Source organism: Mesoplodon bidens (genome assembly GCF_964165515.1).
Source record: "Mesoplodon bidens genome assembly, chromosome: 15".
Lineage (NCBI taxonomy): Eukaryota > Metazoa > Chordata > Mammalia > Artiodactyla > Ziphiidae > Mesoplodon > Mesoplodon bidens.
Genome location: NC_138171.1, coordinates 56,114,302 through 56,402,659, shown reverse-complemented (window position 1 = coordinate 56,402,659; position 288,358 = coordinate 56,114,302). Strand labels below are relative to the sequence as shown.

The following is a 288,358-nucleotide window of genomic DNA, read 5'->3' as shown; positions in this document are numbered from 1 at the left end:
GCAGGTGAAGGAGCAAGATAAAAACCCACCAGACCTAACAAATGAAGAGGAAATAGGCAGTCTACCTGAAAAAGAATTCAGAATAATGATAGTAAAGATGATCCAAAATCTTGGAGATAGAATAGACAAAATGCAAGTAACACTTAACAAGGACCTAGAAGAACTAAAGATGAATCAGGCAACGATGAGCAACACAATAAATGAAATTAAAAATACTCTAGATGGGATCAATAGGAGAATAACTGAGGCAGAAGAACGGATAGGTGACGTTGAAGATAAAATAGTAGAAATAACTGCTGCAGAGTAGAATAAAGAAAAAAGAATGAAAAGAACTGAGGAAAAGGAAATAGTTAAGTCCAGGAGGCACAGAGAGTCCCATACAGAATAAATCCAAGGAGAAATACGCCAAGACACATATTAATCAAACTCAAAAATTAAACACAAAGAAAACATATTAAAAGCAGCAAGGGAAAAACAACAAATAACACACAAGGGAATCCCCATCAGGTTAACAGCTGATTTTTCAGCAGAAACTCTACAAGCCAGAAGGGAGTGGCAGGACATATTTAAAGTGATAAAGGAGAAAAACCTGCAACCAAGATTACCCACCAAGGATCTCATTCACATTTCATGGAGAAATTAAAACCTTTATAGACAAGCAAAAGCTGAGAGAGTTCAGCACCACCAAACCAGCTTTAAAACAAATGCTAAAGGAGCTTCTCTACGCAAGAAACACAACACAAGGAAAATACCTACAATAACAAACCCAAAACAATTAAGAAAATGGGAATAGGAACATACATATCAATAACTACCTTAAATGTAAATGGACTAAATGCTCCCACCAAAAGACACAGATTGGCAGAATGGATACAAAAACAAGACCCATATACATGCTGTCTACAAGAGACCCACTTCAGACCTAGAGACACATACAGACTGAAAGTAAGGGGATGGAAAAAGATATTCCATGCAAATGGAAATCAAAAGAAAGCTAGAGTAGCAATTCTCATATCAGACAAAATAGACTTTAAAATAAAGACTATTAGAAGAGACAAAGAAGGACACTAGATAATGATCAAGGGATCGATCCAAGAAGAAGATATAACAATTGTAAATATTTATGCACCCAACATAGGAGCACCTCCATACATAAGGCAAATACTAACAACCATAAAAGGGGAAATCGACAGTAACACATTCATATTAGGGGACTTCAACACCCCACTTTCACCAATGGACAGATCATCCAAAATGAAAATAAATAAGGAAACACAAGCTTTAAATGATACATTAAACAAGATGGACTCAATTGATATTTATAGGACATTCCATTCAAAAACAACAGAATACACATTTTTCTCAGTGCTCATGGAACATTCTTAGGATAGATCATATCTTGGGTCACAAATCAAGCCTTGGTAAATTTAAGAAAATTGAAATTGTATCAAGTATCTTTTCCAACCATAACGCTATGAGACTAGATATCAATTACAGGAAAAGATCTGTAAAAAATACAAACACATGGAGGCTAAACAATACACTACTTAATAACGAAGTGATCACTGAAGAAATCAAAGAGGAAATTAAAAAAATACCTAGAAACAAATGACAATGGAGACACGATGACCCAAAACCTATGGGATGCAGCAAAAGCAGTTCTAAGAGGGAAGTTTATAGCAATACAATCCCACCTTAAGAAACAGGAAACATCTCGAGTAAACAACCTGGCCTTGCACCTAAAGCAATTAGCGAAAAAAGAACAAAAAACCCCCAAAGTTAGCAGAAGGAAAGAAATCATAAAAATCAGATCAGAAATAAATGAAAAAGAAGTGAAGGAAACGATAGCAAAGATCAATAAAACTAAAAGCTGGTTCTTTGAGAAGATAAACAAAATTGATAAACCATTAGCCAGACTCATCAAGAAAAAAAGGGAGAAGACTCAAATCAATTGAATTAGAAATGAAAAAGGAGAAGTAACAACTGACACTACAGAAATACAAAAGATCATGAGAGATTACTACAAGCAACTCTATGCCAATAAAATGGACAACCTGGAAGAAATGGACAAATTCTTAGAAATGCACAACCTGCCAACTGACTCAGGAAGAAATAGAAAATATGAACAGACCAATCACAAACACTGAAATTGAAACTGTGATAAAAAATCTTCCAACAAACAAAAGCCCAGGGCCAGATGGCTTCACAGGCGAATTCTATCAAGCATTTAGAGAAGAGCTAACACCTATCCTTCTCAAACTCTTCCAAAATATAGCAGAGGGAGGAACACTCCCAAACTCATTCTACGAGGCCACCATCACCTTGATACCAAAACCAGACAAGGATGTCACAAAGAAAGAAAACTATAGGCCAATATCACTGATGAACATAGATGCAAAAATCCTCAACAAAATACTAGCAAACAGAATCCAACAGCACATTAAAAGGATCATACAGCATGATCAACTGGGGTTTATTCCAGGAATGCAAGGATTCTTCAATATACACCAATCAATCAACGTGATACACCATATTAACAAATTGAAGGAGAAAAAACATATGATCATCTCAATACATGCAGAGAAAGCTTTCGACAAAATTCAACACCCATTTATGATAAAAAACCTGCAGAAAGTAGGCATAGAGGGAACTTTCCTCAACACAATAAAGGCCATATATGACAAACCCACAGCCAACATCATCGTCAATGGTGAAAAACTGAAACCATTTCCACTAAGATCAGGAACAAGACAAGGCTGCCCACTCTCACCACTCTTATTCAACTTAGTTTTGGAAGTTTTAGCCACAGCGATCAGAGAAGTAAAGGAAATAAAAGGAATCCAAATCGGAAAAGAAGAAGTAAAGCTGTCACTGTTTGCAGATGACATGATACTATACATATAGAATCCTAAAGATGCTACCAGAAAACTACTGGAGCTAATCAATGAATTTGGTAAAGTAGCAGGATACAAAATTAATGCACAGAAATCTCTTGCATTCCTATATACTAATGATGAAAAATCTGAAAGTGAAATCAAGAAAACACTCCCATTTACCATTGCAACAAAAAGAATAAAACATCTAGGAATAAACCTACCTAAGGAGACAAAAGACCTGTATGCAGAAAATTATAAGACACTGATGAAAGAAATTAAAGATGATACAAATAGATGGAGAGATATACCATGTTCTTGGATTGGAAGAAGGAACATTGTGAAAATGACTCTACTACCCAAAGCAATCTACAGATTCAATGCAATCCCTATCAAACTACCACTGGCATTTTCCACAGAACTAGAACAAAAAATTTCACAACTTGTATGGAAACACAAAAGACCCCGAGTAGCCAAAGCAATCTTGAGAACGAAAAAGGGAGCTGGAGGAATCAGGCTCCCTGGCTTCAGACTATGCTACAAAGCTACAGTAATCAAGACAGTATAGTACTGGCACAAAAACAGAAATATAGATCAATGGAACAGGATAGAAAGCCCAGAGATAAACGCACGCACATATGGTCACTTTATCTTTGATAAAGGAGGCAGGAATGGACAGTGGAGAAAGGACAGCCTCTTCAATAAGTGGTGCTGGGAAAACTGGACAGGGACATGTAGAAGTATGAGATTAGATCACTCCCTAACACCATACACAAAAATAAGCTCAAAATGGATTAAAGACCTAAATGTAAGGCCAGAAACTTATCAAACTCTTAGAGGAAAACATAGGCAGAACACTCTATGACATAAATCACAGCAAGATCCTTTTGGACCCACCTCCTAGAGAAATGGAAATAAAGACAAAAATAAACACATGGGACCTAATGAAACTTCAAAGCTTTTGCACAGCAAAGGAAACCATAAACAAGACCAAGAGACAACCCTCAGAATGGGAGAAAATATTTGCAATTGAAGCAACTGACAAAGGGTTAATCTCCAAAATTTATAAGCAGCTCATGCAGCTCAATACCAAAAAACAAACAACCCAATCCAAAAATGGGCAGAAGACCTAAATAGACATTTCTCCACAGAAGATATACAGACTGCCAACAAACACATCAAAGAATGCTCAACATCTTTAATCAGAGAAATGCAAATCAAAACTACAATGAGGGGCTTCCCTGGTGGCGCAGTGGTTGAGAGTCCGTCTGCCGATGCAGCGGACATGGGTTCGTGCCCCGGTCCGGGAAGATCCCACATGCCGTGGAGCGGCTGGGCCCGTGAGCCATGGCCGCTGAGCGTGCACGTCCGGAGCCTGTGCTCCGCAACGGGAGAAGCCACAACAGTGAGAGGCCCGTGAACCGCAAAAAAAAAAAAAAAAACTACAATGAGATATCATCTCACACCAGTCAGAATGGCCATCATCAAAAAATCTAGAAACAATAAATGCTGGAGAGGGTGTGGAGAAAAGGGAACACTCTTGCACTGCTGGTGGGAATGTGAATTGGTACAGCCACTATGGAGAACAGTATGGAGGTTCCTTAAAAAACTACAAATAGAACTACCATATGACCCAGCAATCCCACTACTGGGCATATACCCTGAGAAAACCATAATTCAAAAAGAGTCATGTACCAAAATGTTCATTGCAGCTCTATTTACAATAGCCCAGAGATGGAAACAACCTAAGTGTCCATCATCTGATGAATGGATAAAGAAGATGTGGCACATATATACAATGGAATATTACTCAGCCATAAAAAGAAACGAAATTGAGCTATTTGTAATGAGGTGGATAGATCTAGAGTCTGTCATACAGAGTGAAGTAAGTCAGAAAGAGAAAGACAAATACCGTATGCTAACACATATACATGGAATTTAAGGGGAAAAAAAGTCATGAAGAACCTAGGGGTAAAACAGGAATAAAGACACAGACCTACTTGAGAATGGACTTGAGGATATGCGGAGGGGGAAGGGTAAGCTGTGACAAAGCGAAAGAGAGGCATGGACATATATACACTACCAAACGTAAGGTAGATAGCTAGTGGGAAGCAGCCGCATAGCACAGGGAGATCAGATAGGTGCTTTGTGACCGCCTGGAGGGGTGGGATAGGGAGGGTGGGAGGGAGGGAGACGCAAGAGGGAAGGGATATGGGAACAGATTTATATGTATAACTGATTCACTTTGTTATAAAGCAGAAACTAAAAAAAAAAAAGAAGTATTTGGCAGAAACAGCTACTGAATGACTGTGAGATTCTGGGCCCTGAATGGAGTCCTCCACATAAATATCTCATCACTCCTCACCCCAACCTTATAAGGCAGGCATTGTTACTACCCCCATCTCACAGATGAGCAAACCGAGGCCCAGGGAGATTAAATGGCCTTGCTGCCGAGTCTAGGAATATCTGTACTGGGGACTTCACAGCCTTCCCAAACCAGTGGGGAGGCATCTGGGTAGAAGGGCACTCATGGCTCCTCCCACAGGGCAAATGTTCTAAGACAATGGTCTGCAGGTCACCCCACTAGTGCGAGCCGAGGGCAGGACTGAAACTCAGGCCTGGAGTCTCCGAAGGTTGTGTTTGCATCTGGAGACGTAAGGATAGTCCCACGAAGCCTCTCTGTGCCTGTCTCCCCACCTCCCCTCACCCCTTCTACTCCTCTCCACCCACCTTCTTGATTGTCCCATGGCTCAAGCCTGCTAAGCCCTTACCTACCCCGTCCCTTTGCACATGCTGGTCCCCCCCGCCTGGATTGCTCTTCCTGCCTTTTCTGCCTGGCTCACTCATTCTTTGGGTCCAACTTGAACATCACTTCCCCAGAGAAGCCTTTCCTGACCTCTTGGTCTACCATTATTTCCAATCTCTCATAAACTGTGTAGTATATATCAATACTTAAACATTTATTTGTAAGTGTGCTTACTTATGATGGCAGCTGCCCCTGCTCTAGAGGAAATGGACCATGTTGGTTCTATGCACCATTGCACCCCCATTGCTGGAACGTAGTAGACACTCAGTAGATACTTGTTCAGTGAATGAATAGTGAAGTGAATGATCACTCACTTTTAGGACTCTTCTCCGTAACTCCTGGTTAAAAGGAACAATAAAAGGAATAGTGAAGTGAATGATCACTCACTTTTAGGACTCTTCTCCGTAACTCTTGGTTAAAAGGAACAATTATCTACCTTCATCTCTGAGACTTCTCTGAAAAGCTGGCCAAGATGCTGATTGGACCTTGGCCCTAACTGTAATAGCCCAGAGAGAAAAGGCTCGGACTTAAGCCTTATTGATCACCGCATCCCAGCTCATGCCTGGCCCCCAAGCAGATGCTCTGTGAATGGGGGTGATGTGTTGGTCTTCTCGGGTTCACCCATCTTTAAACGCCCCACCCAGGCGGCTATGAACCCTGAACTAGGGACGGGGCGCATGTGGGCCCCAAACACATCACTGGGACCATGAGACATCAGTTTACCCTCATCCCCGAGGGGCACTCCATAGACTTTCTCCAAGGATGGGGCTCCCTGTATTCTGTGCTGGGGGATTCTGTGTCTGCCAGAGAGCAGGTATCTTGAAAATTTCTTTTTGTGGTTCCCTAACCCTGACTAGGAAGAGGAATGCAAAACCTGGATCACCCAGAGGCCGACAATTTTCTGATGCTGAATATTGTAAGAGCTTTTTCATTCTTTACAAAACAAAAGTGTTTCCCTGTCCCACTTGAAATGAATAAGGTGAATTTGAGTGGGTTGTTTTGTCAAGTTACATGAACATGTGGATAATAATTCTGACTTATCTCAGCAGTACAACTACAATGTCTTAAAGTCCACCTTTTTATTGTTATTACAGTAACTTGCATTTCTGTGTCTGTGTGTTTGAAGATTCACAAATGCTGCTGGGACTTCCGTCTCTACATTTTGAAACCTCTCAGCATTAAGATTCAAGAATGGGAACTGGCTTCTTCTTTTCTGAGGATCTTACCCATTGCTTACTGTCTATACACTCACGATACCCCAGTTTACATTCAGGTCCCACGGGAACGTCTAAGGGGCATCTCCAACTAAATATGCCCCAAATGGAACTCCTGAGGCCTCCCCCAAACTTGCCCCTCCTCCTTTCCCCTGTGTAGGTGAAGGGCGCCTCTCCCCGGGCTGTTCAACTTGAATCACACGACTCCTCTTCCGTCACCCTCTTCCCACTACATTCAATCCATCAGCAAGTCCTTTCTACTCTGCCTTCAAATTCTATTCATACTGGTTGTTTCATGTCCGCCCCAAATTCATGTCTACCTGAATCTCAGAATGTGGCCTTATTTGGAAATGGGCTCTTTACAGATGTAATTAGTTATTAAGATGAGGTTGCTGAAGTCGGGTATCCTAACTCCAATGACTAGTGTCCTTATAAAAAGAAGAGAAGACACACAGAGACAAAGCCTGTGTGAAGATGGATGAAGAGATTGGAGTGATGCAGCTACAGGTCAGGGAACACCAAGGATGGATGGCCACCACCAGAAGCTGGAAGATGCAGGAAAGGACCCTTCCCTAGAGCCTTCAGCTGGAGCGTGGCCCTGCCAGAACCTTGATTTGGGACTTGTAGCCTCTAGGATTATTGGAGAATAAGTTTCTGTTATTTTAAGCCATGACGTTTGTAGTGATTTGTTACAGCCGTCACAGGAAGTAACACACTATCCAAATCTATCTGCTTCTGCCACTACTCCCTCCAGGTTACCATCACCCTCACCTGGAGACCCAGCAGCCTGCCAGCTGGTCTCTGTTCTATTCCCATATGCATATGTACATATGTATACACACACATATACACATACATATATATACACACAATACATACAAATTATATATAAGTAGGTATGTATGTGCCATGTGTGTAATATACACTAGTGTATCACATGTATATTACACCTAATAAGATAGAGTATTTCCTTCTTCCCAGAAAGTTCTCTCTTATGGATGCAACTAGAGATTATCATACTAAGTGAAATAAGTCAGAAAGAGAAAGACAAATACCATAAGATATCACTTACATGTGGAATCTAAAACATGGCACAAATGAACCTATCTAGGAAACGTAAACAGACTCACTGACAGAGAACAGACTTGTGGTTGTCAAGGGGGAGGGGGGAGGGGAAGAGATGGACTGGGAGTTTGGGGTTAGTAGCTGCAAACTATTACATGTAGAATGGATAAACAATAAGGTCCTACTGTACAGCACCAAGAACTATATCCAATCTCCTGGGATAAACCATAATGGAAAAGAATATAAAAAAGAATGTACATATGTGTATAATTGAGTCACTTGGCTGTACAGCAGAAATGAACACAACACTGTAAATCAACTATACTTCAATTTTTTTTTAAAGCCTTAAAAAAAAAAGGAAGTTCTCTCCTGCCCCTTTCCAGTTAATTCCCGCCCTACCCTGCCAAGCACCCACTTTCTGATTTCTATCACCATAGATTAGTTTGCCTGTTACTTGGCATCATATAAATCAAATCGTATAGTATATACTTATTGTATCCAGCTTCCTTTACTTGGCATAATCTTTGGGAGACTCGTCCATGGTTTTGTGGATATCAATAATTTAGTCTCTTATTGCTGAGTTATTCCACTGGATCAAATAATGTTTTAAAAATACAATCAGATCATGTCATCCCTGTGTTTAAAACTCACTCACAATCAGCTATGCACGTGCATGTGTCCCCGTGTCTCCTCCCTCTTGCGTCTCCCTCCCGCCCTCCCTGTCCCACCCCTCTAGGTGGTCATGGAGTGCCCAGCTGATCTCCCTGTGGGTAGCATGATTTTTGAATATGGAGATGGGTTCTTTTTCATTGGGAAAGCCTCTTTATGTTCCAAGCTTAGCATATATTTTTGTGAGAAAAAAGAAGACAGACTGATAATTAAAACTATTTTTGGTGTTGAACCCTATTCTTGACCCCAGCATAATCCAAACTGATCCCTAAAGAACATTCATTCCCTAACATGTTGCTCTTCCTTCCAGGAAGCCCCAACTGGCTGTACCCTGAGAGCCATGGGGGCTGAGGAATAGACTTGGCACCATGCTCAAGGTCACAACTGCCTGCAGTCCCAGTGGCATCTGTGGGGCACTCATCTCCTTGCCTTCTTCAGCTTTAGTCTCTTAGGCACCCATGCTCAGGCCGCTCAGTGTCTTGCCATGGGGTCTTTGAGCAAGGGCCGTCATATCTGATTCCTCACCTAACGGTCAGAGCTCTACTTTCCCTTCTACAGTTCAAAATAAACAAACAGCCAAGATGATAATATGTCATAAATTACCTTTAGTGTCTCTGCTGCTCTTAAGTAAGTATAGGCATTGAAATAGAACATACCAACCAACAAAGCATTGGGTAAAAACAGTTATTCTCAAAGAAAATTTTTGATCATCAAGGACTCTTTTCTGTTTGTTAATGGATACTACAGTTTTGAAAGATTTCATCTGTAAAGAAAACTGCATACTACCTTAATTAAGTTTGACATCCTCCTTAGGTTTCTCTTCATATCACATAAATATATCCCCTTTTACTATAGTAAAAACAAAAACAAAAACAAAAACAAAAAACAACTCACTCACAGCTCTCCGTGGGCTTAGGTTGAAATGCAATCCCTGACTGTGGCCCTGAGTCCTGCTGACCACGCTAATCCTATGACTTTGCATGACCTGCCCTGTGGCCTCCTTCCTCTACCTCAGATATGCCCACCTCACCCTGGACTCTTAGTCTGATACTCACATCTCTGAATCTTTCTCATCCTCTGTTCTCAAGTCATGTGTCTTCTTCTCAGAGCAGCCGTCCCTGGCCATCCTGTTGTAAAACAGCATCACACATACCCCCCACCATGTTCTATTTTATTCTGAATTATCTTACCATTTGCTTGTACGTGACTGGTCCACCCCTACTCCACAAGCTCAGCCTTGCTCACCATTACAATCTCAGCCCCTAGAGTAATTCCCCAGCATAGTGGGATATTATTCAATATTTGTTGAATAAATGAAGTGATTTGCAAGAAAATTCACATACAGGTTATGTTTTCTGTGTTATTCATTAGAGCTATTCATTGATATCCCTGGTTCCCTCCTTCTGGACACTCTTTGATGTTAGGCATAGCCATGTGACTTGCTTTGGCCTGTGAAATTTGAAAGGAAGTGATACATGTCTATGCCAGGTAGAAGCTTGCATGGTTGGTGCATGATTCCCCTCCCTTCCCTCTGTGGTGGTGCAAATTTGTGTTGAGAGAGACCCTCTACTGGCCTGTGCAACAGGGTAGCTCCAATGACCAGCACCCTCTTGCTGACCTCTACTGAACACATATTATGAACAAGAAATAAACTTGTATGAAGACAATGACATTGGGGGATGTTTGTTACTGCAGCATAACCTAACCTGTCGTATCCTGACTTGCTCTCTTCTCCAATGCGTTCTCCACATTCCTCTCCTCCCACTCACTCTTTTTTTTTTTTTTTTAGAAACAGGTTTTGGTTTTTTTAAAACAAGTTATTTATTTATTTATTTTCAGCTGCACTGGGTCTTCGTTGCTGTGCGCAGGCTTTCTCTAGTTGCAGCAAGCAGGGGCTACTCTTCGTTGTGGTACACGGGCGTCTCATTGCGGAGCACGGGCTCTAGGCATGTGGGCTTCAGTAGTTGTGGCACGTGGGCTCAGCAGTTGTGGCTCACGGGCTCTAGAGCACAGGCTCAGTAGTTGTGGCGCACGGGCTTAGTTGCTCTGCGCCATGTGGGATCTTCCCGGACCAGGGATTGAACCCGTGTCCCCTGCATTGGCAGGCAGACTCTTAACCACTGCGCTGCCAGGGAAGCCCCCCACTCACTCTTGAGCCCCTCTGATCTAGCATTTCTCGGCCTCTGACCTCAAACGACTCTGTTAAGATTACCAATGACCTCCCCATGGTGAAACTCGATGGTCAAATCTTGGTTCTCATGTGACCTGACCATTACAGCATCTGATGAAGCTGCTCACTCTCTCCTTGTAACCTTTTCTTCACTTGGGAGGCAGGATGCCACACCTTCCTGGCTTCCATCCTACTTCTCTGGATACTCTCATCCGTTCTCTCTTGCTGGTTCCTCCTCATCCCCCACCACCACCTCTTCCTACAGAGCACCCCAGGGCTTGGTCCCAGACCTCACCCCCCCAACTTATGAGTGACTGCATCAGTCTCCTGGCTGCCCCATGCTGACGACCCCCAGATGTGTATGTCTGTCATCCATGCTGCCCCGATTCCCAGCCTGTATTTTCACCTGCTCACTTGACAGCTCCATGTGGCATCTCATCAACATCTCAAACTTAACACGTCCAAACAGAGCTCCTGATCATCCCCACGAGCCTGCTGCACCCCTAATTGTTCCTTCCTCAGGGTCCCTGAGTAACTACAATGAGCGGGCCAGAAACTCTGGACTAATCTTTCAGTCCCTTTCCCCCCCGCCACACCTCACACATCCTGTTTATTAGCAATTCCTGTCAAAATATATCCAGGGTCCTACCTCTTCCCACCACCTCCTTGGCTACCACCTTGCTTCAAGCCACCTGCCCCTCTCACCTGGATTATTGCGTTAGCCTCACAACTGCCCCGGCTCTCACTCTTGCCCCCATACTGTTGATTCTCAACCCAACAGCCTAAAAAATCCATCATAAAATGTCAGTTTTTCTTAAATCCCTCCAGTTTCTCCCCATTTCTCTCACAATAAAACCTACCCTGTTCTAAGGATAGAAAGCCCAGAGATAAACCCACGCACATATGGTCACCTTATCTTTGATAAAGGAGGCAGGAATGGACAGTGGAGAAAGGACAGCCTCTTCAATAAGTGGTGCTGGGAAAACTGGACAGGGACATGTAGAAGTATGAGATTAGATCACTCCCTAACACCATACACAAAAGTAAGCTCGGGCCTCCCTGGTGGCGCAGTGGTTGAGAGTCCGCCTGCCGATGCAGGGGATACGGGTTCGTGCCCCGGTCTGGGAGGATCCCATATGCCGCGGAGCGGCTGGGCCCGTGAGCCATGGCCTCTGGGCCTGCGCGTCCGGAGCCTGTGCTCCGCGACGGGAGAGGCCACAGCAGTGAGAGGCCCGCATACCGCAAAAAGAAAAAAAAAAAAAAAAAAAAAAAAAAAAAAAAAAAAAAGTAAGCTCAAAATGGATTAAAGACCTAAATGTAAAGCCAGAAACTATCAAACTCTTAGAGGAAAACATAGGCAGAACACTCTATGACATAAATCACAGCAAGATCCTTTTTGACCCACCTCCTAGAGAAATGGAAATAAAAACAAAAATAAACAAATGGGACCTAATGAAACTTCAAAGCTTTTGCACAGCAAAGGAAACCATAAACAAGACCAAAAGACAACCTCAGAATGGGAGAAAATATTTGCAAATGAAGCAACTGACAAACGATTAATCTCCAAAATTTATAAGCAGCTCAATAGCAAAAAAACAAACAACCCAATCCAAAAATGGGCAGAAGACCTAAATAGACATTTCTCCAAAGAAGATATACAGACTGCCAACAAACACATAAAAGAATGCTCAACATCATTAATCATTAGAGAAATGCAAATCAAAACTACAATGAGATATCATCTCACACCAGTCAGAATGGCCATCATCAAAAAATCTAGAAATAATAAATGCTGGAGAGGGTGTGGAGAAAAGGGAACACTCTTGCACTGCCGGTGGGAATGTGAATTGGTACAGCCACTATGGAGAACAGTATGGAGATTCCTTAAAAAACTACAAATAGCACTACCATATGACCCAGCAATCCCACTACTGGGCATATACCCTGAGAAAACCATAATTCAAAAAGAGTCATGTACCAAAATGTTCATTGCAGCTCTATTTACAATAGCCCAGAGATGGAAACAACCTAAGTGTCCATCGACAGATGAATGGATAAAGAAGATGTGGCACATATATACAATGGAATATTACTCAGCCATAAAAAGAAACGAAATTGAGCTATTTGTAATGAGGTGGATAGATCTAGAGTCTGTCATACAGAGTGAAGTAAGTCAGAAAGAGAAAGACAAATACCGTATGCTAACACATATATATGGAATTTAAGGGGAAAAAAAGTCATGAAGAACCTAGGGGTAAAACAGGAATAAAGACACAGACCTACTTGAGAATGGACTTGAGGATATGGGGAGGGGGAAGGGTAAGCTGTGACAAAGCGAGAGAGAGGCATGGACACATGTACATTACCAAACGTAAAATAGATAGCTAGTGGGAAGCAGCCGCATAGCACAAGGAGATCAGCTCGGTGCTTTGTGACCGCCTGGAGGGGTGGGATAGGGAGGGTGGGAGGGAGGGAGATGCAAGAGGGAAGGGATATGGGAACAGATGTATATATGTAACTGATTCACTTTGTTATAAAGCAGAAACTAACACACCATTGTGAAGCAATTATACTCCAATAAAGTTTTTTTAAAAAAAAAAAGCAAAAAAACTACCAAACCAATAAAATTCAAATTAACAACATTAAAAAAAAAAAAACCCTACCCTGTTCTAGAATCACAGATGTAGAAAACAAACCTATGGTTACCAGGGAGAAAGGGGGAGTAGAGGGATAAATTGGGAGCTTGGGATGGACATATGAACACTACTATATCTAAAATAGATAACTAATAAGGACCTACTGTATAGCCCAGGGAACTCTACTCAATACTCTGTAGTGACCTATATAGGAAAAGAACCTAAAAAAAGAGTGGATACATGTATACATATAAATGATTCACTGATTCACACCTGAAACTAATACAACATTGTAAATCAACTATACTCCAATAAAAATTAATTTTAAAGAAACCCTACCATGTTTAACAATGGTAAAACAGGAATAAAGACACAGACCTACTTGAGAACGGACATGTTGTCCAACGTGTCAGGACACGTTGTCCCTAGATCTTTGCTCAAATGTCACCTTCTCAGTAAGGCCCTCTCTGATCAGTCTATTTAAATACTTGGTGGGTATGATTCTAAGTCCCCAGTGACCATCTAGAGGGGCTGAAACCTATGAAATGATGGGATGTCAGTACAGTGATTATATTATCTACACAGGGACAAAAGCTCTTTTGAAGATATAATTAAGGTTACTAATCAGTTGACTTTGAGTTAATTGAAAGGGAGAGTATCTTGTGGGCCTGACCTAATCACAGGGCCCATTTTTCTTCTTTCCTTCTTTTTCTTTCTTTCTTTCTTTTTTTTTTTTTTTTGTGGTAGGCGGGCCTCTCACTGTTGTGGCCTCTCCCGTTACGGAGCACAGGCTCCGGACACGCAGGCTCAGAGGCCATGGCTCACAGGCCCAGCCGCTCCGCAGCATGTGGGATCTTCCCGGACCAGGGCACGAACCCATGTCCCCTGCATTAGCAGGCGGACTCTCAACCACTGCGCCACCAGGGAAGCCCCACAAGGGCCCTTTAAATCTGGCTCTAGAGATGAGAGAGAGAGGAGGTCAGAAGTCCAAAGCATGAGAAAAATCTGGCACCTGTTGCTGCCTTTGCAGATGGAGAGGACCACATGGGAGCAGCTCCCAGCTGACAGCCAGCAAGGAAATGGGGACCTCAGTCCTATAGACAGAAGGGACTGAATTTGCCAATAACAAGGATGAGCTTGGAAGTGGATTTTCCCCATATCTTCTAGATGAAAACTCAACCCTGCTGATACCCTGATTTAGCTTGTGATGCCCTGAGCAGAAATCCTAGCCAAACTCTGTTAGATTTCCAATCTACGGATGTGTGCTGTGTATCAGCAGCTATGTTTGAGGTAATTTTCTATGCAGCAATAGAAAACTAAAACAAATAACAACCTTCAAACCCCTAGAGTGGGAGAACATATTTGCAATCAACATAACCCACAAACAGCTCAAATCCAGAAGATAAAGAACTCCTACCAAACAATAAGAAAACAATAAGAAATAATAAGAAAAAGACAGGCAACCCAATAGAAAAATGAGCAAAACACCTGCTCAGATGCTTCATGAAAGAGGGTACTCAAGTGGCTGATAAAACATATGAAAAAGTATTAAATGTCCTCAGTCATCAAGGAAACATAAATTAAAACTGCATATGTCTGGAGAAAACCATGCTTCAAATAGATACATGCACCCCAGTGTTCATAGGAGCACTATTTACAATAGCCAAGACATGGAAGCAACCTAAATATCCATTGACAGGTGAATGGATAAAGAAGATGTGGTACATATATACAATGAAATATTACTCAGCCATAAAAAAGAATGAAATAATGCCATTTGCAGCAACATGGATGGATCTAGAAATGATCATACTAAGTGAAGTAAGTCAAAGACAAATACCATATGATATCACTTATATGTAGAATCTAAAAAAATGATACAGATGAACTTATTTACAAAACAGACTCACAGACATAGAAAACAAACTTATAGTTACCAAAGGGAAAAGGTTCAGGGGAGGGATAAATTAGGAGTTTGGGATTAACACATACACACTACTATATATAAAATAGATAAACAAGAAGGACCTACTGTATAGCACAGGGAACTATACTCAATACTCTAATAACTTATATGGGAAAAGAATCTGAAAAAGGATATACAAATATGTATAAGTGAATCATTTTGCTGTACACCTGAAACACAACATTGTAAATCAACTATAGTCCAATACAAAATAATAAACTAAAAAAAACTGAAATGAGACAGTACTCCACAACGACCAAAATCCTAAAATGGAAAAAGACAGGAAATACCAAGAGTTGGCCAGGATGCGGTACAGAATTTTCATCCTGCTGGTGGGAGGACGAATCACCAGAAACACTTTGGAAGACGGACATATCTACTGAGGTTGAATATATGCGTCCCCAAGACCCAGTAATTCTGCTCCTGGGTATATACCCAACAGAAATTAGTACACATGTCCAACACAAGTCAGGCATAAGAATATTCATACATGCATTATTTATAGTGACTTACAATGGCCAGGCTCTCCAAGGCCTCTCTGGCCTCACCTCCCTCTATTCTCCCCCTTGCTCACTCCGCTCCATCTTCGTTGGCTTCCTCGCTATTTCTAGAACACAGCAGGAACTCTCCTCCCTGAGCCCTTTGCACTTGCTGTTCTGTCTGCATGGGAATCTCTTGCCTTGGAGCAGTAGTCTGCGATTGGGGTGTGATTTGGCCCCCCAGGGGACATTTGGGATGTCTGGAGATGGCTTTGATGAGCACACCTGGGGGGTTGCTACTGGTATCTGGGGGGTAGAGGCTAGGGATGCTGCTAAACATCCTACAGTGCACAGGACGGCCTCCACAATGGAGAATTCCCCAGTTTAGAATGCCCAAGGTGCTGAGGTTGAGAAAGTCCCCAACTTCCTTCAAGTCTTTGCTGGAATGAATGTCACTCCCCCAGTGAGGCCTTCCCACACCACCCTGCTGAAAATTGTAAATGACCCTTGAACAGGACACTCCTTCCACACAGCCCTGTCTTTGCTTCTCCATAATAGTCATCACACCATATATTTTACCTATGAATTTATTAGTGTCTCTCTCCACTCATGGAAGGTATGCTTTTACAAGGCAGTGATTCTGGTTTGCTCTCTGCATTCCTAGCCCCTAGAAGAGGTGCTCCATAAACATTTGTTGGATGGATACATGGATGGATACCACACTAAACGAGAGGAAAAATAACCAAACTTTACTACTGTGCCCAGCAATTTTATTTACTCTCCTACACTGACAGCAAAGATTGCATTGAAACGTAGGAGACTATGGTTGAGAGAGCACCAATAAGCAATGATCGAAAAGGAAGGCTTCTCATCTGCCTATGTTTTACTTGTTACACTTTGCTTTCAAGGTCTAGTGTTTTGCTATTGAAATTGGACTTTGTTCAAGGCAGCTGGCCATCACTGTCCATAAAACAAACTCAGGGGGAAAAGGGAAAAGCAGAGGCAAGGATCACTCGTGTTCAGAGATCAGATCATGACACTATCTGGATATAAAACCTCTGATGGCCAGAGGATACTTTGTGCTGGATGGTGTGATTCCACTAGACAAATGCTTTCCTTTCTAATGCCATTCATCTCACTCCCTGAGCAGAAGGAGTTGAATTAGCACCATTTTAACTTTACTGTGGAAGATAAACACCCCCACCCCCCACCCCCGCCACCCATGGTTCTGATGTGAGAGTTTTGGGTAAAGGGACTCAGAACCTGGGCTGGTTCTGACGGACAGGAGGAGAAGGAGGGGTCTGTGAGGGGCCCTACAATGACGTCTGCTTCTCTTTGGTGTGTGCTTCCAAAACCCTTGATCATGTGACCTTGTCTGCAAATTTCTGAGCATGAACTCACAACAGTTCTTTTAATTTGGAAATTATGAAATGTGTTCAAATATGCTGTTTATAATACATACAACCTCCAAAGAAAAGTTTTCAAAGAATGAGATTTTCAAAAGTGAAACTTTTAGGTTTCTACTACTCCCCAGTGAACTGTCTTAACTGTCCTCTGGGGCATATGTACTCCATCTTGGCAACAACTATGTTAAGTGCAGTTTCTAAGATTCTTCTCAACTGGCTCCATTACAGCAATCACAGCAAGTGAATTGGAGGCCCAGCAGCAGAAAGTTTTGTCCCAAGAGGGCCATTAACCTCACAGCTGTCACCAGCCACATTCATCACGATAAGAGGCTTTGGAACTAAGAACAGGAGAACAGGGCTAAAGACATCTGAGACCATGTCCAGCCTGTCTTTTCTTCTATACATTCTTCACCTTTTCTTCTACCCCCTTCTAGAGCTTCTTATGTAACACTACTGAATTTGGCTGGGCCAAATTCAAATTCATCCAAATTGGACAGGCTGAGGAAACATGATGGGCCACCTGCACATAGAGGTCAAGGACCCCTCCCCCCAATGGCCAGCCAGTGTGTTTCTGGAGGCTACTGTGGTAGAGATGTGAAATGCCTCAATATCCATTCTTCCCTCCTTCTATAATGACAGAACACACAATTTTTCTGGGACACCTGCCTACCCAGGATATAAACTGTATTTCTCAGATTCTTTGAAGTTAAGTGGGGCCCTGTGGCCAAGTTCTGGCCAAGAGGATGCAAGCAGAAGTGAAATATGCAATTTCCTCAAAAAGAAAGATGTTTGTCCTCCCTCTCTTCCTCCCTGCTGGCTAAAGTGTGGCCATGAAGGGGGGCCATCATCTTGGGCCATGTGGACAAGGGCAACGTCTTAGGGGTGGCAGAGCAACAAGATGGAAGGAGCCTGGGCCCTCGACAACTTTGCAGAGCAGAACCGTCTCTGTCTTGTTCAGGCGGCAGGTATTCTGAGTCTCTTGTTTGCAGCTGAGACTATGTAACACAGATAATGACAAACTAGATAAAATCCAGGAAAAGTTCACCATATAATGAGGGGTCTGGGTCTTATGTCTTAAAAATCAGCATTTGACTACAAATAGAACTACCATACAACCCAGCAATCCCACTACTGGGTATATACCCTGAGAAAACCATAATTCAAAAAGAGTCATGTACCAAAATGTTCATTGCAGCTCTATTTACAATAGCCCGGAGATGGAAACAACCTAAGTGTCCATCATTGGATGAATGGATAAAGAAGATGTGGCACATATATACAATGGAATATTACTCAGCCATAAAAGGAAACGAAATTGAGTTATTTGTAGTGAGGTGGATGGACCTAGAGTCTGTCATACAGAGTGAAGTAAGTCAGAAAGAGAAAAACAAATACCACATGCTAACACATATATATGGAATCTAAGAAAAAAAAATGTCATGAAGAACCTAGGGGTAATACGGGAATAAAGTCACAGACCTACTACAGAATGGACTTGAGGATATGGGGAGGGGGAAGGGTAAGCTGTGACAAAGTGAGAGAGTGGCATGGACATATATACACTACCAAATGTAAAATAGCTAGCGGGAAGCAGCCGCATAGCACAGGGAGATCAGCTCAGTGCTTTGTGACCGCCTGGAGGGGTGGGATAGGGAGGGTGGGAGGGAGGGAGACGCAAGAGGGAAGAGATATGGGAATATATGTATATGTATAGCTGATTCACTTTGTTATAAAGCAGAAACTAACACACCATTGTAAAGCAATTATACTCCAATAAAGATGTAAAAAAAAAAAAAAAATCAACGTTTGAAGGCCTAAAAGCTGTTTTAGCCCAGAAAGAGAAGGTTGAATTGAAACATGGCAACTGTCCTCAAACTCCTGAAAGGCTGTCCCCGGCAACAGAAAAGGGTGGCCTCCTCTGTGCAATTTCAAAATATTTGTTGAATTGGTTAATGAATGATTGAGATTTGATGTGTGGCTGTTTCAGTGGGGCATATGTTGGTTCCAAAAGAAAAATCCCTTTTAAACAATTGTGATTAATAGAGAAGAAAGGGAAGAAAAGTCATGTTTGAGGACCTGCTGTATTCCAGGCAAGGTGTTACGTGCTCAGCATCCTTCGTACGATGTCACTGCATTCTGACCTGCCCTCCGGTGTGAATTTCTAAAGCACAAGTTCATTTATGGTGTACACTTTAACCCAAAGTCCTTCTCAATTTCTCCAAAGTTGACCAATGGCCAATAAGCACATGAAAAATACTCAACATCATTAATCTCTAGGGAAATGCAAACTGAAACCACAATGAGATACCACTCTACACTTACTAGGATGGTCATAATTTAAAAGACAGACAATAACAAGTGCTGGCAAGGATTTGGGGAGGTAGGAATGCTCAAGCATTGCTGGTGGGAATGTTAAAGGTGCAGCTGCCTGAAAAACAGCCTGGCAGTTCCTCAAAAGCTTAAACATGGTTACTATACAACCCAGTACTTGTTCTCCTAGGTATATATCCAAGAGAACTGAAACATGTGTTCACACAAAAATCTGTACACAAACATAGCAGCATAATCATAACAGCCAAAATGTTAGAAACAATTAACATTAAACAAAAGTTAGAAAGTTAGAAACAATCTAACTGTCCATCAGCTGATGAATGTATAAAAGAATGTGGTCTATACATACAATGGAATAACAGTTGGCTATAATAGGGAATAAAGTATCAATATCCATTACAACATGGATATGCCTTGAAAACATGTGAAAAAAACCAGACACAACAGGACAAATATTGTCTGAGTCCATTGATATGAAATGTCCATAATAGGCAAATTCAGAGAGACAGAAAACAGACTGGTGGTTGCCAGGGGTTGGGGGGACGAAGGGAATGGGGAGTGATGATCAATGGGTGTATCAGCTTTCTTTCAGGGGTGATGAAAATATTGTAAAATTAAATAGTGATGACGGTTGCAGCATCCCTGTGAATATACTAAGAATGGCCTGCTTTAAAGGTGTAAACTGTGTGTTATGTGAGCTCTCTCTCAGTACTGCTGTTTCTAAAAACTCCTTTGTCAGCTCTCTGTTGCCTTATGCTATATTCACATGCACCATTATTTACTTCATATTTTCCTTTAAAGCCACTCATTTTTTTACTGAATATTTCTTTTAAAAAGAAAAGTGTTTATTACTCTCTTAAATGAAAGGCTAATATCACTTGAGAGAAATAAGGGAACTATTGACAAGCTCAATCTGTTCTGACTGGTCAGCGTCCATGCCACCCCTGTTACTAAATATTTTGAATTTAAGTAAATAAAACCCACGACTAACTTCTAAGGTGCTTTGTCTGAAGCCTGCTCTCAATTTGTTAAAGAAAAGAAAAAGGTGGTGGGGGAGGGGAATTAGTATTAGGTGTTGAAGACAAATTAGCACCTACATGAGGGTTTCTCCTTGGTGTGATCAGGCTAGAAAGGGACAGGAAAAAGGAATAACTTCCCCTTTATGTGATTTGATAATTTAATGTAGCTGCCGTGATGTCTACCTGAAGGATATACCAACCCTTTTGGAGACACTGACCTTGATGAGAAAGGCTAGCGTCCAGCCCTAAATACATTTAAACTCCCTGGGTGTTGTGACAGTGTCTCATTCATCCCTGGATCCCCCCTGTGCCTGGAATCCTTTAGGGGACACACTTAGCACTAAACATACTCTAGGTGTTGCTGTAGTCCTCCCAGGGGTCTCCTATGGGTTTGTGTTACTCTAAAGGCTGTGGTTTCAAATTTATGGTTACCAAACTCTACTCAATATCTCGTAACAACATATAGTGGAAATGAATCTGAAAAAGAATATATGTGTGTGTGTGTGTGTGTGTGTATAACTGAGTTACTTTGCTGTACACTTGAAACTAACACAACACTGTAAATTAACTATGCTTCGATTTAAAAACAGGTCTTCAAGAAAGATAAAGGCTGTGGTTTCTCTCAATCAGGGTTGAGTTTTCCATCAAGAAACTCTTTTCATGTAGAGGTGAGACATCATCTGTCAGAAATATGCAATGGACTCCTGGTACAGGAGCATCTGTTATCTTGGACAAGCCCAAAGACTCTTCCAAGACTAAGAAGAATGAATATACATGAAACCACCCATGTCTGCTTTCTGCGAGGAAAGAGCAGAAAGCAGCAGGAAGAGCACAGCCTCTGCAGGCAAGGAGCTGTGCTGAGTGCTGTTAGCTTAGCCATCTCCCCCAAACTCAGTTGTTCCATCTGTGAAATGGGGACACCATGCCTAGCTTTCAGGGCCATTTTAAGGATTAGCTATATAACTGAAAGGTGGAGAATTCAGGGGGGAAAAGGACAATAGGAAGGCTCTGAATTGTGGCCAAACCAGTTTTCAAGCATCGCCCTGGTCCTGAGGACAAGAAGGGAAGAACAGAAAGAGCAGACCCAGGAGCCTAGTGTCCTCACTGTGTTTCTTCGAGGTAGAGGTGAGCTAAGGTTTTGGCTCCATCTTCACTTCTCTTATCAACAGGTACTTCACCTCATCAGGCTGTCCAGAAGTGGAAATACTGCCCTCTCTTCCACCTCCAGCCATGATGGGATAACTGGGACCCAAATAACCCTCCTCCGTAAACAACTATAATACTGGCAAAATATATGAAATAACTGTGCCCAGACTTCATGCAGCTGACTGTGCTGGACTGTGATCCCTGAGACACAGGGAACAAGGGAGTGCCCGGCTTTCCGCCTGAGATCCCTTCTGTTCACAGCAAAGGAAGGCAGAGTCCAAACAGAGCAAGGAGAGAGACTGGAGGTTGGAGGAGCTGAACTGGCTGGAATCTGTGGGGAAGGGTCCTGGAGAGAAGGGGCAACAGAGATCAGCATCGGGTCCCTTGAGGATTTGGTTGAGCAAGAGGCTGTGAATGCAAAGGCCAGTCCTCCATGACGATGGCAGTGAGCACCTGCTGGGGAAAGAACTACCCAGGAAATAAATATACTAGGGAGCTGTGAGCTGAACAAATAGCAGAGCTCAGAGGTCTGGGAAGCATTCGCGTTCCAGCCATCCAGAGTGAAGAGGCCCCACTGAAGACATGGAGCTTTCAGGAGAGACCCCATGGAGGCTGCACTTAGGAGTAGGGCTAATCTAGGCTTAGAGCAAAGGCTAGTCGAGATGCACACTAACAAATTTCTAAAGGATCAAGCTCATTTGCGAGTAAGTAACTGCCTGCTGAAGCAACACTCTATTGAGACCAAAGAATCCAGACACTCAGCAACATAGAATCCATCATGTCCAACATACAATGAAACATGCACTACATACGAAAAAGCAGGAAAAGGTAACCATAACCCAGAGGATCATCAGTCAATAGAAACACATCCAGAAATAAGATGGGATGGAATTAGCAGACGAGGACTTTAAAACACCTGTGATCAATATATTCCAGGATTTAAAGGAAAATAAGAGCATGATGAGGGAACAAATAGGGAATCTCGATACGGAAATGAAAATATTACAAATAATAAATGCTGGAGAGGGTGTGGAGAAAAAGGAACCCACTTACACTGTTGGTGGGAATGAAAATTGATACAGCCACTATGGAGAACAGTATGGAGGTTCCTTAACAAACTAAAAATAGTGTTGCCATATGATCCTGCAATCCCATTCCTGGGCATATATCAGGAGAAAACTCTAATTCAAAAGGATACGTACACCCCAGTGTTCACAGCAGCACTATTCACAATAGCCAAGACATGGAAACAACCTAAGTGTCCATCGACAGATGAATGGATAAAGAAGATGTGGTAATATATATACAATGGAATATTACTCAGCCATAAAAAAGAACGAAATAAAGCCATCTGCAGCCACATGGATGGACCTAGAGGTTATCATACTAAGTGAAATAAGTCAGACAGAGAAAGACAAATACCGTATCACTTATACATGTAATCTAAACAAATGATATGAGTGAACTTATTTACAAAACAGAAATAGACTCACAGACATAGAAAACAAACTTATGGTTACCAGAGGAGATAGTGGGGGGGAGGGAGGGAGATAACTTAGGAGTTTGGGATTAACATATACACAAATATACATATACATATATATGTATATCTGAATCACTTTGCTGTACACCTGAAGCTAAAACAACACTGTAAATTAACTATATTTCAATTTTAAAAATGGTTAGAAAAAAGAAATGAAAAAAAAATTTTTAATTAGAAATTTTAGAAATGAAAACTACGATATCTAAAGTGGAGATTTTTCCCGAGATAGAATTAAAAGAAGATCAGGGGCTTCCCTGGTGGCGCAGTGGTTGAGAGTCCACCTGCGGATGCAGGGGACACGGGTTCGTGCCCCGGTCCGGGAAGATCCCACATGCCACGGAGCAGCTGGGCCCGTGAGCCATGGCCGCTGGGCCTGCGCGTCCGGAGCCTGTGCTCTGCAACGGGAGAGGCCACAACAGTGAGAGGCCCACATACCGCAAAAAAAAAAAAAAAAGAAGATCAGACATTGCATAGAAAGAAAGATTAATGAACTTGAAAATAGAGCAATAGAAATGATCCAAACTGAAGCAGAGAAGGGAATAAAAGAAACCAGAGCCTTGGGGACCTGTGGGAGAAAAATCAAGGAGTCTAACTTGTGTGGGAGTGTCGGAGGAGAAGAAAGATTGGGGCGGGGTTTGATTGTTACAGCAGTGCTTAGATAGAATGTATAGCTCTAAAAGGAGAAGTCTGTGAAATCAGCGATTCAGGTCTCTATCTTAAGACGTTAGAAAAAGAAGCATAAATTAAACCCAGAGCTAGCAGAAGGAAGGGAGCAATAGAGAATGAGAATCAATGAAAGAGAAAACATAAAATAGAAACTTCAATTAAAAAAAAGAGACATGGGGAGGGGGAAGGGTAATCTGGGACAAAGCGTGAGAGTGGCATGGACATATATACACTACCAAATGTAAAATAGATAGCTAGTGGGAAGCAGCCGCATAGCACAGGGAGATCAGCTCGGTGCTTTGTGACCACCTAGAGGGGTGGGAGGGAGACACAAGAGGGAGGGGATATGGGGATATATGTATATGTATAGCTGATTCACTTTGTTATAAAGCAGAAACTAACATAACATTGTAAAGCAATTATACTCCAGTAAAGATGTTAAAAAAATAAATAAAAGAGTTGAGGAATCTGATTGCGGTTTTGATTTACATTTCCCTGATGATCAGTGACGCTGAGTATCTTTTTATAAGTTACAAGGATGTGAGGTACAGTAGAGGGAATAGAGTCAACCTTTTATAACTTTGGATGGAGTATAATCTGTAAAAATATTGAATTACTATTTGAACCCCTGAAACTAATATTGTAGGTCAACTATACTTTTTTTTTAAAAAAGCTAGAAAAAAAAGTTGATTCTTGGAAAACAATGATAAAACTGATATGCCACTAGGCTAGACTGATTAAGATATAAAGAGAATAAAATTAATTAATCAACATTAGGAAAAAAAGGACATTGCTACAATCTTAGACATGTTAAAAGGATAGCAAGATAATTTTATGAACAATTATTTCAGTAAATTTGACAAATTAAAAAAAAAAAAGCAATCAATTCCCTGAATGAAACAAATTACCGGAACTGACCAGGAATAGAAAATCTAAATAGCTCTATTAAACTATTCAAATTCGTAATTAAAATGCATCCCACAAAGAAAACTTCAGACCCAGAGGGCTTCAGTGGTGAATGTTATCAAACATTTAAGGAATTTTGTCAAACCATATGAATGCTACAGAGACCTCTATTTCTCTAGACGCGCAGGCTTCAATAGTTGTGGCACGTGGGCTCAGTAGTTGTGGCTCACAGGCTTAGTTGCTTGGCAGCATGTGGGATCTTCCCGGACCAGGGCTCGAACCCGTGTCCCCTGCATTGGCAGGTGGATTCTTAACCACTGTGCCACCAGGGAAGCCCGGAAATGCAATTTTAAATCAATGAGATACCACTACACACCCATCAGAATGGCTAAAATTGAAGATCATCAACCTCATGTTGGCAAGAATGTAGAGCCATTCAACTCCCACACACAGTGGAGCTGTGTAAAATGGTACAGCCAGAATGACCATTTCTCATAACATCAAACATAAATCTTCTCCATGATCCAGAAATTTCACTCATAAAATAAATGAAAATACAAATCCAGAAAAAGCCTTGTACAAGAATGGTCACCGCAACTTTATTCATTGTAGCCAAAACCCAAGAATTACCCAAATGCTCCACAACAGGTGAATAGATAAATGATGCCACATTCATACAGTGGAACACTGTTTAGCAAGAAAAGAATGGACTGCTGATAAAACTCACCCCATGGAAGGACCTGAAAACAGGCTGCATGAAAAAGGCTGGACTCAAAAACAGGACACACTGTATGATTCTGTTACATGAAGTCCTAGAAGAGGCAAAACTAGTCCACAGCAAAAGAAATCGGAACAATGGTAGCCACTCAGCTGGGAGTGGGAGTTGACTGGGAAAGGACATGAACCATCTTCTCGGGGATGAAAACATTCTATATCTTGGTAAGTGTGTGGGTTACACAGATGTGTGAATCTGTCATTGAACTGTACGCTTCAGATATGTGCATTTTCCTGTATCTCAATTTTAAAAAGTTTTAAAAATTAAAAACAAAAACAAACACTTCTGCCAGCCCCGAAGTTTCTAGTTCCCTTGAGCCAAAGTTCCAGTGCAGAGAAAGCCATACTGTAGATTTCTCTTTTCCATCACCATCATAGCAGCTCCCGTTTATTGAGTACTTACTATGTACCGGGCACTCTTCTAAGTGCGTTATGCAGATTAACTTCCCAATATTCACAAACGGTCTTCGTGATATTTATCATTTTCAGTTTACAGATGGGAAAGAAGACCTACACATTCCCACTGGCAGCCTCACCTGGGCGACCTTTACAGATTGCAGTTAATGATGGTGGCGGCACCACATCCTGGGGTGACCTGGCTTTGCCTTTGGCAAGGTGACGTCACACTCTGTGTTTAATTAAATCAAGTTCATGGGTGAAGGTTGTAGACCTAAGAAACAAAGCTAATCAAGACAAGACTGAAATACAGGTTTTCTGGAGCACATGATGTACTGGTCCCCTGAGGAAAAGGACTATTTGGGATGCTGAGGCTGGTGAGGAAGGGTGCTTACTGCCTGGGGGCCCCGGGGGCCACGTACGGGTCATGCTAGGTCCTCCCATGCAATCTTCCCATCTTTTACATCCTACATGCAACCCCACCCAGACCAGGAGGGACAAACCCAACAGGGCAGGCTGTCATGGAGGGACTTCAGGAGAACCCCAAAGTCCCATGATGTCAATTTGTAAATTTACCATTTACCTTGGGAAACAGCTGAGTTATAAATGGAGTCCTTTATTTTTAAGCACACCAATAACTGTGTGTCCATTACTACATGTGGCCAAAAAGTAAGAAAAGTGCTTTAGGGTCCCTGCTTGCTTTCCAGGTATCTGTTGGACATTTGGGGAAAACTTGCCCCTCACTACCCCAAATACATTAAGAGAGCTCTGGTTGCCTGTAACATGCACTTGTGCAAATGAAAAAGACATGTGTCTCCCCCTGGGCAGATGTAGCCCCACGCTCTAATGCACACACTTGGCAAGTGGGTAATGGGTTGGGTTTCACCTCCCATTTGCCCCACGGGACATCCTGGGATTATGTACGACCTGCCCAGTTACACCCAGCAGCCCTTAACGGAGGTCTTGGATATTTCCATCCAAGGGTAGGTAGAAAAAGGGATCAGAGCCCCAAACGGTTACTGTCTCTTACCCACACAGCTTACCTACGGTAAGTGAACCTCTTTGTAACCACACCTCAAACAAGAACCCTGCTTAGACAGTGAAGAATCCACCTTTGGCTGATGGCAAAGGGCTGGCTGCTGTGTGGATAATTATGAGTGTTACTGGTCAGTCTCCTGATACCACAAAACTTTATCCCTTCACAATGATAAGAATCAAGGCAAAGCCAAGCCTACAGAGACAGGCTGGCTAGTGTTTGTTTGTTTGTTTTTTGCAGTACACGGACCTCTCACTTCTGTGGCCTCTCCCGTTGCAGAGCACAGGCTCTGCACGCGCAGGCTCAGCGGCCATGGCTCATGGGCCCAGCCGCTCCGCGGCATGTGGGATCTTCCTGGACCGGGGCACGAACCCGTGTCCCCTGCATCAGCAGGCGGACTCTCAACCACTGCGCCACCAGGGAAGCCCTGGCTGGTGTTTTATTGGGTTCCCAGATCCTGGATTCCTTTGCTCAGGGAACCTCTGTCTTCTTCTGCTCTCATTCTCACCCAACAGATCCCAACTTGATTCTGTTCATCTTCCCTGGTTTAAGTAAAAGTCATTGGTTTGTTTTTTAATGAATTTAAGAACCACTCTGTAAGATGAGAAGTGAGACCCAGAGAGTAAAGGTGTCTCCACAATCACACAGCTGATAGAGTCACAGCCAAGTTTAGGCTCAGGGTTAAACTCCAAATTCAGTGGTCTTCCCATGTGTCCATCTCACTTGGGGTCCAGACCAGGAAGGCACCCCTAAATATCAATTTTAAAGACACTTAAGAAAACGGTGTTGATGCCTCCAAGCCCAAAATATGCATCAAGTGAATCCAAATTAAAACCATAATGATCCATCATTTTATACATGCCAGGCTGGCAAAAATTAAAGTCTAATAAGTTGTGGCAGGCAGAAAAATGGCCCCAGAGACGTCCATGTCCCAATCCCTGGAACATACGAGCATGATCTGTTACGTGGCAAGGGCGAGTTAAAGGTGCAGATGGAAAGAAGGATGCTTGTCAGTTGATCTGAGATGGGAGATTATCCGGGTGGGCCCAGCATCATCACGGGGTCCTTCAGAATGGAAGAGAGAGACAGAAAAGGGCAGAGAGATGTGATGTGAGGAGGATTCTACCTGCTGTCACTGGCATTGAAGGAGGCGGGAGGGGCCACAAGCCAAGGAGTGCAGGTGGCCTCTAGAAGCAGGAAAGGGCAAGGAAACGCATTCTCTCAGAGAGCCAGAAGGAATGTGGCCTTGCTGACACCTTGATTTTTAGCCCAGTAAGACCCATTTCAGACTCCTGAACTACAGAACTGTAAGATGATAACTTTGTGCTGTTAAGCCACTAACTTAGTAATAATTTGTTACAGCAGCAATGGGACACCAAACACCCAGCATCTTTCCCAGCACATAGTAGGTGCTGGGTGCTAATGGGAACATAAGATCACCAAACCCAGTCTTGGGGGAGAAGAAAGGGGTAGAATCAAGGGGAGTTTCTAGAGGAGGCAATGTCTGAGCTAAAGCTTGAGGTTCAAGCCACAGAAGGAAAGGGTTGTGGTTTTCACAGAGATCTCTGTGGAAAGGCGAGCTAGGAGGAGATGCCCGAGGAATTACAAGCTGTTGGTTCTCTGCACGGGAGGATGGAGCGGACGCTGAACGTGGATGTGGATGGTGGCCACATTCAGGGTCATGGACTTTACTCCCAATGCAGTGGGGAGGCTGCAGGGGATTTTAGTTGGGTTGTGCTTGGCCTCATCAAATTTGCCTTTTACACAGCCCACCCTGGCTGCGTACAGTAGATGGGAAAGTGGGACTGGAGGCAGGCCGACCACACGAAAGGCCACTACAGCATCCAAGCAGACGGCGACGAAGGCCCGGACCAGGTGCTGGTCCAGATTCATGTGTTCATGGCGGCGGCTCGCCTGGACCTGGGGAGGGGTGGAGGAGCTACGTGGATGTCTTATTTGAGGTTCTTGGAACGCCCCTTCCACATTCTTTCCACCACATCCTACCCTGAGTCTCCAAAAGCTGCCCTGTGCTCCTTGAAGCCACCGCAAGCTCCTTCCCTGTCCCCAGAGAAACGTTAGACACGGAACATGGGTTGTCATTTACCATCTGCTGAGAGAGGCTCCAGCGGAGGATGAGGCATGTTAATTAGAAGGGGGGCAGAGGAGAGTGAAAGAAAATGACCACCATCTGCTCTGGTGCTTTGGGGGAAGGGGCGGGACTAGGATGGGGAGACGGAATTGGTGACCCCAATTTAGTTAAAAGTACAGCGGTCTCAAGGTCTGAGCTAGAGGGACCCAGATGTCCTTGGCAGTGCCCTTAGCAGACAGACAGAGTTTCCCACCTAGAAAGTGGCTCTGGGCCTTCTCAAACAGAGCAGGGTAACCGGGTAGGGTCTGTCCACATGGTGAGGCGGGGGGGGGGCAGGGGGGTGGTCCATGGAAGGGCACCTGGGCAGGAACCACAACCAGGTAAATGTAGGGTGGTGGGATGATGAGTCTGTTGGCGACAGAAGATGCTATGTACAGGGAAGAGGAGGAAGGAAGGGTGGGAAGCTGGCTCCAGGACAAGCAGATTCAGGGTCATTCTAACAAGGATGGACACCATTTTCCAGGCAAAGTTGGGAAAAGGGTAAGAGATTATTTTATCCTAAATACGGTGTGAGTTAAGAATTAAAAAAAAAATAACTCATTTAGTCTTTACAACAATCATACGGAGGGAAGGGGTGAGTTCTATTATTATGACCATTTGATAGATGGGCAAACTGAGGCCCAGACAGATTAAAATGTCAAAGCTAGTCAGTGCACAAGACTGAAGTTCTGGTCTGCAGCTCGCATGTACTTTATCTACAAAGTGGACCGTAAGCTTCCTGAGAGCAGGGCCAGGTGTGTTGATCCTGTGACCCCCTCTCCAAACACTGGGCCCATAGCAATGATAATTACTGGCTGACTTGGCCCATTGAATGAACCTTTGCTAGCTCTGATTACACAAGCGGATAACAGTGTAAATCTCAGCTCAGGAAGAATCTGTTGCTCTAAGCCAGGGGTTGGCAAACATTTTCCTTAAAGGGCGAGTTAGTATTTTCGGCATTGCAGGATGTTAAACCTTCATTTCAACTACTCAACTTGGATGCTTGGGCATGGCCATGTTCAAATAAAAGTATAAATATAATATAAAATGGGAGGACTGGCTGGATTTGGCCCACAGGCCCACAACTATAAGCAATTTACTAAAAAGCCAGCTGTGGGGATGGGGGCAGATATTAGATCTCAGATAATGAGGCTTGTGTTCTTTCTTCCTCCCTTCTGTAATAAAATGAGCAAAATCTGCACTGAAGACAGGAGAATAATGACATTTACCCATAATTTGGTGTCTACTGCCTGTCTGGTGTCTTATAGGCATTTGTTGTAATCCTCAAAATCATTCTGAGGAAGAAGGGTTTAGCTCCATTTTCCAGATAAATGAAGATGCTCGGAAAAGTTAAGGAAGTTGCCAAAGATCATACAGCCAGCAAGGGGTAGAGTCAGGATTCCAACACAAAAGCCTCCTCTCTTCCCACTATACCCTGCTGGCTCTCATCCGGTCCTGGCCTCAGTCCCCCTACATGTGGAGTGGCTTCATGATAGCCACTGATGACCCTGAAAGGTCATGGCTGGGCATTCAGGGCACAGCAGACACAAAAGCTACATGATGCGAAAAAATAAGAACCACAGTGCTTTTGTGTCTGCTGTGCCTTGAACGCCCAGCAGGCTGTGTGCTGACCACTTCAACCCAGATAAGAACTTGATGGAAGCATAAAATTAGAGAAAAGGTCGTAATGAGGTCATAAGAAACCTCTAGAGATTTGGGGAAATTTCGGAGGGTACTTTTTTTTTTTTTTTTTTTTTAGTATTTATTTATGTATTTGGCTGTGCTGGGTCTTTAGGTGTGGTGCATAGGCGCTTTAGTTGCAGTGTGCGGGCTCTTAGTTGCAGCGTGCAGGATCTAGTTCCCTGACCAGGGCTTGAACCCAGGCCCCCTGCATTGGGAGTGCAGAGTCTTAACTGCTGGACCACCAGGGAAGTCCCTTGGAGGGTATTTTGAATTTCCCCAAATCCATGGAATAGGGGTTTAAATCAGTCTTACCTAGATCTTAAGGGGCTGGGAGACTCCCCAGCTGACTTTGGGGCTTCATACCAAAATATGTATAAAATTAATAAAGGGGGCCGTTCTGGTTGAAACAGGAGGTGACAGACTCAGGAAGCTGTTTGCTGCATTTCCCCCTTCTCCACTGCACAGACCAAGAGATGATCATCATTTGTTAGCCAGAAAACACTTGGGTTTTTCTGCTGTTGAAGTCAAGGACTGTGAGATGGATTCTTGCTCATTTCCTTTCCACACCCTGCACCACCCCACTGGCTCACAAGCAACCTTCCAACGGCCACAGGGTCTGGGGTAAGCTATCCAAGAAGAGACAAAAAAAAAAAAAAAAAACCAGTGCCTTCATGAAAAGATGCTCATCATCACTAATTATTAGAGAAATGCAGATCAAAACCACAATGAGGTACCACTTCACACCAGTCAGAATGGCCATCATCAAAAAGTCTACAAATAAGAAATGCTGGAGAGGGTGTGGAGAAAAGGGAACTCTCTCACACTGTTGGTGGGAATGTAAATTGGTGCAACCACTATGGAGAACAGTATGGAGGTTCCTCAAGAAACTAAAAATAGTTGCCGTATGATCCAGCAATCCCACTCCTGGGCATATACCCAGACAAATCTATAATTCAAAAAGATAAATGCACCCCTATGTTCACAGCAGCACTATTCACAATAGCTAAGACATGGAAACAACTTAAATGTCCATCAACAGGTGAATGGATAAGGAAGATATGGTGTGTATGCACATACACACACACACACACACAGAGGAATATTACTCAGCCATTAAAAATAATGAAATAATGCCATTTACAGCAACATGGATGGACCCAGAGATTGTCATACTGAGTAAAGTAAGTCAGAAAGACAAATACCATATGATATTACTTATATGTGGATTCTAAAATACGACATTGGGAATTCCCTGGCAGTCCAATGGTTAGGACTTAGTGCTTTCACTGTCGGGGCCTGGGTTCAATCCTAAGGTCCCACAAACCACAAGGCATGGCCAAAAAAAAAAAAAGACATAAATGAACATATCTACGAAACAGAAACACACTCACAGACATAGAAAACAGATCTCTGGTTACCAAGAGGGAGGGGTGTAGGGGAAGGAAGGATTGGGAATTTGGGATTAGCAGATGCAAACTATTATATATAGAATGGATAAACAAGAAGGTCCTACTGTTTAGCACAGGGAACTATATTCAGTATCCTGTCATAAACCATAATGGAAAAGAATATATCTATATATCTATATCTATCTACATATATATATATATATATCTGAGTCACTTTGCTGTACAACAGAAGTTAACACAGTATTATAAATCAACTATACTTCAACAAAATTTTTTTAAAAAATGGTGCCTCAGGATGAAAGCCGCAGTCGTGCATACTTGCTTTTCTTTTTGGGTGCACGTGATAGTTTTTGACAATGTTGTGCAACATCAGCCTGTCACCTGAAATCAGCAAGAACCCCGATTCTGAAATGTAATGAGTGCTTAACTGCATGTACTAATAATCTCTTGATATGTGAGCCCCAGATTTCTCATGGACACAGTTCATATTTCACGGCCAGCCAACTTTGTTACCTCAGGGCAAAAAACTATAGATGACCATGGTGTTAGTTTAGCAACGTCTATGTTATCTAAGAAAACAAGAGTAACTTTACACATCTATGTGGATATGACTCAACAGGAAATACTCAATGAAGAGGAAGGAAAGAGCTGGCAAAAGAGGTAAAGGGTCTAATGGAAGCAACATAAGTGTCCATCGACAGATGAATGGATAAAGAAGATGTGGCACATATATACAATGGAATATTACTCAGCCATAAAAAGAAACAAAATTGAGTTATTTGTAGTGAAGTGGATGGACCTAGAGTCTGTCATATAGAGTGAAGTAAGTCAGAAAGAGAAAAACAAATACCATATGTTAACACATATATATGGAATCTAAAAAAAAAAAAAAGGTTCTGAAGAACCTAGGGACAGGACAGAAATAAAGACACAGACGTAGAGAATGGACTTGAGAACACGGGGAGGGGGAAGGGTAAGCTGGGACGAAGTGAGAGAGTGGCATGGACATATACACACTACCAAATGTAAAACAGATAGCTAGTGGGAAGCAGCCGCGTAGCACAGGGAGATCAGCTCGGTGCTTTGTGACCACCTAGAGGGGTGGGTAGGGAGGGTGGGAGGGAGACACAAGAGGGAGGAGATATAGGGATATATGTATATGTATAGCTGATTCACTTTGTTATAAAGCAGAAACTAACACACCATTGTAAAACAATTATACTCCAATAAAGATGTTAAAAAAAAAAAGAGGTAAAGGGTCTAAATGTGATTTGTCTATTTCCATCCTAAGAGATTATGGAACAATAATGATGATAGCTATGATAATAATACCAACTAGAAAAAGCCAAAATGTATTGAGTGCTTTCAGTGTGCTAGGGATTGTGATTTATGAGGTGTCTGCTGGGGCCACCATAACAAAGTACCTCAGGCAGCGTGGCTTAAACAACAGAAATTTGTTCTCTCACAGTTCTGGAGGCTGGAAGTCCAAGGTCAAGGTGTCTGCGGGGTTGGTTTCTTCTGAGGCCTCTCTTCTGGCCTTGTAGACAGCCTCCTTCTCCCCATGTCCTCGTGTGGCCCTTCCTTTGTATGCACACAGTTTTGGTGTCTCTTCTTCTTTTCTTGGATGAGAGCTCCACCCTTATGACCTCATTTAACCTTAATTGCCTCCTTAAATGTCCCATCTCCATACATTCTTTTTTTTCTTTTTTTTTTTTTTGGCCATGCCATGCAGCCTGTGGGATCTTAGTTGCCTGACCAGGGATGGAACCTGGGCCCCCTGCAGTGGAAGCACAGAGTCCTAACCACTGGACCACCAGGGAAGTCTCTCCAAATACAGTCACATTGGCAGTTAGGGCTTCCATATATGAATGGGGGGTGGAGGTGGGGAGAGACACAACTCAACCCATAACACATGGATTATCTTAATGCTCACCACTATCCCACAGCTAGGTACTATTACTATCCATTTGACATTTCACAGCTAGAGTAACCGAGGAACTATGTACACAGTGGGCAATCTGAGATTTAAACTATACACTCTGAGTCTAGAACCTATACTCTTGACCACTGGGCGGTCCTGCCTTTCACAGGCTCTAGCATGCGCTTCCTATAAGCATCCTGTCAAGAATACTTTTAGAAAGGTACCTGGGCAATTCAATGATCAGCTAATTTGAGGACCAGGAGTTAAGAAATGCAGGCTCTGCCTTCACCAAGGGGTTGTGACGTGAGTAGCTACAGAACAGCCTTCGGTCACGTCATCGGCACATGTGGGGCACTGATCCCTCCAATGCATGACTGTGGCAATCAAATCAGATGACGTGTATCAGAGCATTCAATCAGAAGAGATATGCAAAAGACTCCATTGTTATTCTCAGTCTTAGTGTAAGAGTTCTTAGCGATGAAAAAGACCTTAAGAAATCATTTGTGTCTAAATAGAGCCATGCCCAAAGAGTCCCTTTTTATAGAAGAGGTGAAGAAGTTGAACCAATGACTCAACAGCATTGGAGGTAACGAGCAGAACTGACCCATCAGACAACTCATTTGCCCCACAAAGCAGAAGAAAGGCCAGAAAGCAAAGGAGAAGATAATGATTAGGGAGGAGAAAAAAAGAAGAGTGACCTTTAAAACTGTTGGTTTTCCCAAGAAATTAAAACAGAAAGAATAAACAAAGACATAGTTGAGGAAATTACTTGGCCCTGAAGAACATTCTTAAGGTTTTTATTATGAGGAAATAAATTCTGAAAATATCCAGGAAGATAAAACAAAGGTTAACCCACAATAGGCCAGACATTTTTCTGAAAAAATAAAATCAGAATACAATAGAAAGAAATCTAAAGGATTTTGAGAGGAAAAACCATGATATGATGCAGCAATTTAATGTCCAACCAAGCTGTTGTTGGTTCTTAAAGCTGAGAAAAAGACATCAGCAGAAGAATAAAAAGGCAACATTAAAGAAAAAATGAATAATAATTGGTGGTGGTTAAGCCATCCATATATTAAAACAATATAAAGCTGCAATAAATAGAGCAGTGTCATACTAGTTTAAGAATTAATCCTCCCATCTTAATCTCCAAAATTTATAAGCAGCTCATGCAGCTCAATAGCAAAACAACAAACAACCCAATCCAAAAATGGGCAGAAGACTTAAATAGGCATTTCTCCAAAGAAGATATACAGACTGCCAACAAACACATGAAAGAATGCTCAACATCATTAATCATTAGAGAAATGCAAATCAAAACTACAATGAGATATCATCTCACACCAGTCAGAATGGCCATCATCAAAAAATCTAGAAACAATAAATGCTGGAGAGGGTGTGGAGAAAAGGGAACACTCTTGCACTGCTGGTGGGAATGTGAATTGGTACAGCCACTATGGAGAACAGTATGGAGGTTCCTTAAAAAACTACAAATAGAACTACCATATGACCCAGCAATCCCACTACTGGGCATATACCCTGAGAAAACCATAATTCAAAAAGAGTCATGTACCAAAATGTTCATTGCAGCTCTATTTACAATAGCCCAGAGATGGAAACAACCTAAGTGCCCATCATCAGATGAATGGATAAAGAAGATGTGGCACATATATACAATGGAATATTACTCAGCCATAAAAAGAAATGAAATTGAGCTATTTGTAATGAGGTGGATAGACCTAGAGTCTGTCACACAGAATGAAGTAAGTCAGAAAGAGAAAGACAAATACTGTATGCTAACACATATATATGGAATTTAAGAAAAAAAAATGTCATGAAGAACCTAGGGGTAAAACAGGAATAAAGACACAGACCTACTAGAGAGTGGACTTGAGGATATGGGGAGGGGGAAGGGTAAGCTGTGACAAAGAGGGGGAGAGGCATGGACATATATATACTACCGAGCATGAAGTGGATAGCTAGTGGGAAGCAGCCGCATAGCACAGGGAGATCAGCTCGGTGCTTTGTGACCACCTGGAGGGGTGGGATAGGGAGGGTGGGAGGGAGGGAGACGCAAGAGGGAATGGATGTGGGAACAGATGTATATGTATAGCTGATTCACTTTGTTATAGAGCAAAAACTAACACACCATTGTAAAGTAATTATACTCCAATAAAGATGTAAAAAAAAAAAAGAAAGAATTAATCCTCCCATCAATGGAACTGAATCAATAACCTTAAAATGGATCCCAGTATAATTTTGTAAAAGTTAGAAACAATGCAAATATTCCTGCTATCTTTCTGCTACTTTTCAAAATTGTACTGGAAGTTGTAGTCTATATAAGAAGAATAAGAACTTTTAACATAGAAAGGGAGATACAAAGCTAATTATTTACAAAAGATATAATAGAAAATATTCCCTAGAAAATTCTAAGGGAACAAATTGACAAACTCTTTATAAGTAAGAGAGCAAACTGGTCAGATATTAGACAAACATAAAAACAAATAGAAGATTAAAAAAATGGAAAGCTAAAATCTAAAAAACAAAAAACAAAGTAGAAGATGCAATAGGAAATTTTTAAAAAATTGAATAATAACAAAACTTTAAACTTTAAGAAGTAAGATCTTTATCAAGACAATGCTACATCTTTACTGAAAAATAGAATTCTAAGTGGGGTGATATACCATGTTCATGAATAAGAAGACACATAAAAATGTTAGCCAATTCTTCCCAAATTATTTTACAATTTTAATGCAGTCCCAAAGTCCCAGTAAGACTTTTCATAGAATTTGACAAGCTTATTCTGAAATTCAAAAGAACAGCCAAGAGAATTTGGGGGAGAAAAGACCAAAGAGAACCTTCTCCTACCAGATATCAAAAATATATGCATTATAAAGCTATGTGATACAAGCTATTGTGATACACAAACCAATGAAGAGAATACAAACCCAAGTAGAAATGAAGGTTTAATATGTTAAAAGGAGGTATTTCGCATGAGCAGAGAAAGACAGACGCTTCAATAATCTGTGTTGAGACAATTGGCTGGGCATTTAGAAAAAATATAAGCTGGATCCCTATCTCATACAACACATGAATATAAATTTAGTAAAAACCAAAGCTATTAAAATATTACAGTAAAATATGAGCAAATATTTGACTTTGGGGTTTTAAAGGCCTGTAGAGATAAGATGTTTTAAAAGCCATAAAAAACCGATAAATTTGACCACACTAAAATGTTAAGGTTATGTGTAACAAAATATAAACAAAGTGAAAAGGCAAGCAACATTGAAGATATCTGTAGCATCTGTAACAATAATTATTACCTAGAGAATATACATATATATATAAAATTTGGAGGGGAGAAAGCCCTTTTACACTGGTTCAAATAAATCAAAAGGAAAAATTTGAGTAGTGGTTATGAATGACCAATTTGCAGAAGATGATCGTATGAAATGATTATATGAAAAGGCATCCAACCTCATTAGCAATCAGAGAAATAAAAATTTAAACAATGAAATAACCTATTAAATTGCCCAAAACTTAAATATGATAATTACTTCCATACATTGCTGGTGGTAAATCGCTATAACCCTTTGAGAATATTTTGGCAGTGAAATAAGTGCATATCCTAGGTGGGTTTAACTACCGCCCCCTGGAAAAGCATTTGCCCATGTTAACAAGAAAGCCTGAACAAGTGTGTCCATCACATCGTGTGCAGTAGCAAAATCAGAAGACCAACCAAATGCCCAGCACTGAGTGAATGACTAGACAGACTCTGACGTATCTGTACCATAATAATACACTGTACAGCAGTTAGAAAGAAAGAAGTCTAAGTATATTGATATCATTCTGAGATATAAATGGTGAACAAAGCAAGTTGAAGAACAATACATACATCATATATGCATACTGTTGACACCAAACAAGAATAGATATTAAGGATATGGATATTAACACGTAGGAAAAGGTCTGGAAAGGCACACTCTAAACCAATGACAGAGATCACACCAGAGGGAAAGGAGGGGAGACCCTGGATCATGCCTAGTGGTCCAAGATGACTTTAAAACATCCAGGTTGTGATGAATGTAATTCTCTGAAAGGACTGAGAATACCTCACAAGTGGTCAATATGTTTAAAGTCTTGAAAAGGATCTTGAGAAATACCTGCTTGAATCCTAAGAAAATACGCAATGGATGTGAGTGGGGGACCAGGCTCAGGTGTGTGAGGGTGGGTCTACTTAACTCGAGGAAACAAATTTCAGGAGTAAGATGTTCTGCTTAAGTTCCTGGAGAATCAACCCAATGACCTAAGAAAGTAGTATTTCTTCTGGTCCCCAGTGACTCAGCACAAATCCAGTTACAAAAATCAGAATTCCTGTATTCAAGTGCCAACTCCATCACTTCTAAACTGGCAATCTTTGGGCAAGTCTATGACTTCTATACGCATATAATGGGATAACGCGGCATGCCCCATCTACCTTCCTGGGTTATTTTGAATCTTACATGAGATAATACAAGCAAAAGTGTTATGAAAGGTGATAAAACTATAAAGACGTAAAATATGACACCCCCCCAAAAAAAACCCAAATACAACAAGATAAAGTATGCACATACTGAGTAATTAAAAATATTTTAAAATAGCTGTTTTTCCTTCAGAATTTCTCATCAGTTCAATATCTCACACCATATTCTTTTAAAAAGGCCCAGATGAAATAATCAAATAGTAAAAATGAAACCATAAAAAAAAAACCAACAATATGGTTTTTGAACACACAGGAAATATTTGACCACGTAAAAACTTTAAACTCCTTTACATTGAATTATATAAGCAAAAAATAAACGGCAGACAACAAACTTCGAAAGCAATAGATACCACACTTACAATCGCCCACGATCCAATGAAAAACACAAATTCTCTAATAGCAAAATGAACATAAACAATTTCCAGAATTATAAGCTTATAAACCCAAGAGAACATCTCACCTCAGGAAAGAAAAATTGAAAACAAATGAGATACTATTTTTTGGCTATGAAATTGTTCAAAATTTAAAATACCATTAATAATTAATGTTGCCAAAAATAAAGTGGGATGGACCTTCTATGGAAGTGCTGTCCAAGGAAATATATGCAAACCATATACATAATTTAATACTTTCCAGGATCCAGGTTAAAAATAAAAATAGGTGACCTTAATTTTAATAATGTATTTATTTAACCCGATATATTGAAAATGTTATCATTTTAACTTGTTATAATATTAATGAGATATTTACATTCTTTTTTGGAGGGGTACTAATTCTTTGAGAGTATGAATTTTATACTTTCAGCATCTTAATCCAGATGCTAAATTTTTATTGGAAATATATTTTAAATTTTGTAAACTTTTCGGTTGAAAAAGGAGATTCACGTACCCAAGTTGCTCCAAACATACTTAAAATTTTTTTGCAGTAACTGAATGGAGTATCAGGTTTTAAAATTTATTCTAAATTAAAATTAAACCTCAGTTTCTCAGTCCCACTAGCCTGAAAGCCACATGTGCTGCTTTCTGACCAATATTCATGAATATTTCGAGACCTACCCTCCTCCTCGATGGGTGGGTCCATCCAGACATCCTCCTCCATTCCTGCTGTGACTCTTCCCATGAGGCCCACCACCCAGGCCATCACTGGCACACCTTGAGTTCTCAGGTTCTAAATGGTAAAGAACAATGCGAATAAGAATAATAATAATAAAGCACAATGGGTTCTACCTGTTGAGCAGACTATGGTGTCAAATGTTTTCCATTCTTTATCAATAGCCCCTACCCCTCCCGTTTACAGACAGGAAATTGAGGCTTAGAAAAGGAACATGTTAGGGTCAGGCTATCAGTAAGCGGCAGAGCCACTCACTGCTGGAACCAGAGCTGACTGTCTCTAGCCCCTGCCCTCCCCTTCCCCGCGCTGTTCTGTTCTGTTTGTGTGTTAAGGCTCCCTCCTCCACCCCCATGAAGTCACCCACAGGGGCCCCCAACCCTCCTTGGGGGATCCGGGACATTGGGATCCCATCCACAGCATTGCTTCTTCTCAGAGTGTCATTAGGCCAAGTTGAAGGAGCCACCATGTGAGATCCTTACTGGGTGGCAGGCCCTTTGCAACAGGAAGCATCACTTCTCCCACTTTATAGAGAACAACTGACTTGCCTAAGAGCAAACAGCTAGGAAGTGGGGTGGGGGTGGGCTGAGATTTCATTGTCGAATCTGTGTTCCATGTGACTGGTGATGCAGGGTGTTTCCCCCCTGCCTCAGTCTCCACCTCTGAGTTTATATAACCCCCTCTCGGGATCTGAGGTCATAACTGAGTATTATAACCCATAACGTGTCAGGCAAAGGTATTCTTAATTATTGCTGTGTGTCTACATACGAGGAACCATTTCAAAGGTGTGTCAGTGGTGGATCACTGAGCACCTACCGTGTCCTTGCCCCGCACTAAGCATGCACGTGCACCTTCACGCCTAAGTCTCGTTAACAGCCCTGTAGGCTGGGTGCCATCCACTGCATTTCACAGATTAGAAAACTAAGGCTACAAACACTGGGGTGCATCTAAGATCACAAAGCAAGTATGCAAATGGCAGAGTCAGGGTACAAAGCCCCATCCTGAAGCATGAGTTCACCTTTAAGGCTCATTCCTTCAGGCAAACATCACTTTTTGGCACCTACTATGGGTCTGGCTCTGACTAGGCAGGCAGGATACAGGAATAGGACAGACATGATCCCCAGTCGCAGGAGCTCAGTCCCTAGCAGGTGGCTGTGCTGACAACATGTACCGACACCAGGTCTCCATGTGCTGCCTCCCTCACCTGCCAGGCCCTGGCCCCACTGCAGCTGGGTGGGTGGGACCCTGTGATTGGGTCCAGCCTACAAGCTCTAAGTGGCAGTGAGGTGAGGCTGTCAGCTCCAGGCTGACCCACTTAGTAGTTGAGGCAGGACCCTCAGCTCTCCTCACAGGCCGAGTACTGTGCAGGTGGAGCCAGCCTGGAGCCTGAGCCACCACGTGGAGCGCAGCTGAGTGTCTTCACATGAGAGCGAGGCCTCGGTGTGTGAAGCCAATAAGATGAAGGGCTTGCTTGTTTACAGCAGCAGAGCTTAACACATCTGGATAAGCACAGTGAAACAGACATTCAAATAGTTCACAAATAATTATAACTTACATAAGAAGGGCACAAGGAGAGATGTTTAACAAGGAGACTGATTTGGTCTTGCAGGGAAGACAAGGGTTGGGAATGGGAGGATGGAGCTGAGACTTGCAGGTAATAATGATGGCAGGTGACAGTCACTAAACATATGTGCCAGGCACTGTGCTGAGTCCTTCACAAACATCCAAGCAAAGGCCATTCCCGGGAAGAGTCTAAAGCCTGGGGGACTTGCAAGTCAGCCCTCTGAGTGTGGTTTCTCTCCCCTTTATCTGTCAGGCACTGAGCACCTATTATGTGCCAAGCAAAGCAAAGCCTCTGCTTCCACATCTCTCACACCCTGGAAGGTGTGAAGGGGGAAAACAAGGACGACATGTCAGGAGGTACCAAGTGGTACGAGGGAAGAGAACAAGGTAGGGGGCCCATAGTGACCCAGGCTAGTTGAGATGGAACATACAGGAAAGCCTCTCTGCAGAGGTGACAATGGAGCTGAGGGTTGGAGGGGAACCGTGAACCCTGGGCATGAGCATCTGGAGAAGGACATTCTCATGGGAACTGTAGGTGCAAACGGGGTGCCTGGTGGGTTTAAGAACCAGCAAGTGGGCGATGGTGGCTGGAAGAGTGAAGCGGGGGAAGATGACGTCAGACACAGGGCTCTGGATGCTACTGCAAGTGATACAGAAAGCTCTGGAGGGCTCTGAGCAGATGAGGAACATTATGTACTTCATGCTTCAGGAGGATCTCTCCAGGTGCAGTGGTTCTCAACCAGGGGACATCTGGCCATTTCTGGAGATTTGTCACAAACAAGGGGTTGCTACCAGACTCTAGTGGGTCAAGGCAGGGATGCCCAATGTCCCCAGTGCACAGGACACCCTGCCCCACCCAGCAAAGGATGATCCAGCCTCATATGTCAATAGAGTCAAGGGTGAGAAATCCTACTGTCAGGACTTGATAGCAAAGAGACCGTAGCAGGGGAAGTGGATGCCAGGAACCCATTTAGGCTACTGAACAGTCCAGACAAAAAGCAGTGGTGATGGATGGACCTAGAGATTATCATACTAAATGAAGTCAGACAGAGAAAGACAGATACCATATGATATCATTTATATGTGGAATCTAAAAAAAAACGATAAAAGTAAACTTATTTACGGAACAGAAATAGACTCACAGACATAGAAAACAAACTTATGGTTACCAAAGGGGATAGTGGAGTGGGGTGTGGGGGAGGGAGATTAGGTTGGGATTAACACATACACATTACTGTATGTAAAACAGGTAACCAACAAGGACCTGCTGTAGAGCACAGGGAACTCTACTCAGTATCTCATAATAACCTATAACGGAAAACAATCTGAAAAATATACATGACTTAGTCACTTTGCTGTACACTTGAAACTAACACAACATTGTAAATTAACTATACCTCAATAATGATAATAAAAAAAGAAACAGTGGTGGTTTGGACCAGGGTGGCCGGAAGTTATCAGACTGGGAATGCACTTTGAAGGAACAGCTCTGGAGGCTACTCATAGTTTACTGAAGCCATGGCACTAAAATATGAGAGAAAGGGGGGATGTCCAGGGCAATGTCAATGTTTACAATCAGATCAAGGAGAGAAAAGAGGCATTTACATGCCAACAGTGTAGTTGAGGACCTCCTATGAACCAGACACTGTTAGGTGCCAAGGACGCAGGAAGAAGAAAACAAAATCACTGCCCTCCTTGGCACTTAGACTTCAAGGGGGAAGGAAACTGACAGATAAGCCAACAAACTAATAAGTCATTTCGGATCACAAGAAGCCCTCTGAAGAAAATAAAAAAGGGTGATTCGATAGAGAGGGGGTTACTTGGTACAGGGTAGTCAGGAGTTTCTCTGAAAGGCTGACATCTGAATGACTAAAGGTCTGGGGTGAGGGCACACCAGGCAGAGAGCAATGGAGATGCAGAGGCCCGGAGGCGGAATGTGCACGGCATGTTTGTGCACGGCACGTTTGCAGAACTGCAGGCAGACCAGTGCGGCTGGAGCGACAGGGCGCTGGACAGGCAGGTTGGGGTGCAAACTCGGAAGGTCCTCTGGCCACACAAGAGTTCAGATTTCACGTCCAGGACAGTTGGCTGCCATTCGTGGTTTTAGGCAAAGAACAGCATCAGCTGATCCTTGGACATCTTCCAAGGATGTCTCTTGGCTGCCACGGGGGAAGGGACCGTGGGGTCATCAGGGAAAGTGGAGAGACCCCCCAGGGAGGCTGTGCAGGTATCAGGAGAGGGGATTCCCTCTCAGGACCTGGGAGTCAGATGGGCTTGCATGATATAAAGAAGAAACTGCCGCCAGCCGGGCTGGGGCCTCCTCCGCACCCTTGCTGGGGTCACGTGGGTGTGTTCAGGCAGTGACCAGGCCCCGCTACAAGGTGTCTTGCTCCAGGCGGGCTCACTGGGAGCAGTGGCTCAGAAGCCCATGGCCTGGGGGTTGGCCCTGCCCTGCCCACCAGACCCCGGTCAGTCCTGTGAGTTGCAACAGCCATGGCGCAGTGGGGGGGTATCCCCAGAGCTGTGATCAGGCAGACTCAGATTAGGGTCCTGATCCCATGAGCCACACGCTCCAGCTCCCTCCCCTGTAATAATGGAAATAGGACCTGCCTCAGGGAGCCGAGCGTCTGCAAAGTACTCAGCCCAGAGCAAGTACCCAGGAAATTACAGCGATGATCATCTGTGTGGGTGCTGAGATTCGGCCTTATGATTTATGTGTGCTGCCCACCCTCTTTCAGTTAAGAAACATGAGGCCAGCAGAAGAAGGGTACAGACGGGAAGGATAGACGATGGGTCTGTGTCCCTAGAGCCAGGATGCCTGGGTTGGGACCTGACTGAGGGCTCTTACGCAGCTCATTTGAAATGGATGAACCTCAGTTTTCTCATCTGCAAAGTGGGAATAACACGGCAACTACAGTCATACCTCATCTTACTGCACTTCATAGATATTATGTCTGTTTGCTGAGACAAATTGAAGATTAGTGGCAGCCCTGCATCTAGCAAGTCTGTCGGTGCCATTTTTAGCAACAGCATTTGATCACTTCATGTCTGTGTCACATTTTGGTAATTCTCACAATATTTCAAACTTTCATTGTTATTATTATTGTCATTGTTATTTCATTATTATTCCTTGCCATGGTGACACATGGTCAGTGATCTTTGATGTTACTATTGCAAAAAGATTACAGCTTACTGAAGGCTCGGGTGATGGTCAGCATTCTTTAACAAATAAAGTCCTTTTAAATTAAGGTATGCACACTGTCTTTTCGGACACACTGCTGCACACTTACTAGACTACAGTATAGTGTAAACATAACTTTTTTTTTTTTTTTTTTGCGGTACGCGGGCCTCCCACTGTTGTGGCCTCTCCCGTTGCGGAGCACAGGCTCTGGACGCGCAGGCCCAGCGGCCATGGCTCACGGGCCCAGCCACTCCGCGGCATGTGGGATCTTCCCGGACCGGGGCACGAACCCGTGTCCCCTGCATCAGCAGGCGGACTCTCAACCACTGCACCACCAGGGAAGCCCCCAAACATAACTTTTATATGTGCTGGGAAACCACAAAATTCGTGTGACTTGCTTTATTGTGACATTTGCTTTATTGCAGCGGTCTGGAACCAAACCCACAATATCTGAGGTCTGCCTGTACTTCCCGGGTTGATGAGAGCCCTTCATGAGGGGATGCACAAAAGATGCTTAGCACCGCACCTGGCCATTAATTAAAAACTTATGAGGATGAAAGGCAATGATACTCTGTAGAGTCCTAATCCACACATTGGAATACACTGGAATATGCTATTTCCATTTCCAGAAATACTGTTCTTATGTTTCTTATTCTGGACACTAAGACAGTAGTTCTAAGGGCAAGCCCCACACTGACAGCATCAGCATCACCTGGGAGGCAGGGCCAGCTTCACAGACGTGCAGCTCATGCCGTCACCCAGGCCCTGCGCTCCGAAGGGCCCCCTGCTTGGCTTCATGTCCTGCCGTCTCCATCCTGAGACTCTTAATGTAAACAAGGCGCCCTGTCAACTGTGTAGCTGGGCCTGCCTGGAAGCTAGAGAGGCAAATTCTCGGTTCCCACTCCAGACCTACGGAATCAAACCCCGGGCAGGGGCCCAGCCAGCTGTGTTTAATAAGTGTGATGTGCCTCACCATGTGTGGTAAGCAAGCAACAAGGCATCTTCCTGACCATCTATGTAAGCCACGCACAATTTCTCCACTGGGGCAAAACCACGGGCCAACCGGTGGGTTAAAGGGTCCTGTGCTTTCTGCTTCCAGCATCTGCCTTCCCTCTGCCAACATTGAGAACTGTCCATCCAGAGGCAAACTTAACACGAAGCTAATGATGTTTCAGCTTCCCTCACTGGCAAGGGCCCCTTCCGAAACCCAGTAACTAATTTTACATCGATGATTCCGCAATCTTTTCTTAAAGAGGCCCACCCAATCATACAAGCTTCAGGCCCTGGAGTACCCAGACCTGCTGTGGTCTAGACAGGCAGGTGGGATTATCTGAGCTGTGACGTTTCAGTTGCTAAATAACTAGGTGACACTGCTTCTCAGACATCCTGTGCATCAGCATCACCTGGAGGGTTTGTTAAAATCCAGATGGCTGGGCCCCACCTTCAGTTTGTGAGGAGGTCTGGGTGGGGCCTGAGAATGTGCATTTCTAACAATCTCCGGGGCGATGCTGCAACTGCTGATCCGGGGACCACACTTTGAGAATCAGCGTCTTTGAGGATTCTTCCCACCTCCACCTTGATTTCTGCCTCCGAGGGGCCAACCCCTGCTTGTCTACCCCCCTGCAGGAAACCCTTCCTGACCTCCCAGGCTGGGCTTGGGGCGCCTTCTTTGGGCAGCTCTAGACCTTTTCTCTCAAGCTACCTTGTGATGGTCAGTTGCCACCACCAGACCATGAAAATCTGTCCTTTATCTGGATTCTCTGTGACCACCTCCACGCCTGCAGATGAACAGGAAGGCCACTCTTGGACTTATGATACCCACTTCCTGCCCAGGGCCCTGCTCCGGCCCCCGCTAGGCTGCCCCATGAAGCCTCAGGCTCCTCCTGGGAGGACCTCCCAGTCAAGGAGAGAGAGGGGAGCCAGGTGGAGACACAGGTGCTGCAGGAGCTAGGGACGTAGAAATCTGTGTCCCCCAGGCTGAGTTATTACCTGGGAGGTGGCAGTTGCTCCCAGCACAGCAATCTCAGCTGCTTCCTAATTAGGTCGCAGCCAGTGGAGGGGACAAAGGGACAGGGCTGCTGCTCTCTTTTCCACGCACCCCTCCTCTCTCTCCAACAACAGGGCCCAGAGTGCAGAGCTTACGGTTTAAAAATCCTTCATATCCAGCATGGGGCCTCCGGTCCCTCCTCCCTCTCCCAGCAATTCTGTCCCTGCCTGTCCCTGCAGTGTCACAGGTGCCAGGGGTTCTCCTCTGCTTGGCCGTCACCAGCACAGGCTAGCCTTTGTCCCCTCCGCCATCCCACCACACCTGCCTTCCCCTCTCCTCCTTACCCTCCAGCAGTGAGTTGCGTCCGGAAGTTGAGTGAAAGCTCAGAGGCCTGGCCCAAGGCCGGGTCCCCGGGGTCACAGACGCACGTCTGAGGTCCACGGAGCTGCCCCAGCCCCACCCGTGTCCCCCTGTGGATGGAGGGGGGAGCTACTCACCTCTCTGGCTTCCAGGGATATCCTCCAGGGCCTGCGGGAGATCCGGAAGGCCCAGCCACAACGGGCTGGGGTCACGTGGGCTTTAAACCAAGCCGGGTAATATGGCCCACACCTGGCGGAGCCCCGGGCCGACCCTCGGGCCAACTCGCGGCTGGCCTCTCAAGCCCCAGGGCCTGATCTCCATCACCTGGGTCAGATTCACCCGAGGTGCTGGGCGAACGATTCCTGGCCAGGCCCCCGCCCCCACCCCCACCCCAGACCCACCGAGTCACGGCCGCTGCTGGTGGGGACTGGGGGCCCGCATTGTCACAAGCAACCCGACACACTCAGGGAACTCAGACCACTGCTCTGAGATCTCCAGCATTAGGTGCATGTTTTCAGGCTCTTTACTACCATGCCATCTGAGGGGCCTCGGCTGTGAGGGGTGGGGGTGGGGGTTTCTTCTTTCTTCAGGTTTTATTTATTTGCATTGTCTTAATGAGCAAAGGTGGGGAATGGCATCAGCTCTTACTAGGAGCCAGAGGCTTCACAGACAAAAAAGCAAAGCTTTATTATTACAAACCACCCCTTTTAAAAATAGTGGTTCCCTCTGTTTATTCAAGTCTTGCACGTCTTGCAAATTACATCAAATTATAAAAATAAAATGATAGTCACCTATAATCCCACTAGCTACAGATACCAACATCATTTTGATATATTTCCATCCAGTATTTTTCCTAATGCCTGTATTTTAACATAATGGAGAATTTACAAAATACTGTTTTTCTTAAAAAAAAAGCTCGATCAAGGTATAATTAATATATAACAAACTGCACATATTTAATGTGTATAATTTAAAATGTTTTCACAAGTGTATACACTCATGGAACCACCACCACAAAGAAGATAATGAACAGATCCATCACTCCCCATTTTTTAAATGAAGTTTTCATTTTGGAATTTTTTTAGATTTACAGAAAAGTTGCTAAGATAGTATAGAGAGTTCCAGTATAGCCCAGACCCAGTTCCCCTAATATTAATATCCTACATACCTTGATACATTTATTAAAACCAAGAATTTAATATTGGTACATTGTTATTAACTCAACTACAGACTTTATCTGAATTTCACCAGCTTTTCCACTGACATCCTTTTTCTGTTCTAGGATCCAAGTTAGGATACCAAATTGCATTTAGCCAAACATAGTTTGATACCTTAGCTTTCATTACTTAGCGTTCAGTGGTGAAAATCTCTTCAAAAACTTGCTTTAAATGAATGCCTCATATTTCTTTCTTTTTTTTTTTTTTTTTTTTTTTTTTTGCGGTACGCGGTCCTCTCACTACTGTAGCCTCTCCCGTTGCGGAGCACAGGCTCCGGACGCGCAGGCTCAGCGGCCATGGCTCACGGGCCCAGCCGCTCTGCAGCATGTGGGATCTTCCTGGACCGGGGCACGAACCCATGTCCCCTGCATCGGCAGGCGGACTCTCAACCACTGCGCCACCAGGGAAGCCCTGATTATTCATATTTTATGGATGAGGAAATGAAGGTTCAGAGAGGACTCGAGCAGTGGGCTGGGATGAAGAGGAGGCTTCTGGGAAAAGCACCGCTGCGTTTCTCCCCTGCTCCCTCACTGCTACCACATTTTGCTTCTAACACCAGATGTGTGGGTTTTTCACATATCAGGCAATTCTCTGCAACACCAGCTAGGTATGCTACAATCCACTTCTGACACTACTCAGAGTTAGTGCAGACCCTACAGGTTAAAGGATCCATCCCACACAACTGTCCCCAACAACTTCAGACAACGATCAAAAGTAGTATGTCCCCAGGTTACCCACAAAGTCTGTTCCACTTGGCTGCAAATAGGAGGTTCCCATGACCCCTTCCTTGGGTTCCATCATTTGCTAGAATAGTTCACAAAACTTAAACAACAGGTCACAGGTGGCATCACAGGAACACAGCTCGTTTGCAGGCTCATCACAGGAACACAGCTCGTTTGCAGGCTAAGAGATGCTGCAGTGTGTAGGGGCCAGGTTCACATGACCCTATGATCTCGCAAAGCTTCCTCTCTGCCTGGACCAAGTTCTGAGTCATGGGCTTTTCTGAGTGGGAGGGCTGCTGAGGGCATTGGCTTGGTAGTCAGGCACCCAGCTGTTTGTTTCCCCTTGGCCAATCCTCCAATTCTCTTCTGAAAAAACGATGCAATACTTTTGGGCTGCAAGTAACAGAATGCCTGGCTAAAAGTGGCCCAAACAACAAAGACATTTATTCTGTCCTTGAATGAGCAGCCTGGGGGTAGGTGGTTCCAAAGTGCTTCATTCAGCCCTTTGACGATATCCACATGGACTCTGGGGTAGTTTCCCTGCAATTTTTGTTTTGTTTTGTTTTAACTCCCTCCAAGGATTGCACAAACTCCACAACCTCATGATGCCCAAAAGTGGGCAGGGAGGGAGGGGTTCCCTTGGAACACATCCTTCCTTTTAACCAAGGAGGAAACTCTTTCCCCAGAGCCCCTGCAGAATTCCCCTTACATCTCGTTGGCCAGAACTGGGTCACATGCCCCAGGCCTCAAAATTTCCCCCTAAGCTTCTTTGCCGTAGACATCTTTGCCTCAACCATTTTTGCGCAAACATTTCGCCACATAACTAAATGGCCATCAGGCAATTTTGCCACCAAAGATAAAATAACTAGTTGACAGTGTGTTTTGACAGTTTGGTTTTCAACTGGTTGGAATGTTTTAGCACTTCCTCCATCAGTGACGTTATTGATGGCGTTATTGAGCTGACTGATGATGAGGATTTGCCCCAGAGTTGGTTCCTTATTTTGAAATACACTACATCAAAGGAGAAAGAGGCCGAGGGCCTTTGAAGGACCAGAGTTGAACCCGCATGTCCCACAGAACTATGGAATGTCTATCAATGAATATATGACCGTACGCCAAGAACACAAACAGTGTAGAAGGTTTTTGTGTTGCATTACAAATATGCATCCTAGTATTGGGAAACTGATACTTCTCAATGAAGGAAGAAATTTTAGCAAAAATACATGATGCTGCATAAGAAAACAAATCAACAAGCAAAAAAAAAAAAAGCATAATATTATGAACAAAAGACTTGGAAGACAGCTGCTTTGGTACAACCCACAAAATAAAATCAGTTTTTTGGCACACTACTGCCATGAATCCACGCACATTTTAAATGTATTCAAATATTTTGTAGTTCATGATAAAGTCTTTTTAATTTTGTTAATCATTTCTCATGTTTCATCATGTCCTCTTTAATGTCCTTCTTTTATTTTTCATTATTTTAATCTTTTACAGCAAAATTGCCTTACAGCCAATTGGTTACTCGGCAAAAATGTTTATGGAAAAATTGCTGCAGCAAAGGTGTCTATGGCAAAGTTGCTTATGGCCAAAGTACCTAGAACCCACATGCCCATGCCTGGACCAATCACTGGGTGCCGCCCGCCTCATCAAATGCCACTATCCCCATGGTGTTCCTTGCATGATATGGTTCCCTCCTGCTATAGGACCTCCACATGTAACAGTCCCTGTGTTTGGAGTGGTTTCCCCTGTTAATACAAATGCACCCTTCATATCACAATTAAGTTTTTCAAGGAATTTACTGAACCTCTCTATGCCTCACTTTCCTCCTCAGTAAAATGCATTCCCATTATTTGCTTATCTGTGGGGAGGCTGTGCTCAGCTGGGTGCTTCTTCAGCTGCTCTCACCTGGTCTCACACAGTGGCAGTGCAATGGCGGCTATGGTGGTTCTGACAAGATGACCTCACTCGTGTGTGTGGTGTCTTGGAGGGGACAGCTGGAGGGCTGGCACTTTTCTCTCTCTCCTCATGTGGTCCTTTTCATATGACTTGGGCTTCTTTACATGTTGGCTGGATCCCCACACACACAAAAGTGCCAGGTTTTCTGGAAGCTTGGATCCAGAACTGGCATGCTGTTACTTCTGCCATATTTCACGTGGTTATAAAATGAGTCACCGGACCACCCCTGGTAGGAGTAAATGTCTGGCACGGGTGTGAGAGGGGACATGATGGAAAGAGTGCCTCTTACTGGCCATTGCTAGACTAGATTTTCTTACAGGGTCTTCCTTGCTCTAACATTCCAGAATTATACATTCTTTCCTAAACCTTCAGTAGAACTTAGTGCCCACTTAATGATCTAACTCACGACGTAATGGAAATATTTGTCTCTGGTCTCTGTGTTCCTTTTAAAACCTTGTACCGTCTACTTCTTTCCTAATAAATGTAGAGACTATCGACTAGAGGGATTAACTTTAAAGCATTTACCCACAACTACATGCATTTGCCCCGAAACTAATGATTTCAGGCTTGTGAGATGTGAGTCACCTTCTCTTCTTCTCCGGAAAGACACTGAAAAGCCACCTCTTGAGAGGCAGGGGGTCATTACCAACGGGAAAGGGAAGGACCCCTTCTGTTTAATGTGTGTATAAAAGTGGGATGCTGGAAATAACCTTTTAATATGTGACTGCAGAGGTGGGACAGGCTGTCACAGGCTTCAGCTGTCTTGGAGAGGAAGCCAAAGGATCCACTGTGGGGAAGGGAAGCAGGGTGTGGAGCAGCATCCGCCCCAGAGCACCAGGAAGGCTGACAGCTCTCCCCCAGTGTCCCTGCCGGGAATGGAGGGATGGGTCATGGGGCTGACCCCGGCTGCCATTTCTGACAGCTTTATAATTACACCATCTGTTCGTTAAATTACTGGTAACCTTTTGATCCTCTCACTGGGGAGCCTGTGTGTTTTTGATGTGTCTTTTATCTTAGTCTGATAGTCTAATCATCGTTTTCTTTTTCTCTCTCTCTTATCTTCTTTATCATGTGGACCACAACCCTGGATTCTCAGGGCCCACTTGGCTTCTCTTTCCTTCTGCTCTTTCCTATTGTTGAATTACCTTGAATAAGCCTCATCACCTCTCTGAAGTCAGTTTCCCATTAATGAAATAAAGTATTTTGATTGGATCATAAGAATTGGTGACATAGAACATCTGACTCGGCCTGCCATGTCTCTGTCCAAGTCCTCATCCTCTGTCATAGGTGGGACCATTGTCTGAACATCCCCAGATGGCATCCCCACGGGCATTTGAGCTCCGCCCCCCCCCACCGTGAATCCAGTCTCCACCTGAGCCAGAGTGATCTTTTCAAACTGCAAATTAGATCATTTCATTCTCCCACACCATCCTTACTTTCCAAGACCAACCTCCCTAACGTGTTCTCCGAGGCCCCACGTGGTCCAGCATCTGCCCACCTCTCCTACCTATTCCATGTCACTTCCTCTCTGTCCTCCAGCCATCCCAGCCTTTCAGGTCCCCTATCCTCGAACAGCGGTTCTCAAATGTGGCTGCACATTACAATCAATATGGAAAGTAAAAAAAAAAAAAAAAAAAAAAAAAATCCAGATGCCCAGGCTTCACTTCCAAAGACCTTTTAGAGTCTTTGGAGGTACATTCTTGGCATCAGTATTTTTAACATTTCCTCAGATGACTCCACTGAGCAGCCAAGATGGAGAATGAATGGTCTGGGGCACCTTGTTTCCTTTCTCCATTTCTCTTACTAATCATCTCCCGCCATCCCAGAGGCTATTGTCAAAGTGCCATCCCTGACCCCCACCTATGTCTGAGTTAGACCTCATGTTATTCCTTTCACAAAACCAGGGTCTGTACTTTCAGAACACACACCTCAGTTTTCAATTGTATATTCATTAGTGTGATATTTGATTACTGTCACCATGACTGTGGTGGCCAGCCTCCAAGATGGCCCCCAATACTCTCAACTTCCTGGTATTCACACCTTGTGGGGTCTATTCCCACAGGGTACCAGGATTGGATTCTGTGACCAGTAGCATATGGCAGAAGTGAGGGTAGGCCACCTTCAAGATTAGGTTTTAAAAGACTAAGGCTTCGAGGGCTTCCCTGGTGGCGCAGTGGTTGAGAGTCCGCCTGCCGATGCAGGGGACACGGGTTCGTGCCCCTATCCCGGAAGATCCCACATGCCGCGGAGCGGCTGGGCCCGCGAGCCATGGCCGCGGAGCCTGTATGTCCAGAGCCTGTGCTCCGCAACGGGAGAGGCCACAGCAGTGAGAGGCCCGCGTAGAGCAAAAAAAAAAAAAAAAAAAAAAAAAAAAAAGACTAAGGCTTCCCTCTTGGGGATTCTCTTTCTCTTGGGTCACTTACTTTGGGGGGTGCCAGCCACCCGGTCAAAAGGACCCTCCAGACAGCCTATGGAGAGACCCATGTATTGAGGACTAGGGCCTCTGACCAACAACCAGCAAAAAGTTGAGGCCTGGTGCTTCCTTGGTGGTGCAGTGGTTAAGAATCCGCCTGCCAATGCAGGGGACATAGGTTCGAGCCCTCGTCCGGGAAGATCCCACATGCTACGGAGTAGCTAAGCCCATGCACCACAGCTACTGAGCCTGCGCTCTAGAGCCCGCAAGCCACAGCTACTGAAGCCCGCGTGCCACAGCTACTGAAGCCTACATGCCTAGAGCCGGGGCTCTGCAACAAGAGAAGCCACTGCAATGAGAAGCCCACGCACCACAACCAAGAGTAGCCCCCGCTCACCGCAACTAGAGAAAGCCAATGCATAGCAACGAAGATCCAGCACAGATAAAAATTTAAAAATAAATAAATAAATTTGTAAAAAAAAGTTGAGGCCTGCCAAGAGCCACATGAGTGAGCTGCAGATTCTGCAGCTTTCAGATAATTGCTGTCCCAGACAACAGCTTGACAATAACCTCATGACAGACTGAGCCAGAACCACTCAGCAGGGGACTTCCCTGGTGGTCCAGTGGTTAAGAATCCACCTTCCAATGAAGGGGACAAGGGTTCAATCCCTGGACGGGGAACTAAGATCCCACATGCCACGGGGCAACTAAGCCCACACGCCACAACTACTGAGCCCACACGCTCCAGAGCTTGCGCGCCACAATTGGAGAGAAGCCTGCGTGCCACAAGTAGAGAGAAGCCTGCACACTGCAACGAAGATCCCACGTGCCGCAACTAAGACCTGATGCAGCCAAAAATAAAATAAATAAATATTAAAAGAAGAAAAGGAACCACTCAGCAGAGCTGCTCTTATATCCCCATCCTTCAGAAAATGTGAGATAATAAATGTTTATTGCTTTGAACTGGTAAGTTTTGGGGTGATTTGTTACACAGCAGTAAATTACTAACACATTCTGATAGTTCTGTGAGCATGGAGACCACGGCTGTGACTACTCATCACTCTATCTCACCACTCTATCTCCAGAGTCTGTAGGAAGGCTCAACAAATATTTTTTGGAATTTTTCAATCAACAAATGCTTCTTGAGCACCTACTCTGTGCAGGTGCTGGTCTAGGCAAAGGAGATACAGTGGAGAAGGAGACAGTGTCCTGTCCTCAGGGAATTTACATTCCAGGGGGATTTGATGAATAGGAAGGGGAAACAGTTGGAGCAAGGGTGGGGAAGTTTGGAACACAGCGATGTGTGGTGGGGTAGAGGGAATTCAGTCATGAGCAAAGGGGTTTGGGGCTTCTCAGGCCCATGGATGGGCCTCAGGGAGGCCATGAACCCATTAGTCTTGTGTGTAAAATGCTGTGCAGATGTGCCTTGGAAGATGGAGGGATTCTACATGGCATCAAATTCTCGAAAGGAAGGCTAATAACAACTGGCCTAGATGAATGTTACAGATGAGTGCTGTGGACTGAATGTTTGTGTCTCCCCCACCCTTCCAAATCCCTATGTTGAAGTCCTAACCCCCAAGGTGATGGTATTTGATGATGGGGCCATTGGGAGGTGATTAGATCACTAGGGTGGAGCCCTCATGATTGGGATTAGTGCCCTTATAAAGAGATAGGAGAGAGCCTGCTTCCTCTCTCTGCTCTCTGCCATGTGAGGACACAATGAAAAGGTAGCCATCCACAAACTAGCAAGCAGTCCCTCATCAGACACCAGATCTGCCAGCACCTTGATCGTGGACTTCCCAGCCTCCAGAACTGTGAGGAATAAACGTCTGTTGTTTAAGCCACCCAGTCAGTGGTAAGTGGTTACAGCCGCCAAAACTAAGACAGTGAGGCAGGTGGTGACCTTCCAGTGCAGCCAGTTCCTATTCTTTTTTTTTTTTTTTTTTTGCGGTACGCGGGCCTCTCACTGCTGTGGCCTCTCCCGCTGCGGAGCACAGGCTCCGGACACGCAGGCTCAGCGGCCATGGCTCACGGGCCCAGCCACTCCGCACATGTGGGATCCTCCCAGACGGGGGCACAGCAGGCAGACTCTCAACCACTGCGCCACCAGGGAAGCCCCCAGTTCCTATTCTTGTTGTGGGCAGAAGAACAGAATGGGGAGAAAACTGGACTTTAAATATTTGCTCTGACATTCACCATCTGTAGACTCTGGACAAATTATCATTTAAAGCCTCGGTTTCTGCACCTGTAAGCTAAGTATGAGAGCAATGGCTTCATAGGGTTCTTATGAAAATGAAATAGGATGTGTATGTAAAGTCAGAGCCCAGAGCCTGCTGTCCAGCAAATGCTTTCTGACAGCTGTTAAGTTCCTTAATGGGGTGAAAGAGATTTGGGTTCTGATACCTTTTTTCTCAATACTTTTCAATGAAAAATTTTCAAATATATCTTCTTTATCCATTCATCTGTCGATGGACATTTAGGTTGTTTCCATGTCCTGGCTATTGTAAATAGTGCTGCAATGAATATTAATCAGCCATAAAAAGAAATGAAATTGGGTCATTTGTAGAGACGTGGATGGACTTAGAGTCTGTCATACAGGGTGAAGTAAGTCAGAAAGAGAAAAACAAATACCGTATATTAATGCATATATGTGGAATCTAGAAAAATGGTACAGATGAACCTATCTGCAGGGCAGGAATACAAAGGCAGACATAGAGAATGGACGTGTGGACCCGGGGGGTAGAGGAGGGTGGGATGAACTGGGAAATTAGGATTGACATAAATACACTACCATGTGTAAAATAGATAGCTAGTGGGAACCTGCTGTATAGCACAGGGAACTCAGCTCAGTGCTCTGTGATGACCTAGATGGGGGGATGGGGGGTGAGGTCCAAGAGGGAGGGCGTGTGGGTATGTGTATGGCTGATTCACTTCGCTGTGTGGCAGAAACTAACACAATATTGTAAAGCAATTATACTCCAATAAAAAAAAATTCAAATATAATGAAATGTTGTAAAGGCTTTGCAGTGAACATGAATATACCCACCACCTAGGTTCTACCATTAAAGTTTTGCTATATTTGCTTTATCACATATCTATCCTCCGCTGTCTAGCAGACAGTGTTGTTGCCAGACTGATGTTCTCAGACTGTAAGTTAACTTTGCTAAAAATCCTTACTCCTTAAAACTCAATGGAACCCTGCCACTGGAGAATTCAAATGAGTCCCCTGCTCTTTTTCCTTTTCAAAGAAAAGCACATTGTGAAATTTATCAGTATCAATTACTATTTGTATATGCTCTAATCCTTTAGGTATTGAACGGGTTTCCTTTCTGCTGGGTTCAATTTCATGACAATAAATGGTACCCAGGGGCATGATGATTGCACTGGTGGTTTGATCCGAATTTCTGATGCTTGGCAAAATTCACCCCAAAGCAGACAATTGGTGTTAGAGCCCTTGAAGGACCCAACCTGAGCCAGGATCGGTGAGGTGTCCAGGACAGAGAAGCAGAGATGAGCTCCTAATTTCTAGTTCTCAAGGATCTGGTGTTATCACCTTCAGAAAAACACATCATGCACTGAAAGGGTGTTACAATTACCAGCCCTGCTGGGGAGATGATGCTGAACTGTCTACACAACATCAAAAAGCTTGTTTTCTTCAATGATAATTAGAGCATCTCCGTAGGAGAGCTAGTTCATAAAGACGCTCCCTATGACATTGCTCCCTGCACACAAACAAGCCAGATGGGAAACTGCGACCAGGAGGGCAGAGGCCGCCACTAATTAGTCGTGACATCAGCATTTAGACTTGGCTGGCCAGTTACGTCGGGAGAAGTGAATAAAGCTAATGAAACGTTCTTTTCATCTGCGCCAGGAGCTGCAGTGTCTCCATAGGTGAGTGGGCTTGGCCCAGAAACCCCCTCTGCTGGAGATCTTTGGGGGAATGTGTGACCTTATTGCTAGAATTTGTTGGACAGAGAAAAAAAGTACCTAACTAAATCAAACAGTTAACTGGATAAACTTGGTTCCATGTGTCAGAGGAGACATAATTTTAGCATGGAAAGAATTTGCTTCCCAGGCTGACTCCAAGATGAGCAGAAGGACTTCCACATCCGAGGACAGGCTGGGGTCCTGTTTGGTAACACGGTCCTCCTTCCACTGCAGGGGGGCTGGAGGCTTGCCCCCCTGCCAGCCCCCAGAGGACCACTTTGAGACCTGGGACAGTGTAGGGGTCATGGGTTCCGGAAACACATGGCTGGGTTTTGGTTCCCAGCTCTGCCACTTATGAGCTGTGTGACCTCGGGCAAGTTCCTTAATGTTTCTGTGCTTTCATTTCCTTTTCTGTAAAATTGGGATAATAAATAAAAGTACTTACTTTAGTAGGGTTGTTTCCAGCATTCAGTGAGCTCAGGCACCCTACTAAAGTAGGTACTTTTATTTATTATCCCAATTTTACAGAAAAGGAAATGAAAGCACAGAAACATTAAGGAACTTGCCCGAGGTCACACAGCTCATAAGTGGCAGAGCTGGGAACCAAAACCCAGCCATGTGTTTCCGGAACCCATGACCCCTACACTGTCCCAGCTCAGGCACATGAAGTGGTTAGAAGAGTGACGGGCCATTTAGCTGACGTCCCCCTGCCTTGGCGCCCCGCTCCCCTACTGACCAGAGGGCACGTTCTTTTTTCCTTTCGAGGCTGAGTTGCAAAAACACCAACTGATGCTCTGCTAGTCGTTGCACTTGTCTTCCCTCTGCCCTTCCCCAACGCCGTGCCCATCCTCACTGCCCGCTGTAATGATCACCAACGACGTTATCCTGGGGATTCAGGAATATAAATCTATTTTAATTTTATTTATTATTTTTTTTAAAATTTATTTATTTTATTGGTTTATTTTTGGCTGCATTGGGTCTTTGTTGCTGAGCACGGGCCATCTCTAGTTGCAGTGAGAGGGGGCTACTCTTCGTTGCTGTGTGCAGGCTTCTCATTGCGGTGGCTTCTCTCGTTGCAGAGCATGGGCTCTAGGCGTGTGGGCTTCAGTAGTTGTGGCTCAAGGGCTCTAGAGCACAGGCTCAGTAGTTGTGGCGCGCGGGCTTAGTTGCTCAACGGCATGTGGGATCTTCCCTGACCAGGGATTGGACCCGTGTCCCCTGCATTGGCAGGCGGATTCTTAACCACTGCGCCACCAGGGAAGCCCCTATAAATCTATTTTTAAGCAGCCAATCTAGGAGGCTCAGCACAGGAGGGGTTGGGGTGGTGTGAGCCCTTCGTGATGCACTACTGGGCTCTATGCTGGGGTCGGGGTGGGGAGTCAAACTGTGAAGTTTGACGATGATTAGCATCGTTACTCTCTACAGGCGCACATTCTGCATCTAATAGGCTAACACATTAAAGAATAAGCTCATTTCATCTTTATGGGGAAGGTACTATATTGTACCCATTTTAAGAAACTGAGTCCCCCAAACAGGACCTTACCTGTCCAAGGCCACAGAGAGTGAGTGGAAGAGCCAGGACTCCAGCCCAGATGCACTGACTCTGTCCCATTAACACGTTTTCCTCCTTGGCCTGGAAAGACATACTGGAGGCAGGGAGATGGGCTGGGAGGCTGCGGCAATGGTTCAGTGACCTGGTTGGAAGCCGTGGCTATGGGGATGCCATTCACTGAATGCCCACTGTGTGCCTGCCATGAGCTTGACATGCATTGTTTCACTTAATCCTCACCCACATACCATTGTTATCCTACAGATAAGGATGTGAAGGTTTGCAGGGGCTTAAAACACCCAAAGTTGGGCAACCACTAGTGGCCCAGATGGGATTTGGGTCCAGGGTCTGCCTTCGGGGCTGTCAACCACTGTGCCGAGGATCTGGAGGGGGGGCACTGGGGTGTTGGAAGTCGTGAGAGATTGGACACAGGGCAGATGGAGAGGGAGAAGCTTCGTTCCTGATTCACGGCAGAGGGTTTGCGGGGCGGGGGGGTGTTGGCGCTTGTCAAGACAGGGAACAACAGAAGAGAAAGTGGTTTCAGAAAGGAGATGGATTCAGTTCTGGAGATGGCGTGCCTGAGCCCTCTCTGGGTCTCTGTTATGCTGTCCGGTTGGCATTTGGAGGATGTGACTCATGGGCTTAGAAGTCATCTCATCTTAGAAATGGCTTATGTGGGAATTGTCATCACAAAGGTGGCAATTGATGCTATTGGTGCTTATGCTTCCCAAGGACAGAAGGGAGCAGAGAGGGCTGCCCGGGATGCAGGAAACATCAATATTTAAATTGTCTCACTGCTCTCCATTCAGCGGCCAACAGGAGGCCGTCCTGTCCCCAGGGGCTCATGATCTTTTCTGACAAACAAGGGAGACCAGCAAGGTGCAGGTCTACATAGTAAGTACCGTACAATGTCATTTACATGGCTTTTCAGTTAATCGGTGACAGCGAAAGTAGGTGGTTTAGGGCTACAATGTTCCAGTTTGGTAGTTTCCACAAAAAGCAAAATCCAGTCTTTCGAAGACATTCTATAAGAGATGAAATGGATGAATTTCTCCATGAAATCTTGAAAGAACATCTTCAGTGCCCAAGGGGAGACTTTGATAGGCCCGGGAGTAAGCCACACCCTGAATGTGCTCTCCTTCAATGTCTAAAATACATCTCATAGGATCTACCCAGGGCAGAGATTCTGTGAAAGCCAGATGGTCACCAGTCTGTACAGACAGTGGTCTTTGCCTGACAAGACAGAGAGGTGAACTGAGCATAAATCCAGAAAGTCTCACCTCTTCACAATGAAGCACAAGCACAGAGCACCTCTGAGAAATGCATTCTCGGGACACAGAATATGCCTGTCAATCAATCAACCAACCTGTCAATCAACCAACCAATCAACCAACCAACCAACCAACCAACCAACTCCAAGGCTCCTCCACTCTTAGGGTCACCACCCTCTCCATCCTCCTCCCTCCTGTCTCACGGCCAAGGCTGTGCTCCTCTTCCAATGAGTATCCCTGTTCCATCAGTAATTTCCTTTCCCATGTCCATTTTTATCCTCCTTCTCTTGATTGCTGCTTCCTCTGTTAACATGCTCGACTCATACTTTCTCCACTTTGCTCTCTGTCTACTCCCCTCCCGAGGTCCCTGGAAAAACTGGTCTTTGTGGATTCCCTTTTCTTTCTCACTATTCATTTCTTCAGCAACTTGTGGTGTGGCATCCATGTACTCAGTGAGGCAAGCGTTCATAGTTACCAACGGTCCTTATCCTCCCTGTATTTTTTGTGATCAGCGACGGCTGTTGGGTTGTATTGTTGGCATTTCTGGTTCAGGCCAAGGGGACCTATGGAGAATCTGTTGAGGGTCTCCAGGAGATACTTTCCTCTCAAGATAGAAAAAAGCAACTCTATAGGTAAAGACCCACCCACCCCCAGCCCCGTCTTCCTGTCTTTGAACACAGTTCTATAAGGATGTGATGCTTGGAGCTGGGCAGCCACCTTGTCAATAGGAGTCACTATGGCGTCCTTGACATACAGACCTGACATGTTGAGCTGGTGGAACATCTCAAAACCACCGACTTCAGTTCCCTTTTAATGCTGAATAGTATCCCATCATAGGAATGTACCACATTTTACTCATTCATTCAGTTATTGATGGACATTTGGGTTGTTTCTAGTTTGGGGTTATTATTAGAAATAAGCTGCTATGGACAAATTTTTGGTGGAAATAGCCTACATTTTGCCTGGGTCAATACCTAGGAGTGGAACTGCTGGGTCAAATGGTGGACTTTCACTTTTAAGAAACTGTCAAACTCTTTTCTAACATGGTTGTACCATTTAATATTCTTGCTAAGAATGTATATGAGTTAGTGGACAGGAAAAAGGCTGGTTTTTCTTTACTCACCATTCACAGAATACTTCACTTCTGGTATTTAGGCTCACCATACGTGTGGGTTTCTTTTCCCCACACCAAGCAATTCTGCAACACGGGCTGGGTGTACTACAATGTACCTCAACTCTGAGATCATCTACCTAGAGATCACATCAGATCCCAAAGGTTAAGGGTTCAGTCCCACAAGACTGCCCCATGTCCCACTTTAGATGCAAGTCCAGGTTGTCAGGTGTGCTTTTGACTCCTCAGCTCTAAAGTGGAGGTTCCTACAATGCCCTTGTAGGGTTAAATGAATTTGCTAGAGAGCTCACAGAACTCAGGGAAACATTTTACTTACTAGATCATCGCTTTATTACAAAAGGATATAACTCAGGAACAGCCAGATGAAGAGATGCATAGGGCAATCTACAGCTATACTACCCTGAACCCGCCTAATCTCATCTGATCTCGGAATTTACAAAAGGTCAGGCTGGTTAGTACTTGGATGAGAGATGCACAGGGCATGGTGTGTGGGCAGGGGCAGAGCATCCATGCTCTCTCCAGATGTGCCACTTGCAGCACCATCACCCTGGAAGCTCCAAGAATCCCATCCTTTGGGTTTTTATGGAAACTTTGTTACCTGGCACGGTTGCTTAAATCATCATTTGCTGGTGAATAATTCAATCTCCAGCCTCTTGGCCTTCCCCTGAGGATGGGCAATGGGCCTGAAAGTTCCTATCCTCTAATCTGGTTCCATTAACATAAATTCAGGTGTGGTAGAAAGGGGTTTCTTAGGAATAACAAAAGGCATCCTCATGTCTCTTAGTGTTTAGGAAATTCCAAGGGTTTTAAGAAATCTGCCAGGGACAGGAATGAGACCAAATACATATTTCTTATTATGAATCGCAATATCACAGAGTTGTACAAAATTCTCACTAACATTTGGTATTAATCTTTTCCATTTTAGCCATTTTGGTGAGTCACAGATGGCATCTCATTGTAGTTTTAATTTGCACTTGCATGTTGGCTGTGATGATGAGCATTTTTCATGTGTTTGTTGGCCATTCATATATTTTCTTTTGTTAAGTGTCTGTTCAAATATTTTCCCCATCTTTTTTATTAGCCTTTTAAAAATTGAGTTGTAAGAGTTCTTTACATACTCTGGATACAAGCCTTTTATGTGATAAATGTGTTGTTGTAAATATATCCTTCCCGCCTGTGGCTTGCCTACCATTTTCTTAGCGATGTCTTTTGAAGAGCAGAATCTTTTATAAATAAAGTCCAATTTGGCAATATTTTGTTTTATGGCTCATGTTTTCTGTGTTTGCTGAGCAGCTGGAATTTGTAAACTTTTGTCTTTTACCAAGTATGGAAAGTTGTTGGCTTTAGTTTCTCCACATAATTTTCTGCTCCATGATTCCTTTCTTTTGGGGGACTCATACTAGCTGTATATTAGACATTTTGACATTGTCCCACAGGCTCCTGAGGCTTAAATTTTTTCCAACCCTTTTTCTCTTTCTCTTTAAACTGGATGGTGTCTATTCATCTATCTTCATGTCCACCCATCCCCACTGTGATATTAAGCCCATCAAGGGAATTTTTCAATTTCAGATATTGTATTTTTTCAGTTCTGAAATTTCCATTTGATTGTTATTATTATTATTATTATTTTTTTGCGGTACACAGGCCTCTCACTGTTGTGGCCTCTCCCGTTGCGGAGCACAGGCTCCGGATGCGCAGGCTCAGTGGCCATGGCTCACGGGCCCAGCCACTCCGCAGCATGTGGGATCTTCCCGGACTGGGGCACGAACCCATGTCCCCTGCATCGGCAGGCAGACTCTCAACCACTGCGCCACCAGGGAAGCCCATCCATTTGATTATTTTTATACATTCTATTTCTCATGTGAGATATCCTTTATATCAATTCATTTAAAGCATTTTTTAAACTTTATTTTATTGAGCATTGTTATCATAGCTGCTTTACTACCCTAGTGTGATAATTCCAACATCTGGGGTATCTTGAGGTTGATTGTCTTTTCCTTTGTGAGTGAATCAAATTTTCTTGTTTTTGTTTTTTTGTACATCAAGTGATTTGGATTGTATCCTGGGAATCGTGCATGTCATATTGTGGAGAACTGGAATTCTGTTATATTCCCCTGAATGTTGAGATTTTTGCTTTAGCAGGAAGTTAACTTGATTACTTAAGTTGTAAGTTCTCTGTTGTTTGCCTTAAGCAGTAGTTCAAATCTCAGTTCAATTCTTTAAGCTCTTGCTGCTCTATCCTGCTCAGGTATACTTAGTGGTAAGCCAGAGATTTGTGTGAAGTTCACACAGAAAATCAGGGGATTTCCATTCCCGCCTCTCTGGGATTCCTCACTCTCCAGTGACCTGGGCTTCTTCCCTGGCTTCTCTGGACAAAGAGATGGTGGGTTTTGGGGAAACACTTTATCCATCCCAGTTGTGTTGCTCTACTACTGTGGTTTGCTCTCAGGACAAAGTGGAACAGGGAGAGGGGAAGTTTTGAGCTCCTGGTTTTTGTTCACTCTCCAAATCACCAAGTAGGTTTTTTGAGTCTATAGTTATCTGCAGCAGTGCTGGTCTGCAGGGGAAAAGCACTCAGCTCCAAGTGGAGCCCATTCCTTTTTCTGTTTATTCAGTGTGCACCAGGCTGAACTTTTCAGAAAGATTCCCCTTCACTCCTTCCGTGGCTTCCATCTTTCTCTTCTCATGCTGAAACGAAGATGTTCCCTAAAGGTCTATTTTAAGGTTCTGTCCTTAGGTCTCTTCCAGTGCTGCTAAATTTTCTCAGGAATCTCATTCATTCACATAGTCTCTCTGGGTATCACTTCCAAGGTGTATTTTTCACTTCTGAGTCCCACACTTGTATTTCCAGCCATCTCCTTTATATATTCCCATATATCGTTCAGTCTGAAATCAGTCCCTTCTCTGGGCTCACCTGCTTTGGTTACTGGCACAGCATTCATTCAGTGAGCAGGGCTTAGAATTACTAAGAGTCAAGAACACTTCTCTCTTTATCCCCCATTTCTTCACTGTGAGTGGAGAACCAAAGATAACACTGATGCTGTTATTTACTGACCTGTTGACAATACCTAACTTTGAGGACGATTCCCAAAGAATTACCACAAGGCTGAGGAATGTCGTCTCTTTCCCTTCCCTGTATTGTGTTAATGTTGATAATTAGTATTGCTATCTGTCTTTACTTATTTATTCCACGTTCATGGAATAAGTATTCATTGAGCAGCTCCTCTGTCCCAGGCAGGGTTCTAGGCATTGGGAAGAATGGCTGATGAGACAGACAAGGTCCCTGCTGTTCCGAAGCTTGAATTCAGGGATGGGTGTGTGGGGGGATATAAAGATCATGAAAAACAAGCAAATTTCTTAGTGATGTGCTATGAAGAAAGTAAACAAGGGAGTGGGGAGGTGATGCCTGGGGCTGAGGAACATAACCACAGACAGGTGGGGAAGGAAGGATACTCTGAGGACTTCTGAGCTGAGGTCAAAATGATAGGAAGCCAATTCCCATCAGAGGAAACAGCAAGTGCACAGGGCAGTGGGACGGTCAGCAAGGGCAGGGTGGCAGAGCCGACGCTGAGAGGTAGGGGAGGGGCCGGGGCAGAGTGGGAGGGGCCTGGGAGGTCGTAGGCAGGAGTCTGGACTTTGTTCTAAGTGAGATGCAAAGCCCCTTTAATGAAGAAAATCACTTTTTAAAGACAAATATCAGAACAGAATAATAAAAGGTAACTTGTGAATATTCACACTCAATGCAATTTATTTACATAGGTTTTTTACTTACATTGTTGTTTTAGGTGTGATCTAAAGAAAAAAACAATCTGTATATATTTGTGTGTGTATGTGTATAGTCACTAACGTTAAAATTAAAAAAAGGAAATAAAATCCATTGAAGGAAAAAGATAATTTAGTCAGTAAAATGTTTTCTAGAAAGATGCTAGAAATCATTTATTATTCCAAGAAAAAAATCCTCCATTGTGCCTATATGTAAATATACCTAAGAGCTCTCCAATGGTTGTAAGACAGTATTTTATGAAGTTATTAAAAAAAATATTACCTGTCAAGTACTATCTCTTGCGTGTGCAACCAAAACTGCTAAGGTTATCTGAACAAGAAATCCCTGGTGTCTATTACAGAGAGCTTTTAATAGAACTTGCTTTGACAATTTATTCCTAAATCTTTCTTCCCTTTAGCTCAATACTATATTGCTACTTAATTTCATGACTGCACAAAACTGCTTTAGACACTATTTGGGGAATAAGTATTAAGAGTTCAAGTAAATGCAAATGATGTTTTTGCTACCTTTTCTCAAAAGATTTCACATTAGAAGACAGACTATAATATTAAACTGTATTATGTGTATATAGATTCTACAGTTATATGTAACTCAGTATCTTTTGCAGGTACATAAGGTAAATGGTTCTAGTGTTTTTTTGTTTATTTTTTATAGTGCTGCTATGAACATAGGGGTGCATGTACCTTTTTTGTTTTTAATAGATCTTTACTGGAGTATAATTGTTTCACTATACTGTGTTAGTTTCTCTTGCACAAGGCTAATCAGCCATATGCACACACATGTTCCTATACCCCCTCCCTTTTGAGCCTCCCTCCCATCCTCCCTATCGCACCCCTCTAGGTCATCGCAAAGCACCGAGCTGATCTCCCTGTGCTATGCTGCTGTTTCCCGCCAGCCAACTATTTTACATTGGGTCGTGCATATATGTCGATGCTATTCTCACTTCACCCCAGCTTCGCCCTCCCACCCCACGTCCTCAAGTCCTATGTCTACCTCCTTATTCCTTCCCTGCAACTACGTTCATTAGTAACTTTTTTTCTTTTTTTAGATTCGATATATATATATATATATATATATATATATATATATATATGCTTTTAATAGAACTGTTAGCATACTGTATTTGTTTTTCTCTTTCTGACTTACTTCACTCGGTATGACAGACTCTAGGTCCATCCACCTCACTACAAGTAACTCAGTTTCGTTTCTTTTTATGGCTGAGTAATATTCCATTGTATATATGTGCCACATCTTCTTTATCCATTCATCTGTTGATGGACACAGGTTGTTTCCATGTCCTGGCTATTGTAAATAGAGCTGCAATGAACATTGTGGTACATGTCTCTTTTTGAACTATGGTTTTCTCAGGGTATATGCCCAGTAGTGGGATTGCTGGGTCATATGGTAGTTCTATTTTTAGTTTTTTAAGGAACCTCCATACTGTAATTTTTATTGGAGTATAGTTGATTTACAATGTTGTGTTAGTTTCTGTACAGCAAAGTGAATCAGTTATATGTATACATATATCCACGCTTTTTTAGACTCTTTTCCCAGTCCTAGTGTCATTAGTCAGGCTTAAAACTAGTGTTTGCCTCATAACCCTCTATTAGGGACTGACTAACTAGCAATGCTGAAAAATCAAGATATTATGAAATGTTCTGTTTGTTAGTGCCATGAAGTTTACTACATTTTTTTCCCCTGTTCTCCAACTTGAGGGGAAACATGACGGAAGACTTGAGATAAACTTATTTATTGTAAAAACCAAATGCAGTTAGATGATCATCTCCCCACCTGCTATCCACAAACCCACCCTTGAGTCCTGACAGTCCAGTTCTAGATCACTTTAAATAAGCTTCCTCCATTAGCAGCCCCTTATTTTTTTCCCAATTAAAATGATTAATTTGGGGCTTCCCTGGTGGCGCAGTGGTTGAGAGTCCGCCTGCTGATGCAGGGGACACGGGTTCGTGCCCCGGTCCGGGAAGATCCCACATGCCGCGGAGTGGCTGGGCCCGTGAGCCATGGCCACTGAGCCTGCGCGTCCGGAGCCTGTGCTCCGCAATGGGAGAGGCCACAGCAGTGAGAGGCCCGTGTACGGCAAAAAAAAAAAGAAAAAAAAAAAAGATTAATTGGAGGCGGGGGAGCATTAGGTGGCCCTCTCTGCCCTGAGAGAGATGCTGGCTTCCTATCCGCTGGGGTGAAAACTATAAACAAGGAAGGAAGCTTCATCTGATGAAGTGTTTACTGTTGTGGCCAGAGCTGTGTCCTACGGCCCATTACGGTTCAGTTCAGCTTTTCAATCTCCTCCAGTGAAAATTCTCTGCCTGGAACGACCCGCTCCTTGGACAGGCTTTTGCCACCCTGAACCTGCTGTCAGAGAAGGGGCTTCTGGGCCTTGCCTAGGCTTTACAAACGCTGGGATGAAGTCCCAGGGCCTCCAGCTAACTGGGTGTCATGTTGCCAAGAGTGGGTACAAACCTGTCACCTGTGAAAAACATTTTCCGGGAAAGAGGCTAATGTCAGGGAGCGTGGGCTCAACAGCTGGACCGCTCGCATCTCAACCCTTCACTCCCCCACTGATGAGATGAGTGACCTTGGCGAAGCGGCCCCACCTCTCTGAGCCAAAGGACTTAAAACAGTACTTAGCACCTAATAAACATTCGAAACCATAGCACTTATGATCATGGTGTGTTTTATTGTTTATCCCAGTATAAGGCACTTTTTAAAAAAGTCTTTTTTTTTTTTTTTTAAAGAAAAAGGAGTCGTAAGTGAACGCATTGGTAATTATTATCAGAATGATACACTATCATTTCCTAACTGCTTTCTGAACCTATCACCATTGGGGAATACTGCTGTTTGGTTACTTTAAAAATGGTGAGAATTTCATAGGATTCCCTGTTCGTAGCATATTCTTGCTGTGTTTTGAATCAATTATCTTCCTTATTAGGTTTTTGGAGAAGGAGATTTAGAAGTTTCATTTCGATTACTTTTAATTATTTCCATATCCTTCCCCAAACCCAAGTGCCACAGTCTAGAGCATTTTGCACAGGTGACATGACAAAGAGAGCTCCAGTCCGTGGTGATTAAACTCTCCCCGTTTCCCCCAGGAGATCCACATCCATACTGATGATCCTGGTTCACGTTCCTCATGTCCGATTCTGAAGTTACCACATCCCAGGCCTCAAACGCATGGCTTATTCGTTACGCCTCTGACTGAATTCCCCTTCTTGATCTCTTCTATCCCCATCTGTTGTAAAGAAAGACGAATGCGAAGCAAGAATGCAGCAGAACTCTAAAACAGGAGCATTCTAATTTTGAAATTTTTAAATTTCTTGCCACAAAACAATGAGCTATGGTGTGTCACCGACCTGTAGTAAAATTAACTTGTCTTTTGTTCCTTATGAATTTATATATCCAGTTATCTTTCTATTTAATTTCACATGGTTTTGTTACATTGACTAAAACTTTTTAACATGAAAGCCTTTTAATTTAATGGACTTTGCAGTTCATTTGCAACCAGTTTTTTGTTTTTTTGTTTTGTTTTGTTAGGATGACTGAATGCTACTGCATAACGCTGTGAAGTTTTCCTGGCAGGATGGCGAGTACCCAGGCTCCCTGTCCACCAGGATGACTGCCGGAAAAGGCGACATGGATAAAATTACGCAGTGGTCAGGAGCCGCAGAGAAGCAGCAGCAAGGTAGATTAAAGAAAGACAATGATGATTTTAACCCATCCACGCTCCTTGGTCAAGGGATCTTGCACCAGCGCATTTAATCAAAATTGGTGCCAATTTAGACAACATGGTTGAAAGCACTGTTTTTGCCCCACAGGAATTTCTGCTTGGTTTCTGAAGAACTCTGCATCAATTCCCATGTTTTCTGTCAAAGTAGACAGAGCTAAGAGTCTCATAAACGGAGGATGATTCCGATCACACAAGAACATCCACCTGTGGAGGGAGTTACTGCAGCAGCGAATGCGAACGTGAGTGAATCAGACGTGCTGCCCATGACTGCAGAGGCGGCCTTTTAGGGCTTTGGTTCTAGTCTCCGGGATGAGGTTTTTGAATATGGACGATTTATGTGCAAAGGTGACTTTTCTAGCCGCCATGAAGGTAAACTCGAGCTTTGACCTGTATCCGCTTCCTCATCTGCCATAACAGATGTCCCAGACTTTAATAGTAAATGTCGGCTATTCAGCTCCTCAGTCAGATGAGTCTCTGGCTCTGGTAACGGGACACAATTACTTGTTTTGTTAGGAAGGGAAGGAGATGATCTTTGTTTTGCCTAGCATTTTGGGAGTTGTGACCACGGTTTACTATAATCAGATGAATTTTGTTCAAAGAATCATCAGAGATGACACTTGGATATCAGGGTGTGACTGAGATTGATAGGTTGACATTTACCATATGATGCCAGAAAACCATCTAATTCAGAGCAGAGTTGAGAAACACATCATTAGGAGAACTTATTCAATCACCCACGCAGAGAGATTCTAATAACATCGTTTATTCTTTCATTCCCAGGCTCCTCTCCTCTGTTTTGCATAGGGAGGACAGTTCTATTTTAAATATCGTTTACGATAGGACCTAGCTCTCTGATTTAAGCAAAAGGACATAAATTCACAAATCTGCCTGGTATACTTTTTTATTTCAATAAGGGGTGGTGTGCAGCTGCTGTTTCTTCCAAAATGAAAAAATAGTAGAGTAAAAAGTGAATAAATCATAATCGGCAATCATTTTTTCTTCAACAAATCCATCAGATCGTCTTCTATTCCCTTCTCACTCAGCTCATCTAAACTGTAGTATCGATGGACGATTTTCTCAGCGGTGACCACCACGACTCGGAGCCCATGGGTGTCTTTGCCCAGCTGGCATCCGATGGCAGATGATACCACCATGTCAAGGTCCTGGTAGGTGCCCCCGGCATTTCTGTGGTAGTGGCCTGAGAACACAGCTTTGATACCTGCAGGGAAGGGAAAAAACATTAGGGGGCCAAGGATTTCCATTTAGGTAACTTGGGGGCTCCAGTGGTTTCTTCTGTGAACAACACATATTATTATAGTAAATGCATAATATTATTCAGCATATGATAAATAAGAAGGCAGCATATGTGACATCCAGAATCTTTTCAAGGATAACTCATGTGTATATAATACATTATTAATCTGTTTCTTGTAATTCATACAGGAAAGTACTAGGGGACAAGGAGAGAAGGGAGAAAAGGTGAATGACTTTGGGAGAGATGAAGGAAATATTTTGAGGCCTACATAAACAGCCATAGAGTAGAAGGTACATGTCTATGAAAAATAATGTTTATCAGAAATATAGATCAATGGAACAGGATAGAAAGCCCAGAGATAAACCCACACACATATGGTCACCTTATCTTTGATAAAGGAGGCAAGAATATACAATGGAGAAAAGACAGCCTCTTCAATAAGTGGTGCTGGGAAAACTGGACAGCTACATGTATAAGAATGAAATTAGAACACTCCCCAACACCATACACAAAAATAAACTCAAAATGGATTAAAGACCTAAATGTAAGGCCAGACACTATCAAACTCTTAGAGGAAAACATAGGCAGAACACTCTATGACATAAATCACAGCAAGATCCTTTTTGACCCACCTCCTAGAGAAATGGAAATAAAGTCAAAAATAAACAACTGGGACCTAATGAAACTTAAAAGCTTTTTGCACAGCAAAGGAAACCATAAACAAGACCAAAAGACAACCCTCAGAATGGGAGAAAATATTTGCCAATGAAGCAACTGACAAAGGATTAATCTCCAAAATATACAAGCAGCTCAATATCAAAACAAACAACCCAATCCAAAAATGGGCAGAAGACCTAAATAGACATTTCTCCAAAGAAGATATACAGACTGACAACAAACACATGAAAGGATGCTCAATATCACTAATCATTAGCGAAATGCAAATCAAAACTACAATGAGGTATCACCTCACACCAGTCAGAATGGCCATCATCAAAAAGTCTACAAATAATAAATGCTGGAGAGGGTGTGGAGAAAAGGGAACCCTCTTGCACTGTTGGTGGGAATGTAAACTTATACAGCCACTATGGAGAACAGTATGGAGGTTCCTTAAAAAACTAAAAATAGAACTACCATATGACCCAGCAATCCCACTGCTGGGCATATACCTGGAGAAAACCATAATTCAAAGAGTCACGTACCATAATGTTCATTGCAGCTCTATTTACAATAGTCAGGGCATGGAAGCAAACTATGTGTCCATCGACAGATGAATGGATAAAAGAAGATGTGGCACATATATACAATGGAATATTACTCAGCCATAAAAGAAATGAAATTGAGTTATTTGTAGTGAGGTGGATGGACTTAAGAGTCTGTCATACAGAGGGAAGTAAGTCAGAAAGAGAAAAACAAATACCGTATGCTAACACATATATATGGAATCTAAAAAAGAAAAAAAAAAGGTTCTGAAGAACCTAGGGGCAGGACAGGAATAAAGACGCAGACATAGAGAATGGACTTGAGGACGTGGGGAGGGGGAAGGGTAAGCTGGCACGAAGTGAGAGAGTGGCATGGACATATATACACTACCAAATGTAAAATTGATAGCTAGTGGGAAGCAGCCGTATAGCACAGGGAGATCAGTTCGCTGCTTTGTGACCACCTAGAGGGGTGGGTTAGGGAGGGTGGGAGGGAGATGCAAGAGGAAGGGGATATGGGGATACATGTATACATATAGTTGATTTACTCTGTGATACAGCAGAAACTAACACAGCATTGTGAAGCAATTATACTCCAATAAAGATGTTAAAAAATAAATTAAATAAAGGAATAGCTAGATGGAAGGAGAAAAAGGTTTGAAACAGGAGAAGGGACAAGGAGGTGGACTTGTCCCTCTCTTTTAAACAGATACTTTTTACTCATTAATTCCTTCATATTTCTCAGGAATCTCTGAGTCCAGGAGCCAAAGATAGGGCCAGTGAAATAACAAAACGTGAAGACATGCATGCAGCAAGGAGAAGGTACACGTTCCACAGCACAAGAGAACAAGCGATTTACAAGCACTCCTTCAAGTCTCTATAATTGACACCCAATTCAAATTCCCACTGTTATTCATTGTTCATAGGGTAGAGCTTTATTTTGGAAGGTGCAGTGTTCTCATTGTGAAAATGGAGATGGGATTTAATAGGTAACATCTTCTCTGTTTTAAATGTCCTTCTGGTATTCTGTATGTGTAAAGCTGTTCTTACCCCCAGCCAGGAGTCCTGACTCTAGGAAAAGCTGTTTTACTTATCATTGGTTGCTTAGTGTGGCAGAGATCAGCCACCCAGGACTGGACTTGCTGGTTAGCCAACAGGCATCTAAAGGACTTTTGGTGTATCTTATTCATCTTAGGACGTGGAAAGTACACCTCAAAGAATTTTTAAAAGCGTAAATCATTTACTATGATATACGTAAGCATTTGTTGTCTAGCATCAAGATTACTGACAGCTATATTAAAATTTTTTGAAAAATAATAATGTTTATGGAGTTCTAATCAAGATAGCACAGCATGGTCAACATTTAATATACCTCCTTCTCTCCAAACTTAGATCTATGATGGATAAACTATAAAAAAAAAACCCAAAGGACAGAGATAGCTTCAATACCAAAATAAATAGCTCTATGGACCAGAAAAAAAAAAGCAGGAAGGCAGAGTAATGAGTGGGAGTTGAGCTCTTACAAGATAATCAAGATTGAAAGCACTTTCTCTGAGATGAGGCAATGAAGGCTGGCTCCCGGCTGGAAACAGGGGTGGTGTTAATACCTCCGTTTAAGGAAGGAGACTGAAGGAAACCACCACTTCCCTGTTCCAGGGTGGTGGTGGGCTGGCACACCCTGGTACAAGCACTCCAGAAAAAAAAAAAAAGGACCTGATTTGTAATGTTTACTCATTTCCATGGAGTTAACATTCTCACGATGGCCGATTTCAAATGACCAACGTGATGTCACTGAACCAGTGGTCAAGAGATGCCCAGGGGCTTCCCTGGTGGCGCAGTGGTTGAGAGTCTGCCTGCCGATGCAGGGGACACGGGTTCGTGCCCTGGTCCGGGAAGATCCCACATGCCGCGGAGCGGCTGGGCCCGTGAGCCATGGCCGCTGGGCCTGCGCGTCCAGAGTCTGTGCTCCGCAACGGGAGAGGCCACAACGGTGAGAGGCCCGCATACCGCAAAAAAAAAAAAGAGATGCCCAGGAGCACACCCACCACCACGGAGTGTTCCCAACACACATACGAGAGCTGTACGCAGCCAAAGAGCAGGGGTGAGAATAATACAGAGCAAGATAATTAGAAAATGGTTAAGTGTCGAGTATGAGTATTTATTACCTTTGCTTCTTAATATAATTTACTTAATGATGAGTTTGTATAATTAAATTCTAACAGTGGCTGTTTAACAACCAACTCACACAATTCTCTAACATTTAATCATTGGTTTTCATGTGTTGGTAGGAGCTGTCTCCAGCACAGCACTGGGTGAAGGCTTATAGCAACCCACGGGTCTAGGGAGGAAGGACAGACACAGGTTCAAGTCAAGGAAGCGAAACATGGTTTCGCAGGATGACTGGGGGGCCAGGACTCTTAAGCACCATCGTAAGGCCTGGTCCCCGATGGGGGCCAAAACCCCTGCACAGGGAGAAGTCGGTCAAGAGGAAAAGTGAGGGAAAAACCACCACCTCCCCCGCTGCAAATACCTCTTACCCAAACTGAACCTGAAATTAAAAATTCCACCATCTGTGAAAATTTCACGCTAAGTAAGACAGTCTTCAAACTCTTCAATTGGGAATATGAATTCACTTCAGGGGAAATCAATGATATAAACTGTCTGAGAAATACTTAAAGTAAATGTTTAGGATATCAAACGTACTCAGTAAAGGCCAAATATCCATTAAAAAGAACAAGATGTTGTGAAACGAAATGGGCATGAACTGAATGAGAACGGTTGGTAATGGAAATTTAGAAATGGTGGACATAAAAGATATGAATTAAAATTTTAAAACAAAACCCTCAATAAATGGGATAAATTCTAGACTAGACATGAATCAGGGAATTAGTGAATGAAAAGGTAGAAATGTGGAGCTGAATCAGAAAACAACACAGACACCCAGACATAAGCAATAAGAATGAGTTCAAAGAACCCAAAGGATGGGTTATTTGGAATTTTCCAGAAAGGAGGAACATATGGGTCTTCAAATGAAAGGTACTAAGTAGGATAAATAAAAATCAATTCATACTGACATATGCCATGGTAAAATTATGGAGCATCAGAAAGAAAAGCCTTAAAACGATATCATGGTGGGACTTCCCTGGTGGTGCAGTGGTTAAGAATCCGCCTGCCAATGCAGGGGACATGCGTTTGAGCCCTGGTCCGGGAGGATCCCACATGCCACAGAGCAGCTGGGCCCGTGAGCCACAGCTGCTGAGCACGTGTGCCACAACTGCTGAGGCCCGTGCGCCTAGAGCCCGTGCTCCGCAGCAGAAGCCACGGCAATGAGAAGCACGCACACTGCAACGAAGACCCAACACAGCCAAAGATAAATTAAAAAAAAAAAAAGATATCATGGCAAAAATACTATAAAGGAATGACAATTAGACAGGTAGCAGGCATCTCAGCCATAAAAGAATCAGGGAGTAATACCTTCAAAATGCTGAAGGCAAGTACTTGTGAACCTCAAATTTTGTACCTAGCTAAACCATCATTCAAGTTTTAGGGCAAAACAGATACATGTTTGGACATATAAAGACTAAGAGTTTACCACTTCTCAAAACATTATGCCGAGTTAAAGAAGTCAGATGCAGAAGGCCACATATTGTATGACTCCATTTATAAGAAATGTCCCGAATGGGCAAATCCATAGCGAAAGAAAGTATATTAGTGGTTGCTGGGTGAAGAGGGGAAAAAGGGAGTGGGAATGACTACTCATGAGCACAGGGTTTCTTTGCAGATTGGTAAAAATGGTCTGGAATTAGACAGTGGCCATGGTTGCACAGTCTTGTGAATATACTAAAGCCACTGAATTTTGGAGTAAATTGTACGGTATGTGAATTATACAGCTCAATAAAAAAATGTTTTTTTTTTTAAACCCGTATGGGAAGGGGAGGAGGCTAGAATGATCCATGTGGTAATGGATTAGAGTTGGAGACATCAGTATGAACTTGTGTTTACCTTAACATGGAAACCCTGCTGACATCTGGAAATATATATAGATGTGTATGTACACAGGTTAGTAGAGAGACACACATTTCTTGCTCTGTCAGGTGCAAGTGCCTAGGAGCAAGGACACATACTAGCAGGGAGCACACCTAGCAGCCACATCTTGGTTTCTACTTCTATTCTCCAACAAAAGGAACTATGGATCCTTGGAGAAATGGGTGACTGTAAGACTGGGGCAGGAAATGTATTTAAAAAGCCACGAGTCTATACTAATACAAATAACTGATTGAATAAATGTGGGGAAAAGAGACTAACATCCCATACAGAAGACTAACAGATAATTTATGTGGAAATTCCTCCTTTAAGGAGGTGGAGTATAACTCCCTACGCCTTAGGTATGGGCTGTGCACAGCAACTTCCTTCAAAGAGTAAAGTATAAAGAGAGGTTTAAAAAAAAAAAAGTAACTTTACAGTGGAGGAACTGACGAACATCAACAGTGATGATACGTCAGGTTGATGGTATGTACCTTGATATGACTGGGATTAAAACAGTAATTGACCTGTGTGGTCTTCCTCCCTTAAACCCATAATTCTGGCATGAAAAAGACATCAGACAGATCTCAATAGACATTCTATAAAATACCTGACCAGTACTTCTCAAAACTGTAAAGGTCATCAAAAATAAGCAAAGTCTAAGAAATGGTCACAGTCAAGAGGCACCCACACCAATGGAATACTACTCAGCAATAAAAAGGAATCAACTATTGACACATGCCACGTCTTGAGTGGATATCAAGGAGATTAAGCTGATTTTAAAAAGCCAACTCAAAAGGTTCCATACAGTATGATTCCACTTACATAACATTCTTAAAGTGACAAAAATTATATAGTTGCTAGGAGTTAGGGACAGGGATGAAGGGGGCTGGGAGTGGGTGTGGCTACAGGAGGGACCCTCGTGGTGAGAGAACTGTTCTGCATTTGACAATGATTCAAAAAATGTATGAAGGAAATACGATCAAATTGTTTAACGCTTCTTGTTAGTAGGGTTCTGAGAGACTGTGAACAGAGCTCTGGAGACTATAGCCGCTCTCCAGCAGCGAGAACTGAGACCCACCTGCGGGCAGGTGTGGGCCTGCCAGCCCTGGACCACGGCTAGGGATGGAAAGGAAGGTGACCCAGGTTTCCCTGTTTAAAACAACCAAAGGTGGAGAGAAACAGCTATTTCCATTGACCGTTATTAGGATGCAAACAGATACAACTCATTTCAGAGGGTAATTAGGTGCTATTAGGTTCTCACATTTTGCTGTGCATTCCTTGACCCAACATCACCATTTTCATATAAATTTATCCTTCAGAGATACCCAGAGAAGAGCCCACAGATGTAGGCGTGTTGTGTCTGTGGGGACAAATATACAGTGCTCACAGAGGCACTGTTTGTAATATTCGTTTACGGGAGACTGGATAAATTATAGTATGTGTATTTAAAAAAAAAAAGAGAGGTTGATTTACATGTACCGGCACTGAAAGGCACCAAATATATTATTAAGTATGAACAGCAAGATGTAAAAAGAAGTGTTGTGTGATCCTGTTTTTGTAAAATAAAGATAACGCCCATGTACGAGGGTGTGTGCTTGTGTTTGTACCCCCAGCTGAATGGGGGAGAAACAGACACTAAATTCACACAGGTGATTTCACCACCAGGGTGGTGGGGTGGGATCAGCAAGGGCGGGCATCACTTTCTATGTTTTTATTACTATAATGTTTGCAGTGATCATGCATTGATTTGGTGATCACAAACAAACATCAAGGTGACGTGGACCGGGAAAGAATGACAGGAGGGACGGAGGTGCTGCCACACCAGGGCCGGAGCTGTGTGGCTCAAAGCTGCGGCTGGAACCGCTGGGTTGGGTGTATCGCCATAAGTGGGGGAAGTGAACAGCTCCTGATCACTCAGGCTGGAGGGCCGTGGAAATGACTGCTTCCTCCACTGCCTTCCTGGGGTTTCCGAGCCTTACGGCCTGTGCCGTCAGACACCCAAATGGGAGAGTGTACGATTAGACCCACCCCGGGGAGCTGCTAACGGTCAGTCGGAACGCACTTAGTATTATTATTATTTTGCTAAATTAGGTTTATGAAATTTGGCTCTTTAGGCCTAATTCATAGTTGCAAAATGTACTATTCTGGAAGGAATGTTTGGCAATTCTGAAAGTTGCTCGCATTAGCCGTAATTAGCTGTAAAAACTCATTTATGTTTAGATTTCATGCCATTATTTGTTGGCATTCGCAGAGACAGGAGTGTTAATGGGGACTGTGCAAGTGACCGGCAGACCTTTCAGAAGGGGTCTTGGTGGACGGTGGAGAGCTGGGCTTCTCTGCCATCAGCGTGTCCCATTCATTTCCTAACCCAGGTCCCCGGGGGCTCATCATTTACTGTTAATGTCCCAAGTCACAGAAATGTGACCAAATGAGGATTTTTAGATGAGCAAAGAAGCCTAAAGAGGACTAGAAATAAAGATGAAAGAGCTGTCAGCAAGCAGAGCTGTTGTGTTCAGAATCTTCTTGCTTCTGGTAAAAGAGATCCCCCCTCCCCCCTGCCCAGTACAACGAGGAACTTGACACTTTGGAGTCCTGAACAGGAAATCAGGCAACGACCATGTGATAAATTTACAAAGGGATGGTCAGGCAGGAGGCTAAAGTCTGTCTCAAAGTAGGGACATATGAATGACTCTCCACTCTCCTGGGTTCTTGTGCAGAGTTCAAGGCTCTGAGATATTCCCAGTTGGCCCAGGGAAAAGCAAAACACAGGGATGAGACTCAGGTGGAAAGTGAGGGAGTCTCTTCTTGGGTTGGAACTGGAACCAGGAGCCTGGTATTTGGTAAAGGGAGTTTCTACTTCCCACCTCCTGGGAAGTCCAGGAGTTCTGAACCCCAGTCATGTCTCCTGATTCTGTCCCAAAGAAGGGCAAACACTGAGGCAGAGTGGGTCGAGGGTAGCAGCAGCAGGACCCTAAGGACTTTTTTTTTTCTATTTGCAATACGCGGGCCTCTCACTGCTGTGGACCCTCCCATTGCGGAGCACAGGCTCCGGACGCGCAGGCTCAGCGGCCATGGCTCACGGGCCCAGCCACTCCGCGGCATGTGGGATCCTCCTGGACTGGGGCACGAACCCGTGTCCCCTCCATCGGCAGGCGGACTCTCAACCACTGCGCCACCAGGGAAGCCCCCTAAGGACTTTTTATCCACCATCTCCTGAATCCTCCCAATGGACCTTTGTCCTAGGGACACAGGAGTCATCTCCATTTTACAGATGAGAAGACTAGGCACGGAGAAGTTAAGGAACCAAGTCAAAGTTACTCAGAAAACAGGGCAGCCAGGATCAGACCCATGGTACTCGGATGTAAGAGCTCAGGTTCTTGCAGACTCAGGTTCTGTCCTTTGGGACCTTGAGCAGGTTACAGACCTTTGTGAACCTCGACTCCCTCATTTGTAAGACAATAATAATACCTGTCTCATGGGTGGCAGAGAGGTTTGGATGACAGCTCAGATGCTGGCAACGTGTGCCCAGTAAACAGCAGGTGCTCATCATACCCCGAAGCTCCCCTGCTGGAGTGGGACGCAGACATGACCAGCTGGCCTTGCAACATTCAGGCCCTTGTCCGAGTTACAATCCTGCCACCAGGACTTGCAAGAAGTTTTACTTATGTTGGTTTTCTACTAGCTTTTTTAAAAATAATTAATTTTTCGCTGTGTTGGGTCTGCATTGCTGCACGCGGGTTTTCTCTAGTTGCGGCCAGCGGGGGCTACTTACTTCGTTGCTTACTTCGTGTGGGCTTCTCATTGCGGTGGCTTCTCTTGTGGAGCACGGGCTCTAGGCACACGGGCTTCAGTAGTTGTGACATGTGGACTCAGTAGTTGTGGCTTGCGGACTCAGTAGTTGTGGCTTTCAGGCTCTAGAATGCAGGCTCAGTAGTTGTGGCACACAGGCTTATCTTCCCGGACCAGGGCTCAAACCCGTGTCCCCTGTATTGGCAGGCGGATTCTTAACCACTGCGCCACAAGGGAAGCCCTCTACTAGCTTTTGATGGGGATGCATTGATTCACAACTCGATGGAGGTAAAGAATATATTAATAAATCATGGTTTTCCTGACGGGTGATTGATTTTAGTGGTGTTTTTAAGAGTTGTGCAGAATTTCCATTCAGACTGTTCATCAGTCATCTGTGGCCGACATGCCTCTATGGTGCCTTAATTGAGTTATCGCGTATAGATTGTTTTTGAATTATGAACTGCTGTAAGGAGGTGACAAGCATCTCAAATTACCACCAAGAAAATCCGCAGCAGAGGTAGCCCCTGCATCAAGAGGACGCCGTCCGTGGCATTAGCTTCATATTTATTTCTCCATGGTATCAAGTCATAAAGATGCTATAAAAGCAATTTTTAAGCTGTCCTGATTCAAATTCATTTCAAATCAATCAGAGGATTGGGATACAATCTCCATATAATTTAATATTCTAATATCAGAAATGTTCCTCAAATCAACCAGGAAATCGGGATGCACCCGGTACAATTTTGGGATTAAAAACTGATGTCCTTCAAGACAGGAGTAGGGGATTAAGAAGTACAAACTATTATATATAAAATAAATAAGCTACAAGGATGTATTGTACAGTATAGAGAATATAGCCAATATTTTATAATAACTATAAATGGAGTATAACCTTTAAAAATTGTGAATCACTATGTTGTACACCTGAAACATATAATATTGTACATCAACTATACATCAATAAAAAAGATGGGGCTTCCCTGGTGGCGCAGTGGTTGAGAGCCCACCTGCCGATGCAGGGGACATGGGTTCGTGCCCCAGTCCAGGAAGATCCCACAAAAAAAAAAAAAAACGGATGTCCTTAATGTCTTTAGTGTTACTTAGGCTTGGAAAGTGTGAACAGATTCTAATTGGGCAGTTTTTACTTTTATCCTGCCTGAGTATACACTTATGAAAATGCTTGGCATCTTTATATTGCCAGCTGTAACAGTGAAACTTGTGTCACAAATCATTAGTCACACTCAATTTATTCTGTCTCAGTGGTAAGGAAAAAAATGGGACTCATAAAAGAAACAAAGAAAAGGAAAATTTAAAAAAGGAAAAGGTTGGTGTGAACACACAGAAAGCAGGCATAAATAATCCCTCCTGCAGGTAAGGAATTTCCTCAGCAGGCAGCTAAGAGGCAGGCCTGGAGACGGTGATCTCTGCCGGCGGCCAGTGGCCTGGGATGGCTGTGAGGCAAAGGGGGAGAGGCAGATGTTTCTTAGGCAGGGCTGGAACATCAGCTGCTGATCCAATATCGGGGTTACGGCCCACCTGACTCATTCAGTATGACATTCTTCATATTAAATTACGATTTTGAGTTGCCAATTTGGGAGTTCTAGATTCTAGTATAATCACGCTCAGAATTTTACTGGCAGGTATCCTTCCAGATGCCTAAGTGTCCATGGCCCATGGCTGCCAGGGACTGTGGAGAAAGGCAACAGCCTGCTCCCCGTTCTTCGACTGAGGCAGGATGCTGTTTCTTCAGCCAATTTGAGGCAATAAACATTTGCAGAGCTCCCTCTCGGTGCCAGGTGTTGGTGGAGCCTGGCGGGTCACCCAGATCAACCATTCCTAGCAATCAAGAGCTTAAAGTCTGCAGCTGGGTAGTACTGTAAAGTACTTTCATAATAAAATGCAGAAAGTGAAAATAACACGGTTTAGCAGTGTTTTATTTACAGAATATCTGCTCTGAGCTGAGCACTTTGCACGTGCATCATCTCAGGCAAGCCTCATAAGGACCCCCACGAGGAAGATACTGTCCTCTTTTACAGATGATGGGATCAGGCACAGAGAGGTTAAGTAACTTGTCCAGGGTCACACAGCTAGGATTTGTTGCCTAGATCAGACTGACTCAGAAGTAGATGCTCTGTCTACCACCCTGGAGGTCCAAAGTGCCACGGATCACAGATGGTGCTGGGGCCCAGTAAGAAGACTTCCTGGAGAGGGTGGCTTTGACCTAAACACACCCTCAGCTTCTTCCAGTTCTTTGTTTGTGCCTCACCTGGGACTTGAAGGAGGGTCACGATTAGGGTAGTACTAACAATAACAAGAAGCAGCAGCAGCAGCAGCAGCATTACTTATGGAGTGCGCACTATCTGTCAGACATTGTCCTGAGCTACTTTACATGTTTTTAACTCACTGAATCCTCACAGTTTGCCTAAGAAGAAAGCACAGTTATTATCCCAGTTTTGCAGATGGGAAAACTGAGATGTAGAGACATTCAGTAGTTTGCCTAACTCAGCCTGTACCCAGGAATCTGGCCCCAGTCGACGCTCCTCACCAAAACACCTGGGTAGTGGAGGTAAAAGAAAGGCCCGTCAGGGAAGGCGCAACCATGAGCACAGGACAGGAATCAGGTGAGTGCAGGAAGCAGCAGCAGCTAAACAACAACAACAGCAACAACAGCTCCTGCTGACTGGCCACCTGCAGGCATTTCCTCTACAGCCTTTGGACTCCTCCCCAGACATGGCAGAACTTATCCGTACTTCCCAGGGCAGTGGGTGGTAGGTAGCACCAGGGTTCCAAGTCAGATTCTGGCCCAGCTGGAGGGCCCGGGAGGCGTGGCCAGAGGCTAGACTCCATCTGGCTGAAGTGGAAATGGACTTGAGACAAGTGCCAGCTGGGGTCGTGTCTTCCTCTTGTGGTGAGCAAAGCACTCCATCATGTTCAGTTCCAGCCTTTCGCTGATTCAAACCCTCCCATCCTCAAATTCCCATTAACTTGAGTGGGATCTTCAAGGCATTTTCATGGACCTCCTTTTGAGGATCACCTGTAACTTAATTGACCCGGGGTCTGCCAACCTTTTCCGTAAAGGGCCAGGTAGTAAATATTTTAGGCTATTCAGTCTCTGTCGCAACTACTCAACTCTGCCTTCCTCTGTGACATGGAAGCAGCCGCAGAAAGTGTGTGAACACGTGTGTGATCCAATAAAACCTTATTTACAAAACTAGGAGGAGGGCCACCCCCAGTAATGGGGGAAAAGCATACCGTCTTCAAAAATAAATTTGGGTGATCAAAGGTCAGTCACGATCTCTTGATTCTTCAAAAATTGGAAGCTGCTGTGCTTCTCCCAGATAAAGTAAACAACAAAGGACAAAGTAATTTGTAGTTTAGTTTATGAAACTATGGATGCCATTCCAACCAGAAGAGACAAGCATCTTTGCCCAAAAGAGAACACTGCTTTAAAGAACACAAAACTGGTCAATTATTCTATAAACAGGAGCACCTGTCCTGATGGTCAGAGACTTCTGTATCTACCTTAAACTAAGAGTGTTCACATCCTTCCATCTAAAAAAGTAATCGAGACCTGGAATATGGAAAAAATTGTTTGCTGACAATTTTTGCTTGAAATTAAGTAGCTAATGGACTTACAGAGTAAACAAATGTACCAATAAGGGAAACTATAAAATTTAACCAGCATACATTTTACACTCAATAAATATAAATATACGCTGTTGAATTAACCTCCTAGTTGTCTCTCACATATACAATATGATGTGGAAAGAGCTCTGAGGTGGCACTGGTCAAAAAGAAATGTAATGTGAGCCTCACGTGTAATTTTTGAATTTTCTAGCAGCTCCATTAAAAAAAGTAAAAAATAACAGGTGAAATTAATTTTAGTTATGTATTTTATTTAACCCAATGTATCTAAGATATTATCATTTCAGCATCTATTCAGTATATAAAATATTACTAATTTTACATCCTTACTTCCACACTAAGTTCTTGAAAATTCAGTGTGTATTTTACACTTAGAGCCCACCTCAAGTTCTTGAAAATTCACTGTGCATTTTACACTTAGAGCCTATATTGAACAGTGTGGGGCAGATGTGGAAGTCCAATTCCAGCATTGGTACTTTTTAACTGAATGGCCTTAGTTTCATCATCTATAAAATGGGGATAATAACAGCTACTCTGCAAAGCTGCTATTGTGAGAAACAGCTCTGTTGTGCCTGGCACATAGTAGGCACCAAATGAATGAAAGCCATTATTATATTAATTAATTAAAGCACTGAATATTTCTTTAATAGAAGTTCTTAATTATGAATATCATACAACAAGGCACAAATACAAGGCACTTTTGCAGAGCAAAAATGATAACTACACCACATATACAAGTAGACAAAAAAGGCTGGCTCCAGGGTCATTAGTTTCCAAAGTTTACAAGGAGGCTGAACTGCTGGGTCAAAACACACCTGCCCCCTTTTGGGTACAGCTTAAGGTATAACTGAAGAACCATAAACTGCATATTTGATCAGTTTTAACATATGTACACTCCTGGAAACCATCACCAAGATCAAGGTCATGAACGCATCCATCACTGCCAGTTTCCTGGTGCTCTTCTGGAGTCACTCCCTCCCTCCATCCCTGTCCCAGGCAACCACCAACTTGCTTTTTGTTCCTATAGATTAATTTGGATTTTATATAAATGTAATCACACAGTATGCACCTTTTGGGGGGGGTGGTTCTGGCGTCTTTCATCCAGCATACTTCTTAAAGATTTCATGAAAGAATCATGGAAGCATTAATTTTGAAAGATTCATCCATGTATCAATAGTTCATTTTTTCATTGCTGAGAACTATTCCATTGTACAGATATTCCATAATTTGTTTACCCATTCAACTGTTGATGGACACTGGAAGTTGTTTCCAGAACTGCCTCAGCACTTTTGATGAAAATCGATTAACCATATAAATTTGGGTCTATTTCTGAACTCTCTTTTCTGTTCCGCTGATCCATTTATCTTTTAATACCAAATGCCTAACAGTCTTGATCACTGTAGGTTCATAGTTAATCTTGAAATCAGATAGGATAGGTCTTTCAACTTTTTTCTTCTTTTTCAAAACTGTTCTGCTATTATAGGTACTTAGCATTTCCATAGAAATTTTAGAATCAGCTTGTGGATTTCTACCCAAAATAAAACTGCAGGAATTTTGATTGTTATTATGTTGCCTCTATAGATCAATTTGGGGAAAATGCCATATTAACAAGTCTTCTGATCCATGAACGTGGTCTATCTTTTCATTTACTTAGGTCTTTAATTACTCTCTGTAATGTTTTATAATTTAGGGTAGAGAACTTAAGATATCTTTTGTTATTCCTAGGCATTTTATAGTTTTTGGTGCCATTGTAAATTGAATTATTTTTACAATTTCACTTGACAATTGTTTGCTGCTAGTATATATTGTACATAATTGTATTAAGAATACAACTGATTTTTGTCTATTAAGTTTATGTCTGGGGACCTTGTTAAATTCATTTTTTAGTTCTAGTGATTGTTTTGTAGATTCTTATGATTTTCTAAGTAAACAATCATATCATCTGCAAACAGGGACAGCTTTACTTCTTCTTCTGAACCTTATGCTTTTTCTTGCTTTTTGTAATGGCTGGAACCTCCAATAAGATGTGAAACAGGAGTCCTGATCTTAGGGGAATCATTTAGTCTTTCATATTCCCATAGTTTAGGCTTTTGAAATAACTGTCAAATGATCCTTCAGAAAATGAACCAATTAAAATTCCCATCAAGGATGTGAGAGTTTGGTCACTGAGACTCCACTCCCTGCTTGATCTTTCACGGAAGAGCCTTGAAGAGGTTAAAAAGGGACCCTGCCCAGGACAACATACAGTACCTTTCTGTTTATCCAGAACTTCTGAGTAACTGCTGCTGTTATTTTATTATGCTGGATAATCCCTTCCATTTCACTCTTAACGAAGCCCATTCACACGATTTACTCTGGGGGACTCTAATGGTGTCCCCACTAGGCTCCTTCACAGGCTGGTGTGTCCGTCCGCCAGCTGCTGGGCAGGTTGGCTGCTAATGGCTCACAGCTGCCCTTCTCTGGAGACCTGAACGACTGAACCAAAGCCACCGCATGCAAGTGGTGACCTCCCCTTGAGGGCTGGGGGCGGGGGAGGGGCACAGCCCATGACCAAACAACAGGAGCGTGCAAAAGGCCAGCCCCCAAACCATACATCGTATGACTCCGTTTACACGACATGTCCAGAACAGGCACATCTACAGAGGCAGAAAGTAGATTTCTAGGGCAGGGAGTGAGGAAAGGGTTGGGGAGGAAATGAGGCAGTGACAGCTAATGGGATAGGATTTCTTTATAGGGTCATGAAAATGTTTTAAGATTGACTCTGGTGATGGATGCACAACTCTGTGAATATACTAAAAACCACTGAACTGGACATCTTAAATAAGTGAAATTGTATGTTAATGGTATGGTATGTCAATAAAGCTGTCATGAAAAAAATAAAAGGAAAAAAGGGAATAATGACTATAATAGAAATAGCTATCATTTGCTGAAGATCTACTACAGGCCAAGCACCAGGAACAAGACCCATTATATGTATTAATTTGAACTCTTCGACATTCTCAAAGTACATTACTGTATATGGGGGATGGGGGAGTCGCCCCCCCCACCACTCAAGGTGGGACCACCTCTGGTGAGATCCCTGCTCTGGTGCTCCCGCTGGATCAGGCTGAAGTCTGACTCCAGCTGAGCACATATCCTTCTTAGCTCTGTCGCCTGCCCTGTCCCGTTGTTACTTCCCTGTTCCCTCACATGTCCTCCAATCCCAGTCTCAGGCTCTGCCTCCAGAGACCCTGACCTAAGAGAGTTACTTCATGTAGACCCCTTGCCATCACTATTGCTCTATTTGTGAGGCTCAAGGGCTCACCAGCCACCTGGCTTCTCCCATGGTCCCACCCACTTTAAAAACAACAGACTTTCTATTAGAGCCTCAGCTTGCTCTCTTCAGTGGTTTTAAATTTTCCATTTCACTATTTATCTTTGCTTTTCTGCTTTCAAAAGTAATGCATGCCTGGGCTTCCCTGGTGGCGCAGTGGTTGAGAATCTGCCTGCCGATGCAGGGGACACGGGTTCGAGCCCTGGTCTGGGAGGATCCCACATGCTGCGGAGCAACTAGGCCCGTGAGCCACAACTGCTGAGCCTGCGCGTCTGGAGCCTGTGCTCCGCAACAAGAGAGGCCGCGATAGTGAGAGGCCCGTGCACCGTGATGAAGAGTTGCCCCCGCTTGCAACAACTAGAGAAAGCCCTCGCACAGAAACGAAGACCCAACACAGCAAAAATAAATTAATTAATTAAAAGTAATGCATGCCTTAGGAGAGCAGTTGAATAAACTGTGGTACACTCACAGTTGTAAACAAACAAACAAACAAACCGAGGAAGATCTCCATAAACTGATACTGAATGACTGCAAAGAAAAATGTGAATAATGTGCAGGAAAGCATATATAGGAGCCTACCTTTTGTGTAAGGAAGGGAAAATAAAACACATATTGATGCATGCAACGTACCCTCAAATAGATCAGAAAAATATACTTGCAGTATCTATTGCAAATAATAAAAAAATTAAGCAATTGGCGTAAAATGCCAGATAAATCCGGGTAAAGGGTATATAGGTGTTCTTTTTACTTGCAACTTTTCTGTAAGTTTGAAAATATTTCCAGACAAAAAGGTTTTTCTCAAAAAGCAATGCATGCTTGCTAAAAATAAAATCAAATATTATAAAAATACAAGGCACTTTAAAAAAGGAGGAGGAGGGAAATCTCTTGAAATCTCTCTTTCCATTTTAGGAGTTCCGCGTGTCTTGTCCAGATAATTTGAATGTCTGTACTAATAAAAAACAGATGTAAGATATAGGTCTATAGAAATACACACATACACAAATACATATAATTTCACAAAAATGGGATATGCTATCTGTGAATTTGATCCTTGCTTTTATTCACTCAACAATCTTTTAATTGTTCCCCTCAGGACATATGGCTCTATCTCAGAGCTGCCCTATAAAACCCTGAAAACTGTATCTGCAGTATGTACAATCTAGGCTGTCAGATGATCATTCTATACTTTAAATTGGGAGGTCGGGACATTCAGAGCCTTCCGGCCCTCCAGGGACTGTTCAGGTACTTGGGGACACTCAGTGCAGCTTCTCAGAGAGCCTCGGGGGCCCTGGGGCAGTGACCCTGCAGGGAGGAAGGTGTCCATTTGCCCAGCCCCAATGTCCAGCTCTCCAGGGAGGGGCCCATCAATTCCTGTTTGCTGCAGGATCAACAGCACAAGAAAAGACTCTCTCAGGTTAAAAAGCACCCAAGCCAGGCAGCCCTCACTCTGTACCACTCGACCTGGTTAGGGTTTGGGGGGTTAGCTGCTACGGGAGTTGAACCCCAATCTTCTGAAGGGCATGAGCAGCCACAGAAGGCTGGAGATGACTTCACTGCCAGGGGATCAGGTGCTCCCGCGCTGGGCCTCTGCTGGAAACCTGGGTGGGGTTCATGCCACCCTTTCTTTTGTGGATGCTATGCAACACACAAACATCTGGCCACCTCAGGCATTTGCTCAGATGTCTGGTCCACATGCTGCATGAAGCATCTGGTTTGTCTTGAGGATTCATAGCCTCCTCTTGGGATTTCTCCTCTCTCTCTCTTTTTGTTTTGCTTGGGTTGAAAGTAATGGCCCAGCTATTGAAATGACCCTTTACCGGAGGCCAAGAGATTTCTTTTCTCTATAGAGTAGGAGCTGGTGTTAGGTGAAGAGATTTCTTTTGTTTTAAATTTTCTCCCCAGTTTCCTCTCCTAAAAAAATAGCCATGTAAATTCCACTTTTACCTCCCCTAGATAATCATCAACAAAATGATACTCTTCCCTTCCCAAGGCTCCTACAAGAAGGTGGGAGGGTGGGGGGATGAAACCACAATTCTCGGTGGCAGAGAAGTGGCTCAGAGAACACCAAGGGGCTGTGCATTTCCAGCTCAGTCAGGAAGGGAGTGGTTTTGCTGAAAAAGTTCCCAAGAAGAGCGGGTGGAGAGAGATCCACTGATCCGTCATCATGCCCACACGGGCGGCGGTGGGGAGGGCCAGGCTCCAGTTTGTTGCACGCATCTCCACCTTCACCACCACACCCCCCCATGACTGTCAAGGCCTGCACTCCCGCCTTGGGAGAACGTGCGTTCCCAGTCCCAGGCACAAAGCGGTGTTGCTGGGACATAATTCCGCTCAGAGGCTGGAGATGCCTGGCTGCCCTCATGTGTGCAAAGCCTCCAGAGTCTTCAGTGAAGCATATCGCTTCTCCACCTGGAGTTGAGGATTAATTATGCTCCTACCACCTTCAGACTCACTCCCCTTTATTCTTCTTCTACATGGGAGGTATGAACAACTTTTTAATTTTCCCCTTTCCTGATGACCTGGAAATTCAAAACCTGTGTGTAGTACGCAAGAGGAGAGGTGTATTTTCTTAATATTAATATTTGGTTGCTAGAAAAGCAGTGGCAGCTTGGGGCAGGGGCTTAGGAGACGAAGGCTTGAACCCCAGCCTGCCACTGCCAAGCTGTGAGCGTGGCATGTGCGTCCACCTCTCTGAGCCTCAGTTTCCCCCACTTGGAAGGTAGGACTAATGTCAACCACCCCCAGGTTCAGAGCCGTGCCCAAGGTCACACGGCAGGAAGCTGCATGTGACATACTCAGGCGACGCTCAATAATTATACCTTCTTCTCATCCTTCTCTAAGATTCTGATCAGAAGATCTTTTTTTTCATTTGCACAAATTACAAATTACATCTTTTTCGCTATTCACAATTTCCTCTTTATTTTTAAAAGAAGATGGCAGGCTTGTGTGTGAGCTGGAGCGTGGGGCACACAGTAAGGTTTCAATCCAGAATGGACAATTTTCTAGATTTCCATTACCCAGTTTCCATGCCCTATCTTAAACACAGCTGTCAGGACAAGAGGCTCATTAAAAAAGATTGTTTTGACTGACGGCATGCTCATGTATCAAATTGGAAATCCGTCCAAAAACACTGGAGGGAGGTAGACAGAGGTGGCAGCAAGCCACGGAAGGGAGATGTTGAGCAGCGTGTTGAAGATGAAATGTACTGGGGAAAAGGGGCTCTACCTCGGACCAGGCAGGTCCACGAGGGGAGCTCTGCACCATCGAAATATCAGGACCTTGGGAGAGTCAGCTTCTGTTTTAATAACCGGGGAAAGAAAGCTTCTAATCAGGCAGAGATGCCTTACAGAACACAGCGTTTGCCTAATTAGCGTGCTTTTCCATGAGCCCTTTAGAGAGCAGCCTGCCCTGGGTTCTGCCCATGCCCTTCTCTGCTCGCTGGATGACCACAGCCTGTCGTCACCTCAGTCACCCCACCTGCTGACGACCCCCAATCACTTCCCGGCCCAGACTTAGTTCTCCCACTGCTCAGAGGACATCTCTTCCTGATGTCCCTGCAAGAGCTGCAAACTCACTCTTTCCGCCCCATGCCTGCTCCTCCTCGTGGGCTTCCCTGGGCCAGCACACAGCCACCTGCACCAGGGATGTGGGCTGTGCATCCCGTTGGTTTTTCTGCCTGAACATGCTCACAGCCCTTTCTGTTCTCCATCCTCAGGGTGGTCTTTGTGGCCACCTGCTCTTCCCTCTTTTCTGCCCCCAGGTGTGTCAGGATCACATTCAGCTGTCAGTGGCTTAAACAAGCCAAGCAAAGGGTGTGCTTGTATTTACCTCTGATCTGTCCATCAGACAGGAGGTGGGCAGTTGAGGGGGGGGCGCAGCTGCTCAACAATTTCACTAAGAATCCAGGCTCCTTCTGTCCTGCTCTGCCATCCCCAGCTTGTGGCTTTGTCCTCAAGACTGCAAGATGGCTGCAGGGCTTCCAGGCATTATGTCCAAGTTCCAAGCAGGAAGAAGAGGGAAGGGCCAATGAACGCTTTCCAGGAAGCCCCACTTGCTAAATTCCAGGACTGGGACATGTGGCCACACTAGGTGTAAGGGGGGCTGTAGGTGTGTCCAGCCTGTCATACGGTGCCCTGAACAAAACCAGGGAAAGAAGGAAGAAAAATGCATCCTGGACAGACCGGGCAAGGTTGTCTTTCTCAAATGCAAAACCCGATTGTGCCACTTCTCCACGTAAAACCTTTCCATGCTTCTCCATCACCTTGGGGCCGGATCCGGCTCCTGTTCCGTGTCATCCAACACCTGAGCCATACTCTGGTCACCAAGCAGCTCCAGTGCCAGGCCCAGTACATGCCCGGCTGTTCTGTGGCTCTGGCCTCAGCCCACGCTCTGCCCTGTGTCTTGAGTGCCCACTTCCTGCCCACATCTGCCTGCTGAACTGTCACTCTTCCTTTACGACCCTGCCTGCTCCTCTCCGCGGGGAAAACATCCCTGGCCAAGTTGGACTGGGCTGATTCTCCTTCCTCCCATGCTTTGCACATTCCTCTACTTTTGTCCTGAGGTTTCTTGCTTCCATCCTGGTGTCCCCTGCCGGCCTGTGAGGACAGAGACCAAGGCTATCTAACTAAATATCCATCCCTAGAATGAAGATAACAGGGCTGCTGCTCTGTAAATGACTGTTGAAGGATGGATGGATGGATAGAGAACAAATATATCAAATTTGTGGCAACTCATAAGCTGCATTTTAGTAGGTGTCCTGGAGGAGAAACTCAAATCTCCCCTCTGCCAATATTATCTAAGGAAAAGCAGAGTACCAGTATTTACTGATATTAAAAAAGAATTGCCATGTTCCTTATAAACGTCCGCTTCCCCAATTTTAAAAAGGGGGAGTTAACAGGTCCCTCACGGAGTTGCTGTGAGTTTCAGAGATGATGTGTTTGAGCCCCAGCGCAGGCTCACTAACGCGCCCTGCGGACACAACACTTTTCGGTCCTGTTTCTGAAATAAAGTGTAAATGTAGGTCCTTCCTTCCTTGCTGTGGGAAGCAGTGCTGGTTGCCTCCCTATATCCATGCCCTTCCTTTTCTTCTTTGCTAAGAGGATCCTGATTTTGCTATGGCAGGTCATGGGCTGCATCCACAGAACCAGGATGGAGGCAGTTCTCTTCCTATGACCACCCATGGGGCTAGGAAAGGGTCTGTGGCCAGGTCTCAGTATGGCGCTGTGGGAGGATACCTGCTGAGGGTCCATCCTGGGAAAGGTGTTGCTTCTTTTTTTTTTTTTAAAGTCCCCTTTTCTGCCTCTTGGGGGTTGTCAAGTCTGAATGTTATGCCCAGAACTACAGCAGCCATCTGAGGAGGTCCAAACTAAAGAAAGGGCCACACTGGGTGTGTGTGTGCAAGGGGGGCGGTGGTGGGGACAGGACAGCAGAATCACAGTAAGATCCTGGTCCCTAAGTTAGACTTGTCTGAGAGCCTGAACCACACGAGATAATAAACTTCCTTATTCTCTGAGCTGGGCAGGCTGGAGTTTCCGATTACGTACAGCCAAAAGGAGCAAACACTATCCTATCCCTTTTAGAGCAGTAACTCGTCTTTTGGGGTGACCAGTAATCTGCTTTTAGACACAATGTAAGTTGGCCTTTGGAAGCTCTTACAAGATAATATAAAACGTCCCAGGATGTTTCCTTCATAGGGTGGGGTTCAACAGGACTCCAGAGGAGTGTTGTTTTGTGAGGGATCTTCCTCTTTTTTTTTTTTTTTTAAATAAATTTATTTATTTATTTATTTATTTTTGGCTGCATTGGGTCTTCGTTGCTACTTGCGGGCTTTCTCTGGTTGCGGTGAGCGGTGGCTACTCTTCCTTGCGGCGCGCAGGCTTCTCATTGTGGTGGCTTCTCTTGTTGCAGAGCACGGGCTCTAGGCACGCGGGCTTCGGTAGTTGTGGCACGTGGGCTGAGAAGTTGTGGCTCGCGGGCTCTAGAGCACAGGCTCAGTAGTTGTGGAACACGGGCTTAGTTGCTCCGCAGCATGTGGGATCTTCCCGGACCAGGGCTTGAACACTTGTCCCCTGCATTAGCAGGCGGATTCTTAACCACTGCGCCACCGGGGAAGTCCCTGTCAGGGATCTGCTTGACATGCTTTCTAAGGCTTGAGAAATTGCTTTCTCAAGCATCAAGCATTCAACAGGACCCAAGGCACAGACCCAAGGCAGTGCCTGACACAGAGGAGGGGGCAGGGCACTGGGTAACCTTAGGACATGTCTATATGACAACTTGGAGACAATTTGGAAGTGAGAAACAGACAACACACCACAGAGGCAGAGTGCGCTATTATTAAAAGACCCAAAACATAGTCAGCTAGAAAGAAAATCTCCTCCTCCCTTAGATTTTAGTCTTTTACTTGTGGGTAGAAGATATGAAGTGTGGAAAATGCTAAGTGGCATAATCTTTTGAAAATAATTGATGGCTCTGTAACTATTATCCTTAAATACAAGTGTCAGTGGAGATTGATCTTAAGTTTCCAGACCAGGGACTGGGAAACCACAGCTCATTGTCTATTAGCTTTTAAGGGGTGCGAACTAAGAACGCTTCCTATATTTTTAAATGGCTACATTTAGGTTTATATAAGCCCCTCTGTATTCTCTTCAGTTTTGCCTCTTGGCCCACAAGGCCTAAGATATTTACTATCTGGCCCTTTACAGAAACAGTCTGCCAAACCCTGACCCTGACTTCATTACAGGGATTCTTTTATTATTCTCTTTTCATTTTTTGAGAAACTTAGAAGATTCAGATGAGGAAAAAAAATAATATAACATTTACATTCTCACCACCCACAAAGAATAAATATTAACATCTTGTAAGATCTCCTTTTACAGTTTTTAGGAAAAAAAAATTATAATTATATAACTTGTATAAAATTATAATCCATGTCCCCTTTGACCAACACCTGCTGTCCCAGAGGCACCTGGCTTCAACTCTAAGGAATGGGCACCTTTGGCCAGAGGGTCAGTAGCTTCAACAAGGTTGAGAACAGCTGTCCTATAACCTTGATCAGAAGATAGGAAACAGGGACACTAATCACAATGCTTCTGGGCGTTGATGTATCGATCACACAGAAAGGTTTCTTTTCCTTGAAAGCACTCTTTGCCATGATACGCGGGCTCAGCACAGAGTAGGCAAACTCCAATCTACTGAATTAACTGAATGAGTGCCCCCAAAGCAAACATTTCATGGAGCAATTTCATGAAGACACAGCCATGAAGTAAAGGTTGTTATGAATTAAAGTAAAGGAAGGAAGCGGGGCGGGGGGGAGGCAATGAAGGAAGAAGGAAAAAGGAAATGCAATGCAATTCACACAATCTTAAGGGAAACCACGCCCCTATCAAATAGGTAGCAAGCAAAGTACATACATATCTTTAAATGTGACTTATGGAGAGAGGAATTTAAATATTAAAAACAAATCTCTAATATGTCAGGAAGTACCCACTCTAAGGCTTCCACACTGGTTGTAATTCTCTGGTTCCCTCCCGACTTTGCCCCTAGGATTGAGCTGAAAATTAAGCTAGGATTGATCTTCTTGAGGGTAAGACAAAGCTTACTCATCTTTGTTCCCCTAGTTTCCAAATGCAGAGAACACATGCAATGTGTTCAAAATGCAAAGATGAATGTGACCATAAGCAGTACCCGACGCCAGTGTCAAGAGCCCCATAACTCTTCCAGTCAGAGTGTCGAACCTCTTCAGCAAACATGACTCCAGGTCACGCCTGGCTTTACCATGACCAATTTCAGGCATTCATTTCATAAATAAAAAACATGTAAGCGTACTTATTTTAAGATTTGGGCCCATTTGTGCACAAAGAACTTCATAACAGTAGTATTTATCACAGAGAAAAATCAAACACAATTTAAGTGTCCAATAGTGGCAAAAGGGTTCAATGAACATGGTATGAACATGGTATAAAATATCTGTGGTCTGGAGAATATTTTTAATGATATGAGATAATGCTCTGTATGACATAATCTTATGCTTCTAAAATGCTATGATCTTAGCTGTATGAAAAGAGAACTTCTTAGTAACAAGAAAATATTAATGAATGGATTACTTATAAACCAAGCCCCTACTAAACCCCACCCCCCAACCTGTACAACCAGGCTGAGGAAGTTTTCTGTTAAACCACAAAGACACAGGATTTTATATAAAGCCAATGAAAAGTGACACGAGGGAACTGCCTGAATCACAGGGGAAGTCATTAACAAACAAGGCTCTGGCAGAATACATACACACACACTCATGCGCAAACACGTTCCAGAGAAGGGCAATAATTGGACTATTGATAGGTTCAGAAAAAGACCCTTGAGAAAACTGATGAAACCTGAAAATATTTTTTCTCTTATAAAAATGACCCTCAATTAAGCTGTTGCCAATGTCAAATGCAGGATGCTGTCAAACAATTATTTCAGACAATTTAGGCCAAAGAAACCAAATTGCCACTTGATTCATTCTTTGTTCATCCTAAGAGTTGGTGCATATTTGCAATAACAACCAACATTTTATCAAATACAAGTTGAAATAAACTGATTGCCATAATTTGTCTCTTTTCTCAAGATAGTATCTCAAACCAACCTTTATTTTTATTTTATCACTATTTTCTATGAGCTACAGCTGCCATTTTTAAAATAAGCTTTTTCCGGTGCCCATAATCCTCTGATAGGAGCCCACTTGCACTTGTATCCCAGGGGAGCCAGTCAGAGTCTGCGAGGGGTGGGAGTGGGGGTAGGGCGGGGTGTACAGATCCCTTCCTGTTTCAAGCAGCATCTTTGTCTGCAGAAGGCACAGTCCACCCACTCTAGATGAGAGGATGAGGTTAGGGGCTTACTCTGAAAAAAGACTGCTGCTCTGAGGCCAGAGAGGAATTCCACACCCTGAGTGGACTCCCTGGACCCTCACCCAGCAGGACCCCTTCAGATGTGGTGATTCTAAGCCTCCATGGCTGGCTGGACCAGCTCCTTCCCCGGGGCAGCCCATGAAGGAGTGCAGGTAGAGAGAGGAAGTAGTTTGCAAGCAGGTGGGAATCGTCCCAACACAAGCTGGCCTGGCTCTTCTCACCTTGCCCAAAGTGCATTCTACTCATTACCCCGAAAGCATGATTAACATGCCAGGGGTCAGAGCCAGAGCCCTGGGACTGGAGCCGAGCTGTGTGAAGCTGGGTAAGCTGAGGTGTTGCTCTGTGCCTCAGTTTCCTTATCTATAAAATCAGAGCAATAGTACCTGTAGCATAGTATTTAATAAGTGGGAAATATTATTAGTATGTGAATGTAATGTTAATTGTGTTTTAAATGGCTTATAAAGTAAAACTGATAGTCAAGGAAGTTGGTTACCCTGGGGTCTTTAGCACCCACAGGTGGCACATGGTGGGGCTGACTCAGGGACGTGGGACCCTGGTGTGGTGGGCAGAGGAGTAGAAGGAACACAGTCAGAAAGACTTGGGTTCCAACTTTGGCAACACTCTAGCCACCAGCAGTGCGTGAGAGGTGTGAACTTGTGCAAGGGAGAAAATAGGTTCCTTACACATCAATCTCTCTGATGTTAAGTCACCTAAAATATTTTTATGATAATAATGAAAATGATGATAGTAAGATGGATAATACTAAGAGCACCATCATCACTGAACACTTAACAGGAACCAGATACTGTGTCAAGGTACTGGATTATCTTATCTGATGCGCATAAAAACCGGAGATATTCTATCCCTGCTTCCTAGCTTTGTGACCTGAAGAAGTGATTCAGCCTCCAGGACTTCGCTTCTCAGTAACATGGCAAGAACGCCAACACCTTGAGGGGCGCTGTGTAGGCTGCGGTGACAATGTGAGCAGCCGCTGACAATAACATGAGGAATAAAAAAACTGAATATTAGCCACGACGCTCAATAAGCTTGTTCATCTTCTGCCTTTTTCAGGAGAAAAAACCTGCTCCATGAGGTTCCTTCAGTGGCATCCCGGAGGACGTGAGGTTAGGAAATGAGGTTACAGTCCCCCAAGGGGGAGGGACCACAAGGCCCCACCCAGCAGGGGCCCCAGCAGGAGGCTGGTGGCTGAGGCAGCATCACACCTGCCCGGGCTCAGCCCCTCCCCCAGGCGGCAGTGCTGCAGGGACGCCTCACCTGCACTTCCACCTGCGCGCAGAGGAGGGCCTTCCGCAAAGGACACATATGAGAGAAGTTCTCTTCCTTCCTCGCGTGCGACCGTAATTTAAATCTGAAACGGACTCACGCTTCTCACTGCTGTGTGCTCAGGTTCCTCACCTGGACTGCAGACACCTGTACACACAGGACCCTGGGTTGTGATGACAGGGCACATAGGAGGCTTTACCCAAATGGGTGCTGTCCTTTTACTTCCAAATGAGTCATCCATATGCAAACATTTCTGTTAAGTAAAATTGTAAAACAAAACTAAAGCAATTTCCAGCTTATTTTACGTAGCAATATGCTAAATTTTCATGTACAGTGTTAACCATAGTCGGGGCAAGTGCCTTTTAAGTGGCAGCAAGTCCAGTAAATAAAAAAAATACCTGAACTAGTATAGGAAGTAAGAGTGTTTAGCACCAGAAGGCAGACAACAGAAGAAAGAAGAACTACAATCCTGCAGCCTGTGGAACAAAAACCACATTCACAGAAAGATAGACAAGATGAAAACGCAGAGGGCTATACACCAGATGAAGGAACAAGATAAAATCCCAGAAAAACAACTAAATGAAGTGGAGACAGGTGACCTTCCAGAAAAAGAATTCAGAATAATGATAGTGAAGATGATCCAGGACCTCGGAAAAAGAATGGAGGCAAAGGTCGAGAAGATGAAAGAAATGTTTAACAAAGACCTAGAAGAATTAAAGAACAAACAAACAAAGATGAACAATACAATAAGTGAAATGAAAACTACACTAGAAGGAATCAATAGCAGAATAACGGAGGCAGAAGAACGGATAAGTGACCTGGAAGACAAAATGGTGGAACTCACTGCTGCAGAACAGACTAAAGCAAAAAGAATGAAAAGAAATGAAGACAGCCTAAGAGACCTCTGGGACAACATTAAATGCAACAACATTCGCATTATAGGGGTCCCAGAAGGAAAAGAGAGAGAGAAAGGACCAGAGAAAATATCTGAAGAGATTATAGTCGAAAACTTCCCTAACATGGGAAAGGAAATAGCCACCCAAGTCCAGGAAGCGCAGAGAGTCCGATACAGGATAAACCCAAGGAGAAACATGCCGAGACACACAGTAATCAAACTGGCAAAAATTAAAGACAAAGGAAAACTATTGAAAGCAGAGAGGGAAAAACGACAAATAACATACAAGGGAACTCCCATAAGGTTAACAGCTGATTTCTCAGCAGAAACTCTACAAGCCAGAAGGGAGTGGAATGATATACTTAAAGTGATGAAAGGGAAGAACCTACAACCAACATTACTCTACCCAGCAAAGATCTCATTCAGATTCAAAGGAGAAATCAAAAGCTTTACAGACAAGCAAAAGCTAAGAGAATTCAGCACCACCAAACCAGCTCTACAACAAATGCTAAAGGAACTTCTCTAAGTGGGAAACACAAGAGAAGTAAAGGATCTACAAAAACAAACCCAAAACAATTAAGAAAATGGTCATAGGAACATACATATCGATAATTACCTTAAACATAAATGGATTAAATGCTCCAACCAAAAGACACAGGCTTGCTGAATGGATACAAAAACAAGACCCATCTATATGCTGTCTACAAGAGACCCACTTCAGACCTAGGGACACATACAGACTGAAAGTGAGGGGATGGAAAAAGACATTGCATGCAAATGAAAATCAAAAGAAAGCTGGAGGGGGCTTCGCTGGTGGTGCAGTGGTTGAGAGTCCGCCTGTTGATGCAGGGGACACAGGTTCGTGCCCCGGTCCGGGAAGATCCCACATGCTGCGGAGTGGCTGGGCCCGTGAGCCATGGCTGCTGAGCCTGCATGTCCGGAGCCTGTGCTCCACAATGGGAGAGGCCACAACAGTGAGAGGCCCGTGTACCGCAAAAAAAAAAAAAAAAAAAAGAAAGCTGGAGTAGCAATACTCATATCAGATAAAGTAGACTTTAAAATAAAGAATGTGGGCTTCCCTGGTGGCGCAGTGGTTGAGAGTCCACCTGCCGATGCAGGGGACACGGGTTCGTGCCCAGGTCCGGGAAGATCCCACATGCCGCGGAGAGGCTGGGCCCGTGAGCCATGGCCACTGAGCCTGCGCGTCTGGAGCCTGTGCTCTGCAACGGGAGAGGCCACAACAGTGAGAGGCCCGCATACCGCAAAAAATAAATAAATAAATAAATAAAATAAAGAATGTTACAAGAGACAAGGAAGGACACTACATAATGATCAAGGGATTAATCCAAGAAGAAGATATAACAATTATAAATACATGTTCACCCAACACAGGAGCACCTCAATACATAAGGCAACTGCTAACGGCTATAAAAGAGGAAATCGACAGTAACACAATAATAGTGGGGGAAATTAACAAATCATTTACACCAATGGACAGATCATCCAAAATGAAAATAAAGAAACAGAAGCTTTAAATGACACAGTAGACCAGATAGATTTAATTGATATTTACAGGACATTCCATCCAAAAACAGCAGATTACACTTCCTTCTCAAGTGCGCACGGAACATCCTCCAGGGTAGATCACATCTTGGGTCAGAAATCAAGCCTCAGTAAATTTAAGAAAATTGAAATCATGTCAAGCTTCTGATCACACGCTATGAGATTAGAAACAAATTAAGGGAAAAAAACGTAAAAAACACAAACATATGGAGGCTAAAGAATACATTACTAAATAACCAAGAGATCACTGAAGAAATCAAAGAGGAAATCAGAAAATACCTAGAGACAAAGGACAATGAAAACACGACGATCCAAAACCTATGAGATGCAGCAAAAGCAGTTCTAAGAGGGAAGTATATAACAATATCATCCTACCTCAAGAAACCCAATCCAAAAATGGGTGGAAGACCTAAATAGACATTTCTCCAAAGAAGACATACAGATTGCCAACAAACACATGAAAAGATGCTCAACATCACTAATCATTAGAGAAATGCAAATCAAAACTACAGTGAGGTATCACCTCACACCAGTTAGAATGGGCATCATCAGAAAATCTATAAACAACAAATGCTGGAGAGGGTGTGGAGAAAAGGGAACCCTCTTGCACTGTTAGTGGGAATGTAAATTGATACAGCCACTATGGAGAACAGTATGGAGGTTCCTTACAAAACTAAAAATAGAATTACCATATGATCCAGCAATCCCACTACTGGGCATATACCCAGAGAAAACCATAATTCAAAAAGACACATGCACCTCAATGTTCATTGCAGCACTATTTACAATAGGCAGGTCATGGAAGCAACCTAAATGTCCATCGACAGATGAATGGATAAAGAAATTGTGGTACATATATACAATGGAATATTACTCAGCCATAAAAAGGAACGAAATTGAGTCACTTGTTGAGACGTGGATGGATCTAGAGACTGTCATACAGAATGAAGTAAGTCAGAAAGAGAAAAACAAATATCGTATATTAATGCATGTATGTGGAACCTAGAAAAATGGTACAGATGAACCGGTTTGCAGGGCAGAAGTTGAGACACAGATGTAGAGAACAAATGTATGGACACCAAGGGGGGAAAACTGCGGTGGGGTGGGGATGGTGGTGTGATGAATTGGGCGATTGTGATTGACATGTATACACTGATGTGTATAAAACTGATGACTAATAAGAACCTGCAGTATTAAAAAAACAAAAAAAAAGAAGAAAAAACAAACACACACAAAAAAAGAGTGTTTAGCTAAGCGAGGGATATTTCAATTTTACAAAGGAATCCCACCGCTCATTTGAAAATGACATTAATTGCTATTTTTAAAACGTGACCTAGAAAGAAAAGATATAATATTTTGACTTCATATGCTTAAACAGACATTGCTGTTTCCCATGTCCTTGTGGCTCCTTTTTGAAATGCTGCAATGGGATTTTTCAACAAGATTTTGAGTTTTTAGTTTGAGGGTGACCTACAATACTCTGTTTTGTGCACTGCTGCCCTGGGTGCCCAGCACAGGGCCCAGGCTATTTGTTGAATGGATAAATGCTGACTTAACTTTGGGAACAGGCAGCACACACATACACATGCCAGATTCTCAATTTATAAATAGTTACTATCAGAACTTGATTTTAACTTTAATTAGCCCAACTGTTAAGGATACCTCCAAAGTGAGAAATGTAATCCATCACTTCGCACCAAATGTAGCTTCCGTAGTTGGTCTTTTATCTTGGTTTACAGTGAATGAAATACAGACATAAAATGACTAAAGCATGATGTTTTATGGTGAACTGATTGAAACATACAGCAGACCAAACCTAGAAGATGAATTCAAGACCAAATGTAAATTAAAGAGGGTAAAATTCCTCAAGCTGACATGCCCCTAGAAACTCTGAATTCTACAGATGCTCAAAAAAAGGACTGTTTGTTGAGTTCTCACTTGAAAGTCAGTTAAAAAAAGAACCAATGAGATAGATATTTTAGTGCATTTTAAACAGAGGGCATTGGGACTTCCCTGGTAGTCCCTATGCGCTTCCACTGCAGGGGGCGCGGGTTCCATCCCTGGTCAGGGAACTAAGATTCCCACATTGCCGTGTGGCCAAAAACAAACAAAGGGTGTTGTCTGATGACAGCCACTGCCATATGGACCCACTTTCTGGATTCAGAAAAATCTGGCTATGAGATTATGCATTCCAAAGTGTGTTTATTAGCACATTAATTGGTGAGGTGTGTGCTTTAAAAAAATAAATGCAGAGTCAAATCTTCTCACTAAGTTCCATAGGAATTTTCCATGTAGTTCAATGTTTCCCAACCTTTTAAACTAATACCCCTTTCGACAAAACTGAAAATAGTGTACGTTCCTCATTCACCCCAAAAAACCTCAGACTCTTTGAGACACAGTCTATCTTCCTGCATAGCCCGGAAGCCAAGAGGTTTCTTGTCTAGCTTCACTTCCTTAGTTTGTATTCTAAAAAGAATTGCTAATTCCTCTCCCTTTTTCAATATATAAAGTTATGTTAGCAAACTGCAGGCACGTCCCCAGACTCGACGTGCCTCTCCGTGCTTTGTGCCCCCTCACGTACACCCTCCCAAGAAGACGCTGCCTGCTCCGGGCAGCACCAGGAGTGAGAAGCGCTGCTCTCATGAAAGGAGGAAGCCAGACCCCAGGTAAAGCTAACTTGCCAGCTGTGGGCTTACACCACGGTCCAGGGCCAGATGACGACAAACCACCCTTCATCAAGCACATGCCACGTCCCAGGCATGAGGCTAAGTGCTCTTATACACGCCTCCCTTTACTTGATTCTCACACCAACACTATGAGGTTGGGACGAGTACCGTCCTTTAACAAGTGAGTAAACGAAGGCAGAAAGATGTTCAGCAGATTACGGGAAGCTGCTTCACTGGGGAGTAGCACCAAAGGATTTGAATCCAGGTCTGTCTGAAGCCAAGCCCACCCGCTGACCTGTGACCTTAAACGGTCCTGTAGCCCACGCTCATGAGCATGCCACCCCTCGTACTGCCATCACAAGTTCGGCCTTACCCGCACACTATCCATGCTACCTGTCATTTATCATTTTTCTTTCACTTGATGAGCTAGTTATAGTTTTTTTCTAACACATTAAACACCCAAGTGTTTGATTTTCAGTGCCCCAGGAGCCCTTCCACCTTCACCACATCACGGGCCTCCAGCGGGATGAGCTGCACCCAGGCATGCTCTCCACTGAGGAACCCGGGGCCCCTTCTGGGCAGACCTCCGGTGAGTCGGCAGTTGTGACAGGGGGGGTCATCAGAAGCAACCTGGAATTAGACGTGTGCATGTTGTGGACAAGGTCTCAGGGGAGAGAAAGAGCCTCCCGCTGTATCAGGAACGTCTCTCTAAGCCAAGGATGGGAAAACTATGGCCTGCAGGCCCACGACCTGTTAGTGTAAAGTTTTACCAGAACCCAGTCACACCCACTTGCTTATGTACCATTTGTAGCTATTTTCATGCTACAGAGGCCAAGTTGAGCAGTCGCTACAGAGACCACAGCCCAAAACGTTCACTGTCTGACCCTTTGCAGGGAAAGTTTGCTGACCCCTGCTCTAGGTGATGCATTTCCCATCCAAAAGTCAGCTGGTAAATACCAATCCAGAGGTAACATGGACATTACCTGTAATTCTGCTGATTAGTAGATATGAATCAAGTTTAACTCAATTCTATATTTATTTATTGAGAGGCTACTATGTGATAGTCTAGGCTAAGGGCTGGGATTATAGAGGTGAACAAAGCTGGGACTCCATTTCCTGGAGGAATCAGGATGGAAACAAATAATTTCAATACAACTCAATATTAGATGTCAGAGTAGGATTTGATGTTTCATTCTTCCTGTTAAGTAGACCCTGGAAACCTGACCTTTTTGTTCTTTAAAACTTTGAAATTCTAAAATCATAACAGTACATGGGCTAAGATCTCTTTCTAGGTTTTTTTTTAAAAGCATAAATAGAGGTGAAACTATAATTCTGTGAAATTACTCATTAGCTTTTACAGGAAAGATCAACTTATTGGAATTTTTCATAACTGCCAAATTTGCTCTGGGCTTTCTACTACACAGTTCTAATCTCTATGTTGAGAATGGAAAAAAGAAAAGGTATCGAGACATCAAGGGAAACAGGGTCAGTTAAAGAGCTAGACTTTTGTTTTTTAAGATTGAGTTTTTAAATTGAAATCCGTATTAACTGGGTCACATATTAACCTTCTGCTGAAAAAGGCATGAGGGATACAGACAATGGCCAGGAGGTTCGACTGAGATTTCATTATCTACTATCTTTGCAACTCCAACTAGGTATCAGGTGAATTAAGGGGAAAACCGATTTCTACATCCTGTGGATGTGATGAAATTATCCTCAGGCAAAGCAAAGAAGATGGAAAACAACTGTGCTGCTTCACATCTGTGCATCTGTCCTGCCCCGATAACTGTTTATTTGTACTGGTTATTGACAACATTTTTGCATCATACAGAGGTTTTTTTAATTGAGCTTCAAAAGGAGAAACAGAATGCATCTGTTTCTAGGGAAACCTGAGCTCGGAGGCTGGAGGCTTTGATTCAAAGAACGCATCCCTACACACATGGTGGCCCATTGTATAATAACAGCCCTCCTCCTCATTTACCTTATCCCATTTAGAAAATTAATGCCACGATGTGAGATGATTGTTGATACTCATTATTAAATCATTTATTCATCCCACAGAATGATTCAGAATTATTCATTAAGCTTGATGGAAGGAAGCTGGGTGTTACCTCCATGGTGGTTTGAGGAGGGATGTGCTCTTTAAAAGGATATTTTATAACAACACAATTATCATAATTAAAAGCTACCCTGATATTCTGATAAGCTTTTGACATATTTTTGAGTACTGGCATTTTAGCACAAGGAGATAAATGAGGCTGAAATAGTATTAGGGAATAATATTGCTGTGGGGAAAAAAAGCTGGAGGCAGTATTAAACACCATCTGCCATCATCACCCCCAATTTGATCATGGTCTTTAAGTTATGAATTTCACAAAATGTCACCTGAACTTCTGGCTTTCCAAAATGAGTTCAAGAATTACATGGCTGTGACCTAAGCAATCTCCAGCATTACTGAGTCGTGGGGGCCTGCATTCCCCATGAGAGCCCATCTACCTGTGCTCCCAAACCAAGCTGGCCCCTCAGGCTGCCACGGAGCTGTGACTGCATCTGATCCCAATATCTTCCCAACGCTGCCGATGCTTTGTTCTGAGTTTGAAAGGCCATTAAGCAAAGGGCCTGGTTTGGGAAGCCACTCAAACTGACAGGTGACTGCAGGAAGGGCACCCTTCTCTCTGCTTTTGCCTGGTCAAGCAGGTCTAAAGGAAGATCCTAAGGCCAGTGACCAAGAAGAGCACGCCTGCCCATAAGTGAAGGTGGTACCTGATGGGAACAGCAGGGGGCCACTTGGGAAGAGAGCAACTGACTGCTGGGTGAGCCTGGAAAGTCAGCATGTGGGTCAGAGCAGAGTCACACACATGGCCTGACCCAAGACCGAAGGACCAGGAGGCTGCATGATGTGTGCCCGACACTGGGAACACACCACGCAGAGGCTGCGCCCGGGAGTTCCACCGAGTGGGACCTGATCCGCTCTGTGCCAGGTGCACAGAGGGTGCTAAACAGAGAAATGAGCTGGACTGGTTGGCCACTGAGGGAAGGAGCCTGCATCAGAGGTTCATCTTTCACTCATTCCACAAACTCTGATGAAGCATTTATTATAGGCTAAGACCTGAGCCAGGCCTCCCCTGCACTCAAGGAGTTGAGAGTCTAGGGGGGCTTCAGACAGGTTGACACTTACAAATGCACTGGGAGCAAGGGAAGCTGAGGAAGAACCTGGCAGGGCAGGGCTGGGGCACCTCGTACAGAAAGTCGAGGCGGCGTTGGCCAGATGAAATGGAAGAGGCAGAGACAGTGACAAAGGGTGAGGACAGCCTTATCCTATGTATGAAGGGGCCTCAGAAGGGTAGATGCTGTTGGGCTACATACTCCTCTGGATGTAGTGGAGAATGGACCAGAATGGGGCAAGAGTAGGGCAGGGGGACCAAGTCAAAGCTGTTGCTACCACCCAGCTGAGAGGCAATGGTGGCCTAAAGGAGTGGACAGGCTGGAGAGCTATTAAAGAGGTAGAATTAAAGGCACATGAAGTATCTATCTTCCTGGGCAAGGAGGCCCTACTGGAGAAGAATCCATCAGAGTTCCAGAACCAGAGGTCGTTAAGAGCTAGTAAGATTATTTACAGTAGCCAAGACATGGAAGCTACTCAAGTGCCCATCAGTAGACAACTGGATTAAGAAGATGTGATACACACACACACACACACACACACACACACACACACACACACAGGAATATTAGCCATAAAAAAGAAGGAATACTGCCATCTGCAGCAACATGGATGGACCTAAAGACTATTATGCCCAGTGACATAAGTCAGACAGAGAAAGACAAATACTATATGATATCACTTATATGTGGAATCTAAAAAATAATACCAATGAATGTATATGCAAAACAGAAACAGACTTACAGACATAGAAAACAAACTTGTGGTTATCAAAGGGGAGAGGGAAGGGAGAAGGGACAAATTAGGGGTATGGAATTAACAGATACCAACCACTACATATAAAATAGATAAGTAACAAGGATATACTGTACAACACAGGGAATTATACCCAATATCTTGTAATAATTTATAATGGAGTATAATCTGCAAAAATATGGAATCACTATGTTGTATACTTGAAACTAACACAGTATTGTTAATCAATTATACTTCTGTTGAAAAATAAAGAGCAGATAAGAAAACTAGTCTCTCTGATCTGTCTCATGCTCAGCAAGCAACCTCCTGATTATAACTCGGCCTCCCATGCTGTGTTGCCTATGGGAAGAGACTGCACTGTTAGGGTTAAGGGGAGGATTTCCGCCTTGCTCTAAATTAATAAAATGTAAAATAGATAGCTAATGGGAAGCAGCCGCATAGCAGAGGGAGATCAGCCTGGTGCTTGGTGACCACCTAGAGGGGTGGGATAGGGAGGGTGGGAGGGAGATGCGAGAGGGAGGAGATATGGGGATACACGTATATGCATAGCTGATTCACTTTGTTATAAAGCAGAAACTAACACACCAATGTAAAGCAATTATACTCCAATAAAGAAGTTTAAAAAAATTTTTTTATAGGGAGGGTGGGAGGGAGGGAGACGCAAGAGGGAAGGAATGTGGGAACAGATGTATATGTATGACTAATTCACTTTGTTATAAAGCAGAAACTAATAAAAAAAATTTAAAAAAATTTTTTTTAATTAATAAAATGCCATTCTGGTGGTAGATATCAGTCTCTGTGAGCTGCGGCAATTGGAGCCCACCTCCGAGACACAGACCAGCTCTGGGGGTGCCAACAAATCCTCCCTGAGCTTACAGGGCTGCAGGCCTGATGGGGGAGGTGGCTGGTGCATCCCAGATGCGATGTCACCCTCTGGAGTTCCTGGGGGTGGGCAGCAGGATTCCCCCGAGGATGCCCTGTTAGAGCTGGGGTCGCCCTCTTTATAAACGCCTCCAGGTCTCAGTATCTGGGGCTGCTCCTGGGCTGCATGTGCTCCGTCCTACAGTGGGAAACCCAGAACCCCATGCCACTCAAGGATGTGGCTGACAACAAAGAGCAGCCAGGGGATGGCATTCGCATCATTTAACATTTGATATAAAAGGAATCATTTCGGTGGCACTAAGTGTTCTCTCTGGCATTATTCTCTGTTACAAAATAGTCTCCGCGGTGGTGCTGATGCCATCTTGACACTTCATTTCCTTGTCAACAAAAACAAAAAAAGTTGGTTTTCTGCACCAACTGAAGCATGGCATAAAATTTCAAAGGCTTTGATAAAAGTTTTCCAACTTCATCTCCATGGAACGGTTGGAAAACGTCTCCAATTATGCAGGCTTTTTGTAAAATGTCTCGAAAATACAGAAGGGCCTATTGTACTTTTCACAAGTAAATGTGAACACATTTAATGCTCAAAGGTGAAAAGAGTGCCAGGATTTTTTTTTTAATGAATGCTTGCTACTTATTGGGTCAGGCCCCCTCCCTCCCCCTCCCCCCTAACAAATAAAGGAATGTATTTATATTTTAGAGGCGTTTGATGAAGTACACTCTGGAAAGATCTGAAAGGAGGCATTAGGACCAAAACAAGAGACACAACAGCCGTCAAAATTGGAATCCTGCCAAGGCAGTGGTAACGCAGGGAAGCGGCTGAGAACGCGCCATTTCTCATGAGAGGAAAGCTGCAGCTGCTCCCAGGAGGAGAAATGAGGTGTGTGGGCTGGCGGTGCACACAGCACCACCGGAACTGAGATCTCTAGAAATGGAATGCCCTCATTGTGTGTGTGTGTGTGCTCACATAAGTGTCATATGTATGATTAGCTTAAAATTCACAGCAGGGTAAGATCTGACTAAACAGATTTCTCCTCTTACTTCTGGAGGAGAACTCAGTCCACCTCACTAAAGGGACACTGATGAGGCTCCAGGACCTGCCCTATAGCCACGTTCCAGGATTTCCCGGGTTACACCGAATACTGGTAGGGGTTGGCTCTTAAATATCATCTGCCCTTGGGCAAGTTCCTGCTTCCCAGAGAAATGAGAAAAGATACTCCTGGCGTCTTCCTTTGCCTGGGGCACATACAGCCACGCTCAGACCAGACCCGCCTGGTCCCCCCGCCCCCCAATAACCCCCAACCTGCAGGGTCCCCATGCTCAGCTGTGAGCAGCTATGACTTCAGTACTCAGCTTGGGGCTGTTCTAATCCTGTCCAGGCCCCTTCTCACTGAATCCTCACAGCCACCCCATGAGAGAGCTACTTCTGCTACTCCTACTTTACAGACGAGGAAGCTGAGGCTCGGAGGGCAAGGCAGCTCATCTAAGGCCACACAGCCGTGAGTGCCAGAGCTGGGATTAGAATCCAGTCCTGCCCAAAGCCCCATCCTCTCTCCCCTCTGCCAGGCCGCAGAGGGGCATGAGAAGGATCTGGACACCTCCTCTCCAGATCACCCTTCCACCCAGACAGCTGGGGCCCCAGGCCTACCTGCTTGGGAGAACTTGTCTGCCATCTCCTTCCGCACCAACTTGGTGAGGTTGAAGTAGTCGTCATCCTCGTCGATGCTCTGCAGGAACAGCGGGATGTGCTGGAAGACGATGGCATGCTGGCACTTCTGCTGCCCTGCGATGCTCAGCTGCTGGTCCAGCCACTGGTCCTGGGCCTGCTTCAAGGTAGGGCACATGGAGGCATCGTATAAGAACTGGGAGTTGAGGATGAGGAACAGGACGCCCCCAACCCAGAAGCTGAAATAGTCATCTCCCCAAGTCCGCTGGAACTCCGCGATGGTCTCGGGGGTGGGGACATTGCCCACGTCATGGTTGCCGCTGACAAGGACCAGTGGGATCTCGCTGTCCACGGTCCTGAGCACCCGCTGCAGGTCCTCCGTCTGCTCCTTCCGCCAGGGCGTCCCTGGAAGAGTGAGGGTCATGTCCTGAAACGGCTGAGGCTGTTTGTGCCTTTATAATATCAAATTAGAGAATAATCTAGAAATCCACTCAACTGGACACATGGAAACTGCAAAAAGCAGTCATATGTTAAAAACAAATCAACAAATGAGGTGGGAACTTCTGTCCTCCTTCCCCTCAAAATTCAGTGTCTAACTGGCCATCGGACCCCAAATTGCTGATTGAGTGATGGGGTAGAGTCATTCTAATTGTAAATATTAGTGAAGCTGAATTTCTATCTTTTATTTAGAAAATAAATATAAATAGTTGTGACTTTTCTGCCCTGTTTCAAGGGGTCATCAAATGCACCCCTGAAGTGTATGGACCCAGCTCTGAACGCTAACCTCAAACGACAGCTATTTAAGTTTTTCTTACCATACACACGACCGTGCAGACTGTGTGACCACCTTTATGGGAAAAATTCTTAGAATCCAAATGGCTACATCAACTGGCATGTGTATCTTGCCAAACCTTCCCCATACAGGGGAAGAGGCATTTTATATTCTACTAGCAGTGTGTTAGAGGGCAGGGGCTCAATGCCTTAATATGAAGCACATTCCCCCTGGCACTCAGGAGTCAGTATGGAGATGATTATTTGCACAAAGAGTGGGTTCCCTCCGCCCTCAGATTCCCGGCTTCCACGCTTCCTGTAATAATGTATTAAAACCTTAATAAATGGGCTTTGAGATGACCAATTTAATTCCAGATCTGTTTTTTTTTTGGTGCTAATTTATTCAACAAATATTTATCGAGTATTGACTATGTATAAGGTACTGATTTAGCTACCAGGGTGAGCTGTGAGTCAAGGAGACACAAACCCTTCCTTTCAAACTAGTGAGTCAGACAACCTGTCAAGTAAATTACAGAAGCACACCCATCTGTATCAGATGTTATTAAGCATGATTGAGAAAAGCAAAGCGGGGAAAGGACATGATTCCTGAGAGTCCTGAGGAATAAGCTCAGCATCCTGCAAAGACAGCATATGAAAAATGATGAAAGAGAGAAGCCCCCCTTCACGAGGGATGATAAAAATTCACCTGAAAAATGCTGCCATGAGCAGATGAAAATTATACCCCACATTTCATTTCCATCATGAATTAAAAAGAAAGCAGCAAAGTCTTTACAAAGCAATTACAGCTAAGAAAGAAGAACATAAAGCAGAAATAAAGGAATTCAGTTTAGATGGTCAGAAAACAGGCAGATGTGAAATAGGAACTGGTAGAACTAACTCAGGAAAGAAAGAGAGGGAAATGACAAAGCCACTTTAGAAATTACAACCACAAGATTAGCAGTGAGGTCTCCTTTCCAGCAAGTATATGCCTGCTTTTCTAAATACCCCATGAGAGTGTGTACAGAATGTGCGCGCTCTAACTGTTGAATACAGAGTCCCTCATATTTCCACTCCATCAAACTTGTTAATGGGGTGATTCAAACCTCCTATGTCATTATTCTTTGCTTTTGGCCTATTGATCTGTATCAGTTTCTGAAAGGCCTGGTTAGGTCATCACTCTAATTATGGATCGATTGATTTCTCTTGGTAATTCTGCCAAGTCTGGTGTTCATTTACTTTTAGCTATGTTGTTAGACACTTAAGAGTTCAGAACACCCATATCTCACTGAAATATTTTTATATTTAATCCTAATAAAATAAATAAATGAAGAGAAAATAAAGAGGTAGATCTGTATGGATGTTCTGGAAAGATCTGTAATATATATTAAATTAAAAAGGTAAGACATGGAGTAGAAAAAAATCACACATAAATTTTAAAAAGGCTTACACATATTCATATATTATGGATAGAACTTCTCCAAAGATGCAAAGGAAACTATCAACTCTGGTTAAATCTGGGAAACAGAAGCGGGGAGTGAAGGAGACTTTCACATTTGATTTAAAACCTTTTATACTACATTTTTAAAGTTCCTTCCTTTCTTCCTCACTTTTTCCAAGCTTATCTATCAGTTTCATTTTTAAAAAGAATTAAATTTTAAAAAGCTTATGTATTATTTTCATTTTTAAAAAAAGAATTAAAAAAAAAATCCTTAGCCTCAGGATCCTAAGGGTTAAAGAAAATTTAGGGGAGGCCAGTCAGGCGGCTACATTACCAGTAGACCCTAATCTCGGGGGTGAGTGGAATTTACTGGGGAAAGGCTGGCTGATCCCCACAGAAAGAGCTCAGGCGAGGGGAGAAGCAGGTCCTGCCTAGCACTGGGGACCAGGAAGCCTATCCCTCGGTGGTGCTGGGGATTTGCCTACAGACAGCATCTGCTTCCTCACTGGTCTGGGCTGGCCCTGGGGCTCCTGGTTTGAAGAGGCCACTGACTGATGTTGCTTCCTTAGCTGAACTTGGACTGTGGGTATCTGTGTTGACTCTAAACCCCTCTAAGACCCCACTGGTCTGTTCTTTTCCCATGTGAACAGACTGCTAGTTAGAGAGGATGAATCCTTTATGGCCTTGAACATGATAAACCATCTCAAAGGGACTCCATGAACCAACAGTAATTTATCACTACTTTTTGCAACCAGTTTTCTAAAAGACCCCAAAACTACCACAATTGTCTCCTTCTTTCCACTGACTTAGGGATTTTCTGACACTCAATACTAGCCAATATTTACCGAGCACTTACTCCAGGACAGGCACTGTTCTAAGAACTGTACGTGTATTAACTCAGGTGACAACCAGTGGAGAACTTGAACTTGGTGCTCCGGCTCAGAGTGCTGCCTCTCGTTACAGTGCCCTGGTCACAGTGTATTATGAAGTCCTGATCCACAGGACAAGGGCTTTATAATACACTGGGGTGCAGAGTGTCTCTCATTCTTGATTTTCAAAAGACATTTCATCACAATGCTTCATACACTGACTGAGGCAGACACAAAGAATGTTCAAGTAGCTAATGACCATACACAGAAAAGTTAAAAATGAGCACCTCAGAAGACAGACTTAGGGGCTTCCCTGGTGGCGCAGTGGTTGAGAGTCTGCCTGCGGATGCAGGGGACGCAGGTTCGTGCCCCGGTCTGGGAAGATCCCACATGCCACGGAGCGGCTGGGCCTGTGAGCCATGGCCACTGAGCCTGCGCGTCTGGAGCCTGTGCTCCGCAACGGGAGAGGCCACAACAGTGAGAGGCCCACATACTGCAAAAAAATAAATAAATAAATAAAAAATAAACACATATAACTAACTGCATGTATGTTAATTACACATACATCACACTGCCATGTACGCACACACACACATTTATGTTTCTAATCAGAAAGTCATTAGAACTGAACAAAACTGGATGACTTTACATAGATGCTGGACAAGCCCAGACGTCTTTGCAAGGCTCATCATCTTCAGGGCATGTGCAGTAGGTGTGGTGAGTACCTGGCAACATTTTTCTCCCCAAGGGATGGCACCCCAGAGAGACTGATCAGAGCAGTGTGGGACCAGGCTTTTCTCATCTGTGGCTTTTTCCACTGTGGAGAAGGAAGCCTTTGCCCTTAAAAAACAAATATTGGATTCTCTTCCGTATTCTTCTTAACTGTCCCTGATATCAGACACCTATGTGTGGCTTGGCTTCAGTTGCTAGCAAGCCTTTCTCAAAGAGGTGTTCAGGGTCTGTGTTCTCAGCGTTCTCTCCCAGGGATCTGTGTTGCAGCTAAAGAACCTTCTTCTTCTCGGAACTTCTGACATTAACTTGGGTTTTCGATTTTATACAGGTCTATCAAAGCTTAGTTTACAGCTCAAGATGATTAAACAAAATTATACGTTATTACTAGGATAAAACTCCCATGCCCGGTTCATTTATTCCACAATTAAACTCTTGTGGGCATGGCACATTAAAAGTAAACATCAGAATGTACCTGGGATGGCTATTCATGGAATACTGCCATAATATTTCAGAAGCAATGGTAAAACCCTTGGAAGGATGAGATGAACTCTTGGCCATGTAGCTTTTCTTAGGATTGTAACGCACTGCAATTTATTGTTTATTGAGAACCCAAGTGGTTACTTCATTTCCAAGAACAGAGGTGTCCATGTTATTGCCATTTTCCACCCCCAGACTAGGGCTCCAACTCCTGAAGGGAAAATAACCACCATGCGTCACTTAAAGTATATCTTAACCAGAAGTGCAGGCAGCTACTGCAGAAATTTTTGTGCGTACCTGCCAAGCACAAAACATCATGATAATACACATTTGTTTCCCCCTTTGGGGGTAAAGGAAAACAGAAGCTGCTGCAAAGCACTGGAGAATATAGCCTGGTTACAGAAAAGATAGAACAAGAAACAAGCATTGAACTCACGTGCTTCCATTTCCCTTGAACCACCCACCCCAGCCAGCAACACGTAGTGATGCAAAATCCCACCAGCAGATTACTTATAAGAACCATCCACCTCTGAGACCTTCACAGCATTTTCTCTCCTCTGTGGAGGTCGTCTAAAGAAGAGATACTGTGAAATGATTTCAACAGGGTTATGAATCTGTTCACTGTTTTAGTAAGAAGTTTTTCTTCCTTTTTTATTTTATTTTATTTTATTTTATTTATTTATTTATTTATTTATTTATTTTTTGCGGTACGTGGGCCTCTCACTGTTGTGGCCTCTCCCATTGCTGAGCACAGGCTCCGGATGTGCAGCCTCAGCAGCCATGGCTCACGGGCCCAGCCGCTCCGCGGCATGTGGGATCCTCCCGGACCGGGGCACGAACCCGTGTCCCCTGCATCGGCAGGCGGACTCTCAACCACTGCGCCACCAGGGAAGCCCTCTTCCTTTTTAAAATACAAACAAGGAAACCAACGTTCTCTGCAGCAAAGCGACAGGATAGGATGTTGCTTAGTTAATGAAAATAAGACCTCTATATTCCCCAGTCCCTGAAGGCACAAGAACTCAAACGAGAACTGATGATAATACACTCAACCACTGGCAGGAAAAGTTAAATGAAATAGTGGAAGAGTAGAGAAACAGTCAGGTGAGGTAATGGGCCACTCATCCAGGGGGATCTAGGGTGGACTTCCCAGTTCAATACCAGCAGCAGCGAAAAGAACAACAAAATCAATGCGGCCCTCGAGGAAGCCCATGCTGAGCACTTACTTGCAAACCAAACGACTTCTCCAGCTGAGGCCGGCGCAGGGGAGGCAGGTGACTCAGCCTGTGATGGGGAAGGATTTCCTGGCAGAGAGACCGCTGCTGCTGCACTTTGTCCAATCCTTTCACACCCACAGAGCCTCCTGCCTGCCCCAGCTCCTAGGTGTACCCTCCCACCTGGGACCTGGCACAGACGCTGGCTTCCCCACGGCACCCCCAGGCTGGGCTGTTAAGTGATGGGTGGTCTCCAGCAGCATTTTCTTGGCACAGTGAAGATGCCTGGTAGATATGTGTATGGATTTGGTCTAATTTGACTGAGTACAGAAATTAATAGGAGGGGCTTCCCTAGAGGTCCAGTGGTTAAGACGTAGCCTTCCAGGGGCTTCCCTGGTGGTGCAGTGGTTGAGAGTCCGCCTCCTGATGCAGGGGACACGGGTTCGTGCCCCGGTCCGGGAGGATACCACATGCCACGGAGCAGCTGGGCCCGTGAGCCATGGCCGCTGAGCCTGTGCGTCCGGGGCCTGTGCTCCGCAACGGGAGAGGCCACAACGGTGAGAGGCCCGTGTACCACAAAAAACAACAACAACAACAAAAAAGACGTAGCCTTCCAACGCAGGGGGTGCGGCTTCGATCCCTGGTGGGGGAGCTAAGATCCCACATGCCTCAGGGCCAAAGAATCAAAACATAAAACAGAAGGAATATTGTAACAAATTCAGTAAAGACTTAAAAAAGAAATGGTGTACATCAAAAAATCTTAAAAAAAAAAAAAGAAATTAATAGGAAGATACTGGGATATGCGTGGAACACCCATTTCTCGTCCCTCCTCTTCCTAATTTCAGCAGCAGGTTATCGGCGGGGCAGCCTTAGAACCCTTGCTCCTCAGTCCAGGCCTTCTGACAAGAACAGAAGTCCAGCAGCTTCTCCACCCAGTTCCAAACCAACTTCTACACACACACACTGTTCTTCTGGTCTTCTAAAGTCTCTTTTCCTAACAGAGTTGTGGGCAATTTTTATGCAATTGAAGGCATGACGTATGGCTTCTTGCAATCTGTGAAGCTGTAAACAGGTAGCAGCATCTGCCTCTTATGGACTGAATTGCTCCCACACCCCCAAAATTCATACACTGAAATCCTAACCCCTGTCCAGGAAAGCTAACCCTTTCTCCTCTACTTAAATTCCTCTCTACCCATCCTTCCCGCATCCTAGAACCGGCAAGACCATGTTTCCTCTCCCCTAGTTATAGCTCACTGCCCAGAGGACCGCAATACCCTCCTGACCGGCCCATCTGCCACGAGCACCCCTGGACAAGCTGTTCTCACACAGCCATCGGCATGAGTTATTTTTCAGCCAGGCCACCAGCGTGTTGAATCATTCACCTCTCCCGATCACAAACTATTCAAAGTTTCATAAATTTAATCTCACCTTCTTATACTTTATCCCATCTGATCCTCACATTGTCCCTTTGGTGGCCCAATGGATGGCCTTGTGGCACCTTACGCAAGAGACATCTTCTGAAAACCCTGCCCAATTCACAACGTGCATATTTCCAGATGATGCGTGAAACAGAATGGTACTTCTTACCAGCTGAAGTGTCCCTGCCACTTTGCAAAAGCAACCAAGAGTTTTGCATTTACAGTAAGTCCCCTACATAGGAACCTTCAAGTTGTGAACTTTCAAACATGCTAACATGTGTTCGCATGTCCAATTACATAAGTTAGCTCACGTGTCTGGCGTACACTGTCACGAGCGTGCATCCTCTACAGGTGGTTGTGCTTTTGTGTACTTTACTGTATAGCAGTGTATAGAGTACAGTAGTACAGTATCTTTATTTCAAGCCCAAGATGTCCAGAAGCAAGCATGAAAGCAGTGGTGATGTAGCTGGTACTGCTAAGAAGTGCCAAGCAATAATGATGGAAACAAAAGTGAAAATAATTGAGGGAGTGGAGTGACAGGAGGACAAAGAAGTAACTGAAGCACTGAAGAGATTCACGATGCAGGAAATGCAAGGGGACTTTCTTTATTTGAGGAGGCACTGTTAGTTTCTGAGGCACAGGACCCGAACACAGAACGGTACATGAAGGTGGCGGCAGCCGTTCAGAATGCAATCCAGTGCTACCGTGTCATCTGTGATGGGAAAAAAAGAGCTACGACCCAGACATCACTGGATCGTTTCTTCAAGAGAGTAGATAGAACTGAATCCAGCAGGGAACCAGACCCGTGCCATCAGCATCAGGCGTGGGTGACATTGCAGCTCGCCCTCCGTCTCCTGTTGCTGACGATCCTTCAGCTCTACCATCTCCCGCCTCCTCTCCCTCCTCCAGTATCAGTAACTCTTCTTGCCTGTTCACTCGATGCCAGCCCCTGGGTGCCAGCTGTACTACTGTACTTTTCAAGGTGCTATACTATAAAATTAAAAATGTCTTTATTTTTTGTTTGATTTTCATGTATTATTTGTGTGAAAAGTATCATAAACTTATTACAGTACAGCACTATATAGCCAATTGTGTTAGGCTAACTTTGTTGGGCTCGCGAACAAACTGGACTTAACAGACATGCTTTTGGAATGGAACTCGTTCGTATGCAGGGGACTTACTGTACTCATCAATGGCTTCACCAGCTCTAAAATGGCACGGTTCTTGACAAAGGTTTGATTTGAAGGGATTTGTATTACTTCAAAGCTAAAGCATAAAGAGAGGCTTTTTTTTTTTTGGTATCACACTATTTGGGGTTCACATAGCATCCATTCCATTGTTCTGTTACCACTGTTTACAGGCAAGCAAACCAAGGCTTACTGCAGTCACAGGGGGAGGGGATGGGGCGTGAGGACTCAGAGCTGAGCTACATGGAGCCCAGGGCTCAGCCATGGAGGACTGGCCTGGGAATGGGACCATCAGTGGGGCTCACTGCTGGGGACTCAGGGACTGGGGAGACTCGGCGCTCTCAATCTCACTCTGTGACCAACTGGCTGTGCTCTTTTGGCAACAATCAATCATAAACATGGCCCTTGCTATCATCAGTGAGGGTTTCTATCTGCCAGGGCACCAAGGAAAGCACTTCACACATAATATTTCATCGTGACAACAGTCCTGTCACCATGACACCACTTCTTACTTAACTGTGTGCTGCCCTCATTTCTCCAGGTATAAAGTAGCAATAGGAAACTTGCTGTATCTACTTTCAATGAATGGAAAAAAACAAAAAACAATGACATGGGACTTCCCTGGCAATCCAGTGGTCTCACTTCCACTGCAAGGGGCACGGGTGCGCTCCCTGGTCGGGGAACAAGATCCTGTATGACGAGCAGTGTGGCCAAAAACCGCACACAAAAAAACCAATGACATAACGTGTACACAGCTAGGTGGCCTGGATAGTGTGAGGAATGAGGTGGACACAGTCCCTTTCCTCATGAAACTCAGTGTGTGTACACAAGGCTATGCTGGAGCCATCAGGAGGAGGACACTTCTTCCACCTGGTGCTGAGGCCCATGCTCGTAGCACCGATCAAGGAACCATCGATTCAGTAACAATAAAGAACAAATAGCCCTCAGGCTTTCGACCATAAACAACTTGACCCCTGGGTTTATGAGGTACGGTTAGTACATCCAAAGGTGTGCCAAATATAGGGGGATTCTAGACATTCTTGAAATATATCCCTTTAGTCCATTTAATCATTCAGACAGGCACTGCAGGTTGTGGTAATAGGGAATATAGAGCAGCAAATCCTTTGACCAAAGCATCAAATCTGCCAAAGGGAGGTCGCTGGAATTGTAGGGGAGATTCTGGGTATCAAAGCCAATTTTTTTAAGCACTCCATTCTGATGGAGTAATGTCATTTCTCCAAATAAAGATGAGGCTCTACAGTTTCTGAATTCATCATAATTCTTCACTTATGAACATTATAGTATGGATTTACTAACTTGCAAAGTTTATAAATTATCCCCTTTGTAGCATCCAACAGTATTAAAAGAAAAGGGGAAGACACTAGAATTATAAAACTTTTTTTAACCTCTTAGAGTGGTCCTCATTTTAAAAATGTACTGTGGGGGGGACTTCCCTGGTGGCACAGTTGTTAAGACTCTGCACTTCCAATGCAGGGGGCCCAGGTTTGTTCCCCAGTCAGGGAACTAGATCCTACATGCACGCCACAACTAAGAGTTTGCGTGCCACAACTAAAGAGCCCACATGCCGCAACTAAGGAGCCTGCCTGCCACAACTAAGACCCAGCACAACCAAAGAAATTAAATAAATAAATATATATATATATATATATATATATATATATATTTTTTTTTAAATGTACTTTGGGGACTTCCCTGGTGGCGCAGTGGTTAAGACTCCGCAGTCCCAATGCAGGGGCCTGGGTTCAATCCCTGGCCTGGGAACTAGATCCCACAGGCATGCCACAACTAAGAGTTCGCATGCCACAACTAAGGAGCCCGCCAGCCACAACTAAGACTGGGAGCAACCAAATAAATTAATTAAATAAACAAAATAAATATTAAAGAAAAATGTATTGTGTGCAGAAGTTCGTTCATAAACTGGCTGTCTGGAATGTAACTCGGGTTTGTCACAGAAATAACACTGTAATTGGTGATTAGATCTCAGGCCAAATCACAAAAACCCAGTTTTTTTTTTATCACAACACAGATGAATGTACTAATTCAACTACATAAGAGTTATGATCAAGCTTTTCTCCCTAGCCACTCTGTTTACTTTCTAGTAAAACATTTGAGATTTCTGTTTTTGTTGCCAGATTCTGTGTCTTTTCTTCCCTTCATAATTCTCTTACCAGCTAGCATAGGAAACTAACCACTATTTATACCCATAGGTAACAACGACCATAAGGGAATTTAATATACTAGAGGAGAGAAATGTATTATGTTTTTGTTTTTGGTTTTGGTTTTTTTTGCGGTACGCGGGCCTCTCCCGTTGCGGAGCACAGGCTCCAGACGCGCAGGCTCAGCAGCCATGGCTCACGGGCCCAGCCGCTCTGCGGCATGTGGGATCTTCCCGGACCGGGGCACGAACCCGTGTCCCCTGCATCGGCAGGCGGACTCTCAACCACTGCGCCACCAGGGAAGCCCGAGAAATGTATTATGTAAAGTAGTAAGTATATTAAATGCATCTGATTAGAGGGTCGATAAAGGTATAATCGTGGTTATTTATACTTCGAAATATTATTTGTTACATTAGTAGAAGTAAGCTGTATGAAATTAGTGGTTTTGGGATAACATATCTCTGATATATGATGAAGCAGGGAAGATAAAGATAAAGGGTCTGCAGGCTGATTATATTCTTGAGACTCCAAAGAAAGAGTCAGGTAAGCCAAGGTCACTATTTGAGTTTGACCAAGTGAAGCATATAACTCTCCTGGTTACTCAAAAGCTCACTCTATAAAAAGAAATAACAAACATAATATCAGCTCTCATTCATGGAATTCTTACCACGCACTAATTAGCACCTGCATGACTGCACCCTGACAAGCCTGTTACTTTACTACAACACGAGACACATCTGGTTGACCAGTGGACTGGGGCCCCTCCTCATGCTAATACTATTCTAATGAGTAAAACCATATCAGATGAAGTGAACTGTAACCAGGGGATAAGAAACATAGTCGTGCCAGTTCTGTGATGCAGGAGGGATGGATAAAGAGGAATTTAAGCACAGGACAAAGGGTTAGCTCTCCTGAGGAAGAGCCTGAGTGGTAAATGGACAGGGACATCCAGAGTCTGGGAGCTTGGGAGCAAGCTCCCAAGGCACTGAGGGTGCCTGTTACCTTGTCTGCCTCATGGTCACCACCACTGTCAGCAAAGATGTCTGGGACTCCTTGCTGCCATACTGCCCTGCCAGTTGCCATCTCTGCATAGGAAGGAGGTCCCACAGGGGGCCCAGAGGGTCAGTGGGGGTCAACATACACCACTGGTTCTTTGGGGAAACATGATCTGACTCCCAATTCACAGCTCTAGGAGTTCCACTGTGCCTCCTGGCCCCGGTGTACAAACCAAAATGGTGAAGAAGTTTCAAGGGCAATGGGAACACCTGGGACACACGCTTGGGATATTACAAGATTAAATGTTGCGATGCTGCAAGGTTAAATGCTGGGATACTACAAGGTTAATGTTTGGATACCACAAAGTTAAATGTTGAGATATTACAAGGTTAAATGTTGGGATGCTGCAAGGTTAAATACTGGGATACTGCAAGGTTAAATGTTAGGATGCTACAAGGTTAAATGTTGGGATATAATGAGATTAAATATTGGGGTATTACAAGGTTGAATGTTATAGTATTTGGATTTACCTAGACTTGGACATTATTTGATCAGCTTAAAAATCCTAAATACAATAGTATACTCAGAGTTTTACAACCTGAAGAAAAAAATTTAAGGGAAAGAATCCTAACAGACTATACCTTCAGTTTGTGTTCGTTATTAATCACTATATATGATAAAGACATGGAATCATAATGATCTTATTATTGTGTTCACAATGCAGACAGCAGAAAACAATGTCTACAGTAGCTGTGAAAGGCTGAGAGTCACAAAACCACGTTTTTATAAAACCATTAAGCAGAAATGACTTAGAAGAAACACAGGGATAATTATGTTTGGTGAGACTGAGAGAGCTAAAAGCCATCTTAAAATCATAACAGAGGGGCTTCCCTCATGGCACAGTGATTAAGAATCTGCCTGCCAATGCAGGGCACACGGGTTCGATCCCTGGTCCGGGAAGATCCCACATACTGAGGAGCAGATAAGTGCGTGCACCACAACTACTGTGCCTGAGCTCTACCGAGGAGCAGATAAGTCCGTGCACCACAACTACTGAGCCTGAGCTCTAGAGCCCACGAGCCACAACTACTGAAGCCCGCGAGTCTAGAGCCCGTGCTCCGCAACAAGAGAAGCCACCGCAATGAGAAGCCCGCACACTGCAAGGAAGAGTAACCCCTGCTCGCTGCAACTAGACAAAGCCTGCACGCAGTAACGAAGACCCAACGCAGCCAAAAATAAATTAAATTAATAAATTAAAAAAAATCACAACAGAGGCTTCCAGTTAAAGATGGTGGATTGAAAACACACACTTAGCTCTGTTCCTTCCACAAACCCTACTGCAAAGACAGTAAAGTTCCCAGGAAAGAGATAACAGGGGAAGAGAAAACAGCCACAGATATTTGGAAACCAGAAAGCAGATGGACAAGTGGTAATGGGCTAAGCCTATTTATAAAGTTAAATATTCATCTGGCAGTGGGAAAAGTCAAGAAGCAAATGGCTTGGTACAACCACTTTGGAAAACTCTTTGGTGGCATTGACCAAAGCTAAACCTACATCTTCCTGATGGCCCAGCAATTCCACTCCCAGGAATACGCTCAAAGAAAATGAGTGCACAGGTCTATTAAAAGACATGAACAAGAATGTTTATGGCAGCTTTATTCATAGGAGTCCCAAAAGAGAAATGACCCAGATAACCATCAACAGTGGAATGAGTAAATAAGCTATGATATAATAACTAGATGAATACTATATAGCAATAACAAAGAACTAATTGCTGCTACATGCAATAACATGGATGAATCTTCAACATTATGTACAGTAGAAGCCAGAAGAGTACATACTGTATGGTTCTGTTTTTATTAAGTTCAAGAACAGGCAAAACCAACTGATAGTGACAGGAAGGTTACTGATAGAGAAGAGACACGAGGGAGGATTCTGGCGTGTGGCAAACGTTCTCCATCTCTGAGTTGTGGCTAAGGGTGGACTCACATTTTCAAGCTCTTCACTTCGCATTAATTGCGTTTCACTTTATTTATACTAAATCTCAGTTTTTAAAAAAAAGTAAAGAAAATGAATGAAAAGAAAAAAATTTGCTTTGGGATGTCCCTGGTGGCGCAGTGGTTAAGAATCCACCTGCCAATGCAGGGAACACGGGTTCGAACCCTGGTCCGGGAAGATCCCACATGCCGCCGAGCAACTAAGCCCGTGCGCCACAACTACTGAGCCTGAGTTCTAGAGCCTGCAAGCCACAACTACTGAAGCCCGTGCGCTCTAGAGCCCGCACGCCTCAACTACTGAGCCTACACACCACAACTACTGAAGCCCACACGCTCTAGGGCCTGCGAGCCACACTACTGAGCCTGCGTGCTGCAAGTACTGAAGCCCACACGGCTAGAGCCCATGCTCCAGAACAAGAGAAGCCACTGCAATGAGAAGCCCGCGCACCGCAACGAAGAGTAGCCCCCGACTTGCTGCAACTAGAAAAAGCCTGCATGCAGCAATGAAGACCCAATGCAGCCAAAAACATAATAAATTAAAAGAAAAAAAGGCAATAAAGTTAATCAGCCCCTAATACCTTGGTGCACTGATGAGGACACAAGGTAATTATAAAAATAAAACAAAGAAAAACATACAAAAGAACTCTGCTTTACATTACAGAAACCTCACAGGCCCAGGAATTTGTGGTGACAGGTATCCTTGGAAATGGGAGTAAAAGAGCCAAAAAAGAAAGACCTACAGACACCGATACTGGGGACAGGGGGAGCCTTCACTATGGTGAAGGTCATGGAATACAAGCCCTCCTACAAAAAGGGTCCAATCAGCTTTCTAGTGCTGCACTGGTTTTGTGTGTGTGCTATACCCTTAAACTAGCAGGCAGCCAGGTCAACAAGACACCTAAGGAAAGTGTACAACAAACAACCAAAATGGGAGGAAACAGACTATTTGGAGAAAAAATAAAACTATCATTAATATTCTCAGAGAGGGAAGAGAAGATATTGCCTCCACTAAACAATGGTAGGGTGCTATTTTTAAAAGGCATTTAATGACCAAAAAAGCTCTTGGAAATAAAAACTATGGTAGCAGAAATGAAAATCCCAGCAGAAAGCTTAAAAGATAAAGTTGAGGAAATATCTCAGAAAGTACAATAAGCAAGGAAATGGAAAAACAGGAAATAATATTTGAGGACAAGTATAGGAAGTGCAGCATCCGAAGTATTCAAGTACCAGAGACTATAGAAAAAAATCACAGAGGGAAAATCATCAATGAAATAATTCACAAAGCTTTCAGAACCAAAGGCATGACTTTAAACAGATTAAGCAGATTCACACAATTCTGAGAGAACAATGACTCCTTACCTAACATTCTATACCCAGCCTAACTACCAAACTACCAATTTAACGTGAGGGTAATTGAAGATATTTTCAGATATAATTTCTTCTCCAGAAGCTGCAAGAGGATATAATCCATCTACAAAGGAAAGAAAAGAGGATCCAACATGAGAGAGAGGTAGTTAGTCCCTCGAACAGGAATGGAAATCCTAAGATGACAGCTGTTAGAGAATAACTGGTCAGGAAACAGAGGGCTTTAGGAGAAATTTCTTCAAGAAGCTGAAACTGATAGAATGCCTAATATTTTTTTAATATATTGACATATCTTCCAAAGGTATGTGCACTTAAACCTTTTGAAGGAGAGACTGAGGTTGATACAGTACATTTAAAAAACTAAGAAATTTTATTTTAAAAATGCAAATAAAATTTGCAGGAGAAATAATCATGGCTTATTAAATGGCTCAGCTGTGAGTAGTGTTTAAAATACTGTATATATAGATGAACTATTAGAAACACTAAATACCAATATAACCAAAATTAGGATTTAGCGAAGATGCAAATTCAATAAACAATAAGCAGATCCAGAAACAGCAGCATAAACATGTTATTTAGAATTATGTATGTGACTGTAAACAAAATTAGCTAAAATCATTGATAGTGATGGCCTCTGGGAAGTGACCAATGGGCAGGTGAGAAGTCGTAAGCTATGCTTCTCACAACATCCTGTGTATGATTTGACTCATTAATCTGTGTGCATATATAACACTGACAAAGATGAAAAACTAAAGCAATGAAAGCAAAACTTTCTATTATAACTCTAGTTTGGTTTTTTTTTGGTGTACGCGGGCCTCTCACTGCTGTGGCCTCTCCCATTGCGGAGCACAGGCTCCAGAAGCGCAGGCTCAGCGGCCAAGGTTCACGGGCCCAGCACTTTGGCAGTATGTGGGATCTTCCCGGACCGGGGTACGAACCCGTGTCCCCTGCATCGGCAGGCGGACTTTCAACTACTGTGCCACAAGGAAAGCCCCTATAACTTTATTTTTGTTTTCTATAAAACAGCAAGTCTATAACCTATATAAACCACTACACAATAATTTTTATAATTTAAAAAAATCACTTTCCTGTCCCTGAAGGCATTTAAATGTCTGGCTCCATAAGGTAGTTCAACTCCCCGAAGTGTCTGTAGGGTCCCCATGACCCCTCCTCAGAGCAGATGAGGAAAGTGGCGGAAGCTGAACACAGAGGGTCACAAATCACAGTGGGCACCCCATGAAGACTACAAAGCAAGTGAGCCTCTGGGCAAACAGATCAGCCAGGGCCTGAGAAGAAAGGGCTCCTCTGTCTTACCTGTGCTCAACCCACACCCAGCACCAGACTTCAGAGACCAGTCAAGGCAGAGAAATGCAGGAAATGGGGTGAGCCCTGCCAACAGGCAGAGAAGAAGTGGGGTCTTCTGACTGTCTGAAGGGTCAGCTGGGAAGACTAGAGTCACTGCCATCACAAGTATACAGATGTCCGGGAGACCCTGGGTGCAACTCCTTTTCATGAGCCTGAAAATCTGCCTCTCTGACGCACTCCATGGAACGATGATTATTTTTCCCTTTTCATCTCTTGGGAAAAGAGAGGGGATGAGCAGCCTATGACCATAAAGCAATTTGCACCAAGATCCAGGTGCCCCTTCCCCAAAGATAAATTACACGCAGTGTAGCAGTGTGTCTAATTATACTGCCTGCTTTATAGGATTGTTATGAAGACGAAGGGAGTTCATCCTTGCAAAGCACTTAGAACAATGCCTGGCACCTAGCAAGCTGTATAAATGTTAGTTATATAAATAAAATAAAATGAGGGAAGAGAATATGGCGTGTTTGCAAAGGTGTTATGAGAAGTCTCCATCCCCAGGCTGATGAAGTGTTTCTATAAGAGATTAAACAGGCCCTGGCCCCTCAGGGTCCCAGTGAGGAGAGAAAGTTATATTTGGATTAAACCAAATGGTGGAAGAGAGGTAGGCCTGACTGGATAACATTATGGGCCATCGTTTCAGCCCCAGGGGGAGGTATAAGTACAGCAGACCACCTCCCAGCTTCGAAACAAGAGCCCCTGGGCCCTTGGAGCCTGACTGAGCTTGTTGCCCAGACTTCTGTGTTCTGACTTTGTTGCACTGAGGTAGGCATGGGAGAGTGGGGGGTGGCAGCGGGCCCCTACGTCCAGGGTGGCTTTGACCTTCAGAGAACCATCTTCCCAATCAGTGGGCTACATATCCCAGTATTGTTTAGCACTGTCCACAGATGAGGGGAAGCCTTAAATACCTTTGGATTCTGGCTCTTGTGGTCTAGAAACTTCCCGTGTTTAAAAGAATCAAAGTAAATACCCAGAGAGAAGACTACATACAAAGAAAATGGAGGAGTGACTTAGATTTAATACTCCCCCTATCAGCCTAAGAAAAATTTACTAAACAACTACTCTGGACCCAGCACTATTCTAGGCCCAAAAACAGAGATGAAAACAGAACAAAGAAAAATTCTTGCCCTCTTGGAACTTACACAATAGTGGAGAGAGAGAGACTATCAGTACAGTGAATAGGGACTTCCCTGGTGGCACAGTGGTTAAGGATCCGCCTGCCAATGCAGGGGTCCGGGAAGGTCCCACATGCCGTGGAGCAACTAAGCCCGTGCGCCTGCACTCTAGAGCCCGCGTGCCACAACTACTGAAGCCCGTGCTTCGCAACAAGAGAAGCCACTGCAACGAGAAGCCCGCGCACCGCAACAAAGAGTAGCCCCCGGCCCCACTCGCTGCAACCAGAAAGCCCACGTACAGCAATAAAGACCCAACGCAACCAAAAAAAAATTAATTAATTAATCTTTTAAAAAGTATGCTTAATAAGTAAAAAAATGTAGGATGTTAGATGGTACTAACTGTTATGGAAAAAAATCAGGCAGGGTAGATGTTGAGGAGAGCCGGTGGGGATGGGAAGAATTATAATTTTAAAATCAGAGACAATCTCAATGAAGAGGTGACATGAGAATAAAGACTTGAGGGTAAGACAACAAATAAGTGGAGGATCAGCAGGAGTTCAGGTACCGGAAGAAGGGAAAGGAGGAAGATGGAACAGTTTTCAGGAAGAGGGAACAGTATGTGTGAGAACAGAATGTCAAAGGAACGCGGCCCAGTGAGGAAGCGAAAAGCGGTTGGTATGGCTGGAGGCCAGAGTGCTCAGGGGAGAGGGACAGGAGATGCAGCAGGCAGGGCCAGATCAGGCAGAGCCTTGTGGCCCACCTTAGGGACCTGGCTGGATTCCAAGAGCAATGGGCAGCCCCTGAAGGGTTTTAAGCAGGGATGGGCATGTTCAGGACTGAGGTTTCAAATAAAAAAGAACTAAATATTGCCATTTGTAGCAACAGGGATGGACCTAGACATTATCATACTAAGTGAACTAAGTCAGACAGAGAAAGACAAATACGTGGTATCATGCATACGTGGAATCTAATTTTAAAAATGATACAAATGAACTTATTTACAAAACAGACTCACAGATTTTTTTTTTTTTTTTTTTTTTTTTTTTGCGGTACGCAGGCCTCTCACTGCTGTGGCCTCTCCCGTTGAGGAGCACAGGCTCCGGATGCACAGGCTCAGTGGCCATGGCTCACGGGCCCAGCCGCTCTGCGGAATGTGGGATCTTCCCGGACGGGGGCACGAACCCGTGTCCCCTGCAACAGCAGGCGGACTCTCGACCACTGCACCACCAGGGAAGCCCCAGACTCACAGATTTTGAAAACAAACTTATGGTTACCAAAGGAGAAAGGGTAGGGGAGGGATAAATTAGGAGCTTGGGATTAACATACACATACTACTACATATAAAATAGATAATCAACAAGGACCTACTGTAGAGCACAGGGAACTCTACTCAATATTCCGTAATAACCTATATGGGTAAAAATCTGAAAAAGAATGGATATATGTATATGTATAACGGACTCACTTTGCTGTACACCTGAAACGAACACAACATTGTACATCAACTCTACTCCAAAAAAAAATAAAAACAAACAAAACTCTCTGGCTGCAATGCTCCTACTGCCCACAACTTTTCTGAAGAATGAACAGTTAACAGAGGGTCTAAGTTTACCCTTGCCTCACCAAAGGATTCTATTAACCATGTGAGGCTGCAGGGACCAGAGGGGCCGGCTGAGCCACAAGAAGAAAAGGGACACTGGAGATGGGTGGCAATGGAGCTCGAAGCCAACCGACGGAGACCAGATAGGAAACAGCGGAAGGGAACAGCTGGAGGAAACATGTGAGGAATTTTCTGACTTCTTGGTATTCATCCTCTCGGTGTCAGGGGACACCTGCCTGCAAGACTGAAGGATCTGGCTGGTTTTTTGAATATAAAAATTACCAAGGAAAAGTCATCATGACAATAAGAATGACTGATGCCCATCTGTGATAAATTGTTAACATGGTATTTGATGCAGTAGAGGACCTGTTAGCAGATGTGTCAGGATGTGGGTTATTCTTCCTTTGGAAAACGTTAGCAATTCAAGGCTCACATCACAACATCCATGAGATAATCCAAACATGTATCAATAAAGGAGGGTATGTTTGGGGAGTGGAGGGTGAAGAGGGGTTCCTTAAGCTATGGATATGGAATGGCACCCTTCCATTATAAATAATTTTCTATAAAGAGCCAGATGCGGTGCCAAAGGCAGGAATAAAGGAATGCACAACTCAAAGGCTGTGCTCACTTTCGGTAAAGACAGCCTCAGACCACTCTATGCTCACCATCAAGCCACCCTCTGTAGCACCCGAGCCTGCAAATCTACAACCTCATCCCCACGATGAGAGAGGAAAGCATGGCTGGTTTGTAGTCACACTATTCTCTAAGGGACCAGCCGCCTGGAAAAGCCCAGGCATGCCCACACGATAGAGCAAAACAGGAAAGGATCCTGAAGTTCTTGTCAATGCTTGGTTAGTAACAGGCCCGGGAACTGGACTCCCATGTACAAAGCCGCTGGAAGACTGGCAGGCTTTCTGTTAATGAACATGTGAGTTATCTGCAGAGAAATCATCAGACTCATGTCTCTATAAGGCAGCAATTATTTCTGTGCTGGAAACAACCACTTGCAAACTCCAGAAGCACTTTAGGCTATTTGATAATAGTGATGCAGTCATATGAAGGCTCATATAGGCAGAGAGAAAGAAAATGAAAGGTCACAGGCAAGAGCTCGGAACTGGAAGAAAAACACAAGGTTCCAGTTCTTAATTCTTCTTCATAACACAGGGCTGGGATACACCCTGCAGATCTGTTGCTAAAAAAAATCACTCCTCAAATTACACATTCCTTGTAGGAGGAAATGATGTCTTTTGAAGGAAATAGATGACATTTTTTTCTAAAAATTAAAAAATTCTCTCATCTGATGGGTTCTCATAGTTGTAGCACCCATCATATCACAGAGTAGAATAAATTATTTGCCAGGCCTTGAACTGCAAAACCAAAACAAACATAACCAAAAGTATTTTTTCCATACTAACTTCACCATCAGCCCTGGCCGCGGAAATTACAGTATCCCTCCCCAAACACGCGCTGCACTTACTCAGAATTCTAGTAGCTGTCAGTTTGGTACTCTGCAGCTCTGAGGGCCCTGGTCCAGGTGTTTGTGAGTCACTCTATTTGGAGGTAATTGGAACAGAAATGTTGGGAAGAGGAGAGGAGAAATGAGGATGGCCAAGCAGCGGGCGCATATTCCCACTGCTGTCTTGGTAAATTTGGACTTGAGGTCAGCACCCTAGTGCCTGCTGGGCAGGAGGAAATCAAGACATATAAAACGGGCCAGGAAGATAGGAAGCAATCACAGTGAACCATAAAATGAAGAAGACACCGAACATTCAGAAAGAGAACAAACATTGCTGGAGTAAAGGGGACACTGGCAAAGAGAGGACGATACCTACCTTAGTATGAACCACCACAGAACACATTTTTACCAAACCTTCTTAAAATGAAAAGGCAGATCCTGAAGCATATCTATCAAGAAAATGTTTCTATCTTGAAGTATAAAACATAATATTGAAAATATTTTTACTTAAGGGGATCTACCATTGTTAGTGAGCATTTAAATAAAAATTATGAAGGATGGTGTGTTCTTAATGAAGAAACATTATGCAGCCATTCACAATGATGCTTATAATAACACGGAGGTTTGTTCATGTTCCATGAAAAATCGCAGCACGTAAAACTGCAAATAATGTATGAACTCAGCTGTGCCAAAAAAATTTAAGAAAATATTAGGAAGGGCGTATGCCAAAAATGTTAATAGTTACTGTCTCGGGGTAGTATAGAATTATGAGTGATTTTTCTCATTATTCTTCTTCCCAAATTTCTTTCAACTGAGCATCTATTACTTTTATAATCACAAAACCCACACACATTAAAAAACATGTTGCAGGGATGAAATGTCTCTACATATTTTAGTTCACAAATGCATAACGGTAAGTTGTGAACATGAATATAGATGATCCTTGTTTCATTTATCCTGAAATAAGAATGCTGGGGTTTTCCAGAATAATAAAGGGCAGAAGCTCCTGGCAAAGTGCCTTACCTACTCAACAGGAAAAGATTATGCAAATTATTTAGTCTTAAAAGAGTATGGACTAACCATGGGGTAAATGCTTAATAACTAGCCTACCATACAAGGCCCTGTACTAAAAATTATAACCCTGCTCATAGAATGAATGTCACCTCATTAGACCTCAAATATAAAATCACCCCAAATTACAGCTGCAATATTATTAGTGACCTGTTTTTGCCAAAACATGTTTAATGTAGAAGCTAAACTCTGTCAGGCTAACAATCATTGTGCCCTGGTAGAAAAAAAATCAAATGCAGGAGTCTTCATGGGATCAGCTGTAATCATCCCAGAAGCAGTGTAGCATCGTGGAAGGTGAGACCCAGAGGGATGGATGGAGGGAGGGAGGGAGGGAGGTTCGGGTTTGAGCCTTGGTTCTGCCACTTACAGAGCTTCATAACCTTAGGCCAGTCATTTATTCTTCCTGAGATTCCATTTCTAATTGCAAAATAAGTATAATAATGTCTACCTTGCCAGAACTGCCATGAGAATAAGAACAATGTATCTGAGAGTGGCTAACAGCTGGCTCACACTCAACAGTGGATGAGTGAACAAAAGAACAAATAACCAAAGCAGGTGGGTTTTTCCTACTCATCCACTAACACCAAAGTACTTGTTCTGGTAAATACTGGGGCAATCAGGGTAGGGCAGACCACTCCTTGTGGGCTAGCCTAACTCCCATTTCTTCCCTTTTTCTCCCTGTTCACTTCCAGTAGAGAGGCTGGAAAAGCTACACACATGGTTTCCAGACTCCTTTCTAGCTAGAAGTGGCCAAGTAACAAAGTGACATAAACAGAGAGTAGCTGTCTCCCTACCTTCTTTCTTCTCTTAAACATGGAGGAGATGGCTGGGCTACAGCATCCATCTTGCAACCATGAAGAAAGTAACAAGAACATGGCAAAGACCCCATCATGACAGTGCTAAGCAACTTAATCAATGCCAGGAGCTGCCGACCTTCAGGCTTGTTGTTATGTAAGAAAAATAAGCCCTACCTTATTTAAGCTACTTAAAAAAAGAAAGAAAAAAAACCAACCCTGCAACCAAAGCATTCTTAAATATAGAAATCATGAGTATAATGGTGCTTGCTCTCATGGAGCTTGCTGTCTACTGAGGATAAGGACAATAAAAAGGGCTCACAAATAAATATAAAATTAGAATGTACAGTCAGCCCTCCAAATCCACAGGTTCTAAATGTATGGATTCAATCAACTGCAGATGGAAAATATTTGGGAAAAAAATTCTAGAATATTCCAAAAAGGAAAACTTGAATTTGCTGTGTTGGCAACTATTTACATAGCATTTACATTGTATTTACAACTATTTTGAGAGCATTTACATCATATTAGGTATTATAAGTAATCTAGAGATGACTGAAAGTATACTGGAGGACGTTTGCAGGTTATATGCAAATACTACATCATTTTACATAAGGAAATTGAGAATCCACAGATTTGAGCATCTGAAGTGGGGAGGGGTCCTGGACCAAATCCCCCGTGGATAACGAGGGATGACTATATTATTAGTGCTTGAAGAAGGGGGTGCTTGAAACTCTCTCCTTCATATATGAGGGCATTTGAACCCGCTGAGGTGGTCAGGGGCAACTTCCTTGACTGGGTCAAGATGATGTTGAGGAAGGAGGGGGTGAAGGACAGGATTCTCAGCAGAGTGAAGAGCAGGTGCAAGGCCCTGTGGCAGGAAGGAAAGTACAAAGTATGAGGATCTTACAAAAGGACTGTGGGCTGGTGCACAGAGAGCATGGAGAAGTACAGTACAAGATCAGACCGTGGAGGTGGGCAGGCTCAGACCTCTTTGGACCTTGTATTTAAGTATTTAGTGTTTTGGGTTTTTTTTCTGTATTTTGCTATTCCCTAAAAGCAAGGGAAGCTATGTGAGTCTCGCAGAGGGGTGACGTGTTCAGATTTGATTCTAGTGGTTGTATGATATCTATCTGCGGGTGGGGTGTGGTGTATGAGAGAAAGAGAGAGGTTGAGAATACACATCTGTGGCCAACACTAACACCTGTGTACCCAGTAGCCATCCACCGCCCTCCCTTGCCAACAGAAACCCAGTTTTGTTGAGGGCAACCATGTGCTGGGCCCAGCTAAAGAGCAATGATGGGTCCACACCAATAGGCACATTCCTCTTTCCAGCTTTCCAAGACTCCCTGGGGTCCATGAATGGCCACGTGACCCAGATCTGCCTGGTGGGACCTCAGCAGAAGTCTGCCAAGCACTGGGGGTGGGGTGAGGGTAGAGGTGCATGCAAAGGGCATAGTTCTAGGGAAGCTATAAAAGGGGATCCATATGTGGCCAATACAGCCAACTTGAGACAGGGTAAGAAGCAGGAATTTGAAAGCCAGCATGCTAAGGAGGATGGCGCTTAAAGTTAGAAATACTCTGGGTCCCTGAGGGCACTGCTTGGGCTGCTGAACTGCAGACCCCTATTTATTTAGGCTACCAATACTTGGGTGGTCTATTAATTGTAGCCAAACACTTTCCTAAGTGATATACCAGCTTTCCTCACCTAATTGAAGGAGAAAAGGCTAAGTGTCCACACTTATTCAACATGCTTGAAAGTAATTTGCTTAATAGCTCTAAGGAGCCAGCACTGCACTAGGTAACATTCCCATTTTTAAACCAGGAAAACTGCCTGACACAGCAATATAACAAGACCCAATTGCGACAAAATACAATAACTTCAGGTCAACTAGCTGGATGATAATTATAATATAGTGGGCAGAACAGAAGTCATCAGAAAGAACTATCCTGCCTCATAAATGGCACCAGAGATGCTCAGAATGGTTTTATATCAGACTTTTCAAAAATGGGCAGAAAAAATAAATCCTCCTTTGGATGTTTTTCTGTAGGATAAGTGAATTGAGACAGACCTGTTTCTAGAAAGCTGCAGAGAATCACATGTGATCAGAGAGACATGGCAGTCGTTCAGAGTGATAAAGAGACTCCGTTCGCTGTTGGTGTGATTTAAGGCATTAAGCTCAATTCAAAGCAGTTTCTGAAATGGGCATGATTATTTGCTTCCCCTCATTAGGGGAAGAAATCAGTTGGGCACTAGTGATCTCTTCATACAAGCCACCAGGGAGAATCACTATCAAAAAGCAGGTTGGGCGTGTGAATTCCTATGAGACAAAATACACTGAATGGACAAATAAGGCATCTCTTGGAATTTTATAAGAGGGTTCACAGTTAACCATGCTGCAACTTACAATTTCTAGTATATAATGCCAATCACTGTACATGTGTTTACCTCACATCTATGGTCAAACAAAATCAACAGTATTTAAAACATGACAGAATAGAGATGTTCTTATAAACACACAAAGAGAAACATGTAGAGATGACCATAATACTTGTAGAAAACATACTTTAAATAACTGTAGACATGTCTCTCAAAACCTGTTAATGAAATCGCTTAACTAATAATGAACTACTACCTACAGAAACATTACATGAATAAAAGCAGCTAGTTGGATGAACAGTTGGCTTGCTATGTTAGAAATATAGAGACAAGTCTTAGCTCAGCTGCTATAACAAAGTGCCACAGACTGGGTGGCTCATAAACAACAGAAATTTATTTCTCACAGTTCTGGAAGCTGGAAGTCTAAGATCAGGATGCCAGCCTGGCCGGGTTCTGGTGAGAAACCCCTTGCAGGTTGCTAGCTTCTGGCAATGTCCTCACATGGCGGAAAGAGGAGTAAGAGAGCTCTCTGGGGTCTCTTTTCTAAGAACGCTGAGCCCAATTATGAGGGCTCCACGCTCATGACCCACCTCCTAATATTATCACGTTGGGGGTTAGGAATTCAACCTGTGAATTTGGGGGACACACATGCATTCAGTCCATAGCAGCACACAAAGGCAGCAATGTGAAGCATGTTGAATAATAGGATTTTAAATTCTCAGACAAGGTTAAGAAGATAGAAAATTCCTAACTTGGGATATTACAGGAACTATAAATGTTCCAAGATGATAAAAAAAAATTATGATTGCTAACCTTAAATAGATATGGGAAAATTTATTTCACTAATTGCAAAAACATAAAACATGCCCATCTGAAAGATCTACAGCTGAATATTTAATCTTTCTCAAACTACCACAGCACTTTACCTATTCCTTTCTTACAGTTATTAATGATCATTTATTGAGTGATACAGAGTATGTGCCAGGCATCAGCTAAAACACCTGAAAGCGAAGGGGGGCTTAGATGTTTAGATAAAGAAACGAATGTTTAACAGTAGTTAAGAACACTGCCCAATATCTGCTTCTCAGGATGATTTTAACATCAGCAGAGAAAGGACAGTGTGTTGGGGGTCCTCAGGACCACCCCCGGGTTTGATGACTCGGGAGGAGGACTTATAGGGCTCAGCACCTATCACACCTGGGTGTGATTCATCCCAGCAAAAGCATACAGAGCAAGATCAGCAAAGGGATCAGGTGCGTGGGGTGAAGTGTGCAGGAAATCAGGTGCCAGCTCCCGAGACTCCTCTCCCAATGGACTCACAGAGGATGTGCTCACCTCCTCCAGCAATGAGCTGTGACAGAACATGTGACACGTTTGTATCAAGGAAGCTCATTAGAGACCCTGCGCCCAGGCTTCTCACTGGGGGCTGGTCACGTAGGCGCCTCTGCCTGGCACAGACCAACATTCCAGACTCGCAGAAGGAAAGGGGGCGTTCAGCATAAACCACACTGTTCGTGCAATCCAGGCACAGTGAGGCCCTCTTATCAGGTCTTGGAATGGTGGGAACCCCCCCAGAATCCAGGTTCCCAGATGCCAGACAAGGGCCTAACTTGTAAACAGGCCTTTCATATGGGAAGTCTCAGGCCTGCCGGGCTAAGTCTTTTCTGCACAGATAGACTATTCATTAAACACTGATGGAGCAACTGGTAATCCCAACTGGAAAAAAATAGAATAAACTGGGTCTCTATCCCTATCACACACAAAAATCAGTTCCAAATGAATTAAAGATGTAAATACACAAAAACTTTCAAGCTTCTAGAAGAAGATATTAGTAGAATATCTGAATAACTTCAGGGTTAAGCATTTCTTAACTAAAATAAAACAAAATGCACTGACCTTATTAAAGGAAATTGACAAACTGGACTATATTAAAACTTTAAACTTCTGTTCATCAAAAAACAATATAATTTTAAAAATGAAAAGATAATTAAATCTAAGAAAAGTTAGCAACAACCAATTTAAGCTGACAAAAGATTAATCTGTAAAATATATAAAGAACTATTCCAAGTTACTAGAAAAAGACATATATATCTCAATGGAATAAAACAGGCTGAGATGAACATGTGGTCGGAAAACATGTGAAAAGATGCTTAATCTCTCCAGTAATTACAAAAAGAAAATTAAAACCACAATGAGGACTCACTCTGCTTCCAGCCAAGGAGGAGGAACAGACACTAGGTTTACCTTTCTGCCTGGAACAATTAAAACACTGGACAAACTATACGACCTGATGGCACTCAAGACAGTGAACTGGGCCATGGCCCTCAGGGACCATAAGAGACAGGAAGCAAGTGAGGTGAGCCCTACAACTGCCCAGATACTGCATGGACAGTTTCCAAGCCATGCTGCAGGGAAGGGAGACCCAAGTAGACCCAGTCTCCCTGAGTTAAGAAAACGGAGCTGGGAGTCCAGGCGTCAAGAGTTTCAGGGCAGAGAACAAGCAAGGAGAGTCTCATTGACAAAGAACCCCAGATATCTGCTGAGTGTCCCCCCTTGAGCCTTCGGTGGGAACTGATCAAGGCAGGTGAGGAAACTATCCCAGGCCAAGGAAAGAAACACTTGAAAGGACTAGTGGGAACAATCCCCAGTGCTCACACAGGGCCAGAAACAATTCCCATTCCCACCCGTCAGAGGGGAAAATCTCATAATTCATGGGCAATCGGGTAGAAGACCTGAAGAGGTTTGCTTTAGTAGTGGGGGCAAAATTAGTCCCAAACCAAACTCTGCACTGGTCCTGCATAACAAACTTAAAAGCAAGACTGAAAGGATTAGCTGTTTCCAAATAACTTAACTGTGTCCTAGAACTCCTCAAAAATATTTATAGGGACTTCCCTGGTGGTGCAGTGGTTAAGAATCTGCCTGCCAATACAGGGGACACAGGTTCGAGCCCTGGTCCGGAAAGATCCCACATGCCACGGAGCCACTAAGCCTGTGCACCACAACTACTGAGCCTGCGCTCTACAGCCCATGAGACACAACTACTGAGCCCGTTTGCCACAACTACTGAAGCCTGTGTGCCTAAGAGCCCGTGCTCTGCAACAAGAGAAGCCACCGCAATTAGAAGCCTGCACACCTTAACGAAGAGTAGTCCCCACTCACCGCAACTAGAGAAAGCCTGCGCGCAGCAACGAAGACCCAACACAGCCAAAATAAATAAATAAATAAATAAATAAATAAATTTATTTGTTTTTATTTTTTTAATTTTATATATATATATTTTTTTATTAGTTTCTGCTTTATAACAAAGTGAATCAGTCATACATATACATCTGTTCCCACAGCCCTTCCCTCATGCATCTCCCTCCCTCCCACCCTCCCCATCCAACCCCTCCAGGCGGTCACAAAGCACCGAGCTGATCTCCCTGTGCTCTGCGGCTGCTTCCCACTATCTATCTACCTTACTTTTGGTAGTGTATATATGTCCATGCCTCTCTTTCGCTTTGTCACAGCTTACCCTTCCCCCTCCCCATATCCTCAAGTCCATTCTCAAGTAGGTCTGTGTCTTTATTCCCGTTTTACCCCTAGGTTCTTCATGACATTTTTTTTTAAATTCCATATATATGTGTTAGCATATGGTATTTGTCTTTCTCTTTCTGACTTACTTCACTCTGTATGACAGACTCTAGGTCTATCCACCTCATTACAAATAGCTCAGTTTCGTTTCTTTTTATGGCTGAGTAATATTCCACTGTATATATGTGCCACATCTTCTTTATCCATTCATCCGATGATGGACACTTAGGTTGTTTCCAGCTCCGGGCTATTGTGAATAGAGCTGCAATGAACATTTTGGTACATGTCTCTTTTTGAATTATGGTTTTCTCAGGGTATATGCCCAGTAGTGGGATTGCTGGGTCATATGGCAGTTCTATTTTTAGTTTTTTAAGGAAACTCCATACTGTTCTCCATAGTGGCTGTACCAATTCACATTCCCACCAGCAGTGCAAGAGTGTTCCCTTTTCTCCACACCCTCTCCAGCATTTACTGTTTCTAGATTTCTTGATGATGGCCATTCTGACTGGTGTGAGATGATATCTCATTGTAGTTTTGACTTGCATTTCTCTAATGATTAATGATGTTGAGCATTCTTTCACGTGTTTGTTGGCAGTCTGTATATCTTCTTTGGAGAAATGCCTATTTAAGTCTTCTGCCCATTTTTGGATTGGGTTGTTTGTTTTTTTGCTATTGAGCTGCATGAGCTGTTTATAAATTTTGGAGATTAATCCTTTGTCAGTTGCTTCATTTGCAAATATTTTCTCCCATTCTGAGGGTTGTCTTTTGGTCTTATTTATGGTTTCCTTTGCTGTGCAAAAGCTTTGAAGTTTCATTAGGTCCCATTTGTTTATCTTTGTTTTTATTTCCATTTCTCTAGGAGGTGGGTCCAAAAGGATCTTGCTGTGATTTATGTCATAGAGTGTTCTACCTATGTTTTCCTCTAAGAGCTTGATAGTTTCTGGCCTTACATTTAGGTCTTTAATCCATTTTGAGCTTATTTTTGTGTATGGTGTTAGGGAATGATCTAATCTCAAACTTTTACATGTCCCTGTCCAGTTTTCCCAGCACCACTTATTGAAGAGGCTGTCCTTTCTCCACTGTACATTCCTGCCTCCTTTATCAAAGATAAGTTGGCCATATGTGCGTGGGTTTATCTCTGGGCTTTCTATCCTGATCCACTGATCTATCTTTCTGTTTTTATGCCAGTACCACACTGTCTTAATTACTGTAGCTTTGTAGTATAGTCTGAAGTCAGGGAGCCTGATTCCTCCAGCTCCGCTTTTCGTTCTCAAGATTGCTTTGGCTATTCGGGGTCTTTTGTTTTTCCAAACAAATTTTGAAATTTTTTGTTCTAGTTCTGTGAAAAATGCCAGTGGTAGTTTGATAGGGATTGCATTGAATCTGTAGATTGCTTTGGGTAGTAGAGTCATTTTCACAATATTGATTCTTCCAATCCAGGAGCATGGTATATCTCTCCATCTATTTGTATCATCTTTAATTTCTTTCATCAGTGTCTTATAATTTTCTGCATACAGGTCTTTTGTCTCCTTAGGTAGGTTTATTCCTAGATATTTTATTCTTTTTGTTGCAATGGTAAATGGGAGTGTTTTCTTGATTTCATTTTTCAGTTTTTTCATCATTAGTGTACAGGAATGCCAGAGATTTCTGTACATTAATTTTGTATCCTGCTACTTTACCAAATTCATTGATTAGCTCTAGTAGTTTTTCGGTAGCATCTTTAGGATTCTCTATGTATAGTATCATGTCATCTGCAAACAGTGACAGCTTTACTTCTTCTTTTCCAATTTGGATTCCTTTTATTTCCTTTCCTTCTCTGATTGCTGTGGCTAAAACTTCCAAAACTATGTTGAATAAGAGTGGTGAGAGTGGGCAGCCTTGTCTTGTTCCTGATCTTAGTGGAAATGGTTTCAGTTTTTCACCATTGAGGACAATGTTGGCTGTGGGTTTGTCATATATGGCCTTTATTATGTTGAGGAAAGTTCCCTCTATGCCTACTTTCTGCAGCAGGGTTTTTATCATAAATGGGTGTTGAATTTTGTCGAAAGCTTTCTCTGCATCTATTGAGATGATCATATGGTTTTTCTCCTTCAGTTTGTTAATATGGTGTATCACGTTGATTGATTTGCGTATATTGAAGAATCCTTGCATTCCTGGAATAAACCCCACTTGATCATGGTGTATGATCCTTTTAATGTGCTGTTGGATTCTGTTTGCTAGTATTTTGTTGAGGATTTTTGCATCTATGTTCATCAGTGATATTGGCCTGTAGTTTTCTTTCTTTGTGACATCCTTGCCTGGTTTTGGTATCAAGGTGATGGTGGCCTCGTAGAATGAGTTTGGGAGTGTTCCTTCCTCTGATATTGTTTGGAAGAGTTTGAGAAGGATGGGTGTTAGCTCTTCTCTAAATGTTTGATAGAATTCGCCTGTGAAGCCATCTGGTCCTGGGCTTTTGTTTGATGGAAGATTTTTAATCACAGTTTCAATTTCAGTGCTTGTGATTGGTCTGTTCATATTTTCTATTTCTTCCTGAGTCAGTCTTGGCAGGTTGTGCATTTCTAAGAATTTGTCCATTTCTTCCAGGTTGTCCATTTTATTGGCATAGAGTTGCTTATAGTACTCTCTCATGATCTTTTGTATTTCTGCAGTGTCAGTTGTTACTTCTCTTTTTTCATTTCTAATTCTATTGATTTGAGTCTTCTCCCTTCTTTTCTTGATGAGTCTGGCTAATGGTTTGTCAATTTTGTTTATCTTCTCAAAGAACCAGCTTTTAGTTTGGTTGATCTTTGCTATCGTTTCCTTCATTTCTTTTTCATTTATTTCTGATCTGATCTTTATGATTTCTTTCCTTCTGCTAACTTTGGGGGTTTTTTGTTCTTCTTTCTCTAATTGCTTTAGGTGCAGGGTCAGGTTGTTTACTCGAGATGTTTCCTGTTTCTTAAGGTGGGATTGTATTGCTATAAACTTCCCCCTTAGAACTGCTTTTGCTGCGTCCCATAGGTTTTGGGTCGTCGTGTCTCCATTGTCATTTGTTTCTAGGTATTTTTTTATTTCCTCTTTGATTTCTTCAGTGATCACTTCGTTATTAAGTAGTGTATTGTTTAGCCTCCATGTGTTTGTATTTTTTACAGATCTTTTCCTGTAATTGATGTCTAGTCTCATAGCACTGTGGTCGGAAAAGATACTTGATACAATTTCAATTTTCTTAAATTTACCAAGGCTTGATTTGTGACCCAAGATATGATCTATCCTGGAGAATGTTCCATGAGCACTTGAGAAAAATGTGTATTCTGTTGTTTTTGGATGGAATGTCCTATAAATATCAACTAAGTCCATCTTGTTTAATGTATCATTTAAAGCTTGTGTTTCCTTATTTATTTTCATTTTGGATGATCTGTCCATTGGTGAAAGTGGGGTGTTAAAGTCCCCTACTATGATTGTGTTACTGTCGATTTCCCCTTTTATGGCTGTTAGTATTTGCCTTATGTATTGAGGTGCTCCTATGTTGGGTGCATAAATATTTACAATTGTTAATATCTTCTTCTTGGATAGATCCCTTTATCGTTATGTAGTGTCCTTCTTTGTCTCTTCTAATAGTCTTTATTTTAAAGTCTATTTTGTCTGATATAAGAATTGCTACTCCAGCTTTCTTTTGGTTTCCATTTGCATGGAATATCTTTTTCCATCCCCTTACTTTCAGTCTGTATGTGTCTCTAGGTCTGAAGTGGTGGGTCTCTTGTAGACAGCATATATATGGGTCTTGTTTTTGTATCCATTCAGCCAGTCTGTGTCTTTTGGTGGGAGCATTTAGTCCATTTACATTTAAGGTAATTATTGATATGTATGTTCCTATTCCCATTTCCTTAATTGCTTTGGGTTCGTTATTGTAGGTATATTCCTTCTGTTGTGTTTCTTGCCTAGAGAAGTTCCTTTAGCATTTGTTGTAAGGCTGGTTTGGTGGTGCTGAACTCTCTCAGCTTTTGCTTGTCTGTAAATGTTTTAATTTCTCCATCAAATCTGAATGAGATCCTTGGTGGGTAGAGTAATCTTGGTTGCAGGTTTCTCTCCTTCATCACTTTAATTATGTCCTGCCACTCCCTTCTGGCTTGTAGAGTTTCTGCTGAGAGATCAGCTGTTAACCTGATGGGGATTCCCTTGTGTGTTATTTGTTGTTTTTCCCTTGCTGCTTTTTAATATGATTTCTTTGTGTTTAATTTTTGACAGTTTGATTAATATGTGTCTTGGCGTATTTCTCCTTGGATTTATTCTGTATGGGACTCTCTGTGCCTCCTGGACTTGATTAACTATTTCCTTTCCCATATTAGGGAAGTTTTCAACTATAATCTCTTCAAATATTTTCTCAGTCCCTTTCTTTTTCTCTTCTTCTTCTGGAACCCCTATAATTCGAATGTTGGTGCGTTTAATGTTGTCCCAGGGGTCTCTGAGACTGTCCTCTGTTCTTTTCATTCTTTTTTCTTTATTTTGCTCTGCAGCAGTTATTTCCACTATTTTATCTTCCACCTCACTTATCCGTTCTTCTGCCTCAGTTATTCTGCTATTGATCCCATCTAGAGTATTTTTCATTTCATTTATTGTGTTTTTAATCGATGCTCGATTCATCTTTAGTTCTTCTAGGTCCTTGTTAACTGTTTCTTGCATTTTGTCTATTCTATTTCCAAGATTATGGATCTTGGAAATAGAATCTTGGATCAGCTTTACTATCATTATTCTGAATTCTTTTTCAGATAGACTGCCTATTACCTCTTCATTTGTTAGGTCTGGTAGGTTTTTATCTTGCTCCTTCACCTGCTGTGTGTTTTTCTGTCTTCTCATTTTGCTTCTGTTACTTTGTTTGGGGTCTCCTTTTTGCAGGCTGCAGATTCGTAGTTCCCGTTGTTTTTGGTGTCTGTCCCCAGTGGCTAAGGTTGTTTCAGTAGGTTGTGTAGGTTTCCTGGTGGGGGGCACTAATGCCTGTGTTCTGGTGGTTGAGGCTCGATCTTGTCTTTCTGGTGGACAGGTCCACGTCTGGTGGTGTGTTTTGGGGTGCCTATGGCCTTATTATGTTTTTAGGTAGCCTCTCTGCTAATGGGTGGGGTTGTGTTCCTGCCTTGCTAGTTGCTTGGCATAGGGTGAGCAGCACTGTAGCTTGCTGGTCGTTGACTGAAGCTGGGTGCTGGTGTTGAGATGGAGATCTCTGGGAGATTTTCGCTGCTTGATATTATGTGGAGCTGGGAGGTCTCTTGTGGACCCGTGTCCTGAAGTTGGCTCTCCCACTTCAGTGGCACAGCACTGACTCCTGGCCGCAGCACCAAGAGCCTTTCATCCACCCGGCAGGCAAGTAGAGCAGGTTAGCAGCCTGTTAGCCCTCCATGTTCAGCAAGTCCTGGGCAGAGGATGGCATGTTCATTAGGAAGCCGGTCCTCTCAGCTGGGACCTCCTGCCCCAGCTCCCCAAAGCCTCTCTCCGCCAAGCCCCGAGCCTTCTCGAATCTGTCAGTCCGTGACCTTCAAACTACCTATTTATTTTTTAAAATTTATAGGAAGATAAAAATATCTAGCATCCAACCAGGTAAAATTCATTATGTCTGGAATCCAACTAAAAATTACCAGAATTGCAAAGAAGTATGAAAACAACACCCATAACAAGGAGACAAATCAATCAACTAATTGATTAATAGAATAGAAGAGAATAAATATAGTAGCAAAAAGCTGAAAACATCTTACATGTCCAGCAACAACATAACGGATACTGGTAAATTATGGTACAGTCATATACTGGAATACTCCACAGCAGTAAAAAATAAATGAACCAGAATGATCAGGTGAATGTGGATGACTTTAACATACAGCCGAATGAGGGAAAAAAGCAAGTTGTGGAAGAACATATACAGGATGCAATACCGTTTACATGAAGTTTAAAAACATGTAAAATAAGCCTATATATTTCTGAGGGATACATACACATACAGCAAAAATATAAAGAGACAATTTTTTAGAAACCTCTTAATTTAGTATAGTGTTTACCTCTCAAGGAGAAGCTGCCAGCTGCCTACCTAATAACCCTCCTTTTCTTACCAGCAGAACCTACATTTTGATGGCAGTGAAAATGATCTCTGCTGACAACTACTATTTCCAGTACAATTCTGGGCTCTGGGATGAAAGTCATTGGATGGGCCTTCCTGAAAAGCCCTTTTGCCATCAGTGTTTCCTCCTTCATGGAACTCGAATGTGATGGCTGCAGCTCCAGCAGCCCTTCTATAAAGCATGGAAACAAGGGCCACAGCCTAAAGATGAAGGAGCACAGAGCTAGAACAGCCTGCGTCCCAGGAATGCCTGCCCCAAAACTTCTTATTACCCGAGAGGAAAATATATATTTGCCACTTTTATTTGGATTTTCTGTCACATGCCCTTTATCTCTAACTGAAACTGGCACACAGGGGGCTTCAACAGTGTTGTTAATGTTTTATTTTGTAAGCTGGCTGGTAGATACATGCGTATGCATTATATTAATCTCTAGGCTATTTTTGGTGTTCTTTATGCTTTTTAGCTTTTCAGTCTTTCTAAAATGCTCAAATTTTTTAATGTTCATTTAAAACTCTTAGCCCAATACTTAATCCTCAGTAAGATTTTGAAGACTCGATGATAAAATATATGAGAAATGCCTACAGTAGGAAACTCAATGAATAAACTGAATCGGAAATAAAAAGAAAGCTTCCTAGAGTCACCAAGCTAGTAGACAGTGGTGCCAGAATTCAAACCCAGTTTTATCTGACCTCCAGTTCCAAGCAATTCTCAATACACCCTAAATTAATGAGTAGATAAACACAACTTTGCCTTGAAGATATAAGTGTCTCATAATAAACTAGTCCTGGTTTATAAAAATCAACAGGAATAGAGCAGAGGTTAAAGTGCTATTTTAAAATGAAAAGGCTCATTCTTCCTTTAAGAAAATCTATTCAAAGAACATCACGGGCTGTAACTGGATTTTGGCAAAAAACACTCTTTGGATCTTAAAAAGGCTACTTGATGTTAGTTTATAACATAAACATGGCACCTGAATTGCTGTTCGGATTTTAATGAGCTGGCATACAGGATAAGAAACTCTCATGTTGTGTATTACTCGACCACACAAATAGGGAAGCTTTGTTTTGTTTTTGCGGTACGCGGGCCTCTCACTGTTGTGGCCTCTCTCATTGTGGAGCACAGGCTCCGGACGCACAGGCTCAGCGGCCATGGCTCACGGGCCCAGCCGCTCCGCGGCATGTGGGATCTTCCCGGACCGGGGCACGAACCCGTGTCCCCTGCATCAGCAGGCGGACTCTCAACCACTGCACCACCAGAGAAGCCCGGGAAGCTTTGTTTAATCTTGACAGCTCCTACTTAATTCTCCCTAACTGCCTTCTGTTCAACCACCGTTGTCTTCTGACTGGTGGGAATAAATCAATTTGTGTCAGCTTGAGTAGATCAAATTTATTAAACTCTGAAAACCTGTTACTTGAGAGCTACCCTGGCAGGTAAACAAATGAATAAACAGAGAGAGAATGCTTGGAATGGTATGAAAAATTATCTATATATTTTATTCTGCCTGGGTGGCAATACCAACTTCAAACTCTCTTGCCTTTCAGATTTACAAGCTGTAGACAGCAAAATGAAGCTTTCCAAGCAAATCTGACCTGTCTGAACTATCATAAATTCAGTACAGTGTGAGTTTATCTTTAATCTTTTTTTCTTGTTTTCCTATTACTTTATCAAACACCAAAAATATTTCTCTGAAATATTACTGGATTTCTTAGCATGTTGTTATGGACTGAATGTTTATGTCCCCCGCCAAATTCCTATGTTGAAATTCTAACCCCCAATGCAATGGAATTAGGAGACTGGGGGTGGGGGGGCTTTGGGAGATAATTAGATCATAAGGGTAGAGGTCTCATGAATGGGATTAGTGCCCTGATAAGAACTGACCCAAGAGAGAGTGTGCTTCCTCTCTGCTCTCCACATGTGGGGATTTAACGAGAAGGCTCTGTGCTCTCCACATGTGGGAATTTAACAAGAAGGCAGCTGTCTGCAAACCAGGAGAAGGGCCCTCACCAGACCCCAGATCAGAACAATGCATAAGCAGAGGCACCTGGACAGCAGTGCTGTGGAGAGAGCTTCCATTAAGCTCTGCTTCCCAGCTCCCCAGAGCTGGTCAGTTCCTTCTGCTTTCCAGATGCCTATTTTTCAGCTTTTCCTTCAATCTTGTGAACCACCTCTTATTCTTTCCATTTATTGCTTTTATTTTTTTCTTCTTAAATTGGCCACTGGGTTTCTGGTGCTTTGCAGCCAAAGAACCATGAGCAACAAACTGAAATGCCCTCCCCTCCCTCCTCTAGGCAGATTCCTGGGATACCTTCTGGTAGATGACACCAGCCCATTCCCACCTTCCCGCCTCCACCTGCACACATTTATGGGGACAAGTGCCTGTCGCCCATGTCTATACAGCATGAACTTAGCACCTGGCAGTGGCTGGGTGGTGTCAGGAGACATCTGACCCCAGCTGAGCCAATCACAGGTTCTCTTCTGGGAGTCTGAAATTGGACCTTTTGATATCGATGCATCTCAATGAAGAGGTGAGATGTGAAATAATGTGAAGGCAGACAGGGGATCATCCTGTACGTGCACCCAAGCCGAGAAAGCTGTCTTCCACAAAGCAGAGGCCAGGTAGACCCAGGGAGGGCACAAGTCACTGACGGATACCCTTCCTGTCTCTGTCCCCACACTTCCTCGCCTTCCAGGGTCTCAATGCACTCCTGCCCTTGGATTCCATGAAATCCTCCTGAGACCCAACCCCCTGCCACCCCTACCCTCAGTGCTTATTTTTTTCTCAAGCTAGTCTGAGTGGGCTTCTCTTTCTTATAATAGAATCACCTTTCTTCCACATCCTCATAAACCCCCTCCTTCTCCAAAATCCCCCACGCCCATCCCACCATCCTGTCCCCACTACATAGGCTGATTTGAACATAGGCCCTATTTTCTACATGGAGCCTGTGCTTGCTTTGCCTGGATCACACGTCCTGTGGGAGCCTCTCACCCCCATATGGTTAGAGTCTAGCCTTTGGGAAATCAAACCCTATTTAGTGACTGATCCAGGAAAAGAGGAAATGCGGCTGTTCCTCCAAGTGTGGATCATGGAGAACCTGGAAAAGAATGAACCAAAACAGCCAAGAACGAGGCTCTGCGTCACTGGAAAGTTAATTGTGGTCATTTCTTTTATAATGCATACAACCTCCCTGGGGTTCTTGACCCCTTTCCTCTCTGGCTGTAGGTTCTTTAAGGCTCTGATTCTTTCTTTCTTTGTGTGGCACGCTTTGTCAGATAGAAGAAAACAGAGAGATATTTGGTCCTCAAATTGCATCTCAATAACGGAGAGCCGCTCCCAGGTACACTGTGCCCTTTGAATTCACTCATTCGAGGTTTCATAGTCTCAGTGTGACGACAAATGAAATAGTAAATATAGGCCTGAAAACCTGCTCTGTCTCTAGATCATTTTGACAGGATGCTTTCAAGCCAAACCAAAACCAGATGAAGCCCTCTTAGTTCAAGGCAGCTTTCACGAGCAACTTCTTGCTGGTTTCGGGGGGAGGGGGAGGGGTTCCTCCTCCTATGAGAAGCCTCCCCCCACACCGACTAACAGCAGTCATATTCAATACAGTGTTGGGGGGAGCACAACTTCTGAATCTGATTAAACAAACTGAGGGGATGGGTGCACAGGACAAGTGCATTCTTGGCCTTACAAAAGGATGAAGTGCAGAGACCCTCTGAGATCCTCTGTTGCATTCTATTTATATTATAAATAGAATTTTCACAGGCACTTCTCTACTGCCTGTGAGAAAGAGGCCAAGAGGGAGAATACCAGCTTTTCTTTGACCTTACAGTAGATCAAATTAAAGAAAGTATTAAAGTACAGCAGGAAAAGGTGGGGTCAGACTCGCTGTAAAACTTCTGCACGCTGGAATTGGTGGGGCAGGAGCCATATTCCAGACTAAGATGAATAGTTTTCTCTCTCTTTCTTTCTCTCTCTCTCTCTCTCAGGCATGAGGCAGCAAAAACGGGGTCAAACGGTCTCCAGTGGGTGTCTTTTGGCATTGAAGTTGCATTATTTTTATGACCACTATCACAGTGACCCTCATGGATTAATTAACCTCTGAAATTCTCTCAGGGTGACCCTCTTACGAGTACTTCAATACACATCTTTATATATCTACCAGCTATGCAGTTAGATCACTTTGGCAATGGGTACAAATACTTTTGAGAAGGTTCATATCCATACAGTAAAATTAATTCCCTCTCTGTTGCTTTATCATATGAAAATGGCTAGACACATTCAGCAAATTTGGAAGATATGTTTCAGACAGTATGACGTAATACCCAGGTTGAGTGGCATATTTGAAATTTGCACTAGGGGCTCTGCCAGGTGCCTCGAAGAAGCAGAAGTGGGTTCGGATGCAGACCCTCTGAAGTAGGTACAATGATACGTCTGTAGGACAGACGATTGGGAAGGCATGCTGTCCATACTGAGTAGCTGTGGACACAGGCAGCTGTGGTTTTAATAAATAAGAGCCCCAAACGGAAAGTCACAAGGGCAAAGGCGGCAAATGAGAGGATTGATTTGCAACAGAGCTGCGTCTGTGCAAACTGCTCCGGGTGAAGCAGCAGCAGAGACGTATTTATTTAACAACAGCTAGTGATCCTCCCGAGAAATGCCAGGAAAGCCAGCCATCGACAAAATAGATCAGACAAAAGTAAGCAATTAAAGGGTATTATGGGAAGCTTAGGGTACAACTTTAACCCTTGAGATGGAAGTTATAGACCTCAACTACGCTGCTCTCCCAAAATATGTCCCTGATGGGTTCTTTTCCCTATAGAGTGGTGAACATTTATATTAAATGCATGGATCAACCATTTTCCAGGTCTCACTTCTGAAGTTTTTAGTTACAATGCCCTGAAAAATGTTTTTCTTCACAAACTTCCATCTAGGTCTGGGAAAACCCTACTGTAACACATCGAGGATGACCACCCATCTCAGTTTGCCCAGAACTGAGGGGTTTCTCAGGATGGGAGACTTTTCGGTACTATTACTGGGATAGTCCCCATCAAACCAGGCTGGCTGGCTGGCTGCCCTAAATGGGAGCAATACAGAACTCTAAAGTACAACTACAAACATCACCACGGATGCTAGAAGAGCATCATATTTTGCAGTCTGCCTATAGAGTTTGCCTACCTGAATGGTACAGAAGGACCTTAACACGCTTGAAAATAAAAACTCGTAAATAAGTCTCGGGAATGTAATGTACAGCATGGTGATTATAGTTAATAATGCTGTATCGCGTATTTGAAAGTTGTTAAAAGAGTAGATCTTAATAGTTCTCACTAGGGCTTCCCTGGTGGCGCAGTGGTTGGGAGTCCGCCTGCCGATGCAGGGGACACGGGTTCGTGCCCCGGTCCGGGAAGATCCCACATGCCGCGGAGCAGCTGGACCCGTGAGCCATGGCCGCTGAGCCTGTGCGTCTGGAGCCTGTGCTCTGCAATGGGAGAGGCCACAACAGTGAGAGGCCCGCGTACCACAAGGGGGAAAAAAAAAAAAAAGAAAGTTCTCACCACAAGAAAAAAAATGGTGTGACTATGTATGGGGACAGATGTTAGCTAGACTTACTGTGGGGATCACTTCACAATACACACAAATATCAACTCATTATGTTGTACGCCTAAAACGAATATAGCATTACATGCAAGTATGCCTCAATTTTAAAAAAATATTCAAGTTCAAAAATGAAAACAAAAAAGAAGATAAAGGCCCACATGACTTAATGCCTTGGGTTATCTTTTTTTTTTTGCGGTACGCGGGCCTCTCACTGTTGTGGCCTCTCCCGTTGCGGAGCACAGGCTCCGGACACACAGGCCCAGCGGCCATGGGTCACGGGCCCAGCCGCTCTGCAGCACGCGGGATCCTCCCGGACCGGGGCACGAACCCGCATCCCCTGCATTGGCAGGGGGACTCTCAACCACTGCACCACCAGGGAAGCCCCTTGGGTTATCTTATAGATAGAGCCTCAGACCCCAGGCACTGATATTCCACATGGGGGTCTTAGCAGCAGAGATGTCGTGAAGGAATAACAGTTTACGCTGGTGATGAGCTTCATTCCATCCAGATCAAACCAGTCCTAATGATCAAGCAAACCAGTCCTCATGATCAAGCAAACCAGTCCTCATGATCAAGCAAACCAGTCCTCATGATCAACCAAACCAGTCCTCATGATCAACCAAACCAGTCCTAATGGCAACCTTTTAAAAAGTCCTCCTAGCATGCTGTCAGATGATGCCAGATGAAAACACTGTGTCATCATTTACAGGAGATGGTGGTGTGGTAGAGCATTTGGCTGAAAAGACCATGTTTCCAAATAAATTTGGTAGCTTGCTAGGGCTGCTTCAAAGCACAGCAAAATATATGGCAAGGAAAGGCAGAAGAGGAACTAGTCATTTGGGCGAATCATGTAATCAAATACCCAGTTTTCGTCACAGGGCTCTCTTGGCTGTTGTTTTTCCATGTGAGCTTTCAGAATATTCTGAATAAGAGCTGGAAGGTCAGAGAAAGAAAAAAACAAAGGCCCTTTCTATTTCTCACATTTCCACTTCCTGCAGGAAAAAGGACGGGGTACTACTGCAGGGCCCAGCATGGCATCAGGTGAGGATAAAGGAAGACAAGCGTGGACATCACTCTCTCACTGCTGCCACCAAGGTCTGTCACAGACCCTGCAATTAACCATCTTGTTTGATCCTCCAAACAACCCAGAAACATAGATACCATCTCCTCTGGCTTCCAGATAAGGAAGCTGCCGCTCAGTGAAGTCTACGACCTTGCCCACAGCCAAATAGCTCTTAAAGGACACTTAGTCTTTTTTTTTTTTAATTGGAGTATAATTGCTTTACAATGTTGTGTTAGTTTCTGCTGTACAATGAAGTGAATCAGCTATATGTATACCTATATCCCCTCCCTCTTGGACCTCCCTCCCAACCCCCCCATCCCATCCATCTAGGTCGTCACAAAGCACCAAGCTGAGGTTCCTGTGCTTTACAGCAGGTTTCCACTAGCTATCTATTTGACGCATGGTAGTGTACATATGTCAATCCTAATCTCCCAGTTCATCCCATCCTCCCCTTCCCCCGCCCCCCATCATGTCCACATGTCTGTTCTATACATAAATGACACTTAGTTTTAAAACCAGGTCTCCCTCCTTCCAAAAAGCTTATATGCTTTGAGCACCTGCCATGTGTCAGATACTGTGGTAGGTTCTGGGATACAAATGGATAAATGGCAGAGAACCTGTCTTCAAGAGGTTCACAAGCTGGGAGAAAATACAAGAAGAAGCACCATAACCGTCATTACAATGATGGAGTGCTTATAAGGTGCCAGGTACTGAGCGAAATGTTTCCCAGTCAGTATTTCAGTTAATCCTCCCGCCTGTTCGTGGATACAGCTATCACTTTTCATGTTTTACAGAGTCTGAGGCTTAGACAGTTGGGTAACTAACCCAAAGTCACAGGGTGAATTAGTCACATCTTCTGACTCCAAAACCCAGACTCTTCACGGGACAGCACATCAGACAAATGCAGAGGATGGTCTGAGCTTAAAACCACATCAGTGAAGCAGACCACCGAGTTTAAGGCAGAAAGAATCACTAAAAAACTGGTACTTCTGAAGAAGTTTTCAAGAAGAAGACAGGAAGTGGAGCTGAATCTCAAAAGAAGGTGTGATGATGAGGACAGCAATGACGGCAGCATAATGAAGACTGAGGGTGATGGTGGGGGGGGTTCAGCCACTGTTTATTCAATGCCTGTGTTGTGCCAGTCCTTGTATCAATACGTCCATCATCTCGCCTCATCTCCACAACTAGCCTCTAAAGTGGGTACCACTGTCAGCCTCATTTAACAGAGGAGGAGGCCCAAGGTCACATGGCCTGTGCTCTTGACCAGCACCTCTGCAGACACAAGGCGAAAGGAACAAGGGAAACACACTCCACCTCCGGACGGGAGAGCTGCGAAGGCACGCTGCAGGGTGGGGTGCAGGACTGAGGCCATTTTGTGATAAGAACACTACAAGGGTGATGAGGCTGAGTATGTGATACAGAGGAGGTGGAACAGGTGGGCAATGAATGGTACCATTTGATGAGGGGCCACACTGTAGAGAGCGCACAAGCAGGCAGCTGCACGAGTCCTGGCGTGAGTGTCTGGGGCTGACAGGACAGAGGGGGAGCAGGGTTATCGGGGGACTGGGCAGGACTGGGCAGGAGTTGGGTGCGGAGGGAAAGATGGCTCAAGATGGCTCAAGGGACTTCCCTAGTGGTCCAGTGGTTAAGACTCCGCACTCCTAATGCAGGGGGCCCAGGTTCGATCCCTGGTCAGAGAACTAGATCCCACACGCCATAACTAAAAGAGCCCACATGCCACAACTAAAGATCCCACATGCCGCAACGAAGACCAGGAACAGCCAAGTAAGTAAGTAAATAAATAAATATTCTTTTTAAAAAAAGAATGAATTCAAAAAGGTCACATCCTTATGACTGAGGGAACAATGAGAAGGAAGCTCTAAGAAGAGAGTAGGTTCGGTTTTCACGTGATGAAACTGAGGTGGAGTGGAACACCTGGGGAGAAGCACAGAGCAGAATCTGCCCCAGGGTGGTAACTGGGCAGCACTAGAAGGCGGCAGCGTGGAAGCTTCCATCAGTCAGGTTCTTTGTTGCACACAACTGACCCTGGCTAGTCTGAATAGAGAAGCAATTTATAAAGGCTATCAGGTAGCTGGGAGTCTTACAGAGAGCTGGAAAACCAGGTCTTGAGGCTAAGAAGGCAGCACCTCCAATCACATTCAAAAATGCTTCCAGGGAGAAGCGCTGGCCTGGGTACAGACGCTCCCAGGCTGCCCGCTGACACAGCTGATGGTGATGCTGGATGCAAATAATGCTGGGACCCCGCCCACTGCTGCCCCCGAAGGTAGACGCAGCTGCCAACCCCTTCACCGCGACAGATCCTGCCCCCTCTGTGTCAACAGCTGAAGATTTAAAATCTGCTTCAGGGGGGTCTGGGTGGTTGGGACGGGGTCACAAGCCTGAGTCCTAGCTGCATGGGAGGCTGGAAAGAGCATCAGGGCACCTGACTTCAGTCACAGCAGGTGGCTTCCGCCTCCCTCCAAGACACACACTGGAGGGAAAGTGCAGTTCAAAGTAGTGGAAGGTCAAGACGAAGGACAAATGTCCCTTGCAAGCGCCTTGTTCTGTCTTTTCTAAATAATTGATGGTTAAATTTGCCTTTCACAGGTAGAAACATTTTCTATGTTTCGGAATGAACAAAGAGTTTAAGATGGCAATGCTAAAATTTTGGACCTGATGGCAACGTTCATCTTCAGAGGAGTCTGGGGGCTGCTGTAATGATATGGTCTGTTTTGCTGCTTTCGGGGGCCCAGTGGCCCCAGGGCAGCAGGCCTGGTCACTGAGAATAACAAAACTGTCTTCTGCTCAGAAGTGTTGCAAAGCTCCCACAGCATGTGCCAGTGTTTGGAGATCCCTGGATTAGGGACTCTGGGGACTACTTTTAATTTACCGACAAGTAGAATTTTAAAATGTGACATCTTTGAGTACCGCTGCCCTGGTCTATTAAACAAAGAAGAGCAATTCTCATGCCCGTATCATCCTATTAACCTAAAGCTGATAATGCTGAGGTGGCCCAGGGCTGGCAGGATGGCCTCGACTATGACTAAATAGCACTTGTTTCCACTCTCAGAAACATGGCTTCACCCTTACTATAGAGCTGCATCTGGAATATGGAGACAGACCATCTTAGATTTTGTAGTTTTAGCTCCAAAAGCACAGCTGGGGCTGTCATCAGATTCCCCCAAGGAGGGAACACTTGGCCTCCCCCTCCAGCACCTCTCTCCCTAGTTTCATGCAGCCTTGGCCTGTTGGTGGGCAGCAGATAAAGAATTCACCCTAGGACGGCTCTAACTCCTTGAGGGTCCAGTAAAGGGAGTCTAGGCTCTGAGTTACTGAATGGACCTCAGCGCCAGCATCACCTCCCCAGCAGGTGGAGCTGGGCAAGCTGTCCGACCTGACAGTTTGCTCATCTGGAAAAAGGGATAAAAGCACTATTCTTTCATCATAATACAGCTACCTTAGTGGCTCTGCACTACCACGAGCCCTACTCTTTAGAGTAACAAGCTCTTCGCAATTTCTGGTGGCCACTTAGTTGACCTAATGATAAGGAAGGAATCAAGGAAGACTGTTTTTTGAAGTGATTACATAAGAAATAATAGGCGGCTACAGATACTCAACTAAACTTAGTAAACTTGCTCTTTATTTCCCAAACGTTTGGGTTTTATTTTTGGACAAAAATATTCTTAATAAAAACCGTGAAAAAATGAAGAGTTAAGAATCTTATTAAAAAAACAGGCTCTCAGCTATTTGAGATGGCAAACTGGGGTTTGCCTGAAGGTAGGGAGATGGCCCATTCCCCATCCTCTCCCTTTTACCTAGTGACCAGGGACTTTAACTCCCACATTAAAAACACCCTCTCGTTTAGTTATACTTTTTGGGGGGGGGGAGTAATACAAAGAATATAGTAAATTTGATCTCTTGGGCCACTAGGGATATTATTTAGTAACGGAATAAAAATATTAAAATATAGGGACTTCCCTGGTGGTCCAGTAACATCCCACAAGCTGCAGGGCACAGCCAAAAAATAAATATTAGTTGAGGACTTCCCTGGAGGTGCAGCGGTTAAGAATCGCCTGCCAATGCAGGGGACACAGGTTCGAGCCCTGGTCCGGGAAGATCCCACATGCTGCGGAGCAACTAAGCCCGTGCGCCGCAACTACTGAGCCCACGTGCCACAACTACTAAAGCCCGCACACCTAGAGCCCGTGCTCCGCAACAAGAGAAGCCGCCGCAATGAGAAGCCCACGCACCAAAACGAAGAGTAGCCCCCGCTCACCGCAGCTAGAGAAAGCTCACGCGCAGCAATGAAGACCCAATGCAGCCATAAATAAATAAATAAATAAAATATATTAGTTGACCATATGTTAGGACAAAGGCTTAATTTCTACTTTCCTTAATATTAACATTTGGTTCAACAGTCTAGTTCTAAGAATTCATCTCACAGAATAACAACAAAAAGTAAAAGTAGGTAAATGAAATGCAGTCTCTCCCTACAATTATTCAGACATAAGAGGAATGAAGTAGTGACACCTGCTACAATACAGATGAACCCTGAAAACATCATGCTCAATGAAAGACGCCAGTCACAAAGGATCACATATTATATGATCCCACTTACACAAAATGTCTAGAACAGGCAAATCCATAAACACACAACGTAGATTAGTGGTTGCCTAGGGCTGCGGATGAGGGTGGGGTGGAGGGATATGGAGAGGAGTGGTTAATAGTATGAAACAAGGCTTCTTTTGGGGTTGATGAAAATGTTCTAAAATTGATGGTGGTCTTGTCTGCACAATGCTGTGAATAAACAAAAAGCCACTGAATTGCACACCTTAAATGGGTGAATTACATGATATGGGAATTAGATCTCAATAAAGCTTTTATTAAAAACAAAAACAAAAACAAAACCTAACTAGTGGAAGTAACTGTAGTTACTGGATGGTATTAAACGCCAGTGTTCTGAGCACTTTAAGTTCTATGAGAAGCCTACCAAGTAGTATCATCAGTATCTGCATTTTACAGATAAAGAAACTCAGCTACTGAGAGATAAGGTAAATTGCCCAAGGTTACCCAGTTAGTAAACAAGGGGCCCAGGATGTGAATCTGAGCAAGCTGACTTCAGAGCCACATCCTTAACAGCTGCTTGTGCACACAGAGGTGCACTGGTCACCGCAGAACACAGGGCACAACATAAATGCCCCCCAAGTCGGGGGCAGTTCAAACACATGCTGGTATCTTGTCCACTGAAAAGAGTGACACATGTCTATACCTCCTGCTACAGAAAGACAACAGAAATGACATAAACAGATGCTGTGTCTTTTTTTCTTCCATTTGTACTTTTTACAAAACACTCTACATGAAAGTGTACATAAGCTTGATAATTTTCTGCCATTTTTCATGAAAAATTAATAACCACGGGTTTCCTCTAAGAAGTAGGTCAGTGGTAGCTGGAACGCTGACTTTTATCTTCCTGAATACCTTTTAGTACTGTTTGATTGGATTTGATTTTTTGAACGATGAGCAGGGCAGAGGCTACCTAATATTACTCCGGTTTCAAGGCAGCCTTCGCTAACCCACCGATCAGGGCTGCATCCTGCATCTGCTCACAGCACCACGCACCACGCCTGGAATCACTCACTAAGGCTACTGTTTTATTTCAGTTATAGAGCTTTTTGCTTCCCTCCTCTCTCCCTAACTGGAAGCTTCCTGAGGACAGGCACTGGGCTTGTTTCTTGCTAAGCAGTGCCAGGCACATAAGCAGACCCTCCACATTTATTTGCTATTATTGATCAGACAAACAAATGAGTAAGTGAATTAGGGTCGAATTACCTAACTCTAACTGCCAATAGTCAAGGGCACAAGCAGCGATGATGGAACAGGTGGACATCTGGCTGGAAAACACTAGGGCTAGGGACACAGTGGCACAAGCAGCCTTGAGTGGAACTTAAGAAAATGATTTACTCCTTCAATTAAAAACATTCACTTTCATCTAGTCCCAGAGAATTTATGGAGCCATAATCCTTTCCATCTCAAATCCTTTCCATTATCTTTTCCTAATTAATTGAGGTATGTAAATTCATTTGATCTAAATCTTTGCAAGCATAAATGTTACTCACGTGGTGATTCGGCAGCACATAGCTAGCAGATCAAGTTTAATCTGGTTCTACTGGTTTTTAAATTATACGTGATATTAAACAAGATTCATTTAACTTTGCATCTAACAGCTACAACTTATTACACTGGCTGCTCCCAGACATTTACAGCAAATCACTGTTGAATCTGTACTGTGAACCAACTTAGGATACAATTAATAAAATAAACTGTTTGACATTATAGGAGCTTTTGGTATGATATAAAATTTACTTTAATATTTTTTGGGAAAAAAAAAGATTAAGGAAAGTATATTATCCAAGTGAAATTTCTAAAGCTGCCACCTTACAGATCAATACAAAATCTCTTCACAAGAATATTTATGGATTATGACAGCAGTATTTCACCCAAATAATACATAAAGGAAGGAACAGAACATTTTTATACAACCCAAATAACATATATTGAAAAGAATCCACCATGGTTTTCCAATAAACTATTTAGGAACTGTCAGTACATTTAAAACTATTAGGCATTCTATCAGTTTCAGCGTCTTGAAGAAATTTCTTCTAGAGCCCTCTGTTTCCTGGCTCATTATTCTCTAAGCCTAACAGCTGTCATATTGGCATTTCCATCCCTGTTCTAGGGACTGACTACCTCTCTCAGGTTGGAGTGATACAGAATTCCAAACATGCAGGTGAGTGTCTGAATTATGGAAGTTACAAAATAGGCATCCTCAGCAGTTTTGGCCTGAAATGTGCTCCCTTTTCTAACCTCTCATTATTTTTTTCATTTCACATTCTGATCACTTGACCAATTAACTGGTAATTGAACTCCTTTGGGATCGTGCTTCTTTTTACTATTTCATTTAGTTGCAGATAATAGGCCCATTAAGGAAGTGAAATGTCCCAATTCCAGAAAATTAGTATTTAGAGCAAAAACAATGAAAGGAAAGATGTAACTATTCCAATCAGCTAAGCACAAGCTAGAAAGACATTGGTTTTGTCTACACTGTATTGGTTTGCCAGGGACTCTGCAAGCTTCTGTAGCATCCCTCTGCCGCCTCCAGGAAACCCCCCAGGATGTGGGGGAGGGTGGAAGTGAGCTCCCTAGCTGTTCTGCTCAGTGGCCTGCGCCACTCAGAGGGCTGGCCGGGGTCGCGGAGCAGACTGCCACAGGTTCTTTGCCTAATGGCCTCTACAATCATGGTCTGCTACAAAGCGAAGAAACGGGGATCCAACCTGAGAGAGGTAGTCAGTCCCTAGAACAGGGATGGAAATGCCAATATGACAGCTGTTAGGCTTAGAGAATAATGAGCCAGGAAACAGAGGGCTCTAGAAGAAATTTCTTCAAGACGCTGAAACTGATAGAATGCCTAATAGTTTTAAATGTACTGACAGGAGGGACTTCCCTGGTGGCGCAGTGGTTAACAATCCGCCTACCAATGCAGGGCACAGGTGTTCGAGCCCTGGTCCGGGAAGATCCCACATGCCGCGGAGCAACTAAGCCCATGGGCCACAACTACTGAGCCTACACTCTAGAGCCCACGAGCCACAACTACTGAGCCCACGTGCCACAACTACTGAAGCCCATGCACCTAGAGCCTGTGCTCCCCAACAACAGAAGCCACCACAATGAGAAGCCCACGCACCACAATGAAGAGTAGCCCCCGCTCGCCACTAGAGAAAGCCTGCGCACAGCAACGAAGACCCAACACAGCCAAAAATAAATAAATAAAGTAAATAAATCTACAAAAGACAATTGTTAACTAGCTCCTGTTACTCAGCTCATTTCTTTTCAGGGAATAATCACAGGTCACATTTTCCTAGCTACATTTAAGAAGCATTTTAGCCTTTAATTCAAGGTAGAGTTTCTGCCATTGAGTTTATACTGTGGGCAATTATAATATCCACACATTGACTATGAAGAGAAAGCTCTGACTAGTCAAACAAGAGTATATCCACATGTGCACATGGATAAGGGCTCTTAACCTGGAGTCCACGGGGATCTGTGAACCTAGATGGGGAAAAAGCCTACATTTTCACTGACCTCTAACTGACATCTAGCATTTCCTTCTACTATGAAGTTAGGCAGAAAGCCACAGAGGTATTCACGCTCCTGTGATCCTGTCCACCAACAGAAATCACGAGGATTTTTCATATTCCATTACAGTTGTTGCAATACCTCACAACGTTGCTTAAGCTCAAGCACCACTTTGAAAATACAGTAGTTATTAGCCTTGCTGTTAGACTGTATTATATAACAATAGATCAACAAAGAGGCATGCATTTTACTCTATCAAATAAATTTTAAAATATTTTGATAACTGTATTTCAATATAATTGGTTTCTGAGAAACCTCATGCATTTTATTTTATGCATTTAGAAACATTATTATGAGAGGTGGTCCAGAGGCTTCAGCAAGCTGCCAGAGGGGTCTGGGCACAGAACAAGCTGAGATGCCCAGCAGCGGGCACAGGGCCTCTGCCATGAGACCACGTGGCAGATGCTGGCGGGGGCGTGAGGGCGATCACCGCTCCCAGCAGTGCTGCTTCAGACCACACACATCATCAGAAACAGTGGCATGGACATCTATACACTACCAAATGTAAGACAGCTAGTGGGAAGCAGTCGCATAGCACAGGGAGATCAGCTTGGTGCTTTGTAACTGCCTAGAGGGGTGGGATAGGGAGGGTGGGAGGGAGGGAGACGCAAGAGGGAAGAGATATGGTGATATATGTATAACTGATTCACTTTGTTATAAAGCAGAAACTAACACACCATTGTAAAGCAATTATACTCCAATAAAAATGTTAAAAAAAAGTCACAAGAAAAATTTGTAACTATGTATTGTGACAGATGGTAACTAGACTTACTGTGATCCTTTCACAGTATATACAAATATTGAATCACTATGTTATACACCTGAAACTAATATAATGTTGTATGTCAACTGTATCTCAATAAAAAATCCTCTCTCCATGAACAACAGCAACAAAAAAGAAACAACTCTGCAAGTAATGCTCAGAGTTCCCTAATTAGTAATATCAGGTAAATTAGTTCAAACCACTTTCAATCAGCCCCAGCAGAAGGGAGGCATTGTTCCTGTTCGCCTGGATGCTTCAACAGCGCTTATAATGGATGTGAAGGAGCCCGGGAGCCCGGGGCTGGCTGATTGCTCCGGGTCACCACGGCTCAACATTCGGCCTGCACACAACCTGCTGGAAGAGCTGAAGACAGCAGCCCGGCCCAGTCCAGGGCCTGGTGATATTTCAACCAAGGCGGGTCACTTTCTTGCACCCACAGAACCCTCCTTTAATGTTTCTGTATGTTAAGCTGTGTGGTAAATTGTCTTTAAATCATGACATTTCTTGGAGCCTGGAATATGCACTTAAAAATAACAATGCAAGGCTAATTATACAGCCAAGGAATTGAACATGAGTTAACTGAGCTTCTTTTAAAAACAGCAACAACAACAACAACAACAGGAACAAATCCTGTTAATAGGGACAAAAGGGTTTCCATTCAGTGGAAACTTTCTGAGTACCTGGGGTGTGGTGGGCAGTGCAGGCAGAGATGCTGCTGCACAGAAGAGATGGTATACAGAAGGAAAGTGCGGCCAGTCCCTGAGGGGCGTCCTCCTGGGAACTGCAGAGCGAACTGCCTGGTGTTCACTCCCTCCAAGTGCTAGAGCACGTCCCGAACCAGCCAACCCATTTTGACTTCAAGCCTAAAGAAAAGCTGACCTGAGTACACAAGAAGAACCTCTGCTAGCGGCACTGTTTAGATGATCACACCTAGTGATGGTGAGGAGAGAGAACTAATCAATCAGGAGATTCCAACCCACGGAACTCACCACAGTTATTAAAAGCCTGACATAAACCTCTGTGTATCAGCGTAAAAGGGTTTTCCAGATGGATGCAAGGGGAAAAAGCGAGGCACAGAGCAGTGTGCACAGAATGATGACATTTATGGAAGACCAGGGTGCTCACCAACACACATACTTTTAACTATGGTGACCCCAAGGGATGGACCTGGTTCGGGGTTACAGTTTATTCTAGATACAGATTTTAAATCTTTACAAAGAGAACGTATTCACGTATTACTCGTATAATTTTAAAATCTAATAAAATAACAAAACAGATCCATAGCTACACGAGTTTGAATCCTACAAAAGATAAGAATGACAAAAAATAATACTTTCATGTTTCCATGCGTCCCTATTCCTTGTTTCTAGGTCAAGCACAGGTTTTGATCTGTTTTATTCACTTATGTAGCACAGGCATCTGGAACAGTGCCTGGCTCAGAGTAGGCACTCAACAGAGATTTGTTAAATAAATGGATTACTCATCTAATCCAGAAGTTTGTACTGGGGGCCTACCACGTGCCAGTTACTTGCTAAGGACCCTGGGAAACATACAGTGATTCACTTGGCCTGCATTCATTCACACCGTTCACATGCCCACAGTGTTGGGCGCTTGATGTAAATACACACCAACACAGATACACACACTCGCTGCCCATTAGGAACTTAGAACTCAGCTTGGGGGAAGGTGAATCGTAGAGGCTGGAGGGCCAACATAAGGCCTTTTCCTGGCCACAGCCTTAATCCTGGCTTTGGTTTTCAAAAGTGTGCCTCTGAGGCTTTGCTTATCATAGTCTGTCTTGTACCAGAATTACATTCACATGTTTGTGCCTGCCCAGCTGGGGAAAAATAAACACCAACCTTCCTGGATTGTGTGAACACAGAAGGACAAATGGCTTATTTTCTGCCTGAAGCCCAGCGTACCAAGGCATTCCATCTTGCTTTATTTCTCAATTCTACCCATTCATCATAGAATTAGAAATCTAAGTGGGGAAGGAGTCTTGATGGCCATTTAGCCAGGGCTACTCTTATCTGGACCTTGGCCTAGCCCTTCACATCTAATTTAAGGTGAGGGGCTACCGAACTAGATGAAATAGAACCTTTCAGGTCTCACTTGGATCTTGCAGGAAAACCACAATTCAGCAGTTCTGCTTTACATTCCCAGAGTGTCTCCCATCCTAAATACCATGCCACTAATCCCCTTAATCTCCAGCCTTTTGCAGCCATATCTGCAGAAGCTCAGTCCTTCTCTACCCTGAAGTGAAGATTTTTCCACGTAAGTGGATTAGTCTGCACTTATCTGTAGAAAACATCACCTTTGTGTACGTACCCCCTCTTTCAATTTGTCAGAATGATTTCTGAACGCAACTCCGTTTTCATATTCAGTCACTTTGGTCCCAACAGGAATGGTCCCCAAAATTCAAATATAAGATGCCTGGGAACATTTTTAACTTTGAAACTAAAATGTGGCCACTGTGCAATGGGTGTACACAAGTGAACTTGGGGGTGTGACATTAAATGGGAAGGAAGGAAGAGCCTTCTGCTTCTAGTGATGAAAGGTTTCTTCATCTATAAATTCCAAATGATCAACACTGCAGATTCATGTGTTCTTATCCAAAATGCTTTGGGCCAGATCTGGTTTGAAATCTGGAGGTTTTCAAACTTAAAAATAGCAATACCAGGCAGAGGGCACATATTAAATAATGCCTCCGGCTGGGTCTCAGGCACCACCCCGTCATGGAACAGGGTAATATTTCACTAGCAAAATACATGAATGTTTTAAGTAGGATAAATAGAGACTACATATAAATAGCTTCACGTTGTTCAGGTCAGTTTTGCTGCCAACTGAGTTAGTTCAAACTAAAGCAAAAAACGCTTAGTGTTCAGAGCTTTGTGAACTTTGGAATGGCAGATAAGGGATCATGCACACAGATAGGACCCGAAGAACCAGTGCTAGCCCTCCTGACCTTTCTGCTTAAAGATACTTTTAAAGCATATAGGTGTGGCTGCTTTCCTGAAAATTTCTGTCAGGTTCTGTTTGGGAAGCCCTGCAGAGCAGAGGTCATTCGGCTTTAGTTATTCAAACTGTTGTTTAAAAAGCAAAATAAAAAGCTACAAACTTAAAGCATTTCCCTTTGAAGCTCAGCACAGTAAGTCTAAAGCAAAGGTAGCTCTCTTGCTAGACACCATTATTTTTAAGAGCTAAAGTGAATTTTCACAAACCACTTGCATACACACAAAATGGTACATAATACACAGAGAAGCCAAACACCCAGTGCACTGTGCATATCAGTCTATTAAGTGCTTCTCAGACTTAATTGTCCATAAGATTCACCTGTGGATCTTGTTGAGCTGCTGATTGTGTCTCATTAGGTCTGGGTGGGACAGAAATCCTACATTTCAAACAAGCTCCTGGTTACAGCTCTGAGGACCAGCCTTTGAGTAGCAAGGCTGCAGCAGAAGTGCATTAAATTTGGAAACAGACGGACCTGAGTAAGATCCTGGCTCCACCACTTACAAGCTAAGTGACCCTGGGAAAACGGAAATAACAATGACACGTTTTCAAGCCCATAATGAGTGAGCTAGCAGCACAATTCCTGGCATGTAACAGACCCTGAATTCATCCTCTGCCCACCTGTGGTTGGCTGAATAATGGTCCCCCAAAGATGTCCACATCCCAGGCCCCTAAATCTATGAATATGTTACCTTACAAGGCAAAAGGGAATTTGCAGATGCGATGAAGTGAAGGAGTTTGAGATGAAGAGATTATCCTGGGCTATCTGAACAGGCCAACATGATCACAAGGGTGTTGCTAAGAGGGAAGCAGGAGGATAGGAGTAAGAGAATATGAGAGGGTGAATCAGAGGTCAGTGAGGAGAGAAGATGCTATCTTGCTGGCTTTGAAGACAGAGGAAGGGGCCTTGACCCAGGACATGTGCGCAGCCTCTAGAGGCTGGAACCTCCCAGAAAGGATGCGGCCCTTCACACCCATTTCATACTCTGTCCTCCAGAACTATAAGAGAATAAATGTGTTGTTTTAGACCACTAAGTCTATAGTAATTGTTTACAGCAGCCACAGGAAACTAATACACCTACTGAAATAATGCTAACGCAGGCTTGCCTCAGTTTACGTAACAGAGGACTTCCTGGGGCTGAATCAACTGAAACATCATGTAACAGCTGCCCCAGTGGAGGTCAGTAAACAAAGAACTCTTCAAGGAGACTTTGTATCAAGGGAAGAATTCCTCCCGCTTTATCTGTTTTGTTTGGTTATAGCCCTTGCTACCAAACAGGGACAGACACACCAACCCGTTCCAAAGGCTAAAGGGACTCTCCTGCACCCTAATTGTATCATCACATTCCAGCTTCTCATGTAATTGTCGAAACCTAATAAGGCTCCTGGGGACAGCATCAGTGGGTTGATGCCTCAACATCAGAAGGACTGAAGAAAGTCATCCTGGGCTCAAGAGTGAAGGATTGAAAATCAATGGTCTCAATATTTGTACAAGTCTTCATTTGCTACTTATAATGTGGTTTATCCCATAGAGAAGCTTTATAAAATAAGAAAATACCAAGATAACCCAAAAGACGCCTGCAGGATGAAAACTGCATATGTTTCAAAACAAAATGGGCCTTGTCCTGCATTTCTTAGGCTTTTTCCTGCAGACCTTGGCACCAATTTTTCCTGCAGACCTTGGCACCAATGGCACCCCTTAACCATCCTGGGTTTTACACTTCCCTTACCAGACTCTAAGCTCCGTGGAAGGGCTGGTCTCTCATTTCTAACTATCATATCCACAGCATCTGTAACTGACACTTAGTTTGCACACAATAAATGTTTGTAGATGAACGAATATTATGATGGATATTTATAATAGAAAAGCATATTCGGACTTTCATTAGCAAAAGTATTACTTGTAAAGTTCTTTTTCCCCAATTTGAACTTAAAACTACTTGGCCCAAGATATTATTTATGGTGGAATTAAAAGTATGCTCTCTGATTTTATCTGCCTATTAATATATGCATTTGATAATTAACAATGTGTTAAGCAGTCAAAGCAAATAATTACTTTTCTAAAGTCTGCCCCTGAATATGAGCTAAATGAGGGGGAAGCCACTAATTGCATATTAAAAAATGCAATTAAATGCAAAAAAAATGGTAACTAGATTCAAAACGTTCTGTTTAAACCTCAGACCACAATATTCAAAACAGTTACAATCCTTTCACTGGGTCAGTTACAATCCCACAAAACAATCCAAATCTTCAGAATTCTGTTCGGGTCACAATGAATATAAAACAATTTCTCAAAAGTTGGCTAGTTCACATTTTTGAGGTCTTCTGACCAACTGGTAGGGTTGATCATAAAAACTCTATCTTTTAATTTACTTATGTTCAGTACACTTTATTTAAGAAGCAGTGTAATCACACGGAATGCTTTTATTTTAAACCTTATTTTGAAATATGACTGAATACATTAACATAATTCAGAACAAGTCAGTAAACATCTACAAGAACATGTTATATAATTCTAGTGAGTCTCATAATATTCTATTTTCAAAGGAAAAAAAAAAACACTGGACAGAAAAGCAGTAAATTTGGAATCTGTTTCAACTGTCCAATGGAAGTCTGTTCACTGTGTCGTCCAGAGGGAGAGCTCTAGCCGATGCTACAGTGAATATCGGGCCAAATGATTCCAAAGAAACCAGCTACCTGCAAATCAAACCATTTGGAAGTAGCATAAATCTGTTAGATCAACTCACACACTACCTTGGTTTACCTTGTAAACCAAGACTCCAAGTCCTGCTACAATTTCTAACTCCTTTAGAAACTGGGGTACTCTGTGGTCACTTTAGCACTGTATAATCTCAGCACTGGAGAACCCTCAGCCAAGAGTCACCAAGGGTGGCCAAGTTCATAGGCAGCTAGGATTTTACCTCTCTAAAAAAAGAAACTCAGCAACTTCCTGAGAATACATTTCTGTACCAAGCTGCTGAGATATTCACCACCTGCATGGAGGTATAGAGTCGTCTGCCCTGCGCTGTGTAGCCCCAGACTATTGAGGCTACACATGCATCAGTGGGCTCTTGGTTCAGAAACTGAGGCTCTAAGAAGGTAAGGGGTCTGGCCAAGTGTACGCAGTGCATCAGTGGTAGATGTGGCAGATGTGGAGCTGGCATCCCCGCCACATGAGACCTAGTTCAGGTCTTTGTCCACTGCCTTGTTTTCCCTCTTGCCCATCCTGCTGCCTCTGTATAGGCCCAATAGCAGGACAGGCTGCTTCTCCAGGGATGGCATCACTGGGCTCCTCCAGGGGGAGGGGGAGTCAATGACGTGGACTGTGGGCATGTTCACAATCTTGATTTTGTGTAAAATGTGAGTAAACAGAGAATGAGGGAAGGTCTGAGGGTTCTCCCTGCTGGCCCTACTCCCTAGACTTCAAGGAGAGCCATTCTGGGCAGCCCCTTCTCCATCCTCACACGTTCACACTGGGGTTGTTCTAGATAGGTAGGTTACCAGACAAGTGAGTCCTGGAGGGGAGGAATTAATGTACCCAGGCTTCCTGCAGAGTGCCTTGGCTTCTAAAGACATTAGAAATCATAGCAGGACTCAAGAGTCTCGGTTTACAAGGTAACGTTAGCCAAAAACAAACACCCATAGCAACTACAGTGTTTTCTGCAATGGTCTTTGGGTCATCTCTGTCCACTAAGCAGAGACCAGGACACAGACAAGAGTGGGCTTGGGTGCCTGCTCTGCCTCGCAGATGGGCACGGGCGGTTTCCACTTTCTTATACTTGCTCACTGGGCTTTATCTTTGCCTGGGAGAGAAGGATATCAAAGGAAAGGGGAATAAATAAAGGAAGCGAGTTCTAAAAAGGACCTGTTATGTTCACATTCCTACTATCTCACTTTTCTTCAGGGGAACCATCCTGTTCTTCTGACCACTTGGCTGCATGGGAGCTGACCCCACACCCCGGCTTCATGGGGCTATGTGAGCTGGATGAGTGTTGGTCTGTAACTCTGATTGGACCACTAAGAATAAGGCACTTTCAGGGGCTTCCCTGGTGGTGCAGTGGTTAAGAATCCGCCTGGCAATGCAGGATACACGGGTTTGAGCCCTGGTCCGGGAAGATCCCACATGCCATGGAGCAACTAAGCCCGTGTGCCACAACTACTGAAGCCTGCGCGCCTAGAGCCCATGTTCCGCAACAAGAGAAGCCACCACAATGAGAAGCCTGCACACCGCAATGAAGAGTAGCCCCCGCTCGCCACAACTAGAGAAAGCCCGTGCACAGCAACAAAGACCCAATACAGCCAAAAATTAATTAATTAATTATTTTTTAAAAAAGAATAAGGCACTTCCTTTCTGTTGTGGTTTCAGTAAGAAGGACATAAACCTAAAGCTCCCAGGAGCCACTACCTGGAAAGAGCCTGCATGAGAATAAATTCAACCCAGAGGAAAGCAAGGCTGAGCAAGGAAGAGACCAAGCCCTGATAGCAACCTCTGAGCCCCTGGATCCAGCCATACCTGAAGCCTAAATCTGCCCTTGGACTTTACAGTCCCATAGGGTAACACAAACTTAAAAAACAAAAATTAATCTAGTTCAAGTTAGATTGTCATTTGAAACTGAAAAAGCACTAACAAATACAGGAGAAATAAAAGCACAAGGAGAAGGGAAATGAAAGGAGAAGATTACGTTTGTGGATATGGGATCTGAAAGCAGTTCAAGCTTGTCCCCTGGAAATGAAGAAGGTGACACGTAGGAAACTGCTGCATTGTTCATAGTAAGCTCAGGCCATAAGAACTGTAGCTCTGCCTAATGACTGTGATTAATCTTGCCAAATTCTTAAAACAAAATGAGCGTGTATTTTCTGATGTTTGACGGTACTGCAACCGCCGTGAAGAGAAAGAATGAGCCGTTACTGAATAGTCGTCTTTTAAGACAAATCATTTTTTTCTGGATGGGAGAAGAAGACAAGGTCACAACGGTGACCCCAGTCTTACCGGGCATGGCATGGACGAGGTCCCCGCACAGAACAAAGAACTTGGGCTTGGGGCTCAGCTTGTTGATAGCCTGGACGGCTTGCTCCGTCAGACGGATCTCCTGCTGCCACTCGTCGCCACCGCTGTCACAGTCCCCGGTGGACCAGGCCTTCATCAGTCCGAACTGTGGGTCTGCACCTTGGATGAAGTAGAACGGGCCTTTCCATTCCCTTTCCTTTTCTTTAATGAAAAAAAAAAAGAAAGAATGAAAGGAAGGAAGGGAGGGAGGAAGGAAGAAAAGAGAGGGAAGAAATATTATAAAATCTGTCAGGGAAAGCACCCAGGTTACCCTGCGAGTGGATACAATATTTTTCTTAAATTAAGTAGGTCATTTTAATAAGCTGCTCTTCAAACACACCATTTTCCTGTCATCAGCTAGAGGATTTTGATTTATACTAATTATGCCTGGACCTGGTGATTCCCAAAGGCCAGGGAAAAACCACATGGGCCATTAACAGCTATGCAACCAAGCTGTCTGTTTAAAAGCCAGACGGCCAAAATGGAGCACAGAGGCACCACGGCACGCTATATAGAGGATATTAATGTTCAATAGTTTTTTAATTAGAATTAAAAATACCCCCAATTGAAAGCTGCCAGAAGTTTATGTTTAAACGACGAGGTGAAGTGCTTTCAAATCTTTTACGCCAGGCTTAATGGCACAATTTGCACTGTTTCAGGGGATGTGACAAAAACTTGGAGCTCAGAAGCTCCGGCTATCTGGTGGGAAAGGCAGGGCCAGAAACGAAATCTTAGTTAATGTGGAAAACAAAACATGATGCTAACATTTCCAAGGCAGCATGATGTGGGCAGAGGTGAGGTGTGAGGCTGCAGGGCAGGGCGGGGGGACGAGACTCTTTAATTCTTTATGTCCTTGGAGAGCACTTAGGTCACCGGAAGGTAAACCATCGGGCTGCTCTTCCTATTGGTTCTGCCAAAGCTTCAAGGGCCACGGGTCTCCACCCTGAGCTGCCCAAAAAACTGCCAGCAGTGTCTGCATTTACAGAGCTGGAACGCCCATCAGTGGGTGCGTGGGTTTCACACTTTTCTTTGGCCACAGAATCCTTTCTTCAAACAAAACCACAGGTGGCTGACCAGTGTTGAAAACACGTAGCCTCCTCTGCCTGAGTGGCTTCTGGGGACAGAGCAGTCTGAACACACCCACTCATCAGCCCAGATTTTATCCTCAGCCCAGAGAGGTGACATGACTTGCCTCATGGACACCAGCCATCAGCTGCAGGGACAAAACTACCCCACAACCCTGAGACTGTTTTCTTCTTTTTAACAAATGAACATATTTTGCAGGTCAGCTGAATAAATGGCATTTCCTTTGGAAGTCATGAAGATACTAGAATTTCCCAAAAGCTCCTTGAAGTCATTTTACATCTTTGTGTTCATTTCACTCATTTATTCCGTATTTACTGAGAGCCTACTGTTTGCCAGGCCCCGTGCGAGGTGTTGATGACACACAAGTGGACCAAGACAGGTGAGGTCTTGGCTCTCGTGGGCTTAGTTCTCACGGCGGGGGGGGGGGGGGCGGGGTGCGGGGAGAGACAGCAAACAAGGAAATTCGCAGAGAATAGAGCCGGAGGGTGCTAAGGGCTCTGCGAGGATTACGGTGAAAGCAATGGTTAATTTAAATTGGGTGCACAGGGAAGGCCTCTCTGAGGTGGGGTCATTTAAGCTGAGATCTAGATGTAGCACATAAGCTTTTTTTTTTTTTGCGGTACGCGGGCTTCTCACTGTTGTGGCCTCTCCCATTGCGGAGCACAGACTCCGGACGCACAGGCTCAGCGGCCATGGCTCACGGGCCCAGCTACTCCGCGGCATGTGGGATCCTCCCGGAGCGGGGCACAAACCCGTGTCCCCTGCATCGGCAGGCGGACTCCCAACCACTGCGCCACCAGGGAAGCCCAGCACATAAGCTTTTAAAATTCCACGCCCACCCTCCCACCGACCACCCTCCCACCCACCGTGCCTAGCTTACTATCATCTTAGAATGGATCTCAGGCTTTAGGCCTCCTTTCCTTAATTCCTCTTCCAGAACTTAAGAAGACAAGCAGGTAAACAAACAAAATTACCTATCCATACTTTCCAGAACAAATTATGTGTGTGTGTTAACCTGCCAGTTCTTGAACTACAGCTTAAAATGCTAGCTGTTCAGTCAAATCACAACCTACCTAAACTCACCCTGAACAAGGACTGCAATGAAACCCTGTTGTGTGCATCTCACTGTCAAGGACAGCGATCCAGCACTACAACGGATCTGACTCATACTCATTGAGCCCTTACGACATGTGGCAGAAAGACTCCAAAATGCCCCCGGAAGACCCCTGAGTCCTGATACTCACGTCCTGTGTGATCCCCTCCCCTTGAGTGTGGGCTGGACTGCTTCTAATAAGCAGAATACAGTTATAGGATGTGCCTTCAGAGACTGGCTAGACCAAGATATGGAAACAACCTAAATGTTCCTCAGTGGATGAATGGATAAAGAAAAAGTGGTATACACATACAACAGAATATCATTCAGCCTTAAAAAAAGGAAATCCTGCCATTTGGGACAAAATGGATGAACCTGGAGACATTAAGCTACCTGCAATAAGCCAGTCGCAGAAAGACAAATACTGCATGATCCTCAACTTGTATGTAGAATCCAAAATAGTCAAACTCATAGAAGCAGAGAGCAGAACGATGTTTTCCAGGGGCTGGCGGGTAGGGAGGGGAAATGGGGAGGGGAGGATCAAAGGGCACAAAGTTTCAATTATGCAAGATAAATAAGTTCTGGAGATCTACTATATAGGATGGTGCCTATAGCTAACAATACTGTATTGGACACTTAAAATTTGCTAAGAAGGTAGATCTTAAGTGTTCCTATCACACACACAAACAACAACAACAGCAATAAAGGGGGTGGGAAGAAACTTTAGGAGGAGATGGATGTTTATGATAGATGTTGATGGTAGTGATGGTTTCACAGGTCTATACTTATCCCCAAACTCACTGAGTTGTACCCATTATATATGTAAAGCATTTCATGTCATCATATCTCAATACAGTGGTTTTGAAAAAGAGAGAGATAAGGCTAAAGAAAAGACCCTGACTTTCATCTTGCTCACTCTCCCTCAGAGCCCTTCTCCTGGAGGGAACAGGCTGTCATGATGAGTAGCCCCCTGGAAAGGCCAACACGGCAAGGAACTGAGGGAGGGCTCTGACCAACAGCCTGTGAAGAACAGAGCCCCCCCACCCATGCAACAACCTGAAAGAAACCAAATCCTGCCAACAAGCATGTGAGTAAACTTGGAAGAGGATTCGCCCTAGGTGAGCTTCTGGATGAGACCACACCACAGGTGACACCTTGACGGAACCCTCATGAGACCCTGCAGCAGAAGGACCCAGCTAGGTTGCACCCAGATTCCTGATGGTAACTGGGAGATAGATAATGCACATTAGTTTTCGCAAGCTGCCAAGTTTCTGGGTAATTTGTTACACAGATCAGACTTAAAGATAAAGGGCCAGGAAGGAGTCAGCAAAACTTCTTCAAGAGCTCAAGGTTGGTGTCATGAAAAAAACAGATTCTGATTTGAGTTTTAAAGTTAATTGTTGGCACTGTTCATTTATTTTACTTTAATAATAACCATTTTGCACTGATGAATGCTTTTAGCTATGTTCCTGTTTCTGAGGCAGTTTGCAAAGCTGTTTAAACTGGATAAATTAATCAGGGAGATGACTGACACCCCAAAGTTGGGGCATAAACCAATCTGCTACAACAAACAGAATTTATAAAGTTTTCTACAGTGAACATTTTAACAATTATAGTTGCCTATCACAAATAGTCATAGTCTCGAAAAGTCGTCTTTGGAGGTATTAAATCTTTCATTATTACTGGTTTACTAAGTAAAATCTTAGAAAGAATCTCAATTTTATGATGACAAGGCACAAAATAAACAGATTTGACCTAAAATAAATGACAGCTCCATGTCACTGTTCCATCTACCTTACCTATCTAATAAAGGCAATGGGCTGACTCAGGGTTCTGCGTTCTCAAAAGCACCTGGAGCCTCTTAAAGTTCCTGCTACAGAAGTTTGTGGTGTTTGGCCTCATCTTAATTTTAATCAAGGCTGAATTTAAGATATTTGAGGCTTGTAAGACTTAGTACTGGATGGAGGGATCTTTTGTAAACTTACACCTCCCCCACCCCTCAGAAGGGCAGACTTTTATATTAAGAAAGCCAATTCTTAAAAACACTTGCATTAAATTATTTCACCGAAGTCCAGAATTACCCCAAGGACAGGGCATAGGTATTAGCTGACTGACACCTACAAGGGCCTGGGAATGCTTACGATGATGCCTCCCTTCTGGGGCAGAGCAAGTGTCTGGCCCCAGCTTCTCTCTTTAGACTCCGGAAAGCACTGTTCTGGCAGCTCTAACTGTGGAAGTCTGGATATGGTAAGGACCATCCCTAAAGCAACCTGATACACAATCAGGGCATTTAAAAACCACTTAAGGGTCCAGTGGTTTTTTGCTTGTTGTTTTCTTTTGTTTTTAATTTTCCTAGTCAAAGAGCCTGGTAAATGACTGACAACCCAAATTAAGGAGCAGAAGTACCTGGAAATGGAGGCTGAGGGAGAAGGTGAGGATGACGAGAGAGCAACTATGCAGGCTGTACCTGGGCACAGGGGGCTGGGCTGGGCCTCCACCTCAGTCCTCAAGGTGTGGCAATGGACCAGCAACATCACCATCACCTGCGAGCTTAGGAAGCCCACCCCAGACCTACTGAGTCAGAATCTGCACTTTAACAAATTCCCAGGTGATTTTATGCAAATCCAAGTGTGAGAAGCACTGGCATGCAACTAATCAAGGGCCTGTTTAAATGTGTTTTATATCAAACAGATGTAAAGTGATTGTTTCCCTAAATTGAAACAATGTCCGGGAGGGGTTTTGCTGTTGTTAGTGGCTGTGTTTTTTGTTTCATTTTGTTTTTGTTTTGCATATTTTCCTATTCATTCTGACATCCTGCCTATGTCCAGCTCAGGTATTTGTTCCTAACATTTCTTGGTCTTATCCATTACTGTCTAATCAACTCCCTTTAAATCACCTTTCAAAATCAATTCAATTTTCTTGGTAAGAATTCCAAGATTCCAGGTAAGAACTTAATCAGGGAATTCATTACTAATTAGTGAGTTCTAACACTTTAGATTTTCACATGACATCATGACATACAGTGAAAGCACCTGCTAGCAACTGTGTGTGTGCAGCATACACAAATGTGTGTTTTCAAAAGCACAACAGAGAGGTAATTTTTTTTTGTCCAAATTTGATACAAGAATGCAGTCAGGGACTCTAATTGACAACTATGATAAGACCAAGGTCAAATTTTTGAGATAAACTAAGTACTTTAGAATGAATGGATTAAAGAATAAAGTGAGTTGATTAAATTAAGATCTCATTTCTGACCCTGATGGTGCTAAAACAAGATTGTAATCTTTTGAAACATTTGACACAAACCTCTGGATAATGCCTATATGGTTCTTAGTGTTAAGACACAATAATGCATACATTCATTTAACTAAAACACTTAAATCTGCTATGAATAAGAATGTCTACAGTGAATGTAATTTTTTCAATGTTATTTTTTTAAACAAATTCAAAGAGGTGGTGTATTAGCCATCTACTGCTATGTAACAAATCACCACAAATGCAGCACCTTGAAACAAGACACATTATTTATCTCACAGTTTCTGTTGGTCAGGAATCTGGGCACAGCTTAGCTGGATCTTCTGCTCAACATCTCTCACAAGCTGCAATCAAAGTGTTGGATGGGGCTGGAGTCTCAACTGAAGACTCAGGTCAGTCAGGATGTGCTTCCAGCTCACTTAGGTGGTTGTGAACTGGGGGACTGAGGGCACCTGTTCCTTCCTGGCTGTCAACCAGAGGCCACCTGTTCCTTGACACGTGGGCCTCTCCAACATGGCAGTTCATAAGGTGGAAACTTGTTCATCAGAGGCGGCAAGAAAGAGGGTTTGTTAGTAAACGGAAGTTACAATCTTATGTAACATGATAATAGAAGTGACTGCCCATCACTTTTACCAGGTTCAATTCATTACAACCAAGTCGCTAGGCCAGCCCACGCTCAAAAGCAGGGGCTCATGCAGGGAGGCAGGTCCTGTCTGCCACAGATGATAACATTAACTAACGTAATTAACTAATCTCAGGTAACCACAAGTTTAATGTGACCCTCCTGTACTGAGCTGAGTGAGCTCATTTGTTGCAGCCCATCCTATGAAGGCTGAAGGCTCACCTTCTACAAGCCCACCTTTTCCCCCTAAAGAACTGGAAATTGTGCCGGAGGGATTCTCAGAGTTCCTTTAACCAACACTCTCACTTAACCAAGGAGGGAATACTGAGGCCTGGTTAGGGATCTTAGTCATGGCTCAAGTTCAAGGTTACACAGTTGATGAGCAGCAGCCTCTATTGTTCAGCATCTCAGTGCTGCCGGGCTGGCCTGGAGAAGAGAGAACCATGAAGAAGATGGAATGTTCCCTAGGCTGCCTGCAAGTTGCCCACCTTCATAAAGACATTTTTTGTCTCCAAAAAGTTTCCTTTAAATGGCACATCTTGGTGAGTACGAAGACAGTACACAAAGATAATGCTGACAAGGCTCAGAGTCTTTCCCCAGGAAGTTGTGACGCTCACAGACCCTGCCAACAGCAAAGGGCCCAGGACATCTATTTTCTGTGGGATGCTGACTGCTGATCTCCTCAAGACATTACAATCTTTAGGTCTCTCGATGTGATCTGATTAGCAGGTGTATTCTGTTTGGCACACGCAGTGTTTGGCTTTCTGGATTCTCATGGAAAATCTGGCCACACCAGGCCCAAATGGAGTGTGCCAACGATTGGCTGGGACTGAGCAGTAACTGCCCCTTTACTGGCATGAATGCTCTGGAATTCACTGTGGTCCACACCTGGTCCCATTCACCAGCTGGCCCCTGAAGACATCTGGGATGAGAAGCCCTTATCCATGGTAACCCCTCCATTTTGCTTAGAGGTACAGAAGAGGAGACTCACAAGGTCAAGGGTAAATAACTTGATCAAGACTAACAAGGCTTGAGGGGCAGAACCAGGCCAGTTACACCACAGAGCCCTGACTTCAGGGCAGGTGATCACACAAGTGAGATTAAAGAGAAGACTCATCCGGCTAGGAGTGCCAAGGTCTGCTCAGATGACAAGCTGGAAGAAAACAAGCTCCAAGCTACCAAAATAAATTGCCATAATTTAGTATGTTACCATAGCCTAAATCAAATTTTAAGATTAATTGAAAAATACTTTTTAAAGAAAAAATGGGCCTTAGAAAGAAATCTGACTCATCCGTCGTAGAGTAACAAGATTTGGCCACTTCCAATTTTCAGCTAATGGATAGAGACTGTCATAGAAACAATCTTTCAAAATCGAGGGATAAAAAGGACATTGGGACTTCCGGGTAAGATGGCGGAAGAGTAAGACGCGGAGATTACCGTCCTCCCCACGGATACACCAGAAATACAGCTACACGTGGAACAACTCCTACAGAACACCTACTGAACGCTGGCAGAAGACCCCAGACCTCCCAAAAGGCAAGAAACTCCCCACATACCTGGGTAGGGCAAAGCGGAGAGATTCCCGCACAGAGGATCGGTGCCGAGCGGCACTCACCAGCCCGAGAGGCTTGTCTGCTCGCCCACCGGGGCGGGGGGCGCTGGAAGCTGAGGCTCGGGCTTCGGTCAGAGCGCAGGGAGAGGACTGGGGCTGGCGGCGACAACTCAGCCGGAAGGGGGCTAATGAGCCACAGCTAGCCGGCAGGGAGTCCGGGAAAACTCTGGAGCTGCCGAAGAGGCAAGAGACTTTTTCTTCCCTCTTGGTTTCCTGGTGCGCGAGGAGAGGGGATTAAGAGCGCTGCTTAAAGGGGCTCCACAGACGGGCGCGAGTCACGACTGAAAGCGCGGAGCCCAGTGACAGGCGTGGGACGCTGGGGCTGCTGCTGCCGCCGCCAAGAAGCCTGTGTGCGAGAGCAGGTCACTGTCTACACCGCCCTTCCGGGAGCCTGTGCAGCCCGCCACTGCCGGGGTCCCGGGATCCAGGGGCGGCTTCCCTGGGAGAACGCACGGCGCGCCTCGGGCTGGTGCAACGTCACGCCGACCTCTGCCGCTGCAGGCTCGCCCCGCACTCCGTGCCCCTCCCTCCCACCCGGCCTGAGTGAGCCAGAGTCCCCGAAGAGGCTGCTCCTTTAACCCTATCCTGTCTGAGCGAAGAACAGACGCCCTCCGGCGACCTACACGCAGAGGCGGGGCCAAATCCAAAGCTGAGACCCAGGAGCTGTGAGAACAAAGAAGAGAAAGGGAAACCTCTCCCAGCAGCCTCAGAAGCAGCGGATTAAAGCTCCACAATCAACTTGATGGACCCTGCATCTGTGGAATACATGAATGGACAAAAAATCATCCCAAATTGAGGAGCCAGGAGTCAGTGCTGTGCCTCTGAGGTGGGAGAGCCAACTTCAGGACACTGGTCCACAAGAGACCTCGCAGCTCCACATAATATCAAACGGTGAAAATCTTCCAGAGATCTCCATCTCAACACCAGCACCCAGCTTCACTCAACGACCAGCAAGCTACAGTGCTGGACACCCTATGCCAAACAACTAGCAAGACAGGAACACAACGCCACCCATTAGCAGAGAGGCTGCCTAAAATCATAAAAAGTCCACAGACACCCCAAAACACACCACCAGACGTGGACCTGCCCACCAGAAAGACAAGATCCAGCCTCATCCACCAGAACACAGGCACTAGTCCCCTCCACCAGGAAGCATACACAACCCACTAAACCAACCTTAGCCACTGGGGACAGACACCAAAAACAACGGGAACTACGAACCTGCAGCCTGCAAAAAGGAGACCCCAAACACAGTAACATAAGCAAAATGAGAAGACAGAAAAACACACAGCAGGAGAAGGAGCAAGATAAAAACCCACCAGACCTAACAAATGAAGAGGTAATAGGCAGTCTACCTGAAAAAGAATTCAGAATAATGATGGTAAAGATGATCCAAGATTCTATTTCCCAGATCCAAAATCTTGGAAATAGAATAGACAAAATGCAAGAAACAGTTAACAAGGACCTAGAAGAACTAAAGATGAATCAAGCATCGATTAAAAACACAATAAATGAAATGAAAAATACTCTAGATGGGATCAATAGCAGAATAACTGAGGCAGAAGAACGGATAAGTGAGGTGGAAGATAAAATAGTGGAAATAACTGCTGCAGAGCAAAATAAAGAAAAAAGAATGAAAAGAACAGAGGACAGTCTCAGAGACCCCTGGGACAACATTAAACGCGCCAACATTCGAATTATAGGGGTTCCAGAAGAAGAAGAGAAAAAGAAAGGGACTGAGAAAATATTTGAAGAGATTATAGTTGAAAACTTCCCTAATATGGGAAAGGAAATAGTTAATCAAGTCCAGGAGGCACAGAGAGTCCCATACAGAATAAATCCAAGGAGAAATACGCCAAGACACATATTAATCAAACTGTCAAAAATTAAACACAAAGAAATCATATTAAAAGCAGCAAGGCAAAAACAACAAATAACACACAAGGGAATCCCCATCAGGATAACAGCTGATCTCTCAGCAGAAGCTCTACAAGCCAGAAGGGAGTGGCAGGACATAATTAAAGTGATGAAGGAGAAAAACCTGCAACCAAGATTACTCTACCCAGCAAGGATCTCATTCAGATTTGATGGAGAAATTAAAACGTTTACAGACAAGCAAAAGCTGAGAGAGTTCAGCACCACCAAACCAGCTTTACAACAAATGCTAAAGGAACTTCTCTAGGCAAGAAACACAACAGAAGGAAAAGACCTACAATAACGAACCCAAAACAATTAAGAAAATGGGAATAGGAACATACATATCGATAATTACCTTAAATGTAAATGGACTAAATGCTCCCACCAAAAGACAGAGATTGGCTGAATGGATACAAAAACAAGACCCATATATATGCTGTCTACAAGAGACCCACTTCAGACCTAGAGACACATACAGACTGAAAGTAAGGGGATGGAAAAAGATATTCCATGCAAATGGAAACCAAAAGAAAGCTGGAGTAGCAATTCTCATATCAGACAAAATAGACTTTAAAATAAAGACTACTAGAAGAGACAAAGAAGGACACTACATAATGATCAAGGGATCGATCCAAGAAGAAGATATAACAATTGTAAATATTTATGCACCAAACACAGGAGCACCTCCATACATAAGGCAAATACTAACAGCCATAAAAGGAGAAATCGACAGTAACACAATCATAGTAGGGGACTTTAACACCCCACTTTCACCAATGGACAGATCATCCAAAATGAAAATAAATAAGGAAACACAAGCTTTAAATGATACATTAAACAAGATGGACTTAGTTGATATTTATAGGACATTCCATCCAAAAACAACAGAATACACATTTTTCTCAAGTGCTCATGGAACATTCTCCAGGATAGATCATATCTTGGGTCACAAATCAAGCCTTGGTAAATTTAAGAAAATTGAAATTGTATCAAGTATCTTTTCCGACCACAATGCTATGAGACTAGATATCAATTACAGAAAAAGAGCTGTAAAAAATACAAACAGATGGAGGCTAAACAATACACTACTTAATAACAAAGTGATCACTGAAGAAATCAAAGGGGAAATTAAAAAATACCTAGAAACAAACGACAATGGAGACACGACGACCCAAAACCTATGGGACGCAGCAAAAGCAGTTCTAAGGGGGAAGTTTATAGCAATACAATCCCACCTTAAGAAACAGGAAACATCTCGAATAAACAACCTAACCTTGCACCTAAAGCAATTAGAGAAAGAAGAACAAAAACATCCCAAAGTTAGCAGAAGGAAAGAAATCATAAAAATCAGATCAGAAATAAATGAAAAAGAAATGAAGGAAACGATAGCAAAGATCAATAAAACTAAAAGCTGGTTCTTTGAGAAGATAAACAAAATTGACAAACCATTAGCCAGACTCATCAAGAAAAAAAGGGAGAAGACTCAAATCAATAGAATTAGAAATGAAAAAGGAGAAGTAACAACTGACACTGCAGAAATACAAAAGATCATGAGAGATTACTACAAGCAACTCTATGCCAATAAAATGGACAACCTGGAAGAAATGGACAAACTCTTAGAAATGCACAACCTGCCAAGACTGAATCAGGAAGAAATAGAAAATATGAACAGACCAATCACAAGCACTGAAATTGAAACTGTGATAAAAAATCTTCCAACAAACAAAAGCCCAGGACCAGATGGCTTCACAGGTGAATTCTATCAAGCATTTAGAGAAGAGCTAACACCTATCCTTCTCAAACTCTTCCAAAATATAGCAGAGGGAGGAACACTCCCAAACTCATTCTACGAGGCCACCATCACCTTGATACCAAAACCAGACAAGGATGTCACAAAGAAAGAAAACTACAGGCCAATATCACTGATGAACATAGATGCAAAAATCCTCAACAAAATACTAGCAAACAGAATCCAACAGCACATTAAAAGGATCATACACCATGATCAAGTGGGGTTTATTCCAGGAATGCAAGGATTCTTCAATATACGCAAATCAATCAACGTGATACACCATATTAACAAACTGAAGGAGAAAAACCATATGATCATCTCAATAGATGCAGAGAAAGCTTTCGACAAAATTCAACACCCATTTATGATAAAAACCCTGCAGAAAGTAGGCATAGAGGGAAATTTCCTCAACATAATAAAGGCCATATATGACAAACCCACAGCCAGCATCGTCCTCAATGGTGAAAAACTGAAACCATTTCCACTAAGATCAGGAACAAGACAAGGTTGCCCACTCTCACCACTCTTATTCAACCTAGTTTTGGAAGTTTTAGCCACAGCAATCAGAAAAGAAAAGGAAATAAAAGGAATCCAAATCGGAAAAGAAGAAGTAAAGCTGTCACTGTTTGCAGATGACATGATACTATACATAGAGAATCCTAAAGATGCTACCAGAAAACTAATAGAGCTAATCAATGAATTTGGTAAAGTTGCAGGATACAAAATTAATGCACAGAAATCTCTGGCATTCCTATATACTAATGATGAAAAATCTGAAAGTGAAATCAAGAAAACACTCCCATTTACCACTGCAACAAAAAGAATAAAATATCTAGGAATAAACCTACCTAAGGAGACAAAAGACCTGTATGCAGAAAATTATAAGACACTGATGAAAGAAATTAAAGATGATACAAATAGATGGAGAGATGTACCATGTTCTTGGATTGGAAGAATCAACATTGTGAAAATGACTCTACTACCCAAAGCAATCTACAGATTCAATGCAATCCCTATCACTACCACTGGCATTTTTCACAGAACTAGAGCAAAAAATTTCACAATTTGTATGGAAACACAAAAGACCCCGAATAGCCAAAGCAATCTTGAGAACGAAAAATGGAGCTGGAGGAATCAGGCTCCCTGACTTCAGACTATACTACAAAGCTACAGTAATCAATACAGTATGGTACTGGCACAAAAACAGAAATATAGATCAATGGAACAGGATAGAAAGCCCAGAGATAAACCCACGGACATATGGTCACCTTATCTTTGATAAAGGAGGCAGGAATGTACAGTGGAGAAAGGACAGTCTCTTCAATAAGTGGTGCCGGGAAAACTGGATAGGGACATGTAAAAGTATGAGATTAGATCACTCCCTAACACCATACACAAAAATAAACTCAAAATGGATTAAAGACCTAAATGTAAGGCAAGACACTATCAAACTCTTAGAGGAAAACATAGGCAGAACACTCTATGACATAAATCACAGCAAGATCCTTTTGGACCCACCTCCTAGAGAAATGGAAATAAAGACAAAAATAAACACATGGGACCTAATGAAACTTCAAAGCTTTTGCACAGCAAAGGAAACCATAAACAAGACCAAAAGACAACCCTCAGAATGGGAGAAAATATTTGCCAATGAAGCAACTGACAAAGGATTAATCTCCAAAATTTATAAGCAGCTCATGCAGCTCAATAACAAAAAAACAAACAACCCAATCCAAAAATGGGCAGAAGACCTAAATAGACATTTCTCCACAGAAGATATACAGACTGCCAACAAACACATGAAAGGATGCTCAACATCTTTGCTCATTAGAGCAATGCAAATCAAAACTACAATGAGATATCATCTCACACCAGTCAGAATGGCCATCATCAAAAAATCTAGAAACAATAAATGCTGGAGAGGGTGTGGAAAAAAAGGAACACTCTTGCACTGCTGGTGGGAATGTGAATTGGTACAGCCACTATGGAGAACGGTATGGAGGTTCCTTAAAAAACAAAAAATAGAACTACCAAACAACCCAGCAATCCCACTACTGGGCATATACCCTGAGAAAACCATAATTCAAAAAGAGACATGTACCAAAATGTTCATAGCAGCCCTATTTACAATAGCCCGGAGATGGAAACAACCTAAGCGTCCATCATCGGATGAATGGGTAAAGAAGATGTGGCACATATATACAGTGGAATATTACTCAGCCATAAAAAGAAATGAAATTGAGCTATTTGTAATGAGGTGGATGGACCTAGAGTCTGTCATACAGAGTGAAGTAAGTCAGAAAGAGAAAGACAAATACTGTATGCTGACACATATATATGGAATTTAAGAAAAAAAAATGTCATGAAGAACATAGGGGTAAGACAGGAATAAAGACACAGACGTACTAGAGAATGGACTTGAGGATATGGGGAGGGGGAAGGGTAAGCTGTGACAAAGTGAAAGAGCGGCATGGACATATATACACTACCAAACGTAAGGTAGATAGCTAGTGGGAAGCAGCCGCATAGCACAGGGAGATCAGCTCGGTGCTTTGTGACCGCCTGGAAGGGTGGGATAGGGAGGGTGGGAGGGAGACGCAAAAGGGAGGGGATATGGGAACATATGTATATGTATAACTGATTAAATTTGTTATAAAGCAAAAAAAATAAAAAAAATAAAAAATAAAAAGGACATTGGATTTTGGGTGGTATTAAATCATGGTCAGGAAAGGCCTGTGAGTCTCCGTTAAGCATTACTGAGTACAAAGCAACTGTATACTGAACAGAATCTTAAAAACCTTTTAAAATTCACATGATTCTTTACCATTAAGCCTTCCTATGAGATTCTGTTTATGTGCCAATATCTTGCCTGAAAAACAGACATTCAAATTGCAATTGCTCTTTACAGTTTGCACCTTTAATATCACGAACTAAATGTTTTCTTGAATTTGTCTCTGCCAATATATTTCCTCTCACTCATTTTTATTATACCTTTTGGGCACATCTCTCAATTGTTAATGAAAGTTGACTTTTTAATATACACCAAGAATTAGAAATCGCATTGATCCTTTCATTCTTACCAGTTAATCAGTGACTAACTATAATGAATGCACCCCCCCCAAAAGCAAATGAATCACTACTTCCATTACCCAACTAGGAAAACGCCTACGGGAGTCAGCCATGTCACTAATTAATACCTAATACTCTAATAATTTATATTTTCATGATGTTCTAAACCTGCCACTTTATAGGCAACCCCAAATAATTCAAGGTGGAATATAATGACAAACAGCTTTCTTAATTTACTTTTTATAAATAAGAGTCCCATTTTCTAAATCTAGTTTGACTTCTGGAAGACAGAATTAAAATCACAAGATAGTGGTTAAGAACTGTGAGAGCTACAACACATCACTACATTGTAAGAATATTTAAGAATTCAATGTTTTGACCCCTGTTAACTAATCTGACTCAAAATAATACATAAATTGGGACTACAGAGGCCACATTTCTCCACTGGACTATAAAGTTAGAGAATTAACTCAGCATTAACTGACAGCGTCACTATCTTGGGTCAGGCGTCCACCATGCCCACCTGGAGCTACCAAGACAGCTCCATGCAGGACTCCCTGCTCTGATCCATCTCAGTCAATCACTGCATCGTGACTCTTTATAAAATGCTTACCCTGATCATCAGACTCCCTCGCTGAAGGGCCACTACCTTCTAATCTCCATAAGGAAAGGCCCACATTTGCTTTCCCTTTCCAATATTCTGTCAGCATGTTATCATTTGGTCCCTGACAGGTGGGAGGCATTCAGTAAACATTTGGTGAAAGGATAAATGAAGATGTCAGTGGATCATCGCTCATTCTGGCACCTGGTGCTAAAACATAGCCTGAAAATTTTCCAACTGTACCGATTACTATTCCCACTAGACCAGTGGCTCTAAACCGGGAATGATTTTTTTTGGTTTGTTTTTGGTTTTGGTTTTGGGATTTTTTGCGGTACGCTGGCCTCTCACTGTTGTGGCCTCTCCCGCTGCGGAGCACAGGCTCCGGACGCGCAGGCTCAGCGGCCATGGCTCACGGGCCCAGCCGCTCCGCAGCATGTGGGGTCTTCCCGGACCGGGGCATGAACCCGTGTCCCCTGCATCGGCAGGCGGACTCTCAACCACTGCGCCACCAGGGAAGCCCAACCGGGGATGATTTTGATCCCCAGGGCACATCTGATGTCTGGAGACATTTCTGGATATCACACTGGGAGGGGGATGGTGCTTCTGGCATCCAGTGGACAAAAGCCGGGATGGTGCTAAACATCCCACATTACACAGGGCAGCCCCACAAAAGAATCCAGCCCGTGTCAACGGCGAGACTGAAGAACCCTGCACAAGACATACCACAGGGTCCCTCCACGTGGACCCTTCTCTGCTCCTCAAACACGCCCCATGCTTTCCCGCCCCTTTCTCCAGGGGGTGCTCTCCATTGTACCAGCTCCTCCTGCTGAGGTGCTGTCTGTCCACCCGGGCCCAGCTCACACGCCACCTCCACCTCCCCGGCAAGCGGATGCGGCTCTGCCTCTTCCCCTCATTCAGAAAGTTTGTTCTGAGGACGGGTGTCATGTGAGTCACCAGACATTCAACTAGTGGGCAAGGCCACAGGTCCCATTCCTTAAGACCTTACAGGGACTTCCCTGGTGGTGCAGTGGTTAAGAATCCGCCTGCCAATGCAGCTGACAAGGGTTCGATCCCTGGTGCTGTGGAGTAACTAAGCCCGTGCACCACAACTACTGAGCCTGCGCTCTAGAGCCCGCGAGCCACAACTACTGAGCCCGCGCACCACAGCTACTGAAGCCCGCACATCTAGAGCCCGTGTTCCGCAACAAGAGAAGCCACCGCAATGAGAAGCCCGCACACTGCAACAAAGAGCAGCCCCCACTCGCCACAACTAGAGAAAGCCTGCGTGCAGCAACGAAGACCCAATGCAGCCAAATACTAAATAAAAATAAATTAGTTAATTAAAAAAAAGAGACCTTCAGAATGGTGGTGAGATAGACAACGAACAGGTCAACAACTAAGCTCATTACACACTGTGCTCCTGGGTACCGCAGAAGTAATCAGGGTGATCACGGACGGAGCAACTGGTGGGCGGGAGAGCTCTGCAGTAGATGGAGGAGTGAGGCAACACAGGAGATGAGATCTGAGGACGAGACTGAGCCAGGCGGGGTGCTGGGGAGATGCGCCCCAGACAGAGGGCACAGCAAGGACCAGACCCTGAGACCAGGGGCAAATATAAATATTGGGGATAAAACAGATCATACCCGGACATGTGGGCTTGGGGAAGGGCTTCAAGCCCCTGTACCACTTTGGGCTTCCATCTCCCAAAGCCCTAACCTTGTCCCAGGACAGCCTAGACCCTGAGGCTTGAGTGCCAGGATCAAATCCCATTTCCACCCTTTACCAACTCTGTGACATGATGCAAGTTCCTTAACCTCTCAGGGCCTGTTTCCTTATCCGTAAAGTAAGAATAACTCATCTACCTCAAAAGGGTTGTTGTGAAGAATTAACTGAGTTAATACATGTGAAGCATTTGGACTTGGCACATAGTAAGCAGTCAAGTGTGCGCTTCTATTACCATGAGTGTTATCCACGGTAACTCCTACCCCTGTCTTAGCAGACAGCATTCTCAAAATCTTACCCATTTCTTTGTTTCCCATAGCATATAGTGGGGCTCAGGAAATATCTGATGGTATATATGTGTATATGTATGTATGTATGTATGTGTGTGTCTGTGTGTGTATGCTTTGGTCTTAACATCTTTTCCTTTATATACTGTGGATATTGCTTTGGTTATAAAATGGCAAAGATGGGCTGCTTTACAGCTGCCCAGAAGCTTTCTAGCTAAAGAGCAAATGCCAACGAAATGCAATTTTTGCAGTTTCTCACAGCAGCGATCTGCACAGTGAATCACAATCTAAATGTCTTCAGCAATGCCCCTCATCTTCTCTGTCGACTAATCTTATTTCAGTGGTTAAAAAGCAAAAAAACACAACAGTAGCAAAACAATCTTCACCGCTTTGGGACTCTTTCTGGTTTAACAATCCAAATGTCCCAAAGGTAAGACTGCCAGAAATCAATGCAGCAGTTAACAGTGTCTTTCACTAGTGGTTGCCTCGGGCTGGGGGTGGGGGTGGGGGGGTGGGGGGGGGGTCGGGGGTGACAACTGAGGGGTGTGGGGTTTCTTTTTGGGGTGGCGAAGATGTTCCAAAATTTGTGGCAATGGTGGTACATCTCTGTGAATAGACTAAAAGCCACCGAATCGTTCACTTTGAAAGGGTGAATTGCGCGGTATGTGAAGCTGTTAAAAAAGTAGTGTCCTTCAGGGCCCCTCTGCCCCCAAAATAATTCAGTGTGACAGCAAAATACTCAGAGTCTCCAAATTACGTTTCCTAAGTACCAAAGTGAATTTACCCAACCTCTTTTCTTGGCCTACACGCATCCAAAAGGTAGTTTTTTGAGATACGCAAAAGCTTCTGAGTCATAGCTTGGCTGCCACACTTGCCATTTGGGGATGAGGGGCCTGCCAGCATCTTTATCTGCAACCCTTCAGAGAAGTAAGAAGGCAGATGCGCCAGGACTACTTGCCCAAGCGGCTTTCAGCATCCCTGGCTTTCGCCAACACTGTTCTGGACAATGTCTAAGCGGGGAAAAAGACATTTTCCATATCCCTCTCACTTTTCAAAAGCAGAACTCTGTTGAGGGTCTGCATGTTTTGGGTGGAGGTTTGCTATGACTTTTGTGCCATTCCCCGTGTTTCACTGCCAAGAGAGCCTGCGGCTGCTGGCCCAGGGGGTGGTGCTTCGGGGAGAACTGGAAGAAGGTGCTCACTCTGGACAGAGGCAGCCCTGCAGGCACAGGCTGAGCAAACAGAGGCCCTGGAGGGGAGGAGAAGGCCACCCTTACTTGGGGCAGATGCAGCTCCAAGAGGGGGCAGGGAGAGGAGGGACCCGCCTGGGAACAAGCACCGGCCCCAGCGGGTGCCTCTGAGTAAGGCACCAACTGCCCAGTGGTACGTGGTTTGCAAGGGTCCTGTTGATTGGCTCAATACCTTGGTTTCTGTTGGTTTTGTCCAGAGGAAACATGATGTGTGTAAACTGTGGGTTAGGTGGATGCACACACGTGATCCCGTGGGCATTGCACTCATTTTCATTCATTTATTCACATAATGAAAGGCCACTGAAGGTCCACTACTGCCAGACACCCTCCTAGGCCTGGGCTTCCTGCTCCACCCCCAAGGAATTTATCACCTACAGGCAGGAAAGGACATCAAAGTCAGAGGAGTAAAGACACAACTCAAAGTTGTAACAAATATCCTAAAAGAAAAGAATGGGTGAAGGTGAATGGCAGTGGACCTAACTTAGAATAAGAGAAGCAGCACAGGCCTGAAGAATGAGGAAAAGAGGGAAGAGGAGGGGGACAGAGAAAAGCCACGGCAAGGGCTGACAGACCCAGTTTTTGTTTCAAAGACATGACTCTGGGTGCTGTTCAGGAAACAGACTGGAGAGACAAGAGGGACTCAGAGGCTGCTGGGACTGTCCAGGTGAGAGGCAGGGTAGGTGGGGTGGCCAGGCTCACGGTGGTGGGAGCCGGGAAGCACAGAAGTAGATGAAGCCCAGCTGTGCCCTGGGGGTGCGTGGATGGGACTGTGGGCGGCCGGGACACGGAGAGGAGGGTGAAGCAGAGGTCAGGAGCGACTCCCAGGCTGCTGGTCGGACAGAGCTAGGGGAGACTGGGGGGAAGACGAGGTGCTCCGTCCTGCTCCAGTGTATTCTGGGGGCGGGGCCAGAGGGCAGGAAGCCTGAAGAGCTGCGTTCTCCTCTGGATCCTCCCACTTACTTGTTTGGGGCCTGAAATCACCAAAGTGCCCCCACACAGATGAAATCAATGCACTTGTCATCCTGGCTGCTCCTTAAGACAGATCTGGCCAACACTCGGCCTCCTTCTTACAAATGAGGACCTGCGCCATTAGTTTGACAAAGATGTTTCTTCTTTTCCTTTAAACAACGCTACGTGGGGGAGTCTGGACGTTCTTTCGCTCAACAAATATTTCCTGGGAGTCTGACTCCACATTCTCTTGGTCCTGAGAGTGGCTGGCAGCAGTTCTGGGGCTTCTGGAGTCTCCAGGTGCCCTGGCCCCATGTTACTGCCCCTGACTCGTTGGAGGGTTTGACAAAGTTAAAAATCACACACTGCACAAATATAAAAAGTTGTCAGTTAGTCCTCTCTGTGAAGAAGATACTCTCTTAACAGACGTCCACTAGACCAATGTGAAGGGTCGTCAACACTCTCCATGCCTCCACGAAGGTGCGGACCATGGCCCAGGGCAAGCTGATGGCCTTCCCATGCTCTACGCACCTCTGCCCCGCCCCTCATGGAGTGTCTGTCAGGAGGTGCCCCCAAATCTGTTCATGCTAGCACTTATTTTTAAATCATCTAATTTAATAAAACATGTAAGCCAGAGAAATACAAATGTAAAAAGAGTTGTTTCTAATAAAGCAAAGATGGATGCTTTGGGAAGACTCAATAAAGCAAGCTGGTAAAAATAAAATACTATTGAATCAGGTGTTGGGGAGGCAAGTGTGTAAGATCTGATGAAAAAGTATAAAGCTAGAAGAATCCTTTGTTCAGAGTGCTCTCTAGGTGATTTTTAACTGACTACTCCACTGGAAAAAAACCCAAACTGGAAAAGATTCGTTATGGGTGTTGTTTATGGGCCCTGGCAGGCCCACCTGTAAACCCATACTCCAAGACATGACCTTGGCCTGACCTCAAAAGATCATTAACTGAATTTACATTTATAGTTTACATTAAAATGAAATGTCAAAAATGTGTAATATTTTAATGGTTCCCCTCTTTAGCTAATTTTTTCTATTCATTGACAAACTACCAGGCTTCTACTGTAGTTAAAAAAAAAAAAAGGAAAACTTCTAAGACAACCCTTACTCCACATCATACGTAAAAATTTATTCAATATGGACCCAGACCTAAATGTAACAGCTCCAACTATAATACTCTTAAAAGAAAACACAGGAGTAAATATTCACAATTTGGGTTTAGGTAAAGATTTCTTAGATATGGCATCGAAAGTACAAGTAATAAAAGAAAAAGTTGATAACTGGGACTTCATCAGAATTAAAAATGTGGGTCTTGCAAATGATATCATCAAGAAAGTGAAAAGACAAGCCACAGGATGGGAGAAAATATTTTCAAATCATGTATTTGACAAGGGACTTGTATCCAGAACATATAAAGAACTCTTACAACTCAATAATAAAAACAGAAATAACCCAGGCAAAGGATCTGAACAGACATTTCTTCAAAGATTACAAATAGCCAATAAGCACATGAAAAGGTGTTCAACATCATTAGGCATTAGGAAAATGCAAATCAAAACCACAGTGAGGGCTTCCCTGGTGGCACAGTGGTTAAGAATCTGCCTGCCAATGCAGGGGACAGGGGTTTGATCCCTTGGTCTGGGAAGACCCCACATGCCGCGGAGCAACTAAGCCCATGCACCACAACTACGGAGCCTGCACTCTAGAGCCCGCGAGCCACAACTACTGAGCCCGTGAGCCACAACTACTGAGCCCATGCGCCTAGAGTCCATGCTCTGCAACAAGAGAAGCCACTGCAGTGAGAAGCCCACGCACCATAACGAAGAGTAGCCCCCGCTCGCCCCAACTAGAGAAAGCCTGCGCGCAGCAATGAAGACCCAACACAGCCAAAAATAAAATAAATTAAATAAATAAATTTATTTTTTAAAAAAAACACAGTGAGATTCCACTTCACACGCATTTGCTTGGTTATAATCAAAAAGACAGACAATATCAAGTGTGAATGAGCATATGGAGAAATTTGAACCTGTATGCATTGCTGCTGGGAATGTAAATGGTGCAGCTGCTTTGGAAAACAGTTTGGTGGTTCCTTAAAATGTTAAAGACAGTTACTTATACGACCCAGCAATTCCAATCCTAGGTATCTACCCAAGAGAAATGAAACATATGTCCATACAAAAAGACCTCTAGGGCTTCCCTGGTGGCGCAGTGGTTGAGAGTCCGCCTGCCGATGCAGGGGACACAGGTTCATGCCCCAGTCCGGGAAGACCCCACATGCCATGGAGCGGCTGGGCCCGTGAGCCATGGCTGCTGAGCCTGCACGTCTGGAGCCTGTGCTCCGCAACGGGAGAGGCCACAACAGTGAGAGGCCTGCGTACCGCAAAAAAAAAAAAAAAAGACCTCTAATGTGGATGTTCATAACAGCTTTATTCATGATAGCCAGTGTCCAAATGGGGGAATGTCCGTCAATGTCCAAAAAATATCGAAATGTTCACCGACGGGTAAACGGATGACAAAATGTGGTAATCCATACTCTGGAATACTGTTCAGTAAAAAGGAACAAAGTGCTGATACACACTGCAACATGGGTGAATCATAAAAAGATTATGTTAAGGGAAAGAAGCCAGTCACAAAAAACCACAGATTATATGATTCCATTTATATGAAATGTCCAGAAAAGGCAAAGCTAGGGAGGTAAATTAGTAGTTGACTGTGCTGGGATTGGAAACATAAAGAGACTGAAAATGGACACAAGGTATCCTTTTTTGGGGAGAATGAGAGGTTCTAAAATTCTGATGTTGTACCACTGTAAATTTATTAAAAACCAGTGAAACTTGAAATGAGTGAATCCACATGCCGCGGAGCAACTAAGCCTGTGCGCCACAACTACTGAGCCTGCGCTCTAGAGCCCGCAAGCCACAACTACTGAAGCCCATGCGCCTAGGGCCCATGCTCCGCAACAAGAGAAGCCACCACAATGAGAAGCCCGCGCACCGCAACGAAGAGTAGCCCCCACTCGCCATAACTAGAGAAAGCCCGTGCACAGCAACGAAGACCCAACGCAGCCAAAAATAAATAAATTAATTAATTTTAAAAATTAATTAAAAGCATTCATTTCATTTCCTTCATTGATAAGTTTGAATTTTTTACGCCACAATATTTTCAACCCTCTTCAGACTTGAACAAACATTTCCAGGCCTACTGTTTCTAGAGAGGTTCTTAGGTGAGACCTGGAAGGGATGAAGTACATTATTCTTTAGAGATTTCACTTATTCTCTGCGAGAGAGTTTCTAGAAGAGACCAAGAAACATTCAGAATCAGTGAATAGAGTTGGCTCCTCTGAAACAGCTGTGGAGGTTTAAAATATCCAAGGAAATCATCATTTTAGGTAAAGCACTGAAGATCCCTGTTCTCTATCTAAGGGGGAAAATATTCCAGTGGTAAAATGAACTGGAAAAACTGATTAGGACCTGAAAACAATTAAAGATATGTAATTTTGAAAACATATTTTATTTTGATATTTCTCCCTTTGAGAATTTCTTCAAAACAGATGTTGTAAACTTTTCAGAAAGCCAATTATTTGTTAGGAGAAAGTAGTCTTAATTAGGATACATGTCAAGGAAATATAATTATTAATTTGCCTAATTAAAATGAATATTTGAACATACCTGAGGATTGTGAGCCTTCTCAGGTGAGACACGTACAACTTACTTTCTATAAACATCTGTTGACAGAGCCTAGCAGGTTGTGTTAACAGGAAATGGATGACTGAAGCCAGGCTTCACATACAACACTCCTGGAAGAAGTGCATGGGAATACTGTTACTCAAAAACTATCAGGGGGAAATAGTCTTAAAGTGCTTGCCATGGACTGTTTGTGTCTCCTCAAAATTCTTACATTGAAATCTAACCCCAAATGTGATGATATTTGCAGATGGGGACTTTGGAGGTGATTAAATCCTGAGGGCTTAGTAGTGGGATTATTGCCCTTATGAAAGAGACCCTAGAGCGCTCACTCCCGCTTTCCTCCACGGGAGGACACAGCAGGAAGACAGCCATCTACTATAATGATGGTTATGTGTTATTACGCAGTACATGTACATTGTACATAAAATGTACAACTCTAAGAGTGAACTGTAAGGTAAACTGTGGACTTTGGGTGATAATGTTGTGTCACTGTATGTTCAGTTGTAACAAACATACCACTCTGGCAGGGAATGCTGATGATGGGCAGGCTGTGCATGTGTGTGAACAGGGGATGTATGAGAACTCTCTGTACCTTCCACTCAATTTTGCTATGAACCTAAAACTGCTCTAAAAAATAAAGTCTTAAAAAAAAAGAAAGAAAAATAAAAAGACAGCCATCTATGAACCAGGAAGAAGGTTCGCACCAGACACTGAATCTGCAGGTTCCTTGACCTTGGACTTCCAGCCTCCAGAATGTGAGCAATATATTTCTGTTGTTTTTAAGCCACCCAGCCTATGGTGTTCTGTTACAGCAGCCCGAGCGGGGTCAGACAGCACTCTTTCATTTACTTGACAAGCCTCACTTGAGAAACAAACTGTTTAATTCTGGAGGGGGCTTCCAGGAGGGAGTGTGAGGGTTATCAGGGTTGTGATTTGAGGCCCAGTTGCTTGAGTTCACCAAAACCTCTTTGAGAGGCAATGTGTATTTTGGCAAGAGACAGAAAAAGCCAGTTCCTTTCCTTTCTCTTCCAAACCTGCCCTTGGGGGCACCTCTACCAGCTTACCACCTGCCCACAGAGCCTGAACTGGCAATGGACCCTCCGAGAGGATCACTCAAAGTCACCAGCAGCACTAACAGGGAACTAGGGCCCAGGTAAGTCAGGGACAGCAGTAGAGGCAGCTCAGGGGTAGACTAGGTGCTCAACTTCTAGTGAAGGGTTCTGAGCCTGACCCTCCAAGGCCGGGCCTCTAGAAACCCTGAGCTGTATGACGCATACTGGGCATGCCCACTGGGGCTGCTCAACCCACAGAGGAGACCAAGTGCAGGCCCCACTTCTAGAAGTCCAGGGTCATTTTCCCTCCTCCTATCTCAATTTATCTTCTCAGTCTCTCCCCACCCCCTCCGCACCCCACTCTTTTCCAGGTGAGCACCTCTCTTGCTCTCTGGTCCCACGGCAGCCCTGGGGCAGCTCCAGGGGGCTAGGAAGCTTCACACCTCAGCGCCCCCATCACCTCCACCAGAAGCCCCCCACCACCACCACACGCCCCTCCAGCTGCTGGAAGTCAACAAATTCAAAGTGAACAATGTGTGCCTTGGAAATGCTGCTTCAAGACGAGTCGCTGAGCTCCAGCTTCCAATCAGATTGCACCCCAAGTTCCTCTCAAGCAGAGACTCTTCTGTTGTTACGGCTGCAGCCAGACCATTCTTTCCAAAATGGAAATCAGATCATGTGTCCTTGTGTCCTCACACATGCAGCTTAAAGACAAAACCTCCCCAATGACCCCCTTCCCCATGCTCCAGTCTCATCCTGTACCACCCAGCTCCAGAGTCAGGGGCTTCTTTCTCCCCTCACCCTTCCCTTTCCTGTCCCACCATGTCAGACTTTCACACTTGCTCCACCTGTGGTCTACAATGGTCCTCCCCCTCCCTTCAGAGCCCAGGTACCTCCTACTCATCCTTCAGCAATCAGATGACACACCCCTTCCCCAGGGGAGCCCTCCCTACAGGGCCTTATTAAGATGCCCCTCACTTCCTGACAAGCGACATTCCTCACTTCCCTGACACTTGCCACAGCTGGGATTTATGATGGTTTGTGTGACTGGCAGTTTAATGTTAGGCTCTCCAAGTAGCTACATGCCAGAGGTGAGGAATCACATCTGGTTTTCACTCATCACTGCACTCTGGGATCTAGCACAATGCCTGGGACAAGGGAGGTGCTTAGTACATTTGATGAGTGGGCAAATGGATGAACCAATAGACAAAGGGATGGACAGACAGATGAAAGGATGGACATATGATGGACAGACTGGTGGATGGACGGTCTGGTAGATAGATGGACAGACAGAAAAACAGTTAGATAGAAGGAGGGAGAGATGGTCGAAGGAGAAATTTGTTCCCAGAGCCAACCCCTCTTCTGAGCCCTCAATGCCACATCTTTTCCCATCTCCTCAGATACTGCTCTCCAACAATTATCCTGCCTTTTGCATTTTTCAACCCCAGATCCATGTCAGACCAATCATGTGACCTTGGGCAAGTTGCCTAGCCTTCCTGAGATTGATTTTCTCCCACTGTAAAAAGAGGATAACCCTAATAGCTAGCTCAACAGGACTACCTTGAAGATTACATGAGATAATCCACATACAGCACAGAGTATAGCGCCTGGCCCGCCGTAAACACCTGATCAACGTTAGATGCTCCGGTTGTTCTTATCACCATTAGTACTACTGCAAACCCTTCAGCCCTCCCTCAGCATTGCTCCTCCTTCAAACTGCTACTACCCTATGTCTACCCTGGATCACCAAACGGCTCCAAACAGAATCCTGCCTTTGCTGACTGCGCATCCTCAATCTCCACCATTCCTCAAAAGCCATGCACCAGGCTTCCTCCTACAACTGCACTGAAACTGTCCTGAAGGTGACATAACAATCAAACCTGCCATCCTCTGCTCAGCTAACACTCACCTAGATGTCTGCAGCATCTGAGCCTGTGGATCACCCTGCCTTAAGCCCTCCTCCCCAACTTTGGTACCAAAGCTGGCTCCTGGATTTATCTTCCTAAATTTCTGGTTGTTTCCTGCCCTGAGACCTTCAGTGTGTCTTTTCCTTCTTCTGACCCCCTAAACAATGGCACATCCTAAGGTTACACACACACACACACACCCCGTCCACTACTCCACACCTTGCCCCTCAGGAATGCCACTGACTCCTACAGCGATATCATCTACTTGCCTCTCTGTGGATGGCACCCACACCTCCATCCCCAGCTGTGCACCACACCCTGCAAGTTGCCTCAGATTTCCTGACGGCACCTCAAAGCCACCACTTCCCAAATTAATCCCATCAAACCTGGCCCTACTCCTTACTCCCTGATTTCAATTAACAGTCTCACCATCACCCAGGACGAATGCTTAAAATCCCGATTCCCAGGCTTCCCTGGTGGTGCAGTGGTTAAGAATCCCAGGTTCGAGCCCTGGTCCAGGAAGATCCCACATGCCACGGAGCAACTAAGCCCGTGCGCCGCATACTGAGCCTGCACTCTAGAGCCCGCGAGCCACAACTACTGAAGCCCGTGTGCCTAGAGCCCGTGCTCCGCAACAAGAGAAGCCACCGCAATGAGAAGCCCGCGCACCGCAACAAAGACTAGCCCCTGCTCGCCACAACTAGAGAAAGCCCACGCACAGCAACGAAGACCCAACACAGCCAAAAATAAATAAAATAAAATAAATTAATTAAGAAAAAAAAAGCTTAAAAAAATCCCAATTCCCACTACAGTGGCCTACAAAGCCCACCAGTTGCCAAGAATTATTTTTTGTGCCACAGCTCTGTGCTTAGATTATGAGCCCTTGCCTTCCCCTTGACTTTTTTTTACTCATCACAAGATACTAGAGAATGCAATAGGAACACAGTAAATACTTCCTGAACTGAAAAGAGATAGTGCAGAGTCACAAGGAACTCTCATACCCTGCTAGTGGGAGAATAAGTTGGTGTAAACATTCTGGAAGGCGATTTGACAAGATCTAGGAAAGCTGGAAAAGATCATACCCTACAACTCAGAATTTCGCTCCTCTGGGTATATGCCCTGGAGAAATTTTTCCCTGTATCCACAAGAAGGCTTGTACCAGAATGTTCATAACAGCACGGTTACCAGGAGTGAAAAACAGAAATAACTGAATGTCCATCATATCAGGATCCTAGCAGGAAATAGCTGGCATACTCAAATCAGGATAATTAAAGGAGCGTTTAATTACTTGGGATGAGTTGAGTATCGAAAAACATCAAAGGACAGTTTAGTAGTCCAACACAGAAAAGCAGAACTACATCTGAAAGGAGGGAGAAAGTGGTTACCCAAATCTGAAAAGAGAGTTCCAGCAGAAAGCCTACCTTCAAAGAAGCAGTTAATTTCAGGTAAGGAATACAGTCAGGTTGAGGCAACCCCACAGGGACTAAACCAGGGGAATAAACACCCTGACAATTGTTTTCCCCACCCTCTAATCTCCAGTCAGGACTCCCCACTGGCTAAACCCAACAGCAGGCCAGAGGGCAAGGAGCCCCCGGATGAAGCCCAAAGATGTCAACCTCCTGCGGCATGGCGGAGCAGGGAGAGAGTGTATATGGAGAGGCAAGAAGATTCTCAGCATATCCAGCAACAGAATGTATCAATATATGCTGATACAATGGCTACTGCCCAGCAGGAAAATGAGCAGACTAGAGCTGCTTAGACCAATATGGATAAATCCCCAAAGCCTCACACTGGTTTGAAACTGAGTGGGACCCTGTGGGGCCCGCCAGGGCACAAAAGCCCTTCCACGTCTCCCATTCCTTGTTTGCAGAAAAAGGCTTTAGTATCCTAGACCTTCCCTGAGTTCCAAAGGGTAGATTCAAGGAGTTACTAATTAGGGAAGTGAGGAAATGCAGAAACAAAGGAAAAGCAGTCAAGAAACAATAGTTCAGAGATAAAAGTCTTAGTTCCTAACTGGACAGCTACATGTAAAAGAATGAAATTAGAACACTCCCTAACACCACACAAAAATAAACTCAAAATGGATTAAAGACCTAAACGTAAGGCCAGACACTATAAAACTCTTAGAGGAAAACATAGGCAGAACACTCTTATGACATAAATCACAGCAAGATCCTTTTTGACCCACCTCCTAGAGAAATGGAAATAAAAACAAAAATAAACAAATGGGACCTAATGAAACTTAAAAGCTTTGCACAGCAAAGGAAACCATAAACTAGATGAAAAGACAACCCTCAGAATGGGAGAAAATATTTGCAAATGAAGCAACTGACAAAGGATTAATCTCCAAAATTTACAAGCAGCTCATGCAGCTCAATAGCAAAAAAAAACAAACAACCCAATCCAAAAATGGGCAGAAGACCTAAATAGACATTTCTCCAAAGAAGATATACAGATTGCCAACAAACACATGAAAGGATGCTTAACAGCACTAATCACTAGAAAAATGCAAATCAAAACTACAATGAGGTATCACCTCACACTGGTCAGAACGGCCATCATCAAAACATCTACAAACAGTAAATGCTGGAGAGGGTGTGGAGAAAAGGGAACCCTCATGCACTGTTGGTGGGAATGTAGATTGATACAGCCACTATGGAGAACAGTATGGAGGTTCCTTAAAAAACTAAAAATAGAACTACCAAACAACCCAGCAATCCCACTACTGGGCATATACCCTGAGAAAACCATAATTCAAAAAGAGTCATGTACCACAATGTTTACTGCAGCACTATTTACAGTAGCCAGGACATGGAAGCAACCTAAGTGTCCATCGACAGATGAATGGATAAAGATGTGGCACATATATACAATGGAATATTACTCAGCCATAAAAAGAAACAAAATTGAGTTATTTGTAGTGAGGTGGATGGACCGAGAGATTGTCATACAGAGTGAAGTAAGTCAGAAAGAGAAAAACAAATACCGTATGCTAACACATATATATATGGAATCTTAAAAAAAAAATTGGTTCTGAAGAACCTAGGGGCAGGACAGGAATAAAGACGCAGACGTAGAGAATGGACTTGAGGACGCGGGGAGGGGGAAGGGTAAGCTGGGATGAAGTGAGAGAGTGGCATGGACATATATACACTACCAAATGTAAAACAGATAGCTAGTGGGAAGCAGCCACATAGCACAGGGAGATCAGTTCGCTGCTTTGTGACCACCTAGAGGGGTGGGTTAGGGAGGGTGGGAGGGAGGGAGAAGCAAGAAGGAGAAGATATGGGGATATATGTATATGTATAGCTGACTCACTTTGTTATAAAGCAGAAACACACCACTGTAAAGCAATTATATTCCAATAAAGATGTTTTTAAAAAAAAAGTCTTAGTTCCTTAGTCTTATAGTTCCCTCAAGAGATGTGCCTAACAATCTGATACAGTCTTCAAGTTCTGCAGGCCCCCACCCAGATGAAGGATGGTAAGTACCTGCTGAGACCCCAGACTGGTCAGAACCAGAAGGCTGATGCTTGAGATTCCTGGACCACCATCCTGTTACCTCACCAGCAACCAATCAGAAGAAAGTCATTCACCCTGCAGCTGTCACCCCGAATGCTGCCTTTAAAAACTCTTCCCTGCTTCTCCATTGGGGATTTCCCTGGCGGTCCAGTGGTTAGGACCCTGTGCTTTCACTGTCAGGGCCCGGGTTCAATCCCTGGTTGGGGAACTAAGATCCCACAAGCCACGTAGCGTGGCAAAAACAAAAACAAAAACAAAAACCTCTTCCCTGAAAACTACAGGGAGAGCTCGGGTCTTCTGAGTACGAGTTACCTGTTCTCCTAGCTTGGCCCTGCAATAAACCTTTCTCTGCTCCAAACTCTGATATTTTGTTTGTTTGGCCTCACTGTGCATGGGGCGCACAAGCTTGGGTTTGAAAACAGGTTGAAAACGGCATATTAAAATATTTAGAGAATGGTCACCACAACAGACTGTATTTTCTAAAATCACCTCAGCTAGATTTCTGGCCTTACATGCTCTTCCAGAACCTTGCCACCCCCCACCAACAGCTGCAAAGAAAGAAAAGAATAAGGCTTTAGGACAGAGTTACAGGAGAAACCCACTTTTTTTTTTTTTTTTTTTTCTGTGGTACGCGGGCCTCTCTCTGTTGTGGCCTCTCCCTTTGCGGAGCACAGGCTCCGGACGCGCAGGCTCAGTGGCCATGGCTCACGGGCCCAGCCGCTCTGCGGCATGTGGGATCTTCCTGGACCGGGACACAAACCCGCGTCCCCTGCATCGGCAGGCGGACTCTCAACCGCTGCGCCACCAGGGAAGCCCAGAAACCCACTTTAGTAAGGGTAGCCAGGGAAAATCTGTCTGAGAAAGTGACTGAACTTTAAATAAAGTGTGAAGGTTGAGAAAGTGCTATTAGCTAGGCGAGCAAAGAGCAAGCACAAAAGCCCTACGGAAATAAAGGACTTGGACCTTTAAAATTGGAGTTAAGAAAAACAGTGAAGCAGGAGAACTGGGCAAGGGAAGAATGGCGAGCATGAAGCAAGAAAGGTGAGTACAAGCCAGATCACGCAGCGTGTCTGGGGTGACTGCCCCAGGGTGACAAAAGCTGGAATTTGACCATGCAGCAAAAGACGCAGGGAGGACCAATAAAACGGGCAGCAATGGTCCCTTTTATAGCTCTAGGGCTAACATTCACTTAGCACCTAGCCTGTCAGGCACTTGGTTACAGAAATCCTTTTAATCTGCTAACTCTCCCCTATGCGGTAAGTATTAACAAACCCATTTTCACAGCGACGCAGATTATCTAAATCCAAAATCCAAGCACTTAACCCCACACGGCTCTTCTGCCTCCCCTCTCCAGTTCTGATGGGCACTGCCAACATTTTGGTGGATGACTCATATTATAGAAGGTAACCATGATTATGGAGTATAAACTACATCGTGGTGAATGACCATAATAAGAATAACCGCATCTCACGTGCACCCAGCGCTTATCCTGTGCCACACACAACCTCGCTGCGATTATTCCCCTTTTACAGATGAGGAAACTGAGACCAATACTCGCTGAGCAACGTGTCCAAGGCAGGGCTTGGAAATCAAGTCTAACTGCAGAGCCCACGCTATTAACTATGCTTTGCTGCCTCACTCTATCTTCTCTCAGGGAACCTTGGTCAAGGCCAGCGAGGCTCCACGACCGTACCCCTTGCCCAGACACTCTTCTTTCAAAAGCGCCCCTGGAAGCCCCAAGGGCGGGCGGTGCGGCCTCTTTTGCGGTCCCCAGCCCCCGGGTGCAGCCCCCGGGTGCAGCCCCCGCTGGGGTCCGGCTGGAGGTGCACATCCCGACCGAACGTTCTCCCCGCCGAAGGTTCCGCAGCCCTGAAACCATCCCCTTCCCAGGCGAAGGGCAGGCAGTACCTGAGGAAAACGCGTCCAAAGTCCTGCCCCGAGCTCTGTGGAAAACACCTCCCGCCTCCGCAGCCGACATGGCAAGCAAGTTTTCCGCCTCGAAGGAGTTCACTGTGTAGGAGGGAGCGGCCCGACTCCTTACGGCCCAACTGCCGCTTGGGACCTGCCCGGCTGGGGGCTGCGCCCTCTGCTCGGGGCGGGGCGGGGCCGGCGGGCGCGCGGGGCTCGGTCGCTCGGGGAGCCACTAGTGCTGCCTGAACGGGGCGGAAGCGTGAGGGGCCCCTCTGGGATCGACTGGGGCTCCTGGCGAGGGAGCCAACTTGCCTGGCGCCTGCGTGAGCAGAGTGGGTGCCTTTGGGCTCAAGGTTTGGGGGGTGCAGCCATTCCCTAAAAGTGGGGTCTGCAGGTTTAACAAATAAGAATACAGGACGTCTAGTTAAATTGGAATTTCAGATAAGCAATAAATGATAAGTATGTGCTATGCAATTTGGGAGATGCTTGTGCTAAATTTTTTGTTGTTTATCTGAAATAATTTAAGTGGGGACCTGAATTTTTTCTGGGAATCGTACCTTACGGTCCAAAGGACCCGGCCGTGTCCTTGGAGGACTCGACAGGACAGTCCTCCGAGCCACGAGGTGTAATCTCTGTCACAGTTCTGAGGCATCTTCAGTTTCCTAGTCATCATCACCATCATTCCATTTCAAACCAAGTCCCCCTAAAACTGAGTTCCCTTACTGAATTATGATTAATCTCACTATGCCAAATTTTATTCTCTTTCTTGTCTGGCCCCTGTTCCCCTCAGGATTGAGGACTATCAAAGAAAAGGGGAGATTGAAACCAAGCAAGACACTGTAGGGCCTTCCCGGGTACAAAATCCCCACTGTGTCCCCTGTTGCTTTTTTTTTTTTTAACATTTAAAAAAATTTTATTATTTCTTTATTTATTTGGCTGCGTTGGGCTTCTCATTGCAGTGGCTTCTCTTGCGGAGCACGGGCTCTAGGCGTGCGGGCTTCAGTAGTTGCGGTGCGCAGGCTTCAGTAGTTGTGGCTCGCGAGCTCTAGAGTGCAGGCTTACTCAGTAATTGTGGCGCTTGAGCTTAGTTGCTCCACGGCATGTGGGATCTTCCTCGACCAGGCTTTGAACCCGTGTCTCCTACATTGGCAGGTGGATTCTTAACCACTGTGCCACCAGGGAAACCCTCCCCTGTTTCTTGTTTGTAGAAAAAAAGGCTTTAGACTCCTATGCCTTTCCTGAGTTCCAAAGAGCAGGCTCAAGCAGTTGATGATTAAGACAACAGAGTCACAGAACTCCTAGTTCCTTCTGAAAGGATGTAGATAACAATCTGATGGATATCAAGACCCCCCACCCAGGTGGAGGGTGGTAACTACAAGCTGACCACAAGCCTCAACTCCAAACTGGTTGGAACCAGAAGGTTGAAATTCCAGAAACATCACCCCGTTAACTCCCCACCAACCGATCAGAAGAAAGTCCACGAGCTGATCACACATCCTATGACCCTCTCCCCTAATACTGTCTTTAAAATCCCTTGATTGAAAACCATTGGCTAGTTCGGGTCTTCTGAGTATGAGTTCCTTGGTTGGCGCCCTGCAAATAAACCCTGACTTTGCTGCAAACACCTGATGTCAAGAGTTTGGCTTTCTGCACCACGGGCACAGGAGCCCTTGCTTGGTGCCACGTTATTGTCATCATTGCTCCCTAAGCATCAGGCATGGCTCTGAGCACTTTGCACCAGCTCACTTAATCCACTTAACAGCCTTAGAAGATGGTATATCATTAGCTTCATTTATCAGAAGGGGAAACTGATGCCCAGAGAGCTGAAATTGTGTGCACAAGGTGACACACATCCAGGAAAGTAGTGAAGCAGCCACCCACCCAAACTGGAATCTGTCCAGCAAAAAGCCATTGAACTGAACTACTAAGCCAGTGTTTGTCAAACTTGCTAAAAATACAAAATCCAGGGTGGACCTACTGAGTCTAAATCTCCAGAAGCTTCTGTTTCTAACTCCTCCGGGAGTTCTTATGACATGCCAAGTTTGGGAAATTCTCTTAACTAGCTGCCTACATTTGAAGCATTGTTTGGGTGGCTAAAATGACCAGAAGAACTGTCCTCTACTCTTAGATAAGAGGCAGTAAATCGTAGCGGTTAAGAATATAAGTGCCTAGGAGTTCTGGAGTCAGACTGCTACCACGTGCTTGTTGTATGATCTTGAAAATTACTTAGTTTCTCCATGCCTCAATTTCCCTACCTGTCAAACAAAAACAATAGTAGTATCTTGGTCATAGAGTTGCTGGGAGGCTTAAATGAGTTGGTGCATCGAAGTGCTTAAAACAAAAATGGTACAGATGAACTTATTTGCATAGCAGAAATAGAGTCACAGATGTAGAACACCAACTTATGTTTTCCCCCCAAGGTGGGGGCGGGTGAGATGAATTGGGAGATTGGGATTGACACATACACACTACTATATATAAAATAGACAACTAATGAGAGCCTACTGTATAGCACAGGGAACTCTATTCAATGCTCTGTGGTGACCTCAATGGGAAGGAAATCTAAAAAAGAGGGGATATATGTCTATGTATAACTGATTCACTTTGCTGTACAGCAGAAACTAACACAACATTGTAAGGCAACTCCACTCCAATAAATTTAAAAAAATAATAAAGTGTACTGGAATGAAAAAGTGCTTAAAACAATAGTTCTCTAGCAAATGGTAAGGACTCAGTGAACACTGGCCATTATTATTAGCATCATTATTAATCACTATATCCCTATTCACTGCCCATGGCCTGGTCCAGCAGAAAATTCTCAGGAAATGTTCAAGGAAGGAATGAGTAAATGAGGATCAAAAGTCCCAATGGTGGCCTCTAGGCCCTGCGAGGTCCAGCCTGCTTCGCACCCACTAACTCTGCAGTCACTGTCTTCCTTAAACATGAAAATCCATTTCCCTCTTTGCATTTTTGGTTCCTTCTATTTACAGTGTATCTGCTCATTTGAACATCAAGGCCTCTGCTTAAATCATACGTCCACGGAGAGACCTTACCCTACACACTTGCACACATGCTTCAGAGCTAAACTAGGTCTTCCTCATTCTTTTTATAGCACTCTGCTCATGATCATCATAGCCCTTTGCACAGTTGGTTATCATATGTTTACACATGTAACTATTGGTTTCATGTTGTCTTTCCCAGTTCAGATGTAAGGTTTGTGAGGGCAGTTACTTTGACTGTCTTGCCCATCAAGCAGGGGGCTTAACGCATAGACACAAATGGCTGTTGCATGAGAAATAAATGGATGATGACTATCTTGGCAAGATAACCCTGGTTTTTTGGGGGGGTTTTGGGGCGGGTTTTTTTGCGGTACGCGGACCTCTCACTGCTGTGGCCTCTCCCTCCGCGGAGCACAGGCCCTGGACGCGCAGGCCCAGCGGCCATGGCTCATGGGCCCAGCTGCTCCGTGGCACGTGGGATCTTCCTGGACCGGGGCACGAACCCATGTCCCCTGCATCGGCAGGCAGACTCTCAACCACTGCGCCACCAGGGAAGCCCCGATAACCCTGTTTTGAACCTGGGCGGTGATGGTGAGTAACGTCAGAGCTGCATGGGTGCCACTTCCTGATAGTTATGGCTGCAAGTACACCTTGTCCACCACTGGGACCAGCAAACTCTGAGCCTCATTGCCTGCCACATCCTCCCCTGATCACCGTGCAGCTCAGTGTTTCCACTCTCCCCCACTGTGCTCTTTCAGCCCATACACTCTTATTTTCAGCTGTCTGCCTGGAAGGTAAGAGGGGGCAGACAAGCACCATAAGAACAGCATATTCCTGAGCAGCAGGCTGACCTGTTCAGTCCACTTCTCAGCTGTGTGACCTTCAGCATGTGACCTTAATCTTTCTGAGCTTCTGATTCTTCATCTAAAAGGAGTTTCCTGGTGGTCCAGTGGTTAGGACTCGGCAATTTCACTATGGATGTGGCCCGGGTTCAATCCCTGGTTGTGGAACTAAGATCCTGCAAGCCATTGCTGTGGCCAAATAAAATAAAATAAAATAAAATAAATAAATAAATAGAGATAATCACAGCACCAACCTCAAATGGTTTTTGGGGGGGTTTTTTAACATCTTTATTGGACTATAATTGCTTTACAGTGGTGTGTTAGTTTCTGCTTTATAACAATGTGAATCAGCTATACATATACATATATCCCCATATCTCGTCCCTCTTGCATCTCCCTCCCACCATCCCTATTCCACCCCTCTAGGTGGTCACAAAACACCGAGCTTATCTCCCGGTGCTATGCGGCTGCTTCCCACTAGCTATCTATTTTACATTTGGTAGTATATATGTCTATGCCACTCTCTCACTTCGTCCCAGCTTACCTCATATGGGTTTTGTGAGGAGTAAATGATCCTCTAGGCAGAGTTTCTGGAGCATACTAAGTGCTTGATACATTTTTGCTGTCATTGATATTGTTAATATCATTGTTGGAATACACTTCAACTCATTTTTTTCTAGTCAAAATTCTACTCTTTCAAGATTCTTTTAGGGAATTCCCTGGTGGCCCAGTGGTTAGGGCTCAGCACTCTCACTGCCAGGGCCCCGGGTTCGGTCCCTGGTCGGGGAACTAAGATCCTGCAAGCCACATAGCGCAGCCAAAAAAAAAAAAAATCTTTTAATCAACTATATTTCAATAAAAAATTTAGGGACTTCTGTTGTGGTGCAGTGGTTAATAATCCGCCCGGCAATGCAGGGGACACGGGTTTGAGCCCTGGTCCGGGAAGATCCCACATGCCACGGAGCAACCAAGCCCGTGCGCCACAACTACTAAAGCCCACGTGCCTAGAGCCCGTGCTCCACAACAAGAGAAGCCACCGCAGTGAGAAGCCTGCGCACCGCAATGAAGAGTAGCTCCCGCTCGCCGCAAATAGAGAAAGCCCACGCGCAGCAACGAAGACCCAACGCAGCCAAAGATAAATAAATAAAATAAATAAATTTATTTTAAAAAAAAGATTCTCTTCAGGTGTCACCTCTTACATCAGCCAGGTATCATTTCATTGCAAATAACAAAATCAGTTCAAATTGGTTTGATCAGAAAAAGGAATTCATTGGCATACATAAATTAAAACTCTTGGTCTTTCCTGGTGGCGCAGTGGTTGAGAGTCCGCCTGCCGATGCAGGGGACACGGGTTCGTGCCCCGGTCCGGGAAGATCCCACATGCTGCGGAGCGGCTGGGCCTGTGAGCCATGGCCACTGAGCCTGCGCGTCCGGAGCCTGTGCTCCGCAGCGGGAGAGGCCACAACGGTGAGAGGCCCGCGTACTGCAAAAACAAAAACAAAACAAAACAAAAATACTCTGCTATGTGTGGCCAACACGGTGGAGTAGGAAGACCGAGCTCACCTCCTCCCACAGGTTCACCAAAATTACAACTATTTAAACAGCAACTACTGATGAGAATGACGGGAAGACTCAAAGAAAAAGATCCTCTACGACTAAAGATATAAAGACGGAACCACAACGAGATGGGTAGGAGGGGTGGAGATGTGGTATAGTCCAGACCTTCCACCCTCGAGTAGGCAACCCACAAGCGGGAGGATAATCACAACTGCAGAGATTCTCCCCAGGGAGTGAGGAGTCTTAGCTCCACATCAGGTTCCTCAGCCTGGGGGTCTTACACCGGGAAAATCAGCCCCCAGGATGGCTGGCTTTAAAGGCCAATGGGGCTTGCATACAGGAGAGCTAAAAGGTTGTAGGAAACAGGAACTCCACTCTTAAAAGAGTGCACACAAAATCTCCTGTGCTTTGAGTCCCAACCCAGACTAATATGAAAGGAGTCAGACCTACTTGCTGATCTTGGAGAGCCTCCCAGCAAGGCAGGAGGCAAATGGGACTCCCCCTGGGGACATAGACACGGTGGCAGCCGCTGGGGGGAGCTCGTTCTACCATAAGGACACTGGTGCTGGCTAGAGCCATTTTGGAATCCTCCCTCTATAGCCTATTAGCGACAGGGGGGGACTTACCCACCCATCAGTGTGCCAGCATTAGTCCAAGGACACCATGGACCCCACAGCCAGCCAACCCAGAACCCAGCCACTTCCACCAGCAGGCTGGCTCCAGGCCCAGGACTCCCTGGGCTCTGCAGCTAGTCATGCCAGGGCTCAGCCCTGCCCTCTAGCAGACTGGCAGCTTCCACACAAGGCATGGCCTGGCAGACACCTGGGCCAAGGGCCAGCCTTGCCTACCAGCATGCCCATAGTAACTGGCTCTGCCACAACAGAAGGGCCCGTGCAACCCACATAGGGGGTACCCCTAGAGCATAATGCTCTGGTGGCCAGAGGGGAGTGTGCTGCTGGGCAGCATCTCAGCTGGTGACTATTTTGCCCCCTTCCCCACCCTTTAAAAACTGCCCCTTTTCTTCCATCCTACCCCTTGTAACAGCTAATCCAAATGTGTTGTAATTTAGAGACTTAGGTATATTACTAAGAACATCAGTTGCTGTACTGGCCTGTATTATAGCCTCACACCAGGAAGCAAGCAGAACAGTTTGTGCTAACACTCAGAGGCCCTAGGCAGATGAGCTTTTTTTTTTTTTTTTTAACATCTTTATTGGAGTATAATTGCTTTACAATGGTGTGTTAGTTTCTGCTTTATAACAAAGTGAATCAGTTATACATATACATATGTTCCCATATCCCTTCCCTCTTGCGTCTCCCTCCCTCCCTCCCTCCCTATCCCACAGCCAGGACATGGAAGCAACCTAAGTGTCCATCAACAGATGAATGGATAAAGAAGATGTGGCACTTACATACAATGGAATATGACTCAGCCGTAAAAAGAAACGAAATTGAGTTATTTGTAGTGACCTAGAGTCTGTCATACAGAGTGAAGTAAGTCAGAAAGAGAAAAACAAATACCATACGCTAACACAGATATATATGGAATCTAAAAAAAAAAAGGTTCTGAAGAACCTAGGGACAGGAATTCAGACAATACATATGATAGATGGATGATATAGTGTGATTGAAGATGATATTGATGCTATGGAAAACGACAAAGTAGAACAGGGCAAGGGGGACTGAGCACACTACAGCTGAGGAGAGGGAGGGTTGCATTATTAAATAGGGCGGTCAGGGTGGCCCTCATTGAGAAGGTAAAATTTCAGCAAAGATCTGGAGGAGGTGAGAGAATTAGCCAAGTAGATATCTGTGGGGGAAGACTGTCCCAACAGAGAGAAAAGCTAGAGCAAAGGCTCCAAGGTGGTGGAAAGGAATGCTTGGAACATGCAAGAGTAGCAAGGAGACCCACGTTCCAGGAGCAGATGAACAAGTGGAGAGTAGTAAGAGAAGCAGTCATAGAGGTGATAGGAGTGCGTCCCATGAAGTCCTTTTATGCCATCATAAGACCTTTGGTTTTACTTTGAGTGAAACAGGGTGCCACTGCAAAATTTGGAGCAGAGGCATGACATGATACGACTTATATTTTTAAAGGCTCACTCTGTCTGCTGTGTTGAGAATTGATTAGAGAAAAGGAAAGAAGCTGGGAAGCCTGTTAAGAGGCTATTGCTGGGATCCAGGCAAGAGTTAACGATGTCTCAGAACAGGATGCTAAAGGTGGAGGCAGAGTCAAGTGGTTGGGTCCTGAATGTATTCTGAGAACAAAGTCAACACGATTTTATGAGAGCTTGGATGCCAAGAGAAGACAAGGATGCTTCTGGGATTTTGTCCTGAGCCACTGGAAGGATGGAGTTGTCAGGACATGAGATGGAAACAATGGTGCAGTTTTTTTGGGGGAAGATCAGGAGTTCAATCTGGGGCATGTTGAGTTTGAGATGCCTGCTAGATACCCAAGTAGAGATGCTCATAGACAGTTGGATAAATGCATCTGGGATACAGGGGAAAGGTCTGGGTTGAAGTCTACAAAACGCACAATTTTTTTTTCTATTTCTATGAGTCAAAGTTTCTGTTATTCAAAAGCATATTAACCACCTTTTTTGGTTTGTTTGTCTTCCAAGTGTCTCTCATCAGTTATAATTAATGTTCAGAACACTGAACACAAGACCTATAAAACCGTCAAATACCTTCTGATTCATTGGTGAAATAAAATCAAGTTACGGGGCTTCCCTAGTGGCACAGTGGTTGAGAGTCCACCTGCCGATGCAGGGGACACGGGTTCGTGCCCCGGTCCGGGAAGATCGCACATGCCGTGGAGCGGCTGGGCCTGTGAGCCATGGTCGCTGAGCCTGCACACCCGGAGCCTGTGCTCCGCAACGAGAGAGGCCACAACAGTGAGAGGCCCGTGTAACACACACACACAAAAAAAAAACTTCTGAATCCCCAAATCTTTACTGTAAAAGGGGAATAACACCCATCTTGGAGGGATATCAAGGAAAATGCCACACTTGATACTTTATAATCATTGTTTTGTGATTTACACCTTGCCCATAAGGTGGATGTCCAATAAACCATCTTATTCCAGCTCCTCCTCTTCCCAGCACCCACAGAATGCCTAGCATATAGTAAGTGTTCAATAAATGCTTATGATTCATGACTCAGATGACCCCCACCCCCTCAGAGGAATCCTCATTTCTCTCTCCATTCTTCTGCTATATATGTGTTTATTTCCCTGCCACTGTGTGGCCTGACATGACACATTTACCTGTTTACTCTCTGCGTCACCCATGACATGTAAGCTCCAAGAGGGTAAGAAATTGCATTTATTCAATCCCTATATCTCTAGTGCCTAGGACTGTGTCTGGTACATTGTTGCGGTTCAACAAAAGTTTATGGAATAAATTAGGAGATGAATGAATGATTTCAGCCACCAAACCAACTCTACCATTTCCTAGACAAAGTGAAACTTCAAGGACCATCAGCCAAATCACCTTGAAAAATCCTCTGCCCAGAAAAGGACAGACTGGACATTGTTTCCAGCCGTAAGGGTTTACAAATTAATTGATTTTTCTGACTCACTGTGGGTTTCAACCATTTATCTGAAAGTGCTGTAATATATTCCTTGAATTACTCTAACAATAAGAGACACGAAAGCTGAAATAATGAGTTAAACACTTAGTTGAGCCATCTCTATTAGCCCCTCATGTTTATTGCCTGTCAGCATCACCTCTGCAGTGCCAGCTTCAATGCACATTTGGTTCTTCTGGGGACAGATGCGATGAGTTTTCTCCCCATTTCCCTCCCAGCTCGTTTGAGAAAACTGCAGACCTGCCCTTTGGTGACATCACCTGCTCTCAGATCAAGAGCCTTTGGTGGAGGCCTGCCAGACCTTCTGAAGACGGCTGCTGCCTTGTCCTAGCCCTGGTGTGCCACCACCACCACCCCCCGTCCCCGCAGCAGCAATATTTAATAACACGAAGAATACCAAGGCCAGCTGGTGAGTCACTGTTGTGAGTGACCCGCCAAATTGAAATCTCCTTTAACACAACGGCCTTGAAAGGCAGGAAGAAAAAAAAAAAACACTCCTTTAAGTTCCACTTTTAATGGGGATGCTATGCATTTCCAGGGACAATGCCTGCACTTTCTTCTTCCTGGTTGATGTCATAAAATGCCTCCGAATCCGCGTTAGGTTCAGAGTTCTTTCTTAACACAGTGTTCCGCAAATTTCAGGCATGTGCAAACTGTCTTCTGTCACTTTCTTTGCCCTGTCTGCATACCACCTGCATGATTACTTACTTCCTAGTTTTCTTTACTATAACTCACTTTGGTTACTTAAACATCTTCGTACAAAAGACAAAAATTTCATCTCACTCCTCCTGATTCTGGTAAACCAGTATTTCCTACCAGAAATAGACAGTAAAATTAGAGGGGAAACCAAAATACTATCAATTCTTGTTAAACAGTTTCTGTGGTCTGCTGGGGATGCTGAGGCTGGGATTTGGGGTGTCTCTGATAAAGAGGGAGGGTGGAAAGCATTAGGTGTTAAAGATACGGTGACTGCAGATGCAGATGGTCTCATGAAGTGAACTGAGGAGGGAATACAGACGAGGGGAGCCTTTGTGGTAATCCGTTCTGAATCAAGATTGTGGTGGTGGTTACACAAAGCTATGCATGGGATAAAATTGCACAGAGCTGTGCACGGACACATATATACACGTGTCAAAAAACTGGTGAAATCTGAATAGGGTCTGTAGTCTGGTTAACAATATTGTACCAATGTCAATTTCCTGGCTTTGATATAGCACTTAAGATGTCACCATTTGAGGGCTTCCCTGGTGGCACAGTGGTTTAGAATCCACCTGCCAATGCAGGGGACACGGGTTCGAGCCCTGGTCCGGGAAGATACCACATGCCACGCAGCAACTAAGCCCGTGTGCCACAACTACTGAGCCTGAGCTCTAGAGCCTGCAAGCCACAACTACTGAGCCCGTGTGCCACAAGTACTGAAGCCCATGCGCCTAGAGCCTGTGCTCCACAACAAAAGAAGCCACCGCAATGAGAAGCCCGCACACTGCAATGAAGAGCAGCCCCTGCTCGCCGCAACTAGAGAAAGCCCGCGTGCAACAACGAAGACACAACACACCCATAAATAAATAAATAAATAAATAATTTTTTAAAAAAGATGCCACCATTTGAGGCAGCCAGGTGAAGAGTTTGTGGGATCCCATGTATGGCTTTTGCAGCAACTTCCTGTGACCCCACAATTTTTTTTAAGTTGCATATTTTAAAAAAGAGTACTGTCCCCCCATGTGGCTTGATTCTGTGTATCACCTAAAATCCACAAGCGTACTACCAGTGGTATATGTCCCCCTTTGGGCAAAAATTGCTTTATTATTCTTTGGAGGTAAAAATCTAAGAAGAAGATACATTTATCAGACTTTGGAACCCTCAAGTGTAGGAGGCGGTACTATAAGAAGCAAGACAACATTGTGGTTTAGAAGCTTGGGCTGGGGGGGTCCCATCAGAACTAGGGTGAATTGCAGATTCACTCTACCAGTAGTGAGATCTCAGGCCACACTCTTAGCCTCTCAGAGCCTATGTTTCTTTGGCTGAAAATGAGAATAAGAACGTGGTACCTTTATCATACGTTTTCTAAGGGGACTGTATGAAATCGTTCAGATAAAGCACTTAGGATACTGCATGGCACTTAATAAGGCTCAATAATTATTTGTCTTGTCCTAACTTCTTTATCATCTTCTTTCTCTAATTCTCCTCCTTCTCATCACCACCACCACCACCATCATCTTCACCACAACCATAATCATCACCATCATCATCCTCATCATGTACCAGGAGGAACTAGCATTTGGGAAATACTAACTTCATCTCATTTCACAATTAAGAAGGCTAAGAACCAGTGAGAGTAGTTGACTTGTTCTAAGTTATAGCGTGAAACCAATGTCATACCTGGAATTAGAACTCAGTTCTCTCTGATATTCTGTCTTAACAGCAACAAAATAATAATCGTTGAGCCATGGAATTTTAACTGTCAGGGCCTCAGAGCTCATCTAGTCCAAATTCTTCCTGAGGAAACTGAGGCCCAAAGAGAAGTGATTTCCCAAAGTCACAAAGTTAGCTACTGTGGTTTTCTCACATCCACAAAATATACATCCAAATTACCCAGCAATCAAAGAAAAATCATAGCTGATGCTGCCCCTAGTGGCCGAGCTCTGCAATACAAACCATCACAGCACAGATATTTTTAAAGGTAGATTTCTTAACAAAAATAATAAACCACAGACCACACAGCACATCAGGGGAAAGTAAGGTTAATTCCTTAATATATTAGATTTAAATTTTATGATTACTCTGCCTTTGCTATGGAACTTTAATCACTGATGCCAAAATATTTCTTTTAGCTGATTTTATATCTTTTTTTTCTAGGTTAGTACAATATTATTGCACATCCAGAGCTAATAATTTTCTATTAGATTTCAACACACAGTAAAATGTACTTAAATCAACCAAAAACTAGTGTGTTACTCCCAACAAAACTACTTTAAAATCACTTTCAACACATGTTATGCATGTAATGCAGAATTGGGATGTATTTTATATACCTGCATGGCTTATGTGCCAACAAAAATGGTAGTAACACAGAACAACTGTTTTTTTTTTAAATATATATCTCAATGGGGAATCTTTTGTTTTTTTCTTTAAAATCATCCTGCCTTTAGATTCCTAGTCAATACTTATATGAATTTCAGCAAAAAAGTAATTGGCAAACAGGGTACTTAACGCACTCCCCCTCCCCAACTCCAACGAGCAATTAATCCAGACATACAGATATGTGATCTACTTTTTGAGGACCACAGGAATAGAATGGGTCTGAGGAGTTGCTTTTCTGGAAAAAATCAGAAAGTCCTCATTAGCTCTGGTTCAATGTACTTGGCAAATAGCTTTAGAAATTAGCAAGCCCTGGGGACTTCCCTGGCGGTCCAGTGGTTAAGACTCCCTTCTCCCACTGCAGGGGGTGCGGTTCCATCCCTGGTCTGAGAACTAAGATCCCCCATGCTGCGGGTGGTGGGGAAAGGAAATGAGCACAACCCTAACTCTGGTTCTGTCCTCTCAAAAATAGAATTATGATGCTATTAGGTTAAAGGGGAGAAGAAAAGAGTTCATACTGATGCTGCCTTGAATATATTTCACTAAGAATAGGAAGGCTAAAGGAAACCAATTGTGCTGCACAAGCACTGTAAGTACTTTATCTTTTAAAATTCTAAGAGTATATGTGTGAAAGATGCCAATCTCATTTTAATTATTTATTTATTTATCTTTATTGGATTATAATTGCTTTACAATGTTGTGTTGGTTTCTGCTGTACAACAAAGTGAATCAGCTATATGTATGCATATATCCCCATATCTCCTCTCTCCTGAGCCTCCCTCCCACCCTCCCTATCCCACCCCTCTAGGTGGTCACAAAGCCCTGAGCTGATCTCCCTGTGCTATGCAGCAGCTTCCCACTAGCCATCCATTTTAAATTTGCTGGTGTATATATATCAATGCTATTTTCTCACTTCATCCCAGCTTCCCCTTCCCTCACCCCCGACCCGAGTCCTCAAGTCTGTTCTATATCTGCATCTTTATTCCTGCCCTACCACTAGGTTCATCAGTACCATTTTTTTTTAGATTCCATATATGTGCATTAGCACATGGTATTTGTTTTTCTCTTTCTGACTTACTTCACTCTGTATGACAGACTCTAGGTCCATCCACCTTATAACAAATAACTTACTTTCGTTCCTTTTTACGGCTGAGTAATATTCCATTGTATATATGTGCCACATCTTCTTTATCCATTTATCTGTTGATGGATATTTAGGTTGCTTCCATGTCCTGGCTATTATAAATAGTGTTGCAATGAACATTGTGGTATGTGCATTTTTAAAAATTAATTCATTTATTTTTGGCTGCGTTTGGTCTTTGTTGCTGCACGCGGGCTTTCGCTAGTTGCGGTGAGCAGGGGCTACGTTTTGTTGCGGTGTGCAGACTTCTCATCGTGGTGGCTTTTCTTGTTTCAGAGCACGAGCTCTACACGTGCAGGCTTCAGTAGTTGTGACTCGTGGGCTTCAATAGATGTCACTTGTGCACTCTAGAGTGCACGCTCAGTAGTTGTGGCGCATGGGTTTAGTTGCTCCACAGCATGTGGGATCCTCCCAGACCAGGGATTGAACCCTCATCCCTTGCATGGGCAGGTGGATTCTCAACCACTGCACCACCACGGAAGCCCGGTACATGTATCTTTTTGAATTATGGTTTTCTCAGGATATATGCCAGTAGTGGGATTGCCGGGTCATACAGTAGTTCTATTTTTAGTTTTTTAAGGAACCTCCATACTGTTCTCCATAGTGGCTGTATCAATTTACATTCCCACCAACAGGACAGAATGGTTCCCTTTTCTCCACACCATCTCCAGCATTTACTGTTTGTAGATTCATTGATGATGACCATTCTGACCAGTGTGAGGTAATACCTCATTGTGGTTTTGATTTGCATTTCTCTAATGATTAGTGATGTTGAGCATCTTTTCATGTGTTTGTTGGCAATCTGTATGTCTTCTTTGGAGAAATGTCTATTTAGGTCTTCCACCCATTTTTGGATTGGGTTTCTTGAGGTAGGATGATATTGTTATATACTTCCCTCTTAGAACTGCTTTTGCTGCATCTCATAGGTTTTGGATCGTCGTGTTTTCATTGTCCTTTGTCTCTAGGTATTTTCTGATTTCCTCTTTGATTTCTTCAGTGATCTCTTGGTTATTTAGTAATGTATTCTTTAGCCTCCATATGTTTGTGTTTTTTACGTTTTTTTCCCTTAATTTGTTTCTAATCTCATAGCGTGTGATCAGAAGCTTGACATGATTTCAATTTTCTTAAATTTACTGAGGCTTGATTTCTGACCCAAGATGTGATCTACCCTGGAGGATGTTCCGTGCGCACTTGAGAAGGAAGTGTAATCTGCTGTTTTTGGATGGAATGTCCTGTAAATATCAATTAAATCTATCTGGTCTACTGTGTCATTTAAAGCTTCTGTTTCTTTATTTTCATTTTGGATGATCTGTCCATTGGTGTAAATGATTTGTTAATTTCCCCCACTATTATTGTGTTACTGTCGATTTCCTCTTTTATAGCCGTTAGCAGTTGCCTTATGTATTGAGGTGCTCCTGTGTTGGGTGAACATGTATTTATAATTGTTATATCTTCTTCTTGGATTGATCCCTTGATCATTATGTAGTGTCCTTCCTTGTCTCTTGTAACATTCTTTATTTTAAAGTCTATTTTATCTGGTATGAGTATAGCTACTCCAGCTTTCTTTTTTTTTTTTTTTTTTGCCGTACGCGGGCCTCTCACTGTTGTGGCCTCTCCCATTGTGGAGCACAGGCTCTGGACACGCAGGCTCAGCGGCCATGGCTCACGGGCCCAGCCGCTCTGCAGCATGTGGGATCTTCCCGGACCGGGGCACGAACCCGTGTCCCCTGCATCGACAGGCGGACTCTCAACCATTGCACCACCAGCGAAGCCCCCTCCAGCTTTCTTTTGATTTTCATTTGCATGCAATGTCTTTTTCCATCCCCTCACTTTCAGTCTGTATGTGTCCCTAGGTCTGAAGTGGGTGTCTTGTAGACAGCATGTAGATGGGTCTTGTTTTTGTATCCATTCAGCAAGCCTGTGTCTTTTGTTTGGAGCATGTAATCCATTCATGTTTAAGGTAATTATCTATATGTATGTTCCTATTACCAATTGTTATGGGTTTGTTTCTGAAGGTCTTTTCCTTCTCTGGTGTTTCCTGCCTAGAGAAGTTCCTTTAGCATTTGTTGTAGAGCTGGTTTGGTGGTGCTGAATTCTCTTTAGTTTGTCTGTAAAGCTTTTGATCTCTCCGTCAAATCTGAATGAGATCCTTGCTGGGTAGAGTAATCTTGCTTGTAGGTTTTCCCTTTTCATCACTTTAAATATATCTTGCCACTCCCATTCTGGTCTGTAGAGTTTCTGCCAAAAGATCAGCTGTTAACCTTATGCAGATTCCCTTGTATGTTATTTGTTGCTTTTCCCTTGCTGCTTTTAATACTTTTTCTTTGTGTTTAATTTTTGTTAGTTTGATTAATATGTGTTTTGGCATGTTTCTCCTTGGGTTTATCCTGTATGGAACTCTCTGCACTTCCTGGACTTGATTGACTATTTCCTTTCACATGTTGGGGAAGTTTTCGACTATAATCTCCTCAAATATTTTCTCAGACCCTTTCTTTCTTTCCTCTTCTTTTGGGATGCATATAATTAAAATGCTGGTGCACTAAATGTTGTCCCAGATGTCTCTGGGTCTGTCCTCCTTTCTCTTCATTCTTTTTTCTGCTCTGCAGCAATTATTTCCATCATTCTATCTTCCAGCTCACTTATCCATTCTTCTGCCTCAGTTATTCTGCTATTGATTCCTTCTAGAGTATTTTCAGTTTCAGTTATTGTGTTGTTCATTACTGTTTGTTTGCTCTTTAGTTCTCCTAGTTCCTTGTGAAATGTATCTTGTATTTTCTGTATTCTATTTCTGAGATACCGGATCATCTTTACTATCATTACTCTGAATTCTTTTTCAGGTAGTTTGCCTATTTCCTCTTCATTTATTTGGTCTTGTGGGTTTTTATCTTGCTCCTTCACCTGCAAGATATTTCTCTGTCTTCTCATTTTGTCTAATTTACAGTATTTGAGGTCTCCTTTCCCCAGGCTGCTGAGTCATAGTTCCTCTTGTTTCTGTTCTCTGCCCCTCGTGGTGAGGTTGGTCCAGTGGCTTGCATAGGCTTCCTGATGGGAGGGATTGTGCCTGCGTTCTGGTGGGTGGAGCTGAGTCTTTTCCCTCTGATGAGCAGGGCCACGTCAGGTGGTGTGTTTTGGGGTGTCTGTGAGCTTCGTATCTTTAGATAGTCTGTGTGCTGATGGGTGGATTTGTGTTCCTGTCTTGTCTGTTGGTTGGTGTGAGGTGTCCAGTGCTGGGAGCTGCTGGTAGTTGGGTGGAGCTGGGTCTTGGATTCAGATAGAGGCCTCTGTGAGAGCTCTCAGCAATTAATCTTCCTTGGGGCCAGGAATTCTCTAATGGTCCAGCGTCCTGGACTTGGTTCTCCCACTCTGGAGCCTCAGGCCTGACTCCTGGTCGAGGAACCAAGACCCTGCAAGTGGCTTGTCCTGGCAATAAAGGGGATTAAAAAAAAAAAAGACTAACAAAACCCCAGACAAATGGTAAAAAGTAAAATCAAACAAACAAAAAGAGAAACAAGGAAACACACACACATATAAAAGAAACAAAAATAGAACCAAATAAATGAAAAAGCAAGAGAACAACCAGACAAATAGAAGAACTCAAAAACAAAATCAACCAATTAGGATTAAAACTAACAAAAACACATAACCCATAAACAAAACCAAAGCAGTGTGCCAACCGAAGAATAAAGCAAGGAAACAGAATTAACTGATAAAAATGATTAAAAACATAATAATAAAATAAAATAAAATTGGAAAAAACACAGGACAACAGAAAAGCAAAGTAGAAACGGAAATATTAAAAAAAATATGTTAGGGCTTCCCTGGTGGCTCAGTGGTTGAGAATCTGCCTGCTAATGCAGGGGACACGGGTTCGAGCCCTGGTCTGGGAAGATCCCACATGCCGCGGAGCAACTAGGCCCGTGAGCCACAGCTACTGAGCCTGCGCGTCTGGAGCCTGTTCTCTTCAACGGGAGAGGCTGCAATAGTGAGAGGCCTGCGCACCGCGATGAAGAGTGGCCCCCGCTTGCCACAACTAGAGAAAGCCCTCGCACAGAAACGAAGACCCAACACAGCCAAAAGTAAATAAATAAAATTTAAAAAAAAAAATAAATAAATAAAATAAAAAAAAAATATGTTAAAGAAAAAGAAGAAGAAAAAAGGGAAAAGAACACAGAATAACAGAAAAACAAAGTAAAAATAGAAATAAAATTTTAAAATAAAAATTAAAAATATGCTATAAAAGATGGAGATCCCAAAAGACTAAATAAAAAAAAACTAAAACAACAACAACAAAGAAACCAAAAAAAAAAAAAGAAAACCCCTCCTAAAAAAGCCAGAACCAACAACAGAATGAATCAAAACATAATAGAATTAGTAATAATAATTATGTTTCCCTGGGGTCTCCGCTGTAAGTGTCCTTGCACATGCCGTGGGCCTCAGCCCACCTCTGCCTCCCCACGAGGCTGTCCTGCCTCTGGGCTGCTCTCTGGACCTGCTGTGAGCCCTGTGGGGACCTCTCAGACTCTGATGTGGCCCAGTTCCGGCATGTGCTGCCCCCAAAGTCCACAGCTGCCGTAGTTAGACCATTTTAATTTGTGGGAACACTCATTGTCTACTCAGACATTCCATAGATGCGGTCTACCTAGATGATCGTGGGGATTTAATCTGCAGTTTGTACAGCTGTTGGAAAGATTTTCAGTCTTCTTCCTTAGTCACCCCATCCCTGGGGTTCAGCTTTGGTTTTTTTGTTTTTGTTTTTGTTTTTTTGAATTTAATTTAATTTATTTTTTTATACAGCAGGTTCTTATTATTTATCCATTTTATACATATTAGTGTATATATGTCAATCCCAATCTCCCAATTCATCACACCACCACCATCAGCTTTGGTTTTATCCCCACCTCTGTGTGTGGTCCACCCACAGGAGTCTGGTCCTGAGGCCACCTTGGAGCTCTTGGGTCTGCCCCAGTGAGGACAGGGCACAGAGTTGGTATGACTGCTTGGATCATGGGAGCCCCGGTGGCCCAAATGTGCAGGGAAACCTGTGGCCATGGGTGCAGGAGATATGGCCCTAGTGAGGGCCTTTTCTGATGCCCAGCGTAAGGCGTGTGAGGGCCAGCCCTGAGGGGGCTTCTCTTATTATCATCAGCAAGCACGGGCGTGTGCAGAGAGAGAGGTTACAGTAGTGGCTCCTCCCCCTGCATGTGACTCAGCAGTAGCGCCTGCTTCCATGGCAGTCTGGCCTTCCTCTGCAGGCATTCCCTGCTGTGGATTTCCTCCCTCCCATCCCCTCAGTCTGTCTCCCCACAGCCAACGGCAGTTCTTGTTCCAAGCCTGTTCTCCAGTCCCCATGCTCCAGCTCCTATTCCCCTTGCACACCTGTGAGCATACGTCCCAGTCCGGGGCACATAGGGCTGTGGTACGGACCATCTGTGTATTTCTTACTCTCTACCATCTGCCACAGATTGGCCGCTTCACCCTCTTGCGACAGCCTCAGATGTTTCCCTCCTGTCCCACTCTATTTCCCCGTTGGAGAGGGGGTTTCCCCAAATTCGAGAATCTCTCCTCTGCTTCAGCTCCCCCACCCTGGGGTGTAGGTCCCATCCTGCTTTTGCTCCTCCTCCTTCTCCCTTCTTTTTCCATTCTACCCAGTTATGCAGGGATCTTGTTGTTTTTTTTGTTTTTGTTTTTGTTTTTTGCATTACGCGGGCCTCTCACTGTTGTGGCCTCTCCCGTTGTGGAGCACAGGCTCCGGACGCGCAGGCTCAGTGGCCACGGCTCACGGACCTAGCTGCTCCGCGGCATGTGGGATCTTCCCGGACCAGGGCACGAACCCGTGTCCCCTGCATTGGCAGGCAGACTCTCAACCACTGTGCCACCAGGGAAGCCCTTATGCAGGGATCTTTATAGTCCTTTCCAGTGTCCACGGTCTTCTGCTAGTGTTCAGCTGGTGTTCTGTGAGAATTATTGCATCTATAGATGTATTCCTGATGCATCCGTGGAGAGAGATGAACTCCACGTCCTCCTACTCCTCTGCCATCTTGAATCCCCACCCACCCCCAATCTCATTTTTAAAATGAGGAAACTGAAGCTGAAAGAGGCTCATCTGTCCTTGGTGTAATGTTGCCAACCAGCATTTACTGAGTCCTCGCTATGTGCCAGGATCAGTACAATTCTTTTACGTGTATTATTCCCTTTCATCTTCAAAATCTGTGTGGCATCATCCATATTTCTCAGAGGAGGAAATTGAGACTAGAAAATATTCAAACTTTTACAGTCTTAAGGGAGAAATAGATAAGCTTCCCTGGGACAAATTGCAATTCGGGAGACAGGGGTCAGAAACATGGAGGTCAAAACACCAAGTGAAAAACCAGAGGCTGAGTGGATGGAGGTCCCCTCCCAACACATCACATGGCCAAGGTTACACAGCGTGTAAGCAGAGAAGGTAGAATTTGAACTCTGATCTGCATGCCTCAAAGTCCAGACTCTTATCTACCACTCTGTCCTGTCCTTATTCTTTTTCTTTTTCAGAGAAATATGGGATAAGAGAGACATCCTACAAAGACCAGTTTCACCCATGCAAACCTTGGCTACCTACAGGGGATTCTAACTACTGTCATTAACTGGTTAACTAAGGGTTAACGAATACTTTATTTTTTAAAATAATCCTTGGAAAAGAAAAATCTACTGAAAAATGGTCCTCTACCCAAATTAGCAAATATAATCAGGACACTTAACTGCCAGTAATAGGAGCACAACTTCAACAAACATAAACTAAAGGGTATGTTTATTAAAAAGACACTTGAGAGTCAGACAAAGAAAGAAAATGTTCTCAAACTGGGAGAAAGCAGAGATGCTTCTGAGGTTCCATTTGACAGTGACAAGAAGAAGGATCTTCTAGAAAGATTGGCTTCTCCAGCAGCAAGGCATGTATTAATCTAATATCTTATAGTTCTAGAGATCAGAAGTCTGACATAGGTCTCATAAAGCTGAAATAAAGATGTGAATAGGGCTGTGTTCCTTTCTGGAAGCTCTGGGGGAGGGTGTATTTTCTCACCTTTCTCAGTTTCTAGACACCACCTGCTTTCCTTGGCTCATGGCCCCCTCCCTCCATCTTCAAAGCCAAGCAAAGCTGCATCTCTCCCTGAATGTTTTTCTGTTTCTCCCATCTCCCCGACTCTCCTCTTCTGCCTTGCTCTTCCATTCTTAAGCACCCTTATGATTACACCAACCCCCACCTGTATTATCCAGGATAATCTCCCTATTTTAAGGTTGGCTGATTAGCAACCTTAATTCCACCTGAAACTTTAAATCCCCTTTGCCATATACTGTAATATACTCATGGATTGGGAGGATTAGGGTATGGATACTTTTGAGGGCCACCATTATTCTGCCTACTATAAGAGGTGTTGGGCTGCTCCCCGCAGATCTACAAGGCCTGCACTTGCCCAGCTTTAAGACTGAAGAAAGAGACCAGAGTCAGTAACAGAGACATCAAAGGTTTAACGGATAGGAGAGCTTACACATCTGAAGCAAGGTCCTGGTGCAACACCCCACCATGTGCAGCAGACAGGCAGGACATGGTGGTAGTCTTTGCTCGGGGTGTGTGGGGGGGATGGGATAGGGAGATTACCAGCTATAGGGGAATTGATGTCAGGTGGGCTCATTAGTTACCAGGGAAACCAGTAGAGGAGCAGGCCTCTCCCATCCCCCCCTTTTTAAACATCTTTATTGCAGTATAATTGCTTTACAATGGTGTGTTATTTTCTGCTGTATAACAAAGTGAATCAGCTATATGTGCACATATATCCCCATATCCCCTCCCTCTTGTGTCTCCCTCCCACCCTCCCTATCCTACCCCTCTAGGTGGTCACAAAGCACTGAGCTCATCTCCCTGTGAGATGCAGCTGCTTTGATAAGAACCATCACTAGCTGGGGCCTGGGGCAAGTACATAGGAAAGTCAGTCACCTATGTAGGGTGTAGGTGAAGCAGGCCCTGGCTGGGCAGGGAATGTACGGAGAGCAAGAGAACAGCTATCTTGGGACTTCTGTGCCGGTCCAGTGGTTAGGACTCTGTTCTTCCACTGCAAGGGGGCGTGGGTTCAATTCCCGGTTGGAGAACTAAGATCCTGCATGCCACGAGGCACAGTGAAAAAAAAAAGAACAGCCATCTTGAGTGGCCTGACCATACAAGAGGGTAGACACCTGGATTTACCAATCAGGGATTCTGAATACAAAGGGTGAGGGGTAAACTTCCAGAAGGAAGTTGGAGTGTTGGAGGAGGGTGAATAATTTATAAGTGGTCAAAAGTGATAAAGTCCTCGATGAATGGGGAGTCATTTCAGAAGATGGAAGGGCTGCTGAGTGAACATAACCGTAGCTATCTACTATGGAGCAACATCACTGTACTACAGAATGAAATCTCTCTTTGATAATTTGTGCTCTCTCAGTGTCTCAAGACCAGGCTTATGACTACCACCAACTGTATGTAGTGCTCAACAGGAAATACCAGGGAAGGTGTTTTGTATTGGCTTGTAAAATACCCTGACTTAAAAAAAAATTCCAGCCTAAGTTGTTTTCTTGTTGTTTGTCCTTGTCTTAGAAAAGTGGACTGTAGAATTCATAAAAATGATTGTGTGAGGGCACCAGTGCATTGAAATTTTTTTCTGCTGTGTTTAAGACAATACAACTTCTTTAAAATAAATGGTATTAAGACCTTTCTCTCAATTTAAGGCATAAACATTCTTATCTTTATTCACTCAAACTTGGTGAATTTTCTTGGCCAGATAAAACAATTTGTTTACATTCTGGGCTGCTGGAATCCCCTTATCTCACTCTATTGCCAATAGGTAACTAGATGATATATAGTTTGGTGTGTGTATTCTTCTAGATCTTTTTCTATTGGATTTGTATGTAGAAACATGCAATAAAAAAGTTTGACAAGAATTTTTCTCATGTAACAATGCTCTTTAGAGAACATTGTAGGTCAGGCCAGATAGCTCTACCTTGTTTTTTGAAATAGATCACTGCAAGATCTTCTGAAAGTCTTGAGAGGAGCCCTAGATTCAGATATTTATGGGAAAAGTTCTGATTTTTTAAATGTTGGCAACTAATTAAAAAACGTATAGAAGAGTGTGGAAGCATAACAGAATACGCCTGTGGCATTGATTCATCCCATCAATGGCCAGTCTGAGACCTCGGAATGGATATGCTCTTCAACGTAGCCCCACATGCATGGTGTTGGTAGAATCTGCTGAGGTCTGGGCATAAGAGGATGAAGGAGGACAGTACTCTGATGGTTGTAGTTGAGATGATGATCATTCACCAGTGAAGGGGGATTGAACTTCTCAGCCTCCTTGACCTTGGTCAAAGCCATATGACTAGTTCTGGTGAATAGGTTGTGGGCAGAAGGGACATGTGTGATTGCCAGGCTGTGGTGAAAACCCTTTGCCTGCTCTTCTCCCAGCAATTATAGAAGCACATCCTAAAAAGGAGCCTCCAACATACTGGATCCCTGAGTGAATATTCTGAGAGAAGCCCTTCTAATAAAACACATTAGACATTTGTGTGAGTGAGAGGTAAACCTTGGTTGTTTTATGATTCTGAAATTCTGTGTTTTTTAAGAAAAATTTAAAAACTGTAATATTACTCAGTTTATCCTGACTAATTTGGGGTATATTCATTTTCTATTGTTGTTTGACAAATTACCATAAACTTAGCAGCTTGAAATAACACGCTTTTATTTGCTCAGAGTTCTGTAGGTCAGGAGCTGCATTCTAATCTGATGGTTTGACCAGGTAAAGCTTCCCTTCCAAGCTCCCTTGGGTCATTGGCAGAATTCATGTCCTTGTGGTTGTAGTACTGAGGTTCCCACTGTCTTTCTAGTTGTTGATCTGGGACCATTCTCAGCTTCTAGAGGCTCATCTCAGGTTCTTGCTATGTAGCCCACTCCTTTGACAACCAAGAATCTTCCTGAAATTTAATCCTTTTCATTCTTTGCATTTCCCTGACTTCCCTTTCTATGACCAGCCAGAGGAAACTCTCTGCTTTTTAAAGCTTCATGTGATTAGATTAGTGTGATTGGGATTATGTCTTTAATTAAGGTCAAATGTACCAAGTAATATAACCTAATCATGGGAATAAAATCCATCATGTTTATAGTCCTGGGAATTATGCAGGGCAATTTACACCAAAGGGGCAGAAAAGCTTGGGATCCATATTAAGAGTCTGTCTTACACATGGGGAGAAAGTAAGAATGAGAGTAAGTGAGTGAGAAAGAGTATTTGCTGGTCTATTTCTGCCTGGGGAAGAATCTATACACTTATCTCTTTTTTAATGACTCTAATTCATTCCTGAAAATTCTGATGCTAAGTAAAAAGTCATTAAATGGGAAAATTTTTTTCCATTACTTTTAATGGGAAAATTATGATGCATTCCATCTCAATCTAAAATACCCTCATGATTTTCAAAGATAGAAAATATATCAATTGAACAATGGAAACAAGTTTACATAAGTAATTTTTAAATGGAGAGTAAATATAGTTGTACACAAGATATAATGCAAAGAAGCTTCATTGTACTTGCCAAAAGAGGAAGGTAAAACTTAACTGAAAAATGGGCAGAAGACCTAAATAGACATTTCTCCAAAGAAGACATACAGATTGCCAACAAACACATGAAAGGGTGCTCAACATCACTAATCATTAGAGAAATGCAAATCAAAATTACAATGAGGTATCACCTCACACCAGTTAGAATGGGCATCATCAGAAAATCTACAAACAAATGCTGGAGAGGGTGTGGAGAAAAGGGAACCCTCTTGCACTGTTGGTGGGCATGTAAATTGATACAGACACTATGGAGAACAGTATGGAGGTTCCTTAAAAAACTACAAATAGAACTACCATATGACCCAGCAATCTCACTCCTGGGCATGTACCCTGAGAAAACCATAATTCAAAGAGTCATGTACCACAATGTTCATTGCAGCTCTATTTACAATAGCCAGGACATGGAACCAACCTAAGTGTCTATTAAGAGATGAATAGATAAAGAAGATGTGACACATATATACAATGGAATATTACTCAGCCATAAAAAGAAACGAAATTGAGTTATTTGTAGTGAGGCAGATGGACCTAGAGTCTGTCATACAGAGTGAAGTAAGTCAGAAAGAGAAAGACAAATACCGTATGCTAACACATATATATGGAATCTAAAAAAAAAAAGGTTCTGAAGAACCTAGGGGCAGGACAGGAATAAAGATGCAGATGTAGAGAACAGACTTGAGGACATGGGGAGGGAGAAGGGTAAGATGGGGCGAAGTGAGAGAGTGGCATGGACATGTATACCAAATGTAAAATAGCTAGTGAGAAGCAGCTGCACAGCACAGGGAGATCAGCTCGGTGCTTTGTGTCCACCTAGAGGGGTGGGATAGGGAGGGTGGGAGGGAGATGCAAGAGGGAGGAGATATGGGGGTATATGTATATGTATAGCTGATTCACTTTGTTATAAAGCAGAAACTAACACACCATTGTAAGGCAATTATACTCCAATTAAGATGTTAAAAGAAAAAACTTAATTGAGAAGGAAATACACAAGGGAATGGTGGATTTTTCTTTCTGCACCATATTCTTCAGTAATTTCTGAACAATCTGGGAGCTGATGGGTTGGTTATCTTGTATTCAGATTGTACCAAAAATTTACAGTAGAGCTCAGATAAACACCTTTAGGACAAAACAACACTGAACATGAGAGTGATCATGGAAATAGTACATGTGCAAAGTACACTGGAGAGCTATAGAAGATGCCGCCTTTTTATCCCTTACTCTTGGTGTATATATGCAGGGAAAAATCTTCAGAGTTCATTCCAAACATGGCTTGCAATTCAAATTTATTCCACTTAGTATTTTCTGACTTGAAACTATCGTGTTGGGTAAATTGGAAAGTGTGTCTTGCCAGAAACCGTAGTGTCAAACTATCACTTCTTATAGTATATTTATTTAATGTGTTTTGGGGCAAAAGCATTGGTATTAAAAAATAAATAAAAAGAGTGGCTGTCCAAAAAGTAGCATAAATTTTCAAGAGCAATTATGACAAAAATTGATTGAACAGCTATAATGTGACCTAGTAATTAGATCTAGTCTTAGGGTACATAGTTTAGGGACCTTCTGAAATACATAGGCCCATAGTTGGTTTCTATTTGTTAGCTGTCATTGAAAAAAATCCCTCTTCTTTTTCATAGTTACATTGAAAATTAACAACTATCATAAAGAAAAAAATTAGATTTAAATCAAGTCAAAATGACCCATTTGGGGGTTCTCACTAATTAGAAATTGCTGGAAGAACCATGCTTCAGAAATAAATGTAGAGCTTAAAGTAGATAGTTATTGGCTTTTTATAAATCTTTTAATTTAATATTTTAAAAAGGAAATTTCAAAGTTAAATTTCATATTTCAGGGTGCTATTTCCTGTAGCACAAAAACATGATAATGAAAATACAGTTTTAAAAAGTCAGCACAAAAGCAATAATAATGAAATTCTGTATCTTCCTTTAAAATATTTTAGTGGGAACTGTCCATTTATGTTATAGTATTATATCTCTGTTTTCTAAATGCGAGGTAGGGTACTTTTTTAGGATTTTGAATGAGGTAGAAAAAGGCTGTAAACCTCAGCATTTCTCTTGCTGTTTTTCCAGGTTAGCCTTACTTTAAAAATTCTCAGATATAAGTTTATGTTTACCTAAAATGGACAAAAGAATATTTTTATTAAAGTCCCTTGACTTTCTCAAGGAGAGAAACTACAGGGTTTTGTTTTTATACATTTATTTATTTATTTTTGGCTGTGTTGGGTCTTCGTTGCTACATGAGGGCTTTCTCTAGTTGCGGTGATTGGGGGCTACTCTTCGTTGCGGTGCGCAGGCTACTCTTCGTTGCGGTGCGCAGGCTTCACGTTGCAGTGGCTCCTTGTTGCAGAGCACGGGCTCTAGGCGCGACAGCTTCAGTAGTTGTGGCACGCGGGCTCTAGAGCACAGGCTCAGTAGTTGTGGCGCACTGGCTTAGCTGCTCCGCAGCATGTGGGATCCTCCCAGACCAGGGCTCGAACCTGTGTCCCCTGCATTGGCAGGCAGATTCTTAACCACTGAGCCACCAGGGAAGCTCAGAAAATACAGTTTTAAGTAAATACTACAGAAATGTAGTACATTTAAAATAATGTTTATAAAAGACGTTTTGTGCATGCCCTCAATACATTTATAATCCCAAACTATTTACTTTGCTTCAATTCTGATCTGTTTTAATAGCCTTATTGAGAACTAGCCCAAGCACTGTACTTATGGAGAAGCAGGTAAAGCACTTTCTCTTGACCTGTCTTCCCCACATTCCATCTTAGTTTATTGCTTTGAGGATGAATGCTGCACAAAGCGAGGGGGAAGTCAATATTTGATTTTGCTGAGCACTGAATCTCAGTGTTTACTGAAACCAGAGATCAACACCAATTGTTTCAGGAAGAATTCCATTATGCATTCCCTTTGAATGAGCTATGTATTTATGTGTATTGCCTTATGCAATCTGATTCCTCCAAGATTTTCTGAGGTAGTTTTAGGACCTCTTCCTCAAGTGATGACAGATTTGAAGGCATTTTGTTATAGTAATGTAATAGGATTAAATTCAGCTGCAATAAAACCCTAATGATGGTGACTTGAACAATAGAAATGTATTTCTTTTTCCTATAAATGAAGCCTAGAGGCAGGTAGCCTGATGCTGGTATGGCAGCTCCATAGTTCTCAGGGACTCATGCTCATTCTGTACAGAACACATGACTTTTACCTCATTGCCCAAGATGGTTGCTGGTGCTCCAGCCAGCAGGAAGAAGAAAGGGAGGAAGAAGAGGCACAATATACATGGTAGCTATCTTTTAGGAAGCTTTCATAGAAGCCACTATAGATTACTATATATTACTATAGATTACTTCCTCTCACACCTAGGATTTAGTTTCATGGCCATACCTAATTACAGGGGAGGTTGGGATGGGTAATCTTTGTTCTTGGTGACTATATATTAATAAAATGTGCCTAAGTAAAAATCTGGGATTTTATTCCCACAAGAAAAGGGGAGAAGGCATCCTGGTCTCTGCCATTAGCAGAAAGAACATGGTCTTTGAAGTCAGACACATCTAGATTCAAATCTAGCACTGATTAATTCTGTGACCTTGTGAAAGTGACACAATTAAGCCTCCATTTTAATACAAGGATGATACCATCTAGCTCTTATGGTTATTATGGTCTTTCTTCCTAACTTCCATGAAGTATTTCTGTAAAATAATAAAACTCTGGATCCTGATATGTGCACCTTACATCATAAGTTCTAAAACATTCAAACATCTTTGGAAACAACTCTTTAGGGAATTCCCTGGCAATCCAGTGGTTAGGACTCAGCACTTTCACTTCTGTGGCCCGGGTTCATTCCCTGGTCAGGGAACTAAGATCCTTCATGCTGCAGGGCATGGCCAAGAAAAAAAATTTTAATAAATAAATAAATAACTTCAAAGTCACATGAATCTCATTAAATTAGAATCCAATACTTAACACAGAGTGTTTTTATAGTAAATGTGGACTGAAAGAATAGATATATTTGAAGAATTCTCCCATGAACCCTGTTATACAAACTGTATGATAGATATTGACTGGATGAAAATTAAAGAAAAAATAACTACTCAGATTCTTTATTCAGTCAATAATTTTGAGCAAAATTATGTGGGCTCTGGGTCAGCCCTTCCTTGATTCCATCCTTATTGTGAAGAGAGGGATTTTTTTTTACTTAATTTTTTATTACAAAAGTCAGGGTTCAGAAACAGAACCAATAAGAGATATATATATAGATAGATAGATATAGACCTCTCTCTATATATATATATAAATCTGTATCTATATCTATATCATCTATATCTATTTCTATATCTGTGTCTGTCTCTGTGTCTATATCTATATCTGTGTCTATATGTATATGTATTTCTATATCTAGAACAAGATTTAGGATAAGGAATTAGCTCATGCAATTATAGAGGCTGAGAATTCTCATGATCTGTCGCCTGCAAGCTGGAGACCCAGGAAAGCCAGTGGTTTCATTCAGAGGCCTGAGAGCTAGAAAGTCGGTGGTGTAGAATCCATACCAAGTCTGAAGGCCTGAGAATCAGGAATCCCGAGAGCAGGAGTAGATGGATGTCCCATCTCAGACAGAGAGTGAATCCCCCCTTCCCCTGCCATTTTGCTCTACGGGACCTTCAACAGATTGGGTGATGCTCACCCACATCCACTTCACTCAGTCCCCCAAGTTAAATGTTAACCTCCGCACAGACACACCTGGAAATATCTCACAGACACATCTGGAAATGATGTTTAAGCATATATCTGGATACCCCATGTCCCAGTCAAACTGACACATAAAATTAACCATCTCATAAAGTAACAAAAAAAATTGGTTGCAAAAAATTTGGAGTACAGAAATGTTTAAGATAAACTATTGACGCTCATCATCCTTTAGCTTCATTCTCCAAAGATAACTGCTGTTTGTAGTGTGGGCTTTTTCCTTTCTGACATTTTTTACTATACATATTAAAAAATAAAAATATAGTGATAATACCAAACATTATTCTGCAACACACTTTTTTTTCCTTACAATACATCTTGGACCACTGAGCAACATCTGTGTATAAAAGCCGCCCTCATTGTTTTTTACTGCTGCATACTACTCCACTGTATGGATTTTTCCATAAATTTCTTAAGTAGTGCCTGAATGTGGATGTTTAGGCTCTGACCAGTTTTTCTCTAGGACAAACAATGTCGCCAGGAATATCTTGTACAAATATTTTTGCTTGCATCTATGGCTAAAATTCCTAGAAACCGAGATCACCTGCCTAAGGATGTGTTCATTTGGCACTGAAACATAGAATGACAAAATGCCAGAAGAAGACATTTAGACATATTTTGTTTGCCATTATCTGAGTGGTATCTAGGCTGACAAGAAATTTCCCACTGGACAGAGATATATAGAGTCTTTCGTATTTCTAATGCTCACTTCTCCTTGCCACCTCTTTGCCCCAGCAGCCCAGAGGGTTAACCACTTCTTGACCACTATCATGTTGGCAAGAGAAAAACAAGCCTGTTCACTGTGTCCCTAAAGTACTGATAGCATTTTTTAAAAATATATAATTCAAAAAGATACATGCATACCAGTGTTTATTGCAGCACTATTTACAATAGCCAAGACATGGAAGCAACCTAAGTGTCCAGCGACAGATGAATGGATAAAGATGTGGTATATATTATATACGGTGGAATATTTCTCAGCCATAAAAAAGAATAATGCCATTTGCAGCAACATGGATGGACCTAGAGATTATCATACTAAGTGAAGTAGGTCAGACAGAGAAAGATAAATATCATATGATATCACTTATATGTGGAATCTAAAATATGACACAAACAAACCTATCTACAAAACAGAAACAGACCCACAGACTTTGAAAACAAACTTTTGGTTACCAAAGGGGAAAGGTTGGGGGAGGGATAAATTAAGAGTTTGTGATTTACACATACATACCACTATATATAAAATAGGTAAACAACAAGGACCTACTGTATAGCACAGGGAACTATATTCAGTATCTTGTAATGATCTATAAGGGAAAAGAATCTGAAAAAGAATAGACCTATATATGTATAACTGAATCACTTTGCTGTACCCCTGAAACTAACACAATATTTTAAACCGATTATACTTCAATTAAAAAATAACTGATAGCATTTTTTAAAATTTTATTTATTTGTTTGGCTGAGTTGGGTCTTCATTGCTGTTGCGGGCTTTCTCTAGTTGTGGAGAGTGGGGACTACTCTTCGTTGCAGTGCACGGGCTTCTCATTGTGGTGGCTTCTCTTGTTACGGAGCATGGGCTCTAGGCATGCAGGCTTCAGTGGTTGTGGCACATGGGCTCAGTAGTTGTGGCTCGCGGGCTCTAGAGTGTAGGCTCAGTAGTTGTGGCGCATGGGCTTAGTTGCTCTGCAACATGTGGGATCTTCCCAGACCAGGGCTTGAACCCGTGTCCCCTGTATTGGCAGGTGGATTCTTAACCACTGTGCCACCAGGGAAGTCCCTGATAACATTTTTAAAAAAAAATAAATTTATTTATTTATTTTTGGCTGTGTTGGGTCTTCGTTTCCGTGCGAGGGCTTTCTCTAGTTGTGGCAAGTGGGGGCCACTCTTCATCACGATGCGCGGGCCTCTCACTGTCGCGGCCTCTCTTGTTGCGGAGCACAGGCTCTGGACGCACAGGCTCTGGACGCGCAGGCTCAGTAGTTGTGGCTCACGGGCCCAGTTGCTCCGTGGCATGTGGGATCTTCCCAGACCAGGGCTCGAACCCGTGTCCCCTGCATCGGCAGGCAGATTCTCAACCACTGCGCCACCAGGGAAGCCCCCCGATAACATTTTTGAAAGCAGAGATGATGCTTCAGTTAAACTGTTTTCTTTAGGTCAGGGGTGAGCAAACTAAAACCTGTGGGCCAAATCCAGCTAACATTTCTTTTTATACAGTCCATGAGTTCAAAATGATTTTTACATTTGTAAGTAGTTTGGAAAAAAATTAAAAGATAAATAATATTGGTGATGGGTAAAAATTACATGAAATTCATATTTCACATCCATATGTGAAGTTTTGTTGGAGCACAGTCATACACACTCATTCACATATTGTCTGTGGCTGCTTTCACAGAACAAGGATGGAGTTCAGTGGTTGCAACAGAAACTCTATGGCCCACAAAGCTGAAAATATTTACTATCTGGCCTTTTACAGAAAATATTTTCCAACTGTTCCTTTAGGTCTGCAGTGTTATTTTTTCTTGTGTATCTGTGTCATTTTTTTCTTCTAAATTTTTCTCTATAATCTGTTACTTCTTTTTTTCTTCAACTCTTCTCCAAAGATTATACTGCAGGTTAGCAAAGCTCATTTTAATGGTGAATTGTACTTTCCTACTTGCCAGGTTTCTGAAGGTAAAATATATTTTAGGGAAAATAAAGAGTAATGGCTTTGACTTTGGTCTAAAATTAATTTTGGTCACAATATTAACACAAAGCTAATGAATTTCAGAAGGAAGGGTTTTTTTGGTTTTGGTTTGTTTTTAGTGAATGAAACAATGTAGCTCTGAATCCTTCTAGTTTTATGTTTCTCTAGAGAGAAAGATTTAATTTGAGTGTAGGAGCCAGAGGAACCCCTTCACATTTGGGGTCCACTGAAACAAACAAAAAATAATTAACTCTTTCTGAACCAGAGCTGGTCAGAGGCAGAACAGCTGCTAAAGTATCTCTGAAAAATTCTACCTCTCCACTCAGGGATGCAGAGAAGGGCTTGGTCTTTTTAGATTAATTCCTTGGCTATCTGGTGATTGTAAGGTGACAGGGTCCCCTTTAGCATCAAAGGAGAGGATGTGAGAAGGCATTCTGGTGGCCTCTTTCCAGGGGGGCTCCCACATTGAGAGGGCTGTATGGGGCAGTGAGACGGGACCATGGTTGATGGCTGGCTAATGGGGCCAGAGCTTGGAAATGAGATGGCTCTCTGAGAATTAGACTATTAAATAGATGGTTCAAAGTGTGTTCCCAGGGACTTCCCCGGCGGTCCAGTGGTTAGGACTCCGCACTTCCACTGCAGGGGGGTCAGGTTGGATCCCTGGTCAGAGAACTAGGATCCCGTGTGCCAGCAGCATGGCCAAAAAAAGAAAAAAACAACAGTGTGTTCCCAGACCCACAGCACGAGCTTCTCCTGGGACTCATTACAAATGCAAGTCATCAGGCCTATACCCTAGACCAACTGACTCAGAAACCATGAGGGCGAGGCCCACATCTCTGTTTTAACAATCCTCCAGGTGATGGTGATGCTTGCTTCAACTTAAGAACAGCTGCATCCAATCCATGCCTAATGGTTCAGAGTGGAGGCGGCTCTTAAGGGACCGCAGCTCCTACACTGTTGGTGGGAATGTAAATTGGTGCAGTCGCTGTGGAAGATGGTACAGAGGTTCCTTAAAAAACTAAAAGTAGAATTACCATATGATCCTGAAATCCCACTCTTGGGCATATATCTGGAGAAAATGCTATTTCGAAAAGAAACATGTACCCCAGTGTTCATTGCAGCACTATTTACAATAGTCAGGGCATGGAAGCAAACTAAATTTTCATTGACAGATGAATGGATAGAGAAGATATGATATATATCTTATATATATAATTTATATATGATATATCTTATATATATATGATATATATATAATGGAATATTACTCAGCCATAAAGAAGAATGAAATAATGCCATTTGCAGCAAGATGGATAGAGATAGAGATTATCATACTAAGTGAGGTAAGCCAGACAATGACAAATATCATATGATATCACTTATATGTGGAGTCCTAAAAAAAAAGATACAAATAAACTTATTTACAAAACAGAAATAAACCTACAGACATAGAAAACAAACTTATGGTTATCAAAGAGGAAGGGGGGAGGGATAAATTAGGAGTTTGAGATTAACACATACACACTACCAAATATAAGATAAACAACAAGGACCTATTGTATGGCACAGGGAACTATACTCAATATTTTGTAATAACCTATAAGGGAAAAGAGTCTGAAGAAGAATATATATATATATATATATATATATATATATGTATAACAATCACTTTGCTGTGCACCTGAAACAAACACAGATTTGTAAATCAACTATACTTCAATTAAAAAAGAAAAAAAAAAGAGAGAGAGACTGTATGTCTCCTAGGGCTGTTAAGTTTGAAGTTTTCTGTTTGTTGGCTGGTTGTTTCTACTAATGACAATGGCAACAATCTAGCTAGAGTTTAGTAAGTCTCAGGTACTCTGGTACATTAAAATAATAATAGCTACCACTTACTGAGTGCTTAATGTGTTCCGAAGTGCTTTATTCTACCATCTCACTTGATCTCGAGAATAATTTCATGAGGTAGGTGTTGTCGTTACCTCCATAATACAAATGAGAAAACTGGGGTACAGAGAAGTTATGCCCTTTGGTGAAAGGTAATAAAGGATGTGACCCAGGATGTGGGCCAGGTGGTCAGGCTCCAAAGCCCTCACCGTGACCACTATGTATCGTCAATGGTGTTCTGAGATGCATTAATGAATTCATTTTATCCGCTCCATATTACTTGGAATGTGAAATTCATTAAACAAATTTTATTTTATTTTACTTTAATTGAAGTATAGTTGATTTACAATGTTTCAGGTGTACAGCAAAGCGATTCAGTTAAACACAACTGTTTGTGTGCATATATATATATATTCTTTTTCAGATTCTCTTCCATTATAGGTTATTACAAGATATTGAATATAGTTCCCTGTGCTACACAGTAGGTCTTCGTTGTCATTAAACAAATTTTATAGTGGAAGAGTCAGAGGTGGTTTAGGAGGAGCTACCTTTCCTCATTAAAGGCTCAGCCGGATGGAGAAGCTGTCCTGCCTCCTGTGCTCGGTTGTCTGGGCTACCACACATGCTTTCTCCTCATGCTTCCCATTGTGTTGGCACACAGCAGGTCATCATCGCTGAGTGCCGCCAGCTGTTGATTCAGAGACCGTGTCCCAACCCTGTTTGTGGGCAGCCTGACCTGTTCCTTAGGTCATATAAAGAACAGGTCCTACAAGTACCCCCAAACTGAGTACTACCAGAAAGAAGATTCCCCAGGAGCGTCCTTGAAGCTTGCTGTAAACAAGCAAAGGCAAGTCCTGATTCAAGCATGATTCATCTGTACGATTTTCATTAGTAAATAAATTGGGTGGGGGGAAAGACATCAATTAGAATATGTGGTTAAATAATCAGAAAGATGCAGAAAGTCCTTGTGCCTGGAGGAAATCGGTGTGTTCCATTAACACTAATTAAGAAACAGAATATCCTTCCAGGCTACGTGAGGCTCAGGATTCAGGAACACTGCGGTGGTATAGAAAGTCTGGCTGCTTTCAAGTTTGAGAAATCTGGTCATTTCGGGGTATCAGGCTCAGATCCTGACCACCCATGTGAGCTGGGGGGTGCGAGGTGGGGGGGTGCGGGGTGGGTGGGGAGTGGGGCATGAATCACTTTTCAGAGTTCACTGGGGGCTATCTTGGAGGCTGGCTATTGAAACCGAGCAGGATCCGGTGGGGCTCCTGGGCACAAATCCTTTCTTCGTCCCCCTTTCTAGTTTATAGGAAATGGGCTTCATTCAGCCTCCTAGACCGTCCCTGAGTTCCAAAGGGCAGATTCAAACAGTTGTTAATCAGGGAAGGGATGCAGAAATAAGGGAGGAGCAGTCAAGAAACAGTAGTGCAGAGCTTCCCTGGTGGCGCAGTGGTTGAGAGTCCTCCTGCCGATGAAAGGGAGACGGGTTCATGCCCCGGTCCGGGAGGATCCCACGTGCCGCGGAGCGGCTGGGCCCGTGAGCCTACACGTCCGGAGCCTGCACGTCCGGAGCCTGTGCTCCGCAACGGGAGAGGCCACAACGGTGAGAGGCCCGAGTACCACCAAAAAAAAAAAAAACAAAAAAACCCCAAAGAAACAATAGTGCAGCCTTGGGGCAAGGTCCTGTTTCCTCGTCAAGGAACATACAGGGACTTCCCTGGCGGTCCAGTGGTTAGGACTCTGCCCTCTCACTGCCGAGGGCCTGGGTTCAATCCCTGGTCGGGGAACTAAGATCCCACAAGCCGTGTGCGGCACAGCCAAAAACAACAACAACAACAAAAAAGGAATATGCAGAACAATATCTTTGAGTTCTTCTGCAGAAATAAGGCCTCCACCCATGTGGAAGAGGGTAACTTCAGGCTGAGTACAAGATCCTGGAGCACCGCCATTTACCTCCCCACCAACCAATCAGAAGAAAGCCACACACTCTGTAGTCCTCATGGCAGTTGTTGCCTATAAAAACTTCTCTCCCACCAAGCCAACAGAGTTCAGGGTTGTTTTTTTTCTTTTTTGCGGTACGTGGGCCTCTCACTGTTGTGCCCTCTCCCGTTGCGGAGCACAGGCTCCGGACGTGCAGGCTCAGCGGCCATGGCTCACGGGCCCAGCCGCTCCGTGGCATGTGGGATCTTCCAGGACCGAGGCATGAACCCGTGTCTCCTGCATCGGCAGGCGGACTCTCAACCACTGCACCACCAGGGAAGCCCCGTCCTTCTGTTTTTCTAACATGCTACACTGGTTCCAAACCCGGGCCCTTTGCCAGCTCTTCCTTCCACTTGGATACCCTTTCCTCTGATCTTTGCTTCCTCCTAACATTCAGGTTTTGGCTCAAGACTTACCCTTAGAGAAGTGTTTCCTAATCATTCTAATACTGCTCTTCCTCATGGCCTCCACTCCAGGCCAATCCACTACAATCAACCTATGTATTCTCTTCACTCTCTGAAATCATCTCAATTACTCATTGGTTCACTTAGCCTCTGTCTCCCTGCGCTGGACCTCAGCATCCTGAGAGCAGGGCCTCACCACTGGGCACACTCACCACAGCATCCTCACCACCTGCAAAGCGCCTGGTACTTAGTAACTGAACCACTTGTATTAGCCTGGAGCCTCCCTGGGGGAAAAATTCCAGGTTCCTCACATTTCCTCACTCCCTGCGGCTATCATGGACCTGATCTGAAATCTGATCCTGTGTTGGTACTAAGCATTATCCACTGTGCCGACCCACAAGTCTGCATAGCCCTGCTAACCCCCTGGGTTACTGGCTGAGGAGCTGCCTTGCTCCAGGCTTGTCTGAAACTGGCAGCCTGAGCTCACCTTCCCAGCCCAGAAGGCTTTTTTTTTTTCTGATGGTGATTATTTGAATGAGGCATTTTTAACTGCACATCCCCAACAAGGGCTTATCGGCAGGGGACCCATTAACACTGGCCTAAATGGGAGTCACCTGGTGGGAGTGAAGCCCCAGGGACCACTCAGAAAGCTTTAGTGAGCTGCGGCCTCCTCCTTCACTGTGGTTTCCCCAGGCAATTAAATGGGCAGTGATGAGATTGCTCCCTTAGCATCTCCAGCCTCTGGGGCTCAGAGGCTGCTGGAGGTGGTTGGTCCCTGCTGCCTGCAAATCAACCATCTGCCGATCAGACTCCCTTCCACCCTCTCTCCATCCTTCCCAATCCCCTTCCTCCCTCCCTCCTTCCCTCTCTTCCCTCTTTCCTTTCCTCCCTTCCCAGTCTAAGAAAGTTACAAAAGGTCTGTGAATTCTCCAGCTCTCCACCTCTTAGCCCTAGCTGTTGGCCCTACCCACTCCATCCTTTTCCCCTGTATCTCACCTGCCTCTAAAATCTGAAATATCGAGGTGACCTACTTTCGCTTTATAAGTGGAGGCCGTGGAGCTGTGGGCCAGGTGAATAGAAGTGGGCAGAGGCGCACAGAGGCATCCAGCTGGCAAGAAAGTGGGGCCCCAAGGGTTATCCAGCCAGGCTGCTGGTGGCTGCTGGCAGGTGTAGATTTTCAAAGCTTGGCATCTTGGGCAGCATTCATGCACCTGGAGTTCTTGACCTGGAGCATTTTAGGGGCAGCTCTTTTGGTAGCAAATTGAACAGAAGCTGGGATTTCTATAGCCAGAGTGCTATGTTGGGCCTGGCATTTACTGAGTGTTGCCACGACAGTGCTAAGCAAGGTGATCCAATTAAGAATACTTGTGAGCACTTTATAAGGCAAGAACTTTGCACACACCATCTGGTTTGAATTCTCCCCAAAGCTCTGTGAGATGGGGATGATTTGTGCCCATCTTTCAAATGAGGAACCTGAGGTGCCAAGAGGTTAATTTGTACTGTTTCTCAAGTTACTAGAACTCTGGGAGATGAGAATCATAATCTCCATTTTATGCATGAAAATCCTGAGTCTTGAGGGTAAAGGTCACAGGCAGGGCCAGTAAGTGGAAAATCTAGCACTCATCAGCAGTCTCCTAGGCATGTTATCCTGAACTGCAGTGCTCAGATAAATTGCTACCATTTGCAAAATTTTATTTTATTTTTATTGATTTTTTAATTGGCGTATAACTGCATTACAATGTTGTGTTAGTTTCTGCTGTACAATGAAGTGAATCAGCTATATGTATACCTATATCCCCTCCCTCTTGGACCTCCCTCCCACACCCACCCCCCCAATAGCACCCATCTAGGTCATCACAGAGCACTGAGCTGAGCTCCCTGTGCTATACTGCATGTTCTTACTAGCTATCTATTTTACACATGGTAGTGTATTTATGTCAAACCTAATCTCCCAGTTCATCCCACCCTCCCCTTCCCCTGCTGTGTTCACACATCCATTCTCTACATCTGCGTCTCTACTCCTGCCATGCAAATAGGTTCTTCTGTACCATTTTTGTAGATTCCACATGTATGTGTTAATATACGATATTTGTTTTTCTCTTTCTGACTTACTTCACCCTGTATGACAGACTCTAGGTCCATCCACGTCTCTACAAATGAACCAATTTCTTTCCTTTTTATGGCTGAGTAATATTCCATTGTATATATGTATCACATCTTCTTTATGCATTCATGTAAAATTTTAAAGCTCAGCTGCTAGGAGAATTATTTACTCATTCAATGAGAATTTTCTGCACACCAATTAGATGTTAAGACCCAGTGGTGGTGAGGTAGATTGCAAACCTGGCTTCTCATGCATCCTTCCTCTTTAGCCACACCCCTTTGCAACATGACAGAGTGCCAGTCTAGACCTCAGGAGGCCTTGCAGCTCTGCTCTCTCTTGGAACACTATGAGCTCCATGGGAACAGTCCTGGGCTCAGCAGCCAAGGCATGAGAGACAAATGGGCCAGTCACCATGTCACCTTAGCTGGCAGCCAGCAAACCACCCCCGAGAAACAGAGCTGCATGGCTAACCAGCAGCTGATCATAGATGCATAAGTGAGCACAGCCCAGACCAGAAGAACTGCTCTGCTGAGTCCAGCCCGAAGTGCCAACCCACACAATCATGAACTCAGCAATTCTCAAAGTGTATCCTCCAGCCCAGCAGCATCAGCATCACCTGGGAGCCTGTTAGAAATGCAAATTTTCAGACTCATCTAAAACTACTGAATCATAAACTCTAGGAGTGGGCCCAAGTGACCTTTTTAAACAAGCTGTCTGGGTGATTGTGATGCATGCTAAAGTTTAAGAACCACTAAATACGTGGTGTTATTTTTATTTTTATTTTTTTTCGGTACGTGGGCCTCTCACTGCTGTGGCCTCTGCTGTTGCGGAGCGCAGGCTCAGCGGCCATAGCTCAAGGGCCCAGCTGCTCCGTGGCATGTGGGATCCTCCCGGACCGGGGCACGAACCCATGTCCCCTGCATCGGCAGGCGGACTCTCAACCACTGCGCCACCAGGAGAGCCCGACAACATATTCTTAAACATAAAAATTCTGTAATGTATAAGGCCAGATATTAAAATTATAAACTACTCTCACATTGCATAATAATAATAATTAATATTTAAATAAACCCTTACTATGTGCCTGGCTGTGAAGTACTTTGCATTCATTATTTCATTTAGTCCTCATAGGAACTTTTTGAGGTCAGTGCTCCTTTTTTTTTTTAATTTTTAAATTTTATTTATTTTTGGCTACATTGGATCTTCATTGATGCACACAGGTTTTCTCTAGCTGTGGCGAGCGGGGGCTACTCTTTGTTGCGGTGCGCGGGCTTCTCATTGTGGTGGCTTCTCTTGTTGTGGAGCATGGGCTCTAGGCGTGCAGGCTTCAGTAGTTGCAGCACGTGGGCTCAGTAGTCGTGGCTCCTGGGCTCTAGAGTGTAGGCTCAGTAGCTGTGGCTCACGGGCTTAGTTGCTCTGTGGCATGTGGGATCTTCCTGGACCAGGGATCAAACCCATGTCCCCTGCATTGGCAGGTGGATTCCTAACCACTGTGCTACCAGGGAAGTCCCAGTGCTCTTTTTAATGCCCATTTTATAGATGAAGAAATTGAGGCCTAAAGATAAGAGCTTTGCCGGAGGTCACTTAACCAGCCAGTGGCAGAGCCAGGATTCTGCCCCAGGTGTCTGCCCGACCCTGAAGCCCACACTCTTGTGTGTTGCGGGATCTGCACCCTAAATGTGGTGCAGAAAGTGTGGCCATACAGAGGGAAAACCTCACCATTCCACAGGCGAGTCAGGAGAGTTTTTATGGAAGAGGAAGTCCCTGGGTTGACCTCAAAGGCCAGGCAGTATCGGGACATGTGGCAGCAGAAGAGAAAAAGAATTTCAGGTGGAGGAAACAACTTGAGCAAAGGTGAGGGAGCAAGCAAACCTCAGGAAGAGCAAGTAGCTTCACTGGCAGAAGAGAGTTTTCCAAGGAAGGACTGGAGTGGAATTTTAAATTCAGAGCATTACAAAGATCCAGCATTAATCATGTTGTTGGACACGAGGTGTGGAAAGGTTATTTGAAATATTAAATTATTCAACCCAGCATTAACAGAATGTCTCCTGAATTTTGGGTAGTGTGGTCTCTGAATTGATTTCCCTCCACCATTTGACTAGAAATAGTTTGAAGATGTTCGACTTGAAAGGGTAGCGGAAATATTTTGTTGTTGTTTTAGTTTAATCTCTCACCTGAATTTTTTATTTAGATATTTTTTTCTTGAACCGTATGGAGCAGGTAAGACCTTCTTCCTTCTGCTTTCCTCTCTTTATACATTAACAATCAAAAGAGGGACTACTTTGGGACGTTCCTGGTGATCCAGTGGGTAAGACTCCATGCTCCCAATGCAGGGGGCCCGGATTCAATCCCTGGTTGGGGAACTAGACCCCGCATGCATGCCGCAACTAAAGAGTTTGCATGCAGCAACTAAGAAGACTGCATGCCACAACTAAAGATCCCGCGTGCCGCAACGAAGATCCCGCATACCACAACTAAGACCTGGAGCAGCCAAAATAAATAAACACATAAATTAATTAATTAATTTTAAAAAGAGGGACTAATTCAGTGAGCCTTGAAGAATGGTGAATGTGTACAGGATTCTGCCATGTTTACCATAAGTTAAGATGCTGCTCCTGCTCCCAAGGAACTTAGAAATTTAACTGGACCCTAAACTGTCTGGCACAAATTCTAAAGACTATTAACAGTGAGAGAAGAGAAAAACCAGCATAGATTGGAGAAACCAGGAAGACCTTCAGGGAGAAGTTAGTACCAGTGGAGGAGAAAAACATTCAGCTTCACACTGACATTCAGTATGTTAGTGCCATCCTTAGAATCAAGTAGAATATACCCTTATCTAATTTAGAAAAACAAAGAGATGACCCTTTGCCTAAACATCTCTTGGAATCTTTTCAATCTGAAATAGTAAATGTGTTTTACCTGTTGGGTAAATTCTGCTTGGAGTGCTATCTTGAAAAGGATTTTGAGTTTCTGACACTCTCAGGGGAAATGAGTGCTGGAATCAATTAGTGATGTCTACCACAAGTATGGGAGGAGCAAGGAAGACTATCCTACACGTATGACTTCTCTCTTCCATACTTTTTTCGGCAAATTATAATAACATTTTTGTTTTCATATACTCAACTAGCTGAAATCTTTAACTGGATTTCACATCTTGCTTTTGACTTTTAGGACAGAGACACGTAAGAAAAATTAAACAATTATTCAAAAGGAGAATCTTCTAGTACATTTCTGTTCAGCTAGTTAAATTTTTAACTGATATCCTGCACTTTATTTAGAGGATTGTAAGTTGATTCCTTTATATTCTGAAAGATGACTCGAGGTACAAAAAGTCCTGGATAATGTAAGGATAAACTATATATCTCTATAAATACCAAGTTGTGTTCTGTTGAAAATATATGTTCTTGGCTGAGAATCTACTTGTATTAAGAAGGGAACACTCATTTAAGGATATAGTTACTTGCCAGAGTGGTATTAGGTGATTCTAAAGTGTTTGATTCTAATTAACTTAAGATAGCAACTCTATGTGCTGGAGGGTAGAAATCAGGAAGAGAAGTGGGTCACACGGAGGAAATTTTTTCTTGATTAGATAACAACAATAGCAAGAGGCATGGGGGGAGGTTAGCAGGGGTGCACACTGCACAACTCTAGGACAGGTTATCTGTAACACAGTCATTTGAGACATACTGAACGGGACTCCCTAGCATTGCACTGTCCAGGGAATTCCCTGGCAGTCCAGAGATTAGAACTCAGTGCTTTCACTGCGGTGGGCCTGGGTTCGATCCCTGGTCAGGGAACTAAGATCCCACAAGCCTCACAGTGAGGCCAAAAAACAAAACAAAACAAACCAAAGCAAACCCCCCAAAACAAACAAACAAAAAACAAACCAAAAAACCCCTCTCCCTCCAAAAACCACAACTAAAACCAAACCAAACAAACAAACAAGCAAACAAAAGAACATATTCCGCAATAAAAAAGGTAGAGAAAGTAGGAAAAGAAATTTTGGATAACCAACAAGGACCTAGCACAGAGAACTATACTCAATATTCTGTAATAACCAATAAGGGAAAAGAATGTGAACAAAAATAGATATATATGTGTATACAACTGAATCACTTTGCTGTACACTTGAAACTAATACAACATTATAAATCAATGATACTTCTATTAAAGAAAAAAAGAAATTTTGATCACATTAGATAAAATAAAGTAATAATAGGGGAAAAGGTTAGGGGAGGGAAATTTGGTAATATGCCTGGGCATTTTCCCCCCAGTTTCACTGAGAGAAAATAGACATACATCACTGTATAAGTTTAGGGTATACAGCATGATGGTATGATTTACATGCCAAAGCATTGCTCAAAAATTTGTATCACATTTGTTTATAATGTATCACAGTGATTTATTTTGCTGTCACACTTTCTTCCTCAAAATTTGTTTCACACACACACACACATAGAACTGTGGTCTCCATAATGTGACTTAAGTCTAGGTGTGTAGCAATCTCAGCTCTTTAAACTATGCAGAGAAACCTAGACACTACCTGGGGATCGGGGGCAGGCAGCTCCATGAATTCCAAGGCATGGTGCCTAAAACATTCTCAAAGATTGGTCCTGCAAATTCAAACTTCTAAAGTGATGATAGATTCAGTGCTATAAAAGGAAGACATGGGGCCTCCCTGGTGGCGCAGTGGTTGAGAGTCCGCCTGCCGATGCAGGGGATACGGGTTCGTGCCCCGGTCTGGGAAGATCCCACATGCCGCGGAGCGGCTGGGCCCGTGAGCCATGGCCGCTGAGCCTGCGCATCCGGAGCCTGTGCCCCGCAACGGGAGAGGCCACAACAGTGAGAGGCCCGCGTACCGCAAAAAAAAAAAAAAAAAAAAAAAAAAAAAGGAAGACATGTTTATGTTTGCTTAATGTCCCTTGGAAGAGAGGGCAAAATCATCCCCACTTGGGAACCACTGCTCTAGAATAGCTCTGTTCAACAGAAATATAATGTGAGCCACATATGTAATTTTAAGCTTTCTAGTAGCTACACTAAAAAAGTAAAAAGCGGGTGAGATTACTTTTAATAACATATTTTATTTAACCCAATAGCATCTAAAATATCATCATTCTGATATGTAATCAATAGGAAAAACTGACATAACTTATACTCTCTTGTTTCTTTAATACTAAGTCTTAGAAATCCTGCATTCTACATACACAGCACATCTCAGTTGGGACTAACTCCTTTTCAAGTTCTCAACAGCCCATGTGGCTTGTGGCTGCCATACTTGACAGTGTAGTTCTAGAACATAAGATCCATGAGGGTCTGTTTTGTTACATGGCTGTATCTTTAGTGCCTAATACCATGTATGCATAAACCATAGTAGACCCTTAATAGATACCTTAAAGTAAATGATGAAGTGCATATCCAATTCTATTTGTAAGGGAGAGGAAGGGCCCTCTTGTCTAAAGTAGGGCACTTTATTTATTTTATTTTATCTTATTTTTTGGCCGTGCAGCGCTGCATGCCGGATCTTAGTATCCCTACCAGAGATTGAACCCGCGCCCCCAGCAGTGGAAGTGTGGAGTCTTAACCACTGGACTACCAGGGAAGTCCCTAAAGTAGGGCACTTTAAAAGCAGCAGTGAGGGCAAACCAAAGCAAGTCAGAGTAATAATCCCAACTGGTGAGGGTTTCAATCTTGCACAAGATGAAATTCATAAAACTACCACTAAGGAGGCCAGTTGGCTGTTAGGTGGATGAAGTGTGAGGGTGGAGCGCGTACACACACACACACACACGCACACACACCCTGATTTCCTGCTATCTCCCACACTTCCCAGTAAGATGCTGAGTCGTTCTCTTCTAAGCATCTTCCTGTCACAACCCTCCCCGAAATGTGGTTTTGATACCCAAATCATTGTCTCTTTGCCTCAGATACTGTGTTAAGAACTACAGCTTTCTTCTAGCTGTCTGGTCTAAAAAATATTGGCTTGCTGTACCTGCCTTTGAGATTAAATTTTTTTAAATTGGCTAACACCACGGTCTAAGTGTGTTATTAAAATGAGATGGTGTTTTGCTCTTTACATATGACATGCTGATGCAAGCAAACTGACCACAAGAAGATACAACCAGGACCTTCTCTCAGCAACATTTCCACATCTTCTCCTAACGTCTTGATGTACTTTCAAATTAGACTCCCAAGTCCTTTTGGGTCTTGCCTCAATTTTTTTTTCTTCAGGAATAGGAGCACCACGATTCTGGGCAAGCCAGTTGCAGAAGATGACACTGGATTTACTTCATGGACTTTTCTTTTTCTGCCCTCCCTGGCATTGATAAACAAGCATATACAAATGGACTAGATTTTTTTTTTTCAGTCCAAGACAAAGATTCTCCTCTGTTGACAAATAGCAAGGGAGAAATCTAATTGCACTAACTGAGGTACTACACTTTTGCATCAAGAAATCATCTATATTATATTGGATTTTCCCTTTTCAACAATCTGTCATTTGGCCCTTATTCCTGTCAGCACATCTGCCTGGTAGATGTTACACTAAGCTGTTGTCTCCCTGGAGGATGAGGAGACACATTTCTCTAAAGCTGCTTCTAATGCCAACCTTTTTGCTCTCTGTTAAATGGTGACAGTCCAGGCTTGCATTCTCCAGTTAACATGGTTTACAGAAAATTAACCCACAGCTGAACCGGAAAACTCTCCAGTGAGGACAGATCAATGGTTTTGAGATTTTCTGCGTCAATTTAAGGTAAATGCATCCCTGAGGTTTACCACAACTACCCTTGTTCATTCCAGGGGGGAAGAAAAGGCTATACCTTAAAACCAGATACTCACACAGACACATATACACAAGTTTAGCTATATTAGCACTGAAAAACAAAAACAGACATACGTGACATTCCCTCACTATTGGTAAGAGGCACTTTCCTGCTGACTCATGAGAGCAGCCAGACTCTGGTCTCCAAATGTGGGTGATCAGTAGAATCATTTGGAGGGCTTTTGATGAAGATAGATTCTACTGCTAGTGAACATGAGATCTATTTGTGCAAACAGTCCTCCCCCCTTCTTCTGGCAACAGGACACTTATTTCTTGGGGGAAACCCAGTTACGTGACTTAGGTGGAGTCAACACTGACATCTCTGCCACAGGAATGGACACATGACTCAAGCTTCACCTATCAGAGCACTATATCCTTCTGGCTGCTGATTGGTTAAAAGATGGGCATGTGACCCAAGCTAGACCAATCAGATAGTTCCCAGAGACTTTTGCTGAAACCACCAGAAAAGATATACACTCCTATCTTTATGGATCACTAGCATAAAGACAAGGTGAGACAGAGCTGCTGGTGGCTATCATTTCATCATACGGGGAGCCCATGAATGAAGCCAAATGATAAGATAAAGAGCCAGGAGATAGAGCAGGGGTCCCCAATCCCCAGTCTGCAGACCAATACTGGTCCACGGCCTATTAGGAACCAGGCCGCACAGCTGGAGGCGAGTGGCAGGCAAACAAGCGAAGCTTCTTCTGCTGCTCCCCATCGCTCCCCATCGCTCGCATTACCACCTGAACCATCACCCCCGCCGCCCCCCTCAGTCAGTGGAAAAATTGTCTTCCACGAAACCGGTCCCTGGTGCCAGAAAGGTTGGGGACCACTGAGATAGAGGAAAGAGAAAATCCTGAAGGCAGCATTTGAGTCCTTGGCTCTAGCCAGGCCTAAACCTAACCTTAGACTTTTTAGTTTTGTGAATAAATCTTCCCAATTCTTTTTTTCCTTTAGCTTAAGTTAGTTTTACTTGAGTTTCTGTCATTTTCAAAGTCATTCTGATTAACACACTGTGTTCTCATGATCACTCTATTGGGAGCCACTGAATGAGAGATAGCGATTTCTAAACTTTAGAATGCACGCAATTGAGACAGAGGGCTTTACAAAATGCTATTTCTGGGTCTTTCCCAGAGATTCTGATGCAGAAGGATGAAGCCCAGAAATCTGCATTGGCTAAGCACTCCAGGTGATTCTCACATGGGACCGCACTTTGGGAATCACAGAACTAGAATAACCTCATAGGCTATAGCTTCAGAATGTAGGAAGGTGACTAATTGATTGGGTGCGTACCATGAGCCATAACTCTGGACCAGGTTCTGTACTTAACCTCATTTAATCCCTAGAACAACCTAGTGAGGTCCCCACAAAGAGAAATAAGATCTCTCCCCTTAGACATGCAAAATGATTTTGGACTGAAGTAGAACAGCAATTCTACTCTTTAAACAAGGGCAGATAGATGCAAGAAGTAAACGAACCCACTAAATTTTCATTGACTTTCCAGGTGGTGATAATCCCAAGGATACATGTAATTAGGAGAACTTAATTGATTTCTTCAATGGAACCTACTGGTCTTATGCACATCGGCAAGAGAAGATAATGCATCTTTCAAAAGACAGAATCATTAGCAGGTTAGAGTCTAAGTAGTAGATACAAGAGTTGAAGCTGTGAGAAACTGTCCTTATATCAGCCATGATTTGAATCATCCCGTTTTGTGAAAACTTAGAACTGGGTCTTTTTTTTTTTTTTTTCCTGTACAATGGTGTGTTAGTTTCTGCTTTATAACAAAGTGAATCAGCTATACATATACATATATCCCCAATATCTCCTCCCTTGTGCATCTCCCTCCCACCCTCCTTATCCCACCCCTCTAGGTGGTCACAAAGCACGGAGCTTATCTCCCTGTGCTATGCAGCTGCTTCCCACTAGCTATCTATTTTACATTTGGTAGTGTATATACGTCCATGCCACTCTCTCACCTCGTCCCATCTTACCCTTCCCCCTCCCCGTGTCCTTAAGTCCATTCTCTACATCTGCGTCTTTATTCCTATCCTGCCCCTAGGTGCTTCAGAACCAATTTTTTTAAAAAGATTCCACATATATATGTGTTAGCATACGGTATTTGTTTTTCTCTTTCTGACTTACTTCACTCTGTATGACAGTCTCTTGGTCCATCCACCTCACTACAAATAACTCAATTTCGTTTCTTTTTATGGCTGAGTAATATTCCATTGTATATATGTGCCACATCTTCTTTATCCATTCATCCAATGATGGACACTTAGGTTGCTTCCATGTCCTGGCTATTGTAAATAGAGCTGCAATGAACATTGTGGTACATGACTCTTTTTGAATTATGGTTTTCTCAGGGTATATGCCCAGTAGTGGGATTGCTGGGTCGTATGGTAGTGGAACTGGGTCTTTCTGAAGCTGGTCTTGGATTAATGGTTTTTGTGCTTTTGGTTTCTGATTTTGAGTTTAAAATTATATGAACGATCACCTGAGGCTGAATTCTACAGAAGAAGACCCTGAGGTGAGAATTCATATGTAGTTGTTTTATTAAGGAAGCACTTCCCATAAAGGAAGGACAAGAAGCCAAGCAAAAGTGTGATTGTGGGCAATGTTCCACAGAGGGTAACTCCAGCCTGATTCTGCAGGGGACTCTGGAGTGTAAGGTATACCTCAGAATTTGTTCTGACCCAAGGCAAGAGAGCTGGCATTTCATACTCCTGCACTCATAAGTCCTTGACCAAAGGGAGGTAACCTGTGAGTACTTCTGGTTTGGAACATCCAAGAAAATCCGCTCCAGTAGCCTGAGATAGTTTTCCTCCTCTAAAGACTTCCTTGTACATGGCACCAGAAGCAAAAGCACATCAATGCAGGCAAGGATCACAAGACGTGGTCAAAGGGATCCAAGGGGATTTGGGTGGAGCACCAACAGTGCCTGGTCCAATAACACTGATTCTGTTGCTGACTTGACAAATCTAGTAATTTTTATGCATTTTATGAATTCACCAAGGGACAACTAGTAGATGACAGACACTGGGTTTTTTTTTTTTTTTTGGGGGGGCGTTTAACATGGCCCTGATCTAATTTAAGAATGCAAGATTAGGAAGTATCCTTCAGGTGGCTATCTCTAAAACATGCCCAGCTTTTAATATTTTTGTGCCCCAATTGTGCATAAGATAAGCATAGACTTTGCTTTTCTTCCATTAACGTTGTTCCATTCAATAAAGTGAGTAATCTAAGTTGAAGAATACACATATTTTCCATGGGACTCAGTAAAGCCATGTTTGATTAAAGGAAACTTGTGGATTTATTAAAGTTACAAAAGTAAGGCATGCCACAAGAAATCAAGTAAGAAATGAAAATATTAAATGGAAAAATCTCCCTCTTAAGTAGCACTGCCTAGAGGTAACCAAATTCTAGTAGTCTATCTTATTTATTCTTCTACTTATTTAGCCAGTTTCCTATTTATGGACATTTAGGTGGTTTCCAATTTTTCACTAATACAGTGTTACAATAAATTTTTTTGTCTATAGTCTTGTATACAAGGATAGAAGTATCTTTTGTGCAAAGATAGATTCTTAAAGGAGAATTGTTGATCAAAAAGATACATGTACCCCAATGTTCATAGCTGCACTATTTACAATAGCCAAGATATGGAAGCAACCTAAATAAATGTCCATCCACAGATGAATGGATAAAGAAGATGAATGGAATATTACCATAAAAAGGAATGAAATAATGCCCTTTGCAGCAACATGGATGGACCTAGAGATTATCATATTAAGTGAAGGAAGTCAGACAAAGACAAATATCATATGATATCACTTATACGTGGAATTTAAAAAATGATACAGGGCTTCCCTGGTGGCTCAGTGCTTAAGAGTCCGCCTGCCGATGCGGGGGACGCGGGTTCGTGTCCCGGTCCGGGAGGATCCCACGTGCCGCGGAGCGGCTGGGTCCGTGAGCCATGGCCGCTGAGCCTGCGCGTCTGAAGCCTGTGCTCTGCGGCGGGAGGGGCCACAGCAGTGAGAGGCCCGCGTACCGCAAAAAAAAAAAAAAAAAAAAAAAAAGATACAAATGAACTTATTTACAAAACAGAAATAGACTCACAGTCATAGAAAACAAATTTATGGTTACCAAAGGGGAAGGGGGGGAGGGATAAATTAGGAGTTTGTGATTAACAGATACACCCTACTATATATAAAATAGATAAACAACAAGGACCTGCTGTATAGCACAGGGAACTATTCAGTATATTGTAATAACCTATAATGGAAAAGAATCTGAAAAAGTGTATTCATATCTGTATCTCATTTTGCTGTATACCTGAAACATTGTAAACCAACTGTACTTCAATTAAAAAACTTTATTTTTTTTATTTTTTTATTTTTGGCTGCACCATGTGGCTTGTGGGGTCTTAGTTCCCTGACCAGGGATCGAACCTGGGCCCTTGGCAGTGAAAGCATGGAGTCCTAACCACTGGACTGCCAGAGAATACCTCCCACCTGCCCGCAAAAAAAAAACCCACAAAAAAGTTTTTGTTTTTTGTTTTTTTTAGAAGGAGAATCCTTGATACCAAAATTCATGCAGTAAATATTTTGGAAGATGGAGTCAAATGTTCAGCACTGCCACCACCCCCAGCACACACCCTGCAAATGACGGTGCTCTCATATACTTTCACCAGTAGGGTCTGAATGCCCATTTCCTCAGTTATTTTACTCTTAAATGAAGAAAAATTTAAAAAGGTTGTCCATATATATCATTGTATTTATTGAATTGGCCCCGTGTATAAACCAGCTGTCGGGCATCAAGCCTCAGCCCTGTCAGTATCATCTGTCTTAGAATCCCCCCTTGTTTAAGCTCAGGCTTGAGTCCTTTCTTCCCCAGCTATTTTAAAATTCATAATTCATTGGCTTTTCATACCTTCACAGTGTTGTACAACAATCACAGCTCTCTAGTTCCAGAACATTTTCATCACTCCAAAGAGAATCATTGTTAACCAATTTTATGTGGTACTGAGTGAGCATCTCCTGCTTATTGGATGTTTTGGGGAAGGAACAATGCACATTTTGAGTAGGAAAAGTGACCATTATTGAGATTAGAGTTCTGATGATCTTTCTCCTTCTGTGTTATGGAGTTTCTAAGACTTCATGTGCTCCTTTCAGCACTTGGAGACTTGCCAAATGTGCTACTCTTCTTTTTTTTTTTTAAAGAAGATGTTGGGGGTAGGAGTTTAGTAATTTATTTATTTATTTTTGCTGTGTTGGGCCTTCATTTCTGTGCGAGGGCTTTCTCTAGTTGTGGCAAGCGGGGGCCACTCTTCATCGCGGTGCGCGGGCCTTTCACTATCGCGGCCTCTCTTGTTGCGGAGCACAGGCTCCAGATGCGCAGGCTCAGTAGCTGTGGCTCACGGGCCTAGTTGCTCCGTGGCCATGTGGGATCCTCCCAGACCAGGGCTCGAACCCGTGTCCCCTGCATTAGCAGGCAGATTCTCAACCACTGCGCCACTAGGGAAGCCCCTGTGCTACTCTTCTTAAAGAATCCCCATTGGCCTGAATAATTTAAAACCCTGGGCTGGGATCTTTGTGAAAAAACGTGGTTCACTCTCATAGTTTCCTCTTACCCTTCTAGCCTAGTCTTCCACTTCATTCTACCATGTAGCCCCACTAAGCACCAGTGTTCCTTGGCTCCATGTCTTTATTTGAAGTGTTCTCTCTGCCCAGAATACACTTTCCCTGGGACATCCTACTCATTCTTCAAAGCCTATCATCAGGGTCACCTCCTCTGTGAAGTCTTCCTTGATATTGATTCCTTTCTCCCATTTATACCCATAGGGCATTGTTTAAACCTCCTCTTTCAGATGATCTGCTATTGGAATGACTTAACTGTGTGTCTGTCTTTCTCCATCTCAATGTGAGCTTCCTGATGGTAGGGACATTACCCTACTCATCTTTCAGTTGTCCTGTACTTCCTAGTTTAATATGTGTTTTCTGAACTGAATTTGAACCGTGAACATGCAATGAATTTTTTTTTCTTTTTAAAATTAATTAATTTATTTTTGGCTCCATTGGGTCTTCATTGCTTCAGGTGGGCTTTTCTCTAGTTGCGGTGAGTGGGGGCTTCTCTTCGTTGCAGTGAGCGGGCTTCTCATTGCAGTGGCTTCTCTTGTTGTGGAGCATGGGCTCTAGGCGTGCGAGCTTCAGAAGTTGTGCCACACAGGCTCAGTAGTTGTGGCCTGTGGGCTCTAGAGTGTGGGCTCAGTAGTTGTGGCTCACGGGATTAGTTGCTCCATGGCATGTGGAATCTTCCCGGACCAGGGCTCAAACCCGTGTCCCCTGCATTGGCAGGTGGATTCTTAACCGCTGCGCTACCAGGGAAGTCCTACTATGAATTTTGGTAACATTTAATTTTAAAAAGTTATCTCAGGAAAAAAAATTGATTCATATTACTGGGGAAAAAAATACTTGCCTTAGGGTTCTTCTGGGTGAAAGAAACCAAAATCTGTTTAGATTAGCTTAGGGGTAAGTGGGTTTTTAAAGAAAGATAAAAATCCCATAAAATTCCAAGAAAAGCTGGAAATCTAGTTCTCAAAAGGAAATGAGCTAGGGTGGTACCAGGGATCTGGAGCAATAAGAATTTATGGACCTTTTGGCTAGTGATTATTTTTTTCTTTCGACTAATATTTACTGAGCACCTACTGTATGCCAGAATGGTGGCAGACCCCAGGCATGTAGCAGTGAATGAGACTGTCACGATCTCTGTCCTCATGCTACTTTCAATCTGGTTGCTAAGCATTCACGCAATGAGCCTCTTCACCTGCATCCTCCTCCAGTCTATGTTTCTTAGTTCAAGTTCTTGAGGGGGAATCTAATTGGCTTTGGGCAGCATTATAACTGACTGGATCCTTCTGGGTCGGGCATCTGGGGCCATCTCTGACCAGGTTACAGAGGGTGGGAAAGCAGAGACTTCTCTGAAGAGGGTCAAGGGCTGGTCAGGCACTCAAAGTTGCCTTTTGTAAAAAAAAATATCATCCTTATTCTACAGGATCTGCAAATATATTATTTATGATTCATTTTCTACCCTTTAAGGCTCCAGATTCCAAAGATGACTCTAATAAAGAAAAGGCCATTTCATATTATGATGGTTCCATAATAGGTGGCTGTGGGAAGCCAGCACAATTACTGCTTTAATTTGAAAGTTCTGCCAGAGCAATTAGCTCTGCTGGTGAATTTTTGGAGTTGGGACCTTGGAGAGCATCAAATTCTGCTGACCTATTTTCCAGAGGAAAAAACCGAGGCCCAAAGAAGGGAAATGATTTGGTCAAGGTCAGGGATCTGTGGTCAGAGAGGCATTAGGAACGGAACTCAAGTGGTTGCTGCTGTTGAGATGTTTGATGCTCTTTCTTTTCTTTTCATCTCTCCTCATCCATTCCTCCTCTTTCTTTCCTTTTAAACACACTTTGGTTACTTTTCTTGAATAGGTAAAGCATACAGATGGTTTAAAACACAGTACACAAAAGTATAAGGAGGAAAGTATAATAATTGTTCCTCCCTTCCAGTTCCTATCCCTAGAGGCCACCACTGTGTCTAGTATATCTTTCCAGAAATGGTCCATATATTCTAACAGTAAGTATGCTTTTATTTTTGCCTTGTTTGTTTTTTTTTTACTATACCTTGAAAAGTGTGTGTGTGTGTGTGTGTGTGTGTGTGTAAATATATATATTTAACATCCTCGGGATCAGTAAGGCAAAACTGTACAAGCAGAAGCAGGAAATCAGAGTCAGAAGAGATTAGGAGAAATATCAATCCCTATTGATCATGGGATGGGGTGGAGGTGGGGATTAATGCTGGATTTCCCATTGTATGGAGATGGTATTTGAACTATTTTACTCAAATTACAAAGGGCACGGTGGCCCTGGTAAGCAATAGGATTTGGGGGAGGAGATCCAAGGGGTAGTACCTGGGTTTCCTAGGCACTTTCCCTGTTCCTTCAGTCCTCCCTGTTTCATCTCTGTCCTGAATAGGTGGCTAAGATGGTTAGGGCCTCTGAAGATAATGTTGGTCATCAGAGTTGGTACAACTGATACTGATGGAGGAGATGTGCCTTTTGCCCTTGGTCAACAGTTGGAGCCCAGGAAGTCCATCACCAACTCCTACTGAGTCCACCTACATATTCAGTTAGTCCTCTGCCATGACCCTGGATTACTGCCTTTCTACTTTTCTTCTGGAATAAAGCAAATGACTGACTTCCATCTCCAGCATTAATTCCCCTGGTCTGTTCTCCAAGGAGCAGGCAGAGTCATCCTTCAAAAATGTACATCTTGGTCAGGTCACACCTGCTTCTAGGCCACTCCAGTGCCCTTAAAATTCAACCCTCCTACCAAATCCTATTAGGTCTGGACCTTGGCTACCTCTCGACCTTAACCTCCCCCCCTCCCTGCCTTCCTGTCTTTTTGCCTAACTCATTAATGAGTGATACCTATCTGGAACTCAGTGTTGGCATGACTGCCTGTATTAGTTTCCTCTTACTGTTGTAGCAAATTACCAAAAACTTAATGTTTTAAAACAGGAAAAATGTATTCTCTTACTTTTCTGAAGGCCAGAAGTCCAAACTGAGTCTGAATGAGCTAGAATAAAGGTATCAGCCAGACTGATTTGTTCTGGAGGCTCCAGGGGAGAATCTATTCCATGCCTTTTCAGCTTCAAGTGTCCTTTCTCAGCTTCCCGGGCTTGTGGACCCTTCTTCATCTTCAAAGAGCATCACCCCAATCTCTGTATCAGTCATCACATTTCCTTTTCCTCTTCTGTAGTCAAATCTTCCTCTGTCTCCCTTTTATAAGAACACTGGTGATTACATTTAGGGCCCACTTGGATAATCCAGGGTAATTTCTCCAACTCAAGATCCTTAACTTAATCACATCAACAAAGTCCCTTTTGCTAAGTACTGGGTTTCATGTTCCAGGGATTAGGACTTGGATATCTTTGGGGGCCATTATTCAGTCCACCACCATACCTTCTTGAATCCCAGGATATATTAAATGTATTAAACCCTCCCCTGGCTCCCACAGGATGCTATACTTTTCCAACCACATAACATGTATTACACGTATTACAATGATCTGTTGAGGCAAGGACTGGTTATATACTGACCAATTCTCTTTCTTTCTCTGAGCGCGTAGGAAGACTACATTTCCCAGCTTCCTTTGTGCTTAAGTTGGGACCATGTGATCAAGTTCAGCTAATGAGATATGGTGGGAATGATGTATGCCCCATTCAGGCATGGCCATAAATTGCCTCACTCAATCCTTCTGCTCTTTCATCCACATACATGGCTCCACATGGTATCCACATGGCTAAAAGTAAATGATTTCAGAATGGCGGAGCTACATGATGGGAGGGACTTGGATTCCTAAGTCATCATTTACTACGTTAAGCCCCTGAGATCTTGGGTTTGTGTATTACAGCAGATGACCTAACCTGACTAATAAATTTGTTTTCTTGCTTCTTTTCTTTACCAAACTATAGGCTCTCTCTTATTTCTTCTTGTACCCGCCTGTCCCTAGCACAGTGCTTGGCACAAAGTGATCATTCAATAAAGGGTTGTTAAGTGAATGAAAGGCATTTGGATTCAGGACGAGGACATAGGGGGTTAGGTGAAACTAGGGGAAAGTGTAATTGTCACTGTGAGAAATGATGAGGGCTGAACTGAAGCCGTAACGATGGGGATGAAAGGAGAGGAAGGATCTGATATTTATTTAGGAGGGAGAATTGACAGAACTTGGTGATTAATAGGACATGGAAGTTGAAATAAAAGATGGTATCAAAGACCTTCCAGTTTACTGGTTTGGACACATGGCTGGACATTGATGCACTGAACTTTCAAATGTCCAAGGGAACATGTAGGTGAAAACACAGCTCTGTGTGACTGTTGCTTCTTTGGTTGCAGCACAATTCATGTATGTAAGTTTCTCCTTGAATATTGTTGGCTGGGCAATCTTGGTGATATGGAGATTTTTTAGTCTACTGTGGTTGGTAGTAATGGGATTTGAGCTATGTGGTAGGTTGATGCTGTGGTCTGAACGTTTGTGTCCCTAACACATTCATATGTTGAGATCCAGCTGCCCAATGTGATGTATTAGAAAGTGGGGCCTGTGAGAGGTGCTTAGGTCATGAGCATGAAGCCCTCATAATGGGATTGTTTTTCATACAAATGAGATCCCCCCACCCCTTCCACCATGTGAGAATACGATGAGAAGGCACTGGCTATGAACCAGGAAGAGGGCTCTCACCAGAATGTGACCATGCTCCTGCCTTAATCTTAGAGTCTCCAGCCTCCAGACTGTGAGAAATAACTTTCTGTTGTCTAGAAACCATCTAGTCTAAGGTATTTTGTTATAGCAGCCCAAACAGACTGAGACAGTTGATATAAAAAATAGCTGCTGTCATTCATTCATCCTTGTATGCAGGCCCCTTTTCAATGTGACTTTTTGCAGCTTTTCCCATCAAGAGAAGAAGTCTATTTCTCTACACCTTGAATAGGGACTGTTTTTTTTTTTTTGCGGTACTTGGGCCTCTCACTGTTGCCACCTCTCGCGTTGTGGAGCACAGGCTCCGGACGCGCAGGCTCATCGGCCATGGCTCACGGGCCCAGCTGCTCCGCGGCATGTGGGATCTTCCTGGACCGGGGCACAAACCCGTGTCCCCTGCATCAGCAGGCAGACTCTCAACCACTGTGCCACCAGGGAAGCCCTAGGGACTGGTTTTATGGTTTGCTTTGAGCCAACAGAATGTGGCAGAAGTGATGGTGTGATTGTTCTGACCTGGGTCTCAGTAGGGCTTTCATATTTTCTCTCAATTTCCAGGAAACCTGCCCAGGCACCGTGTGAAATATCCTGGGCTAGCCTGATGGCATATTAGAAACCTCATGGGGTGGAGAGGAACTGTCCCAGCTGAAGACTCCCAGACCAACCAGCACCCTGGTGACCTGGCAGCTAATAGCAAATCCATTAGTGAGTCCAGCCAAGACCAGAAGAACCATTGAGTTGAAGCCAATTTAAAAGTTTCCAATTCACAGAACTATTAGTTAAATAAATAGCAGTTGTTTTAAGCCACTAAGTTTTGGGATGATTTGTTACATGTTAAAAACTAACTAATACAATCTGTATTTATAGGTATTTGAGCAGAGAGACAGGGTCTGGGGAGTAAACAGCTGTGGGTTTTTCATCTAGTCTCAGTTGATTCCTAGGGATAAAGCTAGTTGTCTTTACCAATGTAGCTAGCTGGAAAATTCATGACCCCAAAACCTATTTTGATTTCACAAGTATAGTTGGAAGGACTTAAATTATTCAGATAATTGCTTCAACCTACCACTTTACTTGTAAACAGAAGCTACTGTGATGTTTTTAAATTAGTTGTCCCAGACTCTGGGATTTCATCTATAGTAAAATGACCAAAATTGGGAAGGATAGGTTTCTAATTCTTCACTGGTAAGAAATATTTTAAAAATAACACACACACACACACACACACACACTATATTTAAATATGAAACTAACATGGAGTAAATAACTCCAACAACATTACCTTAGAAAGAAAATTTTATTTATTTATTTATTTATTTATTATTATTATTTTTTTTGTGGTACGCAGGCCTCTCACTGTTGTGGCCTCTCCCGTTGCAGAGCACAGGCTCCGGACGCGCACGGGCCCAGCTGCTCCGTGGCATGTGGGATCTTCCCAGACCGGGGCACGAGCCCGTGTCCCCTGCATCGGCAGGCAGACTCTCAACCACTGTGCCACCAGGGAAGCCCAGAAAAAAATTTTTAATACAAATAGAATATATAACAATTAAAAGAGGTGTTTTCTGAACACATTTCATCAGCCTTACTTTTTCTCAATTTTCTATGGCTTAGTGAAAACCTTGACACATATTGGTATTGTTCTATGGACTAGCTTTTGAGAACTACTTTTTTTTTTTTTTTTTTTGGTGGTACGCGGGCCTCTCACTGTTGTGGCCTCTCCCGTTGCGGAGCACAGGTTCCGGACGCTCAGGCTCAGTGGCCATGGCTCACGGGCCCAGACGCTCCGCGGCACGTGGGATCTTCCCAGACCGGGGCACGAACCCGTATCCCCTGCATCGGCAGGCGGACTCTCAACCACTGCGCCACCAGGGAAGCCTGAGAACTACTTTTTAAAAAAAATTTTTTATTTATTTATTTTTGGCTGCATTGGGTCTTTGTTGCTGCGCACGGGCTTTCTCTAGTTGCGGTGAGCGGGGGCTGCTCTTCGTTGAGGTTCACGGGCTTCTCACTGCAGTGGCTTCTCTGGTGGCGAAGCATGGGCTGTAGGTGCGCGGGCTTCAGCTGTGGCTCATGGGCTTAGTTGCTCCACGGCATGTGGGATCTTCCCGGACCAAGGCTCGAACCCGTGTCCCCTGCATTAGCAGGCAGATTCTTAACCACTGCGCCACCAGGGAGGCCCCCGGAGAACTACTTTTAAAGAGGGTCTACCAAAATTCTGCCTGCTATGTTTCTGAGAATGCTTACACACATTTAACTTAAATTAACTTAACGTTAACTCAAATGTCACCACCTCTGGGAAGTCCTCCTTTCCTGGGTTGGTGGAGCTAAACATCCTCCTCTAAGTTTCCGTAAACTTGACCTCTGCTGGAGTTGCATTAGCTATATACAGGACCGGTTACATAATAGGTGGGACCACGTGTTCAAAAATCATTTGGAATTTCAAGAAGGCAACTGTAGAGCATTAAACCAAGCATGGAGCCTTCCAGAGCATGGGTCTCTGTAAGGCTGCACAGATTGCACGTCCAGGAAAATTCTGCCCTGCCTCTATATTCTATCTCAACCTGGAGATGTTGTGATCCTGGAAAGCAAGAATCTTGTCTCAGTCATCTGTCTCCTCAGTGTCCAGTGCAGTGCCTGACACATTGTAGACTCTTCAGGTTTACTGTAGTAAGGGTGAGTGTTTCACTGCTAAGTGTGAAACTAAATAAAGGAAACCTCATTTAAAATGGAGTCTGGGGCTTCCCTGGTGGCGCAGTGGTTGAGAGTCCGCCTGCCGATGCAGGGGACATTGGTTCGTGCCCCGGTCCGGGAAAATCCCACATGCCGTGGAGCAGCTGGGCCCGTGAGCCATGGCCGCTGAGCCTGCGCATCCAGAGCCTGTGCTCCGCAACGGGAGAGGCCACAACAGTGAGAGACCCGCGTACAGCAAAAAACAAAAACAAAAAAAACAATAATAAAAATAAAAATGGAGTCTGGAGGCCAGAAGGGGGAACTCTCAGGCACTACCACTCCATTCAGTTACAGACCCCAACAGAAAGAAACGTACCTTGCATTCCCAGCCTGAAGGTGTCACTTCTTTGCTACCCCAGCAGGAGGAAGGAAGATTTCTTCCCCCCACCCCAGCAACAAGCCCAGCCAATGGAAACTGTCCAAACTCAGCAATGGGAAGCCACCACCACCCTGAAATCTCGCAATTCTCCGAGGGGACCTTTGTTCAAAGCACCGACTCCTAACTCCCTCCTTTTCGCTATAAAATAACACGCCTCTCCTTTGTTTGCTGGACTTGCGTAGAGCTTTCGCTTGTATCAAATTGCAATTCTCTGATATTCCCAACTTAACCCATTTTGCTGGTAAAATAACTGGCTGCTTTACTTTTAAGGTCAACGTAAGGTTACTTTCACTGTGCTGATCTCTCCACACAAGGTATGGAATGTCTGTAATATGCCTGGGGAGAGGCACCATTCTTATCCCCATCTTATAGATGAAGAAACTGAGGCTTAGAGAGCTTAAGTGACTTATTCGAGGTCATAAATCTCATTTGAGAAACAGCAGGGACTTAAACATAGGCAAGACTCAGTGGTTCTTGATCAGTTTTGCCCCCTGGAGATGTTTTGTCAACAGTTTTTCATTGTCAAAACTAGGAGGTGCTGCTGGCACCCAGTGGGTAGAGTCCAGGGATGCTGCTAAACATCCTACAGTGCACAGGACAGCCCCCCAATGGAGAATTAATTAACTGCTCCAAAATATCAGCAGAGCTGAAGTTGAGAAACCCCGTCCTGTTACTAAAGCCGAAGCTTCCTAAACTTTGGTTTTCAGTACCAGCCACTTTATATTCTTTATTCGTATTTCACTTCATTAATAAATACTATAATATATTTATTATTTTTTAAAAATTGACTTTAAATTGTTGTACTTGAAAGAATTAACTATACCTTAAACATTTAAGCCATGTGTTTGATGGGTCAATTTTTTCTGATACACATTGAAATAAATATGTCAGTGAAAAAATGTTGCCTGCCGTGTCAGTAAACAAAGGACGTTGCAGCCATCAAGCCACTACAGACTTCCTGGACAATGAGCCCTGAAGGAACTCAGGATGGAGTCAAATGGGCTGCCCACCGCCAAGCCCTTAGCCATTGCAGTCAACTCAAAAGGTGCACCCTGAGGGGATTCAGAATGGAGAAAAGCAGGATTCCGGCCCCAAAGATAGCTGAGGAGCATATCAAAAGAATGATTTCAGTGAGCCCAGACTCTTCCATCTTCCCAGACATAGAAAAGTGCTAAATTCATTAACTTGAGATATCTGGTTTTCTTTAATTAACAGTAATTTTTTAAAATTAATTAATTTTTTGGCTGCGTTGGGTTTTCGTTGCTGCATTCAGGCTTTTTCTAGTTGCGGTGAGCTGGGGCTACTCCTCGTTGTGGTGCGGGGGCTTCTCACTGCGGTGGCTTCTCTTGTTTGCTGAGCATGGGCTCTAGGCACGTGGGCTTCAGTAGTTGTGGCGCTCCGGCTCTAGAACGCAGGCTCAGTAGTTGTGGTGCACGGGCTGAATTGCTCTGCGGCATGTGGGATCTTCCCGGACCAGGGCTCGAACCTGTGTCCCCTGCATTGGCAGGTGGATTCTTAACCACTGTGCCACAAGGGAAGTCCCCAATGAACAGTAATCTTTTGATGTTCTGACTGCCTGGTCTTTGTTGCAAAAACTCCTGTATATCCTGGCTCCTCCCTTACCTCTTTGGAGCAGTCCCTCAGAGCGGTCTGAGAGTCCTGTCTCCCTGGCTTGAAGTCCTCAGATTGTCCAACCAAATAAAACATAATTCTCAGCTTTTAGGTTGTGCATTTTTTTCCTCAACAAATATAAAACTATTTAAAAAATCTTTGTTGGGGTGCCACCAAAAATCATCTCACACACCACCTCTAGTCTGAGAGAACCTTACTGCAGACCCACTTAACTTCTTTTACAAGGCTTCTCTTATCTTTTCAGAACAAGAGACTAAAATACATCAAATCAGTGTGCTGCTTGAAGCTGGCAAGGTACTAGCTACATTTTGGCTTCTGTTGGGGAAAGTCTTCGAGAGGATGTGACCACCCATTGACCAGAGAGCAGGACCTGGGCAATCTGAGGCTCCTCTCTCCCTCCTCTGTCCTTGAAATGTACATTCCACCCACTGTTCCCTCACTAGAAGCTGTTCCAAGGAGGCAAAAGCCTGAATAAACTGTTAAGATCCTGGCAGATGGGTGCAGAGATCTACTCCTCTTGCAGCCGCCCAAGACAAACTCTACTATAAGTTCCCTTGTTTATTAATTCTGCCAATCTGGAGTGGCTGCTTCTTTCTTCCCTCTCTCTCCTGAGATGGGCCAGTTTCGAATTTCACCTGGGAAGTTCCCTGAGGTTATAAACTAAAGCTTCTGTTTCAACTCTTTTATTTTTTTCTCAAGGCTAACAGTTGCTTAGAAACTGCTTTGAAACCCTAAGGACCACCTGATGGGCCAATTAACAAACAGCTCCTTGGAGTGAGGGCCACAGCGCAAATAATCTAATTTGTTGAGCTGCTTCTGGACATTGATTGCAAGTTCTGGTAAGCGAACATCCTTCGTTGCATTGCTGTCTCCCCTAATTGTTGGGGAGTACAATTGAATTCTCGTTGTTACGCGCACTGCAGTCTGACATAATTAAGGCTAGAGCAAATGAGATTCTTCTTTAGATATTAAAAGCCCCTGTGTTGTAAATAATAATGTTATCATCTCTTTCATAGAAAGCACTTTCATTAAGAGCTACATTTTAATTTCAACACGTGTGCACGAATTCATTTGGGTAGTGGTAGGGGGTGACATTTACTAATGATTTTTCTTCTTCCATTAACTTGCCAGGTGTTTCAATGCCCCCCACCCCCCAGCCTCCAAAGCCCTGAAAGAAATATATTCTCAATCACATGTTCCAAATGGGGGCATGTTCCCAATAATCACACATCTAGTACGAAGTAATGAATCTATTTACTGACTTGACATACCCAGAGGAAATCAACTTTTTTCCTTTGAGGATTAAAAGGAACCAAGATGATTCCTCTCTCTTCTAAATATTTTTCAAATTCTTGGGAAATAGGCTCGGACAGTATTCCAGGGGGCAGTGACAACCACGGCCGGCGGGAGCAGGAAGGGAATTTGGTTTGGGCAAAGCTCACGGGGCTTCAGGTATGGAATGTGGTAAATAAGCCACGCAGAGTGGATTAGGTCCGCTTCTTTCCAAAGCAAGATCCCTGCACTCTCCCTGTGACAAACAGGGGGCAGTCTCTGTTAATTAAAGCTGGGAGCAGCAGCCAGAGCCAGTCTCCTCTGAGGATCAGACTCAAATGTCCTGGTGACAGGCAATATTTTACAGAGATTGGAGGCAGATTCTGAAATGGACTTTTCTGTCTAGATTTTGTCTCTTTTCGCTAAGATTGTTCTTTAAAAAAAAATCAAATTTAGAAGGGCCTTCAAACCCCCAGCTCTTGCAGGAAGGTGGCTGTGACCTAGCCCTCAGTGGGTCGTTGCCCTCAGCCCTGATGCTTGCTGGGAAGAGTCACGTGGGGTGCAGTGGGGTAGGATGGCAGGAGACCTGGTATTAGGAGCCCGGCACTCTGCATCCAGCTGTGCATTTCCCATTTGCTGGCCATATGACCTTGGACAAAGCCCTTATTTGAGCCTCAGCTTCCTGGACTGTAGCAAACATGCTGGAGCAGAACTTCCTAATTCTGAATTAGTATGTGGAAATATCCCAACCCCTCTGCATATCCGTCTCAGCCCTAGGTGTTCCTTTCCTCTCTCAGTTTAAGACAGGGTCTTGCATAAAAGGTCTTAGTTCATTAAAACAACCTGTACATATTTTTCAAGTGTTTCCCATATCCACATTGTTCTAGATGCTGGGGGACCCTGTGAGACTCAAGACCCTTTCTGCCATGGACTTTACCTTTCAATGTGGGAAGACAGAAAAAAAAAACCCATAATGTCAGGTGGATGGAGAGTCTGGAGGCCTATTTTAGGAAGGCGCTACCTGCAGTGGTTAGAACATAGGCTCCTGAGTCAAATTTCTTGGGTCAAATGCCAACGCAGCACTTCCTTGCTGTGCTTCCTTGGGCACCTGGTTTAATTGCTTTGGGCCTCAGTCTCTCCCTCTGTTGTGTGAGCTTGGTAAGATTACCTAACAGGTAGAGTTAAATGAAGTCAGTCATTCAATGGTTCAGCAAATATTCCCAGATTGTCTGCTAGATGCTAGTCACCGCTCTAAGCATCCTCGAGGAGGTGATTTTAGAACAATCAAGCTTAGTGGGTATGTTACAAGCATTGAATAAACGTCAGCTGTGGTCAGCTCTCCCACACCAATGCCTGTGTTTGTAGAGACTTACACAGTGCTTACACAGTGCTGGTGTGTGTGGGTGGACAGACAGTCCACACTGTCCTGTTTTGGGGATCCCATTATGATGAATCCGATGAGTTCAGACTACACAATCTCACGCCTCGTCCTGATGGGTTTAGTACATAATACAGCCCAGAATTCAGTGAGTCTTCCAGGGCTGGTACACCCCTGGATACATTCTATCAGTATTGCCCTGGTGTGTTTTTGTTGGAATGGGGTCATTTCTGCAAGTCTTTGGGGGAGACAGTAGGTGACCGTTTCTTCAAAGAGAAGGCACAATTAGCCGAACTGCGTCTCATTCTGAGAAAACTTGCAACGGAGTCCCAATAAAACCCCATGCTTTTTCAATTAAGGGGACACCCCCGCCCCTGCCGTATGTCATTTTATATGTGGCCCAAGCTCTTGGTTCTTTGAAAATGCCCTGAGAAGCCCCTGACTGCAGCCAAATGGAGAGAAGGGTGGTGGAAACATTTCCCTGCAAATCGCCTAGCCTACTGCTAAGTGTATACTTAGTTAATGCAATTAAAAAACAAAACGCAGGGGCGTGTGGGGATCTAAATTTGGTGTAGCAGCTTTGGTACAAATCCTGTTTTAGGGGCTACTGGAGTCAAATTCAAGCCGAGGAGAGGAAGAAGTGGGAGAAATGGGAGAGGGCCGACGGATGGCTGGAATCGGCTGATTTGAGAGAGGGCAGGTTTGGAAACACCGACTGGCGACGGGAGACTGAAAGCCGAGGAAGCAAGGCCCGGCTCGGCAGCTCCCGGTGAGGATATCCAGGGAGGTGGAGGGTCGGTGGGGACAGGGACCAGCCGGCTCCGGGAGACCGATGCGCGCGGGCTCCAGGTACCGGAGGGCAGCTGAGGCCGGGCGCCAGGCCTTGCGCTGCACCAGATCTGGGCGCGCAGAGGCGGCGCCGCGGTGTGCCCTCCTGTGGAGCGCAGGGAAGGCGGCGACGGCGAAGAGGGACAGAGTGGCAGGTCTAGGGGCCTGGGAGAGTCCCAAGGAAAGACGTTCTGGGACAGGCCATTGCCTCGGCCTTGGCCGCTTCCTCACCTTACCCCTGCGTTTCTTTGACTTTAGTTCGTCCCGAGCCCCTCTCCCGGGGGTGCTTACCCCGGGCCCAGGCGCTTGCCACCAGCCTTCCCAGCTCAACCTTGGTCCTCGCCTGGGCCCCGGGAGTTGAGCCAAAAGGGTGGCGCCTCTGGCTGGAGGGCACAGTCGGGGAAAGGGCAGGGCGGCCCCGCGCACCTGGGAGGGGTGATCCTGATCAGACTGCGCCCCAGTCTGTTTTGGAGTGGAAGCCACCTGGTCTGTCCCTCAACCCTTCGAGTCACCCCTTCCCTGGTGGGCCGACTCCAGCCGCAGCTGCTGCGCACGCTCCCGGGAAAAAGCCCCGGGCGGAGCCGCCTCTGCGCCCGGAACAGGTCTGAGCCGCGGCTCCCCTCCAAAGAGGGCGCGGGAGGTCCCGCGACCGTTTCCACCTGCCGGGAAATCCGAGCTGTGTGCTTCAGCCTCTGCGGCTGCAGGAGCTCGCTCCTCTCCGCCCGCCAGCCAGGCTCAGCTCTGCACGCCCCCCAATTGGCGCCCGCCAGCCCGAGTCACCTCTCCCGCGCCCCCGCCCCTCTCCAGCTCGCTCCCGCCCCCTCGCCCCCCCCGCGCCTCCTCTGCCCGCCCTCCTCCCCCTCCCCCTTCCCTCCTGCCCTCCCTTCATTCCACAAGTGTTGCTTCGCTCTCTCCGGCGCACTTGGCCAGCTGGAGAGGTGAGAGGGATTCTGCGAGCGGGCGCGGGGCGGCGAGTCCAGAGCCGCCGGCCGAGGGGAGGCGCGGACAGACCGACTCGCCCTTGCTCTCCGGCCCCCGCCTCCCCCTGTGGCCAGCCGGACCTGCACCCCGCGCTTGCCCCCGCTCCTCCTCCCCCCGCCCGGCCGGCGCGCTCCTCCCCGGCCGGCCCCTCGGCGCGCTGCGCGCTGGAGGCGAACGCGGGCTGAGCCGAGCGCAGTGGCCGCCGACCACCGAGCGCCCCGCGCCGCTCCCTGCATGTGCGGCCCGCGGCGGCTCGCAGCCCCCGGCAGCAGCCTCGGCAGCTTCGGCCGCGCCTCGAGAGGCGGCTGCAGCGTCTCCAGCGGCGGCCGAGCGGCCGAGCCCGGGCTGGGAAACACGATGCGCCGCGTCCTCCGGCTGCTCCTCGGCTGCTTCCTCACCGAGCTGTGCGCCCGCGTGTGCCGGGCGCAGGAGCGAGCGGGGCACGGGCAGCTGGCGCAGCTGGGCGGCGTGGTGGTGCTGGCGGGGGCCAACCGCTCGGGGGCCGCCTCCGGAGAGGTCGGTGAGGGCGTGGGGGTCTCGGACGCACCCCCGACTCGGGCGCCCACGCCGGACTTCTGCCGGGGCTACTTCGATGTCATGGGCCAGTGGGACCCGCCGTTCAACTGCAGCTCGGGCGACTTCATCTTCTGCTGCGGGACTTGTGGCTTCCGGTTCTGCTGCACGTTTAAGAAGCGGCGACTGAACCAGAGCACCTGCACCAACTACGACACTCCACTCTGGCTCAACACCGGCAAGCCCCCAGCGCGCAAGGACGACCCCCTGCACGACCCCACCAAGGACAAGACCAACCTGATCGTTTACATCATCTGCGGGGTGGTGGCCGTCATGGTGCTCGTGGGCATCTTCACCAAGCTGGGGCTGGAGAAAGCGCACCGGCCCCAAAGGGAGCACATGTCCAGGTGGGCTGCCTTACCCCCCCCCCCCACCTCCGGGCGCCGGTCTCCCTACTCTCCCCTCTCCACCTTCCTGGAGGCAATGGCTCTCCCCCCGACCCTCGCTTCTCCGCGGGGGTATGTCACCCGGGCAGCCAACTTGGGCTGGGAGCGGAGAGAGGGGACGCTGCGCTCAGCACAGGTGCGGACACGAGCGTGTGTGGGGGTTAGGGGTGTCTTCCCCCCCGCCCTCTTGCCGCCCCCTCCCGCCGACGCTTGCAGCGGACTTGAGACACACAGCCTGGGAACCCGTGGCTCCGAAGTCTTGGGTTTTGGGGAGGGGTCCAGCCTTCGGATTCCAGATACTAGCCTCTAGGTAAACGGGGGCCGGCGAGCCCTAAAGGGAAGGGGGGCGTGTGTGTGAGCTCGCGCGCGCGCGTGTGTGCGGGAGGGAGGGAGGGAGGGAGGTAAGGAGTGTGTGCCGCCTGCAACTCGTACGACTCGCGAAAATGTAGCGAGGGAGGTGGAGAGTGCGGGGAGGGCGAGAACAAAAGCTGTGCTTGGAGCGGCCGCCTCGCTTTCTCCGAGCTGCCAGGTCCCTGGAATTGGGACCTCGCCACCCCTCCCCATAACCCCCTCGTCCCCCTCTCCAGTCGCCACCTCTCCCTGCCTGGGTCAGCGACCTCAGCTGCGCGCTAACCCCCCACCCCGTTGCTCAGGCTGGCGTGGCCTCCAAGGACCGGAGCCCCTTCCCCGCGCGCCTTCACCCCCCAGACACCCTGATTCGTCAACTTCCCCTTTTGCCTTGTTCATTATGCAAGTCCCAGCACGAGCAAGTCTCAGCAGATGGGAGAAGGCATTTGGGATTAATGGAGCTATTTGCCTTTTGCTTTTTTTTTTTTTTTTTTAAGTATCTAAATCGATTCGCACAACCCAGTAACTTTGAGGCGGAGCACGCAGACGCGAGGACGCAGCCCCCGGCCGGGGAGAGGCCTGGGGTTGGTGTGAGGTCCGGGCGGGCGGGGTTGAAGAGCGCCGGGTGGCCTGCGAACAGCTGGATGACTGGGGCGCCAGGTTTATTCTTTTTCCGAATATGGGCAACAGAGTCGCCATGTGTTCCCCCCACGCCCCACCCAACACACACATACACACCCCGAACCGCCGGGTGCCTCTGTGCCCGCCTAAAAAATCTCAACAAAGAGACCCACCAAAAATAGGCGAAGGAACATCACCACCTCACTAGTAATTATTTTCTACTTATACTCAGATTATCCGATGATTTTTTTTTCCAGACGGGAAGAATTTGGGGGAAGAGATGAGGAAGTTCCTCTCGGTTTGGGTCAGCAGGGAGGTGTGGATGGATGTTGAGGTCTGGAGGCACAGAAGTAAGCTCCTAGAGCATTCAAGAAAGCCTGACCTACTAAAAAGAGTCAAGAGCAGGCCCCGCCCACCTCCCCGTAACCCCAAGGTGCCCGATCGCCAACCGCGTGGGCCGGGTGGTTTCATTTCCCCCACTGTCCTCGCCAAGGGTCTGTATTAAGGTGAGAGTGAGACATGGAAGCAGGGCTGCGGCAGCGACTGTTGCCTTGGTAGGGAGATTCACCCAGGGATAGGTAGGCTGCCTTGCAGATTTCGGCTTAATTCCTCTGCTGAAATCTCCTTGGAGCCTTTGCCTTGCAAACCAGCACTTACAGGAGCCCTCCTCCTTGTTTGATTGGGATGGGGGTGGAGAGGCATGAAGAGGGAGGTGAGAAGGTGGAGAGGGGAGCTAACCTTTGGGCATCTGTGGGAGAAAGATGCTAGCTTCAGGCCAGCAGGGACTCAACTTCCTGGTCCTGCCCCCTTGCAGCTCTGTTTACTTCAGCCCAGCAGGCTGCAGCCACATTCCTCTGCAGGTATCGGAAAAGGTCTGCTTGGAGGTGAAATCTAGGCGTACCCGGTCCTGGGGTAACAGAGCCTCAACACAGGCTCTCCTTGCATACATTTTGGGAATTCCAGAATGGAGTGAAAGTATGTACTCCTGAAGAGAAAGGATGGTTGATTTTTACTTGCAACTCCTAAAGTACGGTTTTCAACCTCAGCTGATGTTTAGGGTCACCTGGAATGCTTTTAAAAAAGTCCTCTTGCCAGGAGCCCCACCCTAGGTGGTTCAAATCAGAACCTCTAGGATGGGGCCTGAGCATCCATACTTATGTATATCTCTCCAGGCTTTACAGTGTTCAGCCAATCACTGTCCAGGAAAAGGAAGTAACATTTGCTGAGCACAGTTCTGGGTGCCAGGCACTATACTAGGTGTGTGTGTGTAAACATTCTCTCGTTTAGTTTGCACAGCGATGAGACAGGTGCTAATTTAATTCCCACTTACATAGGAGCAAATCATAGCTGAGGTTGGTGGCTTGCTCAAGGTCACACAGAAAGTTGTGCAATCCCTAGTCCCCTGGTTTCAACTGTGTCTGGGGCAGATGTTTTCAGTTTGAGTGAGCGTCAGAATTTGGGGAGCTTCCTAAAATGCACAGTCTTGAGTTCGATCCAAAGAGATACTAAATCCATCCGTCTGGGCCTCGGAAATCTGCATTTCACCATCTCCCTGAATGTTTCACGTAAAGTGGTCCACACTTGGAGAAACACTGGTCTTGATTTGGGAATATTTTAAAGGATTGAGGATGGATGAATTCATCCAGTGTGACTCTTACTTATTTACATTCTATTGCTGGTTTTCCCCGTGTGTGTAGCCTTTATGTGTATTTCTGTCGTGCTGGGGGCCGCCCCAAGTTCTCACCAAACGCATCCTGCTCTGCTGATGCAGTTAATCATTTCAAGTCCCAGCCATGGCAGTGGCCTCATCCACTTTTGCCTGCACGGGCCATGGGATGCTTGGGTGGGGCCAGCACACCAAGCTCAGCATCAGAGAGACTATACAGTGGCTTCCAGGTGAAATTAATCTGCTCACTGCAACCTCTTCATTTAATTTGTCTGCAGCTGCTAGGGTCACTGGGATGGGGAGTTTGTTCTTACCTCATCCGAAAGTATCTTCTCCTCAAAGACTTAACAGCAAATGCTGCTCCCACGTCACACCCTGACTGGTCCTGATGACCAGTGTGCTTGTGTTTGAGGATGTCATTTTCCAGGCTCAGAGTCCTGGGCACATCGCCTGCTTCCCTTTGGGCTGATTAGGACTGAAAAAGGGGAAAGACAGCAGCTTCAGGAGCGTGCATGGACCTTGCCTGTGATGTTGGGAGAACTGTACAGATGCTCATTCAGCAGCTGTAACAGCTGCCACATTCAAGCACCATTTATTGGAAGAAGTGACTGCAAATGGTGGCCAACTATGGGTACCACACCATGCAGACATGTTTTGTTTGGTCTGCAAGGTATTTCTATTTATGTATTCTTATTTTTAAGTTTTCCTCAATTTGTTATTGTGAAACATTTTAAACATACAAAACACTTGAAAGAAGAATAAACACGAAGCCCAGTATATCTTTCATCTAGAGCAGGGTTTCTTCCCCTTGACACTGTTGACATTCGGAGCTGGATAATTCTTTGCTGTGGGCGCTGTCCTGAGCACTGCAGCAGCCCTGGCCTCTACCCACTAGGTGCAGGTAGCACCCACCCCCACGCTTCATTCAGGACAATTAAAAACGTCCTCAGGTGTTGCCAAAAGTCATCCAGGGGCAAAATCACTCCCAGTCAACAACTACCAATTTAGGTTGAACAATTATGAGTATTTTGTCCTGTTTGCTGTCTCTCTCTCTCTCTCTTCCTTCTTTCCTCCCTCCCTTTTTCCCTTCTTTTCTCCTTCCCTCCCTTCCTCTCTTTTTTTCCTTTGTTTTTTGGTTGAAGCAGTTGAAAATAAGTTGCAGACATGGCGCTTCATTCTTGAATACTTCAGTGTGGATCTCCTAAAAACAAGGACATTCTCCCACATAACACAGTTCCAGTATCACACCCAAGAAAAAGAACAAAAATTCTGTAACATCATCAAATAGCCAACTGTATTACTGTTTTCCCAGTCATGTACCAGAACTGTCTTTTAGAGCTTGGTTTCTCCAACCAGGATCCAGTCAAAGCTCACTGCCTTTGGCTGTGAAATCTCTTTAGTCGCTATAAAGTATGGTGTTTTAAAACCAACTTAGAACCAATTGCCAACATTTAAAAACTGAGAGATTTCACACAGAAATCCAGATTTCTGATTTCTCTTGAGAAATCGATAGGTCTGGTAATACTGGACCTGCATATTCAAACAACAACTGTTCCCTTTAGGACCCTCTCAGGTTTAATCTCCAGCCACCCGCCCCCACCCCCAGCCCCATTCACTCAGTTATGTTACCTGCAGTCCCCAGAGAGGTCATCAGGCTGATCTTAACAGAAGTGGGCTCAAGTCAGATGGCTCCAGCTTCAGTCCCAGCTCAGCCACTTAATAGCTGTGTGATTCTGAGAAATTTACATCACTTCTCTGATTCTCAGGTTCTTGCCTACAAAATGGGATGATGAGGGTCCCTATATCATAGGCTTGTGTGAGGATTCACTGAGACTGAGCTTAGAAAGCTCTTAGCGCAGGGCCTGCCATATGGTCACTGCTCAGTGACTATTACCCTTTATCATCATCCTTATTACTGGAATTTTCTAACCCTTATCTACCGAAGTGGGTGAAGTTGTAGTCTGGAACTCTGTGTCTAGCCCTTGCTCTGCTATGACTGTTTAGCTGTGTGACATTGGCCAAGTCTCATAACCTCTCTGGGCTTGCATTTAATTTTAGCAGAAGGAGTGGCAGGTTCACAATAGGAGAGACGATCCATGTATGACAACATTAGATGCATTGCAAAGAGTTGGCCTGGGTGATATTGAAGAACACTTGCTGGTTTTACTATTTTGCCATAAGCTTGTGTGTAAATTCTCATTTAATTTCATGTCCCACCCCAAGGAGGTCGGCCTTATGACAGCCTGCCTTTCACAGAGGCTTTCCAAGAGGATGCACAAGCCCCTAGTGAGTGGAGGAGTTGGACTTCAGGTCCAGACAGTCTGAGGCTGTAGCACGGATCCCCGACTACTAGGCTGCACTGCCTTGGATCACTGAGATGCAGGACTTCAGTCTTTGCAGATCACAGAGAAGTGCTCGATGCCCTGCAAATAACAGTGCACACATCAGGGCCAGGTCACGGAGCCACTGTCAGATCAAGACCAGGCATGTTTTCTGCATCTGCCCCTGGCAGGGCCAGCCCCTTGGCAAAGGCATTGGTAAGAAATGACCTTGGGGGCAGGAAGCTTTCTACACTCGAAGCCAGTAGGGAAGACATCATTATTTTGCCCACCTTCAAACAGAATCCGAAATCCAAGGGGCAAATTATGTAGCACAATGTCCTGTGTGTTTTTCAAACATGCTTCACAAGTGCTGGAGTCTCTTGCAAAGAAATGGCATCAAGTGATATATGTCCCGTCTTCCCTTGCCTTTTCTCTCTTATTCCAGCTTCCCTTCCACCTCCCCTTTTTCTTACACATTTATGGTTATCTTGTGGCTTCCGCCAGCTCCCCAGGCTGGAGAAACCCATGAATGCATATACTGTTGGCCATGGAAAAGTCTAAATTATTTTTCTTTGCAGAATATGTTTGCTTCTCTTTGGGCACTGAGTCCTTACATTTGAAAAATCAACTTTAACAACATTGCAAAGCAGTTATACTCCAATAAAGATGTTAAAAAAATCCACTTTATTGGGGTCTAATTTACACAATAAAATGCATTCACATTATCTGTACAGTTTGATGAGCTTGGACAAATGTCTACACCTGTATAACCACTACTCCAGAAAGGTACCTGGTGCCCATTGCCCTTAGATCCTTGAAAAATAAATGATGCTTCTGGTAAAAGAGGAAATTCTCAGGAATCCCATTCAAGTGTTTAAAAGTCAGGACATAGTTTAGACCTTGGAACCCCTGGAGGCTATGAAGCAAGATGCTGGAACTCTGAGCTCTGTTCGATAATGCTAGGGTCTTTTATTTTCTCTCAGGGATGCAGCCTTTTCTTTTTGTTCCTCAGATATGCCATGCTCATTGCTGCTTTGGAGTTGTTGTGTTGGTTTGCCTCAGATTCTCTGGCTGGCCCCTCCTCTGCATTCAAAGTCTCAGCTCAATGTCACCTTGTCTGAGACGCTGTCCCTGACCCCACAGGCTTACTTACTAACGCCCCCCCCAGCCCCCTCCAGCCCATCACTCAATGTTATTTGCTTCATTTCACATTACAGTCTAAAATGAACTTAATAATGTACTGGTTTACTAGTTTATTATCTGTCTCCTTCCATTATCTTTCACAGTAAGGAGTGCAGGGATGCTAACAGTGTCTTCCCCATCTGTCACCTGAGTCCTAGTACGGTACCTGGCACATAGGAGTTCTGATTCCTGACATCCTGGTTTATATGACATAAGGTATCTCTTCATTCAGTCATTCATTTGCTCATTGATATGTTCATTCAATAGGTTTTTTTTTTTGTTTTCATTCAATAGGTTTTTATTGAGTACCTATGGTATACCCAGCCCTGTGCAGAGAGCTCTGAGCATGCAGCGAATAGTTCAGGCACAGAGCTCATGGTCAAATGGCAGGAGACAGGTAATGTACAAGTAAATATACAAGTGAAGTGATACTAAGTTGAACCTTATGAAACTGCCAATATTCCATCATCTTCAACCCAAAAATGGCAATGTTTTAACATAACAATTTGGAACTGGGTTAAGGGATATCAAGGAAAAGTGTAGTTTCTTCAATAAGGTGCCTGTGTTAGTTAGGGTACTCCAGAGAAACAGAACCTCTAGGAGATCTATCTATCTATTTTTCTATCTATCTATCTATCTATCTATCTATCTATCTATCTATGAAGAGATTTATGCAGGATTGTCACACATGATAATTGAAGCTGGGAGATCCAAAATCTGCAGAGTCAAGGTCCCAGTTTGAAGACCATCAGGCAGGGAAATTCTCTCTTACTTGGTGGAGGGTCAGGCTTTTGTTCTATTCCATCCTTCAACTGATCAGATGAGGCCCACCCCATGGAGGGCAATCTGCTTTCCTCAGTCTATCAATCTAAATGTTAATCTCATCCAAAAACACCCTCTCAGACGCATCCAGAATAATGTTTGACCAAATCTTTGTTCTCTTCAGTCAAGTTGACACATAAAATTTACCATGACATTACCTTTAGGATCTTGCTATTCAGATTGTGGCCTGTGGACCAGCAGCATCTCCATCACCTGGGAGCTTGAGCAGAATCTCAGGCCCTGCCTCAGACATCTTGAATCAGAATCTGCATCTTAACAAGACCCCGAAGGTAATCTGAATGCACATTCGAGTTTGAGAAGCACCCGAAGTATGTGCCACACATAAATACCAATTCCTTGGGCATTTGTTTGGCTTGTAGTACATAGTTGGTTCTTTCCACTAATTCACTAATTTTTAAAAACACATCCCTAATTGTAACATTTTTTTAGCATACACCCCAATATATGCACATACCAACAAAAATTATTATGTACACTATAGCATTCATTATTTTTTAAAATTTTATTGAAGGATAGTTGATTTACAATGTGTTAATTTCTACTGTACAGCAAAGTGATTCAGTTTTTTATATATATATATTCTTTTTCATATTCTTTTCCATTATGGCTTATCACAGGATATTGAATATAGTTCCCTGTGCTATACAGTAGGACCTTGTTGTTTAGATACACTATAAAGCATACATAAGAACAGAAATATTAAAGCGAGCTGAAGGTGAAATAAATATTTACAATTTGTTGCAAATGGTGCTGACTTCGTGCAATCATTAGCTCATCTCTCACAGCCTAATGTGTGTTGAGGATGAAGCTCATCATTCATAAATAAATCCATAGTTTGAATAGTTTTCATGAGAGCTTTGATTATTTTTGGCTGACTTCATTTTGATCTGAATAGGCCATCATTGTTTTAACCTTGTGAGAAGCTGTTGAAGAGGAGGGGAGAATCCAGTCTGTCATTTTCCTGTGCTTGTGTCATCAGTATTATCTCCAAGCTGTGGTTTTGTTATGGGGGACATTTTTAAGCCCCATGTCCATGTAGTGATGGTTAGCCTAGTAAAACTAGATACTTTGCCTGCACATCCCCTTTAGTGGTGCACATAACTGCAATACAGGTGATGCACCCTAATGATGGTGCCACTGCTAGCCACCCTCCTTGGTCCAAGACTCCAGGTTCTCACCATCTGATGTGGGTATTCCAAATGAGGGCTCCGGCATCAACTCACATATTAAATTTATTTCTTATTTTTAATGACTAAAGACCATACACAGAAGTTCTCATGTTTCCTTCCCCTATGCCAAATTATTTTAGGCAGTCCCTGAGTGAGTGGACCACATCTTGAAGACTCCTTGTCCAGGATGTGGGGGCTCTAAGAATCCCTGTCTTCACTGCGTGCTCTGGGAAGGGCTGCCTTGGAAAAAGTATGGCTTGGCTTTTAGGTGAATTTCATGAATTTTGGCACTCAGAAGAAGCCCAGGGAATCTGCCGATGGCAGTGCTGACCGAGTTCATGGATAGACATCCTGAATATTTACTTTGCTGTCCTCTTGAAAGTCCGAATATTCTGAAATTTTGGAGAGACTCCTTAGAGAATCTGTTGAGATCTATGGCTTCTTCTTCCAGAAAAAGGCACAAATAAAATTTCCATTCAATTCCAGAGGAGTTCAGAGATCCCCTGAAGTTCATATAAAGAGCCTGTTTAAAAGTGAAAAAAGGCAAATTAGGTTTGGGAGGCATCTATTCTATGTTTCAAACATTCCTTCCCTGCAGCCCCTTTGAGTTTCAGGCCTTGCTTACTGCACAGAGTAAGAAGGAGCCTGGACTCTGATTTCAAAGACACTCAGATTTGTATCTTAGTCCCTCCACTGATAAGCTGAGTTAACTTGGGCATTTTTTTGTTTTGGAGAATGGATAATCCACACCTTGTAACATTATCCCCCCTGTTTGCCATAATCCAGCTTTATTGGCCTTCTTGCTTGTCCCTCAGATACCTGAACTCTTTCCTGCCTCAGGACCTTTGCACTTGCTGCCCCCTCTGCCCAGAATGTTCTTTCATTGTCTTTATGTGACCAACTCCTTCTACTGCTCAGGGCTCTAGTCAGATATCACCTCCTCAGAAAGGCTTTTCCAGACCACTCCATCTCAGTATATTTAGGATTTAAAAAAAAGTGTACAGGGACTTCCCTGGTTGTCCAGTGGTTAAGACTCCGCCCTCCCAATGCAGAGGGCCTGGGTTTGATACCTAGTCAGGGAACTAGATCCCGCATGCCACAACGAAGATCCCACGTGCCGCAACTAAAACCTGGTGCAGCCAAATAAATAAATATTTAAAAATATTAAAAAGTGTACAATTCAGTGGTTTTTAGTATATTCAGAAAGTTGAGCACCCATCACCACTGTCTAATTTTAGAACATTTTCATCATCCTAAAAAGAAACCCTTCACTCATTAGCAGTCACTTCCTATTTCCCCTCCCACGCCCCCAGCCCCTGGCAACCACTAATCTACTTTGTCTCTATGGATTTGCCTATTCTGAACATTTCATGTAAATGGAATCAGTTCACCTCTCTGATTCTTTGTTTACTCATCTGCAAACAAAGAGTAATAATCCTCATAAGATATTTATATGCTGCTTAGTTGAATTAAAGTATGTAACGTGACTAGTATAGTGCCTGGCTTATGAAAAGTACTCAGTAACTGTTACTTATTGTTGGGAATAGTGGGCCACTGCTGTACGTGAAGTGTTGGTATCTAGGGTTAGTCATAAAGGGGAACTAAACTTGTGGGGTGCAGACATATTACATATATTCATCATTTAATCCTCTCAACAGCTCTATAAAGTAGGTAACACTGCCATTACATCACTATTGTGAGACGCATGTGAACTGTTCTGCGCGAGGTCCTTATGTAATCTCTAATTGCAGTGATCTTACTTACTAATGTCTTTTTTTTCCCCTCTGCCCCTAAGTAGAATGGCAGCTCCATGGAGGAAGGGGTCTTATCTTTTGTTCATAGGCCCACGTATGTGCCAGTCATTGTTTTGAATGAACAGATTTAAATTTTCTCTTCTTTCAGGGCCCTTGCAGATGTCATGAGGCCACAGGGCCACTGCAACACTGACCACATGGAGAGAGATCTCAACATCGTGGTCCATGTCCAGCATTATGAGAACATGGACACCAGAACCCCCATAAATAATCTTCGTAAGTACAGCTGTGCGATCCATTCCAGTCCTGTGTGGTGACCCAAGTGGTGGTCACACCACTCCAGATTTCATGGTGTATTTGGGTCCATGAAGAGCTTCTATTTGTTGAATAAGAAGTTTTATTTGATCTCTTCTGGATCAGACTGTGTGTGGCATCCTCAGATTTCACTTGGTTTGTTTCTCTGTTAAAGAGTGACCCACTTGGTGGATTTCTCATGTTTGGTTCTTCTATTAGCAGAACCACTTGGGTGGTTCATCTTGGTTGATCTGTTAACTAATGGCCCTCTTGGTTGGTTCATCATGGTTGGGTACTTAGTTAACCAATGGATTTCTTGGTTGGTTTATCTTAGATAGTAAATCTGTTAGCCGATAACCCATTTTGTTGGTTCATCTTGATTGGGTAATCTGTTAACCAATGGTTCATTTGCTTATCTGTCTCCCTCCTGAGGTAGACCAGTTGTGTCTTTTAGGTTTCATGCTGCTTTCAGTTAACAGGTGCTGGTTCAGAAGAACTAGATTTATTTTTCATAAAACTAGAGTTTCGTAAATATAATCCACAAACTCTTTGTGTGTGTATGTGTGTGCGTGTGTGCATGTGTATGGAGTTTTGAGCTGTGGTTATGTTGGTTTGGGGGGTGTGTGTATGTGTGATTCAACAGTAGCAAATTGTTCCATTGTTCTTCCAGGAAAAAAAAAGCTGCATTTGCTATTGTGTTTCAGTAGGTATTCTTTAGCTGATGGAGCATAGTTGGGGATCTTAGTATGGTCCCAAAGATTTTCTTTTCCTTTCAAAGATCTGTATATACAACATACATTATGGAGCTGGTGCACTGAGTACAGGGAGTGGGGAAAACAAGATGGTTTTGTTTTTGACGGTAGTGTACTACCGTGGTTACTCCTAGCAATTACGTTTTCAAGTAACCGCCACATTAAAGGAATGTGGAGGGCTTGGTTTACAATAACAAAAGCCAGACAATTTAAAGGATACATTCAGTTGTGGCTGGAGGTTCTTAAAAACAGAAACATTTCTGGCAGTGCACATTTTTCTAGTCTGGGTCGCCTTTGCTAAAGCTGCACCAGGAGCGGCATTGGTGTTTTATTTGCTGAATCATACTTTTGGACTGGTTGCAAATTTTCATGCTCAACGGGTAGAGGAATAAGCCTGTGGAATTTGACATAGGTGATGAAAATTCTCTGATTCTGCATGGTGACAGTTGTTCATGGCCTTGGAAATGTCTCTGTATGTTGACAAAGTCAATGTGTACATGGTTTGAACGTGGGTTACTAAGTAGAAGGTCTTAGGTTTCATTATATTAAATAATCTGACATTATTTATTTGTGAACTGGACCATAAAATGATATGAGAAATAGCCACATTTTAGAGCAAAATACACCAGCCATTGGAAGTTTTATGACCAAATCTCACAGCCCTGAAAGATATGGCAAATTGCGCCAACTCTGATATGGCAATCATATTCAATTCTGGTTTGGATGGAAATGAGCACATTCTCCTTCAGAATGCACTGGGAAATAAGTGGAACCTATAGGTGTATGTGGGTCCCGAACATCATAAATGAGTGACTGTGACCATGAAGTAGAGAAAGCTGAAATGGTATTGAGTCCCTGGCTATAAAAGGCAGCCGTTGAAAGTTTTTCATTTGAAGTTTCAATTTTTAGGATGATTTTGAATCAGCACTTGAGTGGAATAACAAAATCATTGAAGGCACTCAAATTTCACCATTCCATCAGGCAAAAAGTGCAGGCGACATTAATGAATCTTGCTTTAGTAAGGAATTAAAAAAGAATTTATCTTTTTGGTTGTGTTGGGTCTTAGTTGCAGCAGGTGGGCTCCTTAATTGTGGTATACGAACTCTTAGTTGGGGCATGCATGTGGGATCTAGGTCCCCAACCAGGGATCAAACCCAGGCCACCTGCATTGGGAGCGTGTAGTCTTAACCACTGTGCCACCAGGGAAGTCCCTTTAGTAAGGGATTTTTGTTTAAAGTTGTACTGAGAATAAATTACTGTTCAGAGATGGGTGTCTAGGTACTGAGCAATTCAAAAGTCTCCTGTGACAGGCTAACTTGGTTTATTTATGATTCTTGCTTTTAGTCTGTATTTGTGTTTCAGTAATCAATTGTCTTTTTATACCAAGAAAAAAAATGTGTCTTGTAATATTTTACTGGGTAGAATTACACCAGAGCATTCCTGGCAAACTACAGGGGAGAATTCCAGGTGTTATGTCACAAACACTGCATTCTCATAAGAATTACCACAGATATTAATTTCATATAATTCTGCTAGGTTGGTTCAATCCCTATTTCCAGGTGTTTTTGGGACTATCTGAAAATAAGAGGCTTCCCTTGTGGTGCAGTGGTTGAGAGTCCGCCTGCCGATGCAGGGGACACGGGTTCGTGCCCCGGTCCGGGAAGATCCCACATGCCGCGGAGCGGCTGGGCCCGTGAGCCACGGCCGCTGACCCTGCGCGTCCGGAGCCTGTGCTCCGCAACGGGAGAGGCCACAGCAGTGAGAGGCCCGTGTACTGCAAAAAAAAAAAAAAAAAAAATTCCTTTATCAGTTTTGTGAAGCTGATTTTTCCTGTGATATGCAGGACTTGCCTTTTTTTATCTGAAGATGGATTTTTCTTCAGCAGATGCTGCTCAGGGTCTTTCCAGGCATTCAGTGATACTGCCTAAAAATATTTAGTCTGATAATCAAAAGGTCTTGGACCTCTTTGATTAACAGGATGTAGATTCAGATGAGATAGTGATTTTCTGCAAAGGCTCCTAGGCTTCTGTGTAACTACAGTTTGCTTTTGAAGGCACATTGTGTCCTCAAGTGCTGTGGACGTACTCTGTCTCCCCGACCCCAGCCTCTCTGCCTGCCAGTGACACCTCCCACCCCTTTTGAGAGTCCAGGGTAAATGTAGGCTCCCTTTGGTGTTAAGAACGGGATGAACCTTTTTTTTTTTTTTTCTTTTCTTTTATGGCTGCGCCGGCGGCTTGTAGCATCTTAGTTCCCCGACCAGGGATCGAACCTATGCCCCCCGCAGTGGAAGTGCGGAGTCCTAACCGCTGGACCGCCAGGGAAGTCCCTAGTGTTAAGAATGGGAGACGTGAGTGAGGGGCTGTGGGGACACCATATCACCTGGATCACCGTTTCTCAACTTGTTTGTGTTAAAAGCACACTTTTTTTTTTTGAAATAAAATTTAAATTTGGGAATAATTGTATATTTATAGAAAAGTGGCAAAGATAGTACACAGAGTTCTGTATATTCCTCAGCCACTTTGATTTTAACATCTTACATGACTATAGTATGGTCAAAACTAGGAAATCAACATCAGTATGTTATTTTTAGCTAAACGGTAGATATTGTTTGAATTTCACTAGTTTCTTCCCTAATGTCCCTTTTCTGTTCCAGGATCCAATCCAGGACAATACATTATAGTAGTACAGCCAACTTGATAGTAGATTTTTGGTTGTGCAATATTGTTTAATGATGTGGTGAAGGCTGGAATCAACACTGAATAAGTCAGCGGCAATTACAAAACCTTTATTGCCACCATATAAAAAGTGTCTCCCGGGCCTCCCTGGTGGCGCAGTGGTTGAGAGTCCGCCTGCCGATGCAGGGGATACGGGTTCGTGCCCCGGTCCGGGAGGATCCCATATGCCGCGGAGCGGCTGGGCCCGTGAGCCATGGCCGCTGAGCCTGCGCGTCCGGAGCCTGTGCTCCGCAACGGGAGAGGCCACAGCAGTGAGAGGCCCGCATACCGCAAAAAAAAAAAAAAAAAAAAAAAAAAAAAAAAAGTGTCTCCCAGTGTCTATGAAAACATCCATGTTAAATTATTCACCTGCTGACTTTAATTGAACCAGTTGCTGTCCTGACTGTGCTCTCACATATACTCACGGGACAAAGGACCCTCACGTTCCATACAAACATGCAACCCCACTTTGGAATGGGGTTAATGTTACAGTATTTATTTCACGGCATAATCTGAGCAAGTGAGATCTCACCCCAAACTCCGGAGAAATGCTGACTTGATATTTCAGGACAGAGTCCATCAGAAAGACCAGGTTCTTATTCCAGCTTCTACTCACACCCTCTCCTCCCTCAGGACCATTCCCAAATGGCTTTACAAGGAATCAGATGAAAAGCAAACCCATGATTTAGTTTCTGAAGAGGTTGTACAGCTCATACCTAGGGCCAAATGGATTTCCATTCATTTGTCCATATTTACCAAGGCACCCGGGATGTCCCATACTCGACTTTTGGAGATACTGGAAGGAATATTCCCAAATACTTTTTAAAAATTGGAGGAATTACCCGCAAGGACCTACTGTATAGCACAGGGAAGTTTCCTCAATATTTTGTGGTAACGTATAAGGGAAAAGATCTGAATTACTGTGCTGTACACCTGAAACTAACAATGATATTATAAATCAACTATAGTTCAATAAAAAATAAGTAAAATAAAAAATTAAAAATAAATAAATAAACAAATAAGTAAAAAATAAATTTGGGGGTAATTTCCTAAGCAGGGCAGGCAAAAAGATAAATATAGATACAAAAGAGATATGTGAGATAGTGTAATAGTAACAGTAAACTGAGCAGACAGCATTCTAAACCCCTACCACGTGGAACCCTACAGAACTTACTGGGTTGGTACTATTATTTTCACCATGATAAGGATGGGTAAACTGAAGTCAGAGAGGTTAAGTGGCTTGTCCAAAGTTCATACAGTTACTAAGTAGTAGAGCTGGGATTTAAATGAGGCCAGTCACATCCCAAGGTCTGTGTTTTTAACCACCACACTACATTACCTCTCCTTGTGGTACAGATGTTTGCTGAAGGGGGAAGAAAGAATATGTTAAGTGAACCTAAAGAGCAGTTGGCATTCCAGGAAAGAGCTGTTTCCAAAATACTCTCCAATGTACTGTCTTGTGATGAGTCCTCCCTTAGGGATAATAACTAATATTTATTGAGCCCTTCCTAACTGGAGGCATTGTGCTGAATGCTTTGAATATATTAGCTCCTTTCATATGCAAAGCAACCCTCAAACTGCCTAGGCTCATTCTTGCCTCAGGGCCTTTGCACATGCTGTGCTTCCTGCCTACAGCACAGGCTCCCAGGCCTTTTCCATCTTATCTCTTACCCCCATTGCCACTTCATTAGAGAGGACTTCCTTGTCTACCTTTTTGGCCCCCAAATCACCCACTGTTCCCCATTTTCCCATTATTCTCTTCATAAGTTTTGTATTCTCCGAAGTTGTCTTACTCATTATTTTACTTATGCTTCTTTCACTACAATGTAAACTCCACGAGAGCAAATGCTTTGTATCATCACAGCTGTACTCTCCACAGCAGGAACTGGGCTGACTCATGGCAGCAGCTCCGTAAATTTTTGTCTAATAAATGAAAAAGCCTATGGAAGAGGTTTCATTTTGTGAAACCTCTTGATAGATGAAACAAAATGGGAAAAGTATTGTTATTGTAGCTGGGTGACCAAATACATGGGGATTCATTATTCTCTCTATCTTTGTGTATATTTGAAAATATCCATAATAAAATTAAAAATTAAAGAGCTTGTCCATTATATCATAGTTAATATACAGAGGAGCCAGGATTCAAGCCCAGGTCTGTCTGATTCCATAGCCTGAACCTTAATGGATGCACTTGGGTTATCTTCTGGTGAATAACCAGGCTCAGGAAGGGTAGGAATCAAGACACCTCAGGGACTTCAGGAGGTGGAGTGGGTAAAACATCACTACCGTTTCTGTCCTTAATGTGCTCAATCACTGTGTCTTTTAGTTCACTTTATCCAGAGAGAGAAAATGTGATTGGTTTCTGACCAACCAATGGCCTGGCTTCCCTGGATCAGCTCTCTGACCCCAGATTAATCAGTTGGGTGGGATGGAGAGTGTCTTGGTCTCCTTCTCAGGAGTGTAGTGGGACTAGGTCTCCAAGAAGGCTGTGTTTGAGTAGCAGGGTGGAGATTGCTGTTTTAGGCTTCCTTGGGGCAGGGGCAGGGTTTACATTTGTCTTACTCTCCCCTGTACCTCCAGTGCCTAGTAATTACACAGTGTTCAACGGATATTTGTTAAATGAAGGGATACATGCATGTGTGAATGAATGCCTAGCACAAGCTCCATAAGAGATCAAGGGGAACCCATTAGCAGGACCCTTGGGATTTTGAGTTTTGAGGGAACTTGGCGATTCCAAGTCATATGAGGCTTTAACTCTCTTCTAAGAAGCGACAGCTACGAACACTGTTGTTCCTGAAATCACTGGACAGGATGGTCTTTCCATCTGAAGATCTATGACTGTAATGGTTTGCTGACACAGGTCAGCAAATCTTAGAGCTGATAAGAGTTAGGGGGTGGATCTACGCTGGATCCACTAAAAACATTTTTAGGTTCAGTGCCATAGCTCGAGTTGACTTTGTGTGGTTTTGGATCAAGAGCTCTCATTTTCTCTTGAAGTATTCAGTGTTATAGATGAGATCCTGACATGTGATGATGCTCATCAGATATCAGACAATGTATCTTTGAGCTGGTTCAGTGAGGGCGTGGGGGATATGGGCTTGGGAGGTGGACGTGGTTGGCTTGGGTGTCTGCTCTGTCACCTGTTAGCTGCGCAGTCTTGGAAAAATTTATGGAATTCTGTAAACTTCAGTTTTCCATTCTATGAAAAGAATAAAATAACATCTCCCTTACGAGATTGTTGTGGAGGTTACATGAATTAACACATTTAAAGGACTTAGCTTAATGCCTGGTAACATACACATTGGTTGTTACTATTACTTTTTGTGGAATGAGTGAGCATTAATGTGAAGGTGGTCCGTTCGCTAGGGGCCAGTGAGGCACGTTGGTATGAATTTGTCGTGCAGTTGTCTTCACGGTGAAAATATTTTCACCCTGTGTGCCTGTTGATAACCCCATTTGTGTGCGTGTGTGCGTGTGTGTGTGTGTTTTTTTTTTTTTTTTTTTTTTTTTTGTGGTACGCGGGCCTCTCACTGTTGTGGCCTCTCCCGTTGCGGAGCACAGGCTCCGGACGCGCAGGCCCAGCGGCCATGGCTCACGGGCCCAGCCGCTCCGCGGCATATGGGATCCTCCCAGACCGGGGCACGAACCCGTATCCCCTGCATCGGCAGGTGGACTCTCAACCACTGCGCCACCAGGGAGGCCCTGTGTGTGTGTTTTTACTACTAATGTTTTTGATGCAAATGAGAACTGAAGAAACTGTCAATTCCTTCCCAGGGAAAGAGTTGGGATGGAGCAGCTGTCCCATTCTTAGCCATTTGTTCCTGTCTTATGTTCTTCTTCTATTCTCATTAAAACACATGAGCTTTCATTCTGGTACGAGTGTTGATTTTAATATTTCTTTACACTGGCAGACCAGACCTGTAGGAATCTGTCTGGCCCCCAACATGTCTTATAGATAGTTCCACCTAGAAAATGAGATTTGTATGTGTGTGTGTGTGTGTGTGTCTGTGTGTGTGTGTGTGTTTGTCTATGTGTGTGCATGCACGGGCAACAGAAACAGAGCCTTTAAAGGAAAAAAAAATCACCACTTTCTGTAAGTCAACTCCTGGGCTCTTTTCAAAAATTGCTACTAATGCTGGCCACATGGCATTGCCTAATTGGATCTACATTGCCTTTCCAAACTGCTTCCAACCAGCTGTAGGACTATTTGTAAAGAAAGCCTAAGTGCTTATCACAGTGTCTGGTTTAGTTTAAAAGATGCCAAGTTCTGCTCCTTCCATTCTAGGGAAAGCCTATCCAGTTCCTTTGGGAGAGCATTTCTGTTTAGATATGGGGATTCAAAGACGCAACGTGCCTACTATGTGATTGACAGTGCGGATTAAAAAAGAGGAATAAATGAAACAGAATAATGCTTGTTCTGCTCCTACCACATACATGCATTTTTCTTCTCACAACAATCCATGAAATAATTGAAATACAGCATCTACATATTATAGATGAGGAAACTATGGCATAGAGAGTTTAAGTAACGTGCCCAAGGCCATAGAGATTTTTAGTAAGGAGTTCAGACCAGAGACATGGGTTCAGGCATGAACTCTATTCATGACTTTTCTCATGTCTTTCCCAAGGACTTGCACCGGGTGATGTAACAGATTATCTCTCTTTTTCTCCTTCTCCCCCTTATTTATTGATCCTCACTAAGAATCACTATATTAAATGACACTCATCTTTTTTTTTTTTTTTTTTTTTTTTTGCGGTACGTGGGCCTCTCACGGTTGTGGCCTCTCCCGTTGAGGAGCACAGGTTCTGGACACGCAGGCTCAGCAGCCATGGCTCACGGGCTCAGCCGCTCCACAGCATGTGGGATCTTCCCGGACTGGGGCACGAACCCGTGTCCCCTGCGTCAGCAGGCGGACTCTCAACCACTGCGCCACCAGGGAAGCCCGACACTTATCTTTGAAAATGGACCAACTGGATAAAGCCATCATTTCTGTCCTAGAGGACTCAGATATTAGCCAATAGTTTACTTTCTTGTCATTAACATTTCCACATCCTCAATCAACATTGAATTGATATTTATTAAAATTCTGCTATGTGTCAGGCAACGTACTAGGAAAACCGGAGGTATGAGGATGAATGAGTCAAAAATAAGAAATATCCTCTTGGATCTTATGATACAATTGGGGAGATGGAAGAGAAAACAGGTAATTGCAAAGCAGCATGATAAGGATAATAAGTACAGGATGCTATGGGAGCATAATGGGGGCCTCCTCAAAACACTTGGGGCTGAGGAGGAGGGAAGGGAGATTGGGACAAATTTTCCTGAGAAATAGGTATTTTGCTCTTAGAGAGAAATATTTCCCAACAACTTTCCAGGAATCAGAGTGAAAGAGGGATTTCCCTGGTGGTGCAGTGGTTAAGAATCCGCCTGCCAATGCAGGGGACACGGGTTCAAGCCCTCGTCCGGGAAGATCCCACATGCTGCAGAGCAACTAAGCCCGTGGGCCACAACTACTGAGCCTGCGCTCTAGAGCCCGCGAGCCACAGCTATGAGCCCATGTGCCACAACTACTGAAGCCCGCGCACCTAGAGCCTGTGCTTCACAACAAGAGAAGCCACCGCAGTGAGAAGCCCATGCACTGCCACGAAGAGTAGCCCCTGCTCACCACAACTAGAGAAAGCCCGCACCCAGCAACGAAAACCCCACACAGCCAAAAAATAAACAAAGAAATTTATTTTAAAAAAAAAAGAGTGAAAGAAAGCAGAACATTTTTATGTACTGACTTTGCTTGCTTTTGATTGAGGGGAGAACTGTCAGTCCTAGAGTACAGCTCTCTGTTGCAGGTCTGATTACTTTTATACAAATTATAGAAAGGGGGAAGAGGATTTTGTTCGGTTAGGGTCATACCGCTTTTGGTAGGAAAATTAAAACGCCATGTCTGACGCAGGAAGAACAAAACTTCAGGGTGAGCTTTCAAGAGTTGGATACAGATTTTTTTCAGAACAGTCTTTGAGTTCAAGTCAGCTGGCTGTTCTTGGAGATTAGTATTTAATATTGTCTTCTTTTAAAAATAACGGCCAATATAAAACTAAGCAACATAATTTAATACCATAATACATATATTAAAATAATTTATAATAAGGTTTTAGGAAACTGCCTGAAAAAAATCCCAGTAAGGGTTCTCAGTAAAGTTAATTATAAGTTGAAAAGGAAATCCGATCACATTAGTCTGAGAATGCAGTTAATGAAACTAAGTGTAATCATAATCTGAATATTTCATTAAATAGAGACTTAAACTCATTAATTTAGGTATTAGGCTTGGAGTTGTGTGCTCGCATGAAGACTGCCACACTCTAAGCAGAGCCTGGATTTCACACATTGAAATCCAATCCTTCGTCCAGGGAGACGGGCTTCTTCTCTGAGATCTGTCCACGGTGCCGAATCGTACCCTGGATGTATAATATTATAGTTATTCAAACCACCCAGCAAGGAAAGTCTATCTCAAAGAGTTTTGGAGCTGGAGGGAACTTTGGGAATCATTTTGCCTTTGGTTTACCACATTTTTGGTTTCAAAGGTAACTAAAAATTAAAAAAAAAAAATAGAAGAACTGGGGAACCAACATACTGTGCTAACTTTCAATTTTGCAAGAAAGGAAATTATGTAAAAAGTAACTATGAGATAACACCAAACGTTTAGGTAAGAAATAGATCTCAAAATAAAATACAATTCCTAAATCGAATGAAATTAACTCACAAAAAACTCATTCCACTATCCTTATATTTTCTCATTATTTTCAGCCTCCAGTCATTTGAAAATGAGAACATGGATTTACATTTTGGGGAATTACTGATCATTCCTTAAATGGTTTGCTCATTGGATGAATATTTATTGAGCACTGTACCTACTATGTGCTAGGCACTGGGGCTTGGTGCTAGGGACACAGAGCACCAAGTCATATATGCATATACATATATGTATATATGACTTCATGGTGTTTATAGTCAGCCCATTCTCTGCATTTTACAAATAATGAAACTGAGGTCCAGGGAAATTTTTTTTTTTTTTAAAGTGACACAACCATGAAACTTGTCAGGTTAATACTGTTTAAAAAACATCATTGAATATTTAGGACACAATTATTGATCACAAATACATGTATACTTGGCAGCTCTTGGAAATGGACTTAAGGATGTAAAATGAAGGGATAGACTTTAGTCTATCTAAGAGTTTAGCCTCTTTAGTTAGATGCCTTACCTGTTATCCAAAGGAAGCTCTTTGAAATATTCAGGTGCTCTTGACATTTTAACAAAATATTGAATTGCCTAAAGCCCATGAATTGGAAGTTGTGCAAGGGCAGCATGTGATTTTTGATTTCCTTTATTGAGTAATAACAAGGAATGGAGAAAGCACCTCATTCTTCAGAGGCATTGTTTAAAAATATTTAGTACATATATTCAAAGTCAAGGAAGGTCATCAATCAAACAATTCTTTGGTAATAGCTGACAAGGACGTTGTATAAGCATGTTTTTTTTTTTTTTTTAAAGAGAGAACATGCATGTTTAATATGTTAAAAATTGTATTAGTGAAGACAAGAATATACACTTAAAATTTTTTTTATTTTATTAAAGTTAGTTGATTTACAATGTGTTAATTTCTACTGTACAGCAAAGTGATTCAGTTATATATATATATATATATATATTTATACAAAGAATGTACAGTTAAAGACATGAGAGAATGTTGTCTGTGTCAAAAGAAAATACAAATGAGGTAGTTTCCCTAAATCAAAAGACTAGAGGGGCTTCCCTGGTGGCACAGTGGTTGAGAGTCCGCCTGCCGATGCAGGGGACATTGGTTCGTGCCCCGGTCTGGGAGGATCCCACATGCCGCGGAGCGGCTGGGCCCGTGAACCATGGCCACTGAGCCTGTGCGTCCGGAGCCTGTGCTCCGCAATGGGAGAGGCCACAACAGAGAGAGGCCCGCATACCGCAAAAAACAAACAAACAAAAAGACTAGAAATATGATTCAATCCCTAATCCTGCTTCTTCTTTTTTTCATTGAAGTATAATTGATCCACAACACCATGTTAGTTCCAGATACACAACATAGTGACTTGACACTTCTATACATTACAAAATGATCACCACTGTATAAGCATATTTAACAAAAATTGACCTTATGAACATTTTTGTTCTGCTAATCAGCTTAGAGGTGGCTTGTTTCAGATCCTGGTATTGTTCTTTAAAATATGTATTCATTATTATTTTATTTACATGAGTATTATATATACATAATTGTGAAAATATTCACATAATATGGTACTGAAATCTTGCTTCTGTCATTAATCATGGCCTCTTTATATATACAAAATAATCTCCAGTCATATAATTATTAATTCTATGTAAACTAGAACATTTCATTTTATTTCAACATGACTAGGTACATCATTTTGCTGTTGAACTGTTGGAGAGAAAAATCACTTACTTCTAGGGTTGCTAGGAGGATAGGATGCATACCTGGAGCTACTTGAAGCCACCTTGCCATCACAAGGGGGTGATCCTGCCCTGGAATAAAGCCATTGAGAAGAAAGGCAGAATGGAGAGGGGGAGAGAGTGAGTTTATTTCTGATACTGTCTGAGTTCCTGGATCCAGCCATACCTGAAGCCATAGGCTTTTCAGTAACAGAATGAATTTCTTTCAAATTTAATCATCTTGAGTTGGGTTTCTGTCACTTGCAATGGAAAGGATGCTGATTTGTATAATAAGCAAAAGCGACCATTTATAAATTACCCACAGTTTCCAATACTTAGGTTATCTCATCTAGTTCTTAGAACAATCACCTGGGACTATAGCCTCTTAGCCAGAAATACTCAGATTTATCCAGGAATGTACTAACTCTGTTGTGACTTTTATCCTACCAGACTGTGAGCTCTTCGAGTTCTGAGATTGTGTTCTTTTCTGTGTATCTCTGTTTTCAGCATTTAGACTTGAACACACAGTAGGCAGTTAGTAAATGCATGGTGAATAAACTAATGAAGCCCAGCCACTTTAACTAGTTGTGACCGGTCTAAGCTAACAACGCTAGTTAAGTGGCAGAACAAGGACTAGAACCCCAGTCTCCAAACTCCAGGTCTAGTGCTCTTGTGTTTGGTCATTGGGCAATTTGGGCCATAGTGACATGTGGGTTTTCACCTGAACTTCATTACATCACTTCCTGCTTAAAACTCTGCAATTGAGCTTGCTATAGCCCATTTTTATTGCAATAATAATAACAATGAAACTCCTCACTTGCCTGCTTGGTCTCACGTAACCTGGCCCAAGTGCTATATCATTCACTTGACCACAGTGAGCTCTCTTTTCTCTTATTTAAATGAGCCAGGATTGCTTTCACCTTAGGTAGGGGATTTCCTTTTGCTTTTCCCTCTGCCTTCCCCCATTCTTTGCCTCATTTATGTTTTGGCTAAACTGTTATCCCTTTAGGGAAGCCTCCCTATAGAAAGTAGCCCACCCTACGTACAGAATCCCACCACCATCCTTTCTATCAGGTCACCATTTTCTTTCCATCATAGCTCATATCACTACTTAAACATCATCTTGTTTACTTGTTTCTTTTGTATCTTCCCCACTCAAAGATCAGCTCCACAAGACAGGGGACCTTTTCTGTCTTGTTTCCTACTGTATTCCCAGTGCCTAGCACAGTTCCTGGAGCTCTCTCCCTATATAGTAGGTGCTCAATAAAAAGTTATTGAATGAATGCTGTCAAAATACAACACTGAGCACATTTTCTCAAGTAATTGCTATTCTTACTTTTTCTTGTCGACTCACCAGGGTTTTATTCTTATGGACTAAACCTTCAGTGTGGTTATCAAAGTTTAGCAAATGCCAAATTACATGCCAAGAGAAATTACATACATTAAAAAAAATCATGAATAGGTATGGCAGCATTACCTGGAAATTTTGAAATGTCACACAAATTCCAGTCCACCGATTTGAGCACAATTGATTTTTTTCAATAGCATTTCCTCCCATTTCATTCCTTTGGGCTTCTCTGTGTCTTAGGTCCCCTCAGGATGTCCCTCTCCATCTTGGCTCTCAATTTCATTAGCATGAAAGCAAACTAAGAAGGGAATTGGGCGTGTATAATATTTATGAAATGACTATGTTGTGTTGATGTGCACAATTAAACAACTTAACTCTGGTGATGCCAAGTAACCTTAATAATTACCTGCTTAGGATTATAATATTGATTTTCAAGTATTGCCAAGCAAACTATTAAATCCCCAACAGCTACATTCCACATTTATTATTATATTTAAAAGGAAGTCTTGGGACTTCCTTTGTGGCGCAGTGGTTAAAAATCCGCCTGCCAAGGCAGGGGACATGGGTTCGAGCCCTGGTCCAGGAAGATCCCACATGCTGTGGAGCAACTACCCCGTGTGCCATGACTACTGAGCCTGCGAGCCACAACTACTGAACCCACTTGCCACAACTACTGAAGCCTGCATGCCTAGAGCCTGTGCTGTGCAACAAGAGAAGTCACTGCCATGAGAAGCCTGCACACCACAACAAAGAGTAGCCCCTGCTCGCTGCAACTAGAGAGAGCCCGCATGCAGCAATGAAGACCCAACGCAGCCAAAAAAAAAAAAAAAAAAAAGGAGTCTTAAAATCCAGAGGGAGGAGATGGTGGATACAAAGAAAAAAAAAAAACACAGCAGATCCATGGATTCATTTCATATCCTATAACTGGGCAGTTCTCCAGTGGCAAGCCGTAAGCCCTGGCCTATGTATGGTTAAGATCAATTACTTACCTACCCTTTGAATTTGAATTCCAAAATGCCCCCAGTGTGCCACTGGATCTTATAATCCTCACTCCCAGAGCAAAATCAGGTCAAGCTAAGAAAAGCACTCAAGAACAAAAGATGCAGCCTCTGAATTTTCCATCAGGAATATTCTGAGCATCCCCTGCCTCCCAGGATACTTTTTAGTAAAAGTATGGGAAAGAAATGGGATATATCATGGTGGGTAGAGGGCATGGAGGGAGGACATCGTTCTTGGTTCCCTTTGCCTGGTTTTCCATCTTTGTATCCCATTGTGGTTGCTTCAGCAGGTTATTGTTCATGCCAGCCTACTTTATTATGCATCACTGTATGTGAAACACTCTAGGAGGCTTATTTGGGGTAAAAGTAATAACATCAATAGTTAGCATTTATTGGATACCTGCTGTGTGTCAGGTGTTTCAAATATATTATCTCATTTAATTCTCTTAATGAACCTGCATGTTGGGTGGGATTATCTGTATCTGACCGAGTAAGTAGGCACAGTATCTATGTGATACATAGATTCAAATATTGTACAACGTAGTCTGACTCCAAAGCCTGAGCTCTTTCTTCCACCCGGAGTAGGCACAGAGGTTTCCTTTTGGGTGCTGTCACTGATGACTGGAGGTAGAGTGTTGAAAGGGATTTTGAGGCTAGATTCAAGCTCAGTGAGCATGAGTGCTGTGATTGATTAGCCATGTCTGCTCTGAGAGCCGGCTAGGAGTGTAGTGCTTGTTTGCTATGTATTTACACTTCTATTTCTGCTACACGTTTGATACAGCCCCTTAAGTCAAAGACTTAATGATTTTTTATTTTATTTTATTTTTATTTATTTATTTATTTATTTATTTTTTTGCGGTACCGGGGCCTCTCACTGTTGTGGCCTCTCCCATTGCGGAGCACAGGCTCCGGACGTGCAGGCTCAGCGGCCATGGCTCACGGGCCTAGCCGCTCCACGGCATGTGGGATCTTCCCGGACCGGGGCATGAACCTGTGTTCCCTGCATCGGCAGGCGGACTCTCAACCACTGCGCCACCAGGGAAGCCCCAACTTAATGAGTTTTTAAATGAGGGAAGATAAATGTAATATAAAATGAGGGAGTGTAAACCCACCTGATGGATTGGGAAGGCCTCAAGTGCGTAGTGCTTAACATATGGTGTTTGGATGTATAGTAGGTGATTAGCATATCTTTGTTTAATGAATGAATGAATGAATACATGAGTGGATAGCTGGAGGCATATTACAACCCTTTATTCTCCTAGGTTCTCTAAGCTATTTACATGTATCAAGTCATACCACATAAAAGTACATAATAGAACTGCATTCCTTTATTTGCTATAGGAATGTCAACCCAGGACTGAATTTTAATAGTAATATCTTTGATCTTTTAAAAAAAATCATAGTTGATATAACAAAGGGCAACATGAACAATGCATTTGCATTCTTATAAATCTGCTGTTGAAAATGGGACATATTACATTGTTCAATATCCTTTATATAGGGAATGACTTCTGTATTACACATTGATTCAACAAATCTTTTTCTTGCATTATCTAGTTAGATACTGTGCTAATGGAGCGAAAACCAGCTAGGTCTCTGACCTCTAGAGTCTATATTTGAGTGGGGTAAGACTGTTCTCAGATCTAATAGATTAAGAAAAGTGTAAGAGTTACTACTTGTGAAAAGTATGGGAGGAGACAAGGAAGGTGATGGGATAAAGGATAACAAGGCTAACATCACTGAGAAAGTAACAATTCATGAGAAACCCAAGAATGAATGAGAAGGAACTATCCAAGTGAAGTGTGGGGCAAGTGAAGGCAGGCAGCAAAAACAGAATGTGCAAAGGTCCTGAGGCAGGAAGGTTCATCTGTGGAACTAAAGGAAGACCAGTGGGGCTAGAGTCTGGTGAGGGAGGGTTATAGGTTATATATGTAAATGTGGAGAAATGCTATTCAGAAATGAGAACAAAGTGAGACACTAATTACAGGCATACCTTATTTTATTGTTTTGCTTTATTGTGCTTCACAGATACTGCATTTTTACACACTGAACATTTGTGGCAACGCTGTGTTGAGCGAGTCTATCAGCGCCATTTTTCCAACGGTATTTGCTCACTCTGTGTCTCTGTGTCACATTTTGGTAATTCTTGTACTATTTCAAATTCTTCACCAGCAAAAAGATCACGATTCGCTGAAGGCTTAGATGA

The 288,358-nt window shown here is 43.8% G+C and overlaps 2 protein-coding genes across 7 annotated transcripts in view; one reads left to right on the top strand and one right to left on the bottom strand.

Annotated features, from left to right (window-relative positions):
- Positions 1-67,628: 67,628 nt before the first annotated feature.
- CPPED1 (calcineurin like phosphoesterase domain containing 1) lies at positions 67,629-196,938 on the bottom strand. Of its 5 annotated transcripts, none has more exons than XM_081257004.1 (4): positions 196,753-196,938; positions 165,358-165,576; positions 107,648-108,070; positions 67,629-69,894 (listed from the first exon to the last, which is right to left on the bottom strand). In XM_081257004.1, the coding sequence occupies exons 1-4, from the start codon at positions 196,820-196,822 to the stop codon at positions 69,665-69,667; spliced, it is 942 nt and encodes a 313-aa protein (XP_081113130.1). In that variant the 5' UTR covers positions 196,823-196,938; the 3' UTR covers positions 67,629-69,664. The 5 variants fall into 5 exon arrangements, with proteins under 5 accessions (XP_081113130.1, XP_081113134.1, XP_081113133.1 ...); XM_081257006.1 differs by lacking the exon at positions 67,629-69,894 and adding an exon at positions 106,026-106,177; XM_081257005.1 differs by lacking the exon at positions 67,629-69,894 and adding an exon at positions 106,282-106,376.
- A 64,114-nt stretch (positions 196,939-261,052) lies between these two features.
- The window catches only part of SHISA9 (shisa family member 9), a gene marked incomplete at its 3' end in the record, with an annotated part of 307,499 nt that continues 280,193 nt past the window's right edge, over positions 261,053-288,358 (top strand). For both annotated transcript variants that reach the window (XM_081256443.1, XM_081256442.1), the window contains exons 1-2: positions 261,053-261,630; positions 271,722-271,849. In XM_081256443.1, the coding sequence (XP_081112569.1) occupies positions 261,068-261,630; positions 271,722-271,849 (691 nt within the window). In that variant the 5' untranslated portion in view covers positions 261,053-261,067. The remainder of the gene's footprint in view (positions 261,631-271,721; positions 271,850-288,358) is intronic.

Excerpts from the sequence above, each read along its gene's own strand:
- CPPED1 (XM_081257004.1), bottom strand. The coding sequence starts at position 196,822 with ATGTCGGCTGCGGAGGCGGGAGGTGTTTTCCACAGAGCTCGGGGCAGG. Across the intron at positions 165,577-196,752 it reads TTTGGACGCGTTTTCCTCAG|AAAAGGAAAGGGAATGGAAA; the intron begins GTACTGCCTGCC and ends TTTTCATTAAAG. Across the intron at positions 108,071-165,357 it reads CCTCGTCCATGCCATGCCCG|GGACGCCCTGGCGGAAGGAG; the intron begins GTAAGACTGGGG and ends TCACTCTTCCAG.